The 285,774-nt window shown below is 41.6% G+C and overlaps 11 protein-coding genes and 2 long non-coding RNA genes across 24 annotated transcripts in view; 6 read left to right on the top strand and 7 right to left on the bottom strand.

The window, feature by feature from the left end:
- The window catches only part of TOP3B (DNA topoisomerase III beta), an 11,257-nt gene extending 9,057 nt beyond the window's left edge, over positions 1-2,200 (top strand). Inside the window, exons 15-17 of the mRNA XM_053959744.1 lie at positions 296-396; positions 641-842; positions 1,679-2,200. Coding sequence (XP_053815719.1) covers positions 296-396; positions 641-842; positions 1,679-2,160 — 785 coding nt within the window. The 3' untranslated portion in view covers positions 2,161-2,200. The remainder of the gene's footprint in view (positions 1-295; positions 397-640; positions 843-1,678) is intronic.
- A 2,303-nt stretch (positions 2,201-4,503) lies between these two features.
- Positions 4,504-30,346, top strand: PPM1F (protein phosphatase, Mg2+/Mn2+ dependent 1F). Of its 3 annotated transcripts, none has more exons than XM_053959479.1 (8): positions 4,504-4,700; positions 14,080-14,210; positions 17,718-17,917; positions 19,006-19,194; positions 20,318-20,461; positions 21,323-21,416; positions 22,520-22,921; positions 26,492-30,346. In XM_053959479.1, exons 1-7 carry the CDS (start codon positions 4,525-4,527, stop codon positions 22,891-22,893), a joined length of 1,308 nt encoding a protein of 435 aa, XP_053815454.1. In that variant the 5' UTR covers positions 4,504-4,524; the 3' UTR covers positions 22,894-22,921; positions 26,492-30,346. The 3 variants fall into 3 exon arrangements, with proteins under 3 accessions (XP_053815454.1, XP_053815453.1, XP_053815452.1); XM_053959478.1 differs by having other exon boundaries at positions 14,077-14,210; positions 29,247-30,346; XM_053959477.1 differs by having other exon boundaries at positions 14,077-14,210.
- An 18,883-nt stretch (positions 30,347-49,229) lies between these two features.
- On the top strand, positions 49,230-83,205 carry MAPK1 (mitogen-activated protein kinase 1). The gene is made up of 9 exons (XM_053959086.1): positions 49,230-49,590; positions 65,462-65,644; positions 66,751-66,940; positions 71,138-71,254; positions 72,941-73,055; positions 73,574-73,705; positions 75,871-75,980; positions 76,716-76,843; positions 79,122-83,205. The coding sequence occupies exons 1-8, from the start codon at positions 49,448-49,450 to the stop codon at positions 76,830-76,832; spliced, it is 1,107 nt and encodes a 368-aa protein (XP_053815061.1). The 5' UTR covers positions 49,230-49,447; the 3' UTR covers positions 76,833-76,843; positions 79,122-83,205.
- Positions 83,206-88,923: 5,718 nt separating this feature from the next.
- LOC128797380 (uncharacterized) lies at positions 88,924-100,966 on the bottom strand. The gene is made up of 2 exons (XR_008434108.1): positions 100,857-100,966; positions 88,924-90,252 (listed from the first exon to the last, which is right to left on the bottom strand). It is a non-coding gene; the product is annotated as an uncharacterized LOC128797380 (long non-coding RNA).
- A 362-nt stretch (positions 100,967-101,328) lies between these two features.
- On the top strand, positions 101,329-123,630 carry YPEL1 (yippee like 1). Of its 4 annotated transcripts, XM_053959274.1 has the most exons (6): positions 101,329-101,738; positions 102,565-102,912; positions 105,381-105,663; positions 116,652-116,695; positions 118,106-118,214; positions 119,169-123,630. In XM_053959274.1, exons 3-6 carry the CDS (start codon positions 105,547-105,549, stop codon positions 119,256-119,258), a joined length of 360 nt encoding a protein of 119 aa, XP_053815249.1. In that variant the 5' UTR covers positions 101,329-101,738; positions 102,565-102,912; positions 105,381-105,546; the 3' UTR covers positions 119,259-123,630. The 4 variants fall into 4 exon arrangements, with proteins under 4 accessions (XP_053815249.1, XP_053815246.1, XP_053815250.1 ...); XM_053959271.1 differs by lacking the exon at positions 102,565-102,912; XM_053959275.1 differs by lacking the exons at positions 101,329-101,738; positions 102,565-102,912 and adding an exon at positions 101,892-102,355.
- LOC128797053 (uncharacterized) lies at positions 101,769-102,571 on the bottom strand. The gene is made up of 2 exons (XR_008433998.1): positions 102,471-102,571; positions 101,769-102,391 (listed from the first exon to the last, which is right to left on the bottom strand). It is a non-coding gene; the product is annotated as an uncharacterized LOC128797053 (long non-coding RNA).
- Positions 123,631-139,873: 16,243 nt separating the features above from the next.
- Positions 139,874-207,585, bottom strand: PPIL2 (peptidylprolyl isomerase like 2). The gene is made up of 20 exons (XM_053959679.1): positions 207,483-207,585; positions 207,344-207,393; positions 206,880-206,925; positions 206,198-206,260; positions 205,995-206,046; positions 192,825-192,876; positions 190,616-190,707; positions 189,066-189,155; positions 180,620-180,695; positions 179,657-179,817; positions 178,060-178,135; positions 176,769-176,875; positions 165,184-165,273; positions 163,780-163,813; positions 155,582-155,699; positions 153,003-153,059; positions 143,547-143,619; positions 143,346-143,408; positions 142,726-142,865; positions 139,874-141,241 (listed from the first exon to the last, which is right to left on the bottom strand). The coding sequence occupies exons 1-20, from the start codon at positions 207,512-207,514 to the stop codon at positions 141,148-141,150; spliced, it is 1,566 nt and encodes a 521-aa protein (XP_053815654.1). The 5' UTR covers positions 207,515-207,585; the 3' UTR covers positions 139,874-141,147.
- A 1,869-nt stretch (positions 207,586-209,454) lies between these two features.
- Positions 209,455-241,651, bottom strand: LOC128796981 (protein HIRA). 5 transcript variants are annotated; one of them, XM_053959109.1, is made up of 25 exons: positions 241,444-241,651; positions 234,595-234,657; positions 233,719-233,829; positions 232,808-232,898; positions 232,215-232,309; positions 231,290-231,385; positions 230,325-230,485; positions 229,223-229,390; positions 228,588-228,701; positions 227,006-227,076; positions 224,970-225,075; positions 224,193-224,414; positions 223,497-223,582; positions 222,812-223,006; positions 221,299-221,469; positions 219,105-219,324; positions 218,241-218,345; positions 217,296-217,444; positions 216,407-216,568; positions 215,606-215,664; positions 214,516-214,621; positions 213,244-213,366; positions 212,153-212,316; positions 210,361-210,449; positions 209,455-209,868 (listed from the first exon to the last, which is right to left on the bottom strand). In XM_053959109.1, the coding sequence occupies exons 1-25, from the start codon at positions 241,547-241,549 to the stop codon at positions 209,752-209,754; spliced, it is 3,150 nt and encodes a 1,049-aa protein (XP_053815084.1). In that variant the 5' UTR covers positions 241,550-241,651; the 3' UTR covers positions 209,455-209,751. The 5 variants fall into 5 exon arrangements, with proteins under 5 accessions (XP_053815084.1, XP_053815085.1, XP_053815086.1 ...); XM_053959110.1 differs by having other exon boundaries at positions 219,105-219,309; XM_053959111.1 differs by having other exon boundaries at positions 241,513-241,651.
- A 361-nt stretch (positions 241,652-242,012) lies between these two features.
- On the top strand, positions 242,013-244,820 carry MRPL40 (mitochondrial ribosomal protein L40). Its single transcript, XM_053959116.1, has 4 exons — positions 242,013-242,079; positions 242,608-242,691; positions 243,723-243,878; positions 244,217-244,820. Exons 1-4 carry the CDS (start codon positions 242,027-242,029, stop codon positions 244,524-244,526), a joined length of 603 nt encoding a protein of 200 aa, XP_053815091.1. The 5' UTR covers positions 242,013-242,026; the 3' UTR covers positions 244,527-244,820.
- A 524-nt stretch (positions 244,821-245,344) lies between these two features.
- C18H22orf39 (chromosome 18 C22orf39 homolog) lies at positions 245,345-246,439 on the bottom strand. Of its 2 annotated transcripts, none has more exons than XM_053959118.1 (3): positions 246,346-246,439; positions 246,075-246,242; positions 245,345-245,521 (listed from the first exon to the last, which is right to left on the bottom strand). In XM_053959118.1, exons 1-3 carry the CDS (start codon positions 246,370-246,372, stop codon positions 245,396-245,398), a joined length of 321 nt encoding a protein of 106 aa, XP_053815093.1. In that variant the 5' UTR covers positions 246,373-246,439; the 3' UTR covers positions 245,345-245,395. The 2 variants fall into 2 exon arrangements, with proteins under 2 accessions (XP_053815093.1, XP_053815092.1); XM_053959117.1 differs by having other exon boundaries at positions 246,075-246,263; positions 246,346-246,413.
- A 149-nt stretch (positions 246,440-246,588) lies between these two features.
- UFD1 (ubiquitin recognition factor in ER associated degradation 1) lies at positions 246,589-252,795 on the bottom strand. Of its 2 annotated transcripts, XM_053959114.1 has the most exons (12): positions 252,705-252,795; positions 252,434-252,566; positions 251,684-251,716; positions 251,152-251,273; positions 250,706-250,836; positions 250,227-250,299; positions 249,670-249,738; positions 249,083-249,148; positions 248,755-248,802; positions 248,306-248,394; positions 247,823-247,904; positions 246,589-247,411 (listed from the first exon to the last, which is right to left on the bottom strand). In XM_053959114.1, exons 1-12 carry the CDS (start codon positions 252,705-252,707, stop codon positions 247,337-247,339), a joined length of 924 nt encoding a protein of 307 aa, XP_053815089.1. In that variant the 5' UTR covers positions 252,708-252,795; the 3' UTR covers positions 246,589-247,336. The 2 variants fall into 2 exon arrangements, with proteins under 2 accessions (XP_053815089.1, XP_053815090.1); XM_053959115.1 differs by lacking the exon at positions 252,705-252,795 and having other exon boundaries at positions 252,460-252,541.
- Positions 252,796-253,251: 456 nt separating this feature from the next.
- CDC45 (cell division cycle 45) lies at positions 253,252-265,700 on the top strand. The gene is made up of 19 exons (XM_053959435.1): positions 253,252-253,350; positions 254,604-254,663; positions 254,962-255,054; positions 255,502-255,639; positions 256,225-256,371; positions 257,309-257,364; positions 257,937-257,985; positions 258,592-258,653; positions 259,046-259,096; positions 260,007-260,126; positions 260,476-260,607; positions 260,985-261,083; positions 261,369-261,530; positions 261,736-261,874; positions 262,240-262,323; positions 262,789-262,907; positions 263,319-263,395; positions 263,982-264,048; positions 264,703-265,700. Exons 1-18 carry the CDS (start codon positions 253,300-253,302, stop codon positions 264,044-264,046), a joined length of 1,704 nt encoding a protein of 567 aa, XP_053815410.1. The 5' UTR covers positions 253,252-253,299; the 3' UTR covers positions 264,047-264,048; positions 264,703-265,700.
- Positions 265,701-278,970: 13,270 nt separating this feature from the next.
- Positions 278,971-282,597, bottom strand: CLDN5 (claudin 5). Its single transcript, XM_053959817.1, has one exon. The coding sequence runs from the start codon at positions 282,530-282,532 to the stop codon at positions 281,882-281,884; it is 651 nt and encodes a 216-aa protein (XP_053815792.1). The 5' UTR covers positions 282,533-282,597; the 3' UTR covers positions 278,971-281,881.
- Between the last annotated feature and the right edge of the window lie 3,177 nt (positions 282,598-285,774).

Below are 285,774 nucleotides of genomic sequence, written 5' to 3'. Positions count from 1 at the left end.
GTCAAATTAATTTGCTCTCCAAAGGGAGATGGACTGAATCATGTCTCCAAAACTCTACTTCAAGTTTATTTTGTGCCTGTGCAGTGGTGAGTTTTTGAAAACTTGAGGTTAGTTGAACCAGTATGTTTGTGCATGCTTAGTGCAAAATGCTGTGTATTTGTCTTTGTAGACAAGGAAGAGCATTGTGAGTAAAGTACTTTAATTCTCACTTCTTCACAGGTCTAGAGATGATTTTGTGCAAAGTTTCTTCTTAAGAACTAGAACTCTAATCTAAGTGTGATTATTCCTTTTGCAGGTATGGATGAACTGATGGAAGTGTCTTTTTCACCCTTGGCTGCCACAGGCAAACCCCTTTCCCGCTGTGGTAAATGCCATCGTTTCATGAAGTATATTCAGGTCAGTTTACCTCATACTTGGAATTTGAATTTCACTGGCTGGGGGGCAGCACTGAGTATAAACTTATTTTCTATTATTGAACTTGGCTTCAAAGGTGGTCATCACGAGTGCCTTTCTAAAACAAAAAGGCTGATAGGATTTTGCCTTGGGGAACAAACCAGAGAGCAGCTCCAGCTGGATTTACCACAAGTTTTAAACTCTGTTGACCCTGCAGTTGCTCAGGAGATTTGTGTTCTGTTTCCAGGCCAAGCCGAGTCGCCTGCACTGCTCTCACTGTGATGACACTTACAGTCTCCCCCAGAATGGTACCATTAAACTCTACAAGGAGTTGCGTTGTCCCCTGGATGACTTTGAGCTGGTGCTGTGGTCATCTGGATCCAGAGGAAAGAGCTATCCACTATGTCCATACTGCTACAATCATCCTCCCTTCAGGGACATGAAAAAAGGTAGGAGTTGTGCAAACATGCAGGCATAATCCTCACTGGAAATAAATTAGGTACAGTCTATACAATGGGCTTTTTAGAAGTTTTAAAATCAGTGTTGCTTAGTATGAAGTGTTGTTCAAATTAGGCTCTACATACCTAAAATTCACATCAAACTTACTGACCAAAATGTATTAACAAATTTTTGAAGGTTTTTTTTTCATAGAAAAAGTAAGAAAATAATTTACCTGCCTGCACTGTAGATGACCTTCACAACACTCAGCATGCAGTGAAAGACACCAAGATACTGATGCCTTGCAAATTTGAGTAGGCTTGGATAGGACTATAAACAAAGACCAGGTCTTGGGAATGTTTTGGTAGAGATAAATGGTGTGTTAAAAGCTGTTGAAGGATATAAGAAGGGGTAGAGGTTGCAGTTAGTTTAGTAACTGTGGGAAGTAGTGCACGGAAGCTTTTCAGCATCTTTTTATTATCATCTTTAATTAAAAATATCTTGGACCAACAGTGAGTAGTTCAAGTATAAAATAACAGTTAGGCAGGAGCCATACATTTAATTGAAAATGTAATGAGTTTTCATCACTAATCTGTCTAAACTGTCTGTACTGTACGGTGGCAGTATATGGCAATTCTGAAAACCATTAAAGGAAAATTTTTCAGTAGGGGATTATTCTGAAACTGTGAAGAGGCAAGTTGCCATTTTGGGAGCAGTTCCATTCTTCAGTGATTTAGAAATTCTACATTATGCTCAAGTGTCTCTGGCTTGTGTGTCTCACTTCCTTCAAACCGGGTACTGTGAGTAGTGAGATAAAGGGCGGTGTGGTTTCACTCTTCTTCCCCAGGAATGGGCTGTAATGAGTGCACCCACCCCACGTGCCAGCATTCCCTTAGCATGCTTGGAATTGGGCAGTGCGTGGAGTGTGAGAACGGGGTTCTGGTGCTGGACTCCACATCGGGTCCCAAGTGGAAGATGGCCTGCAACAAATGCAACGTGATCGTGCACTTCTTTGAGAACGCCCACAAGGTCCGGGTGTCGCCCGAGACGTGCGACTTGTGTGAGGCGGCGCTCGTGGACGTGGATTTTAACAAAGCCAAATCTCCCTTACCTGGCAATGAGACCCAGCATTCAGGCTGTGTGTTCTGTGACCCCGTGTTTCAGGATCTGGTGGAGCTGAAACACGCGGCCATGAGGCACCCCATGCACCGTGGGGGACAAGGGAAGAGGCAAGGGCGGGGAAGGGGCAAAGGCCGGAGACCAGGAGGAAGACTCAACCCAAAGAAACCCAAGGACAAAATGGCAGCTCTGGCTGCTTACTTTGTATAATGGCCACACAACAGGAAAATAAACTTCTTATAAAAATGTGTTTCTCTTTGAGTTCATTTTTAAGTATCTTTGATGTTTCACTGCTTTCCTGTTCTTAGAATAGTTAAACACCTCAGGTTGCTCCCAAAACAAACTATTCTGGATTATCCATCAGTAACTGAGTAAGCCTTTAAGCTTTTAATTGGAATTCATAGATATAATGAGAGCTCACAAACAGTAAGGAGACTCAAGAAGTCTGCTTGGGCTGTTAACTGCGGCTAATAGAAAGGAAATGGAATTTGTCTCTTCTGACATTTCTGGGGCCTTTGTCAGCAATGCAAGTACCAGGAATATAAGAACTGATTAAGATCAGTGTTATGCTGCCATAGTCTTTTAAGTGTGGCAGGAGACTTGCTTCATCTGACTTTGAATCTTCAAAAATAAGAAATGATTAGTAGCTGTCAGATTTTTAAATTACATCTGCAATAGCAAGAGCACTGCTTCAAGTCTATCATTCTGCTGCATAAGTGAATAATGCCAACAGACATACAAAATGGAAATTATAAATGTGAAGGGGAATATCTGCCTTGAGCAGTGATTCCCAAATTATGGCCTGTGCAGACAAGTTAGTATCTCATGGTCAATGGGGCCCAGTTAAATGAGACCTCCTCCTGCTGCTGGAAGACAGATGGAGTATCCATGCTGGCTTATTCCTCTGTGGTCACACAGCAGATCATGTCTGACAAAGTACAGTTTGTCCTGTCTGTTCCTTGAATTGTCGTTTCAGTGGTGGTTCGTTTTGGTGTCAGAAGGGGGATGTCCTCGTGCTTTCGTGTGGAGCTGTATCTGACCACTGCAGCACTGGGTGTCACACTGCAACATCTCGTTGTACAAATATATAGTACTCTCTCCATTCCTTCCATGGGCTCATGGCTGAGCATGTCTGGTCATCTGCTCAAGTACAGTTTGTGTCATCTATAGCCCCAAAACAGTTTCACCACTAGCTGTGGTCAGATGGGAGGTGCAGAGGCTGCTGCATTTCAACACAGAATGTGCAGAGAGCGACCTGACATGGGATGCACTGGCAACAGAGAGGAAAAACAAGTCTGTACAAAGGTAATTTACAACTCTGCTGTTTCAGTTGGCACAGTGTGTGCATTTACTGAACCAGAGAACACAGCCCAAGTACCACAGCACCAAGCCTGTTCCTCTGATCACATGGTTGTTTATACAGTTACAGCTCAAACATGAACTGTGTTTTACAGTACTGCTTAGAAGATCCAGCCATAGGTAGATTTTTTTTTTTTCTGTAGTTCTTTTAGTTCTTTTTTGTAAAAGCAGGTTGGAGCAAATAGCTTCTTTTCAAGAAGAACTACAACATTGTTTTAAAAAATCAAATTGATGTGGTGCCTCGGAGTTGTAGGTCTTGGCATAAACTACGACAGCTTCCAGGGTGCCTTTACTGATTCAGTTGTTCAAGCCCTCTCTTAGCTGTAGCCTGGTTTGTACACCAGGAGCTGCTCTGAACATACCTGTGTGCCCAGCTGGCTGCTGCTGCTGCCTGGGATTTCTGTGATGCTTGGAGATGATCCTGGAAGCGTGGGAAACCTGTCACTGGTCATTCTCCATGGCTTCCCAGCTGAGTGGGAATGCTTTCCTCTTCCTCCAAGCATGGCTTTTACTTTGGTTATTTGCAGACAAACTTTTAGTTGTAAAATCTCTTTGCACCCTTTCCATTTGCATGTATCTCCACGCGTGATTTGTCAGGGTGTGTAATTCTTCATCATCTAATGTAGAGTAAGTATTTTAGGATAGAAAAACCACTCACCTGGGTCAGTACTCATGGTGAGTTTTGGGCACCACAATGTAAAAAATACATTAAGCTATTAGAAAGCATCCAAAGGAGAAACACAAGGATGGGGAAGGGTCTGGAAGGGAAGTCATAGGAGGGGTGGACAATGCTGTCAGGCACATGGTGAGATTTTTGGGGTGATTCTGACGGTCCCTTCCAACTGAGGTTATTCTAGGATTCCGTGAGTGCTGAGCGCGGGAAGGGCTCGGTGAAGAGGCATCCCTGGGAGACACCTTCCTGCTCCTTTCGGGCCTTCCCTGATGGCAGGGGGTGTGTGGAAGGAGAGCACCAGAAGCTGCGCGGGGCAGAAAGCGGCGCGGCCGCCCCGTCCCGCCCGTCGCTCTCGCCGCGGGCACCGGGAGCTCCCTCCGCATTCCAGGCATTGTTTGCGGCCCCGCCCCGCCGGGCCCCGCCCCGCCGGGCCCCGCCCCGCCCCGCCGGGCCCCGCCCCCGCGCTCCCCTTAAAGGGGCCGCCACTGCTCCCACAGCCCCGGCCCCGCCCCGCCCGCCCCTCCCGGCCGGGCAGCGCCGCCATGGCGCTGGAAGTGGAGCCGTCCGCGGCTCCCCTGAGCTCCTTCCTGAGGGACTTCCCGGCGCCGCTGGGCCCGGGGGAGCCGCTGCCGTGGAGCTCCGCGGGGAGCGGCGCCCTGAGCAGGGCCGAGGTGCCGGGCGCGCTGGCCGAGCGAGCGAGGAGCCTCCTGGGCAGCAGGTGAGGGGACGGGGTGGACGAGGGCTCCGGCCGGGCTGCCCCGGGGGCGCCGCTGTGAGGGAGCGGGGCCGCCCCGGCAGCGAGGCCGCAGCAGGTGCAGGCGCGGGAGGCGCTTCCTCCTGACGCGGGGCCCGCCAGGGGCGGGGGAGAGCCCTCAGCGTCTCCGGGGAATTTTAGGTTTGGAGATTTATTTTTTATTAATCCCCCTTCTAAATTACTTTTGGTGACTGTTAATAGCATGCTTCTATTCAAGCCATAGGCCTTCGGACCCGTGCCTTCATAGTATTGTTTGTGTGCTTTTCAAAGATATTTCTCTCCCACTGTCGGTGCGGATTCAGCTACAAGTCTGCAATTAGCGCGACGGGGCGATTCCGGTGTGCCAGCAGTGTGAGTTCAGGTCGCTCAGGGCACCTGTGTGGGGCACTTGGAAGTCTGGGAGGGAAGCAGTCCGTGAGGTGCCTCGCAGGGCTGCCAGGGGCGTTCAGCTCCCCAGCCCTCCCGAGTGGGACGTGCTTGTGTGGGTTTCTCAAGCTGATGTTTTCTTAAAACTTCAGGAGCGTAGTCACACCACTGCTGGAACACGCAGCTGCTTATCAGTGATGCTTCTGTCATCCCCTGACTGCATCCTAATAACCTTCATCCTGAACAGTGTAGCCTTCCTCTTTAACGCTGCTAAGAATTTGAATGCGGCTTATGTCTTTTGGCAAGTTAGTGCTTCACTGAGAACAGGTTATCTCCCACCAATTTCTTGTCTTCTGACACTCTACTCTCTTACTGCACTTTGGCAGTAGGGCCTGTGCACTCCAGCTGTTACAAAGTTCCTACCACAATCTGCTTCACTAACCTGCTTTTAGGAGTCCAGACAGTGATTGTGGATGGTCTAAAAGAGCAGGAGTGGTAGTCAGACTGTGCTGTGGTACTGGAGCGTGGAGGAGACTGGTTCTGCTTTGGTATGTGCTGAATGTTACCTGGTTACTAGAGGAATTTGATAGGTAGTAAACATGGTTTGAGCAAATTGCCTTTTTAATCATCCAGTGAGTTTATGACCACCAAATAGATTTGTTGTTGTTGAAAATGTATAGGTGGTTTTAGACTTGTCTGGGAAATTTGCCTTAAAAATCAAGTTACTCCTATATATTACAGAGATGATTATGGACATAATTTTACTCACTTAAATGGTATGCCCAAATCTGAAGGTGAGAAATGCACACCAAAGAAATACAGTTTCTTAGTCTGTAGTTTAAAAAGGCCCAGATAATCATTGCATTTTTTAGTTGTGCTTTGACTAAATTGCTCTTGAACAAAACACAGCTGGGTTTTGTTCCACAGTGAGATTGCAAATTCATCATGTGCATTGAGTCTTTGAACTCTGAGGAGCAAGAGTGGTTCTGGGCGAATGCTTTAAAGAACAGGGTAATGCCAGTCTTGAACAAATACTTATCACATGGCACCCACTCTGCCACGTGGGCCAGGCTGGTGCTCTCTACAGTTGATTTAGAGAGGAAGGCATGAGGCTGTAGAGTTATGGGATGTGTTACTCAAACTGCAGTGCTTTAAAAATCAGTATTTCTGAGCTGCATATCTGCTGACATTCTGTTGTTGTCTATTGGGCACGGTAACAAGTGGCAACAGAAGAGGAATGATGATTTTGCAATGCTTTCGCCTCACCTGTCACTCCTGGTGTTTGCACAGAGAGGAGCCTGCCAATGTCAGAAGCTTCATTTTTTGCATACCTGCCCTGCAGCCAGTTCTGGCTCCACAGCCTCTCTGGTGGAGCTGCCCAAGTCCTGAGCTGGCAATTAAAAAAAAAAAAAAAAGGGAAAGGGAGCTAAAGAAAGTAAAGCAGAAAATGTTTGTGAAAAACAGGTAAGAAAAGTGTTTTTATGAATTCTCATGGCTGGCTGCAGGCAGCTCTGTGTTTGGGTAAAGCCATGAATTTGGGTGTAATGTAGAGTACCTGAAGTGTCAAATGTAGGGATCCCTGCAGAATTATAGCTTAGTTTTGGACTCCTAAGACAAAGAGAAACCTCATTTTGCAGTTGCAAAAAGGCTGCATTTTCCTGTTGGGTAGGCTAAGTTCTTGCATGTGGAGAAGACTGATACAGCCCAAGGCCAAGACAGGAATCTTGTGTTTTGAAATTGCAGGCCTTCTTCTTATAATCCCTGTAATTAGGAACTAAAACTGAAGTCTCTGATTGTCTCTTTACTTTTTTTTTCCCCATGTTTGCTATTGTGGGTCAATTCAAAATGCAACTTTGAAGGCTAAATAAACTTTTCTGTTGATGTGAATCCTCAATAAAATAGATGAGGGAATAGGAAGGAAATAAGAGAAAGAAGGATGTTAAATATTTTAAGAAATGGAAAAATAAGGGTGAGGACTGACATTAGAAGACACTTAAATGTTTGTATAAAAGTTGTTGAAGATGCAGAAGGGGTGCCAGATTAGTGACTGTGCAGGAGGTCACTGTAGTTGGGATCCAGCGATCTGCAGGCTGTCATGGCAGCATCCCAAACACATGGAGGGCAGCTCGGTTAAAAACACCTTCAAATATCACTGTTATTCTACATAGGTTTAACACTCTGAAGGTGTTACTGGATGTACCTTGCTGACCTGACTTCTGGCATTGTTGCTCGATCTCTGTTTCCTGAGTGTGAGATTTCTCTAACACTCCAGCATCACAGAATGTATTTCACATAGTGATTAGTACTGAGGAAGGATTTCTATGTTGATTAAAGTGTTATTCGGAAGCCAGTTTAACACTCAGTTCTGCTGTTCTGCTTTTCATTTCTGTGTTGTCAGGTACTTCATTCACATGTGCACAGATGTTTGGGTCATGCCCAGAAGGGCCCAAGTCAATCAAGGTCCATAGCCAATACAGCCCAGCAGTATCCTTAGCTCACAAGACAGCGTATAGTGATGCTTAGCTTGGTCTTCCATTGCTTGGAGGCACAAACCTTCATGCCTTTGCAATGAGGAACATCATTCCTCCACTACTGAGCAGGATTTCTGTTGAGAAGAGAACAGGTCAAGAAATAACTTTGGTTGGGTCCAACAAGGAGTTTCTGAATGCTGTTGCTTCTCCAAGGTTGCACGCATCTTTTTACATGGAAGCAGCTGGATATGTCAGGCTAATCCCTGAATGACCTAATCTAAAATGAATTATTTTAACCAAGTTCTGCAAGTGCAGCTACCACAGTGAAACACCAGCTAAGACAGCAAACCATTTTGCTCTCAGGCAGGCCTTGCCCCTAAATCACTAATCTGGTAAAGCTTTGCAGATATTTCTACTTTGAGTAGTTCATTTGAATTGATGGAACTGCCTGCTGCTAACTGCAGCTTAACACATAACATTTTGAAGAATCAGAGCAGGCTTAAGTAATCTTGTTTTACAGAAGTTTAATTAACATACACTTTGGGTAATAGCTGTGTTCTGATAGTCTGTGAAAATAGGTGAATGTGAATGAAGTGACCATTAGTTACTTCCCAAGCTTTAGAAATTAACCTGAAATATTCCTGACTTTCACTGCAACAGAACATGACATGATGTCAGACCCCCAAATATAGAAATTTTGTCTTCCCCTTGATAGGAGCTGAAATTTGTATGGCCATCCTGTGACATATCCAAAGAACAATGTGAAATTGCTGCAGCCTTCCTGTTGGAGGAGATTTACTACAATAACAGTTGAGAGACTGGGGCTTCCTGTTCTGCCTCCTCCCAAGTGATCTGCTGTTGCCTCAGCATCCTGTTTTGTGTCTTTGTGCTTTACACTGTAGTGCTCGTACCAAGGTGTGGCCCTGGTATCTTTATTTCCAGTATTCCCTTATTTTAAAGTAGTTAATTCAGCAATTTGCTATTTTCATGTCTAATGTGATTTAAGTATGAGGAGGGGGAAAAGAAAATCTTATCTTTCTTTTGATTTCCCAATCTCTTCTTAAAAAGCTTTTTAGTCTCTTGCTCTGTGAAAACTACTTTCTAGTGTGACCTCTGCTTTTAATAAAGTCCCTAAAACTTACTTCCTTATTCCTAATTTGAACAATTTGATGTAATGCACTGGTACTTCTCCATGCTTGGCAACATGTTTGCATATTTTGCTCTCATAACCTGTGTGAATCACCCTTTCTGTTGTTGTTTCAGGATAAATACTCAATTTTGAAACAATATGTTTAGGGTTTAATTGAAAAGTGGCTTTTGTGGAATTAAGCCTCTCCTGTTCTGCTGTGGGGTTTTCCTTCCTGCTGAGAATAAAATGGAAGTAGCAGGTGACTCTTCACTGCACAGTTTGTATAAAAACTGTTCAGTAATGACTGAAGGACCTGAACAGATGGATTCTGGATTCTAAAGCTGCTGCTGCTTCTGGTAGTTTCATAAGGAAAGCTGGAGAAAAAAAAACCCTGCTTCATGTAACCATAAGAGATGGGAATTCTGTGTGTGGCATTGTTTATGTATTTATTTTGATTCCCTCTTGTTCATCTCCTTTAATGACCTTATGTCATTAGCACAAGAAACAACTTCCTGTGCATTGTAGAATGTTCAGATGTTCTCTCCTTAATGGATATATATTTGTACTTTTCTGGCCACCATCACCCTGGGAACTCCAGGTACTGCTCTAATAAATGCTAATGCTTAAAGCTGCTTGAGTGGAAACATTCTATAGTTGATTATAAGAATAAAAAGTGAAAGGGAAATAAAAGCAGCAGACTGGGGAGAAAATACTGAATACAAGCAGCTTTTGTTTATGAGGAAACTTGTGACCTGCTATTATTTTGGCAGTGTGAGAGGGTCTTTCACTTGCTGGAGAACTGCTGGCATTTGCAAATCTGCACTAAACCTGCTGCTGATAGAGCTGCAACATGCTAGAAACACACCCCGAGCCTGCAGAGCTGTGCTGTGTGTGATCTTCTGCTGTTCAGAGCCCACAGAGCAAATAAGGGCACCTCTTCCCTCAGATGTAAGGCAGCTGCAGCTGACTTGTGCTAGAGCTTGTGCTTTCAGATATAGCACTTCTTTCTCCCCAGCATATGTGTGTATGCACAGGCTGAAAGGAAAAGAGGGCTACACACTGGTGCTCTGGCCTGCAGTACCACTGCTGCCTTCTTGCCATGACTTTGGTAATAATGTCTAGAAACCAAATTATATCACTTTTTGTTTTAATCTTAAAGATAAGTGATCAATATTTGGCCAAGACAATTGGTAATATCTTGTGCTTTATTTTATACAAACTGATTTCCTGACAGTACTGTGGGAGAATGTGTGTATTTGGAGTGGGGGGAATATGAATTATTTTGCTTGCAAAATAGGTACATAAAAATGCAGAAGTCTTTGTGTAAACATGGAATGTTTGACATATCCTAGAGAGGCTGTGTGCCACCCTCCAAGGTGACACAGAGCTCATTTCTCTGCTTCCAGTGCTGAGGAGCATCTTTTTGGGGTCTGCCATCTGCTGCACTACTCTGAGGCCTCAAAGCCACTGTAAGCTGGGCATGGAGCACTGCAGGAAGTCTGTCAGTTGTTTTCAAGCCTTCACAAAAAGTGTAGTTGTAGCTGAGGCTCCAGCCAAGGTATGGTGGCCTGACCTTTGATGCTCTGAATGCTTCCCTGTTTCCCAAAAACCTGTTTGCTAGAGACTTCTGAATGTACCCTCTTAAACTGGAGAGGAAGAAGAGGTGGGAGCATCTTTGAACTGGTGACTTGTTTGCAACACTTGCTGCAAGTGTACTGGGGGCTTAATGACCCATATAAAAAATGAATAAGAAGTTACCTTATTGTGTTTCTGCTTCCCAAAAGAACAGTATATATTCTGGTGCTTTTCTTTCTGAAGACTGATACTAAAAGGGTCAGTAACAGTAACAGACCTATGTGATTACACTGTGGCTGTGGTGGTGCGACAGCTGGTCTTTTGAAAATAAGAAAATAACTAAATTGTATTGCAGAAGAGAAACAAGGTGAACAAGAGAAATTCTGTTCTGTAATTTATGCCAAATCTAAAGTATGCAATGCATCATAATTGCATTCTACTTCCGTGGGTAGCTTTATTTTGGCCCAGAGGTATGTGTATCAACAGGAGCTTTGTATAGCTCCTTTTACCAGTACTGTGTGTGTCCAGTAGTCCAGAATCTTTCAAGGAGGAGGGTGGCATATAAATTTAAGTGTGGTCTTTATTAGCATAAGTATTGCTTTACTCTTCCACTTATCTCTTCTATCTGTACTCAGGTTTTTGAAACAAGTCTTGTTTTTTACTGGGTAGCTGGAAGATATGAGCTCTGTGCTCCAGCCACTGTTGATCTGACTTCAGCTGCTGGTGAAGCTATGATGCCTTGTCTGCACTGTTGTGACATGCTTTAATTCTTTTAAAATATTTTTTATTGTGGTCAGAACACACCCTTTATGTTAGCAAAGAAATAGCCTGCAGCAAAGAAATTCAAGGTTTGTTTACTACTAGCCTGTGTGTGCTGAGGCTGAGTGTTTAGTGGTGCGTGTCAGAAATGGAGCTAACGTGTTTCTTTTAAGATTCCTCTAAAGTAGCATCCTGTGCGTGTAACACACCCCACCAGCTTTCCTCTTCTTCCTAATACAGTTGGTTTTCCACTTAGGAAACAGCTACAGTGCTCCTTCTGATTCATGGAGATTAAATTATGCTTGGTTCAGCTCATCACCAGGGTGTCTTGGGCTTCTTTGAAAGGAAGATTTTAACAATAAGTGACATTCTTCTTTGCTTACAGGAAAGGTTTGAAGTCTGCAATGGTAATTGCAGTGGGTTACGTTTGCACTGGTTGCCATAGGTACTGTGGCTGTTTCCAGATACTCTCCAGCCAAGTGAGACCTTGTAGCTCTCAACTAAAGCAGCACTTCTTGCTCTTTTTTAATGACACATTTTGTTAACTCTTAAAGTCTCTGATTTTGAAGGTGAACTTAGGACTGGTAAACGTTGAACCTGAATGAAAGATGCCATTCCTTGGAGCTCCATTTACTTGAGCTTAAGTGAAAACCAGTCTTGCCAATATGGTAATGCTATAGTAAAGATTTAATAAAGTAATCACAAATATGTTCTGTTCAGAACTGAGTTTGAACTAAATAGGTTGAGTAACTTTTAGACTTTTATCTTTTTTCAGTGTGTCAGAATCAATTGTTTGATGTTGTAGCTGTCTGCATAACAAAATCCCAATAAACAACCACTTTCTTATAGATTTGCAGAACTATGGAGTGGGAGGAAATACATAGGAAGCAAAGCTGAATGAAGCATATCAGTAGTGAGGAATCGCTGAATTTCCTGTTTTAGGAACTGGGTGGTAACTGGAAAAAGTTGAAGGATGTGACATAATTTGTAATTTTTTTCTTTGTTACAGACATCCTGTAAGCAGAGGTTTATACACGACTTGTGCATTATAGCACTTAGTAGATTTCCTTTTGCTTAAGCTGCTTTTTATGGACCCAGTTCAGTAATTCTGGACTCTGGAAAGCAGAACTGTACAAAATTTAAAATCAAAGTATTAAGCCCTCTTCTGATGCTGAGCTGTGAACCCAGGCTAGATATGATTTTTTTCCTCCAGTACAGCAGAGAAATTTTGAAGATTCTGAAGCTGTGGTTCTCACTGTGCAGCTAAATGCATCGCTGTTAATGTTTCTTATCTCTATTCTTGGAGCTGAAACGTGCTTTGACTAAAGCTTCTGATTTTCAGCAGTGTCAACAACACATCTGACATTGTTTGTGGGGCTTATATTTTCATAGTCCTTTCTTTTTCTCTTACGTGAACAACAACAGGAAGAAGGATTTTGGAGGGCAGGAGTGCCATATCTGTTTTGGATGTATTTTTTGCCTGACCTTTTAAAAGGTTGTCTGTCAGCATCAGAGTCATTATAAGCAGGCATTGTTACTTTAACTGAGCTAGAAAAGGAACTAACTTCCCTAAACATATCAGCCTTAAAAAAGAAATAAAAAGCCACATTCTGTTTTCCCTTGATGTGACATGACTGCAGCTAGCACTGAAAGGGCTGCAAACACGTTGCCATCTATTTGAAGTACCGAAATAACTCATTAAATTGGGCCGTCAGTGCCGCAGAATGCGTGGCATAAAGCAGGCCTGTGTTGGAGCCTGCTGACTGACACAATGCTTTCTGTTTGCTGCCAGGGGAGGTACTCATACATGGCTGTGAGGATGTGACAAGGCTCCTCTTTCAGGAGCACAATGGCAAAATGCATTTCAGCTTGTTGTCACTGGGATCTAAAACCCCACAGCCTTCCCCTCCCTGCCCTTCTGTACACACAAACCACTCATTGCTGAGCAACATCACAGACCAAATGCTTCCACCATTTCATACTCCCCAGCAAACCAGTTTCATGCAGAACCTTCTAAATGTTTCCTGGGAAAACAGAGCCTTGTCCTTGACTTGCACCTTAATGTGGTATTTGCTTTGGTTGGGTAATTCAATACCTTGTGGGAATCAAATGCTCCATGAACAATGGATAAGGTGGCTTTTTATGGATGTTGATGCTTATTCTTCATTGTGCTCATAGAAAATGGCTGGAACATGTGTGCATACTGTGGTTGTTTGTGCTTGCCATGAGACTGTAGTGAATATAGGAGGTATTTTATAGCAGCCTCCTTTTGGAGTTGGATGGGATTTATTTGTTTACAGATTCAAAAACATTATAGCAAGTGTGTGCTTCTTATAAATCATGTGGCTTGAATAAAGCATTGGGTGAGCAGACCGTATATGTTACTGTGTTCTAGATGCCTACCTAAAAGCTTTGTCTAAATAATGAGTCTTGGAGCCTCTTCTCATCCTAGTCTCCAGTCAACTCTTTGCACCTTTTACCTGGTGGTTTCTTTGGAAAACTTCCAGTCAGAATAAACTGAATGATAAGGGCTGTAGTTTAGCATTAAGCATGACTTTTCTTGTGAAGGGAAGGAAAGTTCCAAGTAACTTTTTTTTAGAGATTTGCATCTACTACAATGCTGAGATCTTGATACTGTCTGTAGTGATATTGTTGACTACAAGCAAGAAATGCTGTATAGTGAGTAGAAACAAAATGTGTGTGTTCAGGGGCTGGATTTGAAGGTAGAAGTTCCTATCTGAGAGCTCAAGAGAAAGAGGTACCATCTGTGACTGGAGTGTGAGGCAACAGTTTGAAAATATGATTCATACACTTCTTCCTCTTTACATTCTTGAGAAAGCAGTTGTCTGACTGAGGCTCTTACTAAAGATTTGTGTGAATAAATATTGAACATATGGTTTGCTCTACTAGTCTACTAATGAAGTTTGTATTATTGTGTGTAATAGTGTCTAAGTCTGAGGTCACCTGCCATACTCTGCAAGGTTGTATCTCAGTTTAAACTAATGCAGTCTGTTTTGCTTTCCCTTCCTTTTCTTACCAGCAGAGATGTTTCACCACTTCTTGCAGCATCATTGATCCATGCTGCAGTTGATGAAGTTCTCCAAACAGACTTGACTGAATTTAAGCTGCAAAATGTAGAGACAGAGGGAGAAGGAGATGAGGAAAGGTTCACCTGTAAGTATACTTTTTCTTCTGTCTGTGGTTTTCCCAGAGGCTGTCTTTCAGAAGAGTTCAGTGTTTTGAAATGTTTCCCAGATTTATTTGGTTAGGCTGCCTGGCAAGCAGCAGTGAATGGAACTTCATTTGCTTTTGCTGTGTATCTGTGGGATGAAAGGAAGCCGTGCTAGTTTTGTGGGCAACATGCAAACACAGTGTCTGGAACCCTGACTGATCCTGAGCACTGGCTTTCTGAAAGGGAAGAGTGTATCCTTTCCCCTTTGGCAGAGTGACCTTAGCTAATTATTCCTGTGTTTTGACATTGACATCACCACAGTTGTTGTACAGCCAGACCAACATCTTCAATTCTTCCATATAAACCATCTTGCTTTTGTCTTGGCAACCAGATTCAGGCTTCTCAACACCTTAAACATCCTGAAACTCCAGATCTTTCTCTTGGCAAGTTGCTTGATGGTCTGTGTCTTTATCAATGGCTTCTTCCCACTCGCCCCTATAAAGGTGAGCTATTGAGGGAAGAAGAGCTTTGCATGTCTTCTACCAGATGCCTGCATTTTTTCCTGAGTGAACCGGAGTGAGAACAGACCTTGGTGACGGAGTACTGGGTTTGTGCCTTGTGTAACAGATGGTCCTACTGCATTTACGTACTGAAGTGTTTAACATTAGACTTCACCAAACCTTCAGTCCCAGTGCCAAGAATTTAAATGGAGCAGGATGCAGGCAGAGTAGAAGATTAAAGTGGAGAAGAGATGTCTTAGGCAAACCAGTCTGTTCTGTAAGAGGAAATACTCACCCTTCCATTTCCGTGGGATGGGTTGAAAGGCAGTTCAGTGTGCCCCAAACAGAGCAGTGCAGTGGCCAGGAAATGACACTTCCCAGAAGCCTCTTTCAGCATTCATGTCCAAGTCTGAAACGGCAGGAGGGGGAACTCAGTTAATTAAGTCATGCTGCACTTTGATTATGTCATCCCTTGCCCTAATGCTTGTGGCCTTCACTCACTGCAGCTAACCTGGCCTGGGGCAGGATTCTGCCTTGAGGGGGAGCTGGCAAATATGAGTTCAGTGTGACCAGGTCACTGCAGCCTCTGCAGGAAAGTCAGAAGCAGCATATTGTAACTCACCTAGGAAAATTACGTAGGTTTGCACAAAGCAGTTGGAAATTTATCAGAGCACCCTGCAGACACTGTGCTTTGGACTCTTCATTGACTCCCATGTAATTATCTTTGAGGTGAACTATAGCAGTAATATTAGACATGAACTGCTGTATATTTGTGAGCCTAGGACTGTAATCTGTAGTTCTGTGTCTTATGTAAATCTTGGGCCCATAAACCAAAATGAACCCTGACTGAATAATAAAGAAATAATGTTTAGAAACAAAGAATAAAGAAGAACTTGATAGGACATGGACATTTTCTTGGTCACAAGCATCTGATGTCTCTGGTTACTATATACTGGGGACATTTGTAGAATATTCAGGCTGCTGTTTTACTCTGAAGGCCATAAAGATAGGACTGGAGTCTACTTTTAAGATAGCACAGGCAAAGTTGGAAAATCCTTGGATGAGTTTTGTGTTGAACTAGTTCATGTTCTCACTCTGTTCCTTGTTGACAAATGCCCCAGAGCCCTCCCTGTTCTGATGATTGAAACCTTTCATTTTCATTTTACATATTCCTGTCTATTTTGTTTGTTCGTTCTTGTGTCACCATTGCCATTTAGATCTAATCTCTACTGACCATTCATTCCCCTGTCAAACAGGATGGAACCTGCTCATTGTTCAGGTACTTGTGTTGCCTGATCTCAGCAAGGAACAGCTACTTTAAAGGTGTTCATTTTTCTGCCCCCTTGGATTGTACTTGTTTTCCCCTATCTTGTAACTGCTATTACATCACTTTAACTGTACAACTAGAAGGAAAGCTGTTCCTCATGCTACAGCACAGTATGGACTCTCTTCCTGCACTGCAGTAATAAATCTGCCAAAAAAAGCATTCTTGGAATGAAAGAGGAGTGATTATATAAAAGCAAGGGGGAGGGGGTGCACGTGTGAGTACTGTTTGTGGTACACTGTAGAAGCATTTCTGCTGTTGAGACTAAATTCTTTGTCAGATGTCACAAGCTTAATATTTAAACAGCAATATGTGTCTTCTGGTCAGTGTTAGTCTAGACATTTACAAATATGTAAACTAACAGCTGTAGGCAAGGCTGTCAGAGATACTGTCCTATTTAGTTATTTTGTGTATGGGATGATTTATTATCTAAAGTTTTTATAGCTTGTCCATTAACACCTACATATTAAGTAAATCCAAAGTAATTTTGGTTAGTATGTAGTGGGTGCTAATCAAAGATGTGTGTTTAAATTTAAGCTTTCAATTCTCCAGACCCAGAGTTGCATCTGAAGCTGGCCAGCCACTGCTGCTGAAGGAAAAAAAAAAAGCTTGAGAACCAGGAAAGCTTTAATGCTAGCAGTGTTAGGAGGAGTCAGGATAAAATAGACATAGGAAAGATAGTTCATGCACTGCAGGTCTTTAGAGTATACACTAGTGACCAGCAAATTATTTTTGCTCTATAGATGTTCTTTTCAGTGTGTTTTGAAGTTAGTTTATTTAGCATTGAGGCAGGTTTCCTATTCAAATAACAAAACTTTAAATTGTTACCTTTTTGGAGGGATACTGTGTTGCAAAGCTAGACATAATACCAAGCACCAAGCCATTCAGTCTGATGAACAGGTTTGGATTAATTGATCTTTGGGATCTGTCCAGAATAGGATTTGAGTGTCTGGCTGGAGCTTTTCACACTATGCCCAATGGGTGTTTACAGTTGTGCTCTGTAATGACAAAGCTGGAAAGTAACGGAAGTGTTCTGTCCCTGCAGCTCCTACAACCATGAGTGTTTAAAAAGATAAAGATAACAGCTTAAAATTCTAATCTGTTCAGCTCAACTATGAGTTGAGCTATTGCAAACATTTTCAGACTTCCTTGTTGTTTCAGTGGAAGTGGTTCAGTAGGACAGTGGTTCAGTAACCTGACCCAAAGCCAGGCCAGTGCTTTTTCAGCCCTTGTGTCCAAGACAACAGCAATCTCATCTTGAAGGTTTTTCTGCCCACTTGATGATTCCCTTTTATTTTTCAGTATATACGAACTCCTATGGATTATGTTACGGATTTTACTTGCATAATAATAACATTTATGTCTAATATAGTAGACTGATTTTTTTGAGTCTTTGTTATGATTTTTGTAATGTAATCAGCTGCTTGATAAACCTCTATTTTGAAAAAGAACTAGCAAGTAAAGAAGCTGCTATTATCCTTAATGTTACACTGTTTTCCATTGCAACTTTCTCTCCACGTTATTCTCAGGACCTCATTTTAATTCTTGCAGAGCCTGTAAAGGCAGGGTGCTGGATGTGTGTATGTAGCTGTAGGGGAAGAAACTTGAAGGAAAGACAGGCCAAAAGATGGGGTAGTGTAGGAGAGTGGGACAGAGCACTTAGTGTTTTGTATCTGTGCTGTCAGTGCTGGATGGGGAGTCGCTGCAGCGCTGCTTTTTTAACAAGCTGCGGGACGTGTGCTCCGAGTGGCAGAAGCAGTTGCCACCGCTGAGGCCCCTGACGCGCTTCCTGCTGGTGTCCATCCACGCCATCCGCAACGCGCGGCGCAAGATGGAGGATCGCCACGTCCTGCTCCCGGAGTTCAATCAGCTCTTTGGTCTCTCAGTAAGTCTGGACACAACAGGGGGGGCTGGCTGGGCAGCTTTTCAGCATTGGTGCCCTGCTGATGGATGATCTGTGAATTTGTTGCCATAAGTTATTTATCGTGTCTGCACTGGAGCAAGGACTTAGTGACTCAGATTGCTGGGGGCCAGCTACTGCCCTGATAAAGAAGTGATGCAGGGAGGATCTTGTGACTTTGGGATTCATGTCATAAGTTATGATATGGGAAGATGGGAAGTTCACCTAGTGTTATGCTGCTGTAGTTGCAATGTTCTTGTGACTGACACAACTTCTATATGGATTGAGAGCAGCCCTGAGGAGCAGGCCTTGGGGATGTTTGTTGATGCGAAGCTCAATGTGACCCAGTGATGTGTGCCTGCAGCCCAGAAAGCCAAATGTGTCCTGAGCTACATCAAAAGCAGGGAAGGCAGCAGGCTGAAGGAGGGGAACCTGCCCCTCTACCCTGCTCTGGTGAGACCCCACCTGCAGAGCTGTGTCCAGCACTGGGACTCACTACATGAAAATGAGAAGGACCTGCTGGAGTGAGTCCAGAGGAGGCTGCAAAGATAATGAGAGGGCTGGAGCACCTCTGCTGTGAAGACAGGCTGAGAGCTGAGATTGTTCAGACTGGAGAAGGCTCTGAGGATGCCTTATAGCAACTTTCAGTGCTTAAAGAGGCTACAAGAGAGGGGCTTGGAGCAACCTGGCCTAGTGGAAGGTGTCCCTTCCCATGGCAGAGGGGCTGGAATTAGATGGTCAGTAAGGTCCTTCCAACCCCAACTATTCTATGATATGGAGAACAGCAATTGTACAAGTGCAGTTCATGAAACAGCTGGAGGACCACATAACCAGCAGTCTGCTGCTTCAATGCCAGGTTATTTTTAAGGACATTAAGTGAATAACAGCAAACAAAGAAAAGTAATTGGCCTGCAAAGTTCTCGTTTTATCCATTTTGTACATGTGTAAGTGGACTTAAATGGTCATTTGTATGGAAGGAAACCCAGAATAAAGAATCTTTGCTTGTTGGTACCAGTCTGAGCTATTTTGGTTTTGAACATGAGTGTCTTCCTCTCTCTCCCTCCCTGCGAAAGGATGATGTTGATCGTGCTTACTTTGCGGTGTTCGATGGCCATGGTGGAGTGGATGCTGCCAATTACTCAGCAACCCACTTACATGTAAATGTTGGGTTACATGAAGAGATTGTTAAGAATCCAGCTGAGGCCTTGAAATGCTCTTTCCAGAAGACAGATGAAATGTTTCTTTTCAAAGCCAAAAGAGAGGTGAGTGGGTAGAGATTAATTCCATTGTATTTAAATAACACTGAGAACTGTTGGACAGTGTGTTATTATCCAGAAAAATCTGACAGTACAGTTTATTTGAATCACTGGTTTCTTTATGAAATTATGCTACATGTAAAGATTTTGTTTGAGCAAATTATTTCTTGTTTTGAGGAAGACTAGTGCTTGGGAGTTCAAGATGAGTAATTGAAAAGAAGTACTGAAGTGATTTAAATGATTCTGACATATCAGTTATTTCAGAGAATACTGGTGCCTCCTTGCCTAAACGAGGCAGCCTCTAGATGTTCTGCTGTTTTACCTCTTACCTGGAATAGAGATTTCTTTCTTCCTGATAATATGGTTATCTTCCTCTTTCTTGTCCCACCATTAATGTCACTGGTGATTGGAAGTGAAAAATGCGTTCTATGATTTAAATCAGACTCCTCAGTTCATTAAACTTATTAATTAAACTTCGAATTAAGTTGGCACGATGAACATTCTTTCTTCAAAACTACATTACACTGTTTGAGAACTCTTATTATAGCGCTACTGTGGAAATACTCATTGTCAATATCTTTATTTCTGTCAATGAGGTACGAAAGTGGGACCAACATTTCATAAGGTCTGACTCTCACTAATCCTTTCAGGGAATCTAGGACAGTTAGACGTTTTTCCTTTGTTGACATTCTCATGTCAATTCCCAAGGATAAGGAGATGTGTGTGGAGGAAGGTATCTGTATTTGTTAGGATGGAGAATGTGAAAGGGATTGGAGAGACGTGTTTGTGAAATGTTCATTCTACTGAAATTCAGATCCTTTTGCTTTTCTGCATGTCTGTGTTTTAAACAACAGAGCTCTTAGTCTCCTAGATCAGTTTTGGAATTAATAGCAAGAGAAGGAAGAACATAAGAGATAGTATTAATCATCTGCATATTAAAAAATAAGTTTATAAATAGTTTATTTCAAGTCTCTCTACTATCTTGTAGTCTTTTTTCAAGTATCTGAATTAGGATTAGCAGGTCTAATCTGCTGCATCTGGTGTGATTAAGCCTAAGTTTTCAATATTGCCACGTATCCTAGTAGGGCTTGCTGAATATTCACCTGACACACCTGTTTTCCTTCCGTAGAAGCTGCGGAGTGGCACAACAGGTGTGTCTGCATTGATTGTAGGGAACAAACTGCACATAGCATGGCTGGGGGACTCTCAGGTGATGCTGGTGCAGCAAGGGAAAGCTGTGACATTAATGGAACCTCACAAACCAGAAAGAGAAGTAAGTCTGACTTGTTTTTTCCTCTTAAGTGTGTGATGTCAGATTCTCTTTTGAAACCTTTTGGAACCAAGCCTTTTTAAGTGTTTGGTGCTTTACATAATTACATATACTGCATGTTAGGATGCATGGACTTAAATATTTCTTGTTTTGTGTCCACTCCTGTTTTGACAAGGTGATTTCTACACCTTACCTGCTTGGAAGTACTAAGGAATGGTATTGATAGTCCTGACTTCAGTTCCTGCTCAGACTATTCAAAATTTGCAGTAATTACAGACTTTCACTGGATTTTTGTGTGTGAATTTAAATCTGCCTGTTACAAAATATCTTAGTAGCAATTTAAAATATTAGCATAATGCAAATCTTCCATTATATGCAGTACTGTCATTGAAAAGCTAATGCTAATCTATTGGCCTAACTGGCTTAAAGTGTATTGCATTTTCTATCTATTTTAAATAGCCAGATATTTTATTCTATGAAATTGGATGGGGACTTTGCAAGTTTAGCTGGCATTGCATGACCCTTTGCCTTCACTGCATGCATATTGCAAAGACAATTGTTACTTAGCTTAGTTATCATGTATTTCATTCTGAAAATTTATATATCCACCCAACTGCTGTATGGAATGGAAAGAAGTAGCAAGAAAATTTACTCATCCATATAGGAAAGCATATGATGACACAAAAACTTGAGAATTCTGCTTTTTTTGTGGACAAGCCATAGCAGGGATGGAAAGTAATGGCTTGTTTCCAGTAATCCTATGTGGAAGTTTCTGTGCTAGATTCTGATATGTGTGTTTGCTATATTCACTGTAGAAATATAGAAGCTGGAGCAGCAAACAAAATGTATTCCACTGTTTTTCAGGATGAGAGAGCAAGGATTGAGACTCTGGGTGGCTGTGTAACCTACATGGACTGCTGGCGGGTTAATGGTACCTTGGCTGTTTCCAGAGCAATTGGTGAGATAAACCATCAGAATCAGTAAACTTCAGATTAAACTTGATTGAAACACGCCACCTGAGACTGTGTTTACTGTAAATGGTGTCTTGTTCAGCATCAAACAAATAGTAAACGACTTACTGTCTTTCCCATGAGGCAAGGACTTACATGGCTTGCAGCTACCTCAGCTTATTGGTTTTACCTTGAGCATAAAGTGTTTTATTTTACATACTAGCCATGATAGTCCTATTTTTTTCTACTACCAGGATCTTGCTTCCTATAAATGCCTAAAGTACTGTAATGTTTTACAGTAGTTTAACAAATATGCAGCATTTAGTTTGTAGAAGTGGAGGAAGCAATAAATGTTTGTCTAGCCTTTTCTATGTGCTCAAATGTCTGAATTGTGAGGGGTTTTTGTCCACTTTAATATGAACGTATCTTTCTCCTGACTGTGGATCTTTCTGCTTAAGTCAAATCACTGCATTCTCCTTCAATATCCACCAATTTAGGGCATCTTAATTGTAGTATTCTCACAACCTTATTAAGCAAGCTTACTTTGCCAATTAGGGCAGAAAGAGGAAAAAAAACCTCTGAGCAATACAGTAGATAATGTCATGTATGAGTGGGAGCAGATTAGTAGGAATTTGTATAATGCTATTTGGATCAGTAGCAGCCCATGTTTGGTAAGTATGTGCATGCAAAACTGATAAACTAGACACAATGAGCAGATTCTTAGGGCATTGTGATGTATATCTGGAGAGCTGAGAAAAAAATTTATTTTCATTGCATTCTGGAGGCACACCTGCAAAATGAAGGCCTGACTATTCCTTGCACAAATATATTTCTGAGAGAAAAAACTTAGGAATAAATTCCTTATTTTCCCTGCAAAATTAGGGGAGCATAAATTAAAGTAATTCCTTAGAAATCCCCTGGATTTAGGTAGGTTCCAAGCTTCCTTAAAGAAACAAGTCTTCTGTGCTTATTCCATGGCTTTTGACTACTTTCATCCTGCATCAGATACATGATCTGACCATCCTTGAGGATGACAAAAGCAATTGGTGGGTGAAGAAGTACCTGTTTACATCTGAAGTAATCAAGCCTTTGCTTTGTATGTTTGTCTAAGGTGACATCTGCCAGAAGCCCTATGTCTCTGGTGATGCAGATGGCGATTCCTTTGAGCTGACTGGCTCAGAAGATTACCTGCTCCTTGCCTGTGATGGATTCTTTGATGCCATCAAGCCCCATGAGGCTGTAGACTTGGTGCTGGATCATTTGATGCAGACCAAAGGAGTGGGGCTCAAAGCAGCAGAGAGACTGGTGGCTGCTGCCAAGGAAAATGGATCCAGTGACAACATCACTGTTCTGGTGGTCTTCTTGAGGGATCCTCAGGACATCCTGGCAGACTGTCTCAGAGACTCTAAGAGCCCTAGGGCTGATGATGATGCTCAGAGCTCACCCTTTAACTTCCTCAGCTGCGAGGCAACAGCCACACAGTGACAGAATCTGTTTAGTCCAGAATGTTCAAGTAAGTTCATGTAAGGAACTGTTTTCCATTGAAGAAGCCTCTAATACAGTGGGCAAAAGGTATCAGGAAAAAAGACAAATGGACAAATGTGGAACAGAAAGGCAAGACCCCTTTTACAGATTTCCTATTTGTCTTTTCCTTCTCCCTTTTTTCCCCCCATCCCCTCAAAAAACACTGAGTGGATGTGGAGATTTGTACAGCTATTTCATCTCTGGGAGCAGACTCTAAAGTGTGTCCCAGGGTTGTGGGTCATATTCCTCTCTCCTGGAAATGGTAAGAAACCGTAACAGATATAAGCTAATGGATGAGAATATGTATTTCATAAATTCTGAGTGAAAATTTAAATTAGTGCTTTAAAAGAGCACTGTATGTTGTACTTAACTGTGATGTTACTTTGCAAGGTGGAGGGGAGAAGCTGTCCCCACCACAGAAAAGTTTTTTCCTGTGTGTGTTCTGTAGGAACCAACTTTTGGGGCACAGGGACTGGGTGGCACCAGTGTGCTGTGTGAGGTGCTTTTGGTTTGTACCAAAGATAGTACAGGGATGATGTGGCCTCTTTATTCAAACAGAAACATTTAACAGTTGTGTGTATGGAGAGGAGAAAACAAAACTGGATGCTCCAGAAAAGCAGGAAAACTAGTTAGAAATATCCCAGGGAAAATGACAGAAAACCAACTGCTTTCTGGGATGCTCTGGTTTATAAACTGGAATCTAATATTTAACTGCACTGAACTATTTCTCCCTAACAAACATGCTTATTGGCTATTTGGCAACCTAAAAGACCCCTCTTGTGGTATTTGAGAGAGATCTTTACAGTTTGTGTGCTCAAGCAGGTAAATGTCCTCTTCCTGCCACTATTTTGTGTACTATAACAAAGGAGGAATTTATTTTTCTTGTAAGTGTTTATTTGTTAATTTTCTGAACTTTACATTTGGAGGAATGTTTTGCAGTGTTACTTTATTTTGTTGTGGTTTTTATTTAAACTGGAATTTTAAAATGGCTCTGTCTTTATTACTTGGTGTAAAAAAACTGACTACCCTCAAGTGCCTTAAATATTTCACACAAGGATTTCTGGCTGCCTATCATAGTCTGGTCAGCCAGTTCCTATTTTTTTAAATGTGACTTTTTGTTTTCATTGATGCACTTAAATGTTTCAGTTTGTGAATTATTTTAGTGGTAACTAGGTTTCAAGAAAACATCTTTCATTGTTGCCAAATCTTGTGTGTAGTAAAAGCTTCACTGTGACTTACTCCCCTGCCCTGTGCGAAAGCTCTAGAGGTTTAATCATAAAGTAACAATATGAGTAATTATTTCATTTAAAAAGAATTAACTTCTGGCCTTCTCAAAAAATTTAGTAACACAAACCAGAAACAGTTTAGTAACAATTCTTTTTCCTAGTGAAAGTTAATTTGGCCACAGTTCATGAACCTTTTGGGTCTGAATAACCTTCTAAGGAACTGTGAAGCTCAGAGGATGAAAGAAGTGTAATGAATATGTGAGGGTGTTTGCACAACTGCTCTATTCATGACGTGCTAGAGCCTGTGGTTGTGTTTTGTCTTGCCTGGCTAGCAGGACTCAACAAGATCTGAAGGCTCAATGGTAAATTTGTTATTAATTTCAGTGTCTAAACAAGAAGTGCTTTTCATCTGGCAGCAAGATTATATGCCACATTTAGAAGCACGTGTCATTGCAATATGTCAGTCCTATTGATTAAAATATGGTGAGCATTTATGTTGCTTGGGGAGGAAGTTGAGGTAGAAGAGCTGGAATGGCTCAGAGGAAGAACAGGCTGCACTGTGTCCACAGTCTCTGGATCCTTCGCTGCTGTGGGATGGTGCAGTGACCCCAAGGCTTTTGCTGGAATTACTGTGGATGATCCTACAGTTTTTAATGTAGGAATTCCTCAGTGACCTCCTCTCACTACACAGCAGCTCAGACAGCAACTGCCTTGTTTTGACACAGGGGCTTTTCTGCTGAGAAGGTTGTAAGCAGTTTTCCACCCTACATTTTGGTGTCTTAAAGTGTATGGGGAAGGATTTCCATTATGGCAGCCTGGTGGGGTGGCCATCAGTGTTTGTAGTGAACCTTCTTCAGTTAAGGAAGCCCTTAGACTTGTTCAGTAATCTCCTTGGATTTATCAACTCCTCTGTCTTTGGTTTCTAGCCAGATATTCAATTCCATGCTAAATCCTGATGACCACTAGTGCCTCTTGGTGTCTTAGGAATAGTTCTATTATTAATATAGTAAGAATCATGCAGAATTGATTGCTATCTGAGGGTTATCAAGCAAGGGGAAAATTATTGTATTTATGAAGGAAGGTGTGAAATATTGGCAAGTTCATGATATGGTTTTGTTTCTGAAATTTGCCAAATTTCCTCAAAGGTGAGAGGGAGTGAACAAGCCAAACTCTTTGTAATGGTTATTTTTTTCAACCTTTTCTGAGCAGATTTACATTACAGAGGAAAGAAAGTCTTAAGTCTTTTGATGGATGCTTGCAGCTATATGAGAATATCCTTTTTTGTTTCAAATTTGATAATTTCTGTTTTATGGGAGCTAAGTGAAGTGGGCCTTTAGAAAGCTGTCTGTGGCAATCATAAAATCTAATTCTCAAGCAATACTCTAGGGAAGAAATTCTACATTCTTAGAAGCTGTTCCCTTACATTTGCATTCATTCTGACTGACATATTGCTTCATTGCTTTGAGATGTAAATGAATAGGAACAGTCTTTGAGAAGTCATAAAGATTACAGCATGGATTAAAAGTATTTCTCTGTTTCAGATACTTCTTACTAGCTTTAAAAAGTCTGGTCAGGTCAACAGAAATTGTAGTGGGTCAAAAAAGGCAATTTGTATCCCATCACTAGAATAAGTAATTCCTAATGTGTCATCTACAGGAAAATCACAAATATGGTTTGAGGGGAAGCTGTAGAAATTAGCTGAATTGGATTCAAGACAAATGTTCAATAATTTTCATGTCTTACTAGACTCCAAATGAATGTCTGCAGAGTGCATTTCAGCACTCAGTAGAAGAAAAATTGCTCTTTAGAGGAGCCTGAAATTTTAAAACAGAGCACACTTAAATTCTTTTGTTGTTTGGCTGGAAACTGACTTCAGTTCTTCTGCTTAGTGGGTATCCAACATCTCTTTTGCTTATGGATAATTCATGGTTCTACCTTCCCTTCCTTTCCCCATCCTCTCCCTCCAAGCCACACACCTAAGACAGTGAATATTCTGGATCTGACAGAAACAAGATTAAAAATTTTACAAATAACATTTGTTGGGGGGGTTCATTTTGGCTTCTTTTTCTGGGAATACAGATGATAGAAACGCAGGAAAATTCTTACAACAGAGGGAGATTAGGTAAAATCCACCCTCTAAGTGATGGAGGAGTGAAAGAGAGAGACAGGAATGCATTTAAGTATTATTAATGCCTATTTTAAAAAGGAAGTGGGCTGGAAAATAGAGCTACAAATGTCAGTTCTTTAGAACGAAATACCAGTGCTTGAAAGAATTAGAAACACACCCATTAAAAAGGCAGAGCTCAGCTGTGGTAACTCTTGTCTTCAAACAGCCAAAGAAGGAGTAGCACTAATGTGTCCAAGGTGACTTACTGTGACCCCTCAACACTACTGTGGAAGCTAATGCTCCTAAATGGATTTTTCCAAACATCCTCCTGTGTAAAGTAGTGCTAAGAGGGAGCACCCAGCCTCTGCAGTTCCTGGTCTCTGTGCAAGTGCTGCCGTGAGTAAACCTGGAGTGTGCTAATGAGTGGAGGGGATGGTGAGCCCTGCAGGATGAGTAATTGGGCACCGAGTGGTTACAGCAGTGCTGGCAGCTGAGTAGTGTTAATCACAGTGATGACTTTAATAGCATTTAATAGACACTTATCTCAGTTCAAAGTCAGATGTGATACTGCTCTTTTAAAAAGCATTTCCAGTGCCATTAACCTTCTGTCATGAGGAGCCACTAAAATTTCCACTTTTTTGGTGGATGTTGGGAAAAGTACTTCTCTTGTTTTCTGAATTCTGGAGATAAGTTGACTGTCTGCACTGGAAAACCTGTGTTCAGTTGATAGCTTAAATCAGTTATTTGGGGTTGAAGCTTCCCTCCCAGGCAAAAAAAAAAAAAACCCAAGAAAACAACACCTAAAAAATAACCTAAAAAAGGTGTTTCCACAACAAATGGCTAAGAACTTTTGTAAATGGTATTTGTAAATGGCATTGCAAAAAAGGTAACCAGCAAGTACCCTCAATCTATAAAGGGCATAGGCAGTAAAGTCTAAGTTAATATTCCAGCTCTACTCTTAGTGCAAATTTTACTCTGTTTGTTAAACTATTTGTATTCTTGTGGATGCAGGTACTGAATGTGCAGAACCAGCCATTGTATGTTTCTAGTCTTATAGTACTGAAGTATCAAGCAAATGCTTTAGGGAGAAGGTGGGGGGATGTTAGCCACAACAGAGCAGATTGCAGATGATTCATGTATAATTTAGCCCTAGTTAAGCCTGAATTAAATTTCCCTGCTTAGTTCTATTACTGTCCCTTTTGCAATTGGGCCTGTGTCTTCAGACAGATCCTACTAGGAAAAAATTGTTCATTCCCTCTTTTTGAGGAGCAAACCCTTCTGATGAACAAAATGCTACCCAGGAAGGATTGAGGAAGGAGAAAAATGAGATTTCATATGAATGTGAAACTGTCCAATCTACATGAAGTTATGTACTCTCCCTAAGCACAAATCTATAGCAGGTCTGGTTGCATTTGAGTAGTACTGGAAACCAGGGGGGGTTTTGCCAAGCTCATCAAAACCTTTCAAACAGCATCAAAACTAAGAGGCTGGTCCTCTCTCTGTTACTAAATCGAGCCACTCAACCAGCCAGCCCTGTGGAGTATCTGTTTTGCAGCATTGTCAGCTCTTAAGAGCTAAGCCGGACACTTTCTGCATGTGTTTTGGTTGGATTTTATTTAATTTAAAGTTATTTTTATTTATTTAAGTCATGTCAGCTGTGAAGTAAACAAATGGAGACTTGAAGTGTCTGCACTTCTGAACATGTATCTGTCATAGACACTTGTTAAAGTAATGCCTTAAAATGAGCTGGTAGGATCTTGTGACAGAGAACCTTATCTTTGCATGGAACAGGAAACCAAAATCTTTCAGAGAATCACATAAACCCTTATTTTGGTGTGACCCATCAGACCTGAAGGCTCACAATCTCTTCAGCTGCTGCTGATGCACACAAAAATAAACAAGGGACAGCTGTGTTGGCCACATAGAAAATTTAGCAAGATGCAGCTTTTGTTGAGTAGAAGAGGACAAAATCAATAGGAAATGTTTTCAAGCTTCTTGGAATGCAAATAATGGAATAAAAAAAAAAGGCAGCCTAGAAGAGTTGGCAGTGCACTGTCGGCTGAAAACCACTGTTTCAAGCAAATGAATTTGGCTGTGTTGTAATGTCTGTTTTGCTTTGATAACAAACTCCTCTCAGTCAGAGTTTTACGTCTTATTATGTGCCTTTTAGTTGAAGAGACAAGATACATTCAGTTCCTTAGAAAGTTAAATGTATCTGGGCTTTGTGACATGCTAGATCCTGGTTATTGAATTTTCTCTCAACTAATAAGCCTGATTACTAATTTCCAGGACATATTAATATATCAAATACTGAAATTATTACAGATTAAATGGTTTTGGATTCCATGCACAGGAATGTCGTTGGTCCTTCCTGATCAAGTGGATTACTCCTTAAAGTTATTTATCCCTTTTGAGGCCATACATTAGGCAGGTAAAAGGTTTGTTGCTTTGGCAAATGGAGCTGGAATGTGTGACCATCATTCCTGCCAGGAACTATTTATCCTTTTATCTAAGCAATGATGCTTCTTTTTGGATGTCCAAGGGTAAAGAGATAATAGCTAGGAAACCAGGGTGAAACCTTTGTGAAAAGGCATTTGGCTGAATATTGCATGATTAATGCTGATTTCTTTGTCTGTTTTTCCCACTTTTTTTTTTCTTTAGTGTATTTAATAATAGCAAGATTTTTTTTATGTGGGGTCAAAACTTTATACTGACAAAAAAAAAAGGCCAGTATAAAGTTTTTAACTCTAAGTTCCTTTAATTTAATGACTTTAATTACTTTTAGCTTCCTCTTCTGAAAGTCAGTTCTGCTCTATGCCCTCCCTATTTTATTCCCAATTTTATTTTTCTATATCTTTTATATCCTTTTACATTGTCACCCTCTCCCTCCCCAAAATGCTGCCTTTTAGGCTATAAAATCTATTGGCTGTTAAGTCAGTTTAGTTGCCACTTTGTAATTTTCACTTCATCTGTGTCCATAGTGAATTTGGTCCGATCTTTGGAGGCCTGCAACACCAAGAGTGTAAAAAGAACCATGTCAGCTAGGAAGAGAAGAGACTATAATAACTATTGCTTTGGCATAGACCAGTATTGGATATGTAAGAAGAAAATTCTGATATTTGTATTTTACTTCATAGGAATACTTAAGCTTATTTCAGGTAACAATAGTTCTCACCCTGATTACAGGACTTCAGAAACGTTCTTGTCTTTGTCTTTCCTTATTCCTGCAGATTGTTTGTGTTTTCAAACATTTGCACTGTTGAGAGTAGGGGGAAAAGCTTTCTGCCTTCCTTGCCCTCCCCAGCTCTCTGTCCCACCCCAGTTGGCTGAGCAGGCAGGGTGGGAGCAGCAGCACAGCCTGAGGCTCAGCAACCTCTCAGTCAGTGCCATTCTTCAGGGTCTGCTGCGTACTGTATGCCAGTCCTGTGCTTGAGGAGTGGTAAGTGAGACCTCTGTAACTACTCCTGCTGACTTAAAAACATATCTTCTTATCAGTATTAAAACAGTACAAGAGCAGAGCTGTTGCTTTAGGCACATTTCTTGCCACTGTGTTGGCTGATGAGCCTTGAATGGAAGTAAGAGGGCCAGTGACTTTGAAATAGGAGCCGTTAGCCAAGTTTTGTAGAATCGTAGTATTATTTATTGTAGATGCTAGTCTGCACTTGTGACCCTGAGCAGAAAAGCTGCAGTACAGCAGGTTTTATAAGCTGTGGCTTAACCAGTTACCTAGTCTCTTAAAACTCTTATTTAAGCTGACTGGTTTTATGCACAAGTTGAAAACCTGTTGTTATTGATCATTAAATGCTATGCATATTGTACATTCATTTACATGGATTGTTCTAATAGTGCTTGTGTGTATTATGCTACATTACCATATTTTTTTATACACGTATGTATTGCATGAGGTTTAATTGTTGGGAATTTTTTGTACTGTCACTTTTGTATTCACACAGTGCCTCATGTATTTATTTGCATATTGCAAGAAGTTGTTTCAAAACATGATTGGAAACAGGTGGGAACAAGAACTTGCCACTGTAGGATCTGATGGTTCTGAAGTATTAATAAAGTATAGTGACTCAAAGCACTGTTTGTTTCTTTTCTTAAAGATCTATTTCATTCTAATATTTCGGGTGCCTTGTGTTGCAATTTTTTTTCATGTAGGTCATGTTGCACATCTTTGAGTGGTTACCCTGTCTCACCACATTACCTTCTTTCATAGGGCTTTTCTGGGAAAAGAGATCAGTGGAAGCACTAGAAGGAAGCAATCCTTGGGATTACACAGTGTTCGTACTTGAAAAGATGAATGTCACTGAAACCATTTCAGGACTGTGTACCTCTAATTCATTGATTTGATCTGTTCCTTTTTTTTTCCCTTTTTTCTCACAGTGACAATACAGGTTAAGTAGGGTGTACTGCTGGTGTCCTACAGTAACAGGATAATGATCTGAAAGGCCCTGTTGCAGCCAGACATGGTGACAATTTATTTACTTGCATACTTGTTAAAGAAGTGGTCTTTGACCACTGAAGTGGGAGGCTGGAAAACAAATTCTCAGAGTATGTTAGGGCTAATTTACTACAGAACATATAGAAAGTTCTAAGAGGAATGGTAACCTGAAATACAAGTGAGGCTTGGAAGCTAAGCTAACCTGTGTGATTGTTCCTGAAGTGCAGGTGTGCATATCCTCATGAGAGGAAGACATAAGGAGAGCAGAACAGAGATGGGAGACTTGACAAAAGGCAAGCTTTAACAAGGCGATCTGAGAGATGCAATCTTTCAGGAAGTTTGTCTAAATGCTTTTGTATTTATTCTAGAGAGAATAAAAGTCTACAAGAACCCAGAATGCTGCATCACAGGGAAGCAGATGAAGTATTTCTTGAAATACAAAAATAAGTATAACCATAATGAATTATCAGGTGTGTTCTGGTCAAGATGTTATGGGCATGCTTGAACCTACTTCAGATCAAACCTCAAGTCTCTTGAAAACATCTTCCATTTCATGATTCTAAATGTCTTTTTTTTGGTTTGTTTTTATTTTTTAACAGGAAGAATTACAGGGGTGAAACTTCACTTGTAATAATCTCTAAAAAAGCAGCAAATTCCCAGAAAAGTGTAGGCTGGGGATTTGCTTGACTAGGTTTAGCAGCAGTTTTCCAGCCTGTGATTCACTGGGCTCACCAGGGAGCACAAGCAGCAGCTGACTGCCGCTGTTCTTCTGTGGTTTTGTAAAGCAGCTGTGGGAATCCATCAGCCAGGTAACTCCACAGTCCAAAGGCAACTACAGCTGATCTTTGCCAGTAACAGCACAGAACTGAACAAAGTCACTCCAGTGTCTCATGGGAATCCTGGTGCTTCCTTTCCCAAAGGGTGCTGCCTTCCTCTAGGTCAGAGCCCATTCCAGCTGCGGTTGAGAACAGGACTGGACATCACTGTTGTTTCTCCTTGCTGGTGCCCAACATTGGCTTTGCTGTCTCCTTTTGAATAGTAGGAGATGAAATCCAGGCATTGCTGATTCTTGGCTGTGCTGTCATACTTGTGACTGTTTTCCTTCTCATCCAACAGATCCCCGCCACCCATGTGTTCAACATGGGGCTCAGAGCCAACCTTCTGCTCCAGGATTCCAGTCATTGCAGTCTCTGTTGCTGAAGGGTTTGAGCAAGAAACAATCAATAAGCCTATGGAAGTGAATGTAAAGGAACAGCCTTTTGGCCAGTTTGGGTCAGCTGTTCTGGCTATGCTCCTTCCCAGCTTCTTTCTCACTGGCAGATCCTGGAAGACTGAGATGTCCTTGATTTAGAGTAAGCACTGCTTAGCAACAACTACAGCATCAGTGTGTTATCAACATTATTCTCACACTGAATCTAAACTACAGCACTGTACCAGCTACTAGGAAGAAAATTAACTCTATCCCAGCCAAAACCAGGGCTCTGCCAACAGCCTGGAAATGCCTGTCCTCTCCACCTGGGAAATGAAGTGAGCAGAAGTGCTTCTCCAGAGACTGGGAGACCTTTAAGAAATATGGGTTCTCCTAGTAAAGCAGACTTTACATTTCTGCCATTTGGTGAAGGATAGAGAAAACATTTTCTGCATCTAGATCGAGTTTGCTATTCAGGTAGCACTAATGTAGATTACAGGCTTTCATCTTACTGTCTCTTTTTTTTTTTTTTAAGAAATTGAGCATAACCTTGAATATGTCATGCAGACAGTTGTTTACAGTCTCTACATGTAGAGACTGTAATGGGTATTTACTTGTTTCACCAAACTGATACTGCAGTTTTGCTCACGTAACTGTGCAGGTGTTTTATGGTCAATATCTGTTACATTGAAAAAAAAAAAAAACAATCTTGGTGGGTGTTAAGCTGTTCTTGCACTCTTCGGGTTTGTATTGCTAACAAAATCTGCTACTGGTTGCACTACAGCAAATTCTTAATATCTTGTTAGATGCTTTTTGATGCTTGTGTTTTGTTTTGGGTGTTGTTTGGTTTTGGTTTTTTTTTACTGGAGTCAAAATGTTTTGAAGTTTGAGTTTGCCACATTCTCATGTTGTTATGTTGAGCTTGGAAGGGATCTTAAGTTCTCATTAGAATGAGAAAATATTTAAATGTTTAAATGCTGCAGCTGTTACCTAGCCTTCAAATAGAAGTAGCTCTTGGAAAGGACTATTTTGAACAAGCCTTGACAAAGATAAACCTCCTCATTTTGTACAAGAGTTCACAGTATGCTTGAGGCACATAGTAAGGCAAAACCAAGTCATTTTTGCATAGCCTAGAAGAAAAAATTCCAGCTATGCTGTGGTGAGCCAGGCTAGCTCCAGAACTGCAGTCTGTACTTTGGTGATGTTCTGTTTTCCCTGAGAGGATTGAACCAACCACAGAAAGACTTCCCACATCATATTCTGGGCTGTAGAGTAAGCACTTCCCAGGAAAAAGTCTGGGACTTCCTTGTACCCAGCCTGATTTTCTGCGCAGGCATTCGGCTGCTGAGCCTTGCACGTGCCAGGACAGCGGCCCTGTGCCGAGGGAAGGCAGGAGGGGCTCGGCACGGAAAAGGCGAATGGCTCAGCAGGTGCCCATGTCCCTTCAGGGCTCTGTGTGCCACCCCTAGAGGGCTCCCGCCTTCCTTCGGCCGCAGCGAGCCAAAAAACCTGCGAGAGTATGCGGGAATCTGGCAGCGGCCGCAATCTACACAAAAGAGCCCTCTGCCTGTGGTGTCCTTCCTTTAATGTTTTCGTCTTGCGGGTGGGCACTGGAAAGCCGAGTGGGGAGCGTTTCTTTGCGTGATAACACCTTCCTTCCTCCCCTGTGTCCTTTCAGAAGTTGCCATTTTTCTGGCATTTTGTGGCTTGCTTTTTACTGCTTAAGATCCAAGCAGTTGGTTCAGGCTGTTGTCCAGCTGCCCGGTACCAGATCTCTGATAACAGCAGAAATCTGGGGAGGGTGCAAAAGGCGTTTTAAATGGAAGGCAATAAATAAATATTTTCTATAGGGAGTGGGACTAAACAAATGTAGGTTAGAATGATACTCCTTTTTGCATCTCTTAGTCAAGGTTAAAAAATTCTGAAGCCTTCTTTCTCTTTATATAGGATATAAAAGGCGTTTCTCTGTGTTTTTCTACAAAGAGATGCCTCTTTTTTAATCCTTTAGTTGACAGCCCAGTTCCTTATGAAACCACATTCTGGGGTCAATGTGGAGAAAAGAAAAAATAATTCTAACAGTGGATGAGAAGACACTTCAGGCTTTCTGCCTAATTAATTATAGTCATTTAAAATCTTGAGCAAAGTCTATGCTTGGAGAAGTTCTAAGTTATAATTAAGCCAAGCTGCTAATGATGGATCTAATTGCTGGGTTACAGACAAGCACAGGTAACACAAGTTGGGCCACTGACAGCAGATATTTTACCCAATTGTTTTCTGTTGATGCAGTTAATTCCACACAACTGTTCCAGCAGCTGGAATGACCAGCATGGGGTGAGTGTGGAGGCATGTCAGGAGTTTTCCCTGACAGAGTTAACTGGCACAAGGTCATTGGTCTTTACAGCTACCGTGTCTTCCTTAGAGCTGGCTGTCAGAAGGTTCCCTGGAGCACAGCTGATTTAGCCCTGCTCCTGTTGAACCCCTACCATGACAGACTTGGAGATGGGAGAATGGATCAGCTGCTGAGACAACTCTGCCAATTCCCTCTTTCTACCCTATATCTTTCTGAAGAACAGAAATGTTGCCATTGAGATTAAGGTCAAATTCAACAGCGCAGGCAGGCTTTGGTGTTGCACTGGTGAGTCTGCTTTTAAAACTAAACAGTAATCCTCTCCCTCTCTCTGTTACCCCTCCAAAGGATTTCCATCTCTTCAGAGTGATAGAAATATCAACTCACACGTGAGTATGAGTTACTCTTACTATGGATCTAGGGCTGGTTGCCTGTACAATTTTTAGTCCTAATGGATCAGGACACTAAAGTGAGTATCAAATTCCAGACATTCAGTACTAAGGTGACATTTAAAGTCTAAATACAAGGTGTTTGAAAGTTACCAGCTAAACCACTGAGACAATGTTCATGCTGCACAATGGAGTGATACCAGAAAATTGTAAGGAAAGCATTTCAAGTGCTGGATTTTGTACTGACGCTAAAACCTTTGGAAAATAGTTTAATCTTCCTCCCCTCACCAATTATGTTCTTCCTCATGGGAAAGTTTATAAGGATGGGTTTTGCCTGAATTGTAGCATTTCAATTTGTCTTGGTTTTGTTTGCTTTCTAAGGTAAAGAGATTATAGATCTGTGTTCCCAGTCTTAAACTTTGTAATTGGTGGTTTTTACTTTTTTATTTCCTTGGTAATGCTAGCAAGAGATTGGGAAGGACTGTTTTCTGCAGGGCAAATTAGACATGAAGGAGATCTGAGCAATTTAGTGTTTTTTACTTTTAGGTAGTTTAAGGAAGAGCTAACGAATAAGCCCTAATACAAATACTAACAAAAGCACTTTGTTTCTTCCCCCTACTAATAATCACCTTTTGTAATGGAAGACACATTGCAGAGGCTGCCCTTGCCATTAGAAAATTGTCTTCTAATATTTTCTTGTTAATGACCTTTTAAGTCAGTGAGCTATTCCCACTAGCAGTTGGCCAGGCCAGGATGTGCATTAGCAGGCTAATGGCAGGCGTCCTTGCCCTGCCTCATGGCAATCCTCTGGAGCTGCCTGCATCACTAGGAGCACTTAATACTGGCTTTAGCTCTGCTAAAGCACTTCTTGTGCTCCCATCACCTCCTTTGGGAGACTGCTCCATTGACTAATAGATCTCACTGTCAGGAAGTGTCTTTCCTGTTCTTCAGTCTTACTGATCTCAGCTCCAAAGTATATAACTGTAACTTCTTTGACTACTCTTCAATGAAAAGTTTAAAAAGAAAAAAAAAAAAAAGGAAAGAACAAAAGTCATCACACTTGTATAAAAAAATAAAACTGAAACTAACCTGGTTTCCAATCTTTACTGTAAAACTTGTAGAACTAAAACTTGTAGGGGTTTTAGTTTAAATACTGCCTGCAGATATTTTTGGCTGATGGCAGCAGGATCTTGAAGCTGGCTAGCATTAAATCCACTCATAAATAAAACTACTGCACCTTTGGGTCTGTCAGGGACTGATGTGTGTGCCTGTGTCATGTACAAAAGCTGGCAGCTAATGAAAGCCACACAGAGCTGCTCAGGGAAGTTTGTGAGGTTACACAATGCACTAGTTGAGATGTCACAGGAAAGCCAAGGGCTGGGGGTGTGGAGGGAGGACCACCGGAGCTGCAGTTTGCAGAAAAATGGTGTCAGCACAAGAGCAGCCTGCAAAGCCCCCGGGCTGGGCAGGGGGAGCTGACTGCAGCCCTCGCCAGCCTGGGAGAGAGACTGGTGTGCACGAAGTAGCTGGAGAGGGGTTTTCACAAGGACCTGTTGTTTGGTTGCTCAGATTATATCAGTGTTCTGGCTATTGAGAGGGATTTGGCCTTTGGGTTTTGCTTTCAGCTTTATTTATTTTTGCCTGTTCTCAATTCTCTTTGTGAATACCAATATTCTGAGTCACTCAGAATGATTTCTGCCTTCATTAACGATTCCTTCCAGCTCCCCTTCCACTGACTGTAGGCTGGTGCCTGCCCTGCCTCCCCCTTTGCACTTTGCTGCACATATTTAGCTCTCAGTATTCCATCACTTCTCAAGTCCTGCAGCTCTGGCACCTGAGTACCTTCAGTTCTTTGCACAATTTGTGTTCTTCACCTGATCTCTTCTGCACTGTTCTTGCACTGTCCCACATGTTTCCCAGCATTTGAGATATGGTATGAGGCTACAGTTTATCCCAGTGCTACAGCAGCTCTGCTTAGAGCTGATTGAGTGAAATGCTTCAACCTGGAAACCAGGCATCCAGTGTAACTGTTTCTGTTACACAGCTGCTTCTGTGTCATCCTAAATTAATCCATTTACCTAATGCCTTTGTTTCTTTGATGTACATTGGTGTTGAAACTGTCTATGGTATCTACACCAAACAGGGCCATGTTTCTCTAAAACCAAAATTAAAAGATGCACTATGCCAAAAATGTAATTGTATAGTGCTTTAAGGGGTGCTCCTACAGGAACTGCTGAGCTCTGTCACACTCTAAGGCTCATGTGTAAGAAAATACAAATCAATCAAGAAAATAACCTGGGAAGGAGGCTGGGTCACTGTGTCAATACTGTGGATGCCTTAGAGCTTGGTAATGACTGTCCCTAATGGTATTCAAACAATCTACATTTGCTTTAGCTTTTTTCAAAGTCCAGATGAGCTGCTCAGAGCTCTCTTAATTATGCAAATTATTTAATGCTCATTTGTATGCAGTATGTTCCTGCTTTGAAAGTACTTCACAGAATTGGAGCCAAATTCAGCCTTGCAGCTCCACTGAAGTCAGTGCTTGTCTGTGCATCTGTTGGTCGCTCTCTTTTTTGTTTTGATTGAAGAGTTAACTTCTTGTTATGCTGGTAATATTTTTTTAAAGGTAGTATCTGAAAAGGATTTTTCATCAGTCTTCTCTCCTCCCAGAAAGTCAGCCATAAGTACAGAAGCAGTTCAGCTGATTCTCACATCTCCCTCTTAACCCCTGCAAAAGGAGGACAGGCTAAGCAGAATACAATTTTGGTGTTCTTTTCTTTCCTTTACTTTGCACCTCCTAAGCACAGTTTCAGTGATATCTGGCACTTCTCCTGAAAATCATCCTGCAAAGAATCTCTGCCATCTGATGTATGCAAGATATTCTCTGTGGCCCATTTCTGGTTTAACACAACATGAACTGGTGGAGGCCAAAGCCTTGTACAATTCTGCAGGTTGGTTGTGCTCAGTTATAACCACGTCAGGATGTATTTTCTTGTTGTTGAGAGCAACAGGCAGAGGAGTCTACCTGAAATTTTGAATGAAAGTAGCTGCTTGAACTCTTAGTTCAAGCACAAACTCATTTTTAGTTAGACTTGATAACTGCAGTATTCCTGTAATGTAGTTTTTCAGTCATCCCAACCATGTTTTTAACACGCACATTGAAGAAAATAAAGAATTATTGCGAAGATATTGTTCACTCCCTCTGGGTAACAAGTAGGGTGTGATTTTCAGCTTGCAGCACAGACCCACAGCCATCTACTGCCTGCACGGAGGAAGTGGGAGTAATGGAAAAGCAACCTTTCTAGATGTGCATGTCACTAGAATGGGCAGAGACGTTTCTTGTCAGGTGTTAGAGATTTGCTGGCAGCACAGGGATGAGTGCTGAGACGTGGGAATAATGGGTTCATTTTCAAGCTCCACAGCAGATCAATCTAGATGCCCTGATGCCCTATTTTACATAATGGAGTGGATGACTGCTTCCCCTCTCTCTCTTCTGCAGTACTGCCCTCCAGCTCCTGCCTGGGTTAATTTGGATGTTCACTATTGCCCACTCCTTCCCTGCTACCCTCAACTCCTCCCTCCCCACTGCTTGCCCATCCCTTTTGGCCTGCATCTCTTCCTTCTGTCCTGCTGGGATGGATGTAATCCCCAGAGGAATGTGGCCCACAGGCCTCTGCAGAACTTGGGTGTGTGACTCTGGAGACCCACTGATGCTGAATGTAAAGCAGGAAAAAGCAGCCTCCTATCACCTGGCAGCCCAGGGAGGGAAGAAATGGATATCTGTGGGCTGTTCAGTGTGCCTGGATGTCCAGACAGCTTATCAGATGAAAAATAGAGGCCAGTCTTTTTGGCTTCATGTGCCATTTCTCTATTCATTGTGTCTGGGTGATGTATTCTCTGCCTGTGGTTTGAATAAATATCTTTCATAGCTACTTTCTGCTTCAGTCTCCCTTGGGACAGCTCTTTCCAACTCAGCTGCATCAGTAGTGTGGTGAAGATGTGAAGTCCAAGTGTGTGGAACAGAGGAAAGAGGAGAGAGAACTTCATGCAGAACATCTAAGAAGCTTTAGCTTCAATCATATCTCTGTGAAAGCTGCTGCACATAACACAAGCCTCAGCTGCAGTGTAAGTTGCATACAACTCTCTTAGTCACGACTCTTCTTCTCTTTCCTCTTTGTATTTATATGTCCACAGAGCGTTCAAAGTATTTGCAAGGAGAATCCCAAGCTACTGGTAGGATCCAAACTTGTGATGGTTTTTTACAAGGCTTTGCATTTGGGATGTTGCTGTGTTTTAGAGAGTATCCTGGAAAAGTAACAGGGATGTAATGGAAAAAAGAAATCACAATTCTGTCTGGAGAAACTGAGTTTTGTTTTATGTAGTAAGCACCCATCTCAACCCTGCTAGAGCAGAACAAACCTCCTTCTCCCCGAGTTGTTGTTAATTAACGTCTTGCTGAAAACGAAGTCTTTGCCATCTGTTCCACCACCTCACTATGAATGCTGCTCTCATGTTGATTATGTAAGTAAAAATGAAAATATATTTTGGTAGAGTGCTGCATGGCACTGTGCTGATTCTTCTCCTGTTTCTATTTACCATTCCCAGCCCCCATCCCACAAGGAAAGGAAAAGGCAACAATTGTTTGACTCCTCGGCAGCTTTATCCTGGAGCTGCTGTCCTGGCTGCCAAGCCCTGCATGTTGTGGGAGCAGCCACCTCACCCCTGCTGCGTTTGAGCCGTGAGCCCTTTGCAAACCCTGCCTATTATTAGGTTCATGGAAATGCCATGGTGGGAAGATGCCCCTTAAGCTGAAGCTGCTCTAAATTCTCGTGAGGGGTTAACTTGAAATGCAGAAGAAGAAAAGTAAAAAGGAAGGCCCGGTCACTCCATAAGTGATAGCCTGACCTCTGGGAGCAGCCTGCTGCTCCTGTTACAAGCCTGGCCTCTCTCTGTCCAAGGGTGGAGAAGGAGAGAAAGAGGAGGGGTAGCTTTCCTGTAAGTGGGTTAGAGCAATTACTGAGGTCTCTTACAGCAAATGAAGTTGTCAGTGTGAGTCACATTCCCTTTTTTCTCTCACTGCCAAGTTTTAGGTACTAACCAGACAGAGGGAGAAAAAAAAAAAAGGAAAAGCAACAATGGGGTAAAGTTGAACTGGAACAACCCTTCATTCGGGGTATTGTTTGATGTTTTAGCTCTGATTGTACATAGAGATAAAGGATCTATAAATATCCTGTCTGCTGAAATTCCTTATCACAACATCGCCTGTCAGCTGAACAAATAGGTTAGGTTCTCAAATAATACATAATTACAATTACGTATGTAAATACAAAATTACTGATTAAATCCCTGCAATACCACATGCAATGGAGTCTCATCACTGGAGAGGACATTAACCTCTTGTGGTGCACTAGAGCTACCTCAGCCTTAGGACAGCAAGTGGCATATGCAGCTGTTACTGCTGAAACAGCAGGAGCTTGGAGACTGGGCTGGAATAAGCAAGGAGATATTTATCTGCATGACTAGGCGAGATGAAAGCATCTTCTGACACTTTCTGAAAGTATCTGAGCATTTAGTTCTGTTTAGCAAATGTCTGGAACCTTTTCTACTCTGCTTTAGAGCTTTTAATGAAGCATTGTGATTCCCATTGTGGTCAATTGTTTGACACTTTTATTATTACTGGTATGCAGAGTGTTTTTTAATGTTTGACAGCTGGAGAAAGAAGTATTTTGTGCATTGAAACTTTTAGCACAAAGCTGCTGTTTTCCATTCTGCCTTTGTCTTTTATTCTTGCTGATGCAAATCAACGAAAGACAGAACTGATTAAATTACATTTGTTTACTTCTTCCTTGATGATAATAAGACACAGCCTGCCTTTTATAAAAGAAATAGAGGATGTGACTGTTTCTACAGTATTTCTAGAAAGGCTTTTTTTCCCCTTACAAGATAAAGGCATTTATTTGTTTCTAATGTCTTGATTTACCAGATAATGCACACTTCCTAATGTGTGTGGAACAAGAATAGAGCTATGAAGGACAGTTAGCAATGGATTCCATTTGGAAAGCTTCTATCTTGTTATTTTTATTAATCCAACAGTATAAATTAGCAGAACACATCACAAAACAAACACAGCAAGATACTTCTGTCCTTCACAGTAGGGCTGCTGATCACTGCACAGAGCAGTGCCCTCCATTGCAGGCTTTAGGTTTATACAGCCACAGTCCTGCTACTGGGTCCTGCCTTCAGGGCACTGGTACCACTGGAGAGAAAGGAGAGGCACAAATGGGATTCCCAGGATTGTTTTGGTGAGTAATGTGCATGTCTTGGGGATTGTGTAATACTTTTGTTTTTGAACACTTGTCCTGAGAAAGGAGGACTGGGTTTGTCTGTATTGCTTGTGCAGTTTGCATGGAAAATTTCTAGTGGAAAGGCTCTCTTGATCCAGGCTGCTCGTGAGAAGGTAGGACAATGTCACCAGGAGCACAGAGAATTATAGCTGGGAGACTCTGGGAAGCATAAATGGCAGAAACAGGAGAGGCAGAGGACAAGCAGAAAGGAGGTGGTTAAGGAAGTCATTACAGAACTGCCCTCATGATTGCTTTTTCCTGCATTTTTCAAAAACAGACAAAAGTGCAGCAAAGGGTGGCAAAGGCAAGAGAAATGTGAAGGCTTCTCAGTGGTGCAGTCAAACCTCCGGATTTTACAGCTGAAACTAGTCTTAGGGAATGATATCACCTGGCAGCTGAGCCAAATCTAAAGGACTGCTGGTATAAAAATGATGCTTCTGCTTCCAGTCATGCTGCTTTCTTTGTACGGGTCTGGTGCTTGTCTGACTCTTTAATGAGCTCATGCAGCTCAGTAAACTGCAAGAAAATGAATTCAGTAAAAGATATACCAGTCTAGGAAAGGAGAAGAATTGGACACTGTGAGAATTGAGACTGCATTGAGTGGGAGAAGTACTAACATCAGAATTTTGCTGCACTTTTGGGGGGTGCCTTGCTCCTAGTTGATGCTTAACCTCTCACTTCACCTCCTAGGTGGGGCTTCCCTCAAAAGGGCACAGGATGAACACGCCTGAGCAGTGAGGCTGACTGGAGAGGTGAAGGAAGGTCACCCCTGGGGCAGAGAGAGGATTGAATGGAACTGCAGCAGCCCAGCAGGATGCTGACATGGGGAAGAGTGTAGTGCCAGAGGAACCAAGAAGGAAAGGGGACACGTGCAGAGTAACCACAGAAGGTTACTGCAACAAGCACTGGAAATATGCTTGCATATAGAATAATGGTCCCATCTTCCTAATCTAGCTCTTAAAGGGTTTATTTTCATGTATCCATGTAGCTGCCCCTGAAGGTGCTTATGTCCCTTATTTAAACATACATTTCTCTAAATTGGGTTTTGATAAGAGGACAGCTGCTGCATTTTTATTATCTGTGATAAGCAGCAGTAAAATCTGTTTAGAGTTCATGATGGAAATGTATCCATATATTGGCATTTTTCTAGCTGCACTTCACAAAGGTAAATGGGACATGAGAGTGGTGCACTGCCCCCTTTTAATCCATTTTCTCTAGACCGGGGCACTTTGCCTCTCTGCGGGAGAGGCCAGCAGAGCTACTGTGCTAATAAACACTCATTCCTCACTGCAGCATCTGCACTTCCCAGACTCATAAATCCAAGCAACTTGTAGTTGAATAGCAATTAAATATCCACGTGCATTTCCATACCACGGTCTGGTGCACAAGGCATAGGCTAAGTGGCTGCACATCTGCCGTCTGCTCCCCCACACGTGCTGCTCGGCAGAGCGTGATCACTTAACCTTATCCTGCCACCAGTAATGGTACATGGAAAATTGGATGCAGCGCATCATCCTACAGATATTTTGCCATATCTTTTAAAAAGAATGATGTTCTTTCTTGTTTAGGTTGGTTTGTTGTTGGTTTTTTTTGTTGTTGTTTTGTTTGTTGTATTTTTGTTTGTTTGTTTCTTTTGAGCAGCCTTTATTGTCTTTCTCTCAGGATTTCCAGGCCACAGATTCAGTCGGGCTGTTAATGTTAGTTGGAAATGAGACATCATATTGATATTCAGGACACTGATATATCCTCACAACAATTTTGTGTCACTTGTACAAAACCCAGAGACTTGGTAATGCAGTAAGATAAATGTAGTGCCTGATTACAGTGGATGTATTGGACTTCTAAAAGGCATCTCTTATCATGAGGCTCTGTGTATCTGCAATAATAACCACCATATGTCAGGTAAGACAAAGATAATGTGAGCCAGATCGTTTTCCCATTGTTAAAACTTTCAAAAGCCAAAAATGTCTTAATTATTAATTCAATTTTGCTACATCTAGTGCTTGTAGCTGGAGGGAACATCTTTCTGAGGTTCAGTCTTCCTTCTTGTCTAACTGATAACAGTCTGTGTGGCAGAGTTTTAAATGCTATAGCCATTTAAAGAAGTAGAAATTGTACACAGTCATTGCCCATCTTGCATTTCCATGCAGCAGGATTTTACCACATGAAACTGCAGTTCAGATGTTCCCATCTTGAACAAACAGATAAACCTTGTAGTTTGCTTTGAACTTAACAGAGAATTTAACAGTGGTGAAGCTGTATGAGGCACCAGCCTGTCTTGTGTCTGACTGTACAGTGTTGCTGTTGTACAGTTGCCTATCAAAATGCTTCCCCATGGAACTGGCAGAAACCTTGAATTCCCTCCCCAACCCCCACCCTGTGTGTCTGTCAGCTGCAGACCAAGTCCCAGCCAGATCACAAGAACATCCTGAATCAGTCACAATAATCTGCATTTCCTTGCCAAAGATTTTATCTGCTGGGGGTGCAAATTGTGCCATCAAGGTTGCTGGTGTTGAAAAATCTGCACCCTTCTGCTCCCCAGCTCTTCCTTTCCCAGCTAGGTTAATTTATCCAGAAGAATTAATTGAAGGAACAAAGCTGACAAGTTAGAAAGGCCACACAGCAAGACAGCACCACTCTGAACATCTGCACAGTTTGTGTATTTGATTAGGTACCTCAGCACTGGCAGATTATTGTTGTTAAAAGCAAGTCTTACTTTTGCCATTTTCATACAAGACTCTCTCCTGCCATTCTGCAGATGTTTGTTCTCTGTATCCCCACATTGTTTAAAAAAAAGACGAATGCTGATAGTAAAAATTACACTTGCTCACTCGAACACCTTGCTGTTTACATATAAGAAGAATTGTGCTGGGGTGCAATGACCCTAATGAAAGATGTGACACGGCCTTCAGCAAGAGCTGGACGGGACCCTCAAAATCTGCTGCTTTCACACAAATTGTCCTCCAATATATATAATGAAAACCTTCTTTTGTTTATAATGACAGATGCCACAGGGGTTGTATATTTGGGTATTATTTTTTCTCTAGGAGTGTTTATTAACAAATGCTTGCAAGTTTTATGATGTGGTGAAAACTGTATCACTCATGATAAACAGGAAGTGCTCAGAGGTATTGTATTACCCCATAATGCAACACAGATTCCAATAGCTTGGCTCTTTTTCTCAAAATATGGTGACACCACTTCCTTTAGGAAATTTCTCTTCACAGCTTTCATCTGCTATAGAGATGCAAAACTACAAAAGAAATATTTGTTTTTTAAAATGGTGGTTCATTAGTTTTGGACTGTAGATACTGATGTCTAGAATTTATACAGAATCTATTAAAAATAAGCAGTAAAGACCTTTTGAGCTGTCAGATCAGTGGATTGAACAAAGTGCAAGGAAACAGGAGACTGATACCTGCCCTCTCTCCAGCAGCATAGGTATAGACAGCAAAGATGCAGATTTCCCTGCAGCCATAAACCTGGAGCTGCCTCTTCTGCACTTCCATGTCAGCAAGGTCAGGACCTGCCCAGCAGAGAAGAGGGAATCCTGTTTCCTTGTCACATGCCTAGGAAAGCCCAGTGTGACAGTTTGTATGTGGAACCTTCATCCAGAATTGCTGTGCTATTGGCCTGCAGCTTACCCTAAAGGCTGCCATGCACTTGTCATGGGATGTACAGCCATTAATGCTGGCTGAATGTTCAACCCTGGTGAAAATCTCAGAATGCCATTGGTGTACTGTCCCCTATCACTTGTTCCTGTTCAGCCACTGCCCATGGTTTAGATTACATCTAATAACAGCAGACAGGCAGGACGTGTACTTGTGCCATCAGAGTCATCAGCCGCACGCATTTGTGCTGAACGTCACCCAGCAGACGCCGACGTCAGGGAAAGCAAGTCCTGGTGAGCTCTTTTTAGAAGGCCTGGCATCATTCCCCAAACTGGTTCTCCCTGAATAGACTTGTGTGTCTGCCAGGGGCTTCACTTGCACACTTGCAGTGGGGTCTGGATATCACCCCTCCAGCGAGGACCCTTCTATTCCCACAGCTCAGTCCCACTACCTGTTCGTTTTACTTTTAATTTACATTCTTCCCCCTCCATATTCTCATTTATTCATTCTTGCATCACCCTTTTCCCTCTGTCTTCACATCAGCCAGCCTCTTCATTACAAAAGTTCCCTACATTTTTTGCTATGAGCAAAAAGCATTAAAAATGCAATATTTAGACAACATAAAATCCTAATAATCTTCTTTCTACATGCTTTGACTTCTGCCTCTGCTGGAGGCATCACTTGTCCTGCCTACAGCTGAACCAAGAATAAGTGTGGGGGAAACACACTGCATGTTCTAGTATTTGTAAATTATTAGACTTCTGAGGTTATGTAATAATTTTGTAAAATTATGTAAAAACTTTTATTTTCTTAGCAATCAATGATACCAGAAACAAGAGACTGATATTATGTACTAGCTAAATCTTATTGTAAGAACTTAATAGCCTTCCAGAAAATAAGGCTTCAGCACAAGAGAACAGGGGTCATGTAGCAGGACCTCAGTGAAGACTCACAAGTCGCTGTAATATGCTGTGTAAATACTTAATATGCATATGTTTCATTTTGCCAGTCATGTAAATTAACTTTTTATCTGGTTATTCAATTCTCTTATCATCCTTAGCTTGTTTACTGAATTTCATGTCTTGGGCAAGATGAAGCAAGCTCATGAGGAGTAGCTGGTTTTCAAAAGATACAAGCTCCAGATAACCGAGGACAAGTAAGGCACACAACAATATTGAAATCACTCAGAGTTTTATTGCAGCTGACTGAGACAGAGTGTGCTTTGAGGCTGGGAAATTTCCATTACTGAACTGCAGGACAGTGCCTGGATACAGCTACAACTGCAGTTGAAAAATAAAAGCAACTTAATTTTATATAGACAGCTACAAAATGTCAGTATATTAGTTAAAATAGCTAGGTTTATATGATAAGCTTTTAAAGTTGCTGTAAATTTGATTCCTTTAAAAATATTTAGAGTATTATTATAAACTACTTGTTCAAAACTAAGCAACATAAAAATTACTTGAAATTTCAACTGTGTTTTCAAACCATATTTGTGAACAGCAAAACTAACCAGAACATGATAGATAATACAAGACATCTCCTACAACAGTGACAGGTTCTGACAGTGACAGAATGATACCCAGTGCAGGATCAAGGCTGTTACTGACAGAATCATTCTGCAATTAATAATCTTTTGTGCTCCCCTTGGCATGCACAGAACAACCACAGCAATCTGTTTTCTCATCTTAACTCCATGGTGTCTAAGCCACAGTAAGCTCCATGCAAAGTCCATCAGAATGTTGAATGCAGAAGAAAGGAAATACTGGGGGGGGAAAGTAAATTTGTTCTGGCACCAAGTGCCCAGAAGTTTGGATGAAAGATTGTTTTTAACCTCCCAGCAGTGCAAGATTACAGCAAGAGCCTCATTTTCGTTAAGGTTGCTTTACACTGCAAAAGCAGTGGGCAGCATTCACATGAAGATCAGTCTCAAGGGACTTCTGATGTGTGTCACCTGTTCAGTCAAGCCCAGGTAGGTACTGACTAGAAGTTATCACCAGCTGAGGCTCTTTCTGAATCTTAGGATAGTTCCCTGTGGATCAGAGCTCATATCTAAGCAATTTCAGGAACCATCACCATGGTTCCTGAGTGTCTTAGAAGTTAAAATATATCTTTATAAAACATTTTAACATGTCTTATTTCTCTCTTTCATCACCCCCGCACAAAGGCTTGAGGTCTTTTTAAATAATTCCGGTGAAACTGCATGTACTTAATGCCTGTGTTTGGTTGGGATGATGGAGAGGTTCAGGTTCATGCTGACGTACTCGTACAGCAGCTACCAAGAAAGCCATGGCTGCAATGTCCCACGCAAATCACACAACCAGTATAATTATGATGATTTCAGGAGATGTGGCTTCAGTTTTAAATTAGCACAAAGATCTGAGATGCCTCCCACCCCCACTACAGAGGGGCACCATAGGGCAGCTCCATGGTGTTTGTCCTCGGCCTGACCCGGCACTGCTGATCCCAGGGCTCAGGGGCCTTGTGGTACAATGTTCCTTTTTCAAGAGATCTATTTACAGAACAAGAATTAACAGTTAAAGCAGAAACGAGTAACAGTGCAGGGAATTTCTAGATCCTGATTGTAGGATGAACTCATTCATGTGACTCCTGAACTTGACTGAAGATGGAGACAGTCCAAACCATGACGTATTAACACTGACTTAGCTAATGGCTTAGCTTTTTCTTAATATTCCTGTTCCTGCTTACACAAACTCTTCTCAGCAGTGCTTTGATTGCTGTTTGAAATAAAAAGGTTTTTTCCTTCTGCTTCTCATTATCTGCTATCATTTTTTAGTAAGTATCCCCTCTTCTCCCCCAACACAGCCCTTTATTTTGATCATGGAACTCATAATTTTCTTAAAACACGTTTATGTGCTTTCCAAAATTGAGGCTTTTACGTCACTTCGTTAAGGCAAAAGTCCCAACATTAAGTGCAGGTAATGGCAGTGTACTTAAGTAGGCTGGATACTGATTGATACCACCTCCCATCTGCTCTGCCTATCTCAGCAACTGCAGAGCTCTGAAATACTGCACCGAGTTCTGTCACGGGAGGAGCTGTTGGGAGAGCGTGCCACAGCCTCTGACCACTTACTCGGGTTTAATTGGATTAGACATATATTTGAACACAGCGCTCAAAGGAGCTGACAGTCCTTCCACAATTTCCTGGCCTGCCTGCTCGGTTTCCTTTTTGATCAGACACATCCCAGTGAAGGTAGAAAATAATCTAGATACACACCAGTTTTTAATTAAATTTGGTATGACAGGCTGTGTTTAAGCTACATTCTCCATAATAATTTGTTTTGCATTTGCTGATGACAGATTTATTTATGTCTGTAATCAGAACTGTAAGCAAATTTTCATTTTTAGAGTTAAAAGAACTTTTAAAATAATACTGTACTTGGTTTCAGAAAATTTAAACACTTGTCTGAAATTTCTGAGAAAAATAATGCTGTGTGCAGAACACATCATGAAACAAAAACCATCATACACATGTAAAAATTAATACATCAGAAGCACTATCCCACTCAAATACACAAAACCACGAGCCGTAGAGTTGAATGCCTGTTAAGTACAGAGGGGAGTTAGATTTTGGTGCTTGCCCCTGACAGCTTTCCCTCCATCAGCCCAGGCTGGGTGGCACCTGGAGCCCGGGGGCCACCGGGGGTGCAGCCAGAGCCGGGACTGCCCTGCGCACCCCTGGGCAAAGCTGGCCCGGAGCCCGGGGAGGCTCCGGAGCGAGGGGTGCGGAGGGCACTGCACAGCTGGAAGCAGCTCCAGCACTGAGATGGTTTGGCCGATGGCAAAGGAAGCTGGTTCGGAGCAGGAAGGGCCAGAAGAAGAAGGTGGGATGCCAGAAATGACCTCGGCGAGCTGGGAGAAGCGAGACATGGTCAGGGACATGGGTGGGGACAGCCTCAAGGCACGGACAGATGAGAAGCAGCGGGGATGCTGGCAGTGGAAATGTCAGCAGTAACCAGAGGTTAGTACTTCTTGTCAGGTCACTAGAGAACTGCAGGGAAAAAAGGCACAAGTGGAGTTAAGATCCTTGTGCATGAAGTCCTACAAACAAGGAAAAGCTATTTTAGGAAAACTCTGCCTTGCAGGAGAACAGAAAAGATACGGCATTGTTGCAAGCAGCGACCATGACTTCAACTGAGATTTCACCTCCCCTACAAAATTTATTTACATTTATACGGGAAGCATCGAACAGGAAAACGTAATTGCATGTAAAAGCATCACGCTAAAAAGAGTTTGCAAAGCTGTGTGCTGAAGTCGGGAAGCGTCACAAGCGAACTCGCGCGCATGGCAGTGCCCGAGCTCTGGCGCACGCAGGGCAGGGCGGTGCGGGCCGGGCGCTGAGGGAGCGGAGGGCGCTGAGGCCGGCCCGGGCCCGGCTCCATTTCCCGCCCGTCACCTGACGCCTCTAATGGCGCCGCGCGGCCCACGTGACCCGCGGCCGCCGCGCCCCCTCCCCAGCGGCTGCGGTTACCGCAGTCCCCGGCCCCGCCCCCGGCCCCGCCCCCTGCCGCGCGCGGCCCCGCCCCGCGCCGCTCCCTGCGCGCGCGTCCTCGCCCCCCCCCCCCCCCCCGTTCCCCCCCTTTCCACCTCCCGGGCCGGGCGGTGCGCGCGCGCGCGGCCGGCGGCGCCTCCTCAGAGCGGCCGCGGCGGGTTCGGCGCTGACGGGGCCGACGGGCCGAGACCGGCGGAGCGGCCGGAGCGGGCGGCGCCTCTTCCTCCCTCCTCCTTCTCCTCCTCCTCCTCCTCTCTCCTCCCTCCCGCATCCTCCTCCTCGCCCCCCTCCTCGCCCGCCTCCGCCCCCCCGCACGCAGGAGCCGCGGTTCCCGGCACGGACAACATGGCGGCGGTGTCGGGGGCAGGGGCTGCGGGCGGCTCCGCCAGCGCCGGCGGCCCTGAGATGGTGCGGGGACAAGTGTTCGACGTGGGGCCGCGCTACACCAACCTCTCCTACATCGGCGAGGGGGCCTACGGCATGGTGTGGTGAGTGCGGCCGCCGGGGCAGCGCCCTTGCCCCGGACAACTCCCTCCTCCCTTCCCTCCCTCCTTCCCGCCGCCCTGCCCGGCCGCGGGCCCGGCCCGCCCTTGCCCTCGGGGAGGGGGAGCAGCTCTGTCTCGCTCTCCTCAGCTTTGCCTCCCTCTCCGTGTTCCCGAGGTTGTCTCCCCGGCATCACCCTTCTTTCCTCTCCCTCCCTGCACCCCCCCCATCCCTCGGTCGGTGGGTGCAGCTGAGCGTCTCGTTTCGTTTCGCTCGTGCCTTTATTTTCTTTAAATCTTGTCCCTCTGGAGTTGGTCGCTCTCGTTATTTCCTCCGTCTCCGTAGTGCGATTGCAGACGTTCAGGAAGGGGAGGGGGAAGGTAGTAAATCCTGCTGGCAGCCCCGCGTCCCTTCCAGTGCCCTGCGAGGGTTCACCTGGCTGCAGCAGCCCGAGGTCGTGGGGGATAAAAAAGGTGAATCTGAGCATAGGAGTTGCTGCCGCTGCCTGACTTTGCTCAGGACGTGCTGTCTGTGCTGCAGAGCTGGCCGGATTAGTGCCTGCGTTAACGTGTGCAGGTGAAAGTTCTCTTCAGCTCTCCTAGGTCTAAATTATATTGCATTCTAAAGACCTAGTCTGAGTCTCGCTGAAAAGCGATCGTGTATGTTTGCTGTGGGTAACATCAGTCTTACAGAGTGCCGTGAACGAGCTACAAAAAACGTGAACTAACTGGATTAAGAGTGTGAGATGGATTTTTTAGCAGTCTCCATGAATTGGGCTGATGCTGTCTGATCTGTGTATCTAAGGACTGGGTTATTAACCTGGCATGCTCAGTAGCCTTACTTAGGATTTCATATTTTGTCTTCCATTAGTTAAAAAAAAACCCTGTAGTCCTGAAATAACTTAAGGGATGCAGATGAAAAACTCCTTTTTGTTGCTGTTTTATCAACTTCCTTGCAACACTGCCTCTGTTTCTTCAGTATGGTTTTTGACCAGAAGTACTAAAAGCGACTTACAGGCTGTGACTGCGTGAAAGCTTTATCAGCATTAATTTCTCTCTCTGATGAGGAATCTTTTGTAAAGCAGTGCATTTCTCAGCGAGGACACCTTACAGCCTTCAGCTGTGTGCTACAGATTTTTATAGCTGTAGGTTTTTGCACATAGTCACTGAATTGTGCTGGCCTGTCAGGATGAAGTCATTGTGTGTTTCAGGGAGGGAGCTTTCATCTAGGCCTGAGTTTAGCTGGGAGATGAGCCTCTCTCTCAGAGTTTTGTGTTGTGGCCTTCACTTTTTTTTTTTTTTTGCTGTGGGAAGAACCTTCAAAATGTAAATCAGAAATCCCGTTTAAAGTGTAAAAATATCCTTGTTATTGTTTCAGTGTTAGAAATCACAACAGTATATCTAGTCCAAAATTTGTTGATGTAGTTTCTGGTACAGGCTGTATTTTATTATGGTTATTTTATCATCTGGACCAGGGTAAGGAAATGAGTGCAGATAATCTCAGTAGTGGCTGCACTTGTTTGCACTCACAGTCAGGTTTTTGAAGGTCCTGGGGAATAGCATTGCTGAGGTGGGTGCTGGGGACAGTCCAGTTCACTTCAATGGGGTGTTAAAAACTGTGTTTCACAAACAAAGTGAAAAGCTAAAATATTTCACCACAGATCAGGGACTGCAAGAAGCAGCATGATGGCAGCTGATGCCCTTTTTTGGCATCCCTGTGCCAGTGAGCAGATACAGGGGAAACGGGGCCACTTCTGCCCCTCCAAATGGTGTGTGGTAAACTTCTACACTGAAGCTGTTTCCACTTCAAATCCAAAAGGTTATTTTTTATTTGAAAACTTCTTCTGATACTTTGTCTGCTGTGAATGCTGTACAAAATCACTATCAAATTGATAATTTCCAAATCTCCAGTTCAGTTGAAATATGCACTTGGCTCAGTGCACTTGGCTGTAAAATTATTAACATAAAATGCCACATTACGTATTTTGTGCAATTGTGCCTTGGGTGTGAAATGACAGGGAACAAAGTCTCAGTTTATAGCGTGGACTTGATCAGGAAAGTGTTGGATGCACTTGTAGCAGTGCCATAGCAGCTGTGCTGTATTGTGGTGACTGCGATGAAATGCGATTGCCTATCAATCCCAGCCATGCAGGTTGTGCAGTTTACTGCTCTGTGTTTTGTGTTTTGCTCTGGTTGCTAATGCAGTGAGGATCTGCAGAAGCTTCTCCCTCAGGGGGTGGGGTAGAGGGCAAGCTGCGAGTGTGCAGATGGAGATGTTTCCTGCAACTGCAAAATCCATTTAAATTTGTACACTTTAATAAAGGAAAGCAAAGCAGGCCCTGATTGTTTTGTTTTAGACCCACAGCTAATGTGGAGCTCTTCGGAGATGATGGTTATTTACAAGTGCACTGTGCCATAAGGCTTGTTACTTGGCAAACGAGTGTCTTTTGACTCTTAAAATCCTTCACTCTCTTTCTCGTTTTATCCTAATTCTTATGTTTCTACATTATTGGATTAGGGATTTGAAAACAATAAAATATTTTCGATTATATGAGTAAAAGGGCAAATGAAGTATTCTTAGGATAGTGCTGTTATGGTCAGTCTTCCATTTTGATTTTGCAGCAGAGAGAATAATGTTTGAGAAATATTGATCACAACATAAATACCAGTACAGGAAATAGAGGAAGATGTTGGCTGAAGAGACTGTACGTGAATGTTCTCTCATCTGGATTTGAAAACCCTTAAAGGCATTTAACTATTTTCCCTAGTGCAGTCATTTTTTTACATAATCAGATTTTGAGTAAAAATAAACTCAGCAGAGCAGTATATTTACTGCTGTGTTGTGGTTGCACTTTCTCGGCTTCGTAAGCAGAAAAGGCACGTTATCAGGCCAAACCCCATCCTAATGTCCTCCAGTTCAACTCTGCCAGAATCGTTCAGCTTGTGATACAGGCTTCTGCCTTACTCTTGCTGCAGAGGGTGAAGTGGTAGGAGGTGGATCCCTGTCAGAGCCCCTTTCTAACCCGTTTTTGTTTTGGTCATTCTGCATGTGAAACTAAGGGCTGAGCACGGAGCAAAGTTTGAGCCAAAATCCTCAGCACTTCCTAGGACTGCAGGACATTCTTCGAGCAATTACTTAGTCATACAGTCATGTTTGTTACTCTGGCTTAATTTATCCAAATATACGTAAATGTGTGTTGTCTTCCTCTCTGCTTTCACTTAAGAATTGTTAATTCTTTTGAGGGGCGTTGGGGTAAAGTTCTTTAAGCGACTTTCCCTTTTATTCAGTGATAGGATGTTATCAGCATCAGAGTCAGATGGAATGCACTTTTAGACCAGGTCTGAGTGTTTCAGAAATACCTTTCAAATAATTGGGAAAGGTTGTTGGGGTTGTTCCTTTCTCCCCTTATGTGGGCTTGGTTTTATTATTAGTAGTAGTATTGTTTTAAAGCAGCCTGTTAACAAGCCATACTTCAAACACACTGGAACAGCAATAAAAACATGATAGAGTTGAGCTTTACATTTCCAGCGTGACTTGTTCTTCCTCCAGTTGATCAGCGGTAATTTGGCAAGGATGATAATTTGACAGTAAAAAAACAAATAATCATTTTGGAAAGAAATGGTGAATTGAATGTGATAGGGATGTTCTCATTTTTATCCTAGCTTTTGGAAGCTTTTTTTTGTCATCAAGCTTATATGAATGTGAAGTAATATCAGTGCTGCAAATAACTGCTTATAAATAAACAGTTGAATGCAGATGAGTGCAGTTGGAAGAAAATAACCTGCAAGCTCAAATCTTGGATTTCTTGCTCTGAATTTTCCATTTTACAAAGAGAGCTTTGTGTTACTGATGTGCTGTGAAAGAGTGATGTTAGAAGTTTAGGTAGTCAATAGGTAAATGTTAAAGTAATACTGAAAAGAATACTTAAAACACTTGTCAGTAGATTCTTTAAAGTTACACTTCTCTCTACTGTCTCATGGGACCGCCCTACTCTTAGAGCATCAATAATTTAAAATTAAGAGAAGCATATTAATAAAGAAACAAAACTGCAAAGAAATCTGGAATAGAATGATCCGCAAGGCATAGATATTGATATTAAAACATAAAATTTGAATGGAGTTGATGATTGCATAATAGTTTATATTGAGTTACATAAAAAGGTGGCTTTTGCATCCTCTGTGGGGGTCAGCATGGTGGCTGGGGTGGGCTGCTCAGTGGCAGTGATCAGAAAGAGCCTGTCATGTTTGTTCTGTTAACTCTTGCCTTGATCCAGAGAGACACAGAGCCCTTGATGATGGAGCCAGTGCAGGGATCCGTGCCCCTGTTCTGTGTGCTTTTAGGGAGCACAGGTTGGGTATGGGTGTCCGTACGTGGTAATTAACATGTTCTGTCTGTGTGATAAGGAGAGCAGGGAGCTGATACAACTCAGCCAACCCGCCCCAGTGCAAGGATCAGAGGAGGGAATTAGGGAGTGTAATTGGTGGCTAGTTATCAGCTTCTTCCCTCTGGGGAGAAGGCAGATGTGAGCGCTTCCCTTCAGTCACTCAAGCTTCTAGCACTTACCTAACCTGGCGTGGGAATCCAAAGGAGAAATTAGAGCTGCTTTTCCTGCTCTCCCCGGTGATGGACAGGTGGCCCCCACAAGCTGTGCAGCAAGGACGGGCAGCAGCCACTCACTCCGTGTCAGAGCTGTCTTCCAGGTTTATGGAAGATAAGAGGTAGCAACTTGTGCTGTCAGCCCACAGCAATGGCTTAGCTGAAGAGTGCAGCTCATGGACACTTGCATTTTATAAATAAATAAACATTATTCTAGCACAGCATGATCCATCCCATGGGAACAGACAGAGATAACTTGTGGGTTTTCTTAGAAGCATGCTTTATTAAGGAAATAAGGCTTATATGTTCACAGCATGTGTACGTGGCTACATCTGTCCATTTCCCATACCCGTACATATGGTTCTAGTACCTGTTGCCTGCCTTCCATCAAATCTGACAGATGGTAAAAGTCTTAAAGATGGAAAGTTATTCTGCAGGTTTCACAAAAATAGGTATTTTGCTCGAGTGAAGAGATCCTGTATGCTGCTCAACAGGGGAAGAGATTGTATTGGGGCACATGTGAAAAATCAGACTCCCTGAGGAGACATGACATGCCCCAGTTTCACAGATGGATTTATTGCTACTCCTGAGACTAGAAATGTGTATTTGTAGGACACCAGGCTCTGTTAGTTCAGTGGCTTCTTGCTCAGGGGTGGGGATCTACAGCCCAGAGAAGAGTTGGTGCTTTACCAACTGAGTAGGTGTAGAGCTCAGCTTGTGTTGAAAACTAGTACTTCGCCAACATAGTAAGTTTTTTTAATGCTTTTTCTGTTGATGCTTTGTCAGTTTTCAGCTGTGATCTAGAAATGAAAATAACTGATTGATTTGGTATTTAATGAAAATATTTTATGACAGCTTGCTATGGAATATTTCACAGCATAATGTAGGTTGAAGGGGACTTTGTGAGGTCGTGTAGTCCAACCTCCTACTCAAAGCAGGGCTGATAACAAAATTAGACCAAGTTGCTCAACATGTCCACTCAGTATTTCCAAAATCTCCAGGGATGGAGATTCTACAGCATCTATGGGCAACTTCTGGTTTTAGTGTTAAACCGATTGTCCAGTGATACTTTTCCCCTTAAAAACATGAGAGTTTGCCTTGCTGCAACTTGGGACCATCCCCTCTTGTCCTTTGTACTCTTTGTTTCTGAGAAGAATCTGGATCACTTTTCTCAGTGATTCCCCTTTATGTAACTTAAAAGAGCAGTTGGATATTTTCCACCACCACCCTGTTTTCCTCTCCCAGCTTATACAAACCCAGTTTCTTCAATTTTTTTTCTTTCATGTCACATCCTTCAGCTCCATATGCATCCTAATGGTTTTCTGCTGGGTTTGGGCCAGTACTGGAAGGGAGGAAAACTGGATGCAGAATTCCAGATGTGCCCTCACAGCAGGAATCAGTTCCCTTGACCTGTTGGCTGTGTGCATAACACAACCGAGTCCTTGGTCAGCCTTCATCACTGGGAGCTAGCACTGCTCATGGATAAAATTGGATATTGTTCTGATAATTTGGAGAAGGCTTTCACTTAAGGTGAAGTATTTTAGGAACTTTTAAAATAATATCTGGAAAAAAAAATCCCAGACCCAGGAACATTTTATTAAGTGATTTCAATTGTATTTGATTTTGATTTCCAGGTTGCTCAAATGAAGTGTATGGAGCTATAAATGTATTCAAAAATATAGCTTCTATGTTATTGTGTTGTGAGGTAAATAAAAATAAGAGTGTGATAATGTGAAATTCAGCAGTATTGTTCATTTCAGTTGATTTATCTGTGTGAAATGTGTGTTCTGTTAATTGGCAGGATGGTTATTAAAGACACTGGTTTGCTTGTGGATGAATCTCCTTTTCAGAAGAGAGCTTGTTTTCCTTTGCTTTAGTACAACTTTTGGGTCTATGTTTGAGCTATTCTCACACTCTTCTTTTTGCAAGGTGCACAAGAAACCAAATGCAGTTCATTGTCAGCTTTGAGCAGGTAGATTGGTAAGATAATTACAGCTTGTAATAAATGTCAGTGATTCAGATAGGGTTATTTGATGGTAGGTCCTTTGGCAGGGTTTCCTGTGCTCCATCGGGGGCAGGAGTTGGTTTCTGTTTCACGAGCATTCCTGTCTCCACCCGTTTCCGCTGGGGAGAGCTGGTGCAGGGACAGCCTCGGGTCCCTCAGTCCCTTCTGCACCCTCCTGATGCCCCGGCTGCCTCCACTGCCTGGGCTTGTGCTGTGCCCCTCCAGCCCAGTGACCTCTTAGTGGTGGATTCAATACTGGTTTGTGTATATATGCCTTGTAGAATGGCTGTAGTAGAAATATTTTTCAGTTAGATTTGGGCAGAATCTTCACGACAGTTGAGTTTTAGCAGAGTTGTGCACATGCTTTTATTGTCCATCTGTTTGCAGTACTCAAAATCACAACCACCTAAGTTCCCCTAAGAGGAAATCTTTTCTCTTGGAATTTCTTCTTTTGTATTATAAGAGAATTTTCATAAAATACTGAAATACTCTGTGGTGATTAGGATGCAAATGAGAGTTTTTGTTACATGGTGGAAAGTAATTCGTCTGTGTTGTGGGTATGTTTTAAGTACGAGCAACTCGCAATTAGGCTACAGTTTATAATGTGCAATTACTTCATTTTGCAGTTTTTCTTAACATTAGCAGCTGCCACTGCAGTACATTACTTCTTGCTTCTTCAAGAAGTAAGGCAGAAGGAAGGCAGATTGCTTCACCAAATATTGCTGATGTGTCCTGAGTAAAATTTCAGGTCATTTGAGCACTCCAAATCAATACTCCCCAAAATGCTTCAGTCCAGAATTTGCCCAATTTTATTGGGATTTGGATGTTGCAAAATATCCCAAATGACATTCAGGTTGACTTTTATATTGGATTTTTTTTTTAGTGTTTCATAATTGTGAAATAGCTTCCTTTCAGCTACTGTAGCCAACATGTCTTAATGCTGATACCTCCTCTGAACAAACCACCAAGCTGTGAATATGCTGAGGGTTTACTGTTGGCATGTCTTTTTAGAAACATGGAAAAAACATGCAGAAAATGCCTTGTAATCTGATACAAAGGGAAGTAACTTCTGATAGTGGTGAGATGCACACTCAGTGCTAGTGGTTTGGTTGCTTTGGTTTGCAAGTGAAATACTGAACTAACCATGGCAGAGTGGACAGTAGCAATGACCTTGTTTTCATCAGTGCTTTGAGATAGTTTTCATTTTGCAGTGATGTTTCTGTCAGGTTTAGGAAAATCTCTGTTTTTGAGTGTGCATGGATGATTTTGTTCTATTTTCTGTTGGAATGAAATACCGTGAGCTATCTCTTCTGAAGATTTATGTGGTATGGAAATAATTAAATAAGCTGATTTTAGGAGGAGTACATGGCATATACGTCAAATTAGAACCTTAGCAGACAAAGGACTAAACCACAATGGAGGATTTGTTAATCCTATCACCACTCACAGCTCTCTGGTAGGGCTCTCCCTTCTCTCTAGGAAAGGGGAAGTGTTTCCTGCACACATTTATGATTCCTGCTTTGCTGCTTGGGATGTGGTGGTTGTTTTCCAGGCTCTGGAGTAACAGTGATGATGTTGCTGACCTGTCCTTTGCTGTCCTGGTGGGTTTTTGTTGCCCCTTGAGGAGCCTTAAGCACAGGGGGAGGAGGTAGGCACCTCATCGGCTGTGTGGAGGCTGAGCTCTCCTGGGAGGCCCAGACACCTGAGCTGAGCTTTGCAGGGCTGAGCCTTGCAGGCTGACCTGTGCTGATCTCGGGCTGTGCTGCTGCTGCAGGGACAGCTTTTCCCTCTATGCCTCTACTCTGCCACTCCTTCTTCCTGTCTTGTGCTGGGGCCTGCACAGCTGGAGCATTTGCTGTGTTGGAAAGCTGGTTGAGCTGAAGAGGGACTTCATAAAAAAATAAAATTGAAAGGTGAGAAGTTGAAATGATGGATACAAAGCCCTGTGAGTGCTGCTGCTGACACAGGAGGGGAATAGGACTATGCAGGTAAAAGCTTCTTTACTGTTCTTGCTTCAGCTTGGAGCTGCTTTAGTTCTCTGAACTGACACAAAAAAGGCACTGCTCCAACCAAGAAAGTGAGAAAGGGCAGGGATGTGAGGCATAAAAGGGAGAGTGAACCACAGCCCCTCCTTTGAATTCACTGAGACCTTAGGTGATCTCATGTTGCTGAGCTCTTACAATTTTAGCCCAAAACTCATTCCCAATAGGAATTTATATACTGAGGAGAAAGATAGTGATATTTAATATTGTAATATTTTATCAAAAGTGATGGGGGCCTTTGGAATGAATTTATTTCACAGATGCCAAAGGGCCTTTAAACGTAGTGAAGTTTGTTAAATCTGGTATCGATGCTATCAAAGGAAATACTGGCAGTGCAGAGCCAGTAAACCTCTAAATAGGGAAGGGAAGTGGGAAGGGAAGAAATAGATAAAGTGAGATGTAAGAGTTTTCTATTTTCTGAAGACTAACTTGAAGTGGCTTAAAACAGAGTAGGCGTACGTGGTGGTTTGAAGTCAGCGTTCTACAGCTAAAGGTATGGAAAGAAAAATACACATTAGAAGAGATTGAGAGAATTGAATTTTTTTTTTTTTTTTTTTTTTTTTTTGCAAACAACTAAGATTAATCAAAGCACCATAAAATTAAATAACATCTTTAGCCAAACAGTTCAGAACCTCGGGTGAAATAGCCAGTATTTTTCTAATGTCACTGTTAAGGTGTAGTTCTAGACCTGCTGCTCTTCATAGTTCTGTTTAGTAGGTTCTAACAAAACACAAATCATCTGGTCTGCCACACCCAGGATTATGAATTGACTGAGCTTCTGGCAAAAGTAATTAATTTAACAGACTCCATTTTACATGACTAGCTATTCATTCTCAAAATACTAAGAGTGATCGAAGGAATTATACTGTTAAGTAATTATTATGTGCATAGTAAGTAGCTTAAAATTGAATTTTTTGCAAGGATCCATCAAACACTACTTTTCAAATTCTGAAAAATAAAATTGTGCCTTTGTAACCTATTAGAGCCTAGAATGGTTTGAGTTGGAAGGGACCTTAAGGATCAAGAAGAGCCAGCCCCCTGCAGGGACACCTTCCACCAAACCAGGTTGCTCCAAGCCCTCTCCAGCTTGGTCTGGAACACCTCCAGGGATGGGGCATCCACAGCTGCTCTGGGACGCCTGTGCCAGTGTCTCATCAGTATTAATTAGATTTATTTGAGCAGATGAAATGAAATGAAATGAAATGAAAGCAAATCTTAGGAAGTTATGAAAGTGCCTTAAGAATTTGTGGTATGAAGGGCAAAAACCTGTAGTAGATCAGATCTGAGTAAAATCACTTCAGAGTAATTATTCACCTTTGTCATGGGAGGAAGGAGTTGGCGTAATTGTAGCAGGAAGCTTTACTATTAGGATTGATTTGGATTGTTAAGAGGAAGATGACTGAAGCTGTAGGTGGTAAAGGTGAAGGCAGTGCTGTTCCAGTTTGACCCAGTAAGCCTCAGAGGTTAACTAAAAGCACAGTGGAGTCTGCAGGGGTCACATGGGCACCTTGCTATGGACTTGTGGTAAAATAAAGGGCACTGATTCAGAAATTATATTCCTTTTTTTCTTTGTTGGGTTTTTATTTGTTCATTGTTTTTTAAAGAATCTAATGGTGAGGTAACTCTCCATTTTCATGGGTTGCTGACTTTCCTACATGGCAGGAGTTAGTCTGTAAAACGGAATTTTTAATGGAGAAATGTAGATGTCTATTAAGATGCCCCTGTTTCTGTAGTTTATTTCCTGAAGTCTCAGCTGACAAACCTGAGAAATGCTTTGTTATTGAGAACTTCTTCTAGAGAAAGCTGAGAAATCAAAATGAAACTGTGACATGGGTTGTCTTTATAAACAGGTTTCTTGAAACAAGGCAAGTGTAATCGCAGTATAGGTAGGCACTTGTTCCTTCTAAAACCAGGTGCTGATTTTGTAAATTAGTGCTAATAAAAAAGTCTAATGAATACTACACTTGTCTTCAAAATATTATGAATAAATGGAGGAAAGTAACAAATATTTCTAGTAAACGTAGGTGTTTACAGTTGGCTACAATTGGCTTTAGCAGTGTAAAAATGACACATTACTCAGTGTCCTCAAATAGTCTTTGACTATTTTTATTCTTTTTCCAGTCTTTTCTCTTTATTAAAAAAGTCATACACTGTAGCTGCTCTCTGTGGTTTAATCATGTAGAAGAAGAAAGTAATTACTCTGAAGAAAGTGGAAGGGTTAACATCTGGTTATTAACAAAACAGCTCCAAACAAAAAACCCAAAACCCTCTGCAAATCTGCACTTCTGCAACCACCTTCCCCCATCCCCAAAAGTTACAGTGAACAGTCTGTTACAGTGGTTGTTACTGTGTCATAATATTGCATTATTTTATTTACAGGAGTCTTAAAAATAAGTTTAAGCTATTTGCATTGCAACTTGATAAATGTCAGTGTGTTGTGTAAATGTCCATGATTGAGCTAAATGTAGACTGAATGAAAAGATTAAAGATCTCCATAGATCAGCTTGCTTGCTAGGAATTATTTTTGACTTTCCTATTCTGTGTGTAAGCCGAATTACCCAATATTTCACGAAGATTCTTGTCTCTGGATATGCCCTTGGAATCATGTTTCCACAGCAACACAAAGCTACTGATAAAAAAAATCCCTTTTAAACTTCAAATCAGTCTTTTATTTAGAGTTGTAATTAGGATGTTTGCTGGTAGCGTTGTGTATTTTGTGTGTGTGTGCTGAGAGCAGCCTGTAAAACAGCCACGAGGTGAATAATCCTCGAAATGTTGGAAGAACATCCCATGGTGGGGGAAGCCTACAGGCAGCGTGGCAGAGGAGCAGGCAGTTGTTTTTCAGCGTGAAGGACCAGCCCTGTGTGGGATGCAGGGACTGCCAGGAGCTGGCTCCTTTCCTGCCGGCAGCTGCGGCGTGCTCTCACTTGTTCCAGTTCTGCCCCAAATGAAACACGCGAGGAATAGGAAAGGGTGGAAGAACATGCAGAAGGGGCTGAGCTTTGGCACTCGGCCACACGTGCCTGGTGAAAGCTTCCCTTGCCGCCAGGGAGTTCATGGGAGAGGGGCGCATGGCCTGAGCGGGCAGCGCTGTGGGCTCAGAGCTGCCGTGCCTTTCTGGTCACTGCTCTTGGAAGCAGCCCCGCCCTGGGCTTCTGTTTAAAAAGGAAGTTGGTACCAAAGAGTAGAAGGGAAAAAAAAACCTGGCTTTAAAAGTTATGTGGTGCAACTTCTTGGGTTAGATGCTCATTTGTTTATTTTGTGCAGCTGTGCCTGATGTTTTACTTAGTCAAAACTTTATTATGTATTTACAAGATACTTAAAATCGGGATTGATAAACTCTGCTGCTGGGGCTTGTATTGATTTTCACACGATGTTGCAAAAGTGTCTAAATAACGGTGCCATTGCAGGTTGTCACAGGCTAGTAACTACAGCTTGAAATAGGAATAATGTTGTGGCTACAACGGTTGGGCAGTTGTAAAATCTGTATGTAAATTTATCCCATTACAGATAAATAGCACTCACAGCTCAATGATTGCTTCAGCTTGTGAAGCTGCACATGATTGAGGTAGAAATAAATCCTCCCTTCTGAATATTTAAAGTGTTGGTGTCTAGATTCATCATAATGGGACAGTTCTGTGGGTGATGATCAGTACATGTGCTTAACAATTGGAAACTAGAAACTATAAACTGGCACTCTAAGAGTTCTTAATATGGGAACTGTTATTCCCACTTAACAGATTTTTATCTTCTCTGGAAAGAAGTCAATATAATAGAAAGTTCCTGATTTCAGAAGGTGTCCCAGTTAACTGCTTCATTGCAAATATAACCAGTTGTTGTGAGGTTTAGTAGAAGCTGACAGCCCAGACAGATAGGTTACACTGTGCACACTGGGACAGCACTGCCAGAATGCAAATAATCTAAATTTGGGATATACTGGGAGGCGGATGGGATGGGCTGTGGAGCTGATCCTGGTCGGACTGCAGGGGGAGCACGGGTGATCAGGAGTTGCAAATGAGATCAGTAATTGCGGCTGCGGCTGCAACCCGCAGAGATGAGCTGGTGCACGGGCTGCGGGGAGATGCACCAGGGCCTGCATTTGCACCTTCAGGGTGGTTTTCTTTGCAAATACTGGAATGCACACTATGAGCAGCATATTTCTTCAGCAGAGCTCTGGGGTGGAGTGTGTAAATCTGCTGCTGGTGGCAGGCAATGAACGGTTGGATGGAGGGAAAGCTTGGGAAATGGTTCAGTCTCCCTTACAAAGGACCCGGTTCTGTGAGTTTAAGGGGTTTCCTGCGTAGTCAATCAGTTATTTCAGTAGGGCTTCAGAGGCCAGATAGGGGTCTGGTAGTGGCCTGACAATTCCACTGAATTTGGTGGGGTTTTTTTTGTGGTCTTCAATTCCACTGAAGTTCAGTCTAATGTGTAGCTTTTACGCTTTCCTATAGCACGTGTCAAATCAAGAAAGCATTTTTTAAGGGTCACAGAGTTTACTTTAGGCAATATGTGCTTTAAGGGCTGTGGCTGGGAATGTGAAATGGTATTAACTAGATAATACAGATTCTCAATGTACCTGCATTATGCATGACATTTAAAATATTATGCACCAGCAAGTGTACGTGACTGCTTGTATGATTAGCTTCTTGCTCATAGAAGTTGAAATAATCCCTCGGATGTTTAATCAAGTTACAGAAAGGCTTATATTTCAAAAAGTGTGACATCAGAAATAAGTCCAGTATCCCCTTTAATGTTTCAGCTAGACAGTATTTCAGTGTTACTCCCCTCAGCTGAGGCAGTGGAAGCTTAGCTGCGTTAGTGTGGGGAAATCCAATACAAACAGAAACATGACTGTATGGGGAAGGTACCCTGGAGAGGAAACTGATTGCATCTTTATTCCAAATATGCAGCTTTTTTCCCCTAGTGAACCACGTATATTATAGCTGAAGCATCAGAAAGCAAAATTAGCCATCCTTTTCTAAATGACAGCATAAAGCTTGTGCTAAGAAAATGCTTGAAGGACTGTAGGTGAAACAGCTACAAGAGAGGAAATCTTGGTATGTTTCATTGATGAATTCATGTTCATGTAATCTGTACAAGGAAAGATAACATATTTTCCATCAATAACCAGCTCTTGCAAAACAATAATTGATTTATCAAATATTTTAAGAGACTGGGAGTTTTTATTTAAGCAGCATAAATGGGTAAAAATTGGCATTTATCCTTTTTGTACTCTGCATAGCTGCTGCTGTCCAGTCCTTTGAAAGGACGTAAGATTCTGCATTGTGGCAGAAAAAATGCTCAGGTCAGTACAGAGGAGGAGGCAGAAGGTTTGTTTATAATGATGAAATGGCCCATAGGATTCTTTCACAAATCCAGGTTGTTCGTGCTTCAGAGTTATTTCTGGTTTTGTTTTCTGCTTGTGACCGACCTCACTGGTCTATTGTAAACACCACAGGTGATGAGCTAAGAAAATTACTGGAGCCCAAGTGCTCTTGGAGGTGATGCCAAGTTCCACTTAACAGCACCTGGTTATTATCTATTTTGGGATGAGGAGCTGCTAATGTGTTACCTATACATGTGCAGTAGCAACAGTTGTAATGAATACTTGCTCAGCAAGTGGCATTTCAAAGCTCCCCATGGAACGTTTGAGTTCAGTGTTTCTAGAGGCAAATAAATGATGCTGTCTGTGAGTACAGGCCAGGGTTGGGGATGCAGGCAGGTCAAAGGGATTGGGTGGGAAAACCGTGCAAAAAGAATGTCATTACAGTTACATATGCATGTGCTGTATGAAGATCTTACTGATGACCCTAATTGACTGAATGATGTGTCCATTTGAATAATGAAAGTGAGAAATTTTAAACAATTTTGCATCCTGTGATGACAGTACCATCTCAAAAATACCTTGTTGCACCATATTTCTGCTTAGTTGTCAAAGAGCCTTGATGTGGCCAGGCATTTAAATTCCTCTGAGGTCTCCTTTTCTCATTGGATCTTTGCATTTTATTCTGCTTTACCCGGTCACCCTGGATGTCTCAGCAGAGTAAGGCAAATTAAAAGTGTACCAAAGAAAGTTCTGGGGCTCAATTATAGAAAACTGGTAGTATATAAAGCCTCCTTGGCTGGTATGATTATATTTTTATATTAAATAGTTGAGGCTAACAGAAATGTATGGAATGTAGGCTTGATTATTTTTTAATTTCCTAATAATGCAGTAGCGGGCTTGAGTAGGGACAAGAATCATATAAACACATCTAAATTCTAATTAATTAAATTACCATATACTTCTAATACAGTAGAAGATAGGATAATGAGATGCTTTGTAATTTATATAAACAAGACCATAGAAAACATACTAAAACTTGTTAGAATTCCTAGTCCAGATTTCAAAAAATTAGGTATGTTTTACTGAGACTTTTAATTAGACTCAGGCTGTGATATTCTTCATGAATGCATAGGCATGTTGAACAGAGATATTACTTATTGAGCCTGTTTATTGGTGTAGCTGGGAATGGAGTTCTGAGCTCCTGGAAAGAGTCTTGTAAATGTAGAAGGCAGTGAGTTCCTTACCATGGGTCACAGTCACTGTGATCCTCACTGTGCTGCTGCCTGCTCCCACTCATGTGTGTACCTGGATACAGCTTTCTTTCTTCAAACTCTTGTTATCTTTGAAACTGAACTGGGAAAGGTGTTGTCACAAATTCTCCATCTCTTCTGTTCTTCCGTGTCTGTTGCAGAGGTGGTGACAAGTATAGATTGATGGAAGCATGAAAGATTGTGACAACTGGTATTACTTGTGGGAGCTGGACACAGGATGTGGTATTCTGCTGCTTAAGAGATAATTTCTGAAGGTTTTTCTGCAGCCCAGAGTGAATGGGTTAACTCTAGATGAACTTTCTCAAACTTTTGATGATTGCAGCATTTAGAAAAAACCTCAGACTTGGTTGTTGCACAGGCTGATAAAGAGAACCTTTTTCTTTGTGCAGTACCCACGAACCACAGACTCCAAGTCAGCAGGGAAAGCCAATGGCTGTAAAGACCCAAATAGGCTGGTGAAAGAACAACAGTGTTTTGTCAGTTCACCAAACTAAAAGGCGTGTCACTGTCACCTCTCCCCATTTGATAAATGTAAACAAAATGCACCACCCCTGTGTTAAATGAATTCCCATTCTTTCTTTCTGAATTGAATGAATTTAATGTTCCTTGTAATTGATGTTATTGATTCTCTTCTAGTTCTGCTTATGATAACGTCAACAAAGTTCGAGTTGCTATAAAGAAAATCAGTCCTTTTGAGCATCAGACATACTGCCAGAGAACTCTGAGAGAGATCAAGATCCTACTGCGCTTCAGGCATGAGAATATTATTGGAATAAATGACATTATCAGAGCTCCAACTATTGAACAGATGAAAGATGTGTATCCTTTCAGTGTTATTTGGCATCATTAGTAATGGTTGCCTCCTCTCTTTTGATTGTTTCTTCCCCTTCATCCTCTTCCTTCCTAAATATTAATAAAAGTTGGCTTCTGTTATTGTAAATCAAAAGGGAAGTTAATAGTATTTGATCAGTTTATAGTTTCGATGTAGATGAGCACTAGTTTAATTCTTTCTTTTCCAGGAAAGGAGAATATCTTCTGTCTTCCAAGGCAAAGAACTCAACATTTAGAGAAGATTTAGTTTAGTCACATAATTCTAAAACTACATTTGATCTTAGTAAAGCTCCTGTTACAACTGGTTGCTTTGATGAGAAAATAAAATGGCCAGACTCTGCTATAATTGTCTCAAATTTTATTGAATTAAGGGGGAAGAAGATTTTACTTAACTCATTCCTGTCAAAAAAAAAAAAAAAAAAAAACAAAAAAAAAACAAAAACAAAAAAAAACCAAAAAAAAAAAACAAAACAAAAAAAAAAACCAAAACAAAAAAAAAAACCCACACCTTCTTTTCATTTTCATCGCAATCTTATTAAAAAAATAATCTGAATGAGCTATAGGGATTTAATATTGGGACAAGAAGGACTGTTGTGTTCAGTGTAGCATAATTAATACATATAGTAGACAAGAACAGCTGAATTTTTAAAGTGGGGACATGATGAAGAAAATTGATCAGAAATTATGAGATCTTCTACATTCCTGCTTTTATGCAATTGCAAGGAAGTATCTTGGAAGCTTATTACTCATTAACCAAAAAACCACCCTTTGTTTCTTGGCAAGCAGGATAGGAATCAGATGAAATTAAGATTCCAATAAAAGTCAAGCTCTACTATGAAGAAATAGAGGTTTATGATGATTGATTTGAGAGGATCACATGCTGGTGCCTCTTTATTCTATAAAGGGCTGCATCATGTAACAGGATTGATTGGATTCCACACTTGTAAAGCAAGAGTCAGCTACACAATTTCATAGTTGTCATCAAACAGACAAATAAGAGAGAAAAGGTGCTCTAGAAGTTTCCTTGGGTACTGTACGTTGATCTCTGACCTGACACCAAGTTTTTTTGCTGCCTTACATCTAATACCTCACAGATACATTGTGCAAGATCTTATGGAGACAGATCTTTACAAGCTCCTAAAGACTCAACACCTCAGCAACGACCACATTTGTTACTTCCTTTACCAGATTCTGAGAGGGTTAAAATATATCCATTCAGCCAATGTGCTTCACCGTGACCTCAAACCTTCAAATCTGCTGCTTAACACCACATGTGATCTCAAGGTGAGTTGAAATTTCTTACAGATTTTCCATGAATATGGGGTTTTTACTGGGTATTAATGTGATTTTTGTCCTGGAAAGATTGCCAAAACATTATTTGGTTTGATAAAATAATTATCAAGATTTGAGTGACTAAGAATCTGTTAGACTGCTGTAATGAGTGCATCACTGTTTCCATCTGGAGGCTGACTTGGAAACAGCCTCTTTGAAAGCTGGGTGAAAATACTGATCTGAAGCAGCATCATGTTTACCTCAAAAGTAAACTCAGAACTGTGTATGTTTCAAGATTTGATTTCTCTGTGTACACTGTTAATGTTTTGTTGTTGGAAAAGGACTTCATATTAGTGGGCAGCTAAAGCGGTGTCTGAGATTCAGTGCTGATTAAATGCATGGCAGTTACTTAGGGAGGGAATGTTCCTAATTTGCATTTCCAGTGATCGGCTCTGTACTTAATACTACAGAAGGATGAGCTTAGAGCTGTTATGATTCTTGGAAAATGTCAGCTCAGTACTTAGTAGCATTCAGTAAAGCAAACCAAGTGTGAAGAAATAGAACAAAAATAGAGAATAAAACAGAAAACATGCCATTCTGTACCTTTCAGTTGGTTTTGAGTCTTCAGTGTGATCATAGTTATCACACTTCTCCTGATGATATGAGGAGAGCAGGATTTCAGAGTACTGCTCTCCATAACACAAAGAGCTATTTAGCCTGGATCTCCTCTGCTGAGGAACAGAGGAATCCAATAGAATTTGCCAACATTGATAATGTTGTCAGTGGCATAGAGATGGTGAATAGGGAGCAGTTGTGTTTACTGTCCTTACCTATGGAAAAGGCTGGAGGGGAGAAAAGGAGCAGGTGAAGTTTACTTGCAGCTTTGTTAAGCTGTGGAATTTGATATCACAGAGCACTGTAGATATTGCAGTTTTTAAAAAACCACCAAGCAGGTTAGCAGAAAAATACCCTTATTGAGTACTCCCTGAGGTTTAGAGTCCCACAGTGGCAGATCCGTGGAAGATGAGAGAGGTATTGGAATACGTTCCCCTTTTCACTGTACATCACGTATTTGCTGCTGGCCATTGATGGAGTGGAATTGCTGAGTTTACAGTGCTTGATCCCAGGTGGTACAACTGTGTTTGTTGAATACTGTCTTGCTCCTAATTGCCCTTTGATTTTTAGTGTAGCTCTAACTTTCTCAATAAACAAACCACAAAACAAAAACACCCTCTTCAAAGTGTGAACCAGTTGTGGGCTGTACAGGTTTGTCACAATTCCAAGAGTGTCACACAATTCCTTGCTGTTTGTATGCTGGTCCATTCTAAAGACTGGCTACACGATCAATTCTGTCTACATAATGAAAACTCACAGTTAATAAAACAACCAAGAATTGTTACCTACTGCAGCAGGCATGAAAAGGTGATGAGAGAGGGGTTTTTTTAAAGGAAAACTGCAAGTTAGTTTCATGATTTTACCAGTTACTCAGAAGATGCAACTGTTTGAACCACCATCTTATCAGTAGCAATTAAACTTAATGTCTCTTGTTTCTTTTCATACAAATACACAGAGGCACAGGCTGCTCAACAATACAACTGCAGATATTTCAGTATATTAGTAGTACTGTTGGTGTCATTTCATTTGCTTAGTAAATGGTTGCATGTACATGATCCTCCTAAATCTTCCCATCTGCTTGATAGCTTCATCCAATTTTAAGCCATCTCTATTTAAAAAACCCCGATAGTGATTGCAAGAACATTGTTTTCAAGAAGTGGAAGCTAAATATATAGATAGGATGCTGGTTCTATTTATTTATTTGTTTGTTTGTTTATTATTTTAAAATTTATTTAGCAGGGCAGTAATTTCTTCTGTCTCAGTAGCATCTGTTCTGTCTCTCCAAGGCATGAAGCACTGACTGACATACCTGGGTCTTTCATGATGTAGTTTTTTATTCTCTGCTATGACTTAGTGAAAATGCCAAGAAAATTTGCCTGTTATTGTATTGCTCTCAGATTGTTTATTTTATTTTTGTTACTGTTTTCATTCACGTGGAGAAGCCTAAAAACCAACTCCTGGTGCTTTGCTTGCTACACATCATCATTTGTACGGGCACAGTGGCCCCACAGCCCCTGCAGCAGGGCAGCTGCTCTCTGTGTCCTACTGGCACGGGTGAGAAGTGTCTGCCCTCCCCAGCCACAGCCAGGGCTGTGCCCGTCCCTCACCCGGGGCTTCAGGCAGAGCCCTGGATCTCCAGCGTCCCTTTCACTCTGTGCTCTCACTCCTGTCAGCTCTGCAGCCAAAACCTCTTCCTTGTAGCTTCAACCTTGAAGTCTTCCTCAATAATGGTGTTTCTGCTTTTCTGCTTAACCTGTTTCTGCTCCAGTCAGCAGGGGCTTTTTGTCATTTTAATGAGCTCTCTTTGTCATTATTCTTCCTTTCCATCCCATGAGCATTTTTCTACTTGAGTTGAGAGATTCAGAGACATCTTCTGTAATTCAGTTCTTGCTTTTCACTGTGGACCAGAGAGTGTCTTTCTTCTTTTGTTTTAGTAGTAACAAACCCTAGCACTTTGCTTTTGTGTAATACTGAAATTCTGCACAAGTCTCTGCCTGTAATCTTATCTAGCTTTTTCCGAGGTTAGGAGGAAGAGATTACAACAATTTTCCTGCTGCATAATTATTTTCTGTAGTCTCTAAGCTGTCCTCTTATGGTTTCTTAGTTTCTTTCTTTAGAGGAGGCTCTTCTGATTATTTGTACTGAGTCTCTTTATGTAAGCTAATTGCACACAAGGCAGCTGCTCTGTTCCTGTAGCCTGGGAGAACCTTGCCATGCTTTAAAAAGGTTCTTTTTGGGGTTGTTCTCTAAGGATTCAGGGAGCTGGGTTTATTTTTTTAATACGTAGCTAAAGTAATGGCATGCAGCTTGGCTTATGACATTCATTATTGCCTTTTCTTCAGACCCTCTGTGTAACAGTCAGCTGCTGAATCTTGTCTTTCAGATGTAGCTTTTAGTCAGGTGAAGTATTTCTTCCCTAACTGATCTATCAGTTATTTCACTGATAGGCTGTCCCCTACAGGAAAATTAAGAAATATCTGCCAGGGCAAAGTGAGGTTTCTGTGGTTTTGGTAGGATTTTCCATTACTGACTTTATTGACTATAGCCTATTTTCACTTCACATTTTCAGTATAATCACTGTATACAATTAACTATCTAAGAGTAAATATTATAAAACAAATAAAGCAGAGGAACCTCCCACTGTTTGCCACTCCTACATTTGTTGCCTGGTTTTCCTGAGAGTATGTATTCTTTCATGGAAATACACTTTGTGTGTCAATCATAACCTGGTATTTTTTGGGGGGCAGCAGAAGCTTGTGAGTGTGTCTAATATGCCACTCAACAACCTTTCCACTGACCTTTGGGAGGGTAAGAAAGGAACAGCTGCTCTGCCTGTTCCTTTGTGAAGACAGCAGTCTGTCTTCACATTTTCAATTTTCTTAATTTCTCTCTAGACACTAAAGAGCTCTGAAAACCTTGGAGCCTCCTTACCAGAGCATAACTAAAACCACCTTTTTCTCGCTAGTCTTAGATCAGTGTTTGTTTTTCTTTTCATAGTTAGATAAATCTGTTTTCCTTATAAAGGGTTGAGAAATATTTTCTTTCTTGTGTTTTGTTTTTGGGGGAATTTTTTTTTTGTCTTTTAGGCTTATGCTTCCATCAACAGCCCATAATCTCTCCAGTCTACCATTATCTCATGATTGGATAGGTTGTTTCTTATGCAAAGATGCAGTTATAATGATAGCTTTTGTAAAATCGGGTGTTGAACTTGGTTACAAATGTGTTTGTTGCTAATTATGTTTTCTGGAAGTGTTAATTGCTATTCTTTTTGTTTTCTGGTGAGTTTCTGAGAGGTTGGAGCAGTGTATCTTTGCCTGTTTGCCGAAGGTGCTGTAAGCAGGTCCGTAATGGAACACAAATTGTGAACTGTTTATTCTTACTGGCCCCAGAATGACAGTTGGATATTCTTTGTAACTGATCCAAAACATCTTTCTTCACCTTTGTGCAATAACTTTTCTAAAAACATAGGTTGCCATCTCTGCATTTGTGGGTGTTACATCATTGATTGGGGAATGGTGAATTAGTAATGTTATAGTATTGGAAATGTGTGTCTAATGTGCCTTTTTTTTTTTCTATTTACTTCTCTAAAACCAGATTTGTGACTTTGGATTGGCTCGCGTTGCAGATCCTGATCATGATCACACAGGATTCCTGACAGAGTATGTGGCCACACGTTGGTACAGGGCTCCTGAAATCATGCTGAATTCTAAGGTAAGGGCACAGTGAGCTGCTGGGGTGCTGCTGTTGCTGCTTATTCTCTTGTGAATTCCAGCTGTGCTGGGAACAGCAAGCCCTTCTCTGTTTTTAGGATCAGAACACATGCACAGTCTTGGGGAGAAGTGGGCATGGTTTCCAGTAGAGCTCCTGGCTTGAAATAAATTGTGATTCTAGAAGCAATTATTGGGTACTAGAATTGAGAAATCACGTGCTCGACTTCCCACACCTCCAGTTCGTTGCCAGTCATGAGAATGCTTCCATCACCAGCTGTGCCACTGAGCTGGAGAGGAGTGGTAGGAATGAGCATTCCACTGCTGCCTCCATCAAGGCTGCAAATGTTACCTTAATGTTATCTTGACATCTTAATTTAGGTTTAGAATGTATAAGGAGGGTGAATCTGATTCTGAATGAAGGCATGTGATCCTTCTTATGTGTCAGTCTTAATTGCATTCACATAGTCTTCACGAAATCATTCCTTTGGTTTTTATATATTTTGAGTTACTGTTGTGTTCTGTGGCCGTTTTAAGGTGCATCCAATCCTTGTGTGGGTGCTGGGTGTCCTTCAGAGCCCCTGTGTTCACTCCCACAGCCAGACACTTGTTAACAAAACACCTGGCTGACACCTGGAGCTGTATTTTATATTCTGGGACAGCTGTTGTTGCTGTAGCATTTACAGCTTTTCCAGTTGGTGGGTTTGTTTTGGTATGTCAATAGTGTGTCCAAGCACTTTAAGAAAATTGGGGGTGTTTTCCTCCAGCTTCTTGTATTTTAAACTCACATCTTTTATTTTAAACCCTCACTGAGGCCACAGCACTGGGCTACCCACATCTACTTATCAAAGGCTTTCACAACGAATATATTTTGTATTTGTAAGAGGTGGTCACATTAAAAGTTCCTGGCTTAATGTGTGATTCCTTTTCTGATTCTGGTGCCTTGAACACAAATGGTGAAGGGATGACATCCTGAGGAGCTGGTGCCCAGTGGCTGTGGGGTCACTGGGGACAGAGCCTTCCCAAGGGAGGGGCAGTGGCAGCAGGCCGGGCACAGTGGGGCTCTGCCACTGCCGGGTTTCACTGCTGTGCCTTTTCCTGTGGGTGGCAAGGGTTAGCCATACACATGGATATCCCACTGAATGTTTGTTCCATTCCTGTTATATCCCAGTGACTGCTGTGGTCTCCTCCCAGCATCTTCACCTCAACCTGTCACGTTGTACAGAGCAGCCAACCAGCAGCCATTGATTTGGCCATTTCCCCCATTGCCAAAGGCCTTGTCCTGGAGTGCTGCTTAGATCCCCTCAGGGACAGCTGCTTTCACACATGTTCAGCACTGTCAGGGGTTGTGCAATTCAGAATACCTGGTTTCCAAAATGTTTTCATTTAAATTGGTTATAAAATCAGGGAATCTCAATAATTTGCAGTTGGTAACAGATTTAGCTAAACATAAAAAATCCTTTTGGAAAAGTGTATCTTGGAGGCTTCAGTTCTTGCAACCCCTTCAAAGTAGTGTTTTGATATATGGTTCTTGATTATTTCATTTGTACAGAAAAATCAAACAGCATGAGCAAGCACGACTCATCTAAAAAAGAAGATGATTTGTGTGCACTTTCACAGTTTACTAAAGTAACATGTTGCTGCTATTATACAAAAATTATACAAAAATGTGTTTCTGCTTCACTTGCAGGGTTACACCAAGTCTATTGACATCTGGTCAGTGGGCTGCATTCTGGCAGAGATGCTCTCCAACAGACCCATCTTCCCAGGAAAACACTACCTTGACCAACTTAACCATATCCTTGGTAAGCTTTATGGAAAAGCAGCATTTTCACATCCATCTGTCTCTCTCCAGTGGGTTGCTGTGTAAGGTGTGGATCTGCAGGTGTGTCCGCTGTCCCCTCTAGTTATTTTTGCAGTAATTGCTACAGGTAATCATTGTTTTAGGGACAACTAGAGAATACTTAGCAATTTATTTACTACATCAGCAGATATATTTTTTAAAACAAAATCTAAAAAAATAAATTAAAAGCCCATCTATTATTAGGTCCAGGTCAAATTTTAAAAAATTTCTTTAGGTACACCACTTACTGGGATCTTTTTAAGAGATTACAGATCATTAGACACTCAGATCCATTTATTTATTTAACAAATGGTTTTTAGTAAAAGTTTCTAAAACCTACTCAGGTATGCTGTATCCTTAAAACATTTGGTCTGAAATCTCCTTCCCAGCAGTTTTAATACTGAATTTTAGCAGATATGATACAGCTGTGTTAACGTGATTTTCATAGAATGCATTATTGTTTATATTCATATTTTTTAGGTATACTTGGATCCCCTTCCCAAGAAGATTTGAATTGTATAATAAATTTAAAGGCCAGAAACTACTTGCTTTCTCTACCACACAAAAATAAGGTACCATGGAACAGGCTGTTTCCAAACGCCGACCCCAAAGGTATTTTATACTCTATTACATTGTATCAAAGTGATGGCAGGATGGGAGTTTCTATAACCTAAGAATTTATCTTTACACTGGAAATAGAACATGCAGGCACCTTATAGTAGCACTTTAAATCTAATATCAAATCATAAACCAGCACAAAGCCCTCACGCTAGTTTATCTTTTTAATGCAATTTTTAGTAAAATTGTGGAGTTTGGTCTTTAACTTACATGTGAAATCCAAACTCTTGTCACTGTCCTTGGAAGCACAGTACATTATTCAAGTGCTGATCATCAGCACTGGATTTCGACACTGGCATCAAACAAGTCTTGAACTTTGTTTCTAACATCAGATGGGAGGCAGCTGCTTGCTGCTGCCCTGGGTAGAGTTTTTGCAGACTGTTCATCAGTTGTAGGTTAAATGGGGTCTCATCAGTGGGTGGGATCCTTAGGTACCATGAAGACTTAAAATTTAATGGGCTAAAAGATTCAGTTAGGAGCAAAAGTTATAAAAGCAAGGAGTATATTAATTGTTAACCTTTCTTAACAAGGCTTTAATAAAGGGTAAATATGATTTTGTTGTGCTTGATAGCTATTTATTTGCCTTTTATACTCAAGTTTGTACAGTTTAAGGGTGGTTGTGTTCACAGTACAGGGCTCTTTTACCTGCTCTAGCACAATTTGTAAGTCACTTCTTTTTTTAACTGATATGATAATTTACTCTTAGTGGATATGAGCAGGTACTGAATTACCATGTAAAAGCTGATTTCTGCAGATGGAACTGTATGGAGCTGATTATCCCTGTCATTGAGGAAAACAGCAGTGATTTATTCTGCTTTTATAACAGTGCTCATCAGTGTGAGAATCCTCCCTGTGGGCTTTGACAGCTCAGATGGCAGCAGTGCTGCTACCTCAGCTGAGGGGGAATGTGCAGTTTGGTGCAGCCCCTTGGCAGTGACACCCTGAGGGCAGCTGTGCCAGGGCAGCTCTCAGGAGCTGTCACTCACTCAGGGCAGGGCCAGCGCTGTGCCCGGCTGGGGCTGAGCACAGGAGCTGCTGGCGCCGAGGGAACCGCAGCAAAACACGGGGTGATGGTTCAGTGCGGGTCTGAGGCTTTTGGGTTACAGTGCAGCTCTGAGGCTTTTGGAGCTGCCCTCGAGTGCAGATGGGTCTCTTGTGCAGCTGAGTGCTGCAGAGACCCAGAGGAGCTCACTGCAGTGGTGGGTGATGGTGATGGTGCATCCTCCCTCCCCAGGCTGGGCTATGACCTGAGGTCACAGGTGTGCTCCTCGTCCTGGTGCAAAGCTGCAACTGCTGCGCTGCATCAAGAAGCCTCTGTTAAAATTCTGGTTCATAAATGATGCGGTGAGGAGAAGAAATGTGATGATATCTTAGGGATATCTTAGGGCTTCTTGCCCTTCTTGTTTCTCTTTTTGGAAAAAGGAAGTGTGTTACAGGCAAAGTAGCTGACCAGCTGCAGTAGCACTGATTTGCGATGTCTGTCCAGAGTTTCACCAGACCTCACTCTGTCTCACTGGATCTTCAGGTTCTTTATCGATTCTTTGCGAGTTGTCTTCAACAGATTTTGCCTGAATCTCATGAATATAAATGTATTTACATCTTCTTTGGAGAGTATCTTCTGTGCTGCTGGTTGTGCCAGAATATTTCACTGTGATGATCTAGAGTTCCTAATGACTTCTGGATGATATTTTCATCTGTAAACATCCAGTTTTTCTTTTCAGAATAAGAACGTATTCATAATTATTTATTTCAGAAAAGCTCCATCTTAGTTTGGATTTTGGCACAAAAATCCAAAGCATTTTTCTGAGAGAAGAAAAAGTCTCATCTATTTAATTTCTGTTGTAGTTCAAGCCAGATTGTACTGTAGGATTCTGTGCGTTGCTTGCCTTGCCATCCATTCTGGGGCTGAAGGGCTTGGGCAGGGTAACAGCTCTGCTGCAGCAGGTGGTGCCCAGGGCAGCTGTAGCCCAGCAGTGCTGAGAGAGGGGCAGGCACAGCCTCTGTGCCCAAGTTACAGATGCCAGCTACAGCAGGGGAGCTCCAGGGTGCACTGCCATTAGCACAGACCTTGGGTAGTGGGCATTGTCTGGGTAAGGTCAAGGTTTGTAACACTTTTTTGGAGTGTGTATTAAACCCTTGCTCACTTTTTTTCCTCTTAGCACTTGATTTGTTGGATAAAATGTTGACCTTTAATCCTCATAAGCGGATTGAAGTGGAGCAAGCTTTAGCCCATCCATATCTGGAGCAGTATTATGATCCAAGTGATGAGGTAAAGACATTGTTAAAATGTAAACATTGATAAAATGATCCAGCTGATTATTTTCTATTTTAGTTCAATTTTTGAACTAAAAATTTCTGCTGCACTAATGGAGTTGAAGAACAAATTGCATCAATTTACCCAAATTTGTATTTCTCGCTTTAGTACAACACTTAGGAGATGCCACACAATAAATAGAAACTAAGGTGTCCTCTCTCTCCAGAAAATGGAGATTCTCATTTCATGTGAGGCCTGGTTTCATAATGTGTGAGGCAAAGGAGGAGAATGACTGAGTTTGCCATCAGATTATGCTTTAAAAACCTGAATTGGAACTGGCTGTAGTTTATGTACAATTCTGAGGAGATTTTTGGCTCCTTTTTGTGAAGAAATAGGGGGAGCAGGAGTTAACCTAGTTTTCCTTAAGGGCCAGATATGTTTATTCCAAGAAATAAAAATGTTTAAGATTTTTTTTTTCTTCAAGTAGATACTGAGTTATCAGCCTCAAATAAGTATTTCAACTTGTAGTTTGGATTTGACTAGCTACTTACTGTACTTGATGTAAAATTTGGTAAACTAATACATAAAGCACACATAGGACTAATAGGGAGAGTTCTGCCCTGAAGACTGCTCAGTGTTAGATATTTTTGTGAAGGACATTTTCAGACTTTTCCCCCATCCATAAAAGGACTGCATGAAATTCAACAGCACAATGACATTAAAGTAATTATGTTTCTTTGTGTTATTAAGCCTGTAGCTGAAGCACCCTTCAAGTTTGATATGGAGTTGGATGACTTGCCGAAGGAAAAGCTGAAAGAATTGATTTTTGAGGAAACTGCAAGATTCCAGCCAGGATACCGATCTTAAATCGTGCATAGGTAAAGTCACAGCAATAGGGGACACTCGGGCAGGGGGGGCATTTGAGACTTTGGTGCTGCTGGTGAAATGTAGGACTTGCCTTTTCCAGTACCCAGTAACTCCCTCTCCAAGGACCTGACCTCAGTCCTGTCCTGTTTTTGTGGAAAGTTTCTGTTTGCCCACAGCATTGAAGTGTCCACCTGGAATCCAGGCAACTGCCCGAGGTGTTTACCTTACTTGTAGATTACATTTAGGGAATAAGAATTGCATTTCAATAGTGCTGCTTAGAATAAAAGCAATGGTAATGCTTTGAAATGCAAGTTTTATTTAAAAAAACATTTTAGGGGGCAATGTTCTTCATATTTTACAGATACGTAATTTTGTCATATGGCTTCAAATGCTTTTTAAAAAATCTCCTCCTAAATGTAATGTACGGAGGAGAAATCTCTTAAATTATTTTAAAGGAAAAAACCCACACACAAAACTTCAGTAGGAATTATCTTTAGTTTTAGGTAGCTCCCAAATAGTGTGAATGAAGAAGAACAGGTATTTAAACATTCATAAATTAATTGTGATTAATCTTCCTAGCATTTTGAAGGTCTGGCAGTTTAATTTAAGATGAAATGTACTGATAATCACTGACTGACTTTTTTTTTTTTTAAATCAATGAACTTAACTGGTCTTCCTGTACCACAAGGCTTGCAAGTCTCAGGAGTTTCATACCAAATTGGTCAAACACTGACTTGATTGGAGTACCTGTGAAACTTCTGTGATACTAATAGGGGAAAGTATCAAAGTTTTATGAGTGGAAAGGAAAAACAAGCCAAAGGCAGCAGGCTGCCCTGGGTTTCCTGGTGTGTGCTCTCTGTGCTTTCCTCCCTCAGAGCAGCATTCTGCTATCACTGATTTGTGTGGGCAGTTCCAGCAGGAAGGTGAAGTTTTGAGCCAGGGCACTTCCTTGCCGCCAGAAATCCACAGCTCTGCTGGCAATGTGCAGGAGCTTTGTGGCTTTGCTATAAGCAATAATTTTTCTGCACTAAAAATGTGATTTCAGTTTCTGCATTGCATATACCCCCAGGTTTTCATTTAATGATTAATTAATAGGAAAGAAAAAGAAAAGAAAGTGGGGGAAACTTTTAAAAGTATAGTTTTTACTTTAGTAGGGTAACAGCTGTTGCCATTGGCTTGAATATTTAGATGTATAGAAGCTCACAAGTGAACGAATTTCAATTTTTACAAATACTGCATTTTGTTTATTTAAGCTTGCTAGGTGATACTGGAACTGTTGTAATAATTAAAAGGTAGGGAAATCTGAGATTCACACACTGGTTCTATTAGTTGGCATTGTTAATAAGCAGACCTGGGACACAGTAACTGACTGGTGTTAATGTCCCACCCATGTTTTCTGTGTGAGGGCACAGCTGTGCATGTGCACATGGTGGAAGAAAGTTACAGAAATTTTTAGGAACAAGACGAAGCCTGTTCCTAATAGGCTGTAGTCTCAAGGAAGGACAGTGAGTGGTTACTGATGTGGTAAATCAGAGTTTGTGATCTCTTGCTTGCCTCTTTGCTCAGACCATACTTACCTAGGTTGTATTAGGGATTAAGGGATAAAAGGATTAGGGATAAAGATATCAGTAATCCGTTGCTAGCAGAAATTTCTGGTTTGATAAAAATGTTACCCTCAAATGCTACTATGCAGAGTTGATTCAGCACAATACTGAAATTGAAATATTGTATTTAGCTTGATAAGGATATGCTGGTAATTTGTCCGAGTCATTTGTGGTTAGGATTGTCAGCTGTGCCATAGCAAACAGTTTAAACATAGCTGTTTGACATCCTAGTGAGGGCCAGTCCCCAGGAGCTGGCTTCAAATGCACAGTAACAGTGTCCTGTTGTGCATTCCTGTTCTCTTGCACACTCCCCCTGTGCTTGATCAGCCAGCCCTTCTCACTGGGCTGTTTCCCAAGATTCAGTGTCCCCTGAGCTGTGGGTTTTGGAATTGAGAAGCAATATGAAAAGAACAGATTTTTGGTTTAGACAAACAATGTTCTTCATTGATTAGTTATGTTTAATCTTCCTAATCTTTTGAAGAATTAATAGTTTAAAATTGAATGCCCTGAGATCCACTGTCTGTGAATTCTTTTTTAACATCTGTAGATTCTGCTGGCTCTGGCTGATGGTAAACACAGTGTGCACAGAGCACAGAAATAGGAAAGGGCTTGTTTTAAAAGGTGGTGTTAAACTTCCTTCACTGAAATAATTTATGACTGAAATAATGTCTCTGCTCTCTTGTAGGACAAGGACTTAAAGGACTGGGCATGCTCAAATGTTGCTGTTCCTCTTCCCAGTTCTTTATTGTTGGTCATGTCTTGTGGCCTCTCTCAGCTTATCCACTAACTCCTTTGAGCCATTCAGGAGGGCGGTTCCTGGTAGTTTTGGCTTTTCATGCTTTCAATGAATCTTTTAAGCCTGAAGAATTGTAATTGACACTCCTATGCGTAATGCCCATTGTTGACCTGTTGCAGTACTGTACTGTACGTGCACCTACTGCTGGCCGTGTTTTAACTGCTTGCTTTCTGGTTTGAAAGATGCAGTGGTTCCTTTCACTCCTGGATCAATATCCAAGAAGATAATTCATTAACCTGTAAGACGTTTACACCATGAACTGTGTTTTTCTGACTTTACTGAAGTCGCTGGCATTTTTTTTTAGAAAAGCTACTATTCAGGGCACTTTAAGTCAGTGACATCCCAGATTTTTTTTTGCACGTCCTTTTTAAATAGAAATGGTTGGTTAGCATCCGGCAGAGTGTACCATTATGCTATGGATTGCAGCATAAGTTGTGTTCATGTTAATCTTGCTTATGCACTTGTTTGGGTGTCCTGTACTGTACATACAGGTATTCTATCCAGTGTAAGAGCCACATAGGAGCCCAACTTAACTGAATTCATCTAATAACATTTTTCCATGTATTGACAAAATTTGTACCTTTTTCTCCTTGCTTTTCCTAAGAGAGAGCATTTAAAGTTTACCCACGTTGGAGGCATAGTACTCCCAAAGTTCCTACCATGGAGTAGTGTTTGTATGGCCTGTGCAAAGGCAAAGTGGCAGCTGCAGCTGCTCTTTGCTCCCTGAGTGCTGGAAGGGTTAACACAGACCACGATGGCACCATGACCCCATGGCCAGTGCTTTTCCTGGGCAAGGCAGCCGTGTCTGGTGGCAAGCAAGAAATCAGAATACGATGTTAATTAACTCAGTCTACATCCTGCATACCAATGAAATGCTTCAAATGAGGATTGATAGTTTTGACATTTGAATCTAATCACTGACATTCAGATTCTTGCAGAGAGGAACACTGCATCTTCAAATGAGAAAGTTTGATTTTACTTTTGCTCCTACAGCATGTCAGCATCTCAAGTTCATTTCTTGCAACCTACACTATGGTGATTTGTAATCAAGCCTCCATGAGCTCGTGACATGAAGTACTGTTCTGTTGTCAAGTACTATCAAACTTTTCTGATAATGCTGAGTTAGGACAACCAAACAAAGCTAGCACTAAATAACATTTAAAATTGTATACCTTTTAATGATCTTTTCAAGTATTTGTTACTGAAATTGTATAATGTGGAGTTTACTAGGTGTTATGTTCCAGTGCAGTGCCTCCTTTTCTTTCCCCACTGCTCTCTGTGGTGAGAAATTTGCCTTGTTTAAAATAATTACTGTGCCCTCGCATGACTGTTAAAGCTTTCTGTGCAAAGATGATTGTCTAAGTGCCACATGCCTATGATTGAGAAAAAAAAATAATCTATTGTTACCTCTGAGTTGTGTTCAACTGAAATGCTATTCAACAAATAACTTAGGAAAAATAGTTCTATTTTTAGCTTTTCATATCTCTGCTGTCTTTTTCTCATTTTATTTTGGCAGCAGTGAAGAATGGATTGTATAAAGACTGCTTGCTAATATGAACAAAATGCACTTGTAATTCCTGGAAATAAATTTAAATCTTATATCTTCACATTAACATTAAGAATTAGTTTTTGGTTTCCTCTTGGGTAATGTCTTTGAATGGAAATCAGGTTCAATTGCTACTGTAGTACATAAGGATGCTGGCTGGTTAATAACTCCAGGCTTCCTCATACCATTTAGTCTGCTCTTCAGAGAAATCTAGAAAGCCATTAACTTAGACTCCAGTAGATAAGGGTGCTTACAAGATTCCATTTCAATTTTTTTTCCTATAATTTAAGTGTTAATCTGCCAAAACTAATTTTTAATAAGCAAGGGTTCATCATTAAAGGGCATTTTCTATTAGGAAGTTCCTTTGGTACATAAATTTCTGATGTGGGGAACAAATTCAGAGCATTGTCAGGACACTGCACAAGTGATCATGGAATCGTGGTATGGAACCTATGCTAAAAACATTTCTGTAGAAAAAATATGCACTTGACTGTTGATACCAGTGTAGAAATTTCTCTTGACCTTTCTACACATCTTTACCAAAATACTTTTCTCACTCAGTTTTGAAAAGTTGAAATAGTTCTAGAATCTCTGCTACTTGCATGATCATCATTACAACAGGAATCATTTTTGGCATGGTTGGAAAGATGACTGTTACTGAAATTAGTTTGTAACACCTCAGTTTTAATTTATTAAGGAAGAACTTTGGCAGCTTCACCCTTCTCTTTCCCAATTCTTTTTTTTTAATACTATCTTTAATTTGGGATGTTTGGGGAGGTGTAGACTTACCCTTCCATCCTGTCTCTTTGAGTGAGAAGCCGAGGGTTTGCTTTACCTAATGTCTGGTGCTTTTGGGCTTTCTTCCTTAGCTACTTTTGCTGAATCCAATTGGCATCCATCAGGATCCAAACCACATTCATCAATCTTTACTGAATTCAGTAAACATTGTTGGGTTGAATTTGTTGATGCATCAAATGCTGAAGCATGATTTTTTTTTTGTCAGATTTTAAAAATAGTTTAAAGAAGGTGCCTCTAACAACACTGTGTTAGGTCAGCTATTTCATCATTTTACATTGGGTTCTTTTCTTTATGCAGTTTTTATATTTTAGAGCGGAGAACAGCAACTCTTAGTCGAAGTAGCATGCATATTTCATGGTAAAGATGCTTTGGGAATAAGGAATGTAAACAGTTCACTGTCAAAAACATTCCAACCTTACAGCTGAAGAAAAATATGCAAACACAAAATTCTCATGGATACTTTGGCAAACAAGCCTCTGACTCTGCTGTCCTGCCTGTGGCCAGACTCTTCCTCACCCCTGTGGCACCAGAGCTGGGCCGCGTGTGCCGGGAGCTTCCGGGAATGGCAGTGGCCAAACCAGACCTGAGGAGCTGAGCAGGGCTTTCCTTGCAGAATGAGATAAAGAAAAACCTGTTGTTGCTGCCCACTGTAATATGCTACGATATATTTATACCATGTCAAAGTTGTTTGCTGAGCAACTGTACTATAGATTTAAACTTTATTAATATATATTGCTTATGTTAGTGTAGTTTATATAGTCCTTGGTTATTGATAAATTTATTGTGTTGTTACAGCACAGTGATATGGTATAAATATAGGTCTATACATACACACCATATACTTATGAATTTGGTCCCTTGCATAGTACTTTTATATTTGTACAGCAATGTCTTCAAGCAATCCCAGATTTTAGGGGAAATATTTTTGTAAATGCAGTGGTTTAAACAAAAAAGTCCAAACAATCCTTTTACTAAGTTTTAAATACATTTGTGGTTCAAAATGGTTTAGTTAACAATTGAAATCAAGACACTAAATTAGTGAAAAGTGCACATTAGTAAAGTGAAGCTTACAGTGGTTTTTGTAGCATGTGCTGTGATCAAACCAAGTGATACATCAGCAGAAATGTAAAAGTTGGACTACATGTGTAAATGTAGAACAAATTTCTAAAGGTTGCAGCTGGTTTACTTACTATTGTTGCCTTTTCTCGTGTTGTATCAGTGTAGAGCACTCTTAAAATACTCAAACTGCTTTGTCTTTGCTTTGTACTGTTGGTGCCTTCTTAGTCATGTACCCCACAAGTCCTGCATAGCTAATTTAGTTAATGGTAAGTTTAAAATAAAAAAGCAAAGGAAGATTTTATAAAAAATAAATAAATCATTTTCTGTATGTTCCTATTCATTGTAACAATTAAACATTTATATTGTGACAGATTTGTGATTTGGTTAATCTGTATAGATCAACTGTAAGTAGCAAAGGTTTATATTTCGTCTTATTCTTTTGATGTTGTAAACGTTTGTGATTTTCTTTTTTAAATCAGGTAACTTAATGTTCTGTTTTGTTTTTGGCATCTGAATCTTGTAAAAACAAATGCAAAGAAAATCATTAAATTGTGTCCCTGTATTACCAAACCAGCATAGTTCCGTGCATATCTAGAACGACTGGGACTTTGCTTTGGCCTGAGCTGATCCATTGGCTGATCCAAAACTGCCCCTCCTTGGAAGTGCACGGGGAGCAGCCTGCAGGCAAGAGCTGTAACTGCTCAAAGTGTGTGTCCCCTTGTGTAACTGTACCAACTTGGAATTAAAGTAGGGAAGCTAAAAAAAAAAAAAAAACCACAGATGAGCTTTGGTGTGAGAAAATTATGAAATCTTGACCCACTGAGTGATGCAAATCAATTTCAGTGTTACCTGATGGTTCATGGGCTTTTTTGACACTCTTTATATGGGTATTCATATTGCACTGTTCCCATGAAATCTTGAAAATTTTTACTTGTGTAATCCTTAGAAACCAGTTGTTTTCATTTCAGTACAAAAAGGTGGTTTTCCGACCAGGAATTTGAAATGAAGGATTTCTGGGAGCAGTGCAAGTGAGTTCATATCACTGTCATAGACATTTAATTCTTCTTCAAAGAATTGAACTCTTAAAATGTATAGCTGGATAATGGCAGCTAAAAACTTCTCTATTTAATATGAAAAGGCAAAAAATGTGACCTGAAACTAAAGAAAGCTTAACCATAACTGGCATAACTCAGGTGTAACAGCTCTGAGATTGGCTTGTAAAAATTAATCTCTCCTTCCCCTCCTTGGCTTTCACTGCAGAGTACAGATTTTTCTTCCCCCAAGAATAATACAGAATTTCATTTTCACCATGTTTCTGTGTGTTCTTAACATTTTTGTTGGCTGTGGCTGTTCCCCTGGCAGAAGATGTGTTCACCATAGCATGCACTTCAGGAAGGGACTTCAAGGTACAACTGCACAGCTGCTTGGCTCCAGGAAGGTTTTGACAAATAAGTGATTGACTTAACATTGCTGTGGTCCTTGTTTCAGTGGGATTCGTTTGAAATACCACACAAATTTCCCGTGTTTCACCAGCAGTGGCTGTAAGCTGTCCATCTGTAAGCTTCAGGTGGAGTGGGCACTCCTGAGCTGTTGGGCACATGGGTCAGGGTGGTGGTTCCCCTGAGCACCCCCAGGTGCTGGGGAGATGCTGCACTCAAATACTCAGGAAGGCTGGCAAGGAGCTGCTTTTGAGGACAAGCCATGTTTATTGGAAGAGATTAATGTAGGTCTGATGGCATCAAACTCTGTAGAACTTTGACCTAGGACTTGCAGACCAAAGATAATTCGGTGTTGTGCATGTTTCATCTTCAGTTATTCTTTCTAAATTGCATATATGTAACACTGAAAAGCTTAAAAAATAAAAAACATTTGAGGCATGTAGAAGACTTACAAACATGATCGCATGAACATATGCTGGGTCTGTTGGTGGTTACCTTGCTTATGTGTAATCTCACCACACAAGTCCAGGTAGCTTCAGAAGGAGTTCTAGAGCCTCAGCTCTGCTTCCAAAGGCAGCTTGAGTGTGTCTGCTGAACACCACCCTGATGGCAGAGGTGTTCACATCCCCATCAGAAAGGCAGCCCTGCTCACATGCTGTTTGTGTCAAGCCTGATCTTGGGAGTTGGATGTGAGAACTGTTCTGTAGCCCCTGTCTTTTCCCCTGTCATTTATAAATTGACACTGACAACTCTGCTTCAAGTGTTTTCTAAAACTCTGCCCTTTTTTTCAGCACATCTTGCTATTGCAAATTTACTTTTCTCCATGTTTAAACTGAGTAAACAAGTTCCACTTGTTACCAAAAAAAATCTTTATTCTATATGATTTGTGAGCATTCTGATAATAAACAGCAGATTATTGATCCTGTTAAACTGATGTACCTTGTGAATACTGAAAACTTCCTGCAAATTTTCTAAAGCTGCTTCTTGTTTCCCTCTCAACATGCACACACACAGAGCCCATTTTCCCTGAAGTTCCTTCTCTTTCCAGCTGATTAATTAGTGTGGTAGAGAAATGTGTGATCCTTCTAGCTTAGTACAGAGGTAGCTTGTGTTCCTATGTAAAGGCTGAAGAGAGGAGATTTGAAGTCTTCCATTCCTGATTTCTCTGAAAGGAGCAAGAAATGCCTTGCCAGGGTCTTGGGTTTGCAGTGTTTTCTCACCTAAAAAGATAGTAATAAAAATACTTTCATGTCTTTTCCCAGTCTGTGAGTTTGTGTGCACCCAGCTGTTGGCTGCTGCCTGCAGCACTGTTCCTCCCTGTCTCCGTGCCTTGCTGCTTGCACTGGGCTGACCTTTGATCTGAGTTCCTCTTCCAGCAACACTGCTCTTCCTCAGGGGTTTACACTTTCCATGTTGGGATCTTTCTCCAAAGTCCCGTATCTGCTCTGGCTTGATGACTTCACTCCTTTGTTCTTACTTTTCCTTACCTTGCACGCTTGTAGAGTCCTGCAGTCTCACAGCTCCACTTTTATTTGCTTCTTTCATTTTTTGCCTCTGTACAGCTGAGCCAAGGACACAGTTGTGCTTCACAGAGCTGGGCCTGGGTACAGGCAGCTGACCTGGAGCCCTGGCTCTGGGGAGAAAACTGAGATAGGGCAGGGCAGCTCCAGCCCTGGGCCAGCCCTGGGATGGCAGCAGCCAGGGCGTTGGCAGTGCAGGGAACTCTTATTCCACCTTGCAAGTTTAATTCTGACCTTGAGCACACAACTTAGAAATAATGGAAGATCTCTAGCTATGATGTGTGATCTATATCTGAAAAATCAGGCTTTTTTAGCAAAAAAAAAACCAAAAAACCCAAAGCTGTAAGAGAATGCCATAGAATTTTAAAAAATTTGCTATTACTAAAAGGCTTGAGATGCGCCTTTTAGGAAGGTTGTTTGTTTATTTGTTTTTGTTGGTTTGTTTGTGACTTTTTGTAACATCCCAGACTAAATGACTTGATGTGAACAAATTTTTCTGCCTTAAAACTGCAAATGCAAAAATGCTGAATATTCAGAATTTTGGCGTGATACTCACTGAACTGATGATACTGCAAGAGAGCTGGAAGGTTTTTTAGTCAGACCTTTCTCCTTGGTCACCTTTAATTTTGATAGCTAGTACTGAAAATGAAATCATTTCTTTGTTCCTGGAAGTATTAAAACTCACAGATATTCTAACTTATAGCTGAGGCACCACAGCATCAGGAGTTCAAAATTCAGACTTTTTAATGCATTCTATGTTTTTTAAAAAACTTTTTGCTAGTTTTTGTGTATATACCTTTTCAGGCTTTCTGAGTAGGTTTGCACAGGTGTGGAGGGGACACAAACTTGCAGGCCAGTTTGCCCACTCAGAAATATTTCAGTGGGTGTTGTGGCTGTCACTGTAGCTCCGTGTTTTGATTCTGTTTGCCTTCATGCAGTATAAGCACAGCACTCCAGACAAAAGTGGGGATTGAAAACAAAACCATGTCTTAATCATTCTGTTGTAGCTAAATGTAATATAAAGTTGGATTTGAGGATATGCTTGGTCTTTTGGCGGAACTGTGTTAAGCTGTTTTTACAGCTGACTTGGTGACATTTCTGTAAGTAAAATATGCTGTTGTTCCAGCATGGCAAAGGTCTGCATAATTCATGTGCTCAAATTAATCACTGGTTTTCTTCTTGTGACAATAAATGGCATTGTACCAAAAGCAATATATCCTGTGTGTAGTTAGTAGTGGAAATAATTATTACTGTGCAGCTTGTGTTTTCATTGTCTTTGCAGCCACTAGCATGGATTGTGTGCACTGACAGTCACTCCAGGCTATTAAAGACGTCGAGGGGAAAACCAGGTCCTGGATAACACTTGTTTGCTTTCTGTAAGCTGTTGCTGTACTTTGAAGCAGAAAAGGGTTGCACCTGATGCTGCATTAAGCTTATTTTCTTCTGAGTCTTGTCATCAGAATACATCTAAGTCTAGAGTGTTTCTCCAGATTTGCTCCTCCACATTGTTCCTCTTGAGAAAGGCCCAGGCTCAACACCAGCATCATTAGAGTCAATGATGATAAGAGAGAAGAAGGGCTTTTTATCTCTGCTTGATTTTGAGATTCTGCTAAACTGTATTCAGCTTTAGAGCATGGCACTGTAAGACTTGTGGAATGCTGCAACTGGCTTTGCTCTCCAACTACTTAAGACCAGATAAGACCTCACAGGCAATATGCAATGCTTGGGAACTCTCTAGTGATAAGTACTGTTCCCTCCTACCCCCAGTAGCAGTTCTGCACTACTGGCTCTGCAAGTAAACCAGCCCTGGATAACTCCGTTCAAAGGGAAGCTTTGGGTTTCATTTCTGGGTGTTCAAAAGGGCAAGATAATTAAACAGTTTTCTCTCTATCACTTGCATTTGACTGCTAGTGTAGTATTAATTATACTAAATTGTCACTGTACAAAAAATTTCATGCTGTAGAAATAAGAGGGCTGAAGAGCTTGTTCTTCTCAACATATATTCCTTCTCGCTGTCTAAGTCTGTAGAAAAATACCTACTTTCAGTTATAGCTAAATAGCCCTTCTGCATTCTCTGCACATTTTTCTCTGCTGCCTCCTACTCTTCTTAGATATGACTTACTTTACTGCTAATGGTGTTACAAAAACTGTAGTACTACAGGTGTCACGGTAACTTGTAAATAAAATTACTGTAAACGCAGTCAAGTTATTTGTGGTGCTGCTCTGTACACATGTGACACTGCCTTAGCTGTCAGTCCTCACTGCACTTCCCTGGAGGATCACTTGGGGATTATAGGCTGTGCCCGTGCTTTGTATGAGGAACCTTTTGCTGACCAGCCTCCACAGCAATCTGGTCCTATGAACAAGTTCCAGGCAACTCTAGCATTGACAGCAATTATTCCTAGGCAGGAATGTTGCCACAGCATTTGCCAGCTGACAGCAAATCAACCCTTCTGTCAGACTGATTGTCAGTGGAGTTACTAATACCGTTTGATGTAAATACCTCTAACCATTTGTATAGCAAGTACAGAACGCAGGATTATTTACAGTGGGAAGCTGATGAGGAAGCTGTTGCTGGGCGTTGTGTCCTTGGAGCCAGTTGGTGTGTTTCCTATCCAAGGAGAGAGGGGCAGAAGAGTGGAAGAGGTCTGACCTGTGTGGAGAACACGAAGTGCTGTGCTTTAGTTCAAAATCCAGATGCTGCGCTCTCTCTGGGTGTGGAGGCCGGCAGGGGAGCAGCAGAGGCTGTGTGGCTGGGCTGGGAGCAGAGGGACAGCAGGAATGCCAGGAGCTGGGAGATGTGCTCAGGAGCAGTGCTCCCTCTCCTAGAGATCAGTCTCGAGGAGGTGGAGTGAGCAGCCAGGTGTGGAGCCCTTCAGAACAATGTGCCCTCATGAATGCTTGTGTCCATGTGCTGTGGAAGGCATGTCATCGGGCAGTGCAGCAGCAGATAAAATTTAAGGGGTTTCATGTCTTTTCTTGGCAGGGGGTGAATATGAAATACTTTTAGGAAATATTCAAATGGCTGGATTTTCTGCAGTGCTGAAGAGAGCAGCAGCTTGTAATTCCCAACTATTTGAAGCTCCAGTCAGCTGTTTTTCATGTATGCAGGGGAAAATCCACTTTTTGAAGATGACAATATTTCTATTTCCCAACTTTTAACTGCTTCTGTAATTCTTCACTGTTGTCTTCCCTTTAAACCTCCTTCCCTGCAACTGCTACATACGATCTTTGGGAGCCTGAGTCTTTCAAAGGTATTTAAGCGAATTAAGAGGCATATACCACATGGAAACATTTATCTGGAAACAATTTCACTTATTTTCTCAAAGTAGGAACTTGTGGCCTTTTACCACAAGGGGTAATAGAGTTTATTTACAACAAGCATATTAAACAAAACACTTAGCTCGAAGAATAAACACAAATACAATCCTTCTCAGAATAAAATGCCATGTCTGTAACAGCTATTGAATTAAATCTTTTGGGGGGGGGAAGGGACTAGGAAGCAAAAATATCTCCAGATCAATGTGCTTGAATGAATGAAATTCGTGTGTGCAACAGGGGTTGTCTGAAGGTGGTGATTATAATCCAGGTGGGTTTGGTGGGTAGAGAGGTGGGCAGCAACAATGAAGCCTGTGGCATTACTTGTATAAATATTGCTATGTGCAAATTGCCACACTCCTCATCCAACAAAGGTAGCAATTAATTAAGCAGATGAGTCTATTTCAGCTCTTAAGGTGCTCATTTCAGGATATTCAGGAATTGTCTTGGCATTCACTTGCACTGAGAATGGATTAATGATGACATGTTTGTGTTCAATTACTGAAATTTTGCATGTGTGTATTTTGGTTTTACTTGAATGTATGAATCATTTGAATATTTGGTCGTTTTCACTGTGAAAAGAAGCATGATTGCCTTTCAGTGATCTGTCTTGCTCCTAGATTTTGGAGCAGGGGGCATGAAGCCTTTCATGCCCTGGAATAAAATAATCTTCAGGTAAACCAGTAAAAATTAAAAACTACTCTTTGTATGGCCTGTTTAGGAATAATAAATACATCTGTAAACCCTTTGTGCCTACTCAGGCAGTGAAGAGCTAACTAATTGCTGAAAAGCTTGAGGGAAACAGCTCTTCCTATGAGCACAATTCCTATACCCTGCTGGAGACTACACCACGGGCTGTCACCTTCCAGGGCTTGCTAATCAGCAGCTGCTACAATACTGCTGGTTGGGTTTTCCAATGCCATGTTGGTTTTCTTAAACCAGCCCCAAAACTGGATTCACCCAGTACCCAGTCTCCCTCAAGAAGTAATGAGCATCACCGGAAGTGTCCTGCCTGGTATCTTCTTGCAATGATTTTGTTCCCATTTGTTGTCTTATGCAGTAATTTATTTTCTTTTCTCTTTAGTCCTCTTACACTTTAAAGGCTGTGCTGAGGTCAGATGAATGCTTGGCCTTCCTGGATAACAGGCAGTCCATCTCAAGAACTTTTTGTAATTCAGTGCCATTAGATGTAGCTGTTCTCAAATGTAGCCAAGCTCCTGAAGGCAACCATAGAAAAATCCTGTTGGAAGGAACCTCTGAAGGTCACCCAGCCCAATGCCCACTGACAGTACAGATGTGGTGACCGGGACACCTCTGAGCTGCATGGGGCTGAAGAGGACCTGCTCAAGGGAGGGGAGAAGTAGATCTTTAGTTCATACTTATATAAGTTTATATATATATATATATATATATATATCTTATATAGAAATTCATACTTACACAGCTAAACGTTGCCATTTTTAAGAAATACAGTGATCAAGACAGATTTAGACATGGAATTTATCCTTTAATCACTTTCACCCCTACTTCGGTCACGTTGGTGTAGGGTATAAAGGGGGCTACCCCTCACATGCTTTTTTCTGTTTTGACTGGAAGACATCAATGAAGGATGATCCCCGTTTGTACAGAGCCTACAGCTGCCGCAGAGGTGCAAAGGCTGAGCCCCTCCTTGCTGCACAGGCTGCCCTTCCTGGCACCACCACAGTTTGTGCTGTTCCTGCTCCCGGGCTGAGCTTTCAGTCTTGTACCACCTTGCACGTTTCAGAGATTGGATTTTACACATACTTTCTACAATTTTGTGTAATGTTTGCTATTCATTTTGTCTGTGGGTCAATTTTTTCAGCAATGTTGCTCTAGTCTCCAGAAAGCAAAAATAACAGAGACAAAACCGGCCCTAGAAATGACGTAATGACACTTTTTATTCATCCTCGTAATAGAAACCTTGCCTCCGTTAAAATCCAAATAAAAGCTTTGAAGGAAATGAGAAAATGTAACCGTAGCTGAGAGCTCTGTGCTGCAAAGCGCTCCTGCCTAACCCGGTCCTGCAGAGCTGTCGGGATGGTCACGGCTGTGCTCGTGCCATCTGCTGGGAGAAAGCTGCCATGAACTGCGTTATACAAATAAAAACCCTGCTGACGGCAGTCAACCGCGATCATTAAACAGCAGAATTTATAATAATACCCAGACTGTCTAGAAAAATATAAGTCTTATAGACTTAGAGCTCCAGTGTTTGTCAAAGGCTAACCTAGTGACAGGGCACAACACAAACGTATCTCTGAAACTGTAAATGAATAATTTCTATTTTTATGTGGTAGGTTTGTTTTGTGGTAGGTTTTCTTTTTGTTTTGGGTTTGGTTGTTTCGTTGTATTATTTTAAAGCAGTCTGAGTCTCACAGTGGGTGTACAGTATGATTGGTCAAGGCAGTAGAAATGAGGAATTAAAGACAATTTTTTTGTGGGGGATTGATTTGATCATTATTCCATTTTTCCCCCCATTTCTGGTGTGGGTCCAAGCAATTCCAACCACCTACGAACAAAGCACACCACTGTGCTAGGGAATGAAGCACAGAAGCAAGGTGAGGCATTGGGAACTTAATATGAATATTAATGATTATGATTATGCTAGTTATGATTGTCAAACTTTGTACAATCTGTTCTTCTCATCTCTGTTCCCATCCACCCATTCCATACATACTGGCAGAAGTATCAAAAGAGCAATTCAAGATAGAGGACTGAGAGAACAATATTATAGCTTGTAACATGAAAAACTAACTTCACCAGCCTGTGGGTGTGTTTTATACCCCCAGCTAAGATGACACATTTCTCTCTTGTAACAATATCCAAGGGGTTGCAGAATCTTGTTTGTAGCAGCAGCAAAGTGTCTTACAGGAAGTTTCTGGATACTGATGCTCAGGGGATTTTGCTGGTTCCAATAGGTTTTCTGTCAGCCTCCATGGCCTGCTTTGCACTCTGTTCCCACAGTAAATGCTGTCTGCTCTGCTCTGTAATTCCTTAGCTCACACAAGAGCAAGTATCAATTTCCTGATCAAATGTGAGTTACGTTGACTTGTGTTTATGTGCTCCTGCCAGAGCAGCTGGTTTGGTTGTGTCCTGTGCCCCATGAGCCATCCAGGGGTCTCAGGTGACTTTTTTTTAGAACCTAAAACTTTGAGATATCCCAGAAAGGCACTGAAATGTGGCTATTTCTGGCAGAACAGGGTCTTCTCAAGGATACCCGGGAATACAAAAACAAAACCTAGGATGCAAAGTGGGTTTCAGAAAAGCACAGGACAAAGGCATCTGTGACAGTTTCTTTGCCTGGTAAGCCAACATTGGCACTACTTTTCTGGAATATATGGATGCAGAGAAGGATGTTGAAGACTGTAACCCCCAGCTGGTATGGGTAAGACCCACCTGAGTGCTGGCCTCTCTAGAGCTTAGATACCAGCTGAGGTGGTGTTGCAGTATTTGCATTTCACCCCTCCATTACCAGAAAACAACCTTCTAACCTGGCACACTGCAGAACACAAAGCAGCAGAATTACCTCTGCTTTTATTTTAAGTAATTGTTATTACATTCTATGACACACATTTTATGTGTAATGCTCAATGCTGCTGTCTCGAGCAGATGTGAGAGCGTCTTCAATGGCTTCCTCCCACCCTTGTTCCAGTCATTTCAAGCACTGATCATGCTGTGGTTGCAGCAGCCTGGCCACCCCGTTCCTCTCCTGCGCTGCCTCCCTGGGCCACAAGCTGCAGCAGTGCCTGTGCCAGGCTCAGCAAACATTCTGACAGACGTGTCAGTGCCAGAGCAGAACAGAGAGAGCATTCAGCAGCTGTATGGCACAGCACAGTAGGTGTGTACTGTGTGCAGAGTGCATCCTGACCATGTGACAAACTTAATGCAAAGATTTTTTTTCTTGGTACAAAATCTAGCAAGGAAACCTTCACATAAAACTGTAGTGCAGCACTGAGTGGATTTGCTTTATGCAATGGGTATGATGTGCAGCAGAGTGAGACTTTGACACTATTAACTCACTGTGGCAGTCTTGCAAATCTGTACTTATTTTTAGATTTCTGAGCATGTCTGCCGGGGATACAAAATGGAATTTTTGATATAGAATGTTTTTCACATTAGCAGCTACATTACAAGGTAAAGCTGCTTTGTCACTGGATATCATGGATGCTCTGTATGACACAGCAAGAGCGACTTTTCTGCTGGGGCTTGTGACTCCTTGGAAACAGTCACTTTCTTTGTTTTCACATCATATGGATCAGGGGACATGTCTTTCATATTAACACTGCCAGAATATGGGTGCAGCCAGTCTTATCCTGCCTCATACCCAGTAACCAACCTTCTACCAGTTTCTGCAATCATAATTTGTATTCTCTTGATCTCTGCAATCTTGCAACTGTGGCAATATCTTTAGAGATTAATGTCATTTCTACTGTGCCTGTTAGAAGCTCTATCCTGTAACACACAAGCTGATACACAACACAACAGAACATCCAGCATGCCCTGGCAGCTCATTGCCTTCCTGCTGCCAACACTGAAGGTGCTAAAAGTGAACTATGTACTTTTTTGCAGTCTGAAGAAAACACCTAGTTGTGCTATACACCAAAACATGAGCTTACATAACTGGGACATGAAGCAGGCACTAGCTGAGCAATGTGGTCAGTGAGCTCGGGTGTTGGCAGCCTTCTGTAATTCCTGCTGTGTGTTTTGTCCTTTCCTGTGCTCAGTTCATGGTTTGGGTGGTTGAGCAGTCAAATCAAGGCACTTACTGAACACAGTTCAGGGATGCTAGGAAAAGGTTAATTGGAAGGTATCTGCTTTTTCCTTCCTTTCAAATGCTAGCATTTTGTTTAATGACAACCACTTGAAAAAAATATTTGTTTTAGAAAAAAAGAATGCTGCCAAAATAAACTACCCTGATCTGTGTTTATGTTTTGGTAGAAACTCGAGGCCACTCTTGGAGGTAAATGGCAAATTGCTTTACTGGCCACAGCAAGTTAATAATGAACAGCAACATTAGTGCAGGTTGGAATCAAAAAGTGCTGGTATTTGCTTGTTCTCCCTCTGCCTAGCTGAGGCTCCTCTGACAGTAAGCAGGAGAATGTAACCAAACACTGTGATTGACATTGCTACACAGGGAACTGGGCAATGCTTGCTTGGGCCAATCTTGTCTTCAGCCTGTTTCTCTATTCCGCTATTACCAGAAAAAAATTGAGCCATTTGTCATAAAAGTTATAAAGGAAGCTCACACACTTATTTATCAATATTTATATAAGAATGATGGCAAGAAGGGTCAGCCGGTTATAAAGAATCAGTGCAGGTTCAGCCACAAGATGGAGCCAGTACAGTACCAGGCACACCTTCCCAGTGGGACAAATGTTAGGCTGTTTTTTCTCTAAATCCTTCAGCAGTTTTAATAGGATTGTTCACTTCTCAGTTATTGAGATAGCCTTGGAAAAAATAAAAATCCATTGAAAAAAATCAGAAATATCTAGTATTTAGGGTACAGAAATCACATATAGCTTGTTCCAACCTACAAATGAAATGTACAGGTAACCTGATTACAAAACATAAAAATCAGTGATGCTTTTTCTTGAATCTAAATAAAACTAGTCTTTAGACTTAGTTGCATTCTCCAGGGGTTTACAGAATTAAATTACCTAAGGGGAAAAAAAGAAGGAAAGATTAAGAGGAGGGGGAAATTACAGGGTGGCAAATAAGGTCTTTGAGTTAATCTTACAGAATCAGGTGTATCAATACAAGTAATAAATCAGCAGAGGCAGCTCTAGCAGTTGCCACAGTGAATTTAAAAACCTCAGTGTGAAGAGCAGGAAGACAGGGGTTGCTTTGTATGTTCTCCTTCCAGCAATCTTTGTAGACACTTTTTAGATAAGTTACTAAAAGCAATATGTGTCAAGTGTCAAGTTACAGCGTATAACCCTGTGCTCTGATAGTCACAGAACATCTGTTTTTTCTTGTTATTACTGTTCTTCTCTTCAGTCTCCTTCAGTTTCAAAGTTACACTGGACTCATATTAATTACCAGAAAAGCGTTTATTTTTGTCCTTCTCAGAAAATTTCCATGGCCAACATTACTCTTTACTTTGTATATTTATCTCAACATTGCAAAAAGAATCAGCTCTTTAGTATCTGTCTTCATATAATTCCAGAGAATAATTTGATGCCCTGTTGCATTTTGCCCTGTATACAATAGGCTGGCTGCCACAGGAAGTCAATCCTAGTCAAAATTGGTTCCAATTTAATTTTTCCTAGAGTATTGCTTTGCTATGGAAATCTGTGATTCACCTCTGAAACGAAATTAAATTCACCTTCTGTGAAGAACTCCAGATAACCTGCTGGTCATTCCTGATAGCAGATGCCTTCTGAATGTGGCCAAGCTTTTAATTTGTATAGTATGTCTAGCCTGATTCACGAGAAAACACTAACAAGTTCAAAAGATTTTTACCATCAGTTAACTGACTTTGGGGTTGCTTGCCCCTATAATAAGATATTCCTGGTTTTGAAGTGGGAACAGCAATTCTGAAATGCCTTTGGGCATCCCAATAAAGAATCAGTTGAACTGGCAATTAATTGCACAGATAGATATGATCATCTGACTGTCTGAACAGGAGAAGGACAGTCCCATGCTTGAATCCACTGCTGGAATCCACAGCTCAAGAAATCATTGGATACCTTGGAAAAGGATCTGAGAAGACTTATAGAAACAACTTAGAAATTGAAAAATGTGTTTTATCAAATGCTGTTACTTAAAAGGATGCTCTCATGTCTGTAGTGAGTCCTACAGTCTCCTCCATCTTACAGAGACAGAGGAAACAGCAGCTGAAAGGTAAAATTAAATACATTCAAGGGAGAAATAAAATATATATATATCTGTCAATGAGAGTAATTAATGACTGGAACAAGGAATTAACAATTTGTGGAGACAGGATGTTCTAAGGCATGTTTTCCTAAGGGATGTTCTGGTTTAAATGACAAGTAATATCACCAGTCACATGGCTTCTGTCCCACGGTGAGTTGTACCACATGATTACAATAATCCTCTGGCTCTATTTATCTGTGAAATGACAGAATATGCTTGTGCTGGATGCCCTAATCTTGGCAGGATAGAAAATGAAGGTGGAAATATAAGTCTGGATTTTAAGATGAGAAACACATCTCTTAGAAGAAAGAAAAAAAAAAAAAAGGAAACTGAACAATCCCAACACAGAAAAAGCTTGAATCCCTGCCTCCAGCCAACTGTTTTGCATATATAGGCAAGCATATGCAGAATGTGTTTCTACAAAACACGTATCAACAGAAATTTAATCTCTGCTTTTCTATGGCTCACAAAACACAAATTTAACTTCCCAAATAAGCAACAGCTGACCAACAGTCAGCCAGGGAGTTGATAGCTGCATGAAATATATGACAATCCTACATTAGGCTGGAGTTTTAAACATGTATGTATACACTGAAAAGCTTATGTAGTTCTCTTTCTTCTACTACATTTTCCTTTTCCCTCAGAAAACCATATCTTCTGCTTTCTCTTCTGCTCAATACAGAAAATCCCTGCTAGCATCTGATTTTGTGACTTAAATGCTATGGTACTCACCAAGTGCAATTAGTTTCTACGTCTTGTTGTGCTGGTTTACTGTGTTGCCACTCCTGTTTGCATGCTAAGTATTCCACTGTACTGTGTAATTTACTTACCAGGAGTGAACAGCTGGAAAACTGATGATGCTGTTTCCAGTCTCCTGGTAAAGTGCAGTCTGCTCCTTGTCTACAATCTCAATGTTTCATGCTGGAGGCACAGCCTCCAGCCCTCCCTGCATTCAGAATCACACAGCCACTGTCAGGGAGGGGCTAGAACAGTTCTGTCTTTTCAGTCTCTGGAGATGATCTAGACATCACCCCTTGCAAAGGAGCTTGAGATAGCTTCAAAGAACTACTGCTTCTTTTTCAGAAATGAGGGGGAAGTTACAGAACTAACAGACAGGATCTGTGAATCCTGCTGTTCCAGAGGTTGTAATTGCTTGTGCCAGATATAAACACAAATGGAACAGTTACAGATTCTCTCATTAGAGAAAGAGTGTTGTAAGTTTTTGAGATACACACAGGTATTTACACACTGCAGTTGTCTGTTCTGCTCTTGAGTATCTTGATAGACTTTCACAAAGCCAACAACCAAAGCCGTAAGAAAACAGAGACACAACCAGGTCTCCCCACTTACACAGCCTGATCACAGTCCCTGAAATTGCCTCTGCTTTTGAGGACAGACAAAACTTCATCTGTCCACAGCTTGGTTAGTACAAAAAACACATTTCAACAATAAATACAGCTGTCACTTGTTCTTATGACCACCATTTTCATTACTGTGCTTATAGCATGATGATTCTTTTGTGGGCCTTATATTTTTGTTTAAAGACTAAAAGAAGTATAAAACAAAACTCAACTTACTGTTATCATGTAGAGAAAGGTCTAGATATTCTACTGAAAGTTGATACTAAATTATTTTAAAAAACAAATCCGGGGGAAAAAATAAAATTTAACCTAGCAACTAAAGCATGCTGATGCTTGAAGGGTATGTGTACTGGCTAATTCCCTGATGAACCTCTCTGCTCTAGGTAGGACACTTGTATATCTGTCAGTCTGAATATTAGAAAAGTTTAATTAACATCTGGTTTTGCTATTTTGAAAGTCACACAAGAAATAAAGTAGATCTTCCATAGTAATGGTGGGCATTAACAGAGCAATTCAGATTTTGCAGATGACAAATTGCCCTCCAGTGGGGTGTATTTCAGCCCTCTGACAAAGAGAACATATATTCTCCTAAATTAGGTATCTGGAGCTCTGGGTGATTCTGACTTTTTTCCACATCACATCCATTTATATGTATATGAGCAGACGTCTACATCACATAAAAATCATGATACAGATTTGTTTGATTCATAGCCCCCAAACAAATTCCTTTTCCTATTCTCCACTTGATGAAAGCTTGAGACATCAAAGTGTTTCAGGACAGCTGATCACATCCCTTTGTATTCCATGATCCACTGGAGATGCAGCTTCTCTGCATCTTTTTGGGGTTTGTAGGTTTTATGTTGGCATAAGTGGTACAATTTAATAGTTGTACTGATTTCAGAAAGCATCCCAAATTAAAGGAATTTATTTGTTCACCTGAAATACCTCCCTACACAGGCAGTTCCAGACAAGTAACTGAAATACACTGTGACAAATACCAGTGTAACTTATGTCCTAGCAACAAGCTAGTTTACAATTAATGCATAATGTTGTATTTTCATATTATATAATCAGAAGTTTGATATTAATTTTGTCAGTTATTTCTACATTACAGTATTTAGACCAGTTGCTGCCATGTCCCAATAAAAAGATGCATTTTTCTTTTCCTTGGAGAACTTTGGAGAACACAATGTTACAAACATAACTGAGAACACAAGATCAGATTTTTTCTTTTTCATTACTAATCTTGCATTTATAGCAACCACATAGGAAAGTAGTTAAATTACTTTTAAAAAAAAAAAATCTTTCCTTCTTTCAGTGGTTTTCTTTCAGCTAACACAGAGAATCTAGAGTTTGAAATTCTAAGACCAATTGATTTTTAAAATTTGGTTAAAGTCTCCAAACTTTTGAGACTTAACAGATCCTAAAGAAGCAAAGGAAGTAATGATGCAAACATTGAGATGCATCACTACTTCCATCATTTCTTCCACGCTTTTGAAGTTATTTCACTGTCTACATGCAGCGCCCTCAAGTACATCACACTGCATTGGAGGTTCATTCGTACAAGCAACCTTAACCTGCTACCACTGACTACATCCTTGACATGTCTTTATCTTCAAAAAAAAAAATAAAAAGAGAGAAAAGGATGAAAGGATGGTATCTAACAGTGCAGCTTGTGTATTTGTTACTAGGGAAACAAACAGCAAAGAGAAAGAAACCCTCAGTGTCCTTGTCATTTGGATCTTTCAGTAGAGAAGCGGAGCTTGTGTTAAAACAATGGAAACACTGTTCAGCTTTCAGGATCCTTTGCTCTCCTTGCTGAATGACAGACACTTCTTTCTCCCCCTTGTCCATCTTGTCATCTCTGAAAAGGAGAGTCATTTCTACATTCTGCACTGGATTGCTGGTTGTTTTTTATTCGTCATGTAAACTTTAATCCCTGATTCTCTGTAACTTGGTCAGTTTCTAACACCCAAACCAAGATCGCAGCAGGTCTCTTGAGGTAAACGGAAGAGAGAACCCCGATGTTGTGTTCATAGCCGTAGAAAAGCAGACACAGCAGCACCAAGAGTGCCAGGTTTGTGCTACTTTGTACTGAATCAGAGTTCAAACCCAATCAGGACTTCAGAGAGCGTGAGGGGCACAGCAGCATTTGCTGCACTCCAGCACGAGGAGCCGTGCAGCGCTGAAGGCCTGTGCAAGTGTGACAGCAGCGCCCGGGAGCTGTGGGTTGTGTGGGAGCTTTGCCACCGGTCCCAGGGAAGCAGGGAGATGCCAGGCCGTGTAAGTCATGACTGACACCTCTGGTTTCAGCCAGCTGAGACGTGTCAGTCACGGCTTAGCTGGACTGACACCTCCCTGTGTGGGTTGGGAGGACAACTCAGAGATCAACACTGTTTGTACCGTGACTTTCTGCTCATTGCTAAATATGCACTGTGTCAGATTCCATGTAATTTTTCTATCAAACTATGCTATATATCCTTGCTTCTTTTTCTGTTCCAATTATTATCTTGTTCATCTTTAGCTTTTGCCTCATCTAACTCATCTTGTGGGAACTGGATTAGGAAGCTGGATTTGGTGCACTCTGAAGTGTAGCTAAGTAAATCCAAAGGATTTTCACCTTTCTCCTGTTTTTACAAGACTACAGCTACCAGCACCAGAGCTAGAGAGATGATGGGAAAATTACAATAAAAGCCCTACTGGAAATACTCTCACAGAGTTTTGTGTCCTGCAGTTTCAACAAAGCATATGTCTTCTTTACTCTGCAAGGATAGCTTTTTTGTAATGTTCCAGACTGGCTGTTAATTTGCCATTAAGAAGGAAGAAGGATATGACAAAACACCCGAATTATATTATAATAAATATCAACATTTGAATTATATTTAAAAATGGATAGGCAGAATAAAATCAACTAGCACATGGTTTATTGATCATAGCCACTAGCGGAATTGTAATGGATTCCCTATCTCTAGTATTCCACAAAGTACTAAGGTCCCTTGGGTAAAGAAAACAAACCACTTGGTAAAGATTAGGGGAAAAAGAAAAGTATGTCAGGACTGACAAGAAAAGGAAGTGACAAACATATTATTGATGGTGTGTGTTTGTAGCATGACAGCAGAGCCCTGCCTGCGGGTATAGTGTAAATGACAGCTTCGTCACAGGCTGCAGCAGTTTGTGTCCCTACACTCTTTGTCCGTGGAAATAAGAAGGGTACAGCCAAAATAAACCAGGGGGTGGCTTTTATTGACTTTTAAAGAAAAACACGATCTTTGCCAAAAGACCTCAAATACTTGGGAAACTACTTGTACGTGAGTTGTGTTTTGGCTCCCTAATGTTGAAAATTGTTCTTTTACACCATAAAACCTGTGTGTTTTTTCTCTATAAGCAATGAGCTTTCCGCAAACTCTCTCTCTGGAATCAAGTGCTCCAACCGATCCTCCTTGTCTCTCAGCCTCTAACTGGCCTTCTTTTCCTTTATGTTTTTTTCTACAGCATTTAAGTTTTTCCAGACTAGTGCCACCTCCCAGGGTTTTACTAAATCCTGCAGAAACGCGGAAGACAAATGCGTTCTGGTGTGAAAACGCACTCTGAGCAATCCGACACAGCCGATTGCAGCGTTTTCACGTGGAAACCGCACCCGGCGATGAAACCATAAACCGAGCCGGCTGCTTCGGCGGGGGCTTTATTACCTGGCGATCGTTCCATTCCCGCTCCCGTCCCGCCGCTTCTCCCCTCAGGGCCGGGCCCGCCTCGGCCCTCAGCGAGCGCGCGCGCGCCGCCCGTTTCCTGCCGCGCGCCGCCGCGCGCCCGACCCCGCCGGGAGCGGGGCTGAAGGGGAGGGGGGCGCTCGCGGCACGCGCCCAGCGGCACGCGCGCTCCCCCACAGCCCCCCCCCGCCCCGCCGCGCGCGCAACGGCCGGCGGGGGGCGTGGCAAACGGGGGGCGGAGCCAACGCCCCCGACACACCCCCTCGCCTGCGCCGTGGCCCCGCCCCCCGCCCCGCGGCCCCGTTCCCTCCTCCACAAAGCCGGGGGCGAGGGAGGGGAGGGGCGCGCGCCACTTCTGCCCGCCCCCCCCCGAGAGAGGCGGGGCCGGGCGCGAGGGGCGCGCGCGCGCGGGCGCGAGGGCGCGCGGCGATTGGCTGGCGGCAGCGGGGGGAGCGCGTTTAACGGGCGCTGCGCCCCCGGGCCGGGGCAAAGCAAAACAAAGGCGGCGGCGGGAGCGGGAGCCCGGGCGGAGCGCACGGCACGGGCACGGCACGATGCCTCGGCCGCCCCTCGGCCCGCAGCGCGCCAGACGCGCGCCCGACCCCCGTCTATGACCCCCCTCCCTCCCCCTCGGTGGCCGCCGCCGAGACGGTACCTTCGAGGCGAGGGAAGCCGTCGTGTCCCCCCACCCCTCCCTTGATCGCCCCGTCTTTGTTTTTCGGTGAAGGCCCGGCGCGGAGCTCTCGCTGCCCGCCGCGCAAGGACCGGGGGTCCCGCCTTCCCTCCTACCCGTGGCCCCTAAGGGAGAGGGGCCCGGGGGCTGCTCGGAGCCCGGGCTGGGAGCGGAGTCGGCGCGGCGCAGCGGTGAGTACCGAGCGGGTGAGAACCGGCCCCTCTTCCCTGTGCTGGGATTTATTTTTTTGGAGGGGTGGGGGGGGGGTTACGGGCGGAAAGCGGCTGTGAGAGGGGCCCCGTGCTGCGCCCCGGCCTGGGGGCGGGGGGGGCGCCGTCTCCCGTGTGCGCGGGGCCACCGAGGCAACTTTGCTGGCGGGAGGAGGCTCGGGCGCTATTTATAGCGCCTGGAAATGACGGCAGCGCTGTCTGCCCGCAGCCTTCTCGGTGCGGGGCGGGTAAGGGCGGTTTACATAATTGGGGGGGGGGGGCGAAGCTGAGCTCGGCGCGCCGGGAGCCGGTGGGGTCCCCCCGCGCTCTCACCCGCGCCGCGCGGGGCCGGGAGCCGTGGGTTTCTGCACGGAGCTGGCGGCCGGAGCAGCGCTGGGGCCGCGTTCGGGTGTCCGCGCGGCCGTGCCGGTGGCCAGAGCGGGGAAAGAGCCGCTGTCCTGCTGGAATCGCTGCGGGGGTTACAGAAAACGCGACGGCGTCACCCGCCCCGGTAGCTTCGTGCTCAGGCGTGAGAGGAAACGGCTTTAAAGGCGCACGGCCAGCGGCTCCGTCCCGCCGGGGCAGCGGGGTGTCAGCCGGTAACTTTCTCCCCGCTTATTTTCTCCTGTTATTTCCTGGTATGTAAAGGTGAAAATGAGGCTCCTGTGGCTCAATCTTTAACTTGGAGGTTTTTCCCTGCTGGAGTAAGCTCACCGTAGGTTACTGACAGTGCGTGCACAGGCTGTGTCCAGCTTTTCGCAGGCGCTCAAAGACTCTTTGAGCGTATTTCACGTCGCTTCTTCCTTAGAGCCCCGCAGGAACGACGGAGAGGCCGATCCCTGACAGAGCTCCTCCCGTGCCGGGCGCGGGATCCCCTCGCGGGGCGGGCAGCCGCAGCTTCCCCGGCGGCGCGGGGCCGCCCCCCCCGCCACGCTCCTCGGGGTGTTTGTTTACACATCCGGGACCCGCGCGGGGCGCCGCCGCCCCGCCCCTTTGGCCGCCTGGCGCCCCGCCCCGTGACGTCACGCGCGGCGGGACGGGGCCGCTGCTCGCCCGGCCCGGGCGACTTCGGGGTCGGGGGCGGCAGCCCCGGGAGGAGGGCGGAGATCGCCGTGCCCGGCTCCTGCGGCCGGGACAGCCCCTGCGCCCTGCGCTGGTAGGTGCGAACACAAGTAGGGCTTCAGGAGACACACCTGCCTTTGCGCAGGACCAAAGCACGGACTGTGCCGTGGCCGAAGAACGGGGCAGAAATAGTTCGTTCGGGTTTTTGCTCGGTTCGGTGCGGAATAATGAGCAGCAGCTCGAGGAACTGCTCGTAACTATGAGAGGGGAAGTGAGACGGTGTTTATTCACCATTGTTAGAGCCAGCTAGGAAATGGTTTGTTTTGAATTGTGCCTGTAACGGCACAACGAGCCTGTGGTTCCTATGGTGCGTATCAAACAGAGTCGTCTTTTTGAGGAGAGCAATATCAAATATAGTTTTGTTAAATCGGCCTTGGAATTATTTTCTGTAGTTGAAGAACCTGGTACATTGAATCTGGAAGAGTTCAGATTGCCTTTAAAAGTGTGAATTAAAAACATTTCTAGGAATGCCCTGAAGAAAAATATTTTCCTTTTATGTTCCAGAGCACAGGATTGCTAAGGTTAGAAAAGATCTCTAAGATCATTGAGTTCAGCTATTAACCCAGGACTGCCAAGGCCACCACTAAGCCACATCCCCAAGTGCCACATTTACACCTACTGAACTTCTGCAAGGATTGAACTGGTGTTTCAACTACTGATGGAAAGGGTTTAATTTAAGCCAAAGTCAAAACATCTTAGCATGTGGTGCCTTTCATTCTGAAATCCTGTTTTGTTCTGGTTTTGTCTATTTCTGTTAACCTAAATAGGATCTGTATCTAACATTGAGTTCAACGAGGGAATTTAACAGAAACTTCATGTTCTTAGATCACTTTTCTTGTATATCTTACTTCCAATAAATGGGCTTTCATATCTAGCTGTTCTACAAGAGCGAACTGTTCTCTGCAAATAATGTAATTATTCTTCCCTGTGCAGTTGTAATTAAATTGTATTGGGACACTAAGTATATAATATTTGTTTAAATTGCTATTAATATTAAAGTCCTGCTCTTCATGCCAAATGAGTTAATATTTCAAACATATAAATGTATAGTTTATCAAATATTTTCCCAGTCATTCTCATGTGTAGATCCATGCTTTGGATGACAGCTTGTTCCCATTGTTGCTTTATTTTTTTTGGATTGCCTGTGGTGTTACGTGTCTTGTTTGTGGCTTATCTCTGCCTTTGCAATTCTTTGTGTAAGTGTTCTTCTAGCAAGTCGTTCAGTAGTTTGTGTTTTCTCCTGCTTAAGATTAAAAAAAATCTAAACTGAAACCCCTTTAAGTTTTGCTGTGCTGGTCTCATGTGCTTGCCCTGCTGTACAATTGCTTTCTCAAGACTTCTTTTGAAGCAGTGACTGCTTCCTATAAGCAGACTTTAATTTATGTGGCTTGCACTGTCTGCTCTAGCTGTGTAACCAGTATGCTATTGCTAGCAGAGTGGTTAGTGCTGCCCTGCACACAATTTACAACTGTGATAACTCGTTTGCATGCTCTTAGCTGGATCAGCAAACTGTAAATTCTTTATATTGTCTCTCATTTCTGTTGTGCTATTGACCTACTCAGGCAGTCACCTGACAGCTGATGACATGAGTTGACTGTGCAGTGTTTGGAGCGCTCATTAGCCTGGTGCATACATAGCCTGGGAGCTGCTGCCTCTGACAGACCAGAGATGTTATCAGTGTTTAGCATCTGTTTTGTTTTCAGGCAAACGAAAAAGGTTTGCTTTCCAGCACAGCAGAAGGCTCTGGCGTGCTCTGACATGTAACATCTCTGAATGCACTCTGAGGATTAAGGATGCACTTGGGTGTTCTCTGTGCAGAATTTAGCTGCAGTATCAGATTGTGGGTTTGGTAGCTTCCATTAAGGCTATTCTGGTACAGTGAGGAAGTACCTAATTAGCTTTGATCAGGACACCAATCAAGAAGGTCTTTGCCTAAAGGCATAATTCTGCAGAGCCTGAAAGAGTAGTCACCGATGGCTGAATAGGGTGTCAGTGTCTTACTTGGTATTTGACTTAAAGCCAGATGTGATCTTGCAAGATTTTTGCTAAAAACCAAAGTGCAAATATATAAAATATATTGACGGTTGGACAGAACAAGTTGCTTTCCTTGTTGCTCACTGTATTGGAACTGACAATTAGAACTTCAAAGACAATTAACTTCCTCTCATTCCCTACCTTTTTAGTTTGATTTTCTGCGTGGATGTCTTAAAGAGTACACCTGGTATAACATAGGAAGTGCTTGTGTTTCGTGGAGAACTGTTTGAATTTCGTCCGTCATTAGAAGTGTGATGGAGTAGAAGCCATTAGTGGAACAGAACTGCTTTTTGCTGTGTTGAATGGAACTTGAACTGTGCAGTTCCTTAGAAAAAGGGGTCTGTAGTGCAGCCAGGCTCCAGTTATTTGCTCAAAATAATGCTTCGCTTTATGGCTGGACTTGTTGAATAACAAGTTAACTCTGGTCTTGTTGTAAGCTGCTAATTGTTCTGCTCTTTTCACCTACAGGTTGTGACTGTTTCTCTTCTGTCATTTGTGTGGAAAGTGCCACACACACTCCAGAACAACAACGGCTTTTGCTTGCATATTCCAGTGTTTCTTTTGTCAGCGAGTTCAGCAAAGTTGTAATTCTTCAAGTGCCAGCCCTGAGCTGAGTGAGGAGCCACCAGCAGAGATGGTAAAAATGACAAAATCAAAAACGTTCCAGGCTTACCTGCCAAACTGTCATCGGACCTACAGCTGTATCCACTGCAGAGCCCATCTCGCCAATCACGATGAATTGATCTCCAAGGCAAGTGGTTTCTTTAGAGACCTCATGAATTATTTCTTAACCAAAATAGTTGTCACTGTGACACCACTGCCAGTAGATAAGGGATGCAAATTGATGCATACTTCAAAGTATCTTCCCTGGGTTCACTCTTGGGTCATACGTGTTGTGTACTAAGAACTGGATATATTCTGGAAGCTTCTGAATGTGACATAAAGGTTGATCTAATATATTCCCCATGTTAATAACCTGTGTCTGCTGTCAGGTGGGTACTGTTTGTGGGTTGTTGTATCTGAAAAGTCTGCTAAGGAAAACTATCAGAAGAAGCATGGATCTCTAGGTAGGGAAATTATTCTGCTTATGGTTATTCCAGATAGAGATTTCTTTTGACTCTGTTGGACTAAAGGTCACAAAACTGTCTGTTTCCAGGGTGTCCCACTTGTGTTATGGAATTTGTAAACACTTTTGCTGTCTACCAGCTCCTAAGGAATATGATTAGCCAGAGATGTTCAAAATAGTTGGACTGTCTGAGCTTAGAGAATAGGTGGAACCTTGAAACAGGCTAGGCCTGCCCTTCTTCCCTGTTGCTAGAAGAAACCAAGACTTGTAATGTATGAAATATGTAGGAAAGCTTGAAGTTTGGGATAAATACTTGACAGACAGGTTTATTCTTTGCTTCAAACAAACTCCTGATTAAATTACTCTTTATGCTGTCATGGAGAAAACACTTCAGTTGCTTTTCAAACTTTTTAATACAAAATGTTCTCTTTATAACAGTTTTGTCAAATAAAGTTAGTTTTAAAGGGTTTGACACTAACTAAAGTTCTCTCTGCTCCTGCCTGTTTGTGTGTTGAGCAGCACTCAGGTGATGCTGCTCTTCAGTGCTGAAGAGATGGGAGGGCTTGAAAATGCTGCTGCTTCTGAATTTAGGTTTTCTTTGGGTGAGGAGAAAGTATACCTGCTTGCTTATCCAAGGGCTATCAGGCAATAACGGGTTTTCAACATACAGTTTTTTCCTTTTACTTGATTTTTTTTTCCATGTTGATTTCAGAATATAAGAGGCCTTTTTGGCACCACTGGCTTCTAAATTACAGACACTCAGAGTTTCATTATTCACTTCATGTTCTGGGCCAGAAAATACTGGGATGGGTTAATCTTTCCTGAACTTCAGGTTGTAGATACTTACAAGAAGAAAGAAACTCTTTTTTTGCTGTGTCTCTTAGCATGTATTAATTCATTGAGAAAATGCAATCTGAGCACATACTCTAATAGGAAGCTCTTCTTTTTGTGGACTTGAGATTTTTGCATACCAACTAAGCTGCTGCTGTTGCTACATGTGCCAGTTTTCTCCAAGGGCTCAGGAGCTCTGGTCAGCAGAATACTTCAAATATGTTAAGCAAATCATGTGTTCATTTTACAGCTTCATAAATAATTTCAAATGTTAAGAATCAAATTTCCAATTCAAAGGAAACATAGAGGACTCTTCAAAAATATGTAGTAAATACAAATAATTACTTCTGTTTCTAAAGGTGTTGGGAAGGGTGTTGGAGGTGGATTCTGCTTGATTTCTGGCTTCCTTAATTTTTGATGGAGACACTTCACAAAAATATTTGTACTTGCAGGTTGACCATATGCTTATTTGACAGCTGATTCATATTTTGTCAATTTAAGATTTCTTAACCATATTTTATTGTCTAAATCTGTATGGTAAAAGAGAAATGCATTTAAATGTGTGGTATATTTTTGTATGCTTTTAAAATAAAAAGAACACTTGTCATCTACTGTACTTGTATTTGGGACACAGCTTTGGAAAACCCATCTTCCTGAGGCTGAAGCTTTACATAATCCAGCATGGGAGAAGTTCTGATGGGAACAACTGCAAAGCAATAGATAGATTTGGATCATTAAAAATAAGTACACCTGGCCCTGGGGAGGGTGGGGAGTGCAAATAAATTTTGATTTTTTTTTTTTTCTGAACTGCTCTTAAAGAGTCTTTCTTGAGGCACATTATATGCAATGAACTTAGGTTAGTGAAAGAGATTATTTTTTGACATATCTAGAATCCTAGTTACTGTAACTTTTCAGATGCAGGAAAAAATCCCAAACAAGCACAAACCAACCTGACGTGTAGGAAGTTTGATTCTATGCCATTGAAAGTTTTCAAAGAACAGTGTGGTTCCTGGGCTGGTTTGGATTTGTTGATGGAATAGAGACAGACTGTCCAACCTGACTTCCCCCCCCACTGCCTTGAAGGCCTAAAAAGCTAAAGCTCTGTGTTATATTCTCTAAATAGAACTTTTGGTTGTAGATTCTCACTTTATTCCAAATGCTTCCTGTACCATCTCATGTCAGAACCCAGTGCCTCAATTTCTCTGCAGCAGATAAAGGCAAACAGTGTTTACTTAATGTCTGGCCATAGATGCTTCCTTTGGGGGCTGTCCCTCACCCCATCTTTTCTGGGTACATGGTGGTTGTTTCTTCCTCATGTGTGGTCAGCGAAAATGAACCAAAATGCATGGTGCACTTCTAATTTAAAGCAGCTCCAACTGGCTTTCTAATGTGCTTTGAGGTATAAGAATTTATTATACCTGACACTGTAGTGGTTTTTGACTTGAAGTTGAAAAGCTATGCTGTGAACTGAGTGGTGTTTCTCTTAAATGTTGGTCTGTCATGGAAAAGCAAAAAGTGCTGCATATCACTGTCAATCATCCCTCTGATCCTAAGAATCTCTGACTTCAATACAGATTTGCAATTCTTCTGCTTTTGAGAATTGTTGGTGCCAATTGTCTGACAAGGATGGCAGCATACACGAATCACCTTTTCATTTTATTTCTGTTCTCTTTGAGCAGCAGGATCTCTTTCTTGCCCTGGAATGAATCACAAAGCTCTCTTTTTCTTGTGCCCTTGCTGGTGATAAAATGGCAACCAAGAGTCTTGGCAATGGCTTAGAAATAAGAACGTAGATTAATGAGACAGGACAAAAATGCGTTACCCCCTCAAGTGAATTCAGATGTGGTTTTAGTTTTCTCTGCGGCTGTGAAAGGACTCTGTGTGTTGCCCAGTACTGAAATCAACATGATGATAGTGGTTAGAACATACATTTCTAGAGGTTTTCACTCTGTAATAACCTTATTTTCTGCAGCTGGGGAGGAGCTTGGGGAAGGGGAAGGCACGGGAAGAGGACTGGTTGAGATTAGCATCCCCAAACTGGGAGGTCATTGGCAGTAATGACAAACATTATTCTGTACAGCTGGACACATGCACACATGTATGAACAGTTGCCATAACAATTTATAACTCCCAGGTTATCTTGGGGTAACCACTGATTGGAAGGATACACAGTAAGAGAACTAATAAACTGTAGGTGACTTTTAGCTGAAGTAAGTGTAAGTTTGAGGTGGTGTCAGGTGCACCTTAGAGGTGACTGATTTGCATTGCCAGCAGGTCTGTGAGTGCTGGAGGTTCTCTTTCTCTGGTGAAGACTTCAGAGTCTGTCAGGATGTTAAAGTATTTTTTTTAAATGCTATGAGAAGGAATAAACCAATCATCACTACACTGGGATATTTTCACAAGATGGGGAAGAACCTATGGCTTTTTAAAATTTCTTTAAAGAGGTAAATATTTTTAAAATCATATCCTACCATGACTGTAGGTACAGAAGAGAAGTAAACTATGAGCAAACAACCACAGGTCTTAATGAAGAGCAAGGCAAGGAGCTGATGCCATAGGAAGCAATTAGTGGACTTAAAATTGATACTTTGTGGATTTAAGATGTTCAAACAGTATATGTTTCTAATAATAATTTTAAAAATCCAAACCTAATTTAATTTTGAGAGAACTACAAGGCTCCTTGAAGTACAGGGGAGGTTACAACTTGTGTGGACTAAATAAAATGTTATAAATTTGCTGCTTTTGGAGCAATTCTGGAATAAGTTTTGTGGAAGGCCTGACTGAAGGAGCTTTCTTTTGATTTGTTATGTAATAATAGGAAATGTGCAGTGATTATTAAGAGCAGTTAATTTTATAGGAGATAAATGTTACTTGAAGAGCAGAAGTTCCAAAGCACATGAGAGTGGCTTGTACCTGCTGAGTTCCAATAATTGTTTAGAAATTCAGGTATGATCCACCAAATTACAAAAAACTAAAAATATTTAATAGAATTTTGGAATCTGTTGTATATAATGCAAAGGATAATGTTTTGTTACTCAAGGCTGACCTGCTTGAAAGATGTTGAAACATTTACTGTGTGCCTTAATTCTGGGAATGGAGAGAATTTGGATTACTTTGTATAGATGACTGTATAAATACTGTCACTTTTTTCTGTCTCATTCATTACCAAGCATATCTGACCAGAGGGGAAAAAAGTCATGTGAAGTCACAGGCAAGACTAGATGTGTCAGTATTTTCAAGAATTGAGTTCTGCATAAAGGTATATATGTATATATGTAGCTATCATTGACTGCATTGGGAAATCCTTGCACCTTCTGGGTGAAACAATGATCTTGGTGGCTAAGTTTAGTTCTCCAAGGCATTCAGTATGATTGCTCTTCTATTATTGATGAGAAGGAAGAGTCTTAAGCCTAAATAGATGCTAAAACATTTTTAGCCTTGTTTAGCAATCTGTGGTTTTGTCTTCCACTGTTTAACTGATGAGATCAAGAGGAATTTTTTAAAGGGTTTATTGTCTTTAAGTAAATATGCTGTGCTTAGCTTGGTTCAATTTGTAATCCTCCTTTGCTTATGATATAATGAGTATTTAGAATGATAGATGGGCCTGTTTTATGAATGTTTGAAGGCCGTTTTTGTTCCCTCACTAATTTCATAAATATTCTGGTGATATTTTTTTTCTCCAAGAGGTTTCTAGTTTTTTGGGTTCATTTTTTTCTTCTGGGGAAAGAACCTAGTTTTTGAAAGAGAAGTAATCTTTGGAAAACATCCAAGAATAGATGTGAAAGCTTAAAGGAGTTGGGAAGTGTTCTACTCTGTGTATTTTGACATAATTATTTCTGAAATCCATTCAAGAAGCTGCATAGGTCAAGATAACTTGTCCTGCATGACAAAGTCTTCACTTTGGGGAAATATCATTTGCCAGATTTGCAGACATGCAGTTTTTGGGGTAGAATTTTTTAAGGTTCTTCTCTACATATTGAACTTTGTAACTTGCTTTATCAAATTCAGTAAATACTTGAAATGAACTTTAAAAAAAATGTATTTATCATGGAATCTTCTAGAAGTTGCCTAAGATGCAGCTGGGCAGCAGCATCTCTGGTGGTCTGCATTATCAAGGAGTTGGATGTGAGGGAAACACCAACTGGAACAAATGGGGTTTTCCCTGATAATTTTTTTTATCTGTACCTTATGTTGAATTCAGTTTTCTGAATTTGTCGCAAGTCTTGAAGAGAGGATATCCTTACACTCTCTGATGCATCTTGCTGAGAAGATAATTTCACACATCAGAGCACTTCTGTTTCTGGTTTACTTTAAGAATGCTGCCCCTAACAAGTACAATTTTCTGTATTTCCCAAATTTGCTTATTCGTCTAGAGAACTGATTCAGCTTGATCTGTCTTAGCTTGTAAAGGGAGCTCCAGCAAATGAAAGGAAATTAAACCGCATGAAAATCTATGGACTTCTTTAATTTTCCTTCTTTAATATTTTATTTCTGTGTTTCAAGTAGCTTGCAGACACTGGTAATAATGCCCCTGTGACTTGCTCAGAATCATGCCTGCCTTGCCCCCAGTACATGCTAAGATGGCAGTTTCCCTGCTATTTGCTGTAGAGCATGATCTCTAGCCACGCAATCTAATCCCATCTCTGGGGAATAATTGATGGCATAAGCTTTTCAGTAGCATCCCTTCCCCCACCCATGCCTTCAGCTGTGCCTTAGGGCATTAAATACATGTTCTGCTTGACAGATATTTCCTTTCCTCTTGGGTAAAACAGCTAATCCTGGTGTTAGAGGTAAGGGTGGGTTTAACTTACAAGCATAGATCATACCTAATTCTGCATGTGTGTACAAGTGAAACATGTATAAAGCTTCTTTACTACATCATGTATCGGTGACAGAGGTCTGTCAGATGCCTTGAAAAGATCCTAGTTCCAAACTGTTCTTGCAGGTGACTTCACTGTAGTTTGTAAGCATAGTTGGACATTATTGCTGATACTGTACAGATGTTCTGGATACTTTCAGCTGTGCTGAAACAAGAAAACATGATAGATCTGGCACATTCTTCTGTATAAATGGGTAGCTGGTCAAAGATATGGATTTTCTGAGGAATAATTTAACTCATAAATCAATGCAGTATTATTAATTGAGGACCATGAAAAAACAGCCTTATAGCAAGTTTAAAGTTCAACTGCAGATAGTAGTGGGACTGATAAATTACCCAGCTTCTAAGTGAAAATCCTGGTTGCTGTGAGTCATTATTGATGAGAGTTGGTCACACTTGCCACTCTCTTCTAATTCCTCTCTACTGCGTAAGACATATTTAAGACTCAGTTTGAATAGAATGTTCTGCTTTAGTTTTGATTTATGTATAGTGCTCGTGATCTTGGGAGTGCTGAGCAAATGTTCAGTTAAATGCACAGTTAAAGTTTGTGTTTGCATAGGTGATGTTTATTCTACTGAAGAGTGGTTTGTGTGGAGACTGGTTTGAACAGTTGTGCCTGTTAGTCCTTGATGCTGCCATTTAAAGTACTTTTCTTCATTTTCTTGGAGGAGTTGACACACAAGGTGTTCAACCTGACAGTCCCTTAAAATTCATATCAATATAACTGAATCATACAGTACAGAGTGTGAGAAACCTAGTGCTGGTAAAAACAAATCTTCAGTATTAATTTTTTTCTGGTTATGCAAAATATTCTGTTTATAGCCAAGTTACAAGCTTAGCAAGCAGCTCAAGCACCAAACTGAGCTGTCCTTTTTTCATTTCTAGTAGTAGAATGCATCAGATAGTAGAACTGTGATAATGAATCATTCTTACACCAATAAGAGAATGCATCCGTGACAGATGCATACCTTTTTGTGGTGTTTGAATACAGTTTTGGGGAAAAAAATATCAGCTGTTCATGAGAAGAAGAAACTGACTGCCAAGTGCTGACAAGAGACTGATAATAAAAATTAGAAGGCATGGGAATTTAAAAATGGATATCCTTGCTGTGCTTTTATTCCAGTCAGTGTATAGGAGTTCTGCATGGCTGGATTGCACACCATTCGATGCTCAACGAAACACAGATGATGTGGTTGGGCACTGGTTTTAAAGGGAAGTCTGAGCTGCCTGGACCCACGTTCTGTGTTCCAGAATGCAGTTACACAAGTTGCTGCAAGTTCCTGTCGAGTTACCTGACTGATGTAAACATGGAGGAACTTGCTCTTTGCAGCTGGGCAAGGAAACAAGTGTTCTGTGGCATGTAAATACAATCCTTAGCCTCTAAACAGGAGTGTAGGTAAGAAAAGATGGCATCAAATGAATCAGTCGTACTCTGGGATGGGAAGCAAGGCTGGAATGGAGGAGCTTTTCACAGTGACATGTTTGTGAACACACTTTCTTTCTAACACAGGAAAAGATTCTGTGTTGCTTTTCCCTCCACTCAACCTCAATAATCCTGAAAATTAGAAGGTAATGGCCATTTCTGAGGGAAAATAAGCCTAAGAGAGTACAGTATATCTAGAGCAACAAAGCAAAGGGTGCAAAAATAGTCAAGTCATCTTTAAAAATATATTAGGAAAAGAAAAACAACTAAAGCAGTGCTTTCCAACCGGTGGTTTGTATTTCATTTGGCTTGAATTTTTTTTCAGCTTATGAAACAAGAGAGGGGAATAGCTGCTTTTTGTGCTATTCCTGGCATCCTGTTACTGCCCTCTGCTTAATTTTGAAAAATACAGGGTCAAAGGAGAGCTTTTATTAGGTGATACTAAGTCAAGACTAAACATAAACTTGGCAGAAATAATTGCATAAGATTGTTCAGAAGATCTCCTGACTCTTGTTTTTTTCTGGAGTCTTTTTTTTTTCTTCCCCAGCCTACCAGGGAACTTCAGGTATGGCATATAAGTAGTTTAAAAATTATTATATAGGACCAGACAAAAAAACACCCAACCCACCACATTAACTTATATGTGATTGGTGTGTGTAATTACATATAAATAGAGAAACTAGCACATGATAATAGAGAGTATTTCTTCGTTCTGTTTGAAAAAGGGTTTGTGAATTCTAATTAAATTAAATTAATTAAAGCAAGGGGAAATGGCTGCAACTTTTTTAATTTTAAGGATTTTTACAGTAGTTTAACCAAGTATCATGGTCATCATGGCTTTGGAAGTTCTTGTTAATAATTTCAGGTATCTGAAACAAGGAAGTTCTAGTTTTATGTTTACTTCATACTGAATAAGAGGATTTTTTAAGTGCTTCCTTTACCTTTTCTTAAATTTTGGAGTTGCACATCTGTAGTTTTCTCTAAATCAGTGTGTTGCTTACCCAGGCTGGTTAGTCATTTGTTAATGGGCATTTTTAAGAGTCTATATCTGAAGAGATTCTGTTTTCACCTGCAGTAAGCATTCTCTGTTACAGGCTCTAGTCTAGAGAGTCCTGGTTATTCTGTAGGAACTGCAGAGTGTAAGTCTGCACTGCTCTGCCAGTTTTGTGATGTGTGTTTAAGTATATCAGGAGAACTGAACTAGGCGTGGGGATTTTGTTTGTTGGTCTTAAAGGCAGCTCTAAGGATAAATTACTTTCTGACAGAACTGTTCAGACTCTGTTCTCAACCAAGTCTCCTCTTTTCAGGGTCAGTCATACCTGAAGTTTCAGCTTTCACTGTCCTGCACAGCCTATCTGGTTTTCCTTGCCTGGTGAAACGTAAGACTTGTAGTTCTGGCTGCTGGAGACAGTACTTTTTCTTTTGTCTTTGCTAAAGGTAGAACCTCTTTAGAATCACTGAGGTTGGAAAAGACCTGCAAGGTCATCAAGTCCAACCACAAACCCAACAGTGACAAGTCTACCACTAAACCATGTCCCCAAGTGCCACACCTGTATGTATGGTGACTTCACCACTGTCCTGGTAGCCTGTTCCAATGCTTGACAACCCTTTTGGTGAAGAAATGTTTCCTGGTATCCAACCTAAACCTCCCCTGCTGTGACCTGAGGCCATTTCCTCTGGTCTTGTCACTTGTTAGATGGGAGAGGAGACTGACCAAACCTGGCTACAACCTCCCTTCAAGTATTTGTGGAGAACAGTAACATGTTCTCTCAATACTTCTTTTAAATGGTTGCTAGAATAATAAAATATTAGTGCTATAAACTGTTAGATAGAATTTCTCATATTAAAGATTTTACAAGTACATAAGGGCTGTATGTAACTACTCTGGCACTATTGCTACCTGGAGTAGTCCAGAGCCAGGGATTTCTTTAAACATTCTTTATTGCAGTATATAATCTGGTTAGTGTTGATCAAAAAGGGTTCGTTTATATGCATTTTCCTTTTACAAGGTGGGGGGATTTTTTTCCACACTATTCTGAGTAAATAAAAGACAACAATTATTGCAGTTGTGTTGCTAGTTGGTAGAGTGGCAAAATACCTATTTTAGTGTCAAATGACTTGTAATGATACAACTAAATACGTATCAGGAGAAGAATCCATTGCAGAATGGACCTTTTGCCTATGGTTTCATGCCTGGCATTACTAAAACCATGCTAAAGTATTCAGGTTGATATTTTCCTTCCAAAAACCTTCCATGTTGATCTAATACAGGCTTCTGAAAAGTTGGTCTGTGATGTTCAACACTAGAACCACAGGGATTCTTAAAAACAATTGTACTTTCTCTGCATCATGGATAAAGTAATTGATTTTCTTTGAAAGTAGATTAGAGAATTGAAATGCTGGAAGAAAAAAGAAAGTAAGACAGTTTAGAGGTTTTGTTTTTTTGTTGGACTTTTTTTTTTGTTTTTTTTAATGGAATTCAGTAGGAAAGTGAGAAGAAAGGAAAACTCAGTTCCAGTGTGATCCTGTTTGGATGGGAAAGAATGGCTGTGTCTAAATTACCAAGTAATTGAATGCAGAAGGAGGCAGATGAAAGCAGTGGTGTGTCTGACACAGGTTTGGAATGTTTTACCTGTGGCTGGCTCTGGTCTGCTCACAAGTTCTCCCAGGATGTGTGCAGCTCACATCCTGAGCACAGGTTTGGGTCTGTGTCTGCATTAACATTGCTGAGTGCATGGAAGAACTGCTGGTTTAGTTGCTTCAGAAGGATCAAGGGTGCAGTTCCCAGGCACTGAAACTGCTCCACAAGCCAAACCAGCTCCCAGTAAGTGTGGCTGATTAGGGGTTTTAATTCAAAACTGTGCTACTGCTCTGAACTAAAACACTAATTTAGCACCAGCCAAGAAAGTCTAAGTGCCATTGTTTGTCCATCATTTATCAGGAATGTGAGAGGCTGGAAAGCATATGCCTGTGGTCAAGCTTTTGATGGTAACAGTTGTCTTACTAAAATGAAGCTGAGCTTATCTGTGAATTAAAAACTGATCAGATGCATTTCCTGAGTACAGTATGCTGGTTTTATGCTTGGTCCAGAATTTCACTGCTCTTATATCAAATGATGCAATGAAATTGAAATAAATAATCTTTTGGCTGCAGCAGTGGAAAACAGAGGAGATGGGAGTAATTCTCTTTGTGTTAAAAGGAGATTATTTCAATTAGCATGAAGGATGTCTAAGAAAATGAGAATTGATACCTTGCAGAGGGTAGGGAAAAAATATGTTTTGCTTGCATTATGGATGCTGAATTTTCAGCAATAGCACTTGACAAAGTAAAATAAAATCATTATCAAAAATCTAATGTAGATGAAAACTTGTCTGACCAGACTTTCCTATAAAGAACTAGTATAAAGTAATTAATCTGAAATAGTTTATATTTATATGTGCTATCGTTCTATGTCTACTTACATACCCTTCTGGAACTAATTTTTTTGTTTGGTGGGGCTTGTGTTTTTTAATATGTGCTTTTTTTTTTTTTTTAATGCAGTCCTTCCAGGGAAGCCAGGGACGAGCCTACCTCTTCAATTCTGTGTAAGTATGTGGATATGATTCTGCACACCACCTGCAGAGTGTAACTTTGTGCTTCCCAAAGGGAAAGCAGTAAGAATTAACAGAGTTGTACTTTGCCCTGTTCTTTTTAATGCTGGCTTTACTCACCAGCAGTAGTTATTAAAGGGCTACTGGTCTGATGCTGAAGCATTCCTTTGCAGATATATTTTAAGTCATTCTGCTAAGAGCTGAAAGATTAGGGGAGTGTGTTAATGTGAAATTCCTTTTGTCTATGTAATGGTAGCTGTCTCAAGAGGAGCTGCCATTCTGAGATACTCCAGAAGTCACAAGATATTGAGTGACTGTAAATTTTCTTTAGACAACTCTACTGTGGTCTAAAGAATTTCCCAGTCTGACAGTTAGATACATTTACAGGTTAATGTTTCAGTAAACTTGGTACATCTTTAATGACCTTGAATATTGCAAATGTGCTAGAGGCAAAAGGTCTCTGTGATCTTATCAAGCCTAATATTTGCAATCTTAGGCATGTCCTTCCCTTGATAAGAGGCTCTTTGCACTTGTTAATGGGTGCATTTTAAGTTTTTTATATGCAGGATTGCATTTTTGTCTTTATTTTTCAGCAGTTTTTTGTGTTGCAGCATTTTGAAAAAGATACAGTTGAGTGTGCTGGTCTATTTTTGACCAGGATAATGGAACTGTAACTGCAAAGGATTTGATTGCAGATCCTTGAGATTCTTTTAATATGTGGTCCTTCAGTGGGGACTTGGGATTTCTGCTATAATTCTAATAGGAAGAATCTGGTACTACAGCAGCAAAAATGGCAAAATTTTGCTCATATTTAAAACTGTCTAAAAACTTGGTTTAGTCTTGCCTCTTGTTTTCTGCATAGACTCATTTGTGGAAAAAACTTGCTTGATGCAGTACTTCAAGGGATGTTTTGTTTTGAAATTGCTGTTTGTTCATCAGAGCTTAGTCTGCTGATCTGCAGCAAAGAAATATTTATGAGGCTTTTTTCTTGCTGCTATTTTGGAGCTGGTTCTAAATTCAGCTCTTGGTGCTGATTCACTGGTACAGACTTCCATTAGAGAGGTCTCAAATAGTTTTTGAAGTAAAGCCTGAAACTGTAGAAGTGTCCAGTTACTGTGTAGTGTTCTGTTCTCTGGAAGTTTAACTATTTAGCTTGTCTTTGTTGCTGGCAGTGAGTATCACCAACAGTGACACCACAGCCACTTAAAAACAAAAAACAAACCCCTTTTTTCTTCCTGTCCTTCTGCTCAGTGTAGAAGTTATTCTACACTAAAGTTACAGAGGAAGTTACTTCTGCAGCATTGAATAAGTTAGGCTTAACCACTTTTTGTCTGCAGGAGAAAAGGTGGGGAACAGTAAGAAAAGAAACACACTCATCTGTTAACAATTTCTCCCTTTTTTCAGGGTAAATGTGGGCTGTGGTCCAGCAGAGGAGAGAGTTCTTCTGACAGGTTTACATGCTGTAGCAGATATCTATTGTGAAAACTGTAAAACCACTCTTGGATGGAAATATGTAAGTAATAGACTTAAATCCTCAATAAATGTTTGCATGTTGAAGCACAGATGTTTGAGTAGCCATTGAGTAGCACCTTTGCTGATTGTTTATGTCAGTTAGCTCTGGTGGTTTTGTGTACATCAGGCTCTAATGTAGTCTTGCTTCCTTGCATCTGCAGAAATGCTGTAGCAGATAATAACTTTATTCTGGACTGCAAATCAAGCATGAGCTATAGGTGCTATTACAGCTATCTCATATTTCTGTATTTGATAATCTTTTTGCAAGACTCCCAAGCACTAAACCAGGTGGGAGAAATTGTTAAAGTGAGCGTGTAGTGTCATGGATTGCAAAAGTTGGTTATACAGCAAAAATATTAGTTACAATAAACTGTACTGAGCATATTACTCTGTTTACAAGTAATGTGGACTTGATCCTGTTGTTTGAAAATTTACCTGAGTGCTTGCAGCTGTGTTGCAACTTTGAGGTTTTGAAAACCTTAGGTTCTGGGTAGGATTTTCACTGATTCAGTGTAGCTTCAGATTGTAGAAGTTTTCCTAATGTGTTTCCTGTGACGATGAATATAGAGGAGAGCTTTTGAAGAGGTTTGCATTCCCTATTTTCATTACTTCTGGGAATAAATAAATAAATAACACGTATAACATGCCATTTCCTAACCTTCACTTTAAAAAGTATTAAAATTCCCTAAGCAGAGAGAAAACATGGACAGTTCTACAGCAAGATCTGTGCAGTAGATCTGCTGATTTCACTTAGGAGAAGTTTGCTTCTGTTTCCTTCTCAATGCTTTTCAACCTCTCTTTTTTTCCCTTCCCTCTCCTTACTCAGTGTAACCAATATGGGTTATTAACTGTAATGGCTCCTGGTTTGTATTTTTATTGGAAGTTTGATGTTTAAAATACTTAATTTCCTGAACTTAATTCAGTGTTGTCTTGATTTTTTTTTTTTTTCTTCCAGGAACATGCTTTTGAGAGCAGTCAGAAATACAAAGAAGGAAAATTTATCATTGAACTTGCCCACATGATAAAAGACAATGGCTGGGAGTGAACCACAACCTTTTTCCTTCTGTTTGGACTATATTCTGTGGAACAGGCTTTACAAAGACTAATGCAAAGTAAAGGAAGAACTTGGCTAGAGTGGCCCTGAGAATATCACTGAACTCTGAAACCTCACAAATGAGTGGTGTAGTGTAAGTGGCTATTTCAGGCCATGTTTGCCTTTCCTCCTTGTGTAAGTTCCCTCTTTTTGTACGTGTATTATTGTGTGAACAGTTGTTTTGGAACATTTTGGATGACCTTTTTCTAAACTCTCTCAGACTAGAGAAACAGTTCACTAATTGAAAACAGATTTTTCTGGTTAGCATCTCTCTCTGACCTATGCCTTTAATGCTACTTCTGCTGTGCATGCTTCTTGCCTAAACACCTACACTCCAGTCCTGTAGAAGTTCTGTACCTGAGCAGTCTGAAAGAATGTATGGGATGGGGTGCTTTTTTATATGTAGCAATTTCTGATGTGTTTGGCAGTGAAGAGGATGCAGTATTGTAGTTTTTAATTTCTTTTTTCAATTTGAGTGTACCACAACCTATGTACATCTTGTAGGTGAATTGGTTAAAGGTACAGTGCTCACTTCAAAAAAGATTTCAATTGCACTGACTGAAGTTAGCAGGCCTCAAGTTGTTAGGAAACGTTATGCCAGAGGTTTGGTATCTTAATGAAATAACATAGAAGGATTTTAAATCAATAATGCTATAGAATATGTTCCTTTAAGACCAACATATTCCCTAAGGAGTTTGCTGGACAAAAAAAAAATTATAAAACTATAGCTTGCAAGATTAAAAAGACAGAAAAATATATGCATCTTCTATTTTGAAAAAAAAAATTAGTTGGTATATTAGGAAAAAAACAAAGTTTTGGTACTGTACCTTTGCCAGTAACAGGGACTTGTGCATCAGTAAAGTTTTATGGCTGGTTCCATGTAACTCTATAGTCCTAATGCACTGGACAAAGAGGTTGATGTCAAGGAAACTTGTTGAAGTCTTCTGCTTCTGCTACATTTGAACAAAAATATTTATTTTTGTGAGAAATGGCCAGAGCCTATGACATGAAAATTAATATAGTACCTGCAGGAAAATGAGAAGTAATAAGAGGGAAGGGAAGTTTGACTTGTTTTTTCATAAAATAAAATAGTAAGATAGTTTTTAAAATTTGGGGGTGGGGAAAGGGTTTCCTGGTTTGCTGGCTAAATCATCCCCAAGTATCTTTTTATAATAAAAATTTATATGAATCTCACCTTCTCTTTTGTTCTCATACTGTTTCTTTAATGGAATCAGTTAATGAGAGAAACTTCTGGAAAGTATATGCACAATATGAGCTGTTGGTATCTCTGTATGCAAACTGAGCAACTGTGAAAGAAACGCTCTACATAAATTTGCTAACTTAATTTTCAAATTAAACAGTCTCTACAGACTTTTTGTATGTTAATCCTTTTACTGCCTGAGGACAAACTGTTTTAAAAAAAAACCCTTTAACACTACGTAAGTCCTATAACTGAACAATACAGAAGCCTTGCAATATGAAATCCCTTTCTCTCAATAACAATTCTAATATGGCACCTCTGAAACTAATCACAGGTGCTGCTGCTGCTGTTCTGTTTTTGGGAATCTCTCATAGGCTTTCTGAACTCTGCTGCACTTTAGAAATTGTCAGACATGAAAAATTACGCCAATGGGTAGGGGCAATACAAATCTTTAAAACCAGCTTTCCAGTGTTTTTGTGGGGAGGAGGAGTGAGAGGAGCATTCTCCCAGGTGTACACATTCTCTGTGATGCAGGCTGGCTAAACTGCCTGCCAGATGTTGTGATGATTGATACCCATGAATTAAAAATGTAAGAATTAGAGAAGTAGTTCAAGCTGTTGGGTTTCAGTCCAGAGGCCTCAGGTGGTACAGTTGTGTTCAACCTGGATTTTGTGGTTTACACATTGCTACTTTGTGTTCACATCAGGTCTCATTTTTAACAATGTCATTGATGCAAGATAGGCTTGGGTGTTGCCTGTCCCCTGCTCTTTCTGACCTGGAATTCTTAGTATTTTGTTTTCCACCATTGCAATGTATGTTGCCAACAAGGAAGGCACTAAAACTTCTATCAGCAAAAAGTTTGTGTTGGCTTCTAAGTCCTGTTGCAATGTTGATACTTGTGAACAGCTTGTGTGAGGTTTGTGTATCTTTGGGTTTTTCTTATTTCCTGGCTACAGACTTGCTGAGGCAGTACACTGGACTGAAGGCAAAAGTAATGGCTGCTTTTCCAGAGAGAGTTTAAGTTAAAGAAAATATGTCAAGTATTAAGGATTTTTTTTCTCCAAAATTGGGGGTTTGGCTAGCTCTTGTTAATAAGGTAATGCTGTCTGTAATACAGTCATATTTTTAGAAACTCAACCTCTTTCTTCAGTGCATTATTTATATTTCAAACTGGACATTTTCACCAAAACCTTACTTAACTTAGATGCCAAAGGTTGGGACTTCAAGTGCTTAGCACATAAAGCTTCAGACTACTGGCATAAAGAGTTAATGACCTAATTGTAATGTTTATGGCTTTTAAGAGAACCAAACAAAGCAATATTCTTTTTGGTCTTTTATTAAGAGTGGATGCTTAGAAGGAGTAAAGAGTAGAACTAGTACAGAATCACTATTTTATGCTGCCATGTAACAATTCTTGAGGCTCAGTCTTTTGAGGGAATATGTGAATTTTCTTCCCATATTGTTTGGCAGCATCAATGATTATTTTTTTCCCCTCATAAAGATATAGAGAATTCTTGTTATTTGTTTTGGTGAAAGTTGAATCCAGATAGCAATGACTGCTGGCTGATGTGAAGAGGTCAGTCTGGTCACTGAACCCTCCAGCAGTCATTTGAAAGAAAAATAAACTTACTTGAAAAAAATGTTACTAAAGCATTTTCCCTCTAACCAATTTTTGTAATATATTAAAGATTATATTTAAAGTTTGTATGTGTTTGCTCTGGGCAAGTTTACTTCCCCTCCAACTTGAGCACTTTTGTTACTTGTACTGGTTTTTTTGGTCTTAACATTTATTTTGTATTTTGTTTTTTTATAAATTGTAACAAAAAGCTTTTGTGAACCTTTGTTTCTTGCTGGCTCTTTCTTGGACCAAATGAACTACTATGAGCTGGCTTAGAAGAAATGTTCATTGGGATGCATAGGAATTTGCTAGCAAAAGTGTACATGTATTGAAAGTTTTTTTCCACTGAACCTCTAAAGCTCCATGCCTGTCCTAAGGTAATTAATCATAATTTGGTGTGACTTTAGTGATCTGACCACATATTCTCTGTCTAGGTCCAAAGTAATGGTTGTAACAATGGTTTTCCAGAATTGAGTCTGCCTCCAAACCCTGGAGTTTTTCTTTGGCTGGTTACTTTAAGTACCTTTTTGATTACTAAAAGGCAGTGCTGCCATGTATAAAAATCTTATCACATTGCAAACTTGCTGTGGAATCAGTTGTGGAATTTCATGAGGGATTGCTGACCTATTTGGTGAGGGATTGCTCAGCCTAACCACTCTTGCTGTATGCTTTTAGCGGCCTGGTAATCTTAATTTTATCTGCCAGTTAAAAGGGCCTGGATCTGAATTTCCCTTGTTGGTTGTAAGCTGTACAATGGCAAACTGTGTGAAGGCAGATTGTTATGGCTCCATCTTAATGTCCCAATTGCAAGGCCCAGCATAATGACCAGTGTGGGTGGTGTGCCTTTGTGCTTGCAGTCCTTGGGAGAGGGGGGGGGGAACATGGGTTATGACATTTCTTTGAGTTAAAGACTGGCCTCAGAGGTTCTGACCGAGTCCCCACTGCACCCATAACCAAAGGTCATCTGTATTTCCCGCTGGTGGATCAGTGCAAGAGCTCCCCGAGGCTGGGTGCCAGGGTTGGTGGCCATGCACTTCCCTCCAAGTGCCGCTCGTAGGGCTCCTCCTGCCCGCTCATCTCAGCAGCCAGATTGCAGCAGCAGCGACCTCCAGACTCACAGACCAAACTTCACTCATCTCCAGCCTTGGATATTGGCCATGAGAGGAAGAAGCTGTCAAATTACTGTTAAACTTCACGGACACTTTATTGGACTTCACTGAGACTCATGTTAAGCCAACCAGCAGTATAAACACTTACAGGAAAAGGAACAGATGCTTCAGAGGTTTCTTTTAAAAGGACTGTTACAAGTGGTTTAAGGTCTAAAGCATAAGTGGCAGTTGAGTTGTGCCTCATTGTTTCTTAAACTCTTTAAAATGCTTTCTTTTACAGGTGACATGGCTGTGTTGCTGTTTTGTCCTTGCAATACTGTACATCATTTGTTGTTTCACTATACTGTATCTATTCGAGGTATCACAATAAAAGCTTTTAATTGTTTTGTTGGGTTACCTGTTGGTTTTGTGCTATCTTTTCTTGCTAACTGAGTTCTCAGGCTTTTACCCTCTGGTAGGGCCAGAGAGAGAAGACAGTGCTCTTAGTTGCTCTTAAAAGCTCGTAAATGGTTTGAATCTGATTTTTATGTGGTTTTAGGACTGCCACAAAATATTTGGGGTTTTTCCTTTCACAAATCTTTCCAAAATACAGAAATTTGTGTTGCTACTCTTAGGGCTTTTGCCTATTTTGAACCAATTGTGGGACCTCTGCATAGTGAGAGTTAGTCTGGACAACCCCCAAAACAAATCCTGAGACGAACTGAAGTGTAGGTGTGCTTTTTGTTGTGTCAGTTCGATCAGCTGTAGACCTGAGGAGCACTCTGAGCACAGCACTCCCTCTGTTCATTCTGCTTTGGCTGGGAGGAACTCCTGTAGCTTCTCTCATCAGATTATTGGTCTTGTCAATGATATGATCCTTTTGGACTGCCTGAGGCTCAGAATGAAGTCATTCAATGCACACTTACATGCCGTCTTCAATAATCCATCACTTCATCTCACGAAGAGATAGGGATGCTCTTCATGCGAGATCAAACATAGCATTTCCATCTTGAGAAAATGGAAGATAGCCAGCTACCCTTTTTCTTATTCAAGTGCTGTCTTAGGGGCATGAAATAAGGATCTTTCCAGATATGAAAAAACCCTCAAACCCTAGGGATAAAATGGCATTTTATGTGAGATGTATGGTCTTCCTTGTATAAAAACCTACATTTTGACAGGATATAATTGAAGTAATAAAGATCCAAATAACAAGTATCTTTGGGATTTGAGATGTTCATAGTAACATCCCATTATATTTTGGTGTATCAGAGGGACTATAAAACACCAACTGTAAGCAACTGGCTTACCAGAACAATTTTGGCAATGTGAACTCCAGTGTTCTGTCTTACCAGCTGGAAAACACCAGGATATCTGACTTCCAGATAGACAAGGATGGGCAGATGCCTCATCTAAAGCCTGAGAACCTTCCATGAGATGTCTTTTTGTCCCTGTTAAATTTCAGTAACTGGGCAGTGGTGTAGTTTGGGGTTCTCCCCCATGCCCCAAGTTCTGCAGCTCTGACTGGGGACAGCAGTAGGTCTGTCATGCTGGAGTCCAGGTAGCCTGAACTGGAAAACAGCCACAATTAGAGCTGAGCTTATCTTCTGCACAGGACTCCAGTTGGGTCACTGCCCACGTAAGATTCTTTCCACTTTTGTCTCTTCCTCTGCTCCCTGCCCTTGGCTCTGCCCCAGATGGGTCTGAGCAGGGGGTGAGCACCTGTGCTGCTGCTGGCACTCACCTCCAGCAGGCACAGCAGCTGTGGCTGGACAAAGTAGTTCCTGGCTGTGAAGCAGCTCTGCTGAGCCATGGCACTGACGAGCATTAACTGTTTCTCCTCTAGCAGAGGCTGAGCTGTTCTCAGGGCTTGGCTCATTCATTTCTATAGTACTGCTGAATAAGATTTGAGCTGAGGAGCTGAGGTGCTCTGTGATCCTGGTAGCAGTTTAATCTATGCTAACCTGATTGACTGAAGATTTTACTTAGTAAAGATCACTCTAGAAAGCAGACAATACAGATTTTTCAGTGTTTAATAAATTAATGAGTAGATTTTTCATTGTCTGATTTCTGTATTTTAATAGTAGGCATAGCTTAACTTTCTTTCTTGCCCAAATAGACTTTAGTGATTTCTAGTTTAAGCAAAAACAATGGCAGGGCCAAACTAGTCCTTTATTCAAAATGGAGTTTGCATTCTGACATTAAAACATGTACCTGTGTGCAAAGTCCATTCTGGCATGGAATATCATGGCTCGCCCTGTACCTGTAGGAAGGGCTGTGAATGTTACTTAATTTTCAGAACACCTTTTTAACATTATTAGCTATGATCATCTGCTTTCTTTTACACCTGATAGAAGTTAAAGTTGTTTTACAACATGAACACCACCATCCAGTTTGGGACCTGGAGCTGATGACAGAGCAGCAATGCTGTATTGGGCATCTGAAATGTTCTTGTTATGTTTCAAATGTTGTAGAGTTAAAACTCCAGTGGATTAAACTGCCTGATTACAGTAAAAGTTTTGGGATTTTTTTAGCTGTTGGTTGAGCGGCACTAATAGCTGTGTTTGAATTGTGAGGTATTTGTCCATTTAAAGGTGAAATCATACGCTTTATTCTGCAGAAAAGATTATTCAAAATGTTTCAGTATAGGATCATATAAAATCACTCCCACAGAGGTGTAACACTAAAAGGAAAAAAAAAAAAAAAACAAAAAAACAAACCCCAACTGCAGGAGCTCTGTGCATTGCCTGTGCAAACAAACTTTTTTCCAAAACTTTCTTTAAAAGCCCACTAGAAGTCCAGAATCTTGTGACAGGGAGCAGGGCTGCCAAGGGCCAGAGCAGCTTGTTTTGCAATTGGGCCCTGGGGAAATTGCTACATCTGGGGGCTGGGTTGAAGCTGTAAAGCACGTGATTTTGAGGACTGGGGGGGCTTTCCTAAACAAATATATTTCCTAAACAAATATTAATAGATTCTCTGCCATGCACAGGGGAAACCTGCTGATGTTATCACAGTAAGCCTTTATTCTATTAAACTGGAACTGCTGAACACTGTGCAACCACTTAGAGGGGCACGTGCTGAGTGCCTAAAGCCCGTGTGTGAAAGGTATGTGGGGCACTGGGACAGGAGGGTGAGGACTGACCGCTGAGTGCTGGAGGGTGGCTCTGCCCAGGAAAGAGCTGAATCGGTACAGCTCTGACTGACTGCCCTGCAGAACAAGCACAAGTGCAAATCCGTGGGAAAACGTGACATTTTGTGACACTTCAGGCCACTCCCAAAACTATCCCTCTCCATGCCTTGTGTCAAATGGCAAATGACACTGCTTTTTGTGTGCTCTGCAGAGAAGGATGTGCCCCTGCCCGAACAGCCTGTGCTGGGCAGCGAGTGGAGCCTCCTGTGCACTGCCCGAGGTCAGGCTGGGCTGGCAACCCACAGCTCGCAGCAGCTGCTCGTTGGGGCAGGAGGCTGTTTCTGGCCATAATCTCCTTAGAGATGAATTCATCATCTGTTTCCCACTGGTGGTCAAACAAGCACTATTGACTGACTGGCATGCTCCACTTTCTAATCAACTATAACTGATAAGATTGAAAATCTGCTTCTGATTGTCCATATAAATTATCTTCCCTTCCTTTCTTCCTCTTTTACCTTCCTCCTTCCCCAATTCCTCCCTTTTTAATTATACCCATAACAGTCCAAAGTCTGCAGAATTTTGCTTTTTCGTTGTTCCTCTTCTTTCCCCCACGTTACCCAAGGGGCAGCAATAACGATTTGTGGCCAGGCATGAGACAGATATTTCACGGTGTTTGATCTGGTGCTGAACCAACCCGAGGGAGCCACTGCGCTCCCACCCTGCCTGGCTGGGTGTGCAGCCCTAAGCTGGGAGCCAGCATGGCCAGTCCCTGAACCTCAAGGGCAGAGGTCAAGGTGCTGCTCTTTGCTCCTAAACTATCGCTGCTTTACTGATTAAGCTCCTGCAGCAAGTTTTTGGCCTAAATACAATTTCTTTGGCATGATAATCAACAGCAAATGAGCCTGTATGAGCTGCAGACCTATAGACTCCTTGTAATGCTGTGTTTTATTGACCCTGCTTCTCCTGCTCCTAAGCTGAAGAAGGCAATGGATTTGTGCTTTAAACAGTGCTTTTCCCCTTCCCTTTATCCCTCTTTTCTGCAATGAAAAGTTTCTCACAACATCGAGGCTGGGGACATAAATTAATGCCCTTTAATTACCTACTCATAATATATAAAAACAAAAGCTTTCTCACATCATTCTTTCAATGTTTACTAAAATAGAGACCTTGCTCTGGCAGATCTCTCCTTTACTGGCCAAAACTCATGCTGAAGGTTAACAGCTCCCCAAGTTAATGATTATCTTGCCTTGTTTGCTCAGTGTATCAGAATTAAAACATGTAAATATGCCTCCCCCCTGTAATTGCTGTGGTCAGCCAGCGATGAGCTCTGCAGCAAACATAAACACAGCTATTAACAGAGACAAATGCTTCTCCCTGGCTTGGCCTCCCGGGGCTCCCAGAAGTGTCGGCTCCCCCAGAAAACAGCCAGGATAAGGCTGTCTTGCTGGCGCTGGCGATTACACAGAACCTGCTATGAAAACCCCCTCTCAAAATAGCAATTTCTAATCTCCCCTGAGGCCATTAATCAGGTTTCTAATCCAGCAAAGCTGTCCGTACTGTACAGGCTGTGATCCCCAGGCCTTTATTAGAAACCCCTCTTGGTCACAGCATTTACTGGGTCAGGGGACTGATTGTCACGTTTGTCTGGGCAGGAATAGCTGCCCATGTATTTTGTGAGACATATCTGTGATAGTGGTTAATGCCAAGACCTGGCTGCATTTTACCTGTGAGTGCTTGACTTACCAAAGGCTCATGTGCATAGAAATACAACCCAACTCAACTCAAATTTGGTAATTCCTAAAGACTTTTAGAGTAATCTCTGCTTTTCTGGAGACAAATGCAATACCTTGTCCTATCTGATTAGTTTCAGATCAGAAAGGAATGTCCTGAAGATGTGTGACAGTGAAAACTGTCTGGGCAGCTTCACAAATGCAGAGGTTTTGCCCAGGTATTGACTAAACCCCAGCTGGGGTAATTGCATCTGCCTCTTCTCCACCATTCCCCGGGTGATTCTACCTCGGAGGACCTGGTGTGTTGCGGAGGAGGGGGATGTGACTGATGTGTGTAGCCTCCACACCAGTATGTGACATTTGCAGCATTAACAGAGATCCCTCCGGCAAAAGGCACTGTACAAATGCAAACCCATCTCTCACAACGGGCTGCAGCATCCTCGGGCAGGGGTCTTACCGAGGCAATGGGCTGCTAAATCTCCTCCTGCCACGGGAGCTCTAGAGGCTGTGGTGATATTTAAACACTGAGGTGCTGGCTGAAGAATCCACCTCCCACAGGGCTTGGCTGGAGGATGCTGTGGGGTCGGTGGGGGCCTGTCCTAATGCTCAGCAGTGTCTTGACTGCTTGTGGAGGGGATGCTGTGGCTGAGCCCGTCCTGAGGATTTGCCTGTGCTTTACTGCCATGGTGGTTCCTGGTCCATAGGGCCGTGCCATGCAGCTCAGTGTCCCTGCCAGGCTGGAAGAGGATGCCAGGGGGCAGGCAGGCAGTGGGGAGCTCAGGCTAGTGGGCATTTCTTTCTGTGCCCCAGAGCTTGTTATCCAAAGGCTACTGCAAGTGAGCAGGGCAGACATGGGACTGGCATCATAATTCACACCATGGGTCCTGCTGGCTGAAATCCTGAGCAGTGTGGCCAAGAGAAGAGTCCCCACCTTACTCAGCTGCCCATCCTGTACTGAGCAGACCCACGGGGGTGTGGAGCCAGCGTGTCCTGGCGCTGGATGCTGTCAGCACAGGGCAGTGACTCATTTTGCCACTGGGGACTCTGGGTGTGGATGTCTCACTCACATCTCATCTTGGCAGCAGCAGCTTCTCCTGCTCGAGGGCTTTTGCTCCTGCCCAGCATAGCACAGGGTGGTGGCCAAGCACTCATGGACCTCATCCGCTGCTCTGCATCTGATCACATCAGGCCACAAACGTGCATTAAAGATACCTGCCTCATCCCTTGGTTTCCTAGAAATTCAGCAGCTGGCCTGGCAAGCAGACACCCAGACCACAGGGCCAGTTAAATCAGCACCAGCAGTGACCATTACGCAGAGGTTTGCATGACGAAGCATTTACAGCTATGCCAGAGGGTGGGGGGAATGTTTTTAATCTCTGCTTTTCCCATTTGCACTATGGATGCAAAAGAACAGGGAGGTGGGACACAGCCTGCACACAGGTGGGGTGTCCAGCTGCTGGAGCCCAGGGGCTGCCTTGCCTGTGACCAGCAGTGCCTGGGCACAGCTCCCTGGCATTACTCAGAGCAGCAGGCAATGGAGTTGGGAGCTCCTGCTGAAAACCAGCCCCAACCTAGGGACATGCACTGCTGAGCACTGCGCTGGGCCTGTTCGATGCTCAGGCTCCTGGTGTTGAAAGGAAAACTTATTTCAGTGCAGTGAACATAATCTGAGATGCTGCAGCAATGGGACATGGGCAGCATGCCCAGCTGTCCTTCTCAAGGGACACGACAACCCCAAGACTTTTTCCAGCCTTTTCCTGATCATGCAGCTGTGCTGCCCCTTGCCATTGCTTTCCTTTGCATCTTTTGGCTTTCTCTTTGTCCTTTTTTTCTTCCTCTTCTCTCTATTTTTTCCTTTTTTTCTCCTTTCCTCTCTTCTCCTTGGCTCTTCCTTTCTGCTGCACCACAATCAGACAAAGCCTAACAGCCAGGAGCAGTTACTGGTTTTGTGAGCTGCTCATGTCCAGCAATACCATGGCCTGATTATGCTGGCTGGGACATAATTCCTTCCTGAGGGCAGGATTGGTGCTGGTGCCTAGGAGGGAGCCAAGTTGGTTCAAGATGGAACATCCTATCCCTCTGCCCACACAAGCTGTTGTTCTGGCGCCTGTTTGTGAGCATTAACACATCATGGTTTTGCCACTCCAAAACCCCAGGTGTTGTAACAAGAGCCAGGGCTTCACCCAACACTGTCAGTGTGAAGGGCTTCATGGAAACTTCTCTGGTTTCTGCATGTCAGCTCTGAAAACCAAGCTCATCTCCTCCGAGCCAGACACTTGAATTCTGTCCAAGAGGTGAGGGCAGCAGCTGGGCTGTGCAAGGATGTCCAGCCCTCACATCATGGGTCAGTGAGATCTGCCCTGGGCAGCAGCAGCAATATCAGTAGCTGGTAGTTACCCCTCCTCCCCATTTTTTTCCATTTTCCTCTCTTTTTCACACATTTACATGAAGCTGAGCCACACAAATCTCCCTTTAGACACTGGATAGAGAAGTGAAGATTGTTGCTGTTCTCCCAAGGAAGTCTCCCTGTGGTCAGCACTGGATGCTGGACTTACTAGATGGGCACAGACAGAGACCTGAGGACTGCCCTGCCCCCCATCCCTCAGCACTCTACCACCACCTCCAACTGTGTCACTTTGGTACGAGCTCTGAGTGGCTCTGGTTTGGCTCTGCTGTTGCTCCCTGTGGCCTTGCTGCTCTGTGGGATTAATTTTAAGGTAAGGTGAAAGTGTGGCAGGGGTGTGGAGGTGGCAGAGCTGGGCCCTGGGCTGAACAAAGCTCAGGCTGGCACCAATTCCTTGACAGAGCAGCCATGCTCTGTGAGCGGGGCGTGTGCGAGCCCCTTCCCTTGGAAAAAACACATAGATGCTAAAAAAACCCAACAGGCCAAGCTCTAGCAATGTGCAACTTGTTTTGTTAGAGATTAATTGCTCCAATAGACTCCTGGCACTGTGCTGAGCTGGATATTTGACCTACTCTAGCGACTTATTTTTTTAAGACAGGAACATTACAAATTTCATCTGTGCTTTGACAGGGAGGTCAAAATCTGCCATGATGTTCACCTTGCCTCTGTGCAACTCCAGGAAGGGCGTCAGGAGCAGAGGGTTCCACTTCTAAGCACTCCCAACCCCACAGTTGTGGGACACAGCCTGGCATGGGTCTGGGGAGCACCCTGCCCCCAAGACACGTGTGATGGCAGAAGCCAACCCTTCATCTCAATGCTGGGCAGAAATGCCACGTATTGCCTGATCAATTCATCCCTGAGCATCTGCCACCTCCTGGCAGGGCTGCTGAAGGCCCCCTGCCCCCCACCAAAGGCCCTTTGCCAGGCCCAGTGGTGCTCCGGGTGGTTTCCCTTCTGGAAAGGGTTTAGGTGCCGCCCAGAGCATGGGAGGGTTTTGCTGACCCCGCAGCCTGTAATCTTACTCCTGGACTTGAGACACCTCTTGGCCCCGTTCCCCACTCCTCTGTCCCCAGGACGGGCTATAATCATCTCTTGGCAGGACAGCCCTGACCTGAGCAGTCCAGCTCCCAGCAGATTTCCCCAGCCTCGCCAAGTGTTTGCAAAAATACCCAGTGATTTATTCTCGACAGCTCAGCTGAACGAAGAAAAAAACACGTTGCTCTTTACGTCTATTCTTAATGTTGTTGTTTTTCCTTATAACAGAGGTTGCCAATAATAATACAGTAGGAACAGCTCCTGGCCCCAAACCTGACAGCTCTCTACTCTTTTGTGGCAAGTGCCAGCCTGGTTTTTTACCAACTCAGTGTCTGCTGACAGTGTCCGGCAGCGACATGGGCGCGATAGTGAGGGCAATCCGTGCTCCCTCAGCCCCGGCTTGCAATGGGAATGGCGGGTGACACCCAACCCTTTGCTGCCACTTACAGTCACTGTGAGGGGGCAGCTGACACCCCTCCCCTCACCCCCCCACCCACCTCCCCTAAATAGCTGGTTATGGAAATATGGCTGGATGAAATGGAAAACCAACAGAGACAGACAAGGGAGGGAGCACCGACTATGGCCCTGCAAGACTGGACCTGGGAAAAGCCTCACTGTGACAGGCAAAAGAGAAACCAGGAACATTAGCCCTGGCAAGCTGGGGTGGGTGGTGTTACTGGTTTCCTTGTCTGCAATGGGAGTGGGGCTGGCAAGGGAAACGAGCTCTGCGTCCCACCCCACAGACCCGGTGGGGATAAGCACACTCTTTGCCTGGGAGAGGGAAATACATCAGTGTCTTAAAATGTGACCCTCCAGGTTATTCACTATGTAAATACATGCTCTTAACTAATCAAAGCTGTAAAAGTCAGTTGACGTCTTCCTTGTGTCCCTGCCTGCCTCCTCCCAGAGCTCCACAAGGTCTGCAGCCACAAAGACAATGAAAAATGTGCTAATTCAGCTGAGACCCTGGGAGCAGTGGGGACCAGGAGACAGCCAGGACTGACAGATATGGAGCAGGATGGAGAAAGCAGGATTACTGCCTGGGGTGAGGCTGGCATTGGCAAATAGGGCAGGGAAGGTGCAGCCATGCTCCCACTAGCTAGGATGCTGCAGGACCCAGACACAACGCCTCTATTGCTGGACAAAGAAAACATGCTTCCCTGTGACTGTTGAACATTGGGAATCCTGTTCACGGTCAGCCCCTTTCCCAAGCATCCCTATCTCCCACCTGCCCTTCCCAGGGGTGGCCATGGGGCTTGACCCCCATTTCCATGTTTCCTGGGGAGAGGCAAGAGGGCTGATCCCAGCACCCCACCTCTGGGATAGCCGAGCCCTCCTCCCCCCCGCAAGCCCTGGGCTCCCCCTCCCTGCCGCCTCCTGCCGCGGCCTGGCACACAAACCCAGCTGCAGACCAGGGCTGTGCAACAGCCAAATACTGGGAATCTGGGCGGCTGCCAGGGACTTTGATCCCCAGCCACAAAACCTCCTCCACAAGCTGCCTTCTCTTGCGAAATAACCTCCTGGGGGGGCTGAGCTGGCGTGCGCTGCCCCTAAGACCTCTGCAGCCCCAAAAAGGGAGTTTGTCTGGTCAGCAGCCTCACCCTGCAGTGCCGCAATTCCAGGCCAGTGCCTGTGCCAGTGGTGGAACTGGGCAGACGAGTGTGGCACCAAATGCATTTACCTTGGACTGCTCCCAAGCACTGCTGTGCTTCTCCCTGGTACTTCTGCACATTCCAGCCCCAGCAAGGCCAGCTGAAAACCTTCCCAGCTGGGAAACCCCAGGCAGAGGGTAAGTGCCTACTTTGGCACTCAGTCACTTCTTCAGAGGTGCCCAATGGGGCAGGACAGGCAGCACTGTGGGGTGCTGGGATCCTGATCCTGCACTGCAGGCTAGGTGGCTGGTACAGAGTTATCAGAGGTGGATGATAGTGACTGCCTTAAAAACATTCTTAAAGTTTTTAAAAATATTTTTTCCAATTTTTTTTTCTTCCCAGGGGTGGTCAGCAGCCACAGTCCACCCTGGCTAATGGTGGACAATGCTGAGCATCTGGGTACAAGCCTTGTGCAGTATCAGCCTGGCCAGGTGTGACAGAGCCACAAGTGCCCTCTGCTAAAGGGCTGACTGAGTCACTGATAAACAACTTGTTTTTCCCATTTTTGCTGCCTTTCTTCCAATGCCAGCATCATCCAGCATGCTGGTAGAGAGAGGCCTTTTACATTATTTAAAGGCAAGGATGGGAGATTGAGAGATTTTTTAGTGAATGACAGACTGCAGCTTGACAAATCAAGGCGAAACAGGGATGCACAAATAGGGATGTTTAAAAAGATGGCAGAACATCTAGGTTTCTCATACCAGAAAGCCTCCTATGCAGCATATAAACCCTATCCCATGGTCTAAAATGCTGCCAGATGCTGATGGTCTCCCTTGAACTGTTGCTGCAAACACCCCAGACTGCCACATGGACACTGGCTGTGCGGTCACAGCCAGCCCTGCTGTGAGCTGCTTTTATTTCACTGTTCTGTAGTTAAACCCAGATTTTCCCCATCCTTGTTTGTCACTTTTATGAGCATTTCTGCTCCTTTACTTCTACTTAGACACAGCCTTATTTCACACCCATGGACACAATGTGTCAGTGAGACACCTCTGCTTTTTGTCCTGGGACTATGCCTCTGGGCCTGAGAAGGGATGGGTATCAGCTTTTAACAGCACTCCAGTGTCACCCAGCTGTGGCTCCTCATGCCCAGCAATAACTTGGAGTGTTCTCCTGCTCTGACAAGTAACCTGAGTGACTCCCAGTGCCCTCCTCCCAGTCTCCCTGCAGCTGGACTCCAGCACACACACTCTTGGCCACACCTGAGCTGACACCCTCCAGGTCAAGCGCTTCAGCTTGACCCTGCAGCACCCTCCTAGGTCTCCCTGTGTTCCTGGAGCTGCCTGCAGCTCCTGGAGCTGGCTGGGACCGAGGGCAACTCAGTGCGTTGGTCCTGAGCAGTGCAGATCACTGCTGGGGCTTCTACTGCCAGCCCCTGTGGTACAGCCATGGCTCAGCAGTGTGGGAGAATTTCCTTTCTTTATGAGCCAGAGTGCTGTACTTTCCTGCCCCCCACAAGGTTCCCATGGATGGGGTGAAATCAGGGATTGGCTCCATGTCAGCCCCCATACAGTGCCTGGGAGTGAGACAGGCCTGGTTCTGGTCCCAGTGGAGGGGATGGAGGCAGCAGCAGCAGCACCAGTTCACCCTCCTGCCAGACCAACCTGGGCCATGGCATGCAGCAGCTCCACAGAGCTGGGCATGGACATGGCACCCAACACTTTCTCCAGAGAATAGAACTTTCTTTAACCTCTCAAAATTTAAAAAAAAAAAAAAAAAGTCCTAACCCCAAACAGTTTTTTTAAGGAAAACCAAAGATTAGAAACACTGTAAGCAGTGGAGACAAAACACCAAAAATAGCATCTGAAGTTTCCTCCGCACACTCTCCCTGCAGGCAGCCTGCACTATATTTGTCTTCACTTGCCATTTCTGCTGCAATCAATTTGCAATGGCCGCTGGCGAGGAACCCATCTATTAAGAGCTCGGCTGAGATCTGTGGTGAAGATGTCGCCAATAAAAAAATGTGGCCATTCATTATGAAAAACAAACAAAACAGTGTCCTTCTCTGCAGACCTTCCTGCTCCCAACAAAATCCACTAAAACCATCCCTGGCCATGCTGTCCGGGCTTGGGAGCAGCTGTGGAAGCCCAGTGCAGGTTTTCCTTCCACACAGGGAGGGATTTGCTCTGCAGCTGCTCCGAGGCTTGGAAGCACTTGGTGTTTGCTGCCTGTTGTGTCTTATCTCTGCGATTTGCTGCAGGCCACCCTGGGGAGGCGGATTCCTCCCGGGTCAATTGCTTTTATCACAAAAACAAATGTTTTCTATCATCCCTTTCATCCCGGGATGAAAGTGCAGCAAGGAATCACACGCCTTCTCGCGCTGCCTTGGTGGGCCGTGCCGCCGGGCGCTCCTCTCCCCCCCATAGTGGAAGGAGGGACAGGGCAGGCAAACAGGAGCCTGGAGTAATTCCTGCCTTTGCCTAAAAAAATAACCCCATGGGGCTGCCTAAAAAAATAACCCCACAGGACTCCCTAGGGCCACATGGCTCTGCCCCCAGGTTCCTGTCCCAAAAGCATCGTGGCCAGTGCTGACATCAAACTGGTTTCTCCCAGAGAACTGGCTGGGGGCCTGTCTGACCCCTCCACTCGTGAACGGGACACTGAGGGAGGCAGGAGGGCTGTTTGAGGAGGCCAGAGCTCATGCAGCCAAACACAACAGTGGCTGCAGGGGCATACAATTGCTGCCTATAAATAGTGCTGGGAAGCAAACATTAGGGAGGCAAAAAAGCTATTCAAGCTAGAGGACAATGCTGGCACTAAAGCAAATAGATATAATTAGCCATTAATAAATGAAGGCCAAAGATTAGGGAAAGTATCTAATATCAGAAAAGTGAGAGCTGGGAAGGCTTTCCAGGGGGAAGGGCAGAGGAGACCTTGACCAGTGTTTATAATAGGCTGTGGTTTATTTTTTAAAAGCCATTAAGTTATGAGCTGTCAAACCCAGCCTGCTGTGATTGCTGATGAGCCTTTTTTTCTGTATAAAAAGAAAAATTTGGCCTCTTTGAGACGTCAGGAATGGTAGACGGGCCAAGAAGCTGCCCTGATCCCCACTCCGCTTCCTCCTCTCTTGGTCAGATCGATCAATCCCAGCCCCTTCTGGAGCCCTCTGTGCCTTCTCTGCCCCTCACAATGCAGTGAAGTCCTACAGCCCTTCTCCAAACCTGCCTGGAGAGATGATTTAACCTCTGAAAGCTCCACAGCAATGTTGGAGTGGGCAAGTGCTGACCCTGTGCCATGGCTTGCCCCAGCTTGGGGATGTGGGGCTGGGGAGGGTTTTTCTCACCACAGCTGAGGCATCATGCTGGCAGCAGCAGCTCCTGCCACCCTGTCCTGCAGTGGCCAGCAAAGGGCTGCCATGGCTGACGAGGCAGGTGGATGCAGGGACTGGTGCCTGTGGGACACCTGCCTTGTGCCCACACCAGCCCTTCATGCTGGCCCCAGTGCCACGAGTCCTGTCCCTGCACTGTTCCCCTGGAAAAACCCAGACTGGACACTCCCAGGGTGCCTCCATGGGAGCTCCAACATCCCTGCCCATTGTGGCAGGGCCATGGTTTGGATGATCTGGGGTCGCTCTGTGCTGCCCCAACAGAAATGTCAGGAAGACTCAACTCACCGGTGATAAGAGGGCCCCTGTTAGCTGAGCCAGCCAGCTGCTGCCATGGCTTTGCTTTACTCTGCAACCAGGGGAACTGCAGGAGTCATTTTCCCTTGAAGCCCTTGCAGGGAATCAGGTGCCTTTTCTGGAACATACATTTTAGCCAAGGAGCCATTATTGGCTGAGTGTCTGTACGGGTACGGTAGTGACAGAGATGGTTCCTCCTCAGTTGCTATTTCCAGAGAATGAAGTCACCGGGCTGCAGCGCCTGAGCTCCCTGGAGGCTGAGTCAGTGCCGGCCCTGCCGAGGCTCCGTGCGCGGCCCCCACTCCACAGCAGCCCCCCACGGTCGGTGCCCCAGGGCTGAGGGCTTCAGGCACTGAAGCGAACTGGCGTCAGGCCACCCGCCCCACACGGCTTCACCGCAGCGGGTCCCCCGGCCTCAGCTCTCCCGCCACCACCAGCTCTGTCCCGAACAGCTGCGTGCCCCTTCTGTGGGAATGTCCCTCCCGGGCCGTGGCTCTGGCCCCTTCCCCACAGTCCCAGCGCAGGCTGGCTAAATCCTCCACAAGGCTGAGATAACAAATGCACTTCCCAAAGAAAGAGAGGAAGTGAGAGCTGCCCGGCCGCGCCGCCGTGCCGTAACCCGGCCGGGCCCGGCGCTGCCGCCTCTTCCTGTGCCGTCTGAGGGGGTTTGTTTGCCTCCTCCAAAGCAAACACTGTGGAAACTTGGGGGGGTGTTTTGGCAAATCCCCTCCTCTTGCTTAAAAAAGATGTTTCCTGTGCCAGCTTTCCGACATCCTGTTCCTTCCAAACGTTGCTGGCCATCGGTGCACGGGGATCCCAGAAGTATTTGATACTTCGAACCCAGTGGTTTATCCGCCAGCTGCTCCCTCTGGCTCCCGCCACCTGCAGGGCGGCCATAGCCATGCCTGTGACTCTACCAACAGCTGAGGGACTCACAGCCGTGCTGGGCTCAGCTGTGTCTTAAAAGGGGTGGAGGGAAAAGCAGGATTTCCTTGGAGACCTTCAAACACAGTTTGACTTCTCACAGTTTGTATCCCCACATGAGACGGGAACTACCAGGATCAACCATGTGATGCTGAAGCAGAGCAACTGGTAGTCTGAACTCCTGGGCTGCAGCCATTCAAACCAGCAGGGAACAGGCAAAATTAAATGAAACAATAATATTTTTTGCTTTTTCTCTTGGTAAATATGGTAACAGAGTTGCAGCTACTTGGCTTGAAAAACTGTTCAATCTGTGCTGTTTCCCACACAGACAATACTTTGCTCCTTGAGGGGCCAGGCTGAATTCATGCCAGAAAAAGCAGAGGTGAAGAGCCGAGTCCCCTGTGAGCCCCCTCTTTGTGTATGGAAACAATTGGGCCCGGCTGCCAGCCCCACCACACACCACGGCCTTCTCAAGGGTGTTTTGATCTCTGCTACGGTGCCAGATCTCAGGAAACAATGAATTCACTGGTCACCCAGTGCCTTTCAGCAGAACAACTCAGGTATGGAGCAGTGCAAAGTATGAAAGGGCTGGTGTTATTCTAGTCAAGGCCAGACAAAAGCTTTTTCAGCCCCTGGTTAAAATCCTACTTTTTCTCTCTAAGCACATTTACTGGAAAAGTGTCAAAGAATGTAAAAATGTGCTTACAAACAGCACAGTGGTTCCCAGGAGTGAGTTCCTATAAGTAAGGCTGCACAGTTCTTGCTGAATCCCTCTGGCTGTAACAGGAGCTGGCTGGGTATTCCCTCAACACACCATTTTTGCTGGAGAACCAAGTGATGAAAGGGGAAAAAAGGGTTTCAGTACAGTCTCCTTCACCCCTTTTCCTGGCTCAGGTAGTGGAAACCACAAGTCACCCTGCAAAGAGCCAGGTTTTGGAAAAATGAGGGATACAGCCCACTGCCTTGCTCTCTGTGCCCCTGCCATCTCTCAGAGAAGACCTTGTGTCACACTGGCTCTGTGGATTCCAATGACTGGAAGGGAAGTTGAGATTAAAAAGAAATTTACTTGAATATGCAAAATTAGGGGTGTGGGAGGGAGCAGAGGTAGGGCTCTGCAGGACAAAACTTCACTGCAGGGTCTGGCTGTGGTGGATCAGTGTTGGCCCCACAGAGCTCTCATGAGTGTCTGGCTCCTGACTCAGCACTGGGCACTGGCCAAACCCTTGGGCCACTGCAGCACCCTGGATGGGCTAGAGCCTGTGTCCCCCCACCTGGGAGACACTGACTGCAGCTGGGAGTACCAGCAGGCCAGAGAGCTGGATCCAGGTCCAGAGGTGAACCACAGCTGGAAAGCTTCACCCCTGCTTGGAGCAAAACTGAAAGGGTCACGCTCAGCTCTTCCTAGAAGCCAGGAAATTATTCTTTCCTGTCTGATGCTATGGTGGGAAATGGTGAGCAAAGGGGCAGTGCAAAGGCAATGCCTGGAAGGGCAGCAGTCCCTCTGCACTGTGAACAGCAGTGGCCCTTCAGGGACTGCAGTGAGCTCTGCCAAAAACCTGGAACAGAACAGGAAAGTGGGCAGTTATCTCTACAGCCTGCTGCCCCTCGGATCAATCTGCAGCAAGGACTTGCTGAGATGGAAGCCCTTGCCACACCTTTGCTGCCTTCCTTGTAATCAAAATCTCCTTCCTTTCATAATAATCTCCATTTTAATCTAGTACAAAACCAGCATTTTATCCTTATGGATTCATAAAATTGCCTATCCCAGCTCTAACAATGTTGTGAACTTGACTACTCAAAAGTGTGCTGAAGTATGAGTTAGGTAAAGGGGATCAATAACAATTTATCATGAAAGAGCCAGCCATCAAGAGGTTCCCATAAGACAGAAGAAACTCAGCTTTAGGAAAGTACCATCAAATCCCCCATTCCAGTAATCAAACATGTGTTATTTCAAACTTAAACATTTGCAAAATAAACTCCCCCTATTATTCTTTCAAATTAGTTTGAACTTCCTATAATTTAACAAAGATGTAATCATATCCGCAGAGATCCCACAATTCCTTATGAGCATCTTAAAAAGCAGGAATGAATCATTTCCTTGTAAAACAATCAAGTTTGCAATGCTGCGATCTTGGAAATAACAGTTGAACAGTCAAAGTCAAGCACTCAAAAGAAAATAAAAGCATTTAATGCAAAATATTTCCAAAAGTTTTTACAGCAATTTCCTACAAATGGAGTATTTTCTTAAAGAATGAAACCACCGATACAAATGTATTGTTCCAAAGGGGATTACAAAATTTTCTCCTCAGCCACAAAGGAGGTAGGGAGGGCATTTCTCTTATCTGAAAACACCTAAGATGAACTGAAAAGTGATATTCAAGATCTAGCCTGCTATGTCTAAGTTATGGTAACACACAGATTCTTTGGGATTAAAATTTCACAGGCTGATATATCTTTACCCCATAAGGCCTTTATTAAGATTCCTAATAATTTGTGGTTACTTAATGAAAATATCTGAGATGCCTGTCAGCTACATTATGTTGTTTTTCCTAGTGATGGGAAGCCTGACATCGGAGCAGACTATGGGGGTGCATTATCCTGCAAGGACCAGGCTTTAGGGATGGGTGTGAAAAAAAAAAAAAAAAACAAACAAAAGAGTTGTTTCTATTCCTGCTCAGTTGCTCAAGGCTGTAGTTTCTGGCACCTGAGGGCAGGTCTGAACTGGTGCATCCTGGCACCTCTGGCTGTCCAGTGGCTCAGGGAAGGGCAACCACTGGGAGGAGTAAGTGGTGCAGCTGTCCCGGGCTCCCCATGTAGATTTGCAGCTTCCCAGGCTGTTGGAGGCTTTATTGGGTACAGAGAGGGCTTGTTTGGAGTGAGCAAGGCCCTTCAGATGACAGCAGTCAGTCCAGACAAAATTGGTCCTTGTTGAGAAGCAGCAGGAGAAAGCTGGAAGGTAAGGGCAGGACAGGCTGAAGCGCTTCCACAGAGCTCTCCAGCAGCACAGGAGCTTCCCAGCACATTAATTCATTCCCTCGCTTAGCACACTTGGCTGGTCTGGGAACGATTACCTGTAAAAGGAGCTCTTTCACCACTGTAGCTGTTCACTGCAGTAGTGCCCTGCAAGGCTGGGCTCTGCCTGGTCTGCTGCCAGCCACGCAGAGAAAGGCTCCAGCTGATCCCTGGGGAGCTGGGCTGCCTGCTCCCTGCTGTGCAAAACAACAACAAAACAGCCTTCGAGGAAGATGCAGTGGGGGAATGTGCTCTCTAGAAAACAAAGCCACATTAACCAGCCTCAACAAAGCAGCAGTTTTCTCTGCCAGTGGAAGGGCAGGCTGGTGCCTTCCCTCCCCAGGACAGACTGTCTTTTGGGCTCTCTGGGGCCACGTGGGAGGCTCCTGTTTGTGCTGTGCTGCCCCAGTGCTGGGCTCCCCATGCTGCTACCAGGAGCTGAAGTCCCCGAAGCCTGTGCTCTTCTTCTCTTTCTTCACAGCTGTGCTGGTTGAAGGCCCATCATCCTCCATGCTGCGCTTCCTGCAGCCAGAATGAAAACAACTCTGAGGGAGTCTTTACTGCCAGTGGGACCAGGGCAGCTTGGATGCCTGTTCTGCCTGTTCTCTCCCAGCACCACCTATACTGGAGCCAGCCCATCCCTTGTCAACTAGACAGGAGTGCAAGCTCCATGCCAGCATGGGGACTGCAGGGGTTGGGAGTCTTTGGCATGCCCAAAAAGAGGGAATATGAGTCCATTGGGATGGTTTGGATCAGGCTTTGAACCCTCCCAGGAACATATTCAAAGCACAGAAAGTTCTCCAGGCCAGAGCTGAAGATTTAACAGCTGTACCTTTTTAGCATGGTCAGGAGAACACGAGCCATGAGTTTTTCCCACACCTTCTCACCTGCACTTGTGGCAGCAAAAAGATTTATAGGGAATTAGGTATAAAGCAGCTGGGAAAGCTCTTCCGATCTTTCCTGTTCCTTGAGCCCAGCCTGTTGCAGTTGCTGCTATTATTATCAGCCTCTCTTGAACAGAGCTTGCAGCCCCAGGGAATGCTGTGCCACCAGCTCATGTGCTGTAGTTTTATTGTCAGATATAAGTAGCTGATAGGGAGAACACCAAACCTTAAATCTGCCAGAGCAGGCTACAATGACTGAAGGTCCTTTCTATACTACCTGGTCTTTTCCACAGAGCCACAACTGCTGGATTTCCTCTGTAAATAAGAGTGCAGTGTGTCAGCAGTTTTAAGCTGGACATAGTATTTTAAGGGACACACAATATTCTGCAACTGAAAAATTTTACTGACACACTAAACTGACCTATCTGGACGTATTTCTGTTCTCACAGTTATGCAAATGCCTGTAAGTCACAGAGGCACACACAAGCTGATTAAATGGCTGCCCAGATCTGTGTATGCATAAATACAGGCCTTTATGTAGCAGACAGGCAACAGCATTTTTGCAAATGCTTTTAGAGAAGTCTGTTAAAAATCAAGTGGAAGGCATTTATTTTAATTTTTCCAAAACACATGCTAAGCTGCTGCTCAGCCAGGATTCTGTGCTGTTTGTGTGGCTGAACAGGGAACTAGACCAGCAAACTGACGGAGGGCTGGGGCAGCTACTTTGTGCAGGGCAGAAGTTGCTAAAAGAGAAACATCTGTGGGACCATGGCCTTCAGAAATAGCTTCAGAAAAGGAAGAGGATAAAAGATGGAGTAGAAGTGACACAGTACAGTTCCTTAAAGACTTCTGAGTTCTGGAAATATATCTACAGTTCTGATGTACCTACATTCAGCAAATGCTTTTAAAGACCAACTTGGTCATGTTCAAGGGCTAAAAGAGAAGCTCAGTTAATGTATGGCCTTGAAAAACAACAGAAGTGAACTCTTGACTCTTAGGACTACATGAGGGTGTCTTTGCTGGCCCAAAACAAACATCTGAACAATGGCACTGGACAGGGCTACCATCCAGCAGGGAAGGCACCTAAAATATTCAGCAAAAATCAGAGGACAGGGAACTCACGCTGCAGCCATGTTGATGTATTTTCCAATCCCCTGCCGGTAAGTTTTAGGAGTCTGAACCTCTTTCTTTGGTGGGACCACTTCAGCCTTTATTTTGGCTGCTTCTTCTTCCTGCTGGAACTTCTCTCTTTCAGCAGCGACCTGTGGGAAGCAAAGGATGCAATCTGTTGCAAGAGATAGTGCAGAATAAGGACAAAATGTCTACAATTCTTTGAAGCTTTAAAGCACTCTAAACCAGCAATCAGCACCGCTGAGATTTCAGGGCAGGCTTTAGGAGACAGCCCTCAAGGGCCACTACAAACAGGCTCTCTGCAGCCATTATAGCAAGACTCCTCACCTGCAGCCACCCACAGCTACTGGGGATATTTGAAAGGAAACCATCAGAAGCCTGATGGACTGGGAGCTGTGCCAAACTCAGTTACAAGAGTAACTCTTCACTGAAAGAACAATTGGGATCCTGGCAAAAAGGCGATGTTGAATGGCAGCTGCTTAATCTTAGCTGGCAATCAGATGGACCAGGGAGCTGCCCGTGTGCAAAGAAAAGGCATTAAGTTGCAAAATTCTCCCCAGAAAAGCTTTGGCCTTTCAAAAAAATATTCTCAACCAACCAAGCAACCTCACCTGTGCATCTGCCTCTTCATAGGGATCAACAAAAACGGTTGTTGTCTCAATTCTTATTTCCTCCTGGAAGCAGAAGAGAAGAACAGTAATTCCATCTGCTGATTAAGTTGTGTCATCTCCCCCTATTTTGGTTTCAAGAAGTGTCAGGAGAGTGACCAGCACTGCCATGTGAGGCCACTACCCCCACTGCTTCACACACACCTTGGGACGGTCTGTTTTTGGGTCACTTTCCACATTCTCCATAGCAGTCAGAGTTTCAAAGCCACCAACCACCCTAAAAGAGGAAAGACATGTTATCCAGTTGTCACAGCATACTCAAAATATTCCTACACCCTTACCTTTAATGTGTCTCATTTATGCCCATTACTCTAGCAGTTTTTTAAATCATCATGTCTGGGGAGAGAGGAGTCAGCAACTGTGTTTGGAAGACCTAAGATAATGTCATTCAGAGTGGAAGATAAGATTTTTTTCCTCAAATATGGGATTTGAATTTAAAATTAAACAGAACATGGAAAAGTGCAACACTCAGAGGCAAAGCAAAGCCCAAAACCTGGAAGCCACACAAACCAGCCAGATGAACAAGTCTTTTCTTCTTCTTTGTTTTCAAACTGTCTATGAGACCTAAGAGTGTTATCAGGAAGAGAATGGTAACTACAGCAGCACAGGAGAGCAGTGGCAGAGCTGTCTGCACTAACGCCACTAACACTGAAAGCACAGCATTCCTCCAGGAGAACATGACTGTGAGCTCATGAAGGCTCTGGGAAGGCAGCAGAGCATCAAGTCACAGCCACAGGGTAAGGCCAGGACACTTCCCAAAGCAGTTTTCACCTAGGAGGGCCTTAGAGAAGCCTGGCTTCTCACTTTTCAAGTCAACATGTTCAAACAGTTGCTTGAAAATGTTTAAGGCTGAAGGCTTTCTGGACTGTCGCATGTTTATTTTCAAAAGAAGTGTGGAACAATGGGAACGTTCTAGAAAAGCATATTTAGAAAGGATAAATGGGGAAACCCAGATAATTATAATCCTGTCATCCTGTCATTTATCCCAGCAAAATAATGGAATAGCGGAGACAGGACATGATTAAGAAAGAAAGGAAATAAGTAACAGCAATCAACAAGGTTTTGTGGAAAACAGTGTCTGTCAAACAACCTTCTATCTTTGGGACAACAGATGTGGTTAACAGGGATAACAGTGTCCACGGAACAGACTTCTGGAAGGCGGCTGATATTTTGATTGAGGAACCAGAATGATATGAAGTGGATACAGTACACATTAAATAAAAAATTGGCTGACAGGTGTCAAAATCTAATTTTAAACAGGAACCACTGAGTCAGTATGTCTTCAGAGGGGTCCTGCTGAGATCAGCTCTTGGTCTCAGGGTATTTAACATTTTTATCCACCTCATCATCCACAATTAAATTTGAAAACAGTTATTCTTAGAAGAGCAGTAAATAAAGAGGAAGACAAGCTGTTGATGCCAAGTGGTGCAGATCCATTAGCAAAGCAGGCTGTAGCTGGACAACATCTGTTTTAATAGAGCTAAGCCACATGGCCAGGAACCAAAAATACAGCCCATACTAACAGCTGTGGGACAATGAGAAGCAGCTGTAATTCTCAAAAGCACTGCTCCAGGAGCCAGGGGAGTTTGGGACCAGGAGATCAGAAGCAGGGGCAGGAATTGGCCACTGAGGAGTCCAAGGCTGCCCATGGGACAGGGCAAGCCAAGAGCCAGCAATCACCCAGCTTCTACAGGGGGGTAACTGTTTTGAAGCCTGATTGAGACTACAGCACCAGCACAGGTAGGCTGGCAAGGGATAGGCAGATGAAATGGGGGAAAATCAAATTAAATTAAGCTGGTGGGAAAAAAGGATACCAAACTGGAGGAATATGTAGAGCATTTTATCACGTAACTCTGCTTTCATAGCAAAGAAATAAGTAATGCCTTGACCAAAATACACATGATATTCACAGTTACCTTTATACACTTTATACACTCGTACCAGAGTATTTCACCCTCAAAGACATCTGTCCAGTCCCAGCATGGCAGTCTGCCTGTCCAGCACCAGGAGAGGCCTCTGACTCTCATCTGCCACGGTATCAGATGATCCAATGGAGAAATACACTTCCTACAGCACTCCCCAGTGCCCTCAGTGCCACCCCGTGGGCTGGGACAGGCTGTAACCACAACCAAAAGGACAGACCCCACCACAGAGAATGAACTGAGATAGAGAGGGTGTTCCACACCTGCCCCAGCACAGCTGTGCTTGCTCATGTTTCAGTGCTGCTCCAAACTCTATTCCCCAAGGGCCTGCTGATATTCTGTAATAAGGCTGTGACTTTTAGGTGCAATTAAAACCCATGGATGCAGGCTAGAACAGTCTCAGTCATTTCTGACTGGAGGGAGCAGACTGGGGGAGGCTGCACAGGGCTTGAGGACCCTGTATGAACTTTGGAAAGTTCATAGCAAAAACTCAATTTTAAAATCTCTCTCCAGGCCAATATCAGATTCACTTATAACACTGGTGATTAACACCCAGCCCAAGATATATTCACTATATTTTAACTGCCCCAAAGGAAACTTCTGATTTAATATTGGAGGATTTGCTAGCCAACAGCTCGCTCATTATCTGCTTGTATGTTTTCATTTAATTAGCTTTCTGATAATTTGAAATGGCCAGATCAGCTGTGCACTGGCAATCTCAGCTGAGTAATCCCTTAGCCCATAGCTAGACCTCCCACAATATTAGCCCTAATGCATTTTACTGATGCTACCAGATCTTCAGTTGCTTTGCTAATTAAACTTTATAGGTAATATTTTGTCATTTGTACATTTTGAAAGGCTGCAATAGACATGGCATTCACAGGTCATCAGTAAATGACCTAAATAGTCTATTTTGACATGACTCTTAAGGGCTAAGGGGGAAGAAGACAAAGTTGTTATGCCTGCAGAGCATGTCATTATCTTTTCTTCTTCACTTCTTGTCTCTCAAATGGAAAATTGCTTCCTTTTCTCTCCCTCGCATTCTCCAACATTTTGCACAGAGTATCTCTGTGTACTACACTGTCAGCACAGTCAGCTCTCAATAAATATTTTTGTCTTTATAAAGACACCGCTGTAATACTGATTAAAAAAAAAACAAAAAACTAATTTGAATACAAACCACCAGCTCAGAGGACAGAGCTCTGACCAGAAGGACAGAAAATAATCTACAAGTCACTTTTGTTCAGGGAGCACTTGGGAGCTTTGTCAGGGTCAGGCCCAGCTGAGGCTGGTATATGACCACTAAAAATTAACATCCAAAAGGACAAGGTCTGCTTGCAAACAGCACCCATCCAGTAAAAACTGAACAACACACTAACCTGGCAGTCAGAGCTGGATGCAAAAGAAATTGAATATTCCAAACTGTAAAGGCTTTTGCAAGCTTTCCTCTGATCTAAGAGAGACAAGGTATACGCAGGCCCTTGAAATGTTACATGTTGTTATTGTCAAATCTCATTACATTACATTGCAGCACTAAAAATCAGTTTGATGAGATATAATGTATCAAAGCCCATGCACTGGCATCCCTCACAGCAACTGCTCCTCAGTGAATGAGGAAACCAACACACCAGAGAAGTTTTTGGGATTCTTTGCCTGTCCAACAGCACATATTTTGGGCCAAGAAAAAAGCCCAAATAAATTATATGTAGAGAAGACCACCAGATCAGTACATAAAAACATTTAAAAATCCTCTAAAAAGTGAGCTACTACTTAATATTATTCTAATATTCAAGGAAATCTGTACATAATTTTCAGTAAAAGAAAATGCAGACTCCAGAAATTCAGACTCATATCCCTTTATAGTCTTGACATGTGCTAAACGTGTGGCACAGACAGCGACTGTTCACACTGTGTTGTCTGGTCTTGTGCAATATCACTTATGCCAAGCTGGGACCCAGCATGGCAGGGAAGGGAGAAGGGCATAAACAAATTTAACCTTTTCCACTGCTTTTGGCTCTATTCCTTTTATAAGGTGTCATACATGCTTTGTCCTAAACTGACTGAGGTTTAGAAAGGTGTTCAGATGACACCCTAGAGTGAAAAGAGTGACACTTTCAAGACACCATTCACATCAGAACAACCAGTGGAATTGAGAGCTTGCTGTGTGCTTCCAGTAGATGCTGAACAGAAATTATGATCTCAACTATATATTTAGCTCAGCAACCCTGAGACAGCTTGTATTTTTAGAGGAGCTTGATAAATGTTGCATTACATTTAAGCATGAACGACAAGGCAGGTACATTTATGGTTTTTTTTTTCTGTTAGCATAGGAATGAAAACAAAAATGTGCCCTTACTCATGCAATTCTATTTTCTTGAAAGCTGGCTAAGTTAGCACTGGAAATCTTTGCATTTCACATAGTTGTGTTATTAAAATCTTACTTCCTGTTAAGGCTCCTTTATGTAAACTAGTAACCTTGCTTCAAAACCACTGCCAATGCCTTTGCATGATGAAGAAGTGAAACATCCGGAGCAGGCTTTATCCATTTGCAATATGCCAATGAAAGTCTCACTGTACATCAGTTAATGCTACGCCAAAGAAAACTGCATCTCCCCTGCAGGCCCAGAGACATTCACACATGAATCTATTCCTCATACTTTTGTTTGGAAGAATTATAGAAATTAAGCCTTCTGCAACACTAGGGATGGCAGTGAGCCAACATGATAGAGTTTCCTGGTCAGAAGATGATAGAAGAACAATGTCTGGACTTTTTTTTAAAACAAGCTTTAAAATACAAACATAAAACAGAAAGAAAAATTGCTCTTTTGTAAACACATTCTGCCCCAAAGGTTATTTTTATAAAAAGGAGAACACACATTTATATACACACACAGAGGGAACAACACATATGTGCACAAACACGTACACTCAGGACAAAATGTTTTCTATGCATACACCCAATCTGCAATGGAGTGAGCAATTCAAATGTGCAACAAGGATGCAGCCAAAATGTCTCCATCTCTCAGCTAGATAAGGGCTTAATCTAGCAGGCGAGACACGGTAATAAAGGGTGCTGAAAAAATAAAACAACTTGGAAAAGAGCTTATTGAAACTAGACTCAACAGATGAACCTGGCATGAAAGGACTTCCCTGTCTTGGCACAGGTCCCTCTTCAGAGATCATACAACTGTTTTGGAAACGACAGCAGCCCTCATGCAGCTCCAACAGCCCAGTACTCATGTGCAGCCATGGCTTCCACTGGGAGGCCTGGCTCATCTCCCCACCTTGCCCTTTGCTCCTGTTCTGGTGTCTGGGGAGCAGACTCTGCAGTGCAAAATTAGGTCAGTCTCCCTACACAGAATTGGCTCTTCTGCTGTCACACAGTTTCTCCAATCTTCACATGTACTAAAGCAGAAGAGCCACAAGAACACGACTTTTCCAGCTTAGAAGCAACTGGGATTCACTGATTCAAATCTTACAGGGAATGTTGCAAGTGGAAACAGATGATGTGTTATATAACAGTACCTGGGTAACTGAATAATGCCTGGTAGTTGCTTTACGTAGCTAATTATTTTAGAGGACAAGAGTTACTTTCATTGCCCCAGTCCACAGAATTGCAGTAGAAAGCATTAAATAGGTTAAGGAATACTTAATACAGAGTGATATTGATCCAAGGGAAGAAGTCTTTTCCACAAAAGCATCTGGCAAGGAGAGAAGGGAAGAAAAGAGAAGAATAAGCTGAATGCATGTCCGCTATTGACTGATGCCTCCAGTCTGACCAAGCCTGAGGTTTCCCAAACCACCTTGTTCATTATTTCTGGGAACAAGAGAATTGAAGAATGAGCAGCAGAAACCTCGAGAGACAGCAGAAGTTAAGCATGTAAGCAAATATGTACAGCCTCATACAAAAGAGTATGTCCTTGACATATTCATTTCCTGTCTCAGTTGCCACATTCTTTTCTCAGCTCTTGACAAACACAAGTGATGCTCTAATAAACACACAGAACTGCTGTACAGATAATTTCCAGCTTTGCCACTCTGACCACAACACTTTTCTCTCTGCTCCCTTTATTGCCCTTCGTTTTATCGCATTACATCACATCATGTATTTGCAACATGCCCTTGTTTTCAAGCCCACCATGCTCTGCTTGTCCTAAATCTCACCCAAAATTCTGGAAGCATTTTTCTCCTTCTGTTGATCACTTTCCACTACTATTTTAAACATGCACATTTTTATATGTTCCTTTAGCTTTGGAACAGGCTCCCAAAAAACATCGATGAAGCAATTTCATTTTTTCCTTTTTCCAAAGGTGGTGGAAGGTAGGTTGAAACGGGTAACTGTCACAATTTCCCTGTATCTATATGCAATCTATTTTCTACTTACACAGTTTTCAGGGACAGAGAGTGTTGCTATTTCTACTAATAAAGGGCAAATACACCAGATCTCTGATCCACGAGAGCTGTGAACCACTGCAACAGGAAACATAACAGCAACATGGATGGGATATGCTTGCACCTAAATTTCATAAAGAACACCAAACAGGAACCTAAGCTTATCTGCTGTTTTGGCTGTAGTGTTCCTGTAGCCCCTGCAGGTCACAGCACAGCCAAGGCCCTGCTTGGAGCATGGGTAGGAAGGAGACTCAGGCACAGAGCCCAGGGCAGCAGCAGGCAGGACCCTCCCCAGGCAGCAGCCCCCTACAAATGCTTCTCATCCCCTCTCTGCAAAGGCATATCAGTTGCTTTATATTATCTCAGCTTCTAAATTAAACCTCTTACCAGCAAGCTAAAAGCCCACAAAAACCACCAGTTGGTTTTCATGTTAATTACCTCATTCTCTAAGTCAGAAGAAATAGTAATTACTAGAAATGGTAATTACTAATTTAATCTAGGCAGCTCTGTTGGAGCAGGAAATCCATGCAGCCTGCAACACACCTCCAAGGGAAGATATTCTGCTCTCACTCTCTGTTTTGGCTCCCCAGCCATACCAGATTATCTCCTTTCTTTTCAGTACCAGCATCCTCATCACTGCCACGGTGAGCAGCACAATCGTGATGAGCCCTTCCCTGTCCTCCAGCCACACCTTTCTCCTGAGACATGAAAATTCCAGTGCACCAAGGCAGACACACATCACTTCTTCACTGTCCCACTGCCCAGGTGTGGGCACTGATAGATTCTCCTACAGAAAAATTGTGTTTCAGACCAGTGGGGACATGAATAAGATGCATTTCCAGAAAAGGAACTTTTCAATTTTGCATCCCACAAAGGACCAAAGAAACAGAGAAAGGAGTAGGGAATGGTTGCCCTTTCACTCTTTTTTGTTCTCCTAAGTATGGAAAGCCTACTGGAAACTTCTATACAAATTACAAATAGGTCAAACTGTGCTCTCCAAGACACCTGTGTGACACTAACATGGAGCAGAGTCATGCAGGAGTAGCTGAGAGTAGAGTTCCAATCAGAGTATTTAGGTTTTTATATTAACTGAAATAAATAATCCTCAAATCTATATGAAAGTCACAGCAGGCCAGTAAGCATCCATTTAAGAATACAATTAAACACTGATGGAAACAAAGAATCCTGATACCATGGGTTCATTCTGCTCTTAAACCTTGATATTATTCCTAGATATGCTTCCCAGATATTATTGTGCTACAATCAGCTCAGATATAGTCACCAAATCCTGGAATCACCCAGGACCTAAAATAGCAAACTGAAGTTGGAGTTTTACTGGGGGTACAATCTCTGGCATCTTCTGGCTTTTATGACTTTTAAAAACAATGCAGGTAAAAACAGCTGATGGATGTTGATGACAAAATACAGATCTTAAGAGTTAAACATATCAACCTTTTATTATTAAATTTGTAGGTAAATTCAATTATTCAATAATTCAACTTGTAAATTAATACAGACTGACTAGGATACATATGTCCCAGCATCTTAATTTTTACCTTCTTTGAATTGATCTTCATTTACATGCAAGACAGATCAGAGTAAAATTTCCCTGCTATGTGTCCATATGAAGATGTCACTCAGTTTTCATGCAAGAAGCCAAATATTATTCTAAACCAACACTTTTTATAAACTTTTTCCTTGTATTTCAGCTAAAAATATAAGCAGCACCACTTCTCCACTCTGGCAACTAAGCTCAGACTTCTGTTACAGCAAAGACAATTCACAAATTAAGACAGTCTTTGCTAAAACTGCAAACATCTCTGCTATATATGCTTAACCAGATTTACCTGGACTAAGTATTTACCTGGGGAAACACAGCAAAGACACTGGAGGACTACCCAGGATGCTCACTGAGGCCAGGCTGCACCCAGAACTGAAGACCAGGCACATTTTCAGCTGAGCTGTCCTAACACAGACATTACTTGATGAGGTGGCCAGCTCAGGCTAACAGCATTACTGTAGGGGATTTGAAGGGGTTTTTGCAAGGTGGACTCAAATTGTTGCTGAAGTGAAATAGTCCTAAGATCTGGATAAGGTAACTCCACCAAGAATTACTGACTCTCAGCTTTTAGTATTAGAATTCACTTTATTTATCTGCTTTCATGGAAGGACAAGGGAACTTTGAATTTTTCTAGGACAAACCTGAGAAAGAAAAAAGAAATACATTTCCAAGAGTGCAATTATTGAAGAATCAGTATTGGAACTAACAGCACTAAAATTAAGTGCCATTAAAATGAAGTAGTTTCTGCCTCAAAAAGTTGCAAGCAGGGAAGATGGATTAAATATATCACTTCCACTGTACGGCACAATTCACTGTACAGCATGACATTCAATCAAAGTAAACAGCACATGGTTCTATTTTCCATTGCCAACTTCCAAATGAATAGAACCATTAAAGGAATAAAACCCCAAATCTACAAGTAAAAAAGATTGTAAGATTCTCAGGAACTCCCAGTGCAGCACGCTAGCAACATTCCCACTCCTGCCATGCACAAGAGATGTCTGAGAACAGCTCTGCTTGACTTGGTAAATACCAAGTACCTGCAGCAGAGGAAGCAAAGAGCAAATCATAACAAAGATTTTGTAATTTCTTCTTCAATAAATACCTTAAACTTTATCATGTGAAGACTTCACTGGAAAAGACTTTCAGAAGAGACTTCTTTATATGGAATTAATTTCTCTCACGGACTGGGCATTGGTAGTATCTTTATATATGTGTCCATAAATATACAGATTTTATACCATTGTCAGGAACAAAAGAAAAGAAGAATAAAATAAAAAAGAATAAGAAGGGCCAAAAGACCTCATCTATGAAGAAGCTCTATGCCTGATGAACAGTCCTGTTCATGACTAATTTTTCACTTGATGGCTCATAAGAGGATGAAAGCAGTATTGAAGAGCTAATCTCTTGTGTCCCAGCAATTAACATGCACAAATATCAGCATGGTTCATTACATGATGGTGATTACTTTGCTCGTGACTCCTGGAGGGCCACCCACAGAAGGGAAGTGAGGCAACTTACAGCGATGGAAGGAGGAAAAAAGGCAGGGTCTGCTGACTGGCATTGGTGCAATGTTGCCCACCTACTCATGACCAGGAGAACTGGATTGTGAGCTGGGATTTTGCTCCAGTTCAATTACAAGAGTCACTAGATTCTTCTGTTTAGGCTTCAGACATACAAGGGAGAATGTCTGTTATGCTGCTGCCCAAAATATCCTTCACTTACCTTCCAAAAACTGTGTGCTTCTTGTCCAGATATGCACAAGAGCGGAATGTGATGAAGCTAGAAAGAATAAAGATGTAACAGTTACCACATTGTCCCACTGACCCTCAACAACAGCCAGTAATGTTTAAAAACACAAAGTGTCTGCAAAAGCTTTTGGAGAGAAGCCAAGCCCCTCTCCTTCTCTGGCTCCTCTCTGGAAGGCCTATGGACCAAACATCCTTTAACTCCTCAGTATTGTGGGTTCCACCTGGATTTCTGGAGTTTTGGCTTCTCACTTTTCATCACACTAACATTTTTAAACAGTACTTCAAGAGTGGGGTCTTGCAGCAAGTCCAAAATTAATCTGAGCATCTGCCTCCTTGGCCACACATGCCCTGGGAAGCTCATGCAGGGCAGGCAGACGTGCATCCTGCTTGGGAAGAACATTTCTGGTGCACGATGGGCAGCTTGTATCCAGCAAATGAAGTTACATGACACAACAGCCTCTGCCAGTGGAAACTTCTACTTTCTGGATATTTACTTTTTGTATTTCTCTTCCCTTGAACTGGCCTGTTGCTGATCCATTTCTCCTCTGGACAGAGCACACTTGTGCACCAGATACAAACATCCCAGAAGAATACTTTGAAGTGTAAAAAATAATTAATTGGACTTTTAATTTTGGGGGCTGTACTTTTAAACTTAAAAATAGGAACTAAAACACTAATCCAAAGCAACCTTTACTACTAAAGCTTTACTCTAAAGCTTAACGCTTCTTTGGAAGTCCTGGACTATAAATGTATGAGACAAAGGTTTCCACACTGTGGTCTGCAGACCACGATGGCCTGTCTTGGCTGGACATGCAGTGCTGGCTCTCCTCCCTGTCTCCATCTGTTACACTACATAGGAGACAGCTAAAAATATATAAGCATTCCAAAAGCACTTTTCCATATAAGCAACTGCCTCAGGAAGTTATATGATTGGAAATAGGAGCAGCTGTAATGTTCCAGACAGTCTATTAAGATGTAGCTTGCCCAAGGAAAGCACTGGGATGTAGTGCAGAATGCAAACTCCTACATGGGATACCACTTTATTCCTGGATATCCAACACTTAAAATTATCACATGGTCAGTTATGTAGCATTGTAATAAAAAACACCTGACAAATAGCAAATACACAGGGAAAGCTTCTCATCTGCCACTGCAGTCAAAATAAATTAAAGACAACAGAATTAACATAACTCAGGATGGTCCCAGAGAAGTCCTGAGCATTATTTGAGCATCACCTTGTAGGGGGGACCCAGTCCCTGTGCCCTGTAGTGCCTGTCACCTACAGGGAGAGCTATTCACAGAGTTCCTAAGGCTAGAGGAGATCTAAGTGCTGCCTAGGAACCTTTATAAACATGGGCAGCTGGACTCTCTTAAGAACTTACATATAAAGGAATTTCATATTTCATTTGCAAATTTTATGAGAACATACAATCACATTTACAGCAGCAGATGATGTGACTTAAAATGGCACATCACTTATGGTCTCTGTAACTTCTGTTATTAGAATCCCCTTTGTTAAAAAAAAAAAAAAAAGAGGAAAGAAGCCTCTACTCTCTCCTAATTTAGCACGTGAGAGCTGGCAGTAACATTCAAATCCAAAACAAGTTGTACAGCAATTCGATCCAGCAAACTGCCCCACACGTGCTTAGGCTTAAGAATGCAAGTAAGCCTAAGAATGTGAGGCCCTGAGACAAGCCCTTGTGTTTAATTAAAGCAAATCACACTGCTGCAGAGTTTACAAGCTGTCCTAACACCCAGCATCACGAACAGCAAGACCTGCTCCCTCCCTCCCTCCTCAGTGCCAAGTCACAGTACCCTACATACACACACACTATCTCTTTCCTGGGGCTCCCATTAAAAGGACAATTTTTTATATTACAGTACTTACAGAGCAACCAATAAATAGTTGGCTCAAAGTGACACAGAACATTTTTAAAGGACTGCAAGCAAACACCCATACTAATGTTACACATGAACAAGGCCATTACAACTTCAGTATCTTTAAGTTTTCCCTCATTTTAGTCCTCATTCTGCTTTTGTACATTGGAAACCAGGTTATTCTCCCAGAATGTACACTCTGCCATGTCTGGGTCTACACATTTCAACAGAGCAGAACTGTTTTTCATTTATTAAAATCAGGTGACTAAAAAGAAGTAATATTACCATGGAGTTTATGTTTCATCTAATTCCTTCAAAAAGTTCAATATGGAGCTAAATTTAAACAGAATGAAGAGGTGTGATAAATGATGATAATTATAGGGGTAATACTGGGGAGGGACACTGACAAAATCAAACAAAAACTGCAAATCATTACAAAAAAGATAAGTTATTGCTGATATAATAAACCCTCCTTGCTGTGCTTCACTTTGCTCTTAGATTGGCTAAGAGCAGCTGTAGCCCTGATTGCAATATGCACCACTCAACAGAATATTTCCCTTTACTGAACTTTACATTTAGAGTAGCTCACAAAATGTCATTTTTCTTCTTAACAGAGTGAGAGATAATGTCCAGAGAGGCAACCAATAATGCACAAGAAAGCAAATGACTACTTACAACTGTGATTTGTTTGTGTTGGGTCCTGAATTTGCCATACTAAGAACACCACGTCCCGTGTGGGACAAATTGGGCTTGAATTCATCTTTGAAAGGTTTTCCCCAGTAAGATTCTCCTCCTTAAAAAAAAAAAGAAGAATAATAATGTTTGTTTCCATTAGTTTCCCACTGTGTGTTGCAACAGGCATTGACATCAAATTCAAGGTTTCCAGCACTTGCAGTCACTCTGTGTTAATACATTGTTACCTCACCCCTATCTCTAGGCCAGTATTTGAGCACGACCTTGAAATCTGGTGTTGGCAACTGGCAACACATTTCTGTGCCCTCACACTATCAGCTGCAACAGACCACACTTTATCAACAGCTTTATGTATCCTGTGCTGAAGAACAGTCAAGGATCTAATATTTTTCCTCCTGGTCCATCATAAATTTTCTCTTTTGAGACATTAAATCTTTAAAATTGGCTTCATGACAAAACACAGAGCAAAGAGTTACCAGTTTAATTGCACCCTGGATATAGCACTGCCTCTGGAAATAAAATATCAGGGAGATGAAACACATTCATAGAATCAACTAAGAATAGGAGCTATAAGCTCAAATGCTTAATCCCAGACTAAACAATGAAGAATGACGATATAGAGTGCTCCAAATTAAAAGGCAAAAATTAGATATTTGGACTAGATACCTGGATGATGTGAACACTTATATGCAATGAAGGTAAAAGAATGATAAAATTGCACAAACCCCAGCCCCAGCCCTCCAAAACTGATTTCTTTTCTGTGACTGTGCACAGAGAGAGGGTCCGTGAGAGGTCTCTTCCTGGCTGTCATTTTTACATTATTTATGACAGATCTGACATTTTAATTTGCACTTTCCTTCAGGATCATTCTTAATAAGAAAAATGAAGGCTGAGATGAGTCACAGTTTTACAGTCAAATCCATAATCTTGTTTGACAAACCATGAAAAAATATTTCACCTTAGGACAGTATTAAAAATAAAACAAACAAAACTATCCAAACAGGCAGCAAGGCTTGTCCATCTGCAGAACTGGCTCAAGAGCCCTCCAGAGTAAGTGTAGCACTGGAGAAGCAGCAGGTCAAGGAGGGATCTGGATCTGTAGTGCTCCTCAGCCATGTGCACACATAGTACAAAAAGCAATTTGATGATATGGCTGCACACAGAAGCAATAAATGAAAAGAAGGAATGAATCAGGCTCCTATTGAAAATCTTAGCCAAAAAAAAAAAAAAAGAGTGCATTAAATGAGGAAAGAGTTTCAGATGATACTGTGAAAATAGAGCATCACCTATGGACAGCTGCAAGTGGAACTAAGTGAGAAATTCTGGAAGAAGCTGACCAACTTAAAAACCCAACTAATCATATTCAAAAGACCTATTAATAGAGTTGAGTGTTGCCTGCTCTGCAGTTTGACAAGAGGTAGCAAAAGGGAACAAACCCTGTAGGGATTTTCTGTAATCAGGAGTACAGCAGTGGTTACTTCAGCAATCTCTGGCTATTGAATGTTTTAAGATCACCTAAATTATGTCAGTTTGATCCCATATGCCAATATTTTCCTGAGGTGGGTGACAGGGATATGGTACAGTTGCAGGCAGCTCTGGAGGAGTTTGTGCTGTCTGAAGTTTTCAGAGGGTAGAGAACATGAGCACAGTCTGTTGAGATGGGACACAGCAGCAAGTGGCCAAACCTGTGAGCCTGCTACAATCTTCATGTGCTTCCAGCTGATGTTGGAATTACAGCCAAGCTGCTGAAAGACAGTGGAATCAAGCCTGAAGCCTTCACTGGTCAGAAAAATAATTCAAAAGGAAAGAGAAAAATTGTGAATGACAGAGAGAATCTCTCTTTCTGGCATTGCAAAACAATCAGACCCAAGAGCTTGCAGACAGGAGCAATGAGCCATGATCTTTAGGTTTTGGAATATTTATTTTTGTATGATTTCATTTCGGATCATGCACTGCAGGTCAGAATTAATCTCATATGTATGAAAGCTAAGTTTGGTTCATTCTGGTTCTCTGCAAATAAGCACTAATATTTTAGCAGATAGTTACAGCCCCTGCTCTGTCTGCCATACAGCTCTTTCCAAGGCTAATTCTGTCTGCCTGGGAGCTGCAGCAGGAGCAAGGAATGGCCTGTGCAGCATTTGCCTAAAAGGCCAGACGTCTGTGAAGGACATAACTGAAGTGTCTGTGGAGACCTGGCAGCACAGACTGGCAAAGGGCAGTGGAGATGCTGCAAAGGCACTCAGCAGAGCAGCAATGGCTTGGGGGGGGTTGTTGTTATTTTGGTTTGGTTTTTAAAAATAATTTAAAGAGAATAATTTTTTTTTCTTTTTCAAGGAAAACCCCAAAGTATTCTCCTTAAATTAAAAATAGCCTGAATGTGCTTTTCATCAAACTCCAGCTAACCTCTGGAATTGTTCCAGGCTTCAAGTATCTGCTTGAACCAGGACTAGACAGAACAAGTCAGAAGATGGCAAGTTACATCTATGTATTTTTTTAATTACTGAAACCCGGCATGACTTTCTCCATGAAGATTAAGTACAGACCCCTCATCAGTCTAGGGCCATGGCAGTGCAGTGCCTAATGCTCAGCTGGAACAGGGATTTTACATTCTTACCTTTTACTCTCCACATTAGAGCTCAATGTAAACTTGAGAAAACCAAGTTTTTCTTGGTTTCCAGTTTCAAACCTACTAGTAATTATGAGGTGTTTGTAAGTATCCAGCAGATTTTACTGTGTTTATTCTCAACACAGTTGGGAGGTGTGGCCATACATTTTCTGAAAGCAGAATGGATGCAGACAGAGGAGGTGGGAGCACGGCACTGTCTGGCTCCAGCCTTTTTATGTTACACTCCCTGTATGTGCCACAAAGAGAGGAGGCTCCTCCTGACACTCCCCAAATCTTCCTCAGAGTGCACACAGATCTCTGCTGGCTATATTTGGAGTCACGATGATACAAACCCCTCACCCCAGTGCTGATGTACCAGCCTACAAGCAAAGCCCACAGAAAACAAGAATTGACTCTGGGTGTTGGATTCACAGCTGGCAGCTCTGCCTGTCATTTCACCTCCCTCTCAGCTTATCTTCTGTCCAAGTGGAGCTGTGTGCCTACCGGACTTGTAAATGTTTCTGAGATCCTGTTACAAAAATGCTGGAAAAGAATTCTGTGGGCTTCTGTGCTAAAAATCAGTTCACATGGCAGCAGCCATGGCCCCAGCATGTACTGCCACTGGCTGGATTGGTGTTGGGAATAATTACAGCCTGCACATGGGAATCTCCTGCTTGCACAAAGCTGGAAATGTACTTGGGATCAGCCACAGAAATACAGTGCCATTCAACAGCATTTAACCTGTACAGTGTCAATGCCTTCAGGAGCCAGAAAGAGTTTTTGTACAATTCTGTAAAATAAAAATCACATGCCTACTCAGATACACATGATTCAAAGCTGCAGGAAGCTGGGAGACAATTCCACGCATTCTCCTTTTTAAAAAAAATGCTCTTAAATTAAAGATGTGTTTAACTCATTCTCACACAGAGTTGAAATGAAACAGACCACACAGCTCTTAGAAAAGAACATTAATAATTTCTGTGGCTATCCAGAGTGGCAAGATATATTTAGCTTGTACTGAAGCATGGTTAGTTATTCAGGCTTGTATCTGCATCCTGTGCTGATAGTAAACAGGTGAACAGATCTAAACTGACATCTGAAGCAGTCACACATCAGCAACTACACAGAAAAAAAGCCACAATTTCAGATTGTCTTTTGAACTAAACCAGATTACTCTTTGGTAGTCTTTGTTCCTACTAAAAGCATGGTTTTTTGAGGTACAATCATAGAATTTGTGCAACTTTCTTGCAAAGAGCTGAGAGATGCATCTAAAGCTTCAGAAATGTAGCAATCCAAAAGCCAGGTGTGGGCTGGGAATCATCATTCATGACAGTTGTGATTTTAAATAAATCCTTCCTTTTTCTGGCTTAAAAACTGCTAAGCAGTGGTAAGGAAGTAGGAGGGTTCTGATTCACAAAAATGATGGCTTACTTTCTGTAATTTTCTTCTTGTCATTTGGAACAACAAGGCACACAATAACATCTGACACTTCTGTAGAGCTTTCCAAGTGAGATTCTGGAATCATTTTGCAAGTATGAAAGCCTTAGCTCAGGCAGTAAGTGCTTCTCTCCTTTCCAGTAAGAGGACATAGTACTCAACCCCACAAACTCCAGAGTGGATTTGCAGAGGGACTGCAGATTAAAAGGAGTATATTCTAGATAAAAAGGTCTTGCTCCTGCTTTTGCTGTGCTTCAGTCATGCAAGAAAAGGGTCTCTAAAACTGGTACAGTTAAGGAACTTGCCATCTTAGGAAATCACATTGCATTGATCAAGTTTCTCCAGAGTCCTTCGCTATTGACATTTCAGAGGAGCTCTTCTTGCTGCCAAACAAAATGCTATTCCCATCTACCAGTAGTATTTCATCCTGGACTTTTACAGCTATAATGTGCCTCCTTTGTGCCCTCCTGGATTCATAAATCACAGGCTGATTCATGAGACCTTCCAACAGGTTGCAAGAAAGAGTAGCTGAAAAAAACCTGTGCTGCTTTGAAAATGTGATGCTTTGCATATAGTTTGCCCTTTTTCATACAAAAGGGTTAGGATATTAAACCTATTTTTTCTACATGCAAATTTTCTTCTATTATTTGGAACATTGAAAATACAGAACAGCTGCTCCACTTGTATGACCGTGAGTTAGAATTACTCACAGTGTTCAACCACTCACTTGTTATGAACAGCAGGAAAAGAGATACGTCACAAATCTAAAATTAATTTTCAAATAATTAATCATTACAAAGAATGACCATGACTCAGCTTATTGCTCTGAATACTGCCTCTATGGGTGGTTATTTTGTTAGAGAAGAAATAAGCTGCTGCACCACAATAAAATTTCTCCCAGTAGTCTTATGAAACATAAAAGTGAAGGCTCTAGGAAAATGAGTCTGGTCCTCCAAATCAGTGTCATCCTTGCAGGAGTGTATATCTGACTGTTCTGGCAGTGCAGGTCTGACAGCTATGCTAAGGTAAAACTCCATTCCCCACTCTTTTGTCAGGGTGGTATCTCAACTCCCAGATGCCATAATGCTAATTTCCACCCTTCTCCATTCCAAGGTTAACAGCTGAGTACCAGGAATTAGCTGTCCTTCACGTGTCTGCTGGGTCACATTTAATTTGCAACAGTCCAAAAGAGATTCAAAAAGGACATACTGGGGAGCTGAATAACAAACAACAAAACAAGGCTCAGGGCTGCTTCCAGAGAGAACAGTTCAGCTGGAGCAGCCTTGGGAGAGGACGGTCAGTGACAACCAGCTTGGCATTTACTTCTGTGAACGGTTTCTAAAACACAAGCACACTTAATCCAGGTGAGCCAAAGCACGGTTACAGTCTGTGTATGTATGACAAGCAACCTTCTTCATGTTGTACTGATTGTGCCCAAATCCACCCAGAAGATGAACAGTCCTGGGCTTAGTTAGCAATGGAGTGGGTGATCATCACAGCATCTGGGGGCTGCAAGCATAAACCTGACACCCTGACACATGGGATGAATGTCAGATGACAGAAACCAAATGGTGGGAAGATATTCAAACAAGTCTGTTCTAGTTCCTGAACTAATGAACAGGAATAATTAAATAAATAGAGGAAGAATATATAGAGGCTTAATGCATCTTCCATGTATCAGTTTAGAAAAGGGTTTCTTTTTTTTCAAAAAACAAACAAAAAGGCCAAATCTCTTAGCTAGAAATTATCACTTAAAGCAGAAGGTTCTGTGTGAATGAGGAAACAAAGCATGTTCTTTTTGTTCTGAAGGCTTCCTACAAAAGACTCTAATAGAAACAGTTTATAATATTGACATTTAAAGGGTAACCTCCAAATAGTCCTCCCTATTGCCAATTGAAATATCTGGGAAGAAAGCCCTGTTCTGTTCTCATATGCTTCTCTGTTATTACAGAAGTCAAGTTATTTACTTCTAAAGCCCGTTTAATCTTACAGACTTTTTTTAGATTTCAAAGGTGTATCTTTTTTTTCCCCTTCTAAGAAGCAGTGAGTCAAAAAAATACTGAAATCCCTTCCAGCAGAAGACATAAAAGAAGGGAATTTATCCTGCAAATAACAAAGAGGCCACAGGCAAAAATGGTACAAAGTACTGAATCCCAGTGCTTTACTCCAAAGCTTTCCTGAAGTGAATGCCTGTGATCACATTAATTATGCACAAACAAATGGACCAACATTTTTACAGCATGGGAGCCCAGGAGAACATCAGTCCATCTGCCCTGCTAGAGCAGTGCTGCTGAGCTGAACCCTCCTCTGGCTGCCCTGCTGCAGAGGGAACATCAAGCCTCAGGTCTGGCCACCTTCTTACAGCTCGAGACACACAAGTGGAATTTCTGCCTCACAGAAATTCCTGGATCTATCCAGTAGTCAGGAACAAATCCTGACAGACTACTTGCACTCTGTGAACTGTCTAAGCAGCTTCACTGAAGTATTAAACACAAAGGCATGACAGTTCAAGAGCAATCTACAGCCCACCAGGCTCCCCATTTAGATTTTCTTGTGATATTATCATATTCAACAAGCGATTAGGTGAAGACATATAAAATTCAATTGTCTTCCAAAAATAAAAGCCATTCAGGTGCAAAGAAGACACTTGCACCATTTGGACTCTACAATGATTGCAGTCAGTCTCTAAAAATCTCCAAGACTCATGTCTATTTGAGTGCACACTGTTCATTTCATTAGAACTTTAATAGTCCTGACAGATGTTTGCGAGACATCTCGCCTGCGATATACTCATATTTAATTAAGAATGACAAGGAGGAAAACAAGATGGAAAATACTAGAGGTCATTAGACTCCTTTTTTTAAGTGAAAGAATATATGTAGGAGGATTTTCATCCTTTGTGCTCATTAGCATTTCACTTCCTCCTGGCAAAGGCAGTGGAACTGAGCTTTGCCCTTCAGTGCAGCAGTGATGCCAGTCCTCTGCCTCTGTTAAGTCTGCTGTCTTACAGCACTTCTGCCATTTGCACAAACAGAAGCAGGAATGACACCAGCAAATTAATTTGCATTCCACAGCAGGATCTGAACTCCACCCTGCAAGGGTAAGAGGTGTCTGAGTCAACCTATTAAATCTCTCCCATCTCCTGACACCTCTTTAATTTCTCATTTCAAAAGATGTTCCTAATTATGTCTTTCGGGATTTGAACCAAGACTTTCCATATAAAAAAATCAAATCACATTTGACAGTCCGAGCATAGATGGTAACAATTCTTGTTAATGGGTTTTTGCCATCAAAACACTAAACCTTTAACAAGTCCCAAATCCTGCAACTGTTGATTATCACATACACTACAAGAAAAGTTGTTGGGCCACTCACACTAACATAATTAACAAAGTAAATACAGCTAAAGTATTTAAGCAGGCGAGGAGCTGGGGATGCTGGCGACAGTCACAAGTGGTCAGATAGAAGGTGCACAAGGAAAATGAGCAAATTTACATTTACATGCTGTAAATGTAATACCAGAGGTATTACATAACCTATGTCCTGTGGTGGGCAATGCTGTGACACCCTTTGGCTGCTCTGCCTCATGACCATTCCTGCTATGACTGTTCCCAGATCTCCAACCAAGGGAGAAAGAACAGGTGAAAGAATTTTGTAGCAGTGATCCCCAAAAGTTAGAAAAAGAGCAGCTTGGGCATTACAAGGCAACTTAGCTGGAAGAACAGATGGTGTCTGGCCAATCACCAATTCCAAGGCAGGTCTCAAGTATTTCATTAACACTGAATTTGAAAGCGACTTTGCATGAATGTGTTTCTTCCTTTATTCTTTGCCCTGGAAGACCAGCTGTAAAATCATTATAATTTTCATATATTTATTTTCTGAAGGAAAAAGGAAGCAAAAATGGCAAGAATTCTGCAAGGAAGAGAGCCCAAGCTTTAGACTGAGAATATATTGGATGAAATTTTGAACATAGTCAATATGGTCATAAAAATATATCAAGGAAACCTCTGTTTTAAAGTAAACACAATGTCCCACTTATCATCATTTAGAGAATTTTAATTTTAAATTGTCTGGAAGTAAATGTAACAACACAGCCCATGAAGTGAGAACAGCTTACTTGATTCAAACTCAACCTTACCTGTTCCTGTTCCAGTGGGATCACCTCCTTGGATCTGTAGAATTAAAATTAAATCAGCATTACCTATGAATCTGTGTGAAAGGCATTAAATACAAACCATAAAAGCCAATTGTGCTCAATTTTCTGCCTTCCATATTGTGTCATGTTGACAAGTCAGCAACAAGGAAACCATTACTTCTTATTTGGAGCTTATTATCAGCTGGCTGTCATCCCTGACATTGCTTATCCATAAGCAGAATGGTGGTTTCATAAAAATAATAGGTCTTTTATGAGTAAATAGGGAAAAGAACTGATCTCAAATGGGTTAACCAGATCATCCTTTTTATTATGTGCTGAATCAGAACCTGCTTTTTAACTGATGATGCACTGCTTTTGGAATTGAAAAGGCTTTGCATTTTGTAACCAACCCTCCACATGATGGGAAGGCAAGAAAAGGGGCAATATGGAATATTTTTTGTATCTGAATCTGTATCCCACTCACTACCTCCAGTAGGAAAAATCCTCATGTGAAACTAATCTTTGAGTAACAAAACAGTGTGTTAATCACTGTACATGCAGGATCTACAGAAATAATATTCTATGCTTTAATGCCAGTGGAGGGAGTGTAACATGATCAGTTTCAAAGTAATAGCACACAAGCACAATTTTAGTTGTGAGCTTAACTATGAGCTGAGATACACAGTGCTGTCAAAAGAAAAAAAGCTTTTTGTAGGATGACAAGACAGAATGTAACATTCAGTGATGTTCCTTCTGAGTTGTGCTCTGCCTTCAGGATCAGGTTGTTCATTCTTCTGAAAGGAAGTTACAGGGCAGCTACAATATCCTAAGCTGCCTGGACTGTAACTTTGTAAATAAAGATCTTTGACTACCAAAGACACATTTCAGGAACACAAGGTGCTCTTTAACTCCTTTACAAGAAAGCCTGGGCACCCAGTGCTGGAGCACACTAGTAAAGGATAACCTGATAATATCCAAGTACCACAACCTGAAACAAAAATTCAGATGCTTGCTAAATTTTCATCTGAATGGGATTTCAACAGGCCACAGTATTACTTATCCAAATTAGCATTTCCCTCTCTCTCCTTCTGTTCATTAACCACCCACCCACATCTTGGGGAAGAGCCAAGGCAATGACTCTTCAAGGCTTTGTCTGGAATGCCAGCAAATGGAGTGCTGAATGCAGTGATGCTCTGAGTGACAGTGTTAGTCAGAGACAATTGTTAGTAACACCCGTAAGTACACACGGCAGAGGTTAGGAGAACTCTCATTCTGATGGTATATGTAATATACTTCTATTGCAAGTTGTCATGCATGGAACAACCTAAACCTGAGATAAGTTAAATATATGGGATATTTTGAATACATCATATATTGTGCATTACACAGGAGGTTTTTAATACTCACCACAAAATTCCGAATTGATCGGTGAAAAATTGTTCCATCGTAATAGTTCTTCTTGCACAATTTGATAAAGTTTTCACATGTTCGGGGTGTCTGAAAGACAATGGGGGGTTTCAATTAAGCACAACCTTTAATCAATCATTACAGTGGCTACAATAATCACTTTTCACTTGTGTCTTACAAAGAAACAAACACGTAGAACTCAAAGAGGATGGAGGCTCTGTCTATAGGAAAAAGCCTGTAATATACCTTCTTTTAAGGTACACTGGAGACACACACACACTGTGTTAAATAAATTAAACCCAGACCTTCCAATTAGCACAAAGAACTGTGGAACATTAGCTCAGATAACAGGAATTCCCAGTTGGCATCTTAATGGTGAACACAGGTAAGCTCAGAGACTTGCAAGTAACTGAGTTCCAGCAGTGCATCACAATCCTGTTCCAAAGGAGGGTTTCTAGCACTGAAAAAATGTTAATTTCCCAGAGTAAAAAAAGAACCTGACTTCTCTGCTCCACTATTTCAAAGTGAGCACATTGAAGCTAACTCGGAGAGAAGCATTTGGTCCTCTTTACCACTTGGAAGTAACAACGGGACTGACCCAAGTCACTGGAACACAGGAAAAAAAAAACCTCAAACTGTTTTCAAAATTCTAAATAAAAGAAAAAGATGCTAAATATATATACAATATAACTTCTAATTCACTTTTACAGTACAAATTAAAGTTATTTCATGAATTTATGAGCCATGATATTCAAACATACTGAAAAACTTACTTTCCACCTAATCATCCTTCCACTGTAATTGTAGGGATTCTCTTCTCTGCAATACTAAAATACCTTCAGACATACAAACACAAGTACAGAAACAGCCTGTTTTCTATACTTGGACATGTTTTCCAGCCCTGCTGTGGATTATGTGCATCAGTCTATTTCAGTTTTACAAAAGAATACATCTAACTGAGTTCTTACAGGCCATAAAAATATCCTTATTGCTGGATGTGCTGGCAAGTAAAGCCCCAGCATGAGCTGCAGGGGCTGTAAGTGAGCACACACAAGACTTGTCTTTGTGAAAGGCACCAATCCACTTTGCACTGCTGTGAAATCACTCTTGGTCTGGGAGCTGCTGAGAGACAGAGACTGAGCCATGCAACCTGAAGCGACTTAAAAGCAAAAAAAAAAAAAAAAAAGAAAAACAAGCCAAGGCCAGCCTGATTATAATAATTTAAGGATGAAATAATTTCTATCTCTTGAAAAGCTAAAAGCTAGTTCCTACAAGTATTCATTCAGACCCTACAGAACTTTCTGTATATTCTCATCTGAAACACAGTCATTCTCACCCCTCTTTATTTACACTGAAATGTCTCTTAATTTTCCAAACAAACTTTACCTGTCATTTTAAATTCTCTATATTGATTCCTTCTTAATTACTCTGCTCAGATGACAGTTGTCAGTTGGGCCACAAGTGAAAAAATTAGCAAATTCTAATCATACACCAGCCATTATTTCAGATTTCCTACAGAATTCATTACTGAGTTAAATGGTAATGGTACCATAATGGCTTTATGGTAGAATGTCACCAAGACATGTACTTTGGTAGCATCCTGAGGGCAACTCCTAAGTAACTATATTCCATAAAAATTATATCAAGCAACAGGAGGTTCTCGTACAGTTTCAATGTTTATAGTAAATGTGATTTTTTTTCCTTTGAATTCAACATATATGCTTTAAAACAATCCTTCTAGTAAAATTCAACCCCTGAGGAATCACTTGTGGAGCACAGTTTTCCTTTATAAGACAATATCATAACAGCATTGATCCTAGCGTTTTGCTATTAGTTATTACTTGTGGAAAATGTCAGTAAGGATAAAATTAAGTTTAAAAATTTCTTTATGAATCAGAAATGGGATCAGCAGCTTTTAGCCCAAGGCACTTTATGTCATGAGAGCCAAGCACTCTTTGGAGAGAGAGACATAGTTAATAAGTTCTCAAGGGGGAATACAGCAACCTGTAATTAATTTTTCACAAAAAATGAAACCAGGCAAAAGACTGAGTCCCCTAGGAATGGACACCAAATAATCTTAAATTTGCACAAAGCTGATAACCAAAAACAGATTTCCTATTTATTTTCAAAACATGATTTGTAAAATATACATTAAAAAAACTGGCTCTAGTAATGTATTTTTTATGCAGGATGTGTGCTGAACCTTCTCTCTAAATGGATTTCTAGTTATTATAGCCTTTCCCAGAAATAAGCTTTTAAAATGCAACTTCAGAAATATTTAGTATACATGCAATAGTCATTTCACTGCAAGGTTTTCTTTAAATAATTGCCACCAAATTGGTTCCCATGGTCACCTCATGCATCACAGAGATACATTTGGCAGGTAAACAGTTCCTTAGCAACACTGCCACTACCTTTTATAGTGCTTTTTAGCAGACACAAATAAGAAGGTTTGCATTCAATCAGTAATAAACCCCAGTTTCAGTCATGCAATAGATGTAGAATATCTGGCTCAGATTATCTGATTTATTCAAAGCAGTCAATGTTCCTGCCAAATCTCACACTGCCAAGCACATTTCAGGGATTTTTTAAAGCAGCGTCCTGTCCAAAGCAGGAGAAAAAGGCTCGAGGTTTATGGGGAAGGTGCAGATCCTCAGTAATGAAGTCGTGCTCTGCACTGACCACACAAACAAGGCCAGTCTTTGAAGTCTTTGTTCCAACTACAAAGACTGATGACATATAAATACACATAAACAAACCTGACTTTGTTATTTGATGTAAGATCTTGTGGCAGATGTCAGACTCCCATTCTCTGAATGGAAAGCTGTCTCCTTCTTCAGAAACTTCCTGCACAGCACTTGGTTTTGTCTTAAACTGGCCTCAACAGCAACAGCTAATTTTTCCCTCTTTATCCCTTTTACATTAAGCAGGAAATGACTTAAATTATTTTATTCTACTGACTATGATTTAGACCTATACGTAAGGAAGTCAAGGGAAAAATGCCACCATGTTAACCTGATCTGAAATGCACCGACAGAAAACATGGTTTTTAAATCTACTGCAATATCTTCTCAGAATGATGCAGTGATAGTCCTAAAAAGGAAAATTTAAAAATTGTGGAAGGCTTTTCTGACTAAAGAGTGTGGTAGGAGAGCCCTGAGAAATCCTCCTTTTCTTAGGTCAATTTGGGACCATGTAAGTGAATGCAGTGTCTCTATGATGTCCTTCAGCTAAAGACACTTTTCTTCCCAAATGACAAATAGTAAGAAGAAAAATTTTATTTATACCAAAAATGAGTCACCTGCACCAACTGTGCTCCCTATTTATTTTGTAGATGCCAGATAACTGTCTTTCAACTGCTGAAAATTCACACTCAAGACAAGCAGTAAAATTTTAATAAATGCTTTGAGACAAGAATCCAGAAGAGTACTTATCCCAGAAGATGTCACAAATGCTTTGCTTGGCTCACAGATATACATATTTAATGGGGCCACAGACCAATGGTTTTCTAAGTAGGTTTAAGTCTCCATTTAGCTAACACACTTAGTAGTGTGGAAACACCAGCACTCTACCAGTTACTATGCCCAGACAAATTTCAGAGTTAATGAGAGATTGCTACAAAGAATGACCCTGCAAAAACAGCAGTGACAGGAGACTGTGAAATCATTATACTCGGTGAACACTGAAGAAAGGAATATGCAATTTAGAAAACCAAAGCAAAACAGAAAAAAAAACCTGACTGCTTACTACAATCTCCTAGGATAAATGCAGATTTTATCTGAGCCAATTTCAGTTTCCATTTTGCCAGCAAGGGTGGCTCCAAGCCAGATAAAATTCATCTTTCCTGCTGCATCCTGAGACCTGAAGGGTGGGACCAACCAAGCCAGGTCCCTATCTGATTTCTCAGTCTGCAGCTGTCCTTTCTCATCAGTTACAATGGGTCATTACATTTGTAAAAGTTACCTTAACTCAGAATCTCTACTGGGCAGCAAAGAGCCAAACAGGAGGAGATGAAAAACCTGCAGCACTCCTGTTGCCAAGGTGCAGGAGATGGGAAAAGAGGGAAGAGCTCCTGAGTTGTTGCCATGACTGCAAGGAAAAAGGCTTTACTATGTGAAGAGCTAATCATTTCAAAATGCTCCATCCCTTGAGGATGTGCATGAACCTTGAAGGGAAATTTCACACTAAGAATTCAGAAGCTGTCATTCGCACATCTGTATAATTTTCTTGTGCTAATTCCACTTCCCTTTTATTTCTTTTTTTCTCTCTAAATTGGATGAACCGTAGTAGTGGCACTAAACTGCAGAGCTGTGCTATATGCTCATTAACCCTATGTTTCAAAGCAGGAAATAATGAAAAGCTCGCTCTTCTCAAATTAAAATTGCATTCTACAGCCTTCATCTTATCACACAAATGCCAGAATTCTGCTACTAAGGGGCATGAACTAGTGATGGAAATTTCTAAAGCTTCAAATGAAGCTTTCCATTCTCTTAACATAGATCTCCTTTAAAATGCAAGGTAGATTTTGTTTTGCTTTAAACCATTTATGTACTTTTACACAGAGCATTTTTTATCTTGTAATCGTTCATTCAGCAACTCCTCTAATGCGTGAGCCCATAAAGAGGTGATTTGGTAAGGTTTAAACTCAGTTTCCTCCCTACCTTTCAATCTGTAGTACTCAGCCTACCCATCACACAGAAGAGAATTCAGCAATAAAAGCTTGGCTTTTTTTGGGGCTTAGTCAGAGCTAAATGTAATGGTACAATTTCAGGAATCACCATCTATCAGGTGCAAGTGTCTGTTCCCTCCTCCAAGCCATAGAAAGAAATATGTAAATGTTTCAGTGTCCAGTACTGTTCTGGAAGGCCATTTAAACCACCCCATTTCACTTTGTAGCAATGAACTGTTAGCACATTCCCTTTGTTTCACAGCAAGACGGACAAGAAAACCCAAAGCTCCACAAAGCCCACTGCAAGAGCACATGGAAAGAATTTCACTGTGGGAAGCTCATGACATTTCCTGAATGAGAAACATTTACTTCAGACCTAAACACCACTCCCTGCCAGCTCCACTTTCCTGCTAACAGTTCCCCAGTGTGAGAGAAGGACTGAGCCAGTGACAGGTGATGGTGGCAAACAACAGCTGCCTATGGTGGCTCAGTTCAAGAAAGCCACAGTTCATCTAAGGGACACAATTCTCAACTACTTATACCAAGAGCAAATGTGTTCAGGCAATTTGTGATCTGTGATCAGAAGAGCACAGTACCAGAGAGTGAGCACTGGGAGACATGAAAGCTTTGGGGCACTGTGGGGTGAAACACTCAGCCAGACTCCTACTGATAATAAAAAAGAATCAGAACAAGCTAACTATGCCTTGGGAAATAGATTGCTGACTTGATAGCAAACATTTGCCTATTTTGCTACCTCAAAGCCTTCAAGTTTGCCTAGAACAAAGAGCAGAATTAATGCATTCTCATTACGCAGAAACTCACTGTAATTTAATCAGCTATTTAGCAAAGACTTCAGCAGATAGCTACATTTCACTTTTAAAAGCCATTTCTTCCACTATACTGACGTTCATGATGTTACCGAAAACTTTTCTGAAGTCTAAGCAAGATGCTCAGCTTAGACAAGATGCCAGTAAAAAGATGACACACTTCAGTTTTAGTTCTCACATTCTTGCAAACACAGGGACAATCAATCAGTTTAGCTGAGCACAACTCAAATTAAACAAGGCATCTAATTCACTCATCTAATTTGTCAATGTTAACTACTAGTTCTCCAAAGGCAGAGTCAGCCAGTTACTACTTTTCCTCCAACTTACATTTACTGAAGTGGTAGAAAAGAAAACAATTCTCACCCCACCTCACTGCCCCCTCCAAATTTGCTGTCACACAAGGACTAAGGAGCTTGTCAGACAGCACAGTGCAGGGCTGGGTGCTGATGAGGATGGACTGGTAAGCAGGACAGCCAAGTGGCTACAGTCTAAATGAGGATGCAACTTTAATTGCTCAGCAACCTCCAGCAGCTTAAAACTTGGAGTAACGCAGGTCCCACGGCGGCTCCCTGGCATTTCATCAATCTGCAGCTGCCTGCACATAAATTCCACCTTTTCAGAAGATGCAACCTGTAACAATTTCCACGCTAGACAGAGAAGCTCTGGTAGCTGTCAACCTCTCAAGGTCACCCTGCTCTCATCAGAGCAGCCAAGGTACAAACAAGAAACACGTCAGAGAAAGATGAAGAGCAGCAGCTGTGTAACTCCAAAACACCCACCTCATCCTCGGGTTTGGGATCACTAAGTGGCAGACACAGCTGGTGTGGGATGTCTGCACCTCATGTCTGCAAATGTCAGAAATCAAGGGGGCATGATCCAATAACCATCAATTCCCTTCCCAGATCCAGCTTGCCAGGGCAGCTGGGAAGGCAGAAAGGGTCCAAATGTGCAAAATGCCTTTTTTTTAGTGCCAAAGGCTGCCAGGAAAACACACAGACAGTCCAGGGCAGCAGGGACCAGTTCATGGAGAGGTGGCTCAGCATATAAAGCTGTGGGTATAAGGAGGAAGGGGATAATGTTTGTCTTCCCAAGTAAACATTATGGTGATGGAGCCCAGCTTTCCTGGGGATGGCTGAACACCTGCCTGCCCTTGGGGAGTGGTGAATTCATTCCTTATTTTGCTCTGCTTGTGTGTGCAGCTCTTGCTTTACCTGTTAAACTGCCTTTACCTCAGCCTACAAGTTTTCCCCTTTTCTGATCCTCTCCCCCATCCCACTGGTCAGGAAGTGAATGACTGGTTGTGTGGGGTTTAGTTGCTGACTAGAGTTAAACCAGGATAGGGTGTTATGCTCCCAAAGTGAAAACTATTAAAATATCAGCTTCCAATCACTCAGAACAACCCAGAAGTGACCTCTTCATCAAGATGGCTGTGCAGAGCCATCCTGCTCTCAGCCCCAAAGAGCAATAGATCTGTCTGCTGTTGTACCACTCAGAGGAAAAAACACACCAAGATATAACAACATCCTCTCTAACAAACATTTTTTTAAAAACATATACAGCTCTTCTACTGGAAAAACACAGCTTTGTTTGTTCTTAGTTTCTGTTGACAAGAACTCTTAAAGTTGAGAGTTGCAGCTCTTCCTATAATGGCCTATTTTGATGAAATAAGCCATTACAACCATGCCAAGACCACTGTATTTCATCTCTCTAATCCTATTACCAAATGAACAGACACTGGTAAAACATCAGCCAGTTATTTCCCAGACAGTGCCAATATCATGTTGACAGAGAGCAAGTAAAATGGAGGTTTAAATCAGGAACAAAATGAGAAATTCGGGAAGACTAGAGAAATCATCATGCCAGGAGGTCAAAGGATTTTTTCAGCAACTCACTTCTTTGCCAGAGGAAATGGATAAGACGTTTATAGGCTTCTGATCTTCAGAACAGTCCCTCACACAAAAGGAGAGATGATTTCAAAGAACAGGGCCTGGATTACACATTTATAGATCACAGGCATATTTAACAGGTCAGAGGGCCTAAAAAAATTAAAACATCAATGTTTGTAGAGTAATGGCTTCTTGGGAAAGCTATGCCAAGACATCACCATTAAGCAGAGTTTGCCAGGCCCTAAAACCTCAAAAAGCATTTGTGGAGTGTCAGATGGAGCTTTGAAATCCATCTCACATTCTTCTTTGTTTTGCCATCTTGCCCTTAAACCTTAAAGTACTAAACCTGAGAGAGACAAATGAATTTATGAAACCTGCTGTGGCAGCTACAGATTGGCATTTGATTACAGCTCTTGGCATGTGCTGAACCACCAGATCATCCCCCCAGTGACCACTTGTAGGCAGAGGACTCACCCAGCAGAGAAGGGAGATAGAACACCAAACCATGTGTTCAGCATTTTGACAGGGTCTTCTGGAGCATTACATTTACATTACATAGATTTATTTTTAGGTATATATATATTTTTTTAAATGGCTGCTCCACCACCTACGAGGTAAAACTCCATCACTATAGTGACTAATGCAGCAGAATACACGTGGATAATATGCAGTTGTTCCCAGCAGCAACTTGATTAAAGCAACTAAAAGAATTTGAGGAGACCAGAAAAATCACAGTAAATAAAATACAAGAAATTCAGGGATATTCATTGCCTTTCATCAGTTATTTCTTCAGAATTTATGTGTTTGACACGCATGGGACTAGAACTGAAAGAATAACACTTGTTGGATATTGTTATTAGATCTTCTGTACTTGCCAGAATTACTTCTGACAAGTAGAATTTTTGTAAATTTTTATCCAATTAGTGTATACAACAAATGTTTCTTACGTGCAGCTGAACTCAGCTTCCTGGAAAACATCCCTACAAACGGCCATCTGATTAGTCCCATCAGGAGGAACACACTGTATCTGAATAGGAGGACTGAACAGGAGAAAAACACATGACCAAAAAATGCAGTAGGCACACTGCTATGATCCCAAGAGAGAACAGTACCTTTGCTCATCTGAGGCACAAATTCAAAAGGGTGGGAAAAAAATCCAGCTTATCTTCCAAAGTCTTTTTATTGCCTTTTTTCAGGTCAATGATTGAAACCACACACCATCCTTCTGGAACCTGAGTGAAGTTTTCTGGTGCTCTGAACAAGTGATTTCAAACACTGAAATTATCTGGATTCTAATCCTATTTCATGCTCTTTCTGAATCTTGTCACAAAGTAACTGATGACTTCAATCACACTGCAACACTGATTTCCTGCCCTGGATCAATACAAAACATTTCTTGATTAGGTTTTGGTGCTAGGAAGAATTTCATCACTATCAATCTTATTGACTGGCACCTTAAAGTACTAGTATATGAAGAACCTTACATTTATTTTTAAACAAAGGTTTCCACATGTACATATAGACTGAGCTGCAAATAATCCACACTGGCAAATAGCTCACAAAAATGGGAAAGAAAGGAAAGAGCTGTGAAGGGACAGGGAATGAGCACCCAAGGAGAGTGTTGAAGGCAATAGGTACTGGGCAGATTTCAGAAGCAGTGCAGAGTGCTGACAGCACAACTGCAAGAAGATTTTGCTTAAATAAAGACAAGAGGCATGAAAATCCAGTTGAAGACTCAGTAGACATACCATCTAAGGGAGCAAGTATGTCACTTGCTGCTCTCCATTTTAGTGAGGACATTTCACCTCAAAGTATGTATTGAAACCTACACCATAAGACTATTTTAGAATGTAATTTAAATGTTGCAAGTCCTACCTCTGGACACAGGTATTTATCTGTCATATTTATATAGCAACTTCATCCTCAAGCTTCCTTAAACATTTCACAATCGTATATTTGCACTGCTGTGAAATTATGATCACCGCCAGGGTGGCTTCCATAATGATATGCACAGGATTATCCCTCAGCAATTAAAAAAACCCTGTGCAGTTCAATTTGAGAGAGCATTATGGTACAATCCTGTTCCCCCAACTGCATTCCAGGACCTTACCCACACTACATACTTTGACAGGAAAACCAAATTCTGTATATAAACCAGCTCCAATTAGCTTCCAGGAACGGTCCAGCCTGTGCACTGGATAAGGCAGAGAAGCTGATAAAAACTTCACATATGATTAATTAAGACTATTGCCACACATATTCACAAGCAGGGTGAACTGGAAGTGTTTAACAATACTTAAATTTTTTCAATCTTTGCAGTCTCAGTAGACTCAGTGTAGCTGATTTGTGTATATGTTTGTGACCTATGTATGTGCTATATGTTTGCAACATGTTTGCTCTGTCTGCACTGAGCTGACCTCAGTGTGATTCAGGAAAACCAAAGTTAGAAACACAAACTCCTTATTTAGTAAAGGGAGAAAAACAAGTGCCTCCCGGAACGAGCTGATTTCACAGACCCAGGATGATGACCTAAGGTGGATGTTGTGAAAACCTCCCTACAGCAGCAAGTTTTTCTTATTTTTTCTAAATATATATCTTTTTCCCCTCTGCAGTGCCAAAGGTCTGCTAAATTCACACAGATTTAATCGACACGAAGGAACAGATGGCTGGAGGCCAGCATTGGAGCATATCTGGCTGTGTAAAACTGCACACACTTCCAGGGTGTACAAGAAGCTTTGTGTGTGAAAGGTGGATGAATAGGAATTCATCTGGAAAAAAAGGAAACATAATGGATATTATACAGGAAGTTTATAATGAGCAATTGAGCCTGGGTCCTCAGGACTGAGTGATACTGGTCACACATGTGGCCAAAAAGCCCACGCTGATAAGAATAGCTGCAATCAGCCTGCTTTAGCCAGGAGCCAGTTTGAGAACATATGGCAAAACAAATGATTCAATGCAATCTGCTCGTTCTGCCGCTTCTCCTAAATATTGCTGTACTCACATCCTCTGCTTTTTGCCTTATTACAGTGTTACTATTTCATAGCATGGAAAACACCTGTAGGGATGACAGAGACCTACAGAATTACTAACACGATACACTGCTGTGGAGATTCTCATGCTGTTTGCATAGATCAGCTTGAGATGTTTACATATATCTTGCTTCTTACTCATGTGAGAGAAAGGAAGAGAAGGGAAAGCCAGAAGACTTATGCTGTTTGTTCCTTTTTCTTCCTTGCACACAAAAATGGATGCATTCTCCCAGTACATCTGGATTTCACACCAGGCACGCCAGCTCTTACCCAGAACCACTGCCCTTATGCTTTGTGAGGCTCACAAGAAACAGAAGTTTTACCATTTAAACCCCTATTCACATCCTTCAACTTTTTAAAATACCAACATTCAGGCCTATAATATCCTGAGACAAAAATCTCAGTAAACCATCAAAGCTTTGAAAACTTCTTTCCTTTCATAGAAGTGGCTGTATAAATAAATAAGCAAACACACTACCCAAGCAGTGACGTCTGAGACATCACTGTCACAACAACTCATTCATCTATCAGAAGCCTTGCCATGTTTATTATTTTAAGAGCCACTGATTTCCCCCAGAATCAGACAGTATAGACTATAAAAAACTCCAGTCTGTTGTTCTTTAAAATCAACTTCTCTTAACGGCAAAGGGAAGGTGTTTGAAGACTTGAACTTTAAGAAATGAGATAACAGGAAGTAAAAACATATTCTAAGGTTTTCATTTAGGTTTGTTCTATAAAACTTAGGCTTTAGAAACAAATCTAACAATTTCTGAGGATCTTAACTACATGGACTTAGACTGACAGACTGCTCCTGATTTAAGTGAAGTTCTTTTCCTGGGTCTGTCAGTAAGCTGCTGTGTAACCTTAGATTATTCCCTTTTCACTGTGCTCTGCCTTCTCTTTGCTCTCCTCCTTCCTGGTCATTTTTTGGGTCATTAATCCTGACCCTTTGCAGTTCTAAACATGTACCTTGGCATAACGTATGTAGTCCACTATAATGATGAGACTACTCACAGAGAACACTTACACATGTAGTGTAACTATATACAGTTAATTAATTAATGTATATATATATATATATATATATATATATATATATATATAAACATTTCCATTGCCAGCTCCAATTCTGGTTGTTATCTACAGAAATTCATCTTATGGGGCACAGTACCATGTCACAATGCAGCTCCAAGTTTAGGTCTCCTTTATTAGTGTGAAGTCGCACATATCCCTTCTTCTTCACATATTGGTATCTCACAACATCATCTTCAATAGCAGCTACATCAAAACAAAGGACAGTAATTAGCTCTCTGTAGGCTTGCTCACTGATCCTTAGAAATCATCAGTAAACAATTCATAGAACCTACTGTCTGACCTCTTCTCCTATGATACTGAGTCTTGAGGGATCCTACTCTGCAATTCATCTATGATAACCTTGCATTAATCTCTGTGCAAAACACTTTCCATTATAGTAAACCACCAACTCTTTGAGAATCAACCAAATAATGTATATTTTAAATCCCAGAAGCATTCAGTATTACAAACTATAATTTTCAAGCAATGTCTACCAACCACAAACATTACTTTGAACCCAAATTGCTTCTTGTCAATTCTGGAAACCAAGCAGGTAGTCATCAGCCAACCACGAACTGCTGACATACAGAGATCTACCCAGTTCTGAAAACAGCTGAAGCTATTACTGGGGACATTACTGGTAAGTCAAACCAAAGGATCAATCTATGATGTTTCCATTCCCATTTTGTCAAAATGTCTAGTTAGTCAGATATTTTCTATACTCTGTCACCTTCAAATCACTGTAACTTACCAAGTAAAGGAACTGAATTTGGTGAACATAGTTCTAGCAGTGCGTTCAATCTTTGCCTAAGTATTTGCCATTTCAATTTTAGTGCTCAACTTTCTCAACTGGAAATACTAATGACTCGGCTATTTAATCAATATCCAAACTAAATAAATCTTATACATTTGTCTTTATGCTGGAGAATAAAAGGAAAACTTTATTGTATTAAAATGTATTTTTGTGTGAAAAGCAGTAAACTAAAAGTTACCATCACAGACTTTGCTGTTGTTCTAATACTGGGGTAGGCCAAAAAGGTGGCCATGGTTCTGTGTGGTATCTGAGGAAAGATTATATTTCATTCCTAACTTAGAAAAGGGGATATGTCAATTTGTCATCCCTGGCCATAGAAAATGTCTCATTAATTTTGGTTCAAAAGAAGTTAACTGTCATTCAAAGCCAAAGCTTGATCCTAATTGCTCCAGTATTTTCAGAACAACCTCACTAGAAAGTAAGGATATATCTGGTCAGGGAATACATTTCCATGACATCAGCACTGACCAATTACCAATGCATTCTTTCAGAACTCATAAATGTATGTGTGCTAAAGAGCACACTTTGAAACTCAGAAATAAATAAATGGTGTGTAGGTAGGTAGTTCTGGTACCTGCTTCGTGGGTAGTTTCAGGCACCATTGCAGTGGAGGTGAAGGAAGCACTTACAGCTCCAGTGGAATAGTGAGCCTATTTACAGAGGAAAAAGCAAGAGAAAAAGACATTAGATCTTAGAATTTATCTACCAAAGATACTGTATAAGCATTAGAAACACACAAATGCCATCCTTCTGAAAGCAGACTTTCTGCTCCAGCTCCTACTGAAGGAAACAAATACCCAGTGCAGCAGTAATTCTCCATCTGTTGCCCGCATTTGCTCTGATGAAAATGTATTTAAGGCTGCTCATGTGCTGAGCCAAAGGGGCTTAATGCTTCCACTCCAGTTTAATACATCACTATGCAGAGATTCTATCATCACAATTTATTTGTATGTCCAGGGGTACAGATAGGCAAGGAGTATCTGTAGAAGTCTGCAGTGCTGCTAAGAGGAAGGAAAATCCAGTGAATCACAGAGATACTGTAGGGGAGAGCAAACCAGAGCCCCTCCCACAGCTGGCCCTTCTGTGTGCAGAGGCACCATCCCATATTTTGAGCTCTGTAATTCTGCAGAAGGGAAATGTTAACGTCACACACGGATTTTGTAGCAAATTACAAAGATCTAATAAACCCAGAGACATGTTTAGCAGTTCCAGGGAAATGCCTGTAAAGAGTCCAGCCAGGTCACTGCTCATTCCCTAAGGTTTCACTGCATTCTAAGCAAGTTTACAGCTATGCCCACCCACATCATAAGCTGACAATCCAACTCCCCAACATGTGTAGAGCTCATCCTTATCTCTGCCCTCTTTCTTTTTCTCCTTAACTTTTTTTTTTTTTCATTTTAACACTACAATGTCCCAAAAAAGAGGGCATTTGTGATCCTACTCCTTGGTCACATACGCTCCCTAATCTGTCTCTAAGCCCTCTCATTAAAAGCTGTATGCTGCACTGCTGGTTAGTTTTCATGTAAGTGTAATCAAAGCAAGTAGGCAGACACATCCCAGAATTATTAAAGGACAGAAGAATACTCTCGCCCATTTGAAACAGCCTTTGATGTAGGAAATCTAGATGCAGACGGGTTGTTTCTCTTGACAACCATGAACATGCACCTGGAAGAACATCCTTTAAAATATTCCAGTAAACTCTGCATTCTAGTGGAAAAAGAAAATGGAGGAGCAGCTTGGAATTATTTATGTATTTGTCCACACCAGAAATTATTCACTTGCACTACCTTAAGGTGTGCTCTCTCTGCCAATAAATGCAGGAAGCAATGATAAACAAACTCAAAGTGAGAGATTATAACCTGGGAAAAAGTTTCTGCCAACACATACATAACCACATCATAAGGATTCTTCCTTCTCATTGTGATTCAGTTCTCAAATGTTTAGATTCATTTGCAATGATTTAACAAATAGAAACTCACTGACACATACTATGCATGTCTAAGGAATCCTGATATGATTTTCATCTTTTCATCTATGACAAATTTCTGTGTGAGAGGAAAGAGAAGGAGCAGTGTTTGTTTATACTGCAATACGGCCTCTAAGAAGAAAAACAACTATTACCATTCTTGAAGAAGTCAATCAGTACCAAACTACAAATTAAGTCAACTTACTGCATTCAGCTTATCCACCTTCTTCTTTTCAGGAGCTTTCATAGTAGCTGCTAAAATATCATCACCTTTGAATTCCTTATAAAGCTCCAGTAAAGTCTCTCGGGTCTCTGTATTTGTATTCTTCAAATAGTAAGATGGATCTAATTTTGCTTTTTCTTCATCTAGGTAAGACAAAGTTAAATCACTCAGAATTAAAAGAAACATTGTATTTTGTTCTCCTTCAGTTTATTATATAATTAATTACACAAAAATTTTTCAGCTATTAATGCTACTTTATTTAAAATAAAAAGGTCTAGCAACTATATATATTCCTCCAGACACAGTGACAAATAGCAATGCATAGCACTAATGACAGTGTTAAAAGTACATAGCACAAAATATAGCAAAATAAATGCCAATATGATGTACAAGAAAAAAAATCAAGCCAACTGTCATGAAAATTTATTTGAAACCACTAGAAATCATCTAAGTCCATTCAAGTCTTGTAAAAATTTTATAGAACAATAAAGACAAAAACCAGTTGGGTACAATATAAACTTCTGTCCTTCACCTCCTCACTAAATGGCCAGGCCTGTGATACTAAAATCCCAGGATCAGATATTTAATGTGACACTAGGGAAAGAAGGTTGTTGGACTGGACTGTGGAATCTGATTTAGTTAAAATTTTAATTTAATATTTCATTTTCACAAGTTTCTGTCTTGGTATGCTTATTACTTGCTGGATATTAGATATTCCATATCTGAGATAATACTCACTTATTCTGATTGGGTAAATAGAAAGAGATGCTTGCTTGCACAATAGTAGAATTAAAAAAAAAAAAAAAAACCAAAACCCAGATATGAGCATAATAAGCTAACCACTGAGATGTCCTTCCAGAAAACTGAGTCAATTCCACAGAATCATCTTCAGATTTTGCACATTTGGGTTGGTGTTTTCTGAGCCTACCTTCAATTCATCCTTACCTGGATCAATTACTTTTATGTTGTTCTTAACATGAAAGAAGTTTGAGACATTGAACTTATCCAGATTTGTTGGATCCTGAAAATAGAAATAATTGAAAAAATTAATATCAGAGACCTTTGATAGGTACATATTCCAAGCAACAGACTAGACTGAAGGGCAGACACCATAATAAATAAAGAGGGAGAGACAGAATAACTCCCATACTCCCCAAACCACAGAAAGATGAAAAAAATATAAAGCAATCAACCCCAACCAACATCAGCAACGAGTCTGCTCACAGCAGACTCCTTAGGGATCTGGAATTCAGTTTCAAACATAATATTACACATATCTCACCTACAGAAGTTACTACCAGAACCCAGCTGTCTCCCCTATCCTAGAGAAGCAAGAACAATGCAATTCCCTGGTTCTTTCCTTTGTTCTGAGCTTTGGTCTAAGATCTGTGCAAAAGCACATCAGCTATCTCCTGCTATTTATAATCCTAGGCCTGATTTGCACATGCTCTGTGAACTTTTGCAATGCATCTGAAATACAAATAAAACCCTCAGAGCAAGTCTGCAGTAAGAACTGTGTTGACAGGTTTTTTTTTTTTACTAGTGCTTATAGAACTATGCTTAAAAATGATGAAAAAAAAGAAAAAAAGCTGTTATGAAAATTCAATTTAGTGACCATTGGCGGAAAATAGCAAAAACACACAGTCCATTAACTGTGATCCTTTCTGCTATCTCTAGGCAACTTTCTGCAGAACTCTGACCTTTCAGAGAGAGTGGGACAAGGAATGCCTACTGGTGATGTAGGTTACTTCATACTATTATTAAACAGTCTTTAATCCTCTCCTTACAATGACTTCAAGGCTTTCTCCTCAAGCTCCTCTGCAGCACAGAAAGGTCAAAACACCAGCCCAGGACACCCAGTCACTACTGGAAAGTCTATCTTACAGAAAACAATTCAAACTTTAAAATACCAAACTAACAAAACAATATGCAATAGTTTCTAGTTCAGGATAAAAAAATGCAACATATTATGCAAAAAACTATGAATAAAAAAGTAACATGAACAGTATTAAATATATTATCCTAAAAAAATTAACAAAGCTTCTCAGACCACAATGGTTGATAAAAAGTTTGACAATTTAATCTCTGCCAGAAGTGATGCTGAATACAAGCAGAGCTGTTAGCTCAATAATTTATAAAATTATCTAATTATGCCTTTCATTCATCCCTGAAATAGTGTGCTTCCATCAGAGAGTGCATTTTTAGTTTTATTGCTGGTAGTAAAACCAAAACACATTTATGAAATCAAGCTGTGTGATCCTGCACCTTAATGGGACCTCCTGTCTTTCTGCTGTCCCCTTTCCTAAACACCAGATAACAATTTTGTATTGTTTCCTGTCCCACTATACCCCTCCTATAGATCTCCATTGAGACAAAAAAACTGCCCCAAAAAATTACATCTTTAAGATTTTGCTTTAGAAACAGACAATCTTTAAATAAAACTACTAAAAAATAGGAAATTTGGATCTGGTTTTTAGCCATTTTTGTTTCCTCTGACACCAGCACTCAGGTGTATTTACTATTTATTACCTTACATACATATTTATATATGTGAATAGAGATGATTTTGAGCTCTGCTTTCTGACAGTCAACAAGATGCACAGAGAAAGTCTGGAGAAAGAATTTTGTGTGTTTTCACAAGAGGTTTTCACTCTGAAATACTCGGCAGCAATCACGAGCTGCAGCTTTCCAAGACAGCAATCTTGCACATAAATATACTACCTCAAAAGGTGAAGGAAGGAAGGAATGACTGCTTACTCTTTCAGGAAAGGGAAAAAATATCTATGTATTAATGTTAATAGAGATAATAGATTTATAGCAATACATGTCTGCAGTTCATGGCAAAGCTGAAGGGCAAGACTGACTCCTGAAAACAATTTTTCATGGACAGGAGGGAAGGCAGCAGTAAAAATGAAACAGAAAACACCTTCGTGATGTTCCTCTAAATAAAGCATCTTCGTTTATTGACTTATTGACTGTTTGAAAATAAATAAAGGACATCACAACTGCCAGTGCCTTACAAAACTCAGGGCCTTGTGCTCAGGGTACCACAAATCAGATTAGTTCACATCGTTTAACAGCCACAGTTCATTCAAACATCTATGTGGCTTAACCAGCCTAATCACAGGCATTGAGCAACTCCAGCACAATGTTTACAGTCTCCTTCTTTGCAGGGGATTTCTCAGGGCTCTCCAAATCACCACCAGCCCCGGCGTTGGCAGTGCATCTATTATCGTGTGAAGGACAGCAGAGGCCACAGGGCAGCTCTCTCTCCTTGCAGACCAGCTGTCCATCTGCCCTCTGGGAGATCTGAACTCCAAACCCCAGAACTGTGACCCAGGTCCTCTGTACAAGTCCTTCCATCACAGCCACGTGGGCCACCTCTTTCAATGGAAACCTTGACAAAGGTTTGGTTTACAGTGTTGTACCTTGTATTCCTGATTCTGCAAAGCAAGAGTCTCACCACATTTCGAGAAGGGGGACAACCCACACTCCTACCCCAAAAGAGATTTCCCTCTGTCAGTGGAATAGCCCCTCAAAAATGGCTCCTCAAATTGAAATTTGAGTATCATCTTGTACAGGATACCTAGGATATGTTTATTTCTCCCTGTAAAATATAGCATCTTGATATACTAAGAGAAGTTTGATTAGAATTAGTTTGATTAGAATTAGTGTGAATCAGAATTAGCATACTATGAAAGTACTGCAGTGAATACTAAGTCAAACACAAGATACCAGTTGCTTCTACCTGCCCCCAAGAGGAGAAACACATCTGACTAGTCCAACCTGTGCTGCAGAAGACACAAACCATTTCCTTACTGGTGGTACCGTGTCCTACAACACGAGATAAACATTTTTTAAAGGTAACACTATGAAAATTTTGTAAGTCTTTAGACATATCACTTCAGGAAGAAAACTGTCTAAACACTAATAATTAGCCTGCCAAGCTCTTCTCATTACATCCATGACAGTTACTGGGCACAGAATCAGAGCAGTCCAAACAAGATGCCACAGACATGGGCAGACAGACACACTCACATTGTCAAAGGGTCAAGCTCTAATGAGTTAATTGCCTCTCCTGGTCAGAGAAAGGCTGGACTCATGGGGATGTTCCCAATCCTGTCAAGATTAAGGCCTGGAGCCCAAAGACCTATAGAAATAAGTTCTGTGTAAGTGCACAGAAACCAGAAAGGAAGATGAACCATGGCCTACTTTTGCTTGTCTTAGCATGTTTAAAAATACATACACAAAACACCATAGCTGGCACTCAGGGTTTTTCTTACTAAGGTTACAAACCATAAACTTTAGTTTAGCAAATTACTAGCACAGATATAGACTTCAAAGGATTGATAACTATCATCACTATTAAAAATCTCACATTTAATGTTTTCCTGAAAGCTGAGTTCTGAAAACAGGTAATCTCAAGTTTTATTCCACTTGTTTTATTCCAGTCATTTTCTGGTTTTATCTACTTAAGGAAACAGCTTGAACTGTTAATCTTATGCACCACATAGAGGCCCCAAAAAGCAGGTTAAAACCAGCAGGTTTAGACTGTGTGATTTCTTTGACTTCTGATTTTTCTCACCATTTGGTTGGCCATGCTGCATCCCTAATTAAGCTCAGGACTGTCAGCCTCATATGCTGACCATGTCCCACTTCTTTACCCTCTACTCTGCACGTCCGTTGGTGCAGGATTCTCCCTCACAGAGACCTCACCCACAACCGTGAGGAAATCTGCTCTGACCTTCTGTCACACAAAGAGCAAATGAGGAATAGCTGAGGAGTGAAATATCAATTAACAGTGTGCAGCTCAGCTACCTCCAGTTCTGCTCATTAGCTGTGCTTCCTGCCACAAATGTCAGCGGTGTTTAACAGCTTGTCAGGAGCCATGTCTTGTCCACAACTGATTAGGTTATATAGAAACAATAAAGCTGACATAAGGAAGTACATAACAGTATGAGGCTTTTTTCCCTTTAACAGCAGCAAACCTGTTAACATTTACCCAGATGTGGTGTTTTCTTTTCTTCCCCCCTCCATTTCTGCAGTGCAAAGATGCATTTGTCAGCCTGCACCTACCAGGGAAGGCTCTCTGCAGGCTGCCACCAGAGCACTGTGCCTGCTACCCCTGGCACAGCAGGGCAGGGGCTTTATTGCAATTCCTGAGGCAAGGAGGAACCCCCACATGTGCCTCTGCGTCACCTGCAGCACTGCCACTGAGCACAGCCACATTTCTGATTACATCCCCTGCCAGCACACAGCTCAGCAATAGCTTCGAAGAGTTTCCAGAGAAGGAGTAATTTCTGCTGTATCCTCACAAACTGAAGTTTGTCTCTTGTGTGTGAATAGATCCACAGTGGAGGATGATAAATGGACAGGGTGCTATCAAATGGGATGTGAAAGCTGGGTATTTCAGCATTCTTACTTTGCTCTCCTCAGGACATCTCACACTTGCTGGGATGGGAAGTTCACCACTGTGTGCAGCAAAGCACTACCTGACTCTGCCCCTCTCTCCAGCCTGAGCTGGGGCAGACACTTGCTTCAGCCTGCCCTGGTCTTATAAGAGGGAATTCAGAAGACAGGTATTTATGTGCTTGCCATTAAGTTCCACATCATTACACAGAGAATAAATTGCATAATATAGGTGGAAACACACATGGAATTTACATTCACACTAATTAATAATAATTTCTACCAGATTTTCTCATAAATATTTGACAGTATACATTGAAATCTAGCAGTAAATCCCCCAAAAATTTACTTGGAAGATAATTTCAAATTAGGTTAAACATTTAGACTGAATACTAGCTAAAAACCTGTAAAACATAGGACTGGAAGAATTACCTAGATCTAAATTGAGGTCTAATACACTATTATTTCAAAAGCTTTGCTCAATCCTACCTTGAAACAATTGCAAAAATGGTGAACCAATTGAAATGATGAACAGCAATGTACCAAAATGGCAAGCAGAAGAGGGAGGTAAGAACACTGCAAACAAGTGTTAACAATATCAGCTTTTCCATTACAGACACCCTGTCCCCAAGCACTTTACATCCTGCCTTACCCATTAAGAGTAACTAATTAATCTTACAGTACTTGAGTTGTCTGTCAGCTGGGAACACATTCATGACATTTTCAAGGGATGCTGAGTTAGGCTGAGCTGATCATCAAGGAAAAGAATATAAGTAGGTTGAAAGTTGAGAAACATAGACAACATACAACAGCAAATTCCATTTAAAAGACACATGAACCAGTACAGTTGGGAGAAAAATTATTTGAAATAATGATAAGGAGGGAGAAACTTTGAAAAATATAAGACCTGCACTGCAGAAGATGGAAAGCTTAACTTGAGTTTGTATCAAGCTCACAAAGCTAAGACAAGGAAAATTAAACTTTAGTGTAAAGAGCTACAGTCTAAAAACCCAGTCATACTAGGAGTGCTGTATGTAGGAAGGGTATCATATGCAATAATGTCATGTGCATTTCTGTCATCATCAGCAAAATCCTAAACTAGATCCATGACATCTTCTGCCTCAATAACTCCATTCCAGTACTGCTAATGCATCTTGCACACCAGGATATGGTATTACTCTTTACCTCCTGCCCTGACTGGCTGGATAATATGGCCATATGCTGATGAAAAACTGCCATGCTCCACCCCAGGACATTTGCATTTCAACAGGGGAAAAAGTAATTTCTGCATATGGAATACATGTAGGAAGCACTGCAGATTCCTTTACAAAGAGAAGCATATCATAGACCTAACACAGTATTATTAACAACTGAAGTTGTGATTCTGTTTTTTTTTAGTTTTGAATTAAAAAAAAAAAGTTGTCCTTTTTAGCAAGTAAATAGCACATAAATAACTACTACTAAATTCAAACCCATCAGATGAGATAGTGCTTAGCAGAAAAGATAACAGGGTGGATTACGACTCGTGTTTGAATTATGTTTAGCACCAAGAACAGGAAAAGCATATTATGCAATTCTGCCTCCTCTGAAAAGAGCAAATCTTTCTTGTTTTGTTTTTAATTATATATATTAGGAGAGAGAAGCCAAGTTTGAGGTCAATTACTATTCTGGTAAAATCCAGCAGATGTAGGATTGTCCTTTATGTATCAATAAGGAAAAATGAGATCCTACAAATAATATGTAAACATCCATCATTCATATTTTCTACTTATCACGTTGTATTTCACTACTAAACACAGGTACCCCCTCTGTTTCCTAGGACATTCAGAGTCAGCCTCTGGAAATGCTATTTTCTATTGCTAAACACAGCTATTACAGACAGCCCTATTCAGCTGTTATTTGCAAAGCAAAGAATGTTTTTTTATAGCAACTTCCTTTACAGCTACTTTTTTGCCAAACAGCAGGGTCAGTGATATCAACTCAGTCTCAATTCCAGCACTCTTGGATACCACTGCACTCAATTTACATGGGGAAACGAGAAAACAACAAAGTGATAAATTTCAATACAGAACTGAAAGGTTTTTAAGAGAAGGAGGAATTGGGGTAGAGCTCTGAAACACAACAGATTGCAGTCATGAACCCTGGCTAAGAAACAGAGCCACAGGTGGTGGAGCTTGGCAGTGTGAAGCCTGAAGCCACCACGCCGCCTGCAGTGTTGTCAACAAGAGAGCTTGTAGAGGAGATGTCGGTCTGTCTTTCAATAATTTATATGAAGAAAACAATGTGAGAAAATAACAACTCATTTCTCTACCACATCTACTTAAGCAATTCTAAAACCCAGGCTAGTCATGCCACTTCAGGTTGAATCCTGGCCTCAACAAAGCAAGTCAGGGTAGGGCAGATTTTGAATAGGACAAATCAAGCTCTACGTGCAAGTTTGCAGTGGGTGTTGTGCAGAGCAGTCAATGGCTCTTCTCCTTCAACAGCCTGAAGCCATTTTGGACTGTTAAAAATAATTCTGAAAAAAAAAAATTAAAACTGATCTGGTAAAAGGTCAAACTTTATCTGGTCAACAGCATTCAGATGGTCAAATCTCTTGCAGTCCAATCCCAAGATGGGGATGTCTTTGCTATTTCTAAACTTATTTAAGAAGAGTGTAGCACAAGACTGTACACTGCAGAAGTTAACACCAATCCACAATGAACTCTTTGCTTAAGAGAATCAAATCAACTCACACATTATGAATGCCACCCTGAATAGAGCTGGGAGAGGTGCAGGGCTGTGGCTGTGACCTTGGACCGCACAATTATCAGAATCTACTTAGTTTCATATTAGACATATTCCTCCAAGCAAGACAGAAACCCAACATGTCAAGAATGAAGATGAAAAATACTGATAAAAATTCACATAGGGAACGACTAAATTTTTAGATGTTGCACTTTGAGATTTAGAGGACTAGAACAGCTGTGAAAAATCAAAGCTAGGCAAGTAACAAGAACGCACTCTTGATACATACATTCAGTTCCAACCCTACAAAACATACCAAAATATTTTTTAGTGACTGCACATTTCAATTGTTTGTTCAAAATAACTTGGTTTTCCATATGGGTGCACAGACACATTTTTAGACACATGTCTTTTTTTACTTTTCCAAATCCATTAGCAACCATGCAGTTACACAGAAATAACATTCTGTTGGGAGCTTTCAATCAGCAAAAAAAATGTATTTTTTGCATCCATTGGAATAAAAACATTTTACTTTGTTGCATTAGCTTGAACACCAACAAGCCCAAAGGAACAGAGGAAAAAATATTTAAAAACATGGTGTTAAGCACTGGGGAGTAGACAAGAAGGGTTACACTTTATTTAAATTTAGACATGAAATGAAATGACTATTTGAATTAGACTGTATTGGTCTTGGCTAGGGGCAATTAAGTGTTCATGAGATGCATACTAACTCATGATTTCAATAATAATGATCAAGGAATCTTTTTTCCCCTATTTTGAAATTATGCAAGCTTAAAAGTACCTACTTTTAAACAAAAGTTTTAGATCTTTTGATACTAAACTTCATCTGTAAATAACTATCTTTTACACTGTAAAATGCGCAATGCTCTTTTAATTTAAGTTTTAATTTTCTTAAAATCAGCAAAGAACCAAAACTGGTTTCTATCAAGAAGCATACATCTCTGGAAGAGTAAGATGGACAAGCCACTTCAGTCTTAATGTAACATGTCAAGTTCCTAAAAGCTTAAATACTTTACATTCTAAATATTGTTTTGATACCACAGACCATGTTACTACTCATCCAGATTGTGTCACATGGAATCTTTGTGGCTTATCTGGATAACAAAGAAAATACAGCGAAGTTTCTCTGTTCAGTTACTCTAGTTTCCTGCTAGAACAATGTACACAGCAGCATTTCACCCTCTGCAAAATAAACCCCTGGATGGGATAAGGTGTAACAGAGAGAAAAGTTCACCTGCAGCGTGACGATGTCTTGCCGAGTGAAGGGCTCATCTGTCAGGAGATCCTTGTAGCTCTTTGGTTTTATGTTCAGCTGCTCAACTGCCTAACAGCCAGGCAAAAGACACAGATACCAAAATCTCATTCTTAGGTGGAAATATTACAAGTAAATAGGTGATATCAATAAAATGTTGAACACCAAATCATAAAGAAAACAATTTCACCCTCATTCTCAACTGGCAGCTGCAAGATTTTCAGTGTGGGCTTTAACAAATGAGAAGCTTTTGTCTCTCATCCCTACAAAACTTGACAGTTTTGTGTGGTTTGCTGGGTTATTTTTCTAAGACGAACTTTGCAGTCTCCATTCCGTAGTTATGTCCATCATTCAACCAAATTAATCATAAAAGTACTGCCAAAATTTAAAAAAATATCTTGCTTTCAGCTTTCTAAGCTCTTACCTGCAAAAGACCTCTGAATCTATCTTATTTACCCAAATGTCCTCTGTGGTTCTCAGATGGAAGAGATAATGTCCCAGTACCTCCAGAAGGCCATAAATTAATTCCATGCTTATAACAAACCAGTAACTGCAATTACTTCATGTGGTACCACAAGGGGCACAAACCCTCCTGGCACAGCCCATTCAGGAAGCCCAGTATTGCAAATTGCAGCAAAGAGAGCAAGAGTTCTGCAGCACTGACCAGGATTTAACAAAGACCACTCTTAATCTCATCCTTGCCTGTTAACCCCAGCAGCTAAAGCATGCTGCTTGCAGAAAGAACAGAAAATATTTTCTATTTTAACCTGATCTAGACTGCTGTCACAGGTGAGGACAGCTCTACTACATCAGAGCAAGTTTTCAAAACCATGATGAATCCAACCTTTTCCTTGATTGCAAAGGTTTCAGCCTGTTCCTCCCTCAGTATCTGATTATCCCATCAGAATTCAAAAAGATGTTCCAGTGTTCAGACTTTTTACAACATTGGATATGGATTCATTAATTGAAGGATTTATTTGCTACTGTAAGAATTAATAAATCTTGCTTTTACAGTAAGGACTATGCAAAGAAGTCACAATTAAAATTCCACTTGGGCTTACATAAATGTTCACAAAACATGAATAAAATGCAGTTTAAGTGTCCATTAAGGCATTCTTTCTCCTATTCCCCCAGCTCCAGCTAAAATGCTCTTTTTTACTCACTGAATGAATAGAAATGAGGCAATGTTTTTGTGATGATACTGTATCAGAAAGAAGACAACAGAAAATTTGTCTCTTATTTCAACTGAGAAGCATATAAAAGCTACTTGTTTTGAAACACAAGATTCAGAACATGCAGATTAACTTAAGAAAAGGTTTTAGAAATACTATTTAATTCATATTCTAAAGTTGTTCCTATTTTGAAGGCTAAAGTTGGACAACGATCTATGAAGTCAGTCTATATCCTGTCCCTTAACTTCCCTGGCTGTAAAACAAGAATAAAATTTACTTGTCTTTCTAAAACATTTTGTGATTTTGACTGAAATGCATCAAGTACAAAATATTAATAATGAAATGCAACAGAGAACCTACCTCATAGGCAAACACATTTCCAGTAGTCTTGATGGCCACAATATGGGAGTTATTGGTAAATACAGTAAACAGCACTGGACAGTGGTACTTGCCTGACAGAGGGAAAAAAGCATACATTTCACATTAAGACCTGTAGCTGTTTTGAAACAGCTAATTTCTCTGATCTCTGTGGATGCTATTTACATTAATTTTTAATATAAAGTGTAACTTCAGTGGGTACTTAATGGTGTTTTAATAACATTTTGATTCTCCAGTGATGGAGAAAGTACTAGAAAAAGTAACAGCAAAGAGAGCTATAAAACAAGCAAGGAAAATGCAGTTTTGAAATCTATTGCCTTCAATTTCCTAACTCAGAACTTTGTCCAACTTGCTTGATATTTATGAAATACCACCATATAATTGTTACTGTTGTAATCAAAGATCTATTGATAACATGAACCTTGTAACGTGTCCAGTGCTCTGTATCACTCTTGTTCCCAGGAATAAAAGTTTAGCTTATTGCCCACAGAAAAGTACACAAAAGGAGGAGAGCATTTTGTATTCAAATGTGGCAAGGAGAATGCCATTAAATCTGAACACGTTACTCAGTAAGGAACCCAGCTTCTGCTCTCATCAAGCTGTGAATTTTCCCAGGAGGGCCAGCATAAATATTAAGCAAGTCAACAGCAAGCAAACTGATGGGAGGCAATGTAGGAGGAAAAAGAAAAATGTCTGGATAATCTCAGCAGAAAGCAGTTAGAAGAAAGTTATTAATACTTGATCAGTTTGCTAGACCTGGGGGTTTGGGTGATATTTTTTAAATAAGTTGGGCCTATTTAGTTCTTTTCTTCCTAATTACCATTTGAAAATCAAAACCAGCAGGGAGGCCAGAACAGGCTGCTCACAGCACCTGCGGGGACAGGGAAGCAAACACCTGCAGAGACCAACCCCTCACTGTGCACCCAGAGGCAGCTCTGCCCCCCTGCACAAGTCAAAGCTGAGGACACTTTTGTTAATGCCACCAGGGCTGAAGGAAAGCCATTGCCACAAGGGACTGAAACTCAAGAAAGGCATTTTTGCAAGTGCCCAGCTGATGGATACAGAAACACACTGGTAAAATGTGAGGCCTCATTCCAGCTTTATAAAAAAGAACAAATCATCCTATTCTCAGTCCTAGGAAAAGCAAAACTGCTGAGGGCACACACATGTTGATCTGGATGGAAAGTACTCAACTCATAAGTGATCTCTAAATGTGAGAAACTGCAAGGCCCAAGGATCATTTATATCACATTTATGTGTGAACAGAGAAGATCCTACAACCATTCCACATTATGATTTAGAGAAAAGTTCGCTGACAGAAATGCAACACTTAATTTTGGTCTTTTGTTGCATTTTCCCTTGATTGGTTAATGACACAGAATTAACCTTTTTAAGGAAAAGGCTTCTTCTGTGGCTGTTGTCATTCCACTCCAGCATTGTGAGCTGGATTTCTTTAGGGAAAGCCTTGGCCACACTGACTATTGATCAAATTTTAACACCCTGCTCTTGAGACAGATGGAAAACAAGGCACAGAAGAAATCCATCAGCTACAGAAAAGAACTTGTAATCCATAGATTTTGGTAAGATAAGGAGACAGACACTCCAGAATTTTATTCCCACCTAATCCTAGCCATTTTCATTTCAAAGAAATCATTATCTGCTTTGTAGAAGATGAATTCATCTCTACTCTCCTCTTTTGCTCCTACCATGCTCTCTTAGGAGGCTGATTTTATAGCTTGCAAAATAAAACTTGAGGCAGCTGTCTTGTGTGCTTCTATTCATAAAGTCCCACGTGTTTATTTAAGTCTAATCCCTTTTATAAACAAAAAGCTGTTCAAAACCAAGTGAACAGCAAATATTGCCACAGGCAAGTTGGAAATAAGATAACATTACAGAAATTTCACTTTTTCTGATTCTTTCCTTAAAGTAAATAGTACCTTAGTGCCGTAGCAGCTATAGTAAAGTGAAATTGCTGAATAATTTACAGCTCCCCAGTGTAAAGAAAAACAGAAATGGAACTTTGAAGGTAAACATATCACTCACAAGAAGCAATTATTCTACTCCAAAAAAAAATGGTAGAGAACACAAACTACTCAAGTTCACTATGAGTAAGACAAACCAGAATTTATTAAAGCACTTATTAAGGAAAATAACCCAACAAAGCACCACCACAGAAAATGACTGCACTTACCTTCACTGTTTTTAGCAAAATTCAGCTTTATAAGTGATTTGGCATCTAGTTTCTAAAGAAAATAAAGCATTAAAAAGATTAATCACAACAGAATGTAACCATGGAAATAAAAGGAAACTGTAGCATCATTGTTAGGACTTCAATGGTACATAATTTATTAATAATATATTGCAGGTTGTGTGAATTATCAGAATCCTGGGAATTCAAGTCACAGCCCAAAAAAACAAGGCTCAGGGAGCCTGAGAACTGGGATATGTTTTTTACAGGGCTATATTTGACTCAGGACAGTGCTAACCATGGGGAATCAGTTCAAGGAGTTGCACAATTCTCAGCATAGACTGAAAGGGGAGTTGGCATGAAAAGCTAAGAGGCAAAGATCATTGCCACTGACCAGAAAGGACAGTTCAGCAGGGGCCTCTGATCAAAGTCATAAAGCCAGCAAGCCATTTTGGCAATCAAGCTTGATGCCTTTTCTGAAATAACTGTAATTTTCCTTTTACCTAGGAAATATGCAGCAGAACTCACACGACAGCCAGCAATAACAAAGAGAAACAGAGGCACAAGTTCTCTGGAGAGGCACTTGGGGTAACAAAGGGAGTCCCAGGAGGGATTTTCAGCCACTTAACCCCCAGGTAACAATTCCACTGAACAGGGAACTGAGGTGACAGCCAAGGCTGGGATAATGTTCTCCAGCCCTAGAGAGGACACTGCAAACTAAGCTACTCCTGTTCTCCCACACTTCATCAGAAGCATGTCTATGGCATTTTTCTGCTGCCCTCTCTCTGGAAGGGTTTTCTGACATGGGAAGAGCAGAGCTGTTGGGCTGGTAAACATTTCTGGACAATCAGGCTGCTCCTGTCCTGCAGCCTTCCCTAAGACATGGAAGCAGCACACACCCCCAAAATAACAGTGAGCCTTCAGTAACATGCCAGGCCTCCAGTCATTCCATGGGATCAGTGTGGGATTTGGGTACATCACTGGCAAGACAGGGCACATCACAACCTGGGTGATCTCATCAGCACAGCCCAGCAGGATGGTCAGGTAGTGCTTGACTGTGGCACCCAGCTGGAGAAGAAACAAGCTGCAAGGCTGAGTCAGGATCTGAGACTTCTAAAAAACAAAGCCTTTGATTGTATCAGCTGTCAGAGACAGTTTCACAGCCAAATGGATCCTTAAAAGCACACACAGCACAGGCCTTTTAAAAGAAACAATTGGTTCTCTTCTCAAAATATGCACCTGAAGAGATTAGGGAGGTTTTTATAACCCAGACAGCTACAAGTGGAGATCTGCCAGCCCTGGTGCCAACACTGCCACTTCAATCATTATGGTAAAAAACAATAAAGTGTGAAACTAAGTTAGTGGGCTTTCTGTGCCTAATCAAAATTCATATTCTTGGTTTACAGAGTACATGTTATGACAGCTGGACTCATTCATTTATAGGAAGGTGCTTCTCAAATTGCTCTCAACCAACTGGCAGGCTCATTTGCTGCCAGAAAGGTAACCATCTCTCTAATTTATTAGCAGGAAGGACAATGAGAGCTAGTAGGAATAAGATGGGAAGGGAAAAAAGAGGCCAGGTTTGGTTATATTTAGTTATGTGATAGAAGACCAGTACCACTGCTTTTCCTTAAGTGCATTCTCAAAAAAAACCCACCCAAACCACTCCAATATCTGCCCACTGCTGGGGTACAAAGAAGGACAGCAAAGGCAATGGCAGCAAATGGCAGTCTGAAATTACTAAGTGAATGCAGAGCTTTATTTATCCTCTTGCAAGAACAATTTTATCAAAGAAGTAATAGGGGAACTGCAGAGTTGCCAAAATGAACATCTGATCCTGGACAGATCTGTTCAACCTAAACAACTATTAACACAAAGCAGCATCCATCTGTGCACATGTTGTGCAACTGCACAAAAATTATGTTTCAGAAAAAGCTTCTTTAGAAATACAACCACTGTAAACATTGATAATTTCAAGAAAGGTCCTTAAATTATCCTCCTGGCAGATCTGAACTATACTCAAAACACATGAACATCTTTAAAGAAAAATGGAAATAGTTCCATAAGAAACAGTTCAGCATGATTGAAGATTCAGATTTAAACCTTGACAGAAATTATGCAGAAAAGACAGCCTAAACTGCTGTGCAGACTTTAAAGGTAGCAAAAGCTGCAGTGCACTTTTCATCTGTCAACCTATGATGTATTGTTAGAAATGCTGTCAAGTCCTTGGACTTTCACTCCGTGCCCAGGGAAACAGTATGGTATTTCAGGTCATATCTTTCCATAATATGAAAAAAGGTTATTTTTCAGCCTCAGTTACTCATGGTGCATCAGCTGCTCATGCTGGATCTGCTCCCCACAGAGACCAGCACTTACAATCTTATGTCAACAGTAAATAAAAAACCAGTGACTGTCATACAGGAGTTGAAGTTCTGCCTAGAGTGAGAAGGCTGTAGTGAAGTGCTGTATGAATATTACAAACTTTTATTGCCACAGGCTGGCCTTCTATCAGGCCTCTCTCGAAGAAGTGACCTTGGCATGTCAACTCATGCCCTTTGGAGCAGCTCCTTCAGCTTGCACAGCAAGGCAAGAGGGGATTTAGTACTTTGTCAAAGGAAATCTTTGAAGCCTCAGAACAGCAAAACCAGATGATGATGTGCTACAAAGGATTGCTCAATGCCCAAGACCAGGCTACAGGATCTACCAGCTGCACACAGAGCAGCCACAGAGGAGGGAGTCCACAACCAGGACTTCCAGGAGGTTTGGTTTTGAAACACCCACACGTTCCTCAGGAAAGTGTAATAGGACATGATATAGGCAAATTGTCTAATTTAATTTTTTTCCTCTTAAGTTCTTCATCTCACATGAAGACAGGATTATCTTGCATGTGGGTGAATCTCCTTTTATTTATTCTCCATCAAAAGTCAAAGCCTTCCAAGCACCATCACACAGTTTGTTGCCATGGAAATGACCGTTATGCCACAAACGGTGCCGATCTTCACAGGAAGAGACAGCAGGAGTGAATGAATCCTAAAATGAGTTTAAGTACTTCTTTTCATGTATTTTTTATTATTAATAACGCTTAAGAGAGAACAAATATTGCATACATAGCTCAAGTTCACAACTATTTTCAACCTGAGTTTCTCTGATACACACCCACCATCCAGTTTCAGCCATGCTCCAGTTAAGAAAGCAAGAGGAAAAAAAAGTGTTTATTAAAAACACTTGATCTAATTAAATTCTAAATTCCTAATGACAATGAAAAGACCACAAGCATCTGCCACTTCCCTTAAGCAGAAATAAGAGCCGCATATTCCCTTCTAAAAATATTTTATGCAGAAATACTGGAAAGCAGACGCATTTCATGGCACGTAGTGCCAGCTGCTCCACAGCAAGGAAGGGCTAAAAAAAAAACAAGTGCAAAACCGTGCGAGCTCTTTTCTCAGCTGACTCCTTTCTCACAGGCACACTTCCACAAAGGCAGCCAAGGCTACTTTTGGCCATGACCTACTTTCCTGTGGCAGCGAGCAGCCCCACCGCCCCGCGCGCTCTCAGCTGTCAGCTGACAGCACTGGCTCCTGCGGGATCCCAAAGGGCAGCATCCTTTATTGATACCCGGGCAGAGGTGATGACGCCACGGAGGTCAGTGGGGCACTGTGGCAGCTCGTGGATGGAGCACGCCGATTGTTTCCAATTAAATCATTCTCTGTCATCGCTGGGTGTCTCCTGCAGATATGACCTACAATCCCCATGCATCAATTAGTTACACTCGCTGAATCTCTTTGGTCTGTGGCTGCACGTTCTTCTTGTTAATAAGGCTCTGACCCTGTTGGATACGCACCAGCCTGAAAAGCAACCAAAAAGGGCTCCACTGATTCTCTACCCACACATGGGCAGAGCTGGTGACGTGCGGCAAGAGCGGTGTTTAGTAAAGACAGACCTTCCCACCCTACCAACAGCAACTGAGTAAGTGTTCAAATGTTCAGCACTTGGGGATTGGACCCCCTGATCAGACACACTGAACGGCCTCTGTCAGGAACACACAAAAATCCAGGGAAGCTGGTATTGGGGTTGTGTGGCCAGATTTTGGTAGTGGGGGGCTACAGGGGTGGCTTCTGTGAGAAGCTGCTGGAAGCTTCCGATGTGTCCAGCTGGCTCCAGGATGGACATGCTGCTGGCACAGGCTGGGACAATCAGAAATGGTGGTAAGGCAGCTGGGATAACTTATCTAGGAAGAAAATCTCTCCTGGCCTTTATCTCAAGCCATGAACCCCCAGTGACATTTTCTCTCCCCTGTCCAGTTGTGGAAGGCAGTGAGAGAGGGGCTCTGGTAGTGCCTAGGGTCCAACCAGGACCAACACTATACATGGGGAATAATTAATGTGTCACATCTGAACTGGCTGATAATATGAGGTCAAAAATCATTCACAGCTGTCATGGCCATTTGATAGCTTTTCATCCCACCTAAACAAGACACGCAGAGTTACCTCAAGCAGAAGAGAAAGCCAGAACAAATACTAATGTTGAAATGCAGTGTTGCCTATCAAGTACCAAACTTAGCTTAGCAACAGCAAATGAATTTTGTATTACATTCCTTGGTTCCTTTAAAGATGAGACCTGTTACATATAACTTTACATACAGCTTCCCATTTTAAGAAGCCTTCTTACCATTTTCCTTGCTATAAAATCTCCCCAAAAAAGTGGGGCATGAGTTCAATGAATAGTACTGGAATAACTCCATGTATAATGTTACTTATTTCAGATTTTGTAAATGGATTTAATGACGATAAATAGCATTGGAAATCCTCAAGCCTACACATTAGGGTTTGCCAACAGGACACAGCAGCACTGTTTTAACAAAATAAGCCATCTATATATATATATTATCACACTCCGTAAAAAATTTGGGCTCAGCAGTCAAGAGGCCAGAACACTCTCACAATTCCAGGTATCATTTCTATGTTTAATTCAACAACAAAAATGCTCAATATTTATCACAGCTGCCCACCTAATGCTAAAAAGATACCCTCAATTCACATTCTTGGATGAAGCTGCTGTTTAACTGCAGTCTTCATGTACTGCTGAGCTAGAATGGAAATGGACACAGAAGATCCTTCATTACACACTTCTAGACCACTATATTTACATATTTAAAAGTTAATTAAACTGACACCATATGGTCACCAAAGCCTTGTCCAGAGAACCATAAAGATATGCTTGATAACACACGTGGTTCTCAGATACCAGCAATAATACTGCTCTATCAAAGAGCACATTAACAGAAATTGCCATGAGAAAAAGACATGTAGCTGCATTGCAAGATCAAGCCTGCAGTCTTAATGCAGTCAAAAGTCTACCAATCCAGAGATCCACAGCCAAATACAGCACAGTTCAAGGAAAATAAAGCTTTGCAGAAGCACCAAAAATCTAGTCTCCAATTTTAGTGAAAAACAGGCAAGTAAAGATCTGTGGGAAACCTCATGCTGCATCTCATTTAAGGCTAGAGCGCTTCACAGCTGCTGGTTTTTCAAGTGTCACAGTCACAAAATCTCATCCAACGTGCACACTTACACCAAAACACAGAAAAGGAAAAGAAGAGACCATCTGTTCAGTCTGTAAAACCTAGATGTAAATACTTTTTTGCTGTAAGGGACATAATGCATTAGAAATAATGGTAGACAGGTTTATCTGCCTGTGACCAGAGGTGGGTTACTGGATTAAACACTGCCTACCACCACCACAGTCAGCAAGGTGTGAAGGAGGAACAGCAGCTTGGCCAGTGACTCATGACACTGGAGGGCTTTAAATGTCTTTTTTTGATAAAGCACTTGAACAGTAAGTAGAAGCAAATCTCATCATCTTTGCCCTCACTGTTTCCCAAAGATACAGAGAATTGAAAAATAAATCCCCTTTCTAGGACAGATAAAGGCTAACTCTTAATAATGCTGGGTGCACTACTGTAAAACACACAAACAACTCTGGAAAAGAAAGAACCAGCTATCTATGTTTGTCAGCAACAAAGGAGAGAGGGAAATTTTCAGAAAACCCAACAAAAGAAGGAGTTATCTGTCAGGATACAACTCAGTGGGATTTTCATCCCCTTGATTGCCCCTGTGTTTGATGACCATTTCGTTACGACATATGACTTTGTGGTCATTCCTCAGGGCAGAAACCATGTCCTCATATGTTTCTATCCAGGGGCCTTGAAAATTTATGGTCACTAGTCAAATATTAACTCATTTAGACTGTTGACTAAAAGCTAATAATTTCTGAGGCCAATGAGGTAAGACGACACGGCTCAGCTGCTGCATATTGAAGAGTTCATCTCGTTCAAAGTGGATTCTGGGCATTTGAGCAGCAGCCTGTGTCTGGTGCCCCAGACAAAAATGCACCTGGAGAGAGATGCTTAATGACAACAGCTGTAACCACCCGTGTCTGAAAGGAGTCTGCTACTGCTCACAGAAATACAGGCAGCAACATTTAACTGGAAACAACAAAACAAAGAGAAAAGGAAGAACTACTGCTCATCCTGGCTAACTCTAACTTGTATCTGCTTCTGAAATGACACAGCCTACCAAAAGAAAATGCAACAAATTCTCATTTTCTCAAAGCACCCTTCCTGTCTCAACACATTCACTGAAATGGTTTTTGGTTTTACACTATCATGTGTAATATTATCAGACATTATCAAAGTATTTCAGGAAGAGATTAGAAAATATTCCCACCACTGTACCAGGAATTCACACAGCATTTACTGTGTATGATTAACTCTGTTCAAAGAAGATATATTAAAATTTAAGAGATGTGGAAGAGAACCGTGACCATGTAGGGTATGGAGAACTTAAAGGCATGAAGAACATCTGAGAAGAAAATACAAGTCTCAACACCAGAATGTCAAGAAAGCATTAAATTCTTCCATGTGAAACACACAGCTGTAAACACTAACAGAGTGTTTGGGGCAATTTAGGCACCAATACAAACGAGACTAGGCTGGTCAAACCCAAAATTTACAGAAGATATGTATCAGATGAAAAACCATCAGCAGCTCTCAGCAGCCATAGCAGGCAAAAAGCAGACACTGGTTCAAGACAGAGCATGCAGTTTGCAAAGCAGACTGAGAGAGCCAAAGACCTCAGACAGTCTTCCAGTTTTCTGTTCCTGATCATTTCACTCCTCTTTCTGCAGCACATGAAAACCAAGATGGATTTGTCTGAATCATTTTTCAACAACAAAGCTTCCCTTGGCTTTATTTCTGTAAGCTTTGTTCTCTGTTCTGTAATAAGCTATTACTCACCCAGAACAAAACTGTATTCCCACCCCACACTGAAACTTTTCTTACAAATAAACAAGGAAAAAAAACTCATTTCAAATATATAGGAAAAATATGCGAAGTTAAACAAAAGGGGAAAAAAGGGGACAATTGACATTTAAACTTCTGCAATATCAGAAGACCTGAGTTGCATCAGACAAATTAAGAAATATACTTTGAATTTCAAAGCTGAAGATGTGCCGACTTCTTCTGACATGTACGTGAAAGGAGTTCTCTAGAGAAAAATTAAAATTCTCATTTATACATCACTCATATTACATCCAAATGAGACCTGACGTTACCGATCCACCTAAATGATCACTCATTTCCAAAGCCCCAAGGAGAAAACTACTTGGATTTCAGGTGCTGCGCTCTGATGTTGAGGAAAAAAACAATGTGAGAGGGATATGACTCACTCCTGAATTTCACATAATGAAAATTATCTCAACTGGTCAAACTATTTAGCTCTTAATTAGACAGTCCCAGCACTCAACATACAGAAAACTGATGTGGACATAGCCTGCCTGTGGAAGTCTCCACAGCATTTTCCTGCTGGTATTTTGTATCCAGACAAAAGATGAAAATGCTCAAAGTAAGCACAATCTCTTTGGAAACAGTAAGTGAAGCAAACTTCTCAAGACAAAAAGATGAAAAAGCACAAGGAAAATCTGACTTCTGGTTCAACGTGCCATTTTAGATGATCATCAGAATTGTGAGGTAACATTACTACCAGGTTACAGAAAGGTCTCAACAAACACTCTGAAAATGCATCCCACTGCACATTATCTATGGCTATTGCATTTTCCTGACAGGGCTACACTGCCCTGAAAGAGGGCACCTTCAAACCACAGGGTTTTGTCTAATGACATCCATTATTTGCTGCTCATTATCTAGAAACACACCTGGAACAACACAATTAAAGCAGCAATCTGCAGTAAATTACCTCACAGACCATATGAACTGAGTTAAAAGCCATTGTCACTGTTGATTTAGCCAGTAAGGTCACATGAAATTGGAACTTGTCCTCCTCCAAGTTCAGGCCTGAGATTCATTCCAGTTGACTCGGGGTTGGATGAGTTTTGTCTGTGACTGATCTCAACACCTCTGACTCAGTAATGTGTGAAGCTCATCCAACCCACTTTCAGGAATCCATTCCTGAAACACAAGGACCCTGCACTGATTATGTGACAGAGTTGGACAGCAATTGGTAGTGAACCATGAAGTCCTGCCTGGAACTTAAACTGTAGTTTAACACCTGTTCCTACTTGGTATTTCCCACATTGCTCACACACTACAGTTTCTTTATTCAGAATATTACAAAAGTAGAAAAAATACCTAAGCCCTGTTTCTCACTATATTCACTCCTCAGGTGAAGAAACAATTATCAGTGTTTTCTATTTCTATCTCTATGCTTTCAAAATACAAACATGGTAAAAACATTTCTATGTTTAAAGAGTTTCACCTTTGCTCCAATTTCTGTATCCTTTCAGACCGGATTTCCCTTACTTAGATAGCCAAAGACATTTTTAGTGCATAAAAAAAGCAGTGTAAGGTTGTTTGTTCATTTTTAAAGTGGGAGTAACAAACCAACAGTAAAAGAAGTAATCTTCTTCATATCCCCTTCATTAAACCAGGTCAGCAAGCTTCACTGCAAAACCAGTAACTGATTTCTGTGGGATCTGTGAGACTCACTGAAATCTACTTGACCAAAGTGAAAAGAAATCATTATTTCAACAACAAAATGAAGTAACAATATCCATCATAATTTGGAAGATAAATATATTCAAGGAATGTATTTGAGAATGATTTTCCAAGTTTTGAAATAACAGATGTAGTTGCAATTTTTTTATTTTGTGGGTAAGAAGTTATAGGTTTTGAAAGTGCCTGTAATTATTATGGCAAGCATCATCTTACCAACCTCACTTCAAACAAATGATTGGAAAAAAAGGGCACTGTTTACATTCCTAGTGAGCAGAGCTGGAGGGAGGAGGTGTCCACTGCAGGCTGTCATTACTGCAGGGCATTGCAGGTACAAGCTCTCTGATGCTTCCAAAGCCTGCATGAGACAGGCTTACTGCAGGAGCCAGGCAACTGTACTGCCATTATTTGATCATGTTAGTCATAATTTCACCCCAAGTCAGCTTTATTTGGTAAATACAGGATTAAAGAGTGTGGGAGAAAAATAGCAAATATTTATAATGTACACATAGCAAACCTTTATGTCCAGCTCTCTCTTTTTAAAAGGCATATGTCTCACTGGGAGAAATCAGGGATTTTTAGCCTTCTGACTCCAAAGCTGGTTCTCATTTTCCATGTCAGTGGCTCTGCCTTCTACTACTTCATCATATGCATCAGACTCCTCTTTATTGTTATCTTCAGAGGCAGACCAACCAAAAGGCTTTTCTAACCTTTAAAAAAACTGTAGAATTTATAAAAAATTTCCTTCTTAACATAGTGAGAAGCTAAAACCTTGTGATGCTTAAGAAAATGCCCTCTCTGGGCTGCAGGTCTGGATCCCAACCTTGCACAAGACAGGGCACAACACAAATTCTGCTCTGCCTCACTCAGACCACAAATGTGACTCTCAGTCTCATAAATCCACCACACGGCATCTTCAGGTCTCCTAACCTGACTCATAGGCCAGGCTAAATTAACTGGACTGAATCAAATTAACTGGCTTTCCAAAAGAGTTAAATTCCCATTGAAAAGGGGAAACCAGGGACAAAGACAGTAGCTACTTCTGGGACAAGGGAACAGAGATACTTGCCCAAGGTTACAGAGCTTTGATAGGGGCTGAAAGTACAGCCACAACAATCTGGTCTGCGCACACACAATCAGAATGTCACTGAACCAGAGTGGAAAAAATAGGTATTGACATCAGACACATTACAATGAACAGGAGGAAAAATAACTCAGCCCACATAGAACATATCCATGCAACAAAGAAAACCAATTTCCTTGAAATTCCTGTCAAAAGGCACGCTGATCTATCATCTGTTCATATTTGAGATTCCAACCAACCAGACATGCTCTGGCCAATCTCACTCCTTGAAACAGGTATCCTGAGCCCAGCTGGCTGCCTCCTGTGGGCATACTGGTCAGGCTGTCAGAACGTCACTACATGAAATGTCCTGGCAAGCCTGCAACTCTCTGCAAGCCCAAGAAGCCAAAGTGCTGTTGTCAGTAAAAAGGAATGAGCTAACTATCACTTTCCACTTTATTTTATCCTTACACTAAAATTGCATAAGCCAGGGCAGTGTCCTGACAAAGCTGACAGAAAAAGTGAGACAATGCCAACTGACAGACTCTAGCTCAACTGTGAGAAATGCACTGCTTCTTCCAAAATTATTGGTGTAGCAGTAAAACAAGCATTTTTTTTAGCACAATGCATTGTTAAAAGGGAAGGAGGGGGGGAAAATCTAATGTTACTTTCTAGAATAGCTCATGGTAAATTCTAGACAAAGGTCAACAGTGATTTGCAGCATTTCTTTAAAAACAAAGGCTAGTCCAATAGTTCAGGATTCAGAAGAATCATAGAAGTCCCCTGTAGATCAGTTCACAGACATCCAATTAATAAAAGACTAACACAGTCCTACCCCCTGGAGCACAGCAAAGATAAATATCTTAATGACTGCCAGGCTCTCCAGTTCTCCACTGAGGGGTCCATTTCAGAAATAAGGCAGCTAGACAGAACTAGTGAGTGCCAAGAGTGCACCATTAACCCCCCCATTTCCCAGTAGTCTATTGACTTCTCTAAAGCATCTGTCCTGTAGCAAATCACAATTAAAGAAGTACAAGCCATGAAGGGTTTCATTACTATTTTTTACTTCCAGACAAATAAATGGAAAAATTCTCCAGAACCTCATCACCAACCTGTGCAAAGTAACTCCATAAGTTAGTGTACACAACATAGCATTGCAGCTCATCTGGCTCAATTCCTTTCTAAATAAACCCAAACTCCTGAGTTTCTCCAAGTCACCAATTCATTACAGAAGATACTTTCTGGTTTCCATGAACAAGCTGCACAGGGAACAGAGGGTGCACACACAGTGACAGATTCAACAGAGGACAGAACAGTCCAGAGATGCACAAAGTCAATTCAATGACTTCCCCTGTCACCTACCTGGCACTCCTATCCCTTTTCTGCCCAATGCCACCCTACTCTTCCAAAAAACTGAGCTACCCTTCTGGGAAACAAAGTCTAAATTACAATCCTTCTTTCAACCCCACTCTTCAACTTTGAGCTCCACAGAGCTGAATTCAGCAGGGCTGTGTGCTATTCTGGAGAACAAGTGTCTCCTTTTTCTTCCAATTGATCTGGAACACCTTGGTGCTGTGGAGCTGGAGCTGTACAGCACCAGGCCACCACAGAAGAAGAGGGGGGAAGAAAGGGCTCCCCAGAAAGTGATACAGAGGAAAAGGGGGGATGCACATTGGGGAGAGCTGGAAGAGCACTGCAGATCAACTACAGAAGCACAAGTCTGGTAAGCTAACAGGTCTCAAGGCCTGACTTCATTTAAGCATTTATGGCTCACCAAGGTTATCATGCACAGTCTCACTCTCTCTCCATTACACAACACAGTCAGGCACGTTACACTTCTTGCTTAGCATTTACTCAAAGCAATTTTAAACCACATCATGGTTCACAGTCTGCAATGAGCTGCTCTGAGTGAAAAAAATTGATCTGGTAACACCCAAAACTCCCAACCAATGCAGAAAGCAGCAAGGTGATGAGAGGCTGGCAAAAACAAATGAAATAGCTGTAATTTCATTCCTTCTCAACAACACACTGGCCTCTTCACGTGTGAAGAAAGACCTTCAATCATCTCACCATTACACAAATACACCTGAAGGGAGATATCAAGTCTCAGACAGGCTGTTCGTGTTTAGAGCTTGGAATGTTGCATCTGTATTTAGCTTTTCCTCGTATCTGTGTGACGGGAAAATCTTTCATCCAACGCAAGGTATTTCAGAAGGAATCTCAGCCCAGAGGCAGCTGCAAACCTCCCCAATCCTGGGCAACGGCCGCCACCCAGTGCCTAGAAAAGTAACTGCACACACTGAAGGGAAAGAAATTTCAGTCGCTCAAGCAACAGTTCCTGCTTAAAATTTTCCTCTATGCCCTCATAAACACTGCACTTTAACACATCAGAAAAAATATAATTCCAGCAGGGAAATATTTCCTTCATGTTTATTCAGTGTTTTACCATTTCACGCTGCTACAGAAAGTAATTCCTTCATTATTATCATTTCTGCAGAAAAAGGGGGGAGAAACCCACAGAGGTTTCTCTCACAGTGAGCCATCATGACAGAAGCTTTCTGAAATATGCTGTCAGGATAACTCAAATGGTTTTGTAGTGTAAGCTTACCATTCATAATATCACCTATTAATCTCCTTAATCTGCATGATGCCAAATATCCTTTGGGCTAGGAAACATTGCTGCAAGTTTAATCCCAGATGGAGAGGTGTGAGCCCCTTGCCCTGTAGGGACCAGAATTGTGTTTATATGAGGCAGCAGGAGAGTCTTTTCCATCAATGACCAGTCAGGCTTTCTGGGCAGCACCAGCACTAACAAGAGTTTGTATTTCCATCTGTACAGATGTTCATTATGCCACAGCTGGAAGGCAGGCAAGATACCCCAGGAGTTCATACAAATGAACCACTCACTCTGCCCTATTTACAATCAGATTACAAAAGATAAATGGAGGTAATGCTCTCCTTTCTCCCACACTTCTTCAAAACTGCGCTCCCATTTGACTTCTTTTGCTATCACTAAGGCATTTTTGTTTCTCTAACACATTCAATAAAAAACTGAGCATAAAGAAAGCAAAGCCATGATGTGAATCCACCCATCATTACTTACTTCTCCTGTGATTGGATTGGTTCCATATTTCTTTATCCAAGGTACAATGCTCCTGAAAAGAGAAGGGATAAAGCAATTCATGACAAGCACCATCAGAAACCTCTACTGATGGCCATGACTGTTTTTGCCAAATTGCTAAGACTAAGTGATGATTACACAGCTGTAACCAGTTCAACAACCCAGAAATAAAGTGAAGTACTTACAGGATGTCAAAGACTGTCCCATCTGGTGTGCAAACTGGGTATTCAAATGGCTGCAGAGACAAACTAGAAAAAAGAGAACACAACCTTGTTAGCAAAACCAGGTGGAAATCACGATGGAACTGGCAATCACACTCAGCATCCCCTGTTAGGGATGCTTCCATAATCCTGGCAGCTCTTAGCTCACAGGTATGGAAGGCAGCTTCCTGAATGACCCAATTTACAAGGATTTCTAACCCACTTCTACCAACTCTCTTCCTTCACTCCTGCACTTTCAGCAGTAAACTCTAAACAGAAAGAAATAGCAGAAATATTCTTCAATCTACCTTAATCTCTATTTTAGCAAGATGAGTCACTGACCAAGCACATTCTGAGCAGGGACAAGCAGATTTGAGCCCTGATGACACAGATTTGAAGGGCTGGGATGTACACAGAAATTGTTCTGCATTATTTCATCAGTTGTGTATCCTTTCAGCCATCAGCTCCAACCTCTGCAGACACTGATCACGGGTCATGCAGACTCTGTTTCAGTTCTTATTCAACTTTCTATTGCCACACTACTGCTGCAGCAGGCACAAGGCAATGAAAGTAACTGCCTCAGAAGAACATGGCTTTAGTTCAGTGTCAACAGCCTGATAAATAGACATTGTCATTAAAGAACAATAATAGAAATTTGTTGTCTTACCTGCAGTGATCAAATGACAAACGTCTAAAATTGGTTCTTGGAAGGTCTGTTTATGGAAAAAGAAAACCCACACAACAGATTTTAATAAATTCATGGTATGCTAGGTAACAAAGAAACATTTGAAAATTACATGTTGCTACATAACCTGCGGCAAGTTAGGGAAGACAAGGATGAATGTCCTAAAGCTTGCGAAAATGTAACTAAAAGTTCTGAACTGCAATTACACTGCCGGGAAAAGATCAAACCGGAGCTCTGACAGTCCGACAGCGCTGAGTTTAAATGACATTATTAACTTCCAGGCTCTGCCCCAGCAGCGGGCACAGACCCTGCGGAGGGCGGGGACGCTCACCTGGCCAGAAACGCGGCCTTTCCGAGCAGCACCACGGGCTCGGGCCGCGGCCCGGGGCCCGGAGCTCAGCACCCGCCGCCCCGGGGATCTGAGGGAGCGGCCCGTCCCCCCTTACCTGCTTTCTTGCCGCCGTAGAACTGCGTGTACTCGGCGCACGTGATGTACCTGCGAGACAGAGGGGTCACTGAGGCACAGCACAGACACGGCCCCGCACGGCCCGGCCCCCCACGCTCTCCCCCGCGCCCCCCGCTCACATCTTGTCCTTCTGGTGCTGCCGCTTGCCCATGGCTGCGGCTCGGCCCGCCCGGCCCGCGCTGCGCCTCAGGCCCGGCCGCGCCTTCCGCCGGGTGCGCCGGGGAACGGCCGCGGCGCGGAAACACCGGCGGCGGCAGGCGCGTTCCGGGGCCGCGGGAACAGGCCGGGAGGGCCGGGCAGGTTCAGCCTCGGGAAGGTTGGTGCGACCTCAGAGCAGCCTTCCAGGGCTTCCGCGTCACTAAAACGTGTTTTCTTGCCTGGAATTTAACATCTTTGCATTCCTGGTCTGTTGGGCAGTGACAAAACCTCCCAAGAAAAAATGGGTAGAAAAACCTACTTGTTATCTTAATATGCTCTTCACAAAAAAGTATTTCAGTGTCTCTTCAAAGACCTAATGACAAGGAATTTACTGTCCCTTAGGACTGGTAAGACCAGCACAAGACTGAACAGAGCCTGGATCCCTTGCCTTTAGCAGGAGGAAACCACCAGTTGTCCTGGAGCTTTTACTTATCAAAAACCTCCAAATCCATTCATGCTCCTTTTTTCTTTGTTAAACCATCACCCTGGCAGCTGCCCACACAGAGCCACTGGAGTGACACCCCTGGAAGTGGAGAGCCAGACCCCCACTGAGTGCACCAGAAGATGGTGTTCAGCTCCTCTTTTAATCCCATCCTTTGGTCCTTGGCAGCATCCGTGAGCACAAGGTGAGCACAACCTGCTCTGCTTGCAGGGGGTTATACTAAATGACTTCTGAAAGTCCATGATTCTATGTTGTTATGGTTCTCCTCTGAGGAACAGAATAGTTGTTCCCACCAGTGTAGTCTAATTGGCAACAGCATATAAATTATTTACAACATTACAGCTGCTTCTCACTATTAGACTCTTTGGCCACAGCAGCAGCACAGCTACTCCTTGTCCTGGCTGAGGGGGAAGGATATTGTTTGTTAGACATTTGGGGAGAAACTGCCCTTTTACAAGGCTTTAAATACACTTCATCATTTGGATTCTTTTACTCAAAAACATTTCAAAGCAAGGCATTGAGGCACATCCAAACAGCAGGGCCTGCAAAGAACCAACACCTTCACTTGCTCCTTTCTCAGCACCACGTACACTCTGGAAAAAGAAAACAACTTGATTTGTTTTCAGTGCAATTCCAAAAGCACTCCACAAGGAACGTGGCCATAAGTGCAGAGAGCTCCCTCCTTGCTGCAGTGCAGGCACTCTCTCAGTGGTGAGGAGCCTGCTTGGCTCTGCCTGGGGACGAGCATTCCCCCACAGCTCCTGCTCCTCGGCCGAGATGGGCTCCGGGGGCACACGCTGTAGCTGTCCACAGACACCACCAGCACTTGTCTGATCCGAGGAAAGAGCACCCAGACAAAATTATTTATTTCCAGACACATTACTGTGATTCAGCCTGTGTTGACGTTTCTGGAGATTGCTCTTTGCAATAATTCAAGACCATGTTTTTGCTTTTTGTTGTTTTTTTAAACCAATGCAATGTTCTTTTATTTTGTACTTACAAAAAGAGCCACCCCATTGTATCCCTCCCCCTCCCCCCAACTGCCTTTTACAAACATTGAAAAATTAAAAACCTGATGATGACATGTTAATTTGGTAGAATTACTTTGAAACATAGCCTTTGTAATTAAACTCCTACAAGATGACTTTGTAGTGATAGCCTGATTATTGGCCAAATAAAATTCCATATTACAAGTTAGCAAATTCTAGTACAAAAATAGTCCATGTGTTAGAACAGCCTCTTATTATTATTATATTCACAGGAAAGAGTCTATTGGCTGCATAATACCTTAATATTTATGAAATTTCTTTTTACGTGGCTCATTCATCTAATTTAATATAGTGTTGAGCCTCAATAAATCCTCAGGCAAAAAACCCCAAACAGGGTTAAATATGCTGTTCAGTGTACTCTGAAGTACTGTGCTTTTCACAGGACATCCAAGAAACCGCACAAACAGTTCTCAGCTAGTTTTAATATTAAATGAGATCCAGATCCAAAAGGATCCCCCTGAAGTACATATCCATGACTTTCCATAGAAACAGAGGTCACAGCTTCAATGGTCAAGTTTCACTGGGGAAACTGTCGAGCTCCTCCACTCATCATTTCCAGGAATCCGCTGGGACCTCTGCGGCACAGCCCTTCTTCAGGAGTGTCCCCGCTGGCCGGGCTCTCGCTCCTCTCGTGTCTCTGCTAATGCTGTTCAGCAGTTTGGCTCGGACCAGGCCCCGCAGGGAAAATCTGGGGACATGCTACTTGTCTCTCAAGATGTCCAGCTGCTCTTGATACTCTGTGAAAAGCCTCTGGAAGCGGAGGTTCTGTCCAATAACAGGAAGAAGCTCTTTCAATAATTCTCTCTTTCGTAAACCCTGCATAGAAAACACAAAAGCATCCTCAGAAACTATTTGTTATCATTAACATGTTCCATGGAGCTGTCTAAGATTCATGCCCTTTTTCCTGCCTAGAGAGAGCTGTGTATTTTATGTTCTCACTCTGCTTCCATGACTCCCAGAATAAAAACTGGCTTTACATTTACACACTCATGAAGCTGGAGCAGCCTCTGCAGTTCCAGACTCCAGGCTGTGTTCTGAGAGGGAAGACTTCTTTGGCATGTCCCTGTTTCCAACCTGCTGTCTCAACAATGTGGAGAGCTGAACATGCAACTCTCCTTCATCTGTGTGATACTCAAGACAGCACCAGAGCTGACACTGGGGCAACAAGCATTTGCCTGTGGTTTCACATGGAATAAATCTCAGTGCCATGGCAGAAAGCCTGCTTATGTGATCAAATCAGAGTATGGAAAGGATAATACCCTGTAATTTTTATTCCTTGTTCTTCATTAAACAATTATCAGGACTTACCATAACTGTTGATTCCCACTGACTTCCAGCTGAGTAATGGACTGGACCCAGTAAATCCTTGCATAATTCTCGCAAACGATATTCAAACCCTGGAGACAGTCAGAAATAAAATCACATTTGACAGCGTTTCACTACATATAACCACTCCACAATGTAGCAGACAACATTCAGGAAAGAATTACAAGCATTTGGAATAAAATAAAGCCCAAAACATTGATTTCAGGAAAGTTTTATTATTCTTACAGCAATTCTTTGGAAATAGAAGATGATTTTTAGAGCTCTGAAGGGTCTTATTTAAAGTTCTCAAAACCAAACCCACTACTGAAGATGATCTACAATAGGGAGAAAAACTGAAGTCTGAAGTAATTACTCCATCTTGTTTTAAGAGCTGCCCTGATCTCAACCTCACTCTTCCCTCCCCCACAAACATACCAGCTTTTTAAAAACCAAAACACCTTTAGTAAAACCACACACAGTTTCTGGGCCTCCTTTATTTACCCAAAAATAAGAGGGGGGAATTCCCTTCCAAGAAACAAAGTCTATTCAAGAGTAACTTGCCAATCAACACATAATAGATCAAGTATTTAATGGATTAGAATTCAGTAGATGTTGAAATAATCATAAGAATAAAGGGTCAATAATAGGATGTGCAATTTTCAAAGTTCAGCAGCTCTAGAAAATTAGTGAAGCAGCACTATACATCTGGCAAAGCACAGTTTTTGTGACATCCATCCATCCATCCATGGCAGCAACATTTGGAGGTGCCAGAGGAACCCAGTGCATGCAGCAGAGGTTCTCAGTTAGTGAAGGCTTTTAAAAGTACAACCATCTCTAACATATGACCCAAGATGAATATTTTAATTTCAGCTGGGGAAGAACAGAGAGAAGCACACACAGCTCAACAAGCTCTCTTGTTAAATAAGGTAAGGGTCAAAAGGCAAGAATTAATGAGTTTGATTTTAATTCTGCCATCACCTATTAGGTGTTGTAATGTGAACCATATTTCATTTCCCTCTGTGCAGAATGATTATACAAGGTGAGGAGTAAGGCTGAATTAATACAAAGGGAACTACTAAATTATGAATGTAGACAGGCAGAGATACAACGGAGATCTTTAGAATCCAAAAAGTATAAAATCAGTTGGTTAACCTTATTTAACATAATAGCATAAAGTGTATTCAAATACAAAATAGACACAAGGAACTTTTCTTGTGTTTCTTTTCTCACAGAATTTAACACATGGAATTCACCAGTACAGGCAGTACTGGTGGCACCAGTTATAATTTTAGAATGTAAAAAAATAATAAAGTGGAAGCAATACAAGCAAATTCTCTGCAATTTTATGTGCTTGAGTACAAAGTGTCAGAGACTGAGCAACCCCTCCATCTCACATCAGGCAGCAATTATCAGCCGGCTGAGGAGGCTTATGCATTTTACAAGGTGCTCCTGGTTTCCCTGAAACATCTGTAGCTGCTGCCAGACAATACCCAGGATGTGTCTGACAGACCACTGGGCTGTTTTACAATGCAGTTGCCATTACTGGAGTCTGCAGATGGCACTGCTTCCCCAGACCACGGTCTGTCCCCAGCCACTGTGTCCAAACGGGATTCCTGAGGACTGAGCACTGCAGAAGCAAATGCAATTTGTTTTGGTTTTAAGCAAACCCGAGTCCAGAAGCCAAGTGGTAAAAGGAGGATGTTAAAGGCAATCATACATATCCATGACATGAACAGAGTGTTTCTTAGAAGCCCATCAGAGCTGCAGAGAAGCACCAGAGCCTGGCAGGTCTCACCTTCATTAACTAGGTACCGTGCATAGATAAGGAGCCAGTGGTGATATTCGTGACTGGATTGTAACATAAGTGCTGCTGCTATCTGGTTCTCCAGGTATGCAAGTGTTGTTTCTTGTTGCACTAAATGAGGCATGGAGAACAATCTTGCAGCTTGCCTTCCTGAACTGCAAAACCAAAAAGATTAACGTGCCATAAAATCAGATACAAGTCTAAGGAATATATCTTTTTGTAGCACTAGCTATACTGCACTGATCTTTCAGAGCCACACAAGACATAAAGCATTTAAAGGATTTCTTGCATACAAACACATTGTCATAAGAAAGCTAATTTGAAAAAAGTAACTAGTTATTAGAATTTTTTTCAAAAAGGGAATTTTTCATTCTGTTATTGTCTCTCTCTCTCAAAAAGAGTGTTGTTTGTTTATATTTCAAATGCTTTTCACAACGAACTCCCCTTCCCCTCACGAGAACAGCAATAAAATCATACAACACTACACAGTTTCTCTCTGGAAAAAAATGAAACTTAGATGTGAAGGGCAGAAATAGCTAAAAATCTGCCTGGGAAATCAAATTCAAATCCAAGGGATGATGGGCTATAAAGCTACCTACAGGAATCTGCTCTGGCTCACACAATTCCTTGGTGATATTTTCACATTTTAAAAATACTCACTAGATGACTAATATCTCAACTTTCTCAAACACTTCATTAAATAGATTCTTTGAGGCCAACTGAACTAACTCAATGATTGTAAGCCTACTCCAGAAAGCTGGTAAACTAAAAATTAAAATGCAAAATGTAAATTATGCAGTTTAGCTAATAAAAGTATAACAGAATTGTCCAATACTTTACCCAACCAATAAAGAGGAGCCTTAAAATGATTATATTTAGAGCATGCTTTCCTGTCCCCCCAAACAATCTCGTAACATTAAGATCCAGACTATAAACATGCAAAGGATTAAAAAACCACTGTATGAATGACCAATCATTTCAGAGCCACTGGCATTTCAAGAAGTAACTCAGTGATCCAGGCATGTGAATAAAGACCATGACAAAACCCAGCCACGCTGACGACACGAAGGCGGCGCGCGTACTTTGATGTGCGTCCCTGTATCACAGCCAAGGGCCCAGAACACAGCATGGCTTCTTGAGAAGGCAAACTAGTCCTGAAGTCTGCACATTGTGCTAGAGAGTCCTGTTTGTCAGAAACAAGATTCCTGGAAAACAGCAAACAATCAAAAAACAAGTCTGAGGAGTGCAAACAGCAAGGTCAGCAGATCCAGCTCTGTTCTGCCTCAAAACCAGATTTGTGTTTTCACAGATAACCAAAAAAATATCACTGAAGTGGCTCAGGAATTTCAGGGACCCTGATTATTCCCACTACATGTCCAAATTGTGCTTGCGGTGTGTCCTGCCTACCCCCAAAGTTTAAAATATTAATTACATAATATAATTTACCATTAGTTTGGGAGGACATTAACTTTTGCCGTGCCATTTTACAATCTAATAAGAAGCCATGACCCAGAATGAATGAGTGAACACAGGTAATGACTTTCTCACTAAGAACTTGATTTTACCTTATGTCAGGTCTCCCCCCCTACCAGACATACACACATTGACAATCTTTTCCATAATTACAGTTATCCTTTCATATGGAGGGAGCTGACATTACAGCTGCCATTCCCACACTTAATTAAGGATATCATCTTCACTGGCTTGAGATGCCAGGAGAAAGAGTGGCTCAAACCAATGCTATGTTTAGATTTCAGACAGCACAGAGGTAAAATGGTACAAATATTTAAAATACCCTTTGCTGCTTTATCATGTTTAAATTTCTATGATGACTAAACACATTGCTCTTTTATATACTTCCCAAGCTGTGGTACAAACTAAGAAATAGCAGCAAATTCAGAATTATGGCTGAGAGCCTGTCCCCTGCTCCTTACTCCCTTAATAAACAAATTTTTCCTTTTCCAGAGGATTCGCTTTGAATAGTTGAATAACAACAATTATTCTAAGGAGGAGTTAAAACAATAAGCCCTTTCATCCAGCAGGCTCGTTACAGTAATTACAACAATTATATTAGGATTACAACTTGGTTTTTTTCTTCTTAGGAAGACAACAAAGAACTTGTTTTGGAAAGATCCTGTAAATAATTTACCCATGGAAATTTTTCACAGGAACTTATGCCTCTCCATGGGGAAAGCTCATCTCATCCCCAACAAGATCTTGAGACTCTTGTATAGCCTTTTCTTGTGTTTAGCAATGACTCTTCCATGACCCTGAGGTAGAATGATTTCTTCCCAGTAAATCAGAACACGTCAGTTCCTCTGAGTTGCAAAAGCAGGAAATAATCCATGACTTACCATGTAGAAAGAGAAGGATTAAAGCAGTATGCCTTCCCATCAGACATGCTCATGACAGGAATTCCATGCTGAGTCAGCAAGATCTGAGAGACAGTTGCATCACTTCCTGCAAGTCAAATCAGACCAAAGAGTTTCTTTTGGAGTCTTGCCTAAGACTCATAATAGTAAAAAATGGTATCTACCATTTCTTATCAATTACAGCAACTAACAGAAAAAGGTTCAATGCTGTTCTCAAGCACTGATAGGAAGGTCAAGACACAAGCTAATGATGGCAAGCACCAGACTCAGTGCAGTAGCAATAACATCAATTTTGCAAAATACATTATCAATCTTGATGCTGCAATTTATACAGAAAATGGGCTTAATCAGGAACATTCTCCTTACCTAGGGAAAATCTTCAGCAATTCTGCCACATCTTTTGTAACCCAAGAAGCCTTTAGCTTTCTTTTTCCCATTAAGTTAAAATTATAAACCAGCATATTTAGAAAAGTGTGCTCTCTAAGAGCACAGTATAAGTGAAATAGCTGGAGTCTCATTTCCCAGCATATTCCAAGCCCAGGGCTTGTGCATGTAACTTCTAATGACATTTGCAAACTGCTAATACAACACTTTCTAGCTAGTTTGGATTAGTACTGTATGGATTAAAGCTAAAACAGAAGCTAATGTACCCTGAGACACTGCTTTTCTGATGATTTGTGTTGTGCCAGACATTGCAGTGATTGAAACAGAAGATTTTTAAGTAATGAATCACAAGATAATCAGTTGTTGTTCATCACTGAGACAATAAACATGCAAATTACACAGAGAAATTGCTTTAATAGCAGATTTACATTAAGTATTTTACGATCTTCACAACACTGAATTTCTACATTCAGAAGCAAGGCAGACTATAAACTACATAATCTCACACAAGTTTGCTACTCACTGATATTGTCATCACTGTTATTTCAAGAACTTCCCTTTACTACACAATAATGAAGGGAAATTAATTGTTTAGGTTTTTCAGGTTTCATAAAATTTCAGCATATTCATAAATGGCACTAAATACAGGTGGGCTCAAAGGTTGGTAATTAAAGGACTTTTTCATTACCTGAAAATATTGTTTGCAAAGACTCATCTCTAACGATGGCTGTCTGCTTGTGAACATCCCTGAAAAAGACAAAAGGACAAGTCTGCAGTCAATAAACAATTGAAAACTCCAAAATCTTTTAATAAATGCACTTCTTCACTATTCATGACAAAGTCGGGGGTTGAGAAGCTTGTTTAGGGTTTTTTTTTGATTAGACATTTTCTTCATTGCTTTGACAAAATTATTTTGGCAAACTCAAACCCCTTATGGTGAGACAAGTTAATAGCAGAGAACAATTTTTATGGCTCTTTATCAGGAAACCTCATTACAACAAAGCAAACAGTGAGGACCTAAATAACTCCTTCAGGAGCCCTGACTTGCCTGAGACATTAGATTGAGTTCAACAACTGCAAACGAGTTACCAGTGTTTTTATCTTGGCATCTTGAAAATGGCTGGAGTACTTTAACTCTTGAAACTCGTGTGCTTCATTGGATAAGTGTGATGGAAGATGGAAGTATCTATATTTTTCTTTCCCACCCCCTCATTCCATTCCACATGCATCACAAGCATTTAAACTAGTGACTTTCATCTGATTCTTTATCTTCATTCTAGAATGAAGTTCAATATTCTGGACTGTCAGAACACAAACAGGATATTGCTGAAAAAGAACCAGTCCTGCCCAGTTAACTCTGCATATTCTATTCAAAAGTGGACTTGTGTTCAGACCTGATGTGGTTTAAGCTCCTGTCTCAACAGCAGTGCAGTGACACAACTGAAGGTACCTAGGAACATGCAGCTGCTGCAGGCAACGTGGCCCTTACCAAACAGAGAGCGTAGCAGCAGTGGTGAGAGCCATGACGCAGGAACCTGTGCAATGCAGGGTGGAAATGGGTGTATTCAATATTATAGGAGGAAGAAGGCGACGACCACAAGCTGAAAATACTGACAGTGTTCGTTTCTCACAGGCCACAGTTACAATCTCACTGGGGAAAAAAAAAAACAAACAAACAAATAAACAAGAAACATTTGCGTGTTGACAAATGCAAGTAGCATAAAAACAGGCTGAATTCTTAAGCTATCATACAACTCAGGTAAATTCCCTAAAAAATAATTATTGCAGCTTTAAGACAAAATTTTCGATAGCAAGAGAAGTCATAAACTAAGCAGACCAAGGGACGTAGCTGGAAATATCAGTAAAGCTTTTGGTTATACACAAGCTCTCCCTCAAGGCTGTACTTGTATTTAGCTTTAAAATCTGCTGCTTCTTTTTCAGACCTAGACAGGGCTAAGAAATACACTTTCAGTTAAAACTCTGAAGTTGGAACTAGGCAAAATTGAGAAAAATTAAGAGAAAAAAAAAGAAAATACTCAGGAAAATACTTTGATATGACCAAATATGCGACTTCAAATTTTTCATTCTTTAGTAGTTAGCACTTGAAAACCTGTCACTTACGATTTAGTCAACTTTAATGAAGAAATTTAAAGGAGAAATGTAAAAATACAGGAAAATAGTTGTAACTGGCTAATGCAAATTGTGATGTTTAAAGACTGCATAGAGTTAATTCTTGAAGCAAAACCTAAAACTTAGAGTGGTGCACACTTTTACCCATAAATATTTATTATGAAAAATAACTGTAAACTGTACTTTTGTACACCTAAAAATGTCTTCTGGCCTTCAGGACCTCCTTCCTCCAAAAGATGCTCTCTTACCAGCTTCCTGCTGCAGCGAGGATTCGACTGGTGAGGACTGTCTCCCATTCCTTTCCTTCTCGATTACACTTTAACCTGCTCAGCTTTGAGCCCCCCACTGTGGTCATTTCATTCTCCACTTCAAGGTACATTGATGGATCTGAACTTATCTGAAATACAAAAAATATAATAATTTTTGGAAGAGGAAAAAAACTACTCAAAAAAGCAGCAACTACTATTAGAACCAAAACAATGCTGTCTTTAAGAACAGATTTAAGTATGGCATTCTGTTTAATGTGGGTTCAAAATATACCATGGCACTTCAAAAGAAGCAGACCTCTGAAAATCAGCCTTGCCTAAAACACAAATAATTTCTTTGTATTTGAAGCACAAACACAAGGAAAGGCTGTGCTAGTCTGTCTCTGCTTCATAATTATGGGCACTAGATCAAGTCTGTATGTGCCCAGTCTCCCCACAGTCTTGCAATTGGAACCAGACTACCACAGCCTGAACACACCTAAAAACTGTTTCATAAATACCTAAAACATTACTATTTGCCAGCCTGTTCAGATGCAGAGCACCTCCAGAGAGCTCTCAGAAAAGTCCTAGCTTTATTCCTCAGTGGTGTACTCCCAACACCACTGCAGCAGCCACTCCCCCCAGAGACTCTTATCTCCACCACACACTTTGGCTAACCAGGTGGAGGGACTGATGAACCAGAAGTACTCACTCCTCTCTGGAGTTTAGCTGGGTCAGAAGTGTCCTATTTTCAGCTGATTTGCCATTATCTTTGCTCATAAAGACATATTCTTAGAAGCTAAAGCATTACCATCTTGCTTGCTTGAACAAATACATGCATTCAAACGTTAACTCAAAGGATGTGAATAACCTTAGGATATTTAAAAGAATGCAGGATTTTTTTGTTTGTTTTTAAGGTATTAAGTTTTTCCCTTATAGTCCACTTACTTGCAAAGTAAACGATTTCTGTGGGATTGGGGTTGGCAGTTTAAGTGCTAATGCTGGTGCAGAGATGCAAGCAGCATCCTTCTCAGAGGCCAGTGTAGCTGGGGACTGGAAAAAAATCGCAGAAATAGTTACATTTTTAATTTAAAAAAAGTGAAAACCAAATATATTCTACCAAACAGATTGATTTGAAAAAGAATTTTCTTAAAATTTCAAATAATGCCAATTGCAAATATTAGTCTTGTCCCAATTAGTTGTATGAATACAAGTTTTTTAATATAGCTTCTAAGAATCAAAGAAAAACAAAAAACTTGGTCTCTTTTTTTTTTTTTTTTTTTGAAAATGCCCCTATTTTCAGCTGCAACTAATTCATGAAAATTCTGGTGTATTACAGGGAAAATCAAAGCTCTAGATACTGAAAACACAGGTATCTATATGCCTGACATGATGGAAACTCGAATGCAACTACTTTAGGGTTCTGAGGAAATTTATAACCATTTAAATCACCATATCTAGAGTCACTTTCTTCTTCTTGAACCACTCTCCATCATACACCACCAAAAACTGTTGGCATTTCATTTTATTCTATACAGTCTTTGGCAGGCTAGCATTACTTAGCATGCTGGGACCTTTAGTAAGCAGCTACATATCTATATAAAAGATAAACACATTTGCCACACCATGGGCACCTGCTTTTTCTAAGCTTAAATTCTAAAACCAGTAAATCTAAAGGCACAGAGAAGGGATGGCTAAAAATTCTAAGGGACTGATACTACTTGTGTTTCCCTGAGTTGATGGAACAAGTCAACACAGGACTGACTTTATTAAATGAACTTTAAAAGCCACAATGAATTTTATATATTTCACCTGAACAGTTAAAGTTACTGGTACAAGTCTGGAGTCTTTCCGAGGTCTTCCTTTTTTCTTCTTTTCTACTGTTTCTCCCTCAAGTTCCAGTTTCCGTTTGGGTACACTGAGTGGTTTAACAGCTGGAATCTTCTCTTCACTGTCACTGCTGCTCTCCAGAATATCCTTGGGCTTATTGTCTTTAATTAAATTCTGATCCTTCAGTCTGTAAAAAAAAAGTCTGTAAAAAAAAGCTGATTCCAAAAGTTGCCATATATCCTACACATTGCCTTCTTGCAGATAAGATGACATTTCTTAGCCCTCTTTAAATGTATTTCAAAGCACACAAAGGCAGGAGGAGGAAGCTGAAGAAGTATGACAAACCCTTTCCAAAAGTACAATGTGCAATATAGATGTAAACCAATCAGACATATTCTCCCCTTTAAAAAAAATTATTCAAACCAGCAGTTAGCCATGGGATAAACCTGGAAATAGCAGCTTCATTTTAGCATTCAGTTCCAATTACCATCAGCTCTTTCCCTCACATTATTAATACAAATAATTCAGCACTCTAAGATGCAAGAGTAGTTCATCTTTTCCCCTTCAGTAGACATGAGACTTTCTGCTTATTCATGTAGAATTTCAGTCATTCTGTTGTCTACCCCCAGAAGCTGTTCTGTTCAGTTCTGACTACTGCAAAAAGTCTATCTGCAAACCATACACATGACTTCACTGCTCCAACTTCCATTCCAGGAAACATAACTATGGAATCACAGAATGGCTAGAGTTGGAAGAGACCTTAAAGACCATCTGATTCCAATCCCATGACATGGGCAGGGACACCTTCCACTAGGCCAGGTTGCTCCAAGCCCCATCCCACCTGGCCTTGAACACTTCCAGGGTTGAGACATCAACATTTTCTCTGGGCATCCTGTTCCAGTGTCTATCACCCTCACAGTAAGGGATTTTTTACTAATATCTCATCCAAACCTGCCCTCTTTCAGTCTGAAGCCATTCTCCCTTGTCCTGTCACTACATGCCCCTGTGAAAAGTCCCTCTCCAGTTCTTTTGCAGCCCCTTTAGGGCTTGGAAGGCTGCAATAAGGTCACCCTGGAGCCTTCTCTTTCCCAGGCTGTACAGCCCCAGCTCTCCCAGCCTGTCTTCACAGCAGAGGTGCTCCAGCCCTCTCATTACCTTTGTGGCCTCCTCTGGACTTGCTCCAGCAGGTCCATGTCCCTGTATAACTAAATCTAATATAACCAATACAAAGTACAATCCCTGTGAACTCTCTTGTTAACCATTACACGCTCAAATAGGTCATTTAATCATACCCTTTCCCTTGCCTCCAATAGCTGGTTATTAATTCACACTGTTTTGCCACTTATTCCTTAACTATTTGGCTTCAGAGAAATACCTTGCATAATCCAAACCTTTTTTCTCTGGCATCTGAATTATGCCAAACAATACACTTTTATCCATATCTCAACGACACATTAGAAGCAATTATCAGAGAAATTTAATACATCTTGCTTCTGCATCACATTGGTAAGCTCTTTGACATAAAAATATTGATTTTTATCAGTAAAACAGGTTTTACTGATAATAACTAGGGAACTACATACTTTTTTCTCAAGATTGTTATTTTTTTATCATTTGTTTTGGTGAAACAGGAATATTTATGTCAAAACATTATGTCACAAAACATTTTCTTTTTTTTTTTTTTTTAATCACATGGATCCAGGGCCAAAACCCTTTAAAATCAGAGAATCTTTTCTGCATGCCTTCAGGGCATAAAGCTGAAATATAACTGCAGCTATGATGATGAAAGGTCACCTGCTGACATGTATGGCAATTTATCTTGAGTATTTTCTCTTGTACAGACATGCAGACTGGCTATTTTTGGCTGTTTTTGTCTTCTAAGGAGTCCAGCTGCACGCAGAGACACAGGCATGTGCACACACAGTCTCTTACAACAATAGTTTTAACTTGGAGTATCTTGGAGAATCTGTGTGATACCAAAATGCCAGGGACAAATGTACAAAGGGTAACTGCAGCACAGAATTTACCTATTTGTAGCTGCCCCCTTCCTTCCAATAGTGGAAGAAACCCAAGACAACTTCTAGAGTGTCAGCAGTGTAACATCTACACCACAGGGAATTAGTGTTTCAACTCTACATTATTACCTCCTTCCTTCCCTCCCCAGGCTGTGTCTTACCTGTCCACAACAGTCTGATTTGTGTTTGATACAACAGCAGTCCCTGAGGTGGCTTTGGATCGTTCTGTGAATCGAGAATCAAATGCTTTCATAGGCTCAATCTTGGATGGAGTTGTCAACACAGAGGAAGATGATGCAGAAGGAGCAGCTGAGGCAGAGGTAGCATTTACACTGTCAAGAAAAGAGACAGCAAAATAAGGACTGAAAAATTTAGTACTGGTAAGCTGCATTGCTCATACAACTAGCATTCACAATAGTGGCTAGAAAACATTTCTCTCAAATATATAATCAATTATACTATTCTTTTTCCACTCTTTCATGCATCAGTGTTTTACAAGCTTTGCTTGCTCTCAAAAACTGTCTATGGTACACCTCAGAGCTTCATGTAGCCACATATCTGGATTAAAAGATCCTAATTAATTTACTGTGTATTTTAAATTCAGGAAGGAAATTATACTTTCAGCTGGTACACATTGGAAAAGGATCACTTTTTAAAATTATCACAGGGGTTCCTGCTTTTACCCCTTGTTCAGGTTACAATATTATATTTCACTTTTTATCAACGAAACAATTTAGGATGAAACAATTCATGCCAGGTTTAGATTTTGTTGCTGAAAAATACAACCTGATTATTAGGCCTTTCCAAGCATAACTCTAGGGCAAAGGAATGTGTTTTCCCCACACTAAAGCATTCCAGGGATCTATTATTTCAATAGCTGTTTACTTCAGAGATTTTTCAATTCATTCAGAGAATTAATTCAGAGAATGAATGGCTCTAAAATAACTGATGCTTATACTAAAAAGCTGCTAGAATCACAATTTACAAAGAAAAGGATACTTAATAGTTTCATCTGTCAATCATTTCTCATAGTCCACCCACTCATTTTTTAATCTGTGGCCAATTTCAACCAAATTTGATGGAGAAGTAGAGGTTTCAATGACACTATGCTGCTACAAATGCTATAAAAACACACTGACAAGTCAGTTCAGTGCTACGACTGAGGGAAAAACAAGTAAAATTCAGTTGTTCTGTAATTAATTTGAAAGACACACTGGCCCATCAGCACATGTGCATTGACAAGCCAATATCACTGTGCTCTGATGGGGTTGTTATACAGGAAAGAATGATCACCATGTCTGAAGAGAGGACACAGGTGAGAATTTGATGTAAAGTAGGTTTCATTACTTACACTACTGAAACACCTTCTATTGTTTACTAACAGCAACCCACCAACCCAAAACCAAGTTTTGTTAAAGCATTAACAATCAGCTGTGTGCTTCATTGCACTGAAGTTCACTGCCAGAACTATGCACGTGGATTTATTCATTCCCAATTTATCAATATTTAAAGTAACCAAACACTAATAAAATCTCCATGTTTTCAGGAAGGTTAGATTCTTGGGGTTTTTCAGCAAGGAAACCACTGTAATAATTTCTTCATTATAAAACTATAAAAAAGAATTAAAAACTAAATAGACTCATGTGAGTGAAAAACAAAACAGCAAATACTGACCCATCTTTATTGGCTGCATCATCTGTTGCTTTCATACTGGCTGCTGTTGGCTCTACAGAAGGCTTTGAAGTATTAAGGGAATTTGCTGCATTAGAATCTAGTGACATGAGCTGCTGGTTACTTTGAGAAGACATCATTGAGCCAGACAGAGTTCCAGATATTGGGATGCTATTGAAAAATGCTGTAGAAAAATCCCTAAACAAAAGGACAAACAACAAATACATTTCTCAAAAGCACTTTAAAGAGAATTCAAAAAGAGTAATTTTAGTTAAAATATTTATTCCGTTCTTCCTTTTTCCACATGTGGATACTCATATACACCTAAATAAATCCCAAGTAGTTTTCAGAGTAATTTCTCATGTCTAAAGGATATTAAAGCTGGTACTAATGTAGATATGAATCAACAATACATTATAGCATTGATCATCTATAACAGTAAATAATGAGAATTAGCCTGATCTATTAAAAGTGAGATCTTATGGCCACAGAACACTGGTTGAAACTGCATTTCATAAGAATTGAAATTTCATAAGTGTGTTTCAATTCTTATGAAATGCATTCTTATTTCCAGTAAGTGATTAACAAGGTCCTAAGAAGGAATGGCAAGCTTGGAACAGGAAAAAAAACCAAAAAAAAAAAAGATAAGAAGGTAAAGAAGGATTTTATAGATTACTTCCAAACATACCCAGTGTCCAGTTGAGCTATGCAGAGAGGTGTGATCCTTCTCCGACCATCTGCTGTTCTCGTTTCAACTTGTTTTTTTAAGAGATTCTGTTGGGAAATACATTTAATCTTAATTTCTGATAAATGGGAAATGCTATTTTAATTTTTTTCCAAACTGACAAAACCAGATATATTAGAAGAGGTGCCTCAATTAAAAATCTGTTAGCAAAGACTTTCCCATAAACACAATTTTCCGATTTTCAATCTATCCATCTGTAGAAAAGGCATTTGTAGAAAATGTAATCTGCTCTCCACTTCAGAATCAAGTCTAAAACATTATGCATATCAAATCTTGAATTAAAAGTTGTGTTCTATGTTTAGGACAGAATTAAATAATGCTTTCAACCTCTGTAAATGAGAAACTGAAACACAGTTCAACAGCTTCTCTGTCCTTAGTTACTCTTGATTTCCTTTCTGTACACCAAGAATTTTGTACCCATCACAGAAATATCCACAAGCCTGCTTCCACGTAGCCTTACTTCTCCTTAAAAGCATTTAAGTTTTCAACAACTCCCAGTAAATGACCCACTAAGTTGATCAGCTGGGCCATACACAGGCTGAAAGGCCATTCACCACAAATAAGGGCACAGGAACTGGTTCTTTCCTAAGAGTTTGGTATTTAGTGACTCAGTATTTGACAGTGCCCAAGAGCACCTACCTTTCTGATGTCCTCCAGGCTCTCCCCATTAACCATGCTTGCCACTTTGGGAGCTGTGGCATTCCCAGAGCCTTCCCGAATTGAGGCATTCTTCTGATCCCCCTGCTGCTGCTGTCTCTGCTGGTACTTGAGCATCTCTGGATTCTCAATAATGGTGGTGGACAACTGAGCTTCAGTCATGATAGCCAGGCTTTTGCCATAGGTGGACTGGTGAATGTTGCTCTGGGGGCATAAAAGATGTGAGTGACCATGACATCACTGATTATAACACAAGGGAATCACACAAATCTAATGGAATCCTTAAAATGCCCCCTATAGCATTTATACACCAGATTTCTTTCTTTGTGTTTTCAACTAACACTAAATTAATATGTAAAATAAATGAAATTCAAAGCTCTAGTTGCTAATAGCAATGAGAGGAAAACCAGCCAAGAGCAATCATTTTAAAAAGACTTGCATATATGCAAGTGAAAGAGTAATTTTATAGTGCTTTGAAGCACTCACTTCTTGTTTCCTTGGCCAAATAATTATTTCAGATGTATAATGATGTGTAAGCAACTGGATGTTTTCCAAATGCTTTCTTTCCAGAACAGAAACTAATACCACACATGCAATTCTTGACTACTCTTTTTTAATGATTTGTAAAGCAGACAAGAGCAACACATTTTCTATAATATGGAAATCAGTTACTACATACTTCTATAAACAGGCCAGTATTTTAATTGAATCAATACATCCCTGAAATATGATCAAAGGTTCTCTGAGTGCTTACTGTACCTTTTCCTCCTCGCTCAGTGGATCCCCAAGTTCATCCTGGGAAAAGTCCAAAAATGCCACTGATCCATCCATGGAACATACCAGGATACCAAGTCCATTAAGGGTCCTGAGGGAAATAAAGGACCAACTTTGTTTTTAATCTCTTTCATTCATGCAAAGATGATGGACTGTTCAATAAAATCTGATGGATTGTTCAATAAAAATCTCAGCTTAAGATTTATTACCACAGCAATAACTCATGGAACCAAGGAAATGGGACAGTGAGGAGACAGAATGACAGGCAGCAGAGTCCCTGTGCCAATGCTCCTTTGCAGAGCACACAAGGATGGTGGCACTGGGACAAGACACCTGCCCATGGCATGAGCAGCACCAGGAAAACTTTCCTGAAGGGGTAAATCTGAGTAGTGTTCACAATGAACAGTGAGAGAAAATTATAAATGCATTTCCTTCAATAGATGAGCAAAATTGTTGTGCTAGTGGAAGTGGGTGAGGAAATGGGCCCTCAGCTGACAAGCAGGCCAAAAATCTTGGTACTAGGCAAGAATACAGGTTTGACTTTTTTACTGTTCAATTATTTGGGTTTTTAAGCAAACTGCACATGTGTTTATTCATGGGAATACATAGCAACCCTCTTCTGGAGGTCAGGTTTTCTTAGCAAAAAGAGAGAGGAGAAATTATCTATCTTAATAAAATTATAATCTTGCATATGTAACCTATTATTGCACATTTGAAAAAATACTTGAATTTTGACTTCTACCCCAGACACTTTTAAGTACAGAGCTCACAGAGACAGTGACACAGTGGCTTACAGATTAATTGTTACACAGAAGGGAAGAGGAAAGGAAAGCTGGCACAACTCTGAAGTCCTAACCAAGTTATTAAAAATCCATTACAAGTACCACAGCTATGGGCATTTGGAAACCCCTATTTTTGTGGCAGCTGGTGCCCTGATAACATCACATCCAGAGAAATCAGCCTCGGCACCATGAAACAAGGTATACCAACAGTACTCCAAGTTAGAAAACAGTAAAATCATGTTGAAAGTTTTCTGTTTGCTTAGCAGAGAAAATTGCTGAGCTCCTATTGACCTCTGGATCCAAGCAATTGTTCCATGAAAACATAATCACTTGCAGATATTACGTTGATGGATCCAAGTCTAAAATTCTAAGACAGAAATTATAGAGATATAACAGTATAATAGTACCAGGTTTCTCAGAATTTACTCAGTCTGTTTTCAGAATGGAGCACATTTCTGAGAACACTCCATATTATTGATGCTTTATCCATCCGTTTCAATTTGTAAACAGGATATAAAATAACAAGCTGCCTGATGATCCTTTGTCTCTCAAATACCCCACAAAACCATTTCCTCAGAAACTGCAAAATGTTAACCAGCTATTACTCCCAATGACTTCATGCCATGAAAATGTGCAAATTGCAGATGGAGAAATAAAAAACACTACAGGAAAACTAAACTATCCAAAGCTATTGCACTATAACAATAGCAGCACTTCTCATATTCCACTTTCTGGCTTTCTAGCCTTAATCTGTTAATGAAAGAAAAATGTTTGGTTTTGAAAGCTTTTTATTGTGGTTCACTGAGCTTCATGGCAAAATCCACATGGCACATAGAAACCTGGAAGTTACACAGTTGTAAGCTTTAAAATTCACAGTATAAACCCACCAAGAGATTGTTGTAACTGTTAAGGGAAAGTTTCAGAAGCAAGGAAGTCATAGAATTTTAAGACAACCTATGTCAGAGAATCACAAGTAGAAACTCATTCCACAGCTATTTTACTGTGTCTTGTTCTAAATACATTACTGTTTGTTCAGTTAATAGTCTTAAGTGACCATGTGCTAGTTGCTGTTATTACTACCAAAGATGCTGCAGCAGAAACAAAACCTTCAGCAACCAATTACTTGTGTTCCAACAACCACAATCTGTACTGTTTCAAGGCATTTCCAGCTAATAAGTACACCTAAAGTTGATAACAATGCTTTGGTTTCCACAACAAAGAGCAGAACTTACAACTTACCAGGAGATGTCCATGATTGACTTGTCAAACAGCTCATGTATGACAACTAAAGGTCGCTTCAGACACGTGAGCTTAAGAAAACAAGACAACATTCAGAAATGTAGAAATTTTACACTACCATAGGTAGTACCACATGAACACTCTCCCAGAGCCTCCCAATATGCACCAAACAAGGTCTGGCCAGGTAACAGCTGCATGCCTGGTGGTACATCTGAAGCAACAAGTCACCTGTTCCACTGCTGGGACAGAAAACCTCTGGAGAAGAACAGCTGACATTCAATTCTCCTTTCTGAAACACAGACTGAATTTCTTAATCAACTCTGCCTTTACACCAGAGTCATAAAACACTCTCTGCCACTCCAAAAGCAATTCCACAGATGCAAAAGACAGCTTCTATTCTAAGCTGTACTGAGATAAGGATGCTGCAAAATGCCAGCACAAGAAGACAGAAAACAGATTAGGTTTTCATGTCCTCACTCAGACTACTTGTCTGAGAAAGTGAAACCTATCAAGAGCAAAGGGAATTTGACTCACAATTACTCTTAAAGAGGATTCCTCTGCACTTAAGAACCAGCTTAGTAATAAGGAACTGAATATGAAAACTCCAATAACTTGCTCTAAATTAGACATTCTAAGCTCTTTAATGTCACACCAATGGACTTAATATCTCTAAGTATATAGCACAGCTGAAATGAAGCAGAGGTTGGTATGGCCAAGGAAGTTTTATGCTCACAGGTTCACAGATGCAATGACACTGTCATCTTCAGTAGTTATTTATGCTTCCATAGGTCTGTGTTTATTAAGGTCCTCAGGGCAAAGACAACCTATAACTGCATCTCTGTACTACCTTCTGTAACCTCAACAGCCACTCCAAATGAAATCTTCATAATATAAATAGAAAGTAAAATATACTGAGTGATACTTTGATATGGATATGCACTGGTAGCCATTACCAGAAACAGATTTAGCTATGCATCCAGAGATTGATGGATAAATATCACACTGGAAGCTATAAATAGTAGATTGCAGTTAGCAATCGGCGTGTTTGGCACAAGTTCTCATCACAAAGCTTTACAAATCAGTTAAATTGATTCCCTGTATTTTCCAGTTGCATTTAAAAATGTGAAAATATCTACTCTTCTCTTAGCCAGAATATAAATTTTAGTGTAGACTTTAAAGTAAAACCCAAACTAGATATCAAAAACTTGAAAGAATACTTAAAAAGCTCGTTCACTTTCACATCCCTTTCCTTTACAAAAACAGAAGACAAGTAAAAGGAAGAAAATATGGTTGCTTTTATTAACTGAGGTAAAATATTTTATCCACTAACAGATGCTCCCCTTTGAGATGTGCCCCCAGGGCACACTCTGCCACTGGCTTCTAACTGCTTTTGCCTTTAGAGAAATGAGCTAACACCAATCCACTTCCTTAGCACCCAGCTAAACCTTTAACAACAGAGACAAAAAAACCCTTAAACATGAAGCTAAATATAAGACCTAATGCTGAACATGTGACCTTTGTGCTAAACCCCCAAGTTATCCAATGAGCACGTTAATTCAGAGGCAGCAAAGAAGCCACTTACCCAGACAGAAAGAGATCGATCTTTGCTACCGACAGCACAACAGCAGTAGGGACAACTTGACTTGGTGGAGCTCCCATTCTTTTGTTTCTTTTTGAAGATTTTTGGATTGAATTTCTGGACAAATAAGATTCCCAAATTTTATCACAGTAATTACATTTCAGCAGAAGATCTGCTTTCTAAGTAAATTTTCCACTTAAGAGTGAAAGAATATTTCACAGAAGTAAAGTCCTGAACCAGACTCTATAAGAGCACTGACAAAAGCTGCAGAGGCTTTCTTAAGGGGTTTTCTGAATGCCTTCACAGGAAAGGAAACAATATTAATTTTACTAGGGATCAGAAACCCACTAGAAACCTAAATCATTTTAATCAAGTCACTGAACAGCCAACAAAGCTGATGTTTGACATTCCTAACATGCTCCTGTATTCCCCTTTGTCTCATTCATCTACATCCAGTTCTCTTATCACAACAGCCACCTGATTGCTTCCAACATGTAAAGGTGACATTTTTAAATCACCACCATGCATTTGTTTTACTAATCTTGACACCCATCTTCACCTCTTGTCCCATTTATACATAAAATTATCAAAAAGCAACAGGTTTTAACTTCAGGGATAAATTACTACCACTCACTCACCACTACTGTAACTGCCTTCCGGTGCCCTACAAAATCCATGTTGGTTTTCCATCCATCCCTCTCAATGATCTGAGCAGTGGGTCCAGAATTATTCATGGCATGAGCAGAAACGAGATAGTGACCATCAGGTGACCAGCTAAGGCGCAACACATGAGTTGTCCCTCCACACTGACAAAAAAAAAAAAAACAAAAAAAAAAAACAAAAAAAAAAAAACATACCAGAGCTTTAAAAGTGTCTGGCAAACAAAGGGGTTGTAAGACAGACTATTTAAATTTCACATTTAGGGAATATGATTACAAAGTATCCTGAGAATATAAAAGAATGACCTCAGACACAATTCACAGCATTTGGCCATGTTTACACAGGTTATGTAGTGTAACTTAAGAAACCCTATCAAAATGGGGGGAAAGGAGCTCAGAGAACTTTTCTAAAGGAAAGACAAATGTTACATCCTTTTGGACACTGTTTCCTCATTATTTATCACAGTCCTAGTTAGTAACAGGACTGCAACACAGCAAGCACTAATGATGAGACTTCAGCTTGCCACACCAGCTCCCACCTGAGTTGAAACAGACAAGGTCTATTACAAAGAGCAACTGCACTAATTGTAATACCTTCAGATCACTGCAGAACACTCCACTCACCAAGCACCAGCTTCTGTCCCCAGGAACTTGATCCCTTCATCAAAGTCATCACCTAACAGCCCCAAGATGCCAGACCAAAGATCCCTCCTAAGTACTTACCTCATTTCTGATAGTGGCCAAGAGAAGATGCATAGGGAAGAATGTCAGACTATTGTGATCAGTGTGCAAACACTTCCCCAGAGTAACCACTACATTTTCAGAAGTTTACTTAATTGTTTACATAACCCATGTAAACTTTTGATCTCCACAATAACAAATGACAGTAAGAGTCTCTAGTCAATCATATTTTTATGAGAACATAATTATTTTTTGTCCCTCTTTTGTAGCTGCTATCTGAGAGCTTTATTTGATTCAGCACTGTTCAATTAATTCATGTTTGTGCAGAACCAGAGTTATTCTTCCAGTTTTCATTCATTCTAAGGGAATTCACTTTGAACAGTCACACATTCTGAAGTACCTCATCAAAGGGTTTTGTGATGCTGGTTTCCAGCTGCCAGTCCATGGTCCGCCACACCTTTAAACTTCGATCATCAGCCTGAGAGGCAATGTATTTTCCAACAGGATCCCAGGTCAGCCCTTTCACCAAGCCTGAATGCCCCTTCAGAGTGGCAAGAATTTCTGTGCACACAAAAAGTGAGAATAGAAAGTAGTTACCGCTATCTCCTTCAGGGCAGAGTGTTGAGAAAATTTACAACATCTTTTTGCACCAGTGTATATTAAGTATAACCTCCTTTAGTGTAGAAACAACATATCAACCAAATTGGAACCTGTACTTAAGAAAAAACTGATATAAAAGAAGAGGTAAGGAGAATTCTGGCTGGAATAAGAGGTCCAAAACTCTTTAGAAGATGGGTCAGAGCAGCAGAGTCCCAGCACTTCAGAGTAGCACTCTGAAGCTGTGGAAAGCAGCACTTGAACTGGAATTTCAGTTAAACATTCACCCTTTCCTCCACACCCAAAGATTATCTCAACTAATCCAGTTTTGTGCAGCAAGTGTGAACCAAGTCAAAGTTGTGACTCAACAGACACACAAAGCTGGCAGACCTGGTAACCTACTTTCAGTCACACTCTCACTTATCAGCCTGTGGGAGGAGAGGCTGAGAGGGTGCACAATCAGCTTCAAAGTCTAAAAACTCTGGTATCACTACTGGAAGCCAGCTTAAAATAAATGGCATGTAAACAAACACATGCAATCATGACTTTCATGTAAAATCAGCAGCTGCTGTCTGCAGCAGTGTGGCATCCCCTGCTCATTGCCATCCAAACCTGGAAGAAGGACTGACCTGCCAGACTGCAGATGTGTCACTACAGAGACAGACAACCCAATCCCTCCTAGAGATTTGAAGAGTCAGTGAAATACACCCAAGAAGGGAAGACTTAGTCACAAAGCTTTACATGCTGGCACATCTTTAGAGCTCTCACCTGGAAATTTGACAGCATTCCAGATGACAACAGTGTTATCAACACTACAGGATGCCAGCCAGGCATCATGTGGAGACCATGCTACATCCATCACATCTGTTTGGGAAAAGGAAGTTTCCATTTAAGAGATTGATGGTAATCAGAAAATCAAAAAGAATTTTTACAAAGAATTGTGTTCTCTGTAGCAATATTTTGCTATCACTGAGACATGATTACCACCTCACTATAGTGGAAGGTAAGAAAGCAACACTTATTGGGAGTAAATCTCCCCAACTTCCAATGTTCAACAGGGGTCAAGGAAAAAAAAAAAAGGAAAGAATGCAATGTTTAGTGATTGTAGGAAGTACTAATGCCTGCAAAAAGAACTTTGTCATGTTTTGAATGAAAAAGTAACAGAATCTATTACAAGGCACTTAACTTTGCTCCAATACATGTGGAGTAATCAAAGTGATTTCCATCTAGATTTTAATCACAGCTCATGTCAGCAGATGCAAAATGCATTTAAAAATATTTTTTATTCAACTTTCGCATTGCTCTTTAGGTATTTTTCTTCTAAAAAACATTTATATTCTTTGGTTCGCAAAAACATGGTCTTTTGCCAATCAGATTATTCACTGCTAGTATGAACATTTAAAGACACAGTTTAGCTTCCTTTATTCAGATTCACTTTTAAGCAAGAAAATAGCAAAATGTAAGTTTCTTAGTTGTTAATTTTTCTCCCACGTACCATACTTGCCAGAATTTACTTGTATGAAAATTGCATTTCATTAAAAATTATGTATTTTTAATTTTCATTGCTGCTCTTAAAATTAATTACTGACTTGCCACCAAATATATATATTTCAAACAAGAAAATGTGATGCTGAAAAGCAATTTTTTTTCCAAATACATGCAAATTATGTTCATTCAACACCTTGAAACTTACCCCCTGAATGGCTTCTGAGAATCGACACACACCTCCACTGCTCAACATTAGTAAGTTTGCTACTAGAACCAAACACAGTGCTAGGTCCAATGTACCTAATTAAAACAGAAACAGTTATAAGAAGAACCACCACAAGCTCTTCACTTTTTTAATAGAAAATCAGCTGCACAGTACACTTGTATTTTATAGTCAGTTATTCCTAAGATACAGAAGGGAAAAAAAAAGCATTTTTGTAGAGAGAGTAATTCCAATTATTAAAAAATTATCCTCAATAAAATGTAGAATTTCTATAGATAGCATAAAATGGTAACATTTAAGGTGACTCTTCAAATCTCACCAGGAAGTTTTCTTCAAGGACAGAAGAAAATGTCTCAGCTCCTCCAGAGGAGAGAGACTGCCCAGGCAGACACCCTCCAGCCCAAGGGACAGCAGGCCACATCTCCAACACCACTGTGGTGTCCCAGCTTTCAGCTCCTTCCACAGCAGGTGGAGCACTGAGCTTACCAAAGGGCAGCACAGGGAGGAAGCACTAAGATGTCACAGAGTAACCTCCTTGAAATGAAATACAGAGCTGAAGGAAGAAACATGCTTACGCAGCTCGCTTCCACACCATAATCAGCTTGTCATCTCCCCCCGAAGCCAAGTAAACGCCATTGTTTGACCATCGCACACAGTTCACACACGCTGAAATGGAGAAAAGAAAGTTTGCAAGGTGAAATATATGAATAAGTGGTTCTGGACTGCAGACAGGATTTATATTACAAATAAGCAAAACTTGTCAGGAGACAATTAGGATTTAAGTGGGTTTTTCCCACTCAAAGCAGTTACTCTGTCTGCTTTAGATAAATGAATTGGTACTTATCTTTCAGTAGCAGTTGAGGAATTTCTTACTTAAAAACCTCTATTCCTTATCTAAAAAAGCTTCACCAAAAGAGGTTTGAAGGGAGAAAGTTGAATAGTCCTCTAATGAAGGAAACTTATTCCGGTAAATGAAGTGGGATTAAGAGGAAGGTTTTAAGAAGGTATGAAGTGGGATTAAGAAGGAAAGATATATTTTGAAGAAAAAAAAGGACAACTTGTCAGATGACCCTACTAATTCCAAATGCAATTTTTTATAATGTAACAAATGTAATAATTTATAACTATAACCAATATACTCCATATGATGTATCTTTCACTTACTTCTGTCCTTTCCTTCAGAGCTCTACAGCTTCTCAGAATGTGCATTGTCAAATACTTTATGGCCACAGCTGATAAAAGCTTATAGGGAGGAGATTTCCAAAGGTATCTATAGTCCTCTGCACATTTCCTCACATTTTAACAGCATTTTCTGCTGAATATCTTGAAAAGTATACAGCCAAAGTATGAGACCACTCTGCTGTGTTTTATTGATTCTTCACCACTGGACAGGCATTATTTTTGTAATTACAGACATGCAAGCCTTCAGCTTTGGCAAATTACCAATAGTCAGCAATGAAAAAACCCAACCAACCAACTTTGTTACCTAAGTGATTGTCCATCTGACAAAGCATCTTGGGGATATTTTCATTCTTTTCATCTTCCTCTTTCAGGACAGGAGCCATATTCCAGATCACAACTTTGCCAGAATCCTGACCTGTAAGAGACCAAAAAGCTCCCTCTTCTAAATACATCCAAAAAAGCTTTTCAAATCAATCTCAGTTCCAGAACAGATGTGAAAATGTAGGCATTACTGCAGTGGGGACTTTGGAAACATCTGAATACAGACGTTGCTTTGATGTAATTAGACCAATTCAGAAGTGCTTTATTTTTCTTGAAGCTATTAAAGATAAATTTATACAGCCGTGTACAAAAGTCATACTGTACATAACTTATACCAACTATAAGGACAACTATTTGTAATAAAATTGTATTTTAAAAGAGAAAAGATACATATTCAAATACTAAATTACAATTATTGTAGCCAACATAAAATTATTCACTATTGTGAACCAAATAATATTTTTCCATATATTTCTTAAGCTTTTCTATTTTTATGATTGGATTTTTCTGTTCCAATAGCTCTACTATTTAGCAACTGAAAAAGCTCAACTGCACATCCAGTTCCTCTTCAAATTAAAAGGAAATTTGGCCCATATGGCCACGACTCAATCACTGATAGCAGCTACTATCTCAATGACATCCAAGGGGATGAGGACATCAGACCATGTAACCCTGCCTTCTGCAGGAGCAGTAGCACTTCCCAATACATTTTCATAGCTTACATAATTATCTGTTTCTTAGAGATAAAAGTGATGTCTTTTTAAAAGGGTCAAACCAACTCAATTGCTCTGAAGGCACAAGATTATTATTATTATTATTATTACCCAAAATTCTGCTTTCTACCAGTACACAGACTTACCTTGTCCTCCTGTTGCAAACTTGGTCCCATCTGGATGAATGTCCACTGAAAATATTGGCTTTCCTGGAATTAGAGAACAAACAGCAACATACTGAATTGTTTTACATTCAAGGGAATGCAGTAACACCAGAATCACCATAACTCTTCTGCTGGCAAGAGACTTTCTTCTTCTAAAGGCTCGAGTTGTAAGAATTACAGCTGACTACAAGAGCTGAGAGCAGCTTGCTGACAGAAATGGCAGCCTATTAAAAACCTGTATGGAAGTTATCATGCCACAAAAACCAGCAATAACCAGGGACACTTAATCCAGCAGGATATGCCAAATACCTCAAAGCAAAGTAATACCACAGAGCAAGTGCCAACAAGGCAAAACTGTATTTGAGTATGGAATTTCTTCCAGGTTTCTACAGTTCATTAGCTGATGACCTGAAGCAAGTCTTCTTTTGGTTTCTATTTTTTTAAAATCCTTCCCAATCTCTGGCTGCATCTGTTGGTCACACAATTACCTGTCTCAAATTTCAATTCTCTTAACGAAACTCTTCTACCCAAAGACTAGTTTTGATTTTATGGCTTCCATATAGAAAGAGGAGAACTAACCATACTCTTAAATCCTTCAATTCTCCATATGCTACATCTTTCAGAAGAAAGCCAATAATTTTACTAGAATGTAAAACTCTGTAACAACATAGCTGGGAAACAGCTTTGGAAACCAGAAAGCTCTTACTTCCAACCTGTTCTGCTCCACCCACTGGCTCATATTCACTCTCTCTATGTTCACAGTTGTTTTAACCTTTGCAGAGGAAAAGGAAGAGGGGAGCAGCAAGCTTCCTGCCTTTCAGTGATGCTCAGAGCTACCACCAAGGATTATCTGGAAGAACGCGCATGCGATTTCCACATCCAAAGAATTCCTGGCAGCGCTTCCAAGCCGTTCAAACTGGAATGCCTCTGCAAGCAAGATCACATATATGCCACTACAAAATACGGCAATATATCAAACAGCCAAAAGTACCAGTACCCACACACCTCTATTACTTGATAAATTTCTCATGAGTGTCAATCTTGTGCTACATCTTCATGAGATGTTAAGACATAAACGATAAAACCTGGAGATCTTATCCAATAGCAACTTTTATGTCTAACTGCAGCAACTGAAACCTTGATGCTAAACTCCTAATAAAATCTTCATCCAAATACCCACTATTTCTTACTTTTTGAGGGATACACATTTGGCTTCATTTTGACTTTTGTATCCTTTATGTAGACTTGTTTTAAGGATTGTTTTATTTGGATTTCTATTGCAACTCTGACATGTGACTTCCCTTAAAATTTTTACAGGCAGCCAAGCAGACCTTAAGCACAGAAAGATGGCACTCAAGTCACATTCCTTCCAAGTCCTTCAGACCACATAGCACACATGAGCTGAGACACACATGAGCTGTGGTTTTTCTTCAGCTTGTTGTGCCTGATTCTCGCTTTTATTCTATGAATTCAAATGCAACATTCAGGGCTAAGCTGAATATTTAGAGAAGCACAAACAAGAAACAAACATTTATTTTACCCTTTCCAAAACGTGGAAATTCCCTTATATTAAACCAGTGCATCATTTGAAACAGTTGAGCCCAGTGAAACTTACTGAAAAGGCCATTCTGGAGACATTAGATGTGAAAGAGGTGACATTTTCAATTTGCATCAAGTCTTGGCAATGGGCAAGAAGAGCTCATATACTCTGGTATTTGCCATTAGATGTGTAGGGGAGAGTAGGAAGGCAGCTATCAAAGACCTTTGAATTCTAATAACCTGGCTCATTTTGCCTCTGTATCATTCGCACCAAGAGAAAACTTTCTCAGCAAATCAGAAAGAACAGCAACCTAGCCACCTCCACCATTACTCTTCAGGCAAAGCAGATATGCTACACATTCCAAAAAATTGTCATTACACTCATTGCTTTGCAAAAATTACTGACATTATATAATTTTCCTTTCCTTTACTACATGCCTAAAACTACCACAGCCTCTCCTATTTCTGCCTTAAGAGCACAACTCTACAGGAGCAGTAACATCAGCTCTCTCCCTTCTCCTGGGCAAAGATTTTTCACAGATCCACTGATGGGGTTGAAGAAACCCAGCAAATTACTTTGCTTAGAGAGCCAGAGGTAACTTAGCTACAAATTCTCCATAAAAGCTTAAAATTAGCCACACCAGGGAAAATGTCCACCAAGCCCAGTACTCTGTGCTCAGAAACCAGCACTAGGTAACTCCCTAAGGATCTGTACAATGGTAAGCACACAACGCTTCTTCCTAAGATAATCTTCCAACTCCAAAGAAATTACAGTTCTGACTTCTTGACTCAGGGGCCCTCAATGGACTTTGTTCTATAAATTCAATCAGCCATTTCTCAGATCTGTAATTCAATAACCCCTACACAAAGAGATCCACTGCTCAGCCATGGCCTCTGTGAGGAACCTCCTACTCCATGGATCTGTACCAGCTCTTTGTTACTTTAACACAATCAATTCTTCTACAGAAGGGCAGTGAACAGAAATCACTCAACACTGATCCCTTTTCTGCCACTCACAACTGTGTTCATGATGTTCCCAGCCCAATGACCCCACTGCTTGCCCAAAGAGTCCTACTCTACTCATCTGCTCCTTGTACAAAGGGTGTCACACTTCTGATCATTCAGGTCACTCCAAGCCACTTTCAGTTCTCCTCTATTTTATGACATGAATGGGAACTGGCATTGACGACCACGTATTCAAACACAAACTATCCATATATTTACATAGCAGGATAATATTTTATTTTTAGGTTTTTCCTAGCATAAATTTGGGGTTCAGTCAAATAAGCACTGAGTAGATTTTCATGAATGGTTATAATCCATATAATGGTTAAAATACAGACCTCAGTGAAAGTTGTCAGGTCACAGGGCATTATTTTATATGTGACGTTTAAAGAGGGTATGGACTTTGCACCCAGGAAAGGCAGCAGTAATACATGAAGCCCTGGACAACAAAGTTTCCTACATGGCTCAACTGTGATCCAGGAAGGGATCTTATTCCATAGGTAACTAATGATACACAATGATCTGCCCAGTACCCAATGTCCAATTACTAATTAAGAAAAAAAAAAAAGCAAAGAAAGATGAAGCAGTCACATTGCCAGGGTGCTCTTTCCTCCAGGGTACCACTATCAAGAGAATGCCATCTACAGTGCTGGATAACTGTAACAGGTTAAAGCTATAAGACTTGTTCCATACTACTTGTGGTTTACAAATTGAGCACAGATACTGGGTTTTTCTTCACATTCCTTCAATTTCTCAAAATAATGAAGAAGGCATTATTTGATAGCAATCACCTTCGTCCCCAGGTCCATGTCTTTATCAGATTATGTTGTTAGTTCCTGTTTAAACAAGCCAAAAGACACAAGGTCTCTGCTTCAAAGTGACTGAAGCTTTCTCATGCTCCTAATTGGAGATGTGCTGAGTTTCCCAACAGTAATGATGCACCAAAACAAAATGTGATATTTAAGCAGCAACACTAAAATCTAACACAGTGTGCTTTAAGACATTCTGACCTCTTGCAGTAATTTCTAAAAAAAGATAAGCTTAAATTATTGAAGCTCCCAGAATCACATTGCAGGAGAAGGCAAACCAGGTTCATTAAAAACAGAACACCTTATGATATACCAGATGTCCTGTGGGCTTATTTGTTTAAAGAACCCAAATATACATTATGTACTTAAAGAAATACTGATAATGAAACAAGCTTGGAACAAAAAGATCGATGTAAGATAACTGAAACCCAAGAAGAAGGTCCCATCTTAAAAAGAATACATCATGAAGCATAAAAGCAATTTTAAATATTGCATCATTTTTGATTGTTGTTTAACTTTATACAATAATCAATTAAATATAAGAACAGTTTTAGGTGAATTTCTACCTCAAAATGAATGGATTTCTACTCAATTTGCTTCCAGCCCATCTCATATATAACATTCAACATGACTCACAAATCAATTCAAATATTTACATTCCACCATTACAGCTTGGAGAGATAAACTCCATGCCTATATTTAAACAAAAGCAGGCTCCAGTTTCCACAAGCTGTTATACATGAGCAGCACCTTGGGGCTTGCAAGGTTTTCTTGGAACAGCAAGGGACTTCCTTTCCCACAGGGATCAGTGTTTGCCTGCCTGAGTTGTCTTTAAGCACCTGGGCTCTCAAAACCCTGAGTGCTGAGTATGTACAGACAGCTGCTGGATGCCTGATGCATGTGTACAGAGGTACTGAATGCAACATTGGGAAAGAGAAGCCAATCCCACCACTTGTATCTTACAGTCATCTGTTCTCACCCCTTCCACTAGACTGCACTTTTGAATATTCTTCCTTGCTCTAAGTCGAAGACACATGGAAGAGAAGAACACAACAATAATGAGACTTTCATGCAAAATCTAATAAATCCACATTAAGTGCATGAAAAGCTTATAGAAAATGCATCTAAGCAAGAAATAATTCCAATAAGCACTCAGAAAAAGTGACATTAAGAACTCCAAGGCAAAAACCTGCAGAGCCAAAATGTGCTGAAGTGCTTTTACCGTAAGCGCGCAGCATCTCGGCTGTGCAGCACACAATTCCCAGGTGTGCTACAACACTCACTTCTAGAGTCTATTATCTCCTGGAGAATGTATGCCTGGAAGCATCATTCTAGTCCATTCAGTAAAACAAAACTCCCAAAACTGAGTGGAAGAGGAAAAGGCTGAAATGACCAGCTGGAACTGGTGTGTGCAAGAGCCAGCCCTGCTATCAGGGCTCACAAACGAGAACAGTGAGGCAGCCCCGTGTGCCCGTGCAGAAATCAAAGGAATAAGAATTATCACAGAGTCTCCAGCACACAGAGTGTAAATTCCCTTCACCCTGTTTCTGGAGGGGTTTCAGAGCCAAGAGGAAGAACCATGAGGAGTGATGGAGACTCCTGACACACAGCGATGCCTGGAGGATCCGGAACCTGGGCATGTTAGAAGAGGCTGACTAAACTCACCGGTTTTTATCCTGCACTCCCTGCCCCAAGGACAGCAATGTGTGACTGTCTCACAGTCCTGCACACCTCTGCAGCCCTGAGAGCATCTCACAAATGGAGCTGGTGGCCAATGTCTGTTTTCTTATGATGAAGTGCCTTGGCCAAACTCATCCCAAAAGGTGAGTGGCAGAAATGGGAGTGAAATCCAGGACCATCAAGGCCCTGTGTAGTGCACTATCCATCACCACAGGGCTCTGTAAACAAAGCCCTGCTTGGCTGAAGCCCGTGTTCTGCAATGGTTGGATGTTTTCTAAACTACTACAGATTTCAAATACATACCCATATCAAAAGGTGCACCCATTAAAAAAATAAGGAAAGAAGTTACAGATGCAATCTCTGTGATCTCCAAGGACTTAGGTAGAAAGGTTTTATTCAGCTGCTCCCACTGAAGAAACGCAGAGGCACAGGACAGTCTAACCACAGGCAGCCAGAGATGAAGATGTAAATGCTACATTTGTTTAGAGTAACCAAGCAGAAATGTAAAAAACATCTCGAATAAAGCACTTCCACTTTTTTTTCAGTTCACTACAACCTTTGGTACAAGGTCGAGTCCATCTGCTGCCTATAGAGTCCCTGGAGAGCAGGCCAAGTAAAGATGCAACACGAATGGCAACTCGAGGCTTAAATTGTTATCAGCATTTGCAGCATCAACACAAAGAACACAACACATGCAGAAAGGCAGCTGTAAAGTTCTTCCTGGGGTTTTAAACTCAAAGCATGCTTTTCCAGCTTGAATAACCTGGTCTTAGTTTTACTCTAGATACCAATGAGCTACATGAGCCCAGGTAATGACATTTTTACATTGACAGAGTATAAAATTTGCAGTTGAAATAAAACTGTACCCATGAATCTGAGGGCAAAACTTGCATAAAGAGAAGTGAGCTCTTTGTGTCAGGTCTCTTCTCACTGCTTCACCAGGAACAGCACAGGTATTAATCTGGAAATTCATCCTAAGCAGTGTAAATATGACATAAACTCTGGTGCTGTCCTGTATTTGCCAGACAAGGAAAGTACAGAGCCTTCTGTCAATACCGACACCTCACTCTAAGCTGTTTTAGCTCACACATCTCTTCAACATCACCAGAGGACTGGCAGACAGGACACTATATAAATTCAGGGAGTTGTTTTAAAAGAACTGCTGGAAGAAACTTTTCCCTCCGTGAAGAACGCTAGCACAGCTCAGTGCACTTGAGGACTTGCAATAGTGTACTTGTGTCAGCAATGTGAGAGCCGGGTGGCCAGTGGACACCGCCTCATCCTGGACACTCATCCCGAGGGGACCTCGGCCTCTGCGCGAAACTCCTTCTCCCTTCTGCACGGGCCACACTCCATTCAAGCCATCCCCCCGCACTTCGCCCGGCACGGAGCGGCCCCGGGCCGTGCCCGGCCGGCGGAATCAGCTCAGCGCTGCCTCGGAGCCCGCAGCCCTCCCTGCAGAGCCCGGGCGCGGCCGTGTCCGGCCGTGCCCAGCGAACGCGCCGGGCGGGCGGGCTCCCAGGGCCGGCCGCGGCAGGGTCCCCTCCGGCCCCCTCCCGCGGGACGAGCTGTCCCCACGCCGCCCTCGGGAACCCGCCCGGCTCCAGAGACCGGGCTCCGCTCCCGCTCCCGTCCGCCGGGACGGCGCGGGCGCGGACTTGTTGCTGCCGCTGCCCCCGCCCGCACCCCGCCGTTCCCGGGGCGGCGGGGCTCCGGGAGCGCCCGGCAGCGGCCCGAGGCTCCGCCCGCCCCGCGCCCCCCGCCCCGCGTGTGCCGCACGCCCGTTCCCCCGCCGCACCTGCCCGGCCGGCCCGCGGCACCTGCTGCCCGGCCGGCCCGCGGCACCTGCTGCCCGGCCGGCCCTCACCATTGTGGTTGACCCAGGTCGGCTTCAGCAGCTTCATTGTTCCCCGCCCGGGGCCCCCGCCGGCCTCCGCCCTCGGGACCCCAGGGCGGCTCCGCCCGGGCTGCCTCCGCGGCCGCGGCGCTCAGCGGCGGCCGGCCACCATGGGCCCGCGCCCGGCGCCGCAGTGCCCGCGCCCCCGGCCGGCCCGAGCCGCCTCAGCGCCGCTCCATGTCCCGGTGCCGCCGCCGCCCCGCCGCATCCCCCGCCCGGCGCCGCCGGCGATCCGGCACCGCCGGAACTCGGCGCCTGGCAACCGCCTAACCGGCCCGGCGGGAAACAGCGCCCCCGACCCCGCCGTTCCCCCGCCAGGCGCCGCCCGCTCTACAGCGCGGGCGGGCGCCCCCTGCCGGGCGGAGCGGGGCGGTGCCGGCGGGGCGGGAGCTCCGCGTAGGGCGCGCTCCGGAACGTTTGTGCGCCGGAACGCGGGACGCGGGGTCGGAGCGCGGCCGGCGCGGGCGCGGCGCAGCGCGGGGCCATGTGGGCGGCGGCGGCGGCGGCGGCGCGGGGGCTCCGCGGGGCCCGGCTCAGGTACGGCTGGGTCTGCCCTGCCCCGGGACCGCGGGGAGGGAGCCCGGGAAGCGCCCCTTAGCCGCAGTGCCTGCCCAGCCCGCTCCCGCCCGTTCCTGGGGCTGGTCCCGGGCTGGACCTGGAGAAGTCGGTGCCTTGGCAGCGGGGCCGGTTCGTCCTCCCGTGACAGCCGCCGAGATACGACGGTCGGCATCGCTCTCCTGATCTGAACGGCGGTGGTCTGACCTCTCTCGTGCCAGCTCCTCAAAGGGGTCATTGTCAGAGCTTAAAAATAAAACTGCTATAAGCTATCCAAAAACGCGGTACCCTGGTGGGCTCACACCCACCAGTCCGTATTTGGGATCAGTTACCTAGCTCAAGCGTTTGAGGTCATCTCCAGGCAAACGCTGTATCCTGCCATGAATGAAGTGGCCGAAGATGGTTCAAAACTCATCGCTGTAAAATGTGAATAACAAAGAGCTCCTGTGCAGAATCAATGACATCAGAGTCAGTTCCTCCTCATGCCTTATGTTATTTTTCCTCCTGCAGCTCCTGGCTGCCCCAGAGGGTCCCGCTCCAAGGGAGTCACTGGCAGAGCTCATTGCTGGAGTCGAGGACATCCCTCCCTGTGAGGTGAGTGCAGCTTTCTTGGAGTTACACAGAAGTGTTCTCATCCATTGGGGGGAGCACAAATTTTCCCAAGTCCAAATTTAACCTTTAACTGTACATGTTTAAGTCTCTATATGCCAGAGCAGTTGGGAACTGTTGGCCTCTTGTGGAGAGTTCAGAGGTGATACAATTAGCACTTTGTGCTTGTGGGGAGCACAACCACAGAACTGGAAATGTGGGGATTGGTGCAGTGCTCCAGAATTCCCTGCTGGGCAACACCAGTGAAAGGCTGGCTGAACCAGAAATGCTGTGCTGTGAAGGCAGAGGCAGCCCACATGTGGCCAAATTTCTGTGCCACATTTCAGTGTCTGTGTTTTGTTTTGATGCAGCTTGATTTAAAATACCCAGGTAGCTCTTAGGTACTGCTGGAGAGGGACTGTTTCACACCATAAGTGTTGTTTGTTCAGTCTGCCAGGCAGGAATGAGGGTCAGTTTGTGGAGTGTGCAATGCTATCTTGGATCTGCATGGAGAAGTAACATCTACAGCCTCAACTTGGCTCCAAATGCAGAAATTTTAGAAGCATGTATAAAACCACTTGAAGTCTTCTTTAATGTGAAATAACAGGAATATTGCTTCAAGGCCAGGTTGGATGGGGCTTGGAGCAACCTGGTCTGGTGAAAGGTTTCCCTGCCCATGGCAGGGGATTACAACCATGTCAGGCTTAAGGTCCCTGCCAGCACAAGCCACTTGTATGATAGACCTGCTAGGCTGCACTCTGAGCCAGTTAAAACAAATCTAATTCAATTTTTGGTGGAACTTCCTCAGGTCATTCTGATGTTCAGCACAAAATTGCTTTTCCCAGGCAGTTCCAGTCCTGTCTGCAGAAAATCTCAGCAGACCTGTCACTGGCTCCTGGAAATTATATTACTTGAATAAAGCTAATGGCTGGAACTCTTGTCAGGGTTACAAATTAAGCAATGGAAAAGAAAATGAAAGTTGTTGGTGTTGAGTTAAAGGACAAAATATCTTCTTTCATTTGCTATTTTCCTTGTAGAGCACAACCAAAGAAGAAAAAGAAGGTGGATGTGAAGAAAGAGCAAGCACAGAAGGAGCGTATGAAGAAAAAGCTTAAAAAGTTGGAAAGAGCTGCCCCAGAACTGATTCCAATTGAGGATTTTATAACACCACTGAAGTACTCAGAGAGCAACAGGTCAGTAGGTCTGTCTTTCACCATGCACCTGCACTCACAGCAAACTTCTTTATCTGCACAACTGCAACATAGTGCCAGCCTTGGTAAAAAAACATACCCACTTCCATCAGGACAAAAATGTGGAAAGGAAATATTATTTGTTCTTGCTAAAAATAATGAAAAACAGTGCATTTCCTGTTAGAGTGACTGGAGGACCTCACAGACTGACTAAATTACTAGTGAATTCAGTGTATTCTCTGGGTTTGGTGGGATTTTTGGTTTTGGCATTTTGTTTTTCTTAGTTTGGCCTTTGGAGTCAGGCTGTTTCTCCATTACAGCATTATCCTTCTCTTCATCAGGGTGCGAAGTCTTCCCGCTCTTTCTCCTGAAGAGTCTGAAAGAAGAGTTTTACTTTTGAAGAAGTGGAGTTTGTTTAAGCAGAAACAAGATGAGGCAGAAAAGAAAGCAATTCAAGCCCTTGTAGCATCTCAGCAGGAGGCACTGAAGGAGCTGCAGCTGGAATCTGAGGAGCTGTACCAGGCAGCAATCCGGAGGGACGAGGGGCTCTTCCCCTTCCAGAGGGACGGACCCAGTTACACCCCTCCCCTTCCTGGCTATGATCCCCCTGAAGGAAAGTGCACTGACATCACCAAGGTGTACACACAGTGACAGGGGAGCTCCTGCTTCAGCTGCCAGGACCTGCTCAGCGACTGAAGGAAGAAAGATTGGAGTAATAAATAATTTCTCCTGCAGGTTACAACACTGCAGGATGTGACTGTAAAAAAAAAATAAATGAAGTATCTCTGTGTTTTAATGACTATCCAGGTAATAACACACCTAGCAAAGCTACACGACCTTACATAGTGGCAAAGCCAATTTTTTTTATTTTCTTATATTGCCATGTAACTGTTGTAGCTAAATTTCCATGAGTTTGCCCTAATACAAACCAGATCTCTTTCTCTACATTCGTTTAAACCTTTATTTTTTAGTAGTTTTGAATACTGTCACAACACACACCACCACTTGAGAGCAGTTCCATAGAGGGGCAGTTTCAGGGTGTGCAGCCCAGAGGTGAGAAGCTCTTCAGCTACCACAACCCTGATTCTGGGAAGTGTCTTTTAAATGCCAGTGTTTGGGATTGTCCTGAGCCTGCGATGAACGGTCCCAGCTTGGGTTTTTTTCCCCCATCTGGCAGGCCTGGGGTGAGTACCTTGTTCCAGAAGTGCTCAGTGCCAGCTGGTAGGGCAAGAGGCCCTCAGAGCTAGAGCATGCATGCATTAATTTGAACGGTGCTTGCTGAGATGAAATCCTGAAGTGCAAGTCAGCAGTAAAAGACCACAATCAAATTAAGCACCTCAAATCTCCCTTTAAAATATTCAGTGTTTAAATAAAATTTCAGACTTTTTGAGTGAGTGCTAAAGTATTGTAGGGCAGAGCTATAGTTGAATAACTTCAAGATTATGTGGAAGGAAGAAAAAAAGGCAGCATAATTCTGAATTGTGTATTATGTTACTGACCAAACACAGAATACAGTCTTGTTAATTTGATTTGTCGTGGTCAAGTGGTAGGTACCAGTCAGGTGGTGGGCTCTTCCTGAGCTTCCACACTGGAGCATATTTCTGTTTTTCCATAACTCGAGCTCTTTCACTCTTGCACAAAGCTTCCTGAAACACAGGAAAAATAATATTATCGTAATAGTGCTAGATCTTCCAGTTATACAGAGCTGATTTCCTGCTCTGGATATTTGAGATAAAAGAAGAAATAAAAATTTATCATGCTTAAGCAGAAGTGCTAAATGTTATCTAAGTAAGCCAGAATACAAGCTTTTAACTAAGTGATATTTATATTTTGCCTCTGGCTCCTAAGTTACAAAGGAAACTCGCACTGCTGTGGAACCCTCCGGAGCCGGTGCTGCAAGGCTGGTGTCGGTGTCCGCTGGAGCCAGGGGCATTTCTACACACCCCAGGAACGCCTTTTCCCTGTAACGTGGCGGGCTTTCCTTTTAGGAAGGAAATGTCAGATTATCAGAAACCAAGATTTTACAGCTGAAACACTCCCTGGATCCTTCACTGGACTTTAAGACAACCTGACCCACCTCCGGCGCCTGTTTTTCCCAAACCCTCCCCAACCCCCGCGGCTGCGGGGTGTCAGTGCCAGCAGCCCCGGCCTACAGAGCCCGGGGCAGGCCAGGAGCAGGAGCAGGAGCGGGGCCGGTACCTGCGCGGCGGCGGCGCGGTCCCTCTCCCAGGCGCGGCAGGCCTCGTAGTCCTCCCGCCAGCGGCCGCAGTCCGGCAGCTCCCCGTGCGCGTAGTAGTGGTGGAAGGCGTGGCGCAGCCCACGGCAATGCTTCCACTCCCCCCAGTAGTCCTCGCATGAGCGCGGCGGCTGCGGACGGACATGGCCGGGCTGCACTGAGTCCCTCCCGATCCCGATCCCGATCCCGATCCCGATCCCGGCCCCGGCGCCCCCCGGCCCCGCGCCCGCTCACCCGCCAGGAGTCGCCCGTGCCCGCCATGCTGCCCGCCGCCAATGGCCACCGCGCTTACGGCGGGGCCGCGGCCGCGGCCAATGGCGAGGGGCGGCACAAAGCGGCGCCGGGCCCGGCAGCCAATGGCTGAGCGGCATCCGGCACGTGAGCAGCGCAGGCCGCGACCGCCGGGCGCTGCCCGGGGCGGCGCTGGGACGGCCCCCGGCCCCCGGCGTGTCCAAAATCACCACACACGGACACAGCTGGGAACGAGGAACTTTTACTCGGGCTCGCAGGAGTGCGCAGGGTTGCACCCGGGTACGCTCGCCGGCAGACGAGAGGGCGCACAGGATACACTCGCACCGTTCCAAAGCGGCACCGGGCAGTGCAGCTGGGTCCCTCCCCTCCCTACACGTGCCGAGAGATTGCTACGCTACGTTATAGTATCTGAACTATTAAAAGGCATGTTATTAATTATAAATATAAAAAGCTGTTACAGGGAGTTTGCTTAGAATGATTAATAAGCCAACACCTGAAGCTAAGCTCAAAGAAACTCCCTGCACTAAAATCCTAAACACCAAAGTCACCCTTCATTTGCACCACACCAAAAAGCTGATCTGAAATTGTGGCAATATATATATATAAAGGGAGGAAAATACCAAGCACAGAGCAACATGAGATCATCATCACTCAGGAGATGAGGGGAAGATGAGTCTAAGAACTGGACCCTTAATAAGGTAGATCCTGTTAGTTCTGCTTCTCAGGTTTACCACAGATCTGCATTCCCCTCTTTACAACACATACAAAAAAGCTTCTTCCAAATTCCCAGAACTTAATTTTCAACTGAAAATTAAGAGAGTCTGACAGCTCCAGCTCTAAACATGAAACCGAAACCAAAACACCTATTAAGTGCTCCTGAGTTGCAAAACAATCTCTCAACTGCAATTACTAAGATCCAGGATGCTGCACCTGTTACTTTATTTTCCCCCTAACTAGCTGAAGGTACCACAACTTAGGGCTTTCTTCCTTTTTTGCGCAGGGATTGGCCTTCTCCTGAAAAGGCAATAAACCGGCTTCCAGATTCATCCTGGAAAAAAGAAACAGGGAAAAAAGGTTTTACCTCTTGGCTCATTGCTTGTGTATGATGAAAGCTGAACGATTGTTAGCAAGAATGCTCCATCAGAGCAGCCACTGAGTGTAGACATTTCACATCCTTAATTTAGATAAAAAACACTTTCTTCCTGAAAATAAAACAGTAGCATTTTGGTGACTTTTCAGCCAACTGGCTTAATAAATTGACACCAGGCCAATCTTCCATCAGTAACAAGGATATCAGAGGTTGCTTCACGTTGACTCAAACCATTCTAAACTACTACTACTTTTTAATGGAAGCCTGCTGTAAAAATATCAAGGGGAAAGACAGAGGGACCACAAACTTGCACCTTAGTTCTAATGTTCCAATTCTGTGCAAAACTGGGGAGGATTCAAATTTATATACCTCTTCCACTTTCTTGACCAGTGGACGTGAATTCCGAATGAACGTGATTCTACCAATCTTGAAGTCATAGTTGGGAATTCCTCTGGAAAAGAAGCATAAAAACATTATGTTTATATACTGTTGAATTTGACACAGAGAGACCTATTCTGAATTGGACACAGAGAGACCTACTCTGTGTCTGTCAATGTAATACCAACACTGACTGCACATTTTCATTTCTAAATAATTCCAGAATTAAACCACTGAATTATTTTCTGAAGATAGGCACAGATTGCAGAAGTACATAATCAAATACTGGAGTTGTTGTGGAAGCTTGGCCACAGGCATATTTCTACTAGCCTGTGGATAAGAAAGACTGTTTATTTTCTAAGGCAAACTCATTACAAAATTAGTTTGTTTATATTGCAGGAGCAGGGGAAAAAAACCAAACTCTGCTCAAACACTGATCCTTCACTGGCTTACAAGTGAGCGATACAGACATACCTTCGGATGTCTCCTGGTTTAATTGGTGAGGGACTGGGCTCCACACCTTTCTTCTTGCCATCCAATCTGTTCCCAGATCCAGAGAATGCCTGTGGATACATAACCAGTTTTAACTGAACTCCTGGCATTTGAAAGCACACTGCACAAGGACATTATATCTGTAAAATCTTACAGCAATTTTTATTTAGTCATTTAATTCAGCATGCTTCTTTTTGATACATATAAACTGATGAATCATGGGTATAAGAGTCTGTTTCAACCTCCCATCTGCCCTTTGCAGAGAACAAGTCATGCTGCTCCTGGCTGTGATCACACAAAACATTCACAGGCATTTGCCAGTTAAATAACAAGCATCTCTAAGAACAGGTACTGGTATTTTGCAGTTGTTCAGAACAACTTTCCCTCACCATTTTACAGCATTCAGAAACCAGCAGAAACAGGGCACTTACACGAAATCCTATATCGCTCACATACCCACTGTGGTCTGTTTCCACATCCTGTGAGGGGAAAAACAAGTTCATGTTGTTTCTGTTCTGACATGCACATGACATGAACACAGTTCCAAGTATTTCTGGCCAAACAAAACATCAGAACAATCATTTTCCCAAAACAACAGTTGGTAAACACCAGTCTCCTAAGTAACACATGCAAAAGCTTCTGGTAAGTAAAATTTACCCAAAGAACTTGTTTAAATAAAAAAAAAATATGTTGGCACTCCCCCCACAGTCAACAGTGACTTCTAGGGGATGCATTTGGAAGAACAGAAGTTTAACGTACTGCGGTCTCTTCGTGTTGTGCACTTCTTTCTGGTTCTTTGTAACCCAAAGGAGCATCAAAATCCACCTATTTACACAAGAAGCATGAAAAAACCCATTATTAATATTTTTCTTTAAATCATAAGCTTTATACTACTATTTCTCAAAACTCCATGAACTACTATCACTACCTTTGATCTAAAAAGAACTAATGTTTAGTTGTTAAACATTTTAACTCAGAACTAAAAAAGGAGCAAGCCTACAAGGAATTAACCTTAGCATGTAATGGAAACAAAGCAGTAAAACAGCTCCACAATATCACTGGAGTACGAGTCAAGACAAGGCTATCAAATAAAACTCAGATAAAACATGCCGAAGCTAAACGTTGAATTCTAGGCACTGCAGTCACCTGATGGTACATGAAGTGCTAATCAGGATCACAGATGGGGTTACAAAGGCACATGAGTACTCTCATCTTCCCTACCCCATGGATTGCACCTTTCTTGCAGCATCAGCTGGGCTGGGTGTGCAGAGCTATGACTGCCCAAGTGCCTTCCCCTCTTGGAAGGGCACAGTTAGGGCAGCCTTTCCCCATCAGCTTTAACTTACGTTCATATCACACTCTATGATGGACACAGCCTTATCTGGTTTGGTCTCCATTACCCGAAGCTCATAGATCTGAAACAGTCATAGACATTTTAAGATTGAATTATGTGTAAGAAAAGCATATCTAAACCTTTCCCTCCAGACCTGAAGTAAGTACTCTTTAGGTTGAGGACTAGATACTGCAGGGTCTCTACAGAATTTAAAAGCAAAAGTTTTTAACTTAGAAGTCAGAGAACCCACCGCTGCACCTTGCTGCACTGTCACTGTACTTTAACCTCCATTTTTGAAAACAAATTCTGAATTTAGGATAAATTCCTTCCCTTCACTTGTAAAACCTTAATCAGCACAAACATTTATTTTCTTGCGAGTCCAAAGAAATTTAAACAGCAGCTCAGAGAAAGACTTAGCTGACTTTTTTTTTTCCCTCCAATAGAAAGCCAACTGTGGAATCTGCCATGTGGGATTACTTGTCCAAAACACTGCACAGCTCTGGGTTGACTGTTTTAGTACCAACATCCAACAACTGAACTTAGTCTATAACCCTCAACCCTACACTGTACCTTTTCATTGTAGTTGATGGCAATCACATCCCCAGTAGTTAGACAGGCAAAGTTCCTCAATGCATTTTCTAGTCTTTGCAGTATGTTAAGATGAAATATTTGTTTTCAGTGAAACATCAAAGCCTGAAAGTCACCATACTGTAGATCACTAATCCTTAGTTTCTCAAACATGGTTTAAAAGTCATCAGTACTACATATAGGAATTTAAGAAATGTTAGGATTTATAAATTCTTCAAAGGGACACTCAAAACTCATTGGATTTTAAGCCAACACTCCTCCTTCTTGAGACCACACTTTGTTCCAACAGTTGACCACATCTCTGTACATCAGCTCCCCATCCCTTTTGTTTTCAGAAGGAGCAGCAGTTGCCATGTACTACTGGAAGTGTATGAGCCACATATGAAAAGCTTGCTCTGTTTCATCATTCCAATTTGGAAGAAATTTTTTCCCCTTATTCCATAATTGAATAGGAAGGATACACAGCTTTGGGATTGGTGATGTCAAGAAAATCTGGACTTTGTGGCTGAAATTTGGAGTAAGTAGCAACTTGCAGATTCACACTCTCCACTTGCACCAGGCCTCCTTCTTCCAGCAGCAAATTCTGCATCATCTGCAAGAATGGAAACAAACACACAAAGCCCTATCAATGTGTCTGATGCTGATGTTTTCAAATCTCTCTCCTGTGTGTATCAGCTCTTATGTATATTCAATTTCAGGAAAAACAGTCAGGTGCATGTAAAAAGCAGTCTGCTTTGCTAAGTTAAACTTCTGCAGAAGGAAGCCTGAGCCAGAACTGAAGGCTGTTGTAGGAACAGGACCAGCAGAGACAGGCACTGTCAGGAAACATTCACCTCCTTAATATTAAACCTGGCAACTCCCTAATCCTACTTTTCAGGTTCTGACAGTCCAGCATGAGGCAGCTCACCCAGTGTGGAAGGTAACAGATGCCCTCATCAGCCACAAACTCGAGCACTCCACAGTGAGTCATTCGGTCTGAGTTCTTGTTGGTCAGCTTGAACAGCATGGGGTAAGTAATATTAAGGCGGCCTAGTGAGAAAGGAGAAAAAGTTTTCTTTGTTAAAAGCCCCTAGCACCTTTCTGCAGCTTTCAGAGATCAATCACCAAGAGAACGGGCCAGAGCATAGGAGAGGATTCCCCTCACACCATTATCCCAACTGCTCTAAACTACAGAGAAAGCAGATACACAAAGCCAGTGCTGGCATGGCACTCAGAACTTGAAATGCTCAGGGAGCCCAATATTTCAGATGTCTGTACTTGAAGGCAGACAAGCCCCATGAATTCTGACAGAACAAATACCTTCAAAATGCATCTTTTAAACTAATTATTCTCACAGTACCTATCTAAGACTTAAATAGATAAGTAAAATACTGTGGTATTTGCCTACACATTTGCTCCTATTTCTAATGTTGTTATTCCAGAATAAAGTATTCACTTACTGAGTTGATCCAAAGCTGATGGTGGCATAATTACTGCAGAAATAAATAAGAATGTAAAATTAGGAAAAGTACTGTACAAGAGTACACAACACACAATTTTATCCTTCCTTTCTCTAAAATATCTTTTAAAAAAAGGGCAGATTCTAAAATCTGCTAATTCATTTTTAGACAGAGAGTTCAGTAGAACCAGTCATGACAAATATCCCTGCTATGTGGAGATTTCAGAATTATAATCAGGGAAAAATAAAAGAGAAAACAAGGTTTTACAATACTATCACTAAAGGAAAATTTTCCCAAAGCCAATTTTATTCTTTAGGGCTCACAGGTGCTCTTCAATCCATACCAACTCAAAACAACATAGCATTAGTCGGACACCCTGAAAACTAAGTTGGCCCATCTATTACTTTCTATATACAAATTAAATGAAGTGCAATACGGTGGGGGGAGAAACGCCTTAACCATAAACATCCATGGCTCACACTAGATACAAGATTTTAACAAGAAACTTTGTAGACGAAGCCTGTCTCCTGATACTCATAAACCCTGACTCACGGGATAATCATTTTTAGTTACCGAGTAATGCAATGGAACGTGACCCCTCCTCCTTCCTCAAAGCCCCACCCAGGGTGCTGAGCACTCTGTCACCGTGTTTTCAACATTCCTGCTGCCTTGGCCAAAAGCTGCAAGACTCGACACTATTCAAAAACACTCTTCCAACAGTTTATTAGTCAAAATAAAACATGCACATACTCTTCCCGCCTTTCTCCACATCTGACCTGTCATTAGGTCCGGCAAGCATGGATACCGAGAAGCAGCGGTACTGGGTTGAAAAACGGTTCTGGAACACCCGGGGAATGGGGTGGTCAAACATATTAAAAGAGAACTAGAGGGAAAAAACAACACACAGAGAAGAACGCAACCATCAGTATCTACAGCACACAAAGTGGCACAGCACCCACTGAGGACTCCTGAACTGTCGCCGCCGTGACGCGGCCCCTCCCCGGCCGCCCCCCGGTCTCACCATGGCGGCGGCGGCGGCGGGCGCTCCCTGCGGGCCGCCGGGCCGGGCCGGGCCAGCGCCGCTCGTTCGCCTCACGGGCCGTGCCGGGCCCCTCCCACGGCCCCGCCCCTCCCAGCGTGCCGCGCGGCGCCGGCCGCTCGGGCGGCCATTGCGGGTGAGGGCGGAAGACGGGCCCTCGCGCCCTCCGAGGCGGCCATCGCCGGGAGCCCCTTCTGCCCTCTTGGCTTCTCTTCGGTCGCCGAGTGTTGCTGCGGCCCTGCTGCCCCTTCTCCGGGCTCCCTTTAATGGCAAAGCTTACAACTCGCCCGCAGCAAAGATGGCGGACGCGGCGACAAAACCCGGCACGGTGCTTCCGGCCGAGACCCTCTCGGGATTGGCCAGCAGCGCGTATCGTCACCAACTTCTCCGCATCCCATTGGCGAAACCCCGGAATGGACTGGGCATCTCGCGCCGCGGAGGCGGGGCGGACGCGTTCCTATTGGTCAGCGCTCCGTGAGGCGCGGACCAATGAGGCGCGGCGCTGGTTTGGCGCCCAGTTTGAGCGGGCGCGGCCTGCGGCTGCCGCCCGTTCCCGCCGCGCGCTCCCGTTCCCGCCATGTTCGTCTCCGACTGCCGCCGGGACTTCTACGACCTGATCGTCACCCAGGTGCGGGCAGCGCGCCGAGACCGGGGCCGGAGTGGCGCCCCAGCGGCGGGCGGGGCGGCCTTCCCTAGGGTTCTCCCCGCTCTGGACTGCCGCGCTTCCCGCCGCCTCACGGCGCAGAGTCGGTGCGGGGCGTCCCCGGCCCTGCCCGCGCTGGCTGAGGCGCTGCGGTGCTCCGGGGCGGCGGCGGCCTCGCTCCGGGGCCTGCGGGGCGGGGGTCGGTGGCGGGGAGCACCGGCCAGGCGGCCGCGCTGAGGGTCCGGCAGTCACCCGGGTGGTAAAAATCCCTTTCCCGGGTGTTTTTCCCCTTCCCTACCCTTGGGAACCCTGGACAAAGCAGCGTCACCGCGGTGAGGTCTCGCCGGGGATTTCACTTAGGGTTCGCCTCCTTCCACAAAAGTGTTCTTGTGGGTTCTGGATCTTACGCTTAACCATGACATCTCTGAACCATTTTTTAAAATATCTTTTTAACCGTTTTGGTGTTATTTGCTCAGACACTAAATACTGTTTTCTGTTATCTTTAATGTATTTCCTGCAGTCTTGTAGCATATCTGTTTGCTGCTTGTATTTTTAACCCAGGGCTTGCTTAACTCCTTTCCCTGTGGTACGGTGGAGAAGCTTTTGTTGGACAGTCTTTCGGCATTTCTACAAATGAAATGATATTATGGACTGTGCAAATGAAAGCATTTATCTTAATTTCTCCAGCTGTGAGCAATATCTCAAAACACCTTTCCCCGAAGACCTAAAACAACACTCTCACAAAACAAACAAACAACAACCGAACCAACAAACCTCTCCCTGCTGCCCCCCAAAAAATACCAGCCAACCTTGATTTAGGTGAAAGAATTTCTTTCCTGAGTTGCCTTGCTCTTGCTTTTGCTACAGATTTTTTTTTTTAGTTAAAACTGTTCTAAATCTGTGCTGAAAACGAAGTACATTCTAAACACAATGAAAATAATAGTGGGGTTTGACTAGGTGTGAAACTTCAAAAGTATGTGGGGTTCAGAGGAGTCTGAGTAATTACCTATCCCTAAAGGAGCTGACACATTTTGGTTATGTGGAGTTGCTTGTTTTTAATATTGACACATATCCAAACTGGTTAATTTTGGTTGCGGTGTCCATTCAGAAGCAATCTTGTTTTATGCTTGTGATGATTTCTATCTGAATTTCTGGTGTCTCAGTGTTCTATGCATTTTGTGTACCGGCACGCTCTATTTGGCACCTATATTAATGCTATTATTTTGTTATTTTTACAGCGTGTTCTTCTTCTTGTTGCTTCAGATGTTGATGCATTGTGTGCTTGTAAAATACTCCAAGTAAGTCTTGGTTCATTGTCACTGCAGGCTGACAGTATGAGAAAATCTGTGTGCCCTGGGATCCTATACATGGGTGTGAACTGGGGAGAGGGGGAAGCTTTAATCTGCTTTTGTAACATTTGTTTCCATGAGTTATGGCAGTGAAAACTGGTGAGTCGTAGTGTCAGAGCTCACACAGATTTGTTATTTGGGATGTTTTATTTTAAGGGTTTGTGTGGAATAGACTCACAGCCTGGTGTAGCATTGCAGGAGAGGCTGTTTCCCCTCCCCTCTGCTCACAGCTGTTGCTTCCTTGCAGGCTTTGTTTCAGTGTGACCATGTGCAATACACACTCGTGCCAGTGGCTGGGTGGCAAGAGCTTGAAACTGCCTTTCTGGAGCATAAAGATCAGGTGAAAAAATACTGGAAAAATTTTTGAAATGTAGCCCATCTTTTATAAAGATAAACTGCTTCCCTTCCCCAATTTAAAATGTCAACACTTAAGCTTATTATTATTAGTGGTTTCTTAAAACTGTGGTTGCATTTTAACATATCAGTAATAAACTTGTCAAGTTTTTAACATCATCTCCAACAAATGTGCTATAATGTTGATAGAGTCAAATGGAGTTTGCACACATTTTGAGATATAAAGGTGCAGGTATTGGGTGTCCAACATCCCCAAATTGTGTGTTTTGCCTTTTAAAAGAAATCTGCCTCAGAGACATCAAATATCAGAAAGTAAACACAAGTTTTGGCAATGATGAGTGTTCTGTGGGCTTTGTAAACATATTTTCAGTTTTCCATGTTTCCTGGCAATTTAAGTAATAAGCTTCTTCTTTTTTTCTGCTTTTGTTTGCAGTTCAAATACTTTGTTCTTATTAATTGTGGTGCTAATGTAGACCTCCTGGAAATCTTGCAGCCTGAAGAAGACACATTTTTTTTTGTATGTGACAGTCACAGACCGATCAATGTAGTGAATGTTTACAATGACACACAGGTAAAAGCTTTTCTTCCATAGTAAAAACCTCCCCACAGTGTGGTGGTGAGCACTGTAGTGCTTTTCTGTCCTTGCAAAACTGGTTAGAACATTAGCTTGTAGGTCAGAAAGCAGCATTAGTAAATAAATATTTGCAGTAGTAATGTACATGACCAGAAAAAAAATCATTTTTCCAGTAGTGAAATGTCTAAAGTTAGCAATGTGGTAGTTGTCAGCAGTAAGCACTTGTTAATGTTGTTGCTATAAATCAATCTACCATAAATCAGAGGATAAACATCCCTCCAGAATGTGACATGTATTATTTCTCAGCATCTAGCAGCACCTAGGATTTAAGTATTAAGCACAAATTATTTTATTTTAACAAGCATTAAAATGATAATTTTTTCAGTAATGCTCTAACAATGCAATATGGATTTTTACTCCTGTTTTCTATAAATCAGTATGGTAGTTGTATTAAAAACCAACGTTTTGTTATGCCAGGAATTAATACAACCTAAATGAATTTTTAGTTTATTTTCTAAGCAAGAGTGCATTTTGCTCACTAAATAAGATACTTACTCTAAAATACAGTTTTCTCCTTGCTAGATTAAGCTGTTAGTCAAGCAAGATGATGATCTCTATGTTCCTGCTTACGATGACATCTTCAGAGATGAGGAGGAGGAGGAGGAAGAGGACTCAGAGAATGAAAGTGACGGCTCAGAACCCCTGGAGAAGCGCAGACGTTTTGAAGAGGTTTGTTTCACAGCTGTGTTCTGAAAGGAAGAAAAATAACACTGCTATTACATATATTTTACATCATAATAATATTTGAGTTTAAAAATTGTGTTCCATTAGGTCACAAATCCAAGTGGAAGATTTAAATATAGTCTACAACAACAGGTAGTTTCACATAAACAAAATATTTATTTATCTCATCTACACAGAAATATTTTCTCCAAATAAAAAAAAACTGTTTTGAACTTACTTATGCATAATTCTTTGTATAATGAATGAATTGGAGAGATCTATCTCCTAATATGTGCTGTGGGCTTGGCAGTCTAGCAACAGAACTTGTTGAAATATGAACTCCTTTTACAAAAAAAGTGTTTGAGTAGATACAAGCTCACAAATAGTTTAGCAATGCATTTTGTCTGTGCTTGCAGCAGTAAACTAACAAAAGTATATTAAGTGTACACATGAAATATGATTTGCAATGTTACTTGTAGCATATTTTCTATTTATATTATAGAAGCAAACAAAGGCATGAGACCAGCAACATTAAGGGACAACTAAATATAAAGACATCCTTAGATTTAATATATATTTCATGTTATCTTTGTTATCTTCCCATTAGCATTATACTTTTTTTTCCCTAGTAATATAAGAAGGGCACCATCTAAGCCAAAGAAGCTATCCAATTCAAAAGAAAATTACAAATACACAAAAGCTGTTCTCAGATCTGTTAAATATTTCACAAAGATCTTATGTGTGTTCCTTGGAAATATTTTTGATAATACTTTTCTCCTTAGATGCTGTTAATGGCAATATATTTTTTTTAAGGGAAATAAATATTTTAAATGAAAAATTTAATTACATTTTTTAAATTGAAGTTTAATAATTGAGGTATCTAGATGCTAATCTATGAGAATATTTTTTCTAGCTTTTTAACATCCTGGAAATTAATTTACAGGAGGTAATAGAGAGGACGATGAAAAGGCGACAAAGGCGAGAATGGGAAGCACGCAGGTGTGTAAATGGGCTTTTTGTGTTGCTTCTTTTTCTTTCATTCTTTGATTAAAACTGTGTTAAGAATACAAACACAAGATACCAAGCTGTGATTTGCAAGATGCTTTAGCTATAATTTTGTTTAGAAAGTTAAGAGAGATATTTAGTGTATAAAAATAAAATGTTTAAATGGAGGAAATTGTAAATAGTAATTTAAAACTTGATTACCAATAGGTGCATTGGCTCACTTCAAACAGCTGTAATATTCTTATCTTGTCTGTCCTTCTGTTTTCTACTTTTACAATCCCACTGTAGTCAATAGGAATGAGCAGGAACAAACCAGATAAACTGGGATTTAAGGAATAGTGATGTAAAAAAATTTTCCTTTTTGCTTTGAGTACATTTCAGTGTGGTTTTCACATTGTTACTAAAGTCTAGTTGCCTTGCAGATAAACAATTTCTAGCCCAAGTTTAATATTTTTAATTGTTAAAATGAAATTTAAATATTAATCACCTTTTCTGGATTATTATTTAATTGGTTCCAATGACCAGTTCACCACTTAGTCAAATCTGGGTTTTTTTCCCCATTTTAGACGAGAAATTCTTTTTGATTATGAACAATATGAATACCATGGAACCTCAGTAAGTATAAACTCTGTTTGTCATAAAACTTTAAGGTGACAGTGTAAAGGTAATTGGACAATATCCAATGTTATAATTATTACAATTATATAATTATCTAATAATAGTATTCATAATAGTATTATTGCATCTCACTATTTTTGTATCATATTGTTATATATAAAAACTGCATCATATATATAGAAGTAGTTTAACTTAGTTTAATGTTTTATAGCTGTTTTTTAGATCTTTGCAAGGGTATCTACCTATTTACAAATACTGTCACAAAAATACTTGAGCATGTTGGGAGCTTGTTTGTCTTTCCAAGTGTCAGGATATCCCAAACACAGCACTTAGGACATCAAACTGTTCTTTCTGTCATTTGGCCTATCTGATTATTTATATTTTATTAAGTGTTTGCTTTCTATATAATGCATGTTTACAGAGCTCTCTAGAATATTTTTCTTTCTACTTAATATCTTAGGAAGAAGCTGGCAGATTGTCAGACTCCAGAGTGATTTCTAGGGCTTTAGTAACATGTGCTAGTACTTGGCAGATTGACCTGTTCTATTTGTTTAGTGAACTGTGTCCTGTGTTCATTTGTCTTTTTGCTTCTCCCTCTTGTAGTCTGCAATGGTGATGTTTGATCTGGCATGGGTAATGTCTAAGGACTTGAATGACATGTTGTGGTAGGTTTCCATCATCATTTTTTGTAGAGATTGGAAGCTTAAACCTGCCACAAAGGCAGGCAGGATTTCCCAAAATTATTTGGTTTCACTATGAGATGCCAGTTTCTTTTGGGAGTGGATGCTTGTTTCTAACTAGAGGATGCATCTGTGTAAATGAATTAAAAACCACAACAGATTTTGCATGGAAAAAGGGAGAATGGCACTATATGTGTATGTCTGCAAAAGAGAGAATAATAATAGATAACTTTGTTCTTAACTTTTCTGTATTGCTGGTAAACATGTTTCTGATTTGTTCTATTACATACTGAGAGAGTTAAATATAATATACGCCATTGGAAGATTTGTTGGTTTAACCTTTTTTTCTATTTCTTTTTTTAAAAAAAAAAATTTAGGTGGGCTATTGTTGGCCTAACAGATCAGTGGGTCCAAGATAAAATCACTCAGTAAGAAAGTTTTTTTTTTAAAGTTTATCTTTTTTATTATTATTCTTTCTTATTTATTTGTCTCTTAAAATTTAGGTTTTCGGAGTAACTAGCAGTAATTAGTAGAGATCAGGAAACATAAGAGTATTATTATCACAGATATAAGTAATTAACAGTGATATTAAATCTATTAATGCCTGAATGTGATCTGTTCCCTTCCAAAAATAGGAATATATATCTTTAAAAAATATTTTCTATTATTTAGAATTTTTAAGCTAACTTTGTTTTTCACCAAATTATAAATCAATCACTTTTGATCTAGGAGGAATTGTGTTTAATGGTAATTTACCTGAGCATTAACTTGATACAGCTTTATTAAAGGCAGAAACTTTTGTATGTTCTATATCCTTCAGGTTCCTTTACAGTTTTAGCAAGGTTAAGTTTTAGATAACAAGTTTCAGATATTTTTCCTCTTTTTTTATTTCCTACTAGATATGATCAGAATTCTAGTATTACATGTGTGGACTTAAATCCTGATGTTTAATTTTTACTAATACATGGGCATTTAAAATAGATAAGTGTAATAAGTAACTGATTTCTTTGGTCAGTCTATTTTTTGTTTTTGTTGTATTTTTTTGTTGTGGTTTGGGTTTTTTTTTTTGTTTTGGTTTTTTGGTTTGTTTGTTTTTTTGGTTTTTTGTGTTTTTTTTTTTTTTTTTTTTTTGGTTGGGTTGTTTGGGTTTTTTTTTTTTTTTAATTGCCTGAGTGAAAAGATGAATATTGAAAAAGCATTATTTAATGAGTTGTGAGGGTTTAAAAATGTATCCATGGTTTTCATGCTGCAGACTTTAGGAAGCATTTTTGTCTTCTTGTAATCAAGAACAAAAATTCCCAGGCAGAAGGTGAAGTGACAAACTTGTTTTTGTTTCAGAATGAAGTACGTGACTGACATTGGGATCCTGCAGCGCCACGTGTCCCGCCACAACCACCGCAACGAGGATGAGGAGAATTCTCTGTCCATTGACTGCATGAGAATTGCATTTGAATATGAGTATCCTTAAAGGTCTGGGGTGAACTCCTCTGGAGATTTTATCTAGGGGAAAAAAAAATCCCAGCACCATCTCTGCTGAGAATGGAAATAAAGTAAGGGAAATCCAAATGTTTTGTTGTGCATGGATCGCTCTTTCAGCTGCTGGCGGGGCTTCAGTTCAGCCTAACCTTTCAGAACTGGTTACAAGTCAACATTGCTACTCTTGGGTTCCATCACCTGAGCTTCTCACTGCATTTTCTGCAGCACAGACATACAGTATGTAAAGGCAGCTGAATCCTTCCCTGCTTGTGGAGTTTGTAGGGTCAGAGGATATTTGTGTTTGCAACTATTTGCCATAACTCCTGCTCAGCCTACGCCTGGCACTGTACCAGCACTGGTCTCTCTATGAAAGTCTCTGTAACACCTGCTACACCTCTGCCAGCCTCAAGCTTTGGTCTGTACAAGGGCAAAAGAGGCTCCAGGAGTTTTTGGCTGACATGGGGTGAGTTATAAAAATTTGGATCATTTTTTTCAATTACTTACTGGAAAATATTCAGAATAAAGCTTGCAAGTACTCGAGCTGTTGGTTTTTAAATATGATTGTGGGGCTCTGAATAGGTGGCAGGCAGTGTCTCTGAGTTACACAACTTGTGTATTGGTTTACAAGGAACACTTGCTGTATGCTTTTATGGAATGGCAGCTCAGTAAAGTAACCTCTGCTTCCTTGCATTCACTTTTCAATGACTGAAAAAACAAATGCATACAAGTCAGACTTAACCTTGCTAAATTATCTAATAATTTTGTAAGTCCTATGAGAAAAATGAAAATACTTGTTTCTTCTGGCATCCCTGTCAATGAATTTTTTCCTTCTTTTCTTAGTTTGCCCTTGAAGCAAGTGAAACAGAAGTTTAATTCCATGGACATGTCATTGAAAGAAAATCTTCGGGAGATGATTGAAGAATCTGCAAACAAATTTGGGTAAATTGTTTTAAATACAAATGTTTTGTCTGAAAATACTTTTCAGTTAAGTTCAAATATGTTTGTATGAAGAAGATCTAATATGTTGTTTTTAAAAATATGATTCTTAGATTGACAAAGTAACACTAGATTTGTTGCAAATGTTAGTATAAGGTTTTTTTCATGTTTTTAAGATTAAGATACTGGGGAGACAGCTGGTCAATGTTGATAATATTAATTATTTATTATCTTAATGTTTATTTATTATTATTATTATCCATTTCCTGGGTTTATTTCATTTTGCAGAATGAAAGATTTGCGAATTCAGACTTTCAGCATTCACTTTGGCTTTAAGAATAAGTTCTCAGCAAGTGACATAGTTTATGCAACAACTTCTCTCATGGAGAACATAGAGAAAGAGGGGCCTGAAACAACTAATTTCATTAAGGCTTTGGACAGTCTCTCCAGGTACTGAAAATATGCCTCTTCAGTATTTAGCAATTTTATTTAGGGCAATATATTGGGATTATGGATCTAAAATATGAATTGTTGCTTCATAAAGCTATTGAAGAAAAAAATAAAAATATCCCTGTGAATAGTATTTAGATATAATTTTTATGTGCAAAACTTTGTTTTACTAAGGAAGTATTTGTTTTTATTCTTTTTGTTGCAGGGGTAACCTGGACAAGCTGCACCAAGGACTAGACCTAGCCAAAAAGCAGCTACGTGCCATTCAGCAGACAGTGGCCAGCTGTATTTGCACCAACCTTGTCATTTCCCAGGGGCCATTTCTCTATTGCTCCCTCATGGAGGTCAGAATTTTGTGTTTGGGCTCTCATTTGACTCTCTTTTTTGACTGTATCATCCTTGAATAACAGTTTCCTTAAGTGCTTGGCACAGCAAGAATTACTCTGTAAGAAAGAACCTATTTCTCTGTACTGTGCTGTCCTCTGATGGGTCAATATTGACATTGCTCTGAACTTCCCAAGGGCAGAATCACCCCTCATAAAGGGGAGAGGGCTTTGCTACAAAGCTGGGTGAGCTCAACCTCCTGTATTGTAATGGTTCTTGTTAGTGTTCTTTGAGCCACACACAGCTTCTAGACTTGTTAGTAGATAATAAAATTAAGTGTAAGAATCATCTTGGGTTTCAATTGAAATAATTCTTCTTTTTCTAGGGCACACCAGATGTGAAACTGTTTTCCAAGCCAGTGTCTCTATGTCTGCTTAGTAAATACTTACTGAAGTCATTTGTTTGCTCTGTAAGTAGATCCAAAGCATTTGACTCACAAACTTCTGGCTGGTGTAGTACTTACTGTTCTGTCAGATACTTGCAGTTGATTATTAAAAGCATTATAGGAAACTATTAATGTTTTTCTGCTGATTGATTGGATGATTTTAGCATATTTGTGAATGCTGCTCTAGGGAAGATTCCTATTTAGAGACTTCATAGCATTGAGTTTTCATTACTAAGATAATAACAATCTAAACATTTGTGTAATTTTGTAAGTTTTGAGAGAGTACATCACTGAAATTTCTATTAGTCCTTAAAGTGACTTTTATTGTATGGAACAGTGTGTTAAGAGATCCTGTAAAGAAACCACCTTCTGTTGAGCTGTAGAATATCTGTATCCTTAGGTGGCTATTTGTAATGTTATCTCACATGAAGAGCTGATATTAAATTGCTTTCTGAACCTTGTGTAACCAAGAGGCTTTCTGACTTCCAGACAAAAAACAAGCGTTGCAAGCTGCTGCCCCTGGTCATGGCTGCACCCATGGATGTTGAACAGGGAACTGTGATCATGGTGGGGATTCCTCCAGAGACAGAAAGCTCGGACAAAAAGAAGTAAGCAAAGTGTTTACAAATTCTAAACCTGTCTCTGAAGCAAATATATCTTTCCTGTACCTATTTAAAACTATGTTGACTTGAATTGTATCCTTCTCAAAAACACACCTTCTGCATACAACAGGCATGAGGTACTTTGAGAGAGGATACAGATCTTCAAGCAGGATCTTGCAGTACTTGCAAGGATTTTTCTTTTCCTTCCCTCTTACCATATGGCCCATGACTTCATTTCTAAAAGCCCCCAATGTAAAATTCTTGCACATGAATAAGTGAGGTGTGTGTTGAATACACGGCACCTGTAAAAACATCTGGAAGCCATTTCCACCTCTCAGCCAGGAAGAAGTTTCTTGCTTCTACCTCAGTAAACATCCTTTCCCGTGGCACTCATTCATGTTTCTGCTCCTGCCTCAGCTTCTTTGGAAGAGCCTTCGAGAAGGCTGCGGAGAGCACCAGCTCCCGGACGCTGCACAACCACTTCGAGATGTCGAGTGAGTAGCGGGGCCCGCAGGGGGCGGTGCTGGCGCGGGCCTCGCTGCGGGTCTGTGCCCAGCGCGGCCCGCGGGAGGCTCGGCCCGCGCTGCACAAAGCACAAAGCAGCCAGCCTGGCTTTCTGAGACAGCGCGTTCTGCTTTGCACACGTGCACTTCACTTTACAGTCCACGATGTTATCTGTGAAGGCTTTAAATTTAGCGGCCAAACCAAGCGCGGTATTGTTGGGACACTTAAGAAGTGAAATCAGCCTATCTTGGACATGCTGAAAAAAGAGACAGGCTTTTTAAACAAGATCTATCTATGCATGTTGAGCATACACAGAAATGTTCTTAGATTTGAGAAGTGCCTGCTCTGCTGTGGGGTGAGCACCTACAAATTAGTTTGCTAGTATTTAAGCACAAAATAAAAAATGTCCTTTGCGTTTTGTCCAAATAGCTTCTCCTTCTTAAAGATGGGTAAGAATATAAATTGGTATTCTCAGGCTTATTGTTCTTCAAGAGAAGATACCTGGTATATCTTCTGGTGATGTCTGATATATCTTTCAGTTATTTGCATCCTGTAATAAAATATTTCATATTTTAGTAATTGAATTGAAAACAGAAGATCGGAGCAAATTTCTGGATGCACTCATTTCTCTCTTGTCTTAAAGGTAAGACACAGTAAGGATTAGTTTAAAAAATATTACAAATCGAGTAACCTGCCACTATTTGTAGAATACTTTTTAAAAATATGGCAACTTTTAGTGAAAATATAAATTGAAGCTAAGAGTTTCTTACAAAGACAACTGTTTTCCTTTGGAGGAGGAGGCAGACAATGTGCAAGCAAAATTTTTTCATCCTTAAGAGATTTATTTAAGTTTCATCATCCATGAGCTTCTCATTAATTTTTCCTAACTTTTTGTGGCTTTTTAACTTACAGTGGAAAAGGAGCATCAGTGTGTGTTGTAAGAGAAATGGCAACATTAACTTAATTGTAGCTGATCCTCTATTACTTTCATTTAATTCTGATGGCTTGTTTGAGCTCAGGGTGGAATTTGGCTGTAGCAGTGCCACTGGCTTCAATGTTAATGTGGAATTTGCATTTTTCTTTCCCAGTGTTAGGGTTGTAGCCTAGGTTGGTGTGTAGTTTTTACCTGGAACAGAGATGGGGATATAAGAATTTAGTTGTGAAGTATCTGCACTCTAGTCCAAAGCTGCTTGTTAGACAGCAGAGGCATGCGTGCCTCACAGGATTTCTACATCCATTTGTTTCTCTCTTTACACTGTGACTACTGATTGTTTTGTCTTCTGCTCTTGTTATGCAGTGGTGCCTTTTGGCTCCTTGTGCTGGAAGCTGAGGATGAGACCCTCTGAAATGATTTTGGATGTTCCCATGGTGCTGCAGTTTTGGTGTATCTTAGGTACTGGTACAGGCCTGGACTGGTGTTTTTATGCCTTTGGGAGGTCAAAAGGATTTTGATCTCAGCACAGAGATATTGAACACTTCTTTTTCTAAACATCCGACCTTGGTAATGGCAAAGGCTGTCACCTGGTATTTGTACATTGGATTTCTATTTATCAAGCCTGCTTTTATTAGTAGATGTACTCTTGTGATGTTCAGTTTTTGATTGATGACAAAAAATAGGTTTTGAAGTTCCATATTTATATTACTGTTCAATTGTACTTTTAAAATTGTCTTGAATGCTTTTTATTTTTTTAAACAAACTATTTGAAACTCTCCTTGAAGTTCTAGAATGCTGAAAATGTTTTTTAGTATTACCAGATTGAAGTCTTGTAGTTTAAATGAAAGACTTGTTTCATGGGAGGAGTTTTAAGATTTCAGGGTTTTTAAAATCCAAATACTGAGTAACTGCCAAATACCAAATGAAAAATCCAGGGAATGCCAGTATCAATAAAACCTTTTTAGTCATGCATTGTGATACTGTATTGTCACTTGTAGCTTGACTCTGGGAATAATTTTCCTGGAAGGAGGCTGAAGTACTATGATAATTCTGTGTAGAGTGTAGCACTATAAATATTGACAGGGTAGCTTATTGTGTTCCATAGCAGATTTCATTTCACTTTGGCCATATGAAATGGCTCATTGGCCTTACCCTGCTGAGCTTTGGTGGCTGTGTATATGTGTACATGTGGAATGCTCTTCTCTTCAAAGTGTTTGCCTGAATTCACTGTGACTTCAATGTTTTCATGTATTGTAACAAATACATAGAGGTTATGTATCATTACATCATTCTTTGTACATATTTTAATACAGATTAATTTAATATTAAATGTGATGTAAATGTAGCCAACAGAAACCTAATTAAACTATCTATTTTTATTCAAAAAATAAGTTGGTTTGGATATTTAAAATTTTTTTTTATGTTGTCACCTTATCTGAATAAAATCCCTGTGCCAAGCTGGGATGGCCAAAAAATGTGCTTCCTAAGATAAAGCAATGCTGCCTTTTGGTTTTGCATGCTTACTAGGTAGTATTGGCAATAAATGATATTGCACCTTACCAGCACATTTTGGGTTTTACACAGCATACAAAAATTCTGTCACTTTTCTGAACTACCTTGCTGGGCTTTAGGTCTCTGGAAATGGAAACACAGACGTTTCTGCTGTCTTTTGAACAAATAATGCCAGGCCAATTAATATGTAAATGGTACAAGTCTCTGTGACAGTGGAGTGCACTTCTAAATATTTTCACTTTATCTTTCAGTTGCAAACAGCTCAGTGAATTAAATTGAATCAGATAAGTGTAGGAAATTAATTTATTTATCACAAAATAATCACTGCAATTTCTGCAGTATTGAATTACTAACTAGTTCAGCCCTATCATATATTTAAGACTTCTTTTACTAGGTGACTGCCATGTTTTGAAAAATGGACAAATTTTCAGGTACAAGCACCCTTTAGCTTCAGCATGTTCTGTCATACTGGGAAGATGAGAAGTGGGAGCTAGTTTTTCTGCTGGGATGTGTTGGTAATTTCTTTACTGCCAGGTTCTTCAACCAAATATGTAACATAAAGCATAAACTCTCCTTGTCTCTCCTTTACTGTTTTTTTGTTGGTTGGTTGGTTTTTGCTGGTTTTTAATGCTCAATTTTTCCCAAGATCTGCTGGAAGTGCCCAGAATGCTTTTGCAAATTTTAGAATTGATCAGCTGTTGAACTGATTCCCAGGTCATCCAAATGTGACTATAAATCAGTCAGGAGTGTGGAATGCTGTGTAAAAATAAAGTTATTAAATCTACATGGACACCTGAAGAAGTCTCTGCCAATAGATAAAAATTTTGCATGTCAGCATTTTACAGTGTGGGCAATAGAATCTGAGGCTCCTTATGTAGTTTATTTTAGGCTACAGAATTTGTTGATTAATGTGTTAATACTACCTGGAGAATAATTGTATGAGGAGATTGTGGAGCAGTTTCATTCAGCAGCAGTAACTTGGTGGTTTGAGTGGCCCATTGTAGGTTGAGTAAAATGGTCACTTGACATCTCTGTGAAGAGATAATTATGCTTTTGATTAATTATCCCAAAAAGAAATTGTGGCTCTAATGACTCATTTTAAAATAGAGCACTGAGAAATCAGCTTAGCCTCTTAAATGTGCATATTCCACCTAGCCATGTCTGAATGCAAATAGAAGCATTCCCTAAGGATTATATTGAAACTGCAGCAACTCTTCCAGTGTTTGCTTGCTGTAATAGCAGCCTCCTAATCAGTTCTTTAAATATTTCTGCTGCTGCTAATCTGAGAACAATAGCAGTATGAAACAAATCCTTTAAAATGTTTTCGTTTTTCTTTAACAAAATAAAATGTTGAAAATCCTTAAATACCAAAGTACAGAAGCAGCTGAACAAGCTGGTTTATGCCATTCCTGCTCAGTGATTCATGGCTGGTTTTCTTATGGGGTGATACATTTAAACATAATTGAAATTGGACAGTAGGGACCTGATTTGATTGGAATTGCAGTGAATCCCCTTCTAGGAAAGAATTGTGATGACTTAATAGACTTGTACTTACCAATATCAAGGTTGCATAGTGGATAAGAATTCTTACCTCCTTTCCTATTTCTCTTTATGAGGGAAAAAAGCCAAAAGAGAATTAAGGAATGTTGCAGCTTCCTTGTATGAAAAACCACAGCCTGTGCCAATTTGACTGTGGCAATAACAGCCACAGGGGGAGGCCAGTGGGCTTTGGTCACTTCTTGGCCTCTCTAATGTCAGAAGCAGGTGCTGGGGAAGGGTAGAGAAACAAAGCAGTTGCATTTCATACTTCCTTTGAGACACAAACAAGTGCTGTCCCAGTCCTTGTGCTCAAGGCCATCCTGAGCCAGGTGTGGTTTCTGTGTGTTTGGTCACTGTCAGTGGTTATCTGGGAATCTCCATTCACTTCTTCCCAGATCCTTACAAAATTCTAGCCTGTGCAGTATTTTGTGGTGTGTAGATCTGCAGCATAGCTAGATATTGTATGAAAAACTATAACCCTGTGGAACAGTGTAAATAGTGCTGGTTGCTCTTATTAATGGAAGTTAAAATCCCTACAATGATTTCTAAGCAAATTATTTTGCAAATATTCATTATTTTACTTGCTATTGGAAAACCTTTCATAATAAAGGACAGAAAATATTCCTGGGCTGAATATTGTGAGATATTAGGGGGTTTTGCCTTGATCTACAGGAGTATGTATGTTTATCATCAGACTTTTATGCTTTGGTACTTAGATGAAAATACAGTTATTCCTACATCAATAGAAGCTCTAGTTCATGAGCTATATCAAAGTTAGCTACAGTATCTGCTCTTTTTCCCACTCTTCCCTCTGACTACTTTCTTAGAGCCTATTGCTCTGCTTCTATGGCAGAAGCAATAAATCTGAGATATTTCAGAATCTGATGGTTTTAGCTGCTCTATCAGCAATTTGAGTTTATATTAGTAGATAGCAACCACCACTTGTAAACCTGATAGGATCTGACACAGCCATTGCTGTCTTAAAGTGCTGAATGGTTTGCAGGAGAGCTGTTTGATTGTTTAGTTAAATCCCATGTACTCTAGAGAACTCAGACAGGAGAAGTACCTTAGAATTGTCATGTTTGACTGTCTTTAATGCTTCAGTTTCACTTTTTCCATTCCTGTTTTCAGGACAACATTTCAGTGCTCACCTGTCCAAAAATAAAAGAGAAATAAAACTTTACATCACTCTAATCACTAGTCTGGAGTACCCCAGTTGTAAAGTCCAGAAGAGGAAGTTTTAAAATCAGTCTCTTTTGTACAGGAGTTCTTTGAAGTTGGTTTTGTTGTGTTGAAATGGCCTCTCAGGGTGTGCTAACTTGTAAAGAGGGGAGCAGTACAGAGCAGTACTTATTAAAAGGGAAATGTAATCACAAGTGGGGACGAATCAAAACATAAAACATCAGAACTGTTCTCACAGCAATAAACAGCATCGTTTGTTGATTTTATGTGTACATCTGCCAATCAATGGTTTTGATTCCCTCATAGAAGGAATATTCTTGAAAACATTCCTTTGAAATTTCCTTTGTGAGTAAGTCTGGCTTGAGGGAAAGAAAGCCATGAAATATTTGTTTCTTTAAATGGAAAAACTGAAATCCCTCTTGGCACTCATGTACCATTGTTGGCTTCAAGGTGGTACTAAAAGTTCCCTTGGAGCAGATTCAAGAGCTGAAAAATATGCTGCCCAGGGTGGAGCTCAAAAATGCCACCTTTATGTACAAGCATTTTGGTTATAAACACACACTTAGCAGGAAATACTGCAGAACATTCACTAGGGAAAGAAAATTGTGGGAGCTTTTTATTTCAGACTGGATGCCATTCTTTTAAAGCATTTGAGTTTTGATTTTTGTCATTCAGAAGGTGACAGAATTAGGGAAGAAACACAGAATTAGAGAAGAAACAAGAAGAATTCTCTAATTCTTCTCAATAGAATTAGAGAAGAAACACATGTTGAAAATAGGCAAGAAATCCCTAACTTCATGGTACCTAAACTCATGCCATCCCTGGGCCTGACAGAGCAGAGAATGTGGGTTTCCCACTCACTGCTGCTGTGTTACAGAACAATTTTGGCTTCCTCTGCCCCCTCAAGGCAGTTGTGGCTGCTGGGTTGTTATCCTGGCATGTGTTGCCTTGACTTGCTCTCTGCTCCTGTGGTGTGCATCTGGGCAATACACTAAAATCTCAATAACCAGAGATAAAGATTTGTCTGGTAATTTGATATCACAACAAGCATTTAGTAGAATTGCTGATGCATGTTATTCTCAATGAGCTGAAGGCTCACAAGTCATTCTTAAATCAGAATTAAGACCAATCCCAGAGGAATTTATGGGCAAGCCTAATTCTATCTCATGAACTAAACTAAGGTAAGCTGTATCACAACATAGTTCCTTCCAGTGCTGGATCTCAGTTTATTTTATTAAGAGAACAGGTGATTTTTTTAATCCTTGGTTCAACAACATCCTTCTCTGAAGTCTTTACCACTTGCTTAAGAACTGTAGGTGACTTCTCTGGGTATTCCTTCATGTTAATGACAAGGTTACCCAAGTACCATGACAATTTGGGTCCTTTGTTTTCTTTTCAAAACCAGTTTTAATTTAGATGTTTCCTTTCTGGCCCTTGCAAAAGAGATAATGCTCCCTTACAACAAAAGGGTGCTGTCTTTTATAGCACTTAGAGTCACCTCTTCTCATTGCTGCAGCTTGTCTGTTTCCAGTCCCTTTGGTGTTGGTGTCTCTTTCCACTGTTTAGCTCAGTGGAATTTACTTTCATTTAATCATTCATTTGCAGCATGTCAGTGGAAAATCGGAGGTACCTGCCATTGAATTGGAAACAATTCACAGGGACAGTCAGCTTTTTAGTATGTTTTTATTTGCTGAAAGGAGTCACCAAGGGGCTCTCAAAATAAATATGCCATTAATAATGATCTACTGTCTGATCTGAAAGTCTAACTGGATCAGTAGTCTAGAAGGAAGGGGCATGTAAAATAGTGTTTTCTTTAAAAACTGGTGTAGTCAGTGAAGTAATTCACGACTCAAATAGCGAGAATACAGCATGGCCTTGATCAAGCATGGTCTGAGATTACCTTCTTGGGCCCTGGCTAAGTTCCTCATCTGAGACCATGCACTGACCAAAATGTCCCCATCCCTATGTACAGGATGACATTCATCTTTAAAAAAATTAGCGTTATAAGTGCTTTTCCTGAGGTTGCTGTTCTTCCTTCAGGGAAGTCTCTTTTAACTGGAAAGAGCTTTGCTACATCATATGGAAGCTATTAAAATTAATAAAATAAAAATTAAAAAAAAAAATGGTCCTCTCCAAACAGTTCTGGGATTTTCCAGTGGGGACTGTTAAGTTCAAAGAAACTCAAAAGAGTCTTTGGCTATGTCCAGCAAATCACTTGTGAGGGGGCAGACTGTCTTGGGAGCTTTTTTCACAGGATCTCAAATTTGAAAAGCTGTTGCCCTACAATGGAAATAAGATCTCAACAGCTGCAGAACTAGTGCTGTAATATAATTCTGCAAACTGATCCTTTAGCTGAGAACTGTGGTGTTTCATGGTACCATTTGGTATGTGTCACACTGCTCAAATAATTGCCTTCTAAACAGAGCCAGGGCTTGTTTAGTGTTTAATTTACACTGTCCATGCTTGCCTCAATTACACAGTCGTTGCTTACTAGGTTAAATCAATATCCAGTTTTCAGATAGATCCAGATTTCTAGAAATCCAATTTTGTCTATAATTGAGAGTTCAGGTCTGTCTAGTACAAGACCAGATTACCACCCAGCATTGTTTGTGGTATTTTCCTTGGGAAGTTTAAGATGTTGCCTGTCCTCTCAAGCTTTACTCTCTCACTTGCCAAAATCTTCATGGCTGAAAACATTTTCTACTTTAAAAATATAAAACCTGGTATGTTCTTCATTATTTATAGCTCTTGTCAGTGACATTCATTACCCTCCAGGTTTAATGGCTCTGCAAGTGTGTGCTATCAGAACAGCACCATTTCTGGACTGTGTAAAAGTTACATTTTGAAAAATTAAGCACTATCCTTTAAAGACCTATATGCACATACTGTAAAGCACTCGTGGAATTTCCCAGGCATGTCTGTTCTAGGGAGGAAAACACTGTTCTCCTAAAACATTCTAAGGAAAAGCCAAACCACTCTGCAGTTTTTCCTCTCTGTCTGCCTCTTTTCTCTCCTTATGAGATTTTTCTGCCTCTGTAATCTGCCTCTAACTAGTTAAGCAAAACTGCCTCCCATTCTTCCTACCAAAGGACTGAATCTCCCTCCAGTGTTTAGGTTTCTTTATCCTGTTATTGGGCTGCAGTTTGTTCACACCCACAAAAACAGCATACATGGGTGTTGTTGGATTTGGTTACCTGCTTTGCAAATCCAGTGTGTGCTGTTTCATGAACATGAAGAAGGGGAAGAGTATTGTTGTTTCAGCTGGTTCCACTTGCTGTGTAGCCATGTAAGTAGATTAGCTGATATCAGTGTCAAGGACAGAGTAGTTAAAACAATAACTTAATGAACATATCCTTTTTATAAGACTTTTTCCTTGCAAAAGCTACTGAATTCTGACTCATTTTTCTGACTCATACTGAATTGCTGGCTCCTGTTGTAGAATATCCTCTTAGAAAAACTGTGTCAAAAGGACAGAGCTTTCCAACTGCTGCAAACAAAACTGAGAAGGGGACCTGAAAAGGACTGAAAATGACAGGGTGAAGTACAAAAATAGAAAATAAAGAACTAAGAGGAAAAGAGAGACTGAGTAACAATAGAGGGTAAGCAGTAAATCCGGTTTGCCTTTCTAGCTCAGGAAGGTGTCTTGGAATCTGTATTTCAGGGCACCCACTGGGTGGTCACCAGAGCTCTTTGAGTGTGTGAAATGAAATGGAAAACAATAGCTCAGCAGCAATTGCTTTTTTCCCTCTGATGAGGTGTTCCTTGAATTGCCAGCACGACTCCTGCTTGATTTAGCAGTGAATACAGCCAGGCATTTCCTGAAACGACAGCACTACATGGCACTATTAGAAATGCTAAGTGAAAGGTTCTGCTGTAACAAGGGAAAGGGAATAGGATACGGGAGTGTGTCCCACTAAACTGTCTGTGCAACAAAAGGGAGAATGAAATGTAGCACAGCTGCACAGGGGTCATCTACCCAGTCTGAAAACCCTCATCTCAAATAGGTGATAGGAGCCAACAAGATCTGTTTGAAAGAGATATACCTTTTTGGAATGGTTAGTAGTTAAAGCAGCTTTGTTGTCTTACTAACTTGTCTTTTTATTTTAACTCATATTATCTAATAAAATCTCAACTATCTCAATTCTCATGGGGAATTTTTGCCAGTAAATGTAGATATTGTTTGTGTTCTGGGCTGATATCCCATTCTGACAAGTCTCCATGTATGTATATATCTGCTTACTCATCTGTTCCATTATCTCCAAATAACCAATAAATTATTCCTTTCAGAAAGGGTATCTTCTCTGAGCCTTTCAAAGATACAAATACAGTGTATGGCTCCAAGAGTACTGCACTGACTTGGCAGAAACTATTCAAGAATCACTGCTGCCCCTCCTCCTCCCTGATTACAGCCCTTAGGAAAAAAATGTGATGAGTCCTCATTTTTTTGTTATTCAGCACATATTTGTGATCTTTTCTTTCATTAAACTTTGTATTTCCTCTTTGCCTCACCTTCTCCCTTCATCAGGATGGATGTTAGAGAGCACCTCATGCAAATGTACAGGGAGACCCAAAAGGACATTACTGTGACAGATTAATTAGTTATTAGCTAAGCAGTGTTTAGTCTCATCTCGTGCCTTTATATTTAGTTACTTGTGCTGGTTTTTATCCAGTGTCCAGTCACTCATATTAGTTCTCTAATTTGTTTATAGAACAAAAAAAAAATACTCTTGTACATGTCTGAGATGAGTTTTAAACCCTCCCACTGTCCAGGGCATTCACCACCTTACCTACACACATGTTATGTGTACTATTTTCTAGTCTGTTAAAAAGGTTCTTTCCTGTTGTACTTTCAACTTGGGTACAATCTGAAACAAAATTAATTATAGTTCTACATTTACATTTTAAGTTAACTGAGCTCTTTAGTTTTTGCTTCTGCCCTGGATATGTTAATTTCCATTTCCAGGCTCTTATTCCTGTTAACTGTTTTTATCAGTGTGCAGTGTCTGTGCTTTCAGTGTCACCTCAGACACTCAGTTTGGTGCCTACAGCAGAGTGGGGTCTTACCCCACTTTGCTCATTGTAAAGCACTAACATTATGTCTTTCCTTTTTCTTCCTCTGAGGTAAGACCCTTCTGTTTGATTCAAACTTCCTTGCAAGGTCACAAAGTGAAGTTTCACAGCAGTTTAAGAGCTCCTGCATCCTGCCTGCCCATGTTATGAGGCCAGGACAGACCTAAGACCTTTTGGTTCAGGAAAAGGATTGCAGTTTGCCCTTTCCTTCACAATCTGAATTCCTGTGTAGTAACAGGTGTGGAAACTGAAATTCTCAATTTCTTATTGTGACCTGAGTCAGATTTCAGTAACTCTATTAAGGAGAAAAACTTGGTCTTAAAATTTTGCGCCCCCTCTCAGCCTGTCTTTGAAGTGGGCTTGTTTTCAACACACCAGTGCAGTTCATTGCAATCTGCCAGAGGCCATTTATGCAAGGCTGTATACATTTTGCAGACAGAAAGAAAAAAAAAATCTCCAACCTTATGAGAGAGGCAGAAGAAAAAGGGATTGCTCTTCCCACCACCAATTATCAGCCTTTAGGACAGATGTCAGTAACGGATTCAGAGTGTGAAATGAGCCCATACAACATCAGGTATGAAGTCAGGATTGCTGTAATGAACTAAAAGTGCAGGTTCTAAAGAATGTAATCAGCTCAGCAGGAATCTGGGCAGGATGCCATGGATAATAGCTTTCCTTTTAGGAGGGACACTATAATGATGATATGGATGTCTTAAATAGTTGTGGTCATTAATAACCCCAGGTAGACAAGAAGTCTCTTTAATATTATCCAAACAACAACATTTTACCCCTGGAGTCTCAGTATGACATTGGCTTCTGGGAATATCCACTATCTATAGTTGCAGAATAACTGCTTTAGTGATGTCTTTGTTTAGTTTCTTCCTAATGGAATTCCCACCCAAACTGCTGCCCAATCCACATTATTACAGTACATAAAGATTATATTTATGGGGAAACTAGTTCCATATGTCTGAAAAAGGACATTACCATGTCATATCTTTCTGAAAAACGGAAACTCCTCTTCCATCGCACAAGCTGTGGGAGTTAAGATTTTATAAAATTGACAGGCATTTGGGTGCAGAGATATTCTCAACTGGTCAGACAAGAAAATCAGGAGAAAACTTTGGGACAGCCTAAAAATAATTTAAGGGTCCAAGAACATAATGGAATTCAAGTAGATGTTAAATTTTTAAAACTTGCCTTGCATGTCAACATTTTGAAATGTCAACAGTATAACAAAAATAAAGTAGATGTAAACAGTGAAATGTATTATGTTGCTTGGATCTTGGCAGTCACTTCCAATGAAATAATAGCAGGAAATTATAGAGGAAAGAAATGGTGAAATCATTCTGTAGTCATTGGGTATTCATGTGAGTCTTCTGTGTCGAGATAACACTTGGGTTTATTTGTATTATAGAATGAAAGATTGCTGTTATAATTGGAAACTGTTAAAGGTTTTGTAGCTCAGGCTAAAGGTTATCCAGGCTGCTGCAGCAGATATCCTAATTCTAACAAAAGATATACAATAAGGACAGAACATTATAACTGGAAGAGTAATCTAAAAATATACATAGTGCAAGAATTCTGCCGTGCTAGGCACTTGTTAGAGCTGATAAGAATTGGTGATTGTTGTTTTTTGTCCCAATTCTTCAAATATGTGAAGGTATATTGAAACTGAATCCTACCATTTTGAGATTTCACATATGTTCTTGTCAAGCAGTGCCTATTTTTCTTTCCTGAGTGATCTTTTGTGCCCAAGCTTAAATTCTCTTAAGGTTTAAGCTTTAGTGGGAGTATTCTGATAACAAACACAGTTAATGCTAATGAGTTCATGTATGAGTGTGATAGAGGGGAATTGATTCAGCTCAGAATTTGTTTGGGAGTGGGAACAGAGCCCAGAGGTACCCACATATGGTTAGATTAATTGTCAGAGTACCTGGCATGGGATCAGGAGGAATGTCACTCAGAGCTCTGTCAGCTAACCTGCTTCATTGAAGCTTTAGGAACATACACAACTGAAACCCAACATGCATTTAACATTGCAAACTATTTTTGCTACCAGATTAAAATTGTTGTTGTGGGATCTGGTTTTGTGCATCTCCTAGCTTTTAGTGCATTTTTTCAACCCATAAAAATCTTCTGCTTATCTTAAAAAAACCAAAAATGTTCCACAGCTGGCACAGCTGCTACTAAAGACCTAAAATGTGTGCATGTGTATCTTAGCTCCTTGCAGGACATAGCCAGCAATGAGATGCATGGGATGATACAACTGGCACAGAGTTCACAGCTTGCTCACTGGATCAGAGTCATTTTGAGAGGGTTATCTGTTGTTTGCCTGGAAAAATCAGCTATTTTAAACATTTACTTTTGTTCTCCACTGTAAATAAACATGAACAGGCTTAATCTCATCTGTTTTGTTTGTGTACACCAGAGCACCTCCCTGGGCCACGCAAAGTCTCTGTCTGGCTGGTGCAGCCTGGAGGATCCACCAGAAGGGAACTTCCCTGGGTTTGGAGCTGAGGTGTAGTAAGGAATGGATCCACTGCTATTGCTGTACATAATAGCACTGAGGCACTTCATCATGCCTGAACGAAGGCTATGTTTTCCAAAAGAAGGGGTAACTTGTGTGGATGTCATATCAACTGGGCTTCAGGAACCCCTTGTACCTGCTATGAATACCCTGCCAGCTGCTGCCAGGGCTTTAGTCAATGTCAGTAGCTTTTGCCATTCAAGATGCTCTAATGAGGATCAGAGGAAAAGATGTAGCTTATTTTATTTTCTGCCTGATTTTCTAGATGGTCAAAGTCCTTCTGTACTAGGTATTGGAGATGGTCTTGTTGTTTACTCTCCATTATTAATGTAATGAGATTTGTGTGTCTTATTGAAAAGGCTGTGGCTTGTGGAGTGAGGTGTTTCCCTTTTTATTTTCCTTTTGTAGCCTGAGACCAAAACAGCTGGAGTGTAGTCTCAAAGCTTATTCTTCTTTTGCTTTAACCAGTGCAGTATGTACAGTACCCCATGCTGTATGATTCTATTGTTCTCACATCAGAAAGCTAAAGCCAGTAGTTCAGTTAACACACCAGTTAATTCTTGTCAGGATGGTTGACATCCAGACTCATTCATATATTCATTTCCCTGTATCATTTTTAAAGCAGACTCTGAGTATTTTCGCATTTTAAGTGGTAAAGTTTGTGTGATTTGATCCCCCCTTATCCTGAGCTTATTTGGGTACAGCGACCAGCAACCCAAACCATAGGTGGAGTTTCAGAGAGGCAAAGCTCTCCCTTAGGGCAGTAGATGAGTGGCCAGGGAGCAGCTGGACTCAAGCATGAGGAGAAGACTGGCACAGGCCATGGGAGATGCCTTCAGCACAACACTTGTGTTTCCATGCTGAGTCCTGCTACTCCTTACCTTTCTCTGCCCGATTTTGGGTTGAATCCACATGGTGAGCTTTGGAAGGAGGGGGGAGCTCAGTGTTGTAAACAAAATCCCAAAGTGGCACAGACAAAGGATACTGCTAAATTGATTCATGATGTCTCAATCTGTGCTAAGAAAAATGTGAAGCAAGTCTTGTGTATCCAAGCAACTGTAAAGCCTTCACTGTTGCTGTGGGAGGTTTTATCAGTGATGCAGTAGTTAAGTTCTCCTTTTCTTCTAATTGAGGGTAGTAGTAGGTAGAAGAAGGAGATTTCTAGACAGACCCTATTGCTGCAGAGAGTCAGCAAGGAACAATCTGGAGCAGTGACACACACAGACACTAACAAAGGTCTGATCAAAATAAAAATGGTGGAAGTCAGTCATGTCCAAAATATAAATATAAGAAACTCCTGAGGCTTTGCTTGTGGAATGATTTGTGTTATCACAGTCAGGCTGCTAGTAAAACCAACGCAGTATTTGACCTGAAAAGAGAATTCACCTGCTCTCACCCAATTAATGTAATACAGCAGGAATATTTGTTATGTCTTACCAAGCAGACTTACAAAAGAAAATCCTCAAACATGTGTGCTTAATTAATGATTTTCTTCTTCGGTGCACACACAAAAAGGGATGCATTGTGGGTACCATCTGATGCTGAATAGTGCCTTAATATATTGTTCTAGATATGTATGAATATGGCACTTAATGTGGCATATGGCTCCTGATAGGCAGGACTATCTTTTAGCATTACAGATATATGGATGAGTTGGAGGAGACTTGCTTTTGGGGTTTGAACGATGGCCAAGGAAAAAGAACAAGTTCCTTGCATAATATTTGACCAGATAATAGATTTTAAATAAAAAATCTGAAGTTACACTGCTTTCTCACTTCAAGAGTAAAATGTTTTGTATGTTTCAAAGAGCAGATGCCCAACAAACATCTTTGTACAGGAAAAGGAAATATTTCCTTAAACATCCTGCAGCAAACGTGACTGATTGAGCTTCCTTTTCCCTCTGCCTGGTGCATTTCCCTTCTTTGCACAGACAGGATCTAACCAGATTTGCAGGGTATGAACTGCAGGTTACTTTCAAATTCATAACTATGAAATGGTTCGTTTAGCAGGACAAAGGCCAAGCCGACAGACACCCTTTTTCCAGCTCAGCATGTGCATAGCAATGGGAGGGTGGCAAGGAGCTTTTGTTAATCTCAACCCAGCTGGCAAGTATGCTGCAAAATGAAGGCTTTGAAGATGTTTTTTCTTCATTTTTAAAGCAACAGTTTGTTAGAGCAAAGCTTGAAAATCTTGCAAAAAAAAAAAGCAAAATATTAAATGTGCTCCCTGGCAGTCATATAACTTAGGTTAATTTCTCCACTAGCAATTAGTCTGTGTAGTTTAGTTTACCCGTCTTTATTGGTTTTAGGGTTTTTTTTTTCATAGATTCTGTTCTGCTGCATCTGTGAAAATGTTTTTCCCCAGCTTGAATGCACTTTTGAAAAAAAATAAATGATTGGCAGAAAGAATTAGGGCATCAGGTCAGGTTGGGGCTGATCCAAGCAGCAGGATTTTTTTCCTTTTAGTTTAAATGTGTAGAAATTGAAAGCTTTAAAAGCTTCATGCTTAGAGCTGTTCCCAAAATAGCTGGGGCACACACTCCACTTCCTAATGTGCTCACATCACAAGACCAGCTGCTGCTACTTGCTCTCCTTTGTCTGAGGCTTCAGAGGAGAGCTGAGATGCTGCCTGCTCTGCTCTAAAAGGGAGCAGCCCTTCCTTCTTCCGCAGAGGTGACCCAGCTCTCCTCCCCAAAGGTAGCTCAGGTAATTTCCCTCTGGGCACCAATATCACACCCCACCTTCCTGAGCCCAAACAATCCAATGGCTTTCACAAAACACAGTGACCCTGTTCAGGGATTGGTTTACATGTTTTTATTTTTATGCGAAATCATAAATACAACATAAAAATAGTAAACAAGTGCTGTAGATTTATCTTTTCATTGGGATGAGGTTGGCCTGATCCTGAGCACTTCCAAGGTTTTAAGTTCAGGACTAGATCTTTGTTCTTAGAAAACAAATCATAGCAAAAACCAAGTTAGACTTTTACCCTGAAGCCAGTGACATCAGTAACAGCATTCTCTCAGGTTATCTTTTAAAGCACAGCAACAACTGAAGATACTGAAGAATAAGATTAAATATAAAAATATTTTTTAAATGGGCCCCACTCAGCCACAAGTTACAGTTTTGGGAGGATGATGCTGTGTTTAGTAGCACATGCACAGTTAGCACTGGCTTCTTCCAAGAGATCTTTCTGCGTAATTTTTTTCAGATTTTGGTTATAAGAGGATCCAGCCCTGCCTCAATACAAGAAATTTGGCTTGTTAAAATTCCCTTCTAAGGCATAGGTTTCCCCTCCCTCTCCCAGAGACACCAGTTTTGAATTGAAATGCTAGTGATGCATTGCCCAGAAGCATTTCATCTTTTGGTCAGACTCCAAATTCTGCAGCACTTCCGAAGGCTCTACTGTTCAGAGACGTGCAGACATTTTTGTCAGTGGGGTTTAGTTCTTTAACTTGAGACAGAGTGAGGTCCAGGATTTGGGCTAATATCTGTGGACTCATTTGCTAGACACCACAGAGCTGAGTGAGGGTGAGTGACAAATAGAGTTGGATGTTACAATTTAAAATAATCATGAAATAAAGGCACCAAACCATATAACAAGCCAACTTTGGTAGATTTCTTGCAAAATATATGCATTTAAATACATTTACAGTTTACAAGGTTACACTGTTTTTAAAAAGTTGCAATGATGAAATACAGCATATTTCACTCTTGTACCAAAACTACATATCACATCATAAAAATAATATTACAGCTTTTATTTAAATGGAGACAGTATTAGAACTGCACCTCTTTATAGAGCAGAAGTAGTTGTAGACATATTGCTCTGCTTTTGTATTCTCTGATGAGCTCAGACCCTATTTATGTGTTTAAAAAAAAAAACAGTTATCTTCAAAAGGGTAAATCGTGCTCAATATTCAACATCAAAAATTGCAGAGGCAAGGCTTTAGTCTCTCATTCCAGCTTATGAATTGCTGACACTGCCAAGGTTTTAAGTTTGCTAAGCAAGGCAAGAACAGAGTCAATGTAAATCTGTCAGACCCACAGTTATGGTTTGTCAATAAGTTTGGTGTTACCAGAAAGCTGTAAGAGTTAATGCTCAGGTCAGGTGTGCACAGTATTGCTACATGATTGTAAGGACCTATGAGGTTGTAGGGTTGATCTCTGAGGAATATAAACAGCACATTTCCTCCCTAACTCTTGGCAGAAATCTCCTTATGGCAATGCAGATGCTGCCACAGTCAGTAGCGTAATCCTGTGTGGATTTACAAGTAAGTAGATTGGAGGAGTATCACCCCATCCCCTTAAGCCCCTCCCTTAACAAAGTTTGTCTCTGCAGTGTAAAATGAAAAAGTGTAAGCTAATATTCAGTGGTAAAGTTCAGGAGGTGTTGACCTCAGGAAAATTAGTTATGTTGCCTAAACCATCTTCCTTCCAGTCTGCAGCGTTACTAGGGCAATGCAGAGGAGCTGAGAGCTGTGAGAGTCATGACTTCACAACTGATCACCTGGCGTAAAGTCTTGGATATTTTTGGTAAAATTCTTCTAGCAATTTTTTGCTTGATTTGGTAAATGAAGGAAAGCACGTGTTAACAAAACCATGGTGGGGAGCCAACCAAGTGCACGTCCAACTGAACACACATTTCAAAACTGGCAGCAAGCAGAGCTTGGCAAGAAGGCCACAAAGACATCATTCCCCCCAACCATCAGTATCTAGGGTGATTTTTATGTTTCCAGTCTCTTGTAGTGCAGATGAGAGGAGCAGAGGCCCCGCTGGAGCCAGGATATACAGTGATCTAGATTTCTTAATCTAGTCCTTGAATAATTCTGGCAATGAGTTCATATTCAAGTAAAAACAGAGCATAAGCTGAAGAAGAGATGAAGAACCTCAGGACACAACCTACTGTTACCTGATTTGTACGCCACTAAAGGACAGCAACTACCTGAAATCTCTTTCGAGGTTTCAAATACACGCAGACCAATACACTTCACTGATGGACTGAAACAACTGAAGAAAGTCAAATAACTTTCTCCAAAGAGTTACTGCTTGTGGGATTAAGGACCAAGGTTAGTGTCAGGATTCCTATTTTAATTGCCCAAATAGATCGAACCCCCCCTTATCAATGTCCGAGCAGGAACTGCCAGATGGAGCCTTTTGGGAGAGATAATGAAGATGGGAAGCTGCTCCTCGGCTCTGATGCGCACCCGACGCCCGGTCCCAGCAGCCAGGCGGTGCCCCGAGGCAGCGGCCGCGACAGCGGGCGCCAAAGTACTCACAAGTGTCACGGGAACGCCGGGGAACTGTCGGGGCCTGCGGCGGGAGCCGGGCGGGCAGGCGGCGGCGGCTAAGCCCGGACGGGGCGTCCCGGTAAACGCCGCCGTGACTCGCCGGAGCTCCTCGGTTCCCCCAGACGCTGGTTCGCCTCCTCTGGGCGGCCGCGGAGGGCTTTGCTCGGCCGGCAGCGCGGTCGGTCAGTACCGGGAGCCGGCGGCGCCGAGCGCGGCGCTGCCCGCAGCGGAGCGGCCGGACCCGCCGGGGAGCCGGGCTGGAGGGCAGCGGGGCGCTGCCCTGCCTAGGGCCGCCGCTTCACGGGGGTCCCCGTTAAGAAAAGCCTCCAGGCAGGGGAGCGCTGGAGCTCCCCGCAGACGCTCCCGGCCCGCAGCCGTCTGTCCGTGCCCCGCGGGGCCGCGGAGCGGGCCAGCCCCGCTCAGACGTAGTTCTTCTTGTCGTACTCGCCGTTGGACGTGGGCCGCCGCGGCGCCGAGTACTTGACGGGGAAGGAGGTCTCGTCGCGCTGGGAACAGGAGCAGCAGCAGATGAGGCAGCCCCCGAAGAGCAGCAGGGCTGTGGCCGCCCAGCCGATGTAGAGCGCGGCCCCCATCTCCCGCTTCTGGGACGACGGCACGGTGGGGTCGTAGAAGTCGCTGATGACGATGTTGGCGAACCAGCAGAGCGGGATGAGGACCAGAACCCCGCAGAGGATGTAGATGGCCCCGCCGGCGATCACGATGCGGGACTTCATCTTGCCGGGCCGGATGCAGTTGGTGCACTGCGCGCCCACCACGGTCACCATCAGCGCCACCAGCCCCAGCAGTGCCACGATGACGGTGAGCGCCCGGCCCGCCTGCACCTCGGGCGGCAGCGCCAGGATGGAGTCGTACACCTTGCACTGCATCTGCCCCGTGCTCTGCACCACGCAGTTCATCCACAGCCCTTCCCAGATGGTCTGCGCCACCACGATGTTCACGTCGATGAAGGCCGACACCTGCCACATGGGCAACCCGCAGGCCAGGATCACCCCCACCCAGCCCAGGATGCCCAGTCCCAGCCCCAAAATTTCCACCGCCGCCGAAGTCATGCTGCTGCCAGCGCTGTCCCACGGGCTCCGCAGGAAGGAAGGCGCGGCGCGTCTGCTCCGCTGCCCCGGGCGGCTGCCGAGCCGGTCTGAGCGCCGCGGCCGTGGGCAGTGCTATATGAGGAGCCGCGGGGCGCCCGCCCTCCGCCCCGTCCCGCCTGGCCCGGCCCTGCCGGGCAGCAGCACCGCCCGCCGCGGGCCGGGGCCGGGGCCGGGGCCAGGGCCAGCTGTCTGGCCCTCCCTCCTGCTCGGGGTGTCCCACCTGAGCCGGGAAACTTCGCTCTGCTCTCCCCGGCGCCCTGCTCCGGGAGGAGTTCGCAGGGACGCTGCCCGTTCCCAGTTAAGCGTGGGGCGGGAGGCATCTCGTCTCGGATTTCGGCTGCTCAAATTCCTTTTAGTGCCGTTATCTGTGTATTTCCTATTTACTGATAAAGTCCGCAGCCAGACCTTCAGAGAGGTCTTGACAATACAGGCACCCAGCAGTGTGAAAGTCCTGGTTACCGGAGTCTAATTGATCATTTTTCAGAAGACTAAGCACTGATGGACAGGCACAGCTCTCTGCTGCACACTGTGTCAGGCAAATGTTAAAAAAAACCAGCGTCAAATGCTTAGGAACCACCCAGAAAATAGAAGAGCCTTGGATATGGGATCTGCATGTCACCTGCCAGTACCAGTAGACAGATTCTTAGATAGGTCCAGGAAGAATAACTACTCTTACCTTACACCAGGCATGAAACTCTGTTTGCTCTGATTCTGGAGCCAAGAGCAAGGCACACAATTAAAACATGTTTTCACAAACATTCCAAACTTGACTTTAGTGTTTTAATTGTTTGAGTACATTTTGAGTCTTTATGGTATGTTAAGGAGTTAAGGCCCATGTCAAAACTGCTGTATTTACAAGAGGTTTTATCATCAGGCCAGGCAGACATTGTAATTGCTGCAGTCTCTTCATGGACCATTGGTGTCCTGCATTGTCCTTGCAAAGCAGCCTTGGTTCAGCCTCTGCAGCCAGCAGCAGGTCTCAGCCCCCCAAGGCTGGCAGATGCAGGGAGTGTTTGTGAATGCTGCAGTTACAGCAGCTGGAGAAAGAGGACAGACCTCATCACAGCACTCACAAGGAGCTGTGTCCCAGTGGCTTTGCACTGGGTGTCTTGAGAAAGGCTTGTTTTGATTGCAATAGGTTTAAACATTTTAGACAAAATTGAAAGTTGTATTCACAGTGATTTTTGAATTGATTTGACTAGATTTAGTTTCAGTTAGCCCAAAGTGTCCTTCCAGTGTAGAGGAGATCACAGAGTTGAAAAGAACACATTTCCTGCCCCTGGATAAGTGTTTTTCTCTGTTGTACAAAAATGCACAGCATGTATTGTGGCATGCAGATGTTTGTGATCCAAATCTTAAGACTGATATGAATGCAGCATGAATGGAAAAGTGCACATGTGAAGCAGAAGCAGCAGAAGAAAGAATAAGCAGCAGTTAAAGGAATCACATGGATTGACAGCTGAGCATGTGACTGCTGAAGTAACAAGCAGCAATGCCCTGCTCACATCAACAGGTGACTTCAGTGTAGTAACAGGAGGATGACAACAAAGTCACAGCACAATGAATAAAGCCTTTCATTTCCTTTTTTTTAACAACCAGAAGATGAACTTTAGCCACAAGATACCCAAATAGTCCCAAAACTTCCAAAAAAAAGAAATACAAGAATATCAGGAGCTTGTGGACTGTCATGGAGTTGGACAAGCTGACATCATGACTACAGCCTTTTGATTATCTCTGCCTGAAGAGCTGTAAACAATTCTAGCATGGAAAATGTCTTCCTAACAAAGACTGCCTGGTAAACAGAGCTCAGAGGATTTATCTCCTCTTCCAGTTGTATATAAAATACATACAGTTTACTTCAATTATTCAAAACTGCAAATTCCAGTGTGCAAGTCCAGGAGGAATGTGTGACTGGGGCTGTGCAGTTTGTCAAACTGGGGCTGCTTACCATCACTCAGAAGAGTCCCTGGTGTCAGGGAGAGGAGAATGTGCAAAAAACCCATTCACAGAGATATCTCAGAGGTGAACAGGAAGAAACCCAGATCACAGGCTGAAACTGAATAGCATCTGTATTTATGATGATAATAATGATTATATAGAAAACAGCACAGAAGAACAATTAAGAAAGGGGGGAGAAATGCCAGTTATCTTAGCCCATAAGGACAGGAAAACCCCACCCTTGCCACTTGCCCGGGAGCACGGAACACCGAGTTTCCTTCGATACACGGCCTGTGTGTGCTCCTGTGCTGGCTGGGAGGCACTCATGGGGCCAGTGCAGCTGCTGGGTCTTTGGGCTGAGAAGGGAAACCAGCCCATGGCTTGTTTTACCTCTGCAACCCTCACTCCACCTTCCTTTGCTACCTGTAACCCAGCAACAGAGTCCTACAAATCACTTAATCCAAGGCAATTATTTCTCTGGGGAAATACACGCTTAATAATCACAGGGCAACAGAACCTTTCTGCTTAGAGGCATTTCCATTCCTGGTATTTCACTTTTGTCTGTTTCTTTTCATTACCCCAGATATTAGCTTTTATCCTGGTTACTGGCAACAACCTCCATTTTTAATTACTTTGTTCCTTGATCCTAAAAGTTTGTTGCACAGACTACCTCTAATGAGACCACTGGTGCAAGGTGCTCACAGGTTTGCTTACTTGACTTACTGCTACCTTGACTGACACAGCTGCTGGGGGGCCTGAGGACACCATCAACTTCAGCACATAGCGGTTTCTGATGGTGTTAATGTCAAAACACTGTAAATTGAACTCCCAGAAATGAAAAGGAAATACAAATCAGCATGATGTTTTATTTCGGGTGTTAAGTAAAGAAAATCTCTCCTTGTAAGTTAAACCCTTGCTGGAAAAGTCTGGATTCCTTTAAACTGAAAGGCACAATGCTCTTACAGCAAAGTAGCTCTTTAACAAATGAGCTGTCATTACATCTATTTCTGCTTCAGCTATGTATTAATTAAATTTTTCTAAGGGGATACATAGGGGGGCTTTACAGACTGTGAAAATGGGCGGAAGTGGTATTCAAGCTGAGAACAATTACACAGGAGCCATACTATAGCAAGAGGGGCTCTGGGATTAGAGGTGATTGTGTTTTTGCTCCTTTCCTGATAATCAGGACAAACACCAGGCACAGAGTTACTGGGAAGGCTGCTAATGGGGGGTCCAGGCTCTCACCAGCATTGCTTGTCCTGGTG

Source organism: Vidua chalybeata, chromosome 18, assembly GCF_026979565.1.
Source record: "Vidua chalybeata isolate OUT-0048 chromosome 18, bVidCha1 merged haplotype, whole genome shotgun sequence".
In the NCBI taxonomy this organism is placed as follows: domain Eukaryota; kingdom Metazoa; phylum Chordata; class Aves; order Passeriformes; family Viduidae; genus Vidua; species Vidua chalybeata.
The sequence above is the reverse complement of the archived record's forward strand: the minus strand, read 5'-3'. Positions and strand labels throughout refer to the sequence as shown.

Bases quoted from the DNA above. Each gene is read 5' to 3' on its own strand.
- LOC128796981 (XM_053959109.1), bottom strand. From the start codon at position 241,549: ATGAAGCTGCTGAAGCCGACCTGGGTCAACCACAATGGTGAGGGCCGG. The intron at 224,415-224,969 runs GTACAGTAAGCA...TTATGCCCCCAG, and splicing joins CACTGAGCGAGGAGGAAAAG to AGCAACATTCACCAGTCCAC. The intron at 216,569-217,295 runs GTAAGAGAGCAT...TTTTTTCCCCAG, and splicing joins CTCGCTGCAGCAGGAAGCTG to TGAGATTGTAACTGTGGCCT.
- C18H22orf39 (XM_053959117.1), bottom strand. From the start codon at position 246,372: ATGGCGGGCACGGGCGACTCCTGGCGG. The intron at 246,264-246,345 runs GTGAGCGGGCGC...GACTCAGTGCAG, and splicing joins GCACGGGCGACTCCTGGCGG to CCCGGCCATGTCCGTCCGCA. The intron at 245,522-246,074 runs GTACCGGCCCCG...CCTGTGTTTCAG, and splicing joins ACCGCGCCGCCGCCGCGCAG to GAAGCTTTGTGCAAGAGTGA.
- MRPL40 (XM_053959116.1), top strand. From the start codon at position 242,027: ATGTGGGCGGCGGCGGCGGCGGCGGCGCGGGGGCTCCGCGGGGCCCGG. The intron at 242,692-243,722 runs GTGAGTGCAGCT...TTTTCCTTGTAG, and splicing joins AGGACATCCCTCCCTGTGAG to AGCACAACCAAAGAAGAAAA. The intron at 243,879-244,216 runs GTCAGTAGGTCT...TCTCTTCATCAG, and splicing joins AAGTACTCAGAGAGCAACAG to GGTGCGAAGTCTTCCCGCTC.
- MAPK1 (XM_053959086.1), top strand. From the start codon at position 49,448: ATGGCGGCGGTGTCGGGGGCAGGGGCTGCGGGCGGCTCCGCCAGCGCC. The intron at 65,645-66,750 runs GTATCCTTTCAG...AATACCTCACAG, and splicing joins ATTGAACAGATGAAAGATGT to ATACATTGTGCAAGATCTTA. The intron at 71,255-72,940 runs GTAAGGGCACAG...CTTCACTTGCAG, and splicing joins AAATCATGCTGAATTCTAAG to GGTTACACCAAGTCTATTGA.
- CLDN5 (XM_053959817.1), bottom strand. From the start codon at position 282,532: ATGACTTCGGCGGCGGTGGAAATTTTGGGGCTGGGACTGGGCATCCTG.
- PPM1F (XM_053959478.1), top strand. From the start codon at position 4,525: ATGGCGCTGGAAGTGGAGCCGTCCGCGGCTCCCCTGAGCTCCTTCCTG. The intron at 14,211-17,717 runs GTAAGTATACTT...CTGTGCTGTCAG, and splicing joins AGATGAGGAAAGGTTCACCT to TGCTGGATGGGGAGTCGCTG. The intron at 19,195-20,317 runs GTGAGTGGGTAG...TTCCTTCCGTAG, and splicing joins TTTTCAAAGCCAAAAGAGAG to AAGCTGCGGAGTGGCACAAC.
- UFD1 (XM_053959114.1), bottom strand. The intron at 251,717-252,433 runs GTATGTGCATGT...TTATTTCTGCAG, and splicing joins TGTGGAGAAAGGCGGGAAGA to TAATTATGCCACCATCAGCT. The intron at 251,274-251,683 runs GTAAGTGAATAC...CTTTCTCACTAG, and splicing joins ATCAGCTTTGGATCAACTCA to GCCGCCTTAATATTACTTAC.
- CDC45 (XM_053959435.1), top strand. From the start codon at position 253,300: ATGTTCGTCTCCGACTGCCGCCGGGACTTCTACGACCTGATCGTCACC. The intron at 256,372-257,308 runs GTTTGTTTCACA...ATTAATTTACAG, and splicing joins AGCGCAGACGTTTTGAAGAG to GAGGTAATAGAGAGGACGAT. The intron at 261,875-262,239 runs GTCAGAATTTTG...TTCTTTTTCTAG, and splicing joins TCTATTGCTCCCTCATGGAG to GGCACACCAGATGTGAAACT.
- YPEL1 (XM_053959271.1), top strand. From the start codon at position 105,547: ATGGTAAAAATGACAAAATCAAAAACGTTCCAGGCTTACCTGCCAAAC. The intron at 116,696-118,105 runs GTAAGTATGTGG...CCCTTTTTTCAG, and splicing joins GCCTACCTCTTCAATTCTGT to GGTAAATGTGGGCTGTGGTC. The intron at 118,215-119,168 runs GTAAGTAATAGA...TTTTTCTTCCAG, and splicing joins CCACTCTTGGATGGAAATAT to GAACATGCTTTTGAGAGCAG.
- PPIL2 (XM_053959679.1), bottom strand. From the start codon at position 207,514: ATGGGCAAGCGGCAGCACCAGAAGGACAAGAT. The intron at 176,876-178,059 runs GTACCAGAACTA...GTTTTGATGTAG, and splicing joins TGAAACTACCCACGAAGCAG to CTGCTATTGAAGATGATGTT. The intron at 142,866-143,345 runs GTGAGGTTGCTT...TGCTTCCCACAG, and splicing joins ATGAAGAGGCAGATGCACAG to GTCGCTGCTGAAAGAGAGAA.